The sequence below is a fragment of the Ranitomeya variabilis genome, chromosome 1 (assembly GCF_051348905.1).
Source record: "Ranitomeya variabilis isolate aRanVar5 chromosome 1, aRanVar5.hap1, whole genome shotgun sequence".
In the NCBI taxonomy this organism is placed as follows: domain Eukaryota; kingdom Metazoa; phylum Chordata; class Amphibia; order Anura; family Dendrobatidae; genus Ranitomeya; species Ranitomeya variabilis.
The window spans coordinates 751,866,330-752,142,918 of NC_135232.1; the positions used below are offsets into that span (position 1 = coordinate 751,866,330).

A 276,589-nucleotide genomic window follows, 5' to 3' on the forward strand; every position below is an offset into this window, starting at 1 on the left:
TGATGTTGCCATGACAACTGCTGCTTTCCGCCTACAGCATAATACAACTTCTGTACAAAGTCACATCAGACACAGATGTCTTAACGTCATGACGAAGAAGCCATGCTTTTTTTCTTGTAAAAAAAAAAAAAAGCAAATGTATCATTATGTAGGTACAGTCACCAGGAGCCACACAGGGCATGCACTTTCCCTTTGATGATGACATGTACTTACTATTGTGCAGTAATGCCTCCATTTGCAGTAAAGAAAAAAAGGCAACAAACGATTGAATTTTGTACATTGTCATTAAATAAATAATGTTCTATTGCTGTTTCAATGGTTTAACCTCCCACTGTGCAGGATGTGTTATATCATGACTTTAAATGCCTTTCCCAGCTAGAAATAAGCGCTCGAGCTGAAAAAGGTGTTCGGAAAAGTAAATGATTACACAATCCTCTAAATGGGTTAAAGTAAAAGAAGTAATACTCACCTGACTGATCACCTGTCTGATAGTAATAAGTCACTTGGCACTCAAATGGTTTCTTTCAGATGAAAAAAGTGAACATCCCATTTATTTGTGCATCCAGTTCAAAGATTATTTAAACGTTTTCGGTCAAATCACAAGACCTTCATCAGAAATATCTTTAACAAAACTGGAAGCATAGGACAATGAGGTATATGAGCCTAGGCAACCCGGGATGGAAAGCGCACCTGGAGCGTCTCAGATCCTTGAAGGGAGAAGGAGGGCGTGTATCCGCCGCTGCATATGGCACTCATAGACGTCCGGTCTGTCACGCTGTGTGGAGTAATCCCGGGGGCTGCTGATCACCTGTCTGATCACCTGCCCCTCCCGTTCCAACACTGCCCAGTCCTATTAAATCACAGGATCCTCGCTTTCAAATGATGTTAGGATCATTACTCTAGTTGCAATATCCAAGATGCAGCACTGCTTTTTTTCTCTCAAAAATTCCTTGTATGTTGCCCTCATATGGACCCTATAGTGAGGACAATGGAAAGAGAGGGTATTGCCCTCAACAGTCAACTTGTGCACTATTTGCTGTTAAAATTAACCAGACATCAAAATTATTCCAGAGCAGTGCACATAATTTAGACCCTAGACCAGCCCCATAACTTAGACCTTAGCGTGACCATGCCCCAGACCCTGTAGTACAGTCCTCATTTCATACCCTAAAATATATTCTCTTTTAATTACTTACCTCTCCATTTTCTAGAATCGGTCAGCCATAGTTAGCCAACATCATTGTTACATTGGACCAAAGCATAGTATATTGTAAAGAAGTAACATTAAGGCCCTCAATATGTACAGTATTTAAGCCCCAGCTAAGAAATCTACACTGGGAAACCAGAGGGATTATTATCGGGGTTCCCTTTTATATGATGCAATCATTATCACCTTGGGTTGGCAGCAGGGCTGGACTGGCAATTCTGGCAAATGCCAGAAGGGCCTGTATGGTTGTGGGCTGCCTTCACTGCTACATTGTTAACAGAATCGGTGTTCTCAGGACACCCACACTGTTAAGCATTGTGACTGAGCACAAAGTCGCTGACTCCATCACTTACCCCAGCATGCCATGGGTATCATTAGAAATATTGGTCTTGTAGTAAATCTTCCTTTCCTCTATCCAGGGTAATATTAGTAATATATCCCATCTGGTTCTTGGGAACGGGGATAACATGGGCCTGTGTGATTTCAAATGCCAGGGCTGAATTTCATCCCCAGTCCATACCTGGTTGGCAGTCCCTAACTGTTAAGTAAACCCGGTTGTAGAACATGTATGACATACTGTGTCCACAGCCGTGAACTTGTCTTTTTCCTTCAGGGAGCAGAATTTCCTTTTTTTTTGTGGGCAGTGTCCTGAAAGCTGTGATTCAGATACCATCCTGCATGGTCGACAGTATGTCTGCTGGGAAAATATCAGGCAATATATGAACATATAAAATCTGCACACTACCTCTAGGTCTGACCAGAGCAGATAACACAAAGAATTAGGTCTAATAAACCTTTGTAAGAATCACACGCATGGTTTTTACAGTTCTGAAAATCTCACGGTTTTCAGTATTTTCTCTATCCTGACGACACGCAGATCTACATTTCTGGACCAGATATCATCACCCTACTAACCAGAATCCCTCAATGTCTGTCCGCTATTTCATCCTTCTCCCCTAGATTTCTAAAACTTAACATGGACAAAACAATTCATCGTCTTTCCCCCATCTCACGCGACCCCCCCCAACAAACCTATCACAGTAAACGGCTGTCCACTCTCCCCAGTCCCACAAGCTCGCTGTCTCGGGGTAATCCTTGACACTGATCTCTCCTTCAAACCACATATCCAAGCCCTTTCCACTTCTTGCCGCCTTCAACTCAAAAATATTTCACGGATCTGTACATTCCTAAACCAAGAATCTGCAAAAACCCTAGTCCATGCCCTCATCATCTCCCGCCTCAACTACTGTAACCTCCTGCTCTGTAGCCTCCCCACTAACACTCTTGCACCCCTCCAATCTATTCTAAACTCTGCTGCCCGACTAATCCACCTGTCCCCCCGCTATTCCCCGGCCTCTCCCCTCTGTCAATCCCTTCACTGGCTCCCCATTACCGTGAGACTCCAGTACAAAACCCTAACCATGACGTACAAAGCCATCCACAACCTGTCTCCTCCATACATCTGTGACCTCGTCTCCTGGTACTTTCCTGCACGCAACCTCCGATCCTCACAAGATCTCCTTCTCTACTCCCCTCTTATCTCCTCTTCCCACAATCGCATACAAGATTTCTCTCGCGCATCACCCCTACTCTGGAACTCTCTACCACAACACACCAGACTCTCACCTACCATCGAAACCTTCAAAAAGAACCTGAAGACTGACCTCTTCCGACAAGCCTACAACCTGCAGTAACCACCGATCGACCAAACCGCTGCAAGACCAGCTCTATCCTCGCCTACTGTATCCTCACCCATCCCTTGTAGATTGTGAGCCCTCTCGGGCAGGGTCCTCTCTCCTCCTGTACCAGCTGTGACTTGTATTGTTTAAGATTATTGTACTTGTTTTTATTATGTATACCCCTCCTCACATGTAAAGAGCCATGGAATAAATGGCGCTATAATAATAATAATCATATGTCTTAGTCCAATTACTACTTCCTAATTCTTTCTCCCAACACTATGCAATTAATGGAAAAGCCTCTTGAGTTGCCATCAATAGTGTATTGCACTTCTAACCTACTTGTAGATTTTTGGCTGTTTATATATGAGAGCTACTAGTTCCTTTTGCCAAAAAAAACTTGGTACTGTTAATGGGTTCTCAAGTTTGGAAGGCTTAAGCCCCATTATGTACTTCTGTCGTCCACCACCTCAAAGCGTGTCTTTTCAGATACTGAAAAATAAAAACATCTAACCAATCTCTGACATTCCACCAATTCTGTTGAATTGTCTGAAGCCACATATAGACATGACTTTTCTTATTACAATTTAGGGAAATATAATGAGGATGTAGGTACAATCTGTTACTTTCTAAACTTTTTTCTCTGTTAAACTTGAATTATCAATTAGTGTGTTTTTCAGTGCAGGTCAGTAATATTGCAAATGTAAATGGGTATCACAGTTCACAGAAAAACTGTCAAAGTATTTACCAATGCCAGATCACAATACTAATACACTACGGCAGGGGCAGAGAACCTCTGGCCCATGGGCCTTTTACAGCCTGCAATGTCCTTTTCTCCTGCCCCGAGCAGAATCATGGGAACCACGGTGCTTGGGCCGCTGGCCCTTTAATTGCTCGCTACACAGCGAAAACGCATACCCAGCTTTCACTGCTGAACTCTGTGGCCCATGCAATGATGTATTACGTATTACAAGTCATTGCAACTTGTGCTCCAGTCCCACCAACAAAAACAGCAGCCCCAGCATTTTCTGCTGTGATGTTAGTGCCCTGGCATCTCCTGCTATGATGTCCATGTGTCTCCTATTGTGTCCTAGCATCTCCTGCGGTGATGCATAGGCCTCAGCATCCCCTGTTGTGATGTATAGGCCCCAGCTTTTCCTGCTCTGAGGTATATGTCCTAGAGTCTCCTGTAATGTAAATCCCCCCGCTTTCTCTGCTGTGATGTATATACCCCAACATCTCCTGTTGTGATGTATGTAGCCTATCATCTCCTGATGTGATGTATGTGCTCTAGCATATCTTGCTATGATGTACACCATGTTTCAAATTCAATACAAATTGGATTTAAATGTCATAAGTACACTGCTCAAAAAAATAAAGGGAACACTAAAATCCCACATCCTAGATATCACTGAATGAAATATTCCAGTTGTAAACCTTTATTCATTACATAGTGGAATGTGCTGAGAACAATAAAACCTAAAAATTATAAACGTAAATCACAACTAATATCTCACGGAGGTCTGGAGTTGGAATGATGCTCAAAATCAAAGTGGAAAATGAAGTTACAGGCTGATCCAACTTCAGTGGAAATGCCTCAAGACAAGGAAATGATGATCAGTAGTGTGTGTGGCCTCCACGTGCCTGTATGACCTCCCTACAATGCCTGGGCATGCTCCTGATGAGGCGGTGGATGGTCTCCTGTGGGATCTCCTCCCAGACCAGGACTAAAGCATCCGCCAACTTCTGGACAGTCTGTGGTGCAATGTGACGTTGGTGACTGGTGCGAGACATGATGTCCCAGATGTGTTCAATCAGATTCAGGTCTGGGGAATGGGCAGGCCAGTCCATAGCTTCAATGCCTTCATCTTGCATGAACTGCTGACTCACTCCAGCCACATGAGGTCTGGCATTCTCCTGCATTAGGAAGAACCCTAATGGCAGTCAGGCTACCTCTGGAGAGCCCATGGAGGGCTGTGTGGCCCTCCAAAGAAATGCCACCCCACACCATTACTGGCCCACTGCCAAGCTGGTCATGCTGAAGGATGTTGCAGGCTGCAGATCGCTCTCCATGGTGTCTCCAGACTCTGTAATAATTATAGGGGATAACTCAGGAGACTCTTTGCGTGGAACAAGACAACTACAGGACACAGTTTTATAAGTGGTAAAGTCTATATTATCACACGGTGATTCAAACAGGTGCAGAGAGAAACTCAAGTCCACAACACTTGGTGCAAATAATAAACGCAGCTTAGCAGTCTATAGGAAACTTCAGAGGAAAATGCAATCAAGCAGAAAGTCTATGAAGCACAGTTATTCTTGAGGATACTTGACACGAATAAATCCTTGTCTTAGTCCAGGCATAGATAGATATGCTTATTAGGCAATTCAAATCATATCTTAGCTCAACCAGGGAGGCCTGGTTAATAGTCTCAGGTTATTGCAAAGCAGAAACAGCTTACATGTCCAGCAAATGCAGATGGAAGTAAACACAAACAGCAGATGAAGGAGGATTACTGGAAACTTGTGTATGCAGCAGGAACTCAGAGCTGAGTAGCAGGATCACCACACAGGTTCACAGGAGCAGGTGTATAGCCAGGGAGTAATCAGAGGTCAGAAGCTGGATGCAAGACAGAATACTCTAGCACAGACTGAAGGCTGGGGTGGAGTTTTATAGCAGGAAGACACAGTGCACATGAGACCAAAGATGCCATCTTGGAAAAGGGCAGTAATGCACAAAAGGTAAAAAATGTTCAGAGTCCTGACACTCTGTCACGTCTGTCACGTGTGCTCAGTGTGAACCTGCTTTCATCTGTGAAGAGCACTGGGCGCCAGTGGTGAATTTGTCAATCCTGGTGTTCTGTGGCAGATGCCAAGCGTCCTGCACGGTGTTGGACTGTGAGCACAACCCCCATCTGTGGACGTCGGGCACTCAAACCATCCTCATGGTGTTGGTTTCTAACCGTTTGTGCAGACCCATTCACATTTGTGGCCTGCTGGAGGTCATTTTGCAGGGCTCTGGCAGTGTTCCTGTTCCTCCTTGCAAAAAGGCTGAGGTAGCGGTCCTGCTGCTGGGTTGTTGCCAACCTACAGCCCCCTCAACATCTCCTGGTGTACTGGCCTGTCTTCTGGTAGCGCCTCCAGCCTCTGGACACTACACTGACAGACACAGCAAACCTTGCCACAGCTCACATTGATGTACCTTCCTGGATGAGCTGCACTACCTGAGCCACTTGTGTGGGTTGTAGAGACCGTCTCATGCTACCATGAGTGTGAAAGCACAACCAACATTCAAAAGTGACCAAAACATCAGCCAGAAAGCATTGGTATTTGTTACAACTCTGCCGGCATCACTGCATTGCCTTCCATCCCCCACCTCCCTGTTACATCAACTCACTCACCATGTGCCATGCTATGTGATCTGTCTGCTGCCGGTTCCATGCCGTGTGCTTCATGGCCGTTTGCTCTGTGTACACTTTCTGGCTGTGCATAGGGGGGCGGCGCTGGCAAATCCGGATTCTTATTGAGACTGTGCACCTCCCAATGATGTCCCTGACCAATGGCCTAGAGGCCTCTGATTCTTAAGGCATCCTCACCCATTGGGGGATGCCTGAGTAAACTATTTCCCTAAGTTAGTGTTTGCTACTGAGCTGCCAGGTCGTCTTCTGTCTCTGAGGGCTGCAATACGCAGGCATATATCTGTGTTCTGTTTCTGTATCCGTGTCTGTTCTTGTCTGAACTCTGGTCTATGTCTGTTCCTGTTGTTTCTTTGTTTGCCATTTCCCACTCTGCTGTGTGTACCACTGTGTTCACTCCTTTGCTTGCCACTATCCGTGACTCTGCACTTCTCCGCTCTGCTTGCCACTACCTGTGGCTCTGCACTTCTCTACTCGCCACTGTCCATGTCTCTGTACTACTCTGCCCTGCTCGCCACTACCTGTGGCTATGCACTTCTCTGCTCTGCTCGCCACAATCAGTGGCTCTGTGCCTCTCTGCTTTGCTTGCCACAACCAGTGGCTCTGCACCTCTCTGCTCGCCACAACCCGTGGCTCTGAGCTCTGCTTGCCACAACCTGTGGCTCTGCGCCTTCTGGCTCTTGGCTTTGCCTCCTGCGGTTCTGCTCTTGGCTCCGCCTCCAGCGAGTTTGCTCTAGCTCTGCCTCCTTCTCTGTTCTTGGCTCTGCCTCCTGCTCTTGGCTCTGCCTTCTGCATTTCTGTTCTTGGCTCCACCTCCTACGTTTCTGCTCTTGGCTCCGCCTCCTGTAGTTCTGCTTTGCTTCCGCTCTTGCGGTCTTGCTCTATCTCCGTTCAGCAACTGTCCGAACAGGTCCCTACCTGTTCCCATATACCCTCCAGTCTGAAAAGGTTCTTACCTGTTTCCATACACCCTCCTGTATACCAGTTCCTACCAGAGTATCAGCCCTGTCCGTGTGACCTGCCAGAGTGCCAGCCGTGCCCGCCTGCCTGTGTCTCTGTCAAGCCGGTCTGCCCATCAGGGCCTCTGCCGTACCCTTTAGCCAGCCAGTGTCACAGCCGTGCTTGCCTGCCTGTGCCCTGTCCCCCGGTGGGATCAGCAGCCACAGCCAGACACCACCCTGGAGTGGTACCTGGTAGCTACCTGCCACACAAGTCTGTCCTCATCATCAGAGGCTCCAGCGAACACCTAGGAAGCTACTTAGTTACGCCCCTTCCAGGGTAGTTTGGTCTGTGGTCCAGTGGGGCCATACTCCCGGACGCCTGCGCCAACCAGTCTGGGCGTGAGCGTTACAGTACTGAGATGTGGTCTGTGGTCCCCACCTGCAGAATCATTCCTTTATTGAGTGTGTCTTGATAATTGCCAATCATTTCCATCTGTTGTCTATTCTATTTGCACAACAGCATGTGAAATTGATTGTCAAACAGTGTTGCTTCCTAAGTGGACGGTTTGATTTCACAGAAGTTTTATTTACTTGGAGTTATATTCTGTTGTTTGTGTTCCCTTTATTTTTTTAAGCAGTGTATTTTTTTATTTTTCAAATAAACTCATAGATGGTGTTGTGTCTCAGGGCTCTTTGGATCACTGCAATCAATCTCAACCACCTGTGATAATTGGTGAGCACAATTAAGATAAACTACTTCAGAAGGATGTTCCACATTATCATGCAATATGGAAAAGACAAAGGATCTTTCTGCTGTGCAACCCTGGATGGTCCAGATGGAAAGAGTTGTGGATGCTGTGGATGGCCATTATGTTCCAACATGGCTGCAGTATCAGCAAGGAGGTGCCAGAATCATGGGGAAACAGCTGGTAGGCCCCTTTAGGGTCCTGAAGGTGTCAAAATGATCTAGGCAAAGTATATAGAGTTTCTAACGGACCACTTTCTTCCATGGTACAAAAAGAACTTTGCCATCCGTACCAAAATCCTATTCATGCATGACAATGCACAACCTCATACGGCAAAGAATGCTTCTATGGGCATAACACAAGCAAAACTAATGGTGTGGCCACGATCCTTCCCTGACCTCAACCTTATTGAGTGCCTTTAGACTATCTTCAAACAAAGGATCTATGAGGGTGGGAGGCAATTCTGACTTCATGCAAAAAATTAAAGCAGACCACTTACAAGTTCAATGGATACATGAATTGTGAAAGTGATACTATAGAACAGAGGTCTCAAACTGCATTCCTCGAGGGCTGCAAACAGGTCATGTTTTCAGAATTTCCTTGTATTGCACAGGTGATAATTTAATCACCTGCACAGAATGATTCCAGCACCTTGCACATTGCTAAGGAAATCTTGAACACACGCATGGTTTGCGGCCCTCAAAGAATGCAGTTTGAGACCCCTGCTATAGAAGAAGTCTTATGTAAACATGTAAGTTGGCCTGTTAAGGTGTTTTTGATTTTTGATTGAAAAAGCTTTTGATTTCAGTAAATGTGTCCTCTCAATACTGCAAATTTAACAAATTATCATTTTTACTTCTTTACAACGTATACAATGTTTGGAAATGTTTGTTTAGTTTTGAAAAAAATATCATTGTGAAATTTGTCCAATAAAATTTGATTTATACTTTTAACAGGTGATTTGAACATCATAGTGACTCATTTACATCGGCCATTTAGGAAAATTAAAAAAAAATAGAATTTGTATAAAAATTTAGAGCGCAGTGTATATGCCCCAGTGTCTCATGCTGAGATGTACAGTATGTGCCTGAGCGTCTCCTGCTGTGATGTATATGCCCCAGCTTTCCCTACTGTGATGTACTGTCATGACCGAAAGTGTTGGCATCCTTGAAATTGTACATGTTTATGTAATTTGTGTGTGTTGGAACAATACACAAAAAAAATGAAAAAAGGTAAATTCAACATAATTTTACACAAAACCCCAAGTTGTTGGCACCCTTAACTTAATATTTGGTTGTACCACATTAGGAATAAATACCTGCAATCATTCGCTTCCTATAACCATTAACAAGCTTCTTACACCTCTCAACTGGTAGTTTTGACCACTCTTCCTTTGCAAACTTCTCTAGGTCTCTCATATTTGAAGGGTGCTTTTTCCGAGTCGCAATTTTAAGATCTCTACAGATGTTCAGTGGGGTTTAAATCCAAACTCATTGGCCACAGCAGAACTCTCCAGCACTTTGTTTTCATCCATTTCTAGGGGCTCCTTGAAGTATGTTTGGGGTCATTGTCTTGCTGGAAGACCCATAACATAGGACACAAACCCAGCTTTCTGACAATTGGCACTACATTGTGACCCAAAATCCTTTGGTAATATTCAGATTTCATAATGCCTCGCAAACAGTTAAGAAACTCAGTGCCAGAGGCAGCAAAACAACCCCAAAACATCTTTGAATTTCCACCATATTTGACTGTAGGTACTGTGTTCTTTTCTTTGTAGGCCTCATTCCATCTTTGATAAACAGAATGATGTGCTTTACCAAAAGCTCTATCTTGGTCTTCTCTGTCAAAAGAAAGTCACCCGGTAGCTACTTTTCCCTGAGGAAGCCACACTCCATGGCGATACGCATGGGGTTCTTTCCTCCACACAATATGGTGTGACTGGGTGACTTTCATTTGACCCACTTACCAACAGGTTTTATGCAGCCTTGCTCTCCTATGACCTTCTTGTCTCCCTATGGTATTTGTTTCATCTTTTACATTAGGATATTACAAGATTTCTTTCTGTTCCCCTTTAATATTTCTTTGGGGCTTCTTCGATATGAACTATTCTGTATCTGTTCATATTTGAAGTGCTTGATCTTGCATTATATTGTCTGTTATACCGCTTACTTAGTTATTTTCCCAGGGCAACTTGTTTGCATTGTCCTTATATGTTCCTCCAGTTGTTATATATTCCAACCTCTGGGCTCTTAATTGTTTTTACATGTGCTTTTGTTCTTATATATTTGTACTTTAATACATTTATTTCATTTTGCATATCTTGGGGATCCTTGCCATTTTTATACACTTCTTTTTTTCTTCTAGTTGTTCATTTTCATACCTTGCCGTCCAAACTCACTTGTAATAATGAGGCTTTGGTGGCAACCTTCTAGGAGGGTCTCACCGGGCTAATCAAGGATGAGTTGGCTGCTCGGGAGATACCCACCTCATTGAATGACTTGATGTCCCTAGCTACCTGGATACACATAAGGTTCCAGGAGCGAACACTCCTTGAGTCTATGCAGATTGACCAGGTGAAGCTGGCTAAGCATCATCAGGAGGTTTGTCGCGCAGAAGAAACTCACTTCTATTGTCCCAAACACTTTATCCGATCTTGCCCCTAGAGACCATGAAACGCCAGTGCTTAGGGTCTGTAGGAGAGGCTACCTTGGGAAAGAATCACTCCTCTTTATCGCTATTGGTCTCCTGCAGCAACAGTTCTTTTATCGAGTCGGCCTACCTGGACTCCGGTTCTGCAGGCAATTTCGTTCACAGGCCATGGTCAAGTGGTATAAAATCCAAACCCAACGTCCACAGGATGGTGGTTTCATCGATGGATGGAAAGCCTCTTTCTGAGACCATCCAGTTCATTGCCAAGCCTGTGGAACTTCAGATATGGATGCTACACTTAGAGAAGATTCCTCTCTATGTGCTGTCAGGTCTGTCTCCCCCTCTGCTATTAGGTTTGCCTTGGCTGCGAAGACACGAGCCCGTTTTGGACTGGAGATATGGGGAAGTATGGGGCAGGAATGCCATGAAACCAAGTACAAGGGGAGCTGGGCAGTGTGGTTCAAGTCATTATGGCACACATGGTCTGTATGGTCTTTGGTTTTACTGTAAGTGTATTCATAATGATTCATATGTGGCTATTCATTGTGGACTTGGGGATTATGATTTTTGAGACATATGAACAAACACTCTGTTATTGTGGCATAATTGTGACTCCTCTTTAAATGTATATTAGTGACCCACTGATGGTACCTTGACTGCAGTTGTACAGTTATATGATGTTTTCTGTTCTAAAATAATATACTTATGCCTGGTATTGCTATATATGATGTGGAATGTTATATAAATCCTTATCAATTCTGATTCATGAACCACAATGCCTTAAATAGTTTTTAATGTTTTTTTTGGAGTCTGGTTTACAATTTTTGTCTGGCTGTGTGATTTAATAATAAATACTAAAAATCATTGTTGTAATTAAAATCTATATGTACATATTCCATTCCTCTATTGTTCATTTGCTTTAATAAACTTGATTTATATGTACATATATACTTTTGTATTATTCTAAAGATGGTGGTAATAATTTGATAATAATAATGCCATGAAACCTGCCTGGTTCCCATTTGTCTTGCTCTACCTCCAGCCTCTCCAAGTAATCTATCTGGCTTGCTTGCGCCTTACTGGACATATGCCAACGTCTTTGACAAAAAGAAGGTTGAGACACTACCACCTCATAGGCTGTATGATAGTCCTATCGATCTCCTTGCAGGTGCAGCCCTTCCTCGAGGTCGAATCTACCCCTTGTTGCAGGCCGATACCCGAGCCATGTCAGAATATATTGAAGAGAATCTTGCTAAGGGATTTATCCAAAAATCTTCCTCCCTGGACGGAGCAGGATTCTTCTTTGTAAGTGCCCATCTGCACTTGCTTACTAGGATACATCTTGTGTCAGTCATGCCAGCCACTGTACCAGATGTTCCTGTCAGGACTTGCCTAGTCCGCCATTCCTGCCTCCAGTCCCTTGGAGGTCAGCTGCCATCCATCAGAGGTTAGTCCTGGTGTAGCACCTGGTCCCACCTCCTTCATCACTCCTTGGATCACAGTATCATCAGTCGCCGTGTATCCAAGGTCAGATCCAAGGTGCGTCCCTCCAATATTTCCTTGTGCCACATCACAGTGGTTCCACTTTTCATTTCATTCCAATGTTGACTGACCGTTCACGTTGACACTGATACACCCTGAGCCTGCAGGAAAGCTTAAAAATTTTTGCAACTTGATTGGGGATGCTTATCCACCATCCAGACTATCCTGCGTTGTAACCTTTCATCAATTTTTCTCTGTCGACCAAGTCCAAGGAGATTAGCTACAGTGCCATGGGTTGTAAACTTCTTGGTGATCTCATTTTGGAAATTATACCCCTTTGGGAAATTATCTACAGGTGTAGCGACAATTTTTACTTTATTTGTGTTTTCCAGAAACACGTAGTAGTGGATGCTGCCGAGTAACAATTGCATACTGCCATTGTAGTGACCAGCACGTTGTAATGCCCAGTACGTTGTAGTGTCCAGCTCATGCTTCTCGAGACATGCACCTTTAAATTAGGTGGGCTGTCATTGCTACAGAAATGCCAAACGTGTATGCTAAATGTGGTTTAATCACACTGTGAGACTCAGAAAGGAGGGGGAATTTGGATTTAGGAGCGCAGAATTTACGGAATTTCTTTTGGAAGGGGTAAGGAGCCACAGCACTTTTCCAGAGCCTTTGTACTACAAGTAACATGGAAGCCCCCTATATTTCCATTAGCAGATGATGGACCTGAAAGGGTACTTGCTTTTTTATGGATTGAGTTGAATCTTTTATTGGGAACACTTTACATAACATTTAGGATCACATTTATCCGGTGCTGTACGTTGAGCACTTATATCGGGGTTTCCATATAAATTGAAATGTGATTCAGATGAAACCCCCGAGGGAGCCACTCACTATAATAAGAAAGCAGAGTTACTCTGGACTCAGTCTGGCGTCTGTTCAGCTCTATCCTTTTTAGAAGTGCACAAAACTGTGGCTGACAACACTTTTATGCATGCCTAAAAAGATTAACACCGCCGGATCACAGACGGCGTCCAGAGAGCCTCCATCTGCCTCATTATAGGGAATCGTCCACTGGACTAGAGGTTTTGCGGCAATCACGTATTTCAGAGATTTACATGGAAACTGCGATGCAGCATTCAGCATAAAGCTTTTTTCTGCAGACTGAGCTGTTTTTTTGTGATAAGATGACATTTCTGAGATTCCATTTTTATTTACAGGCATCTTTTTTTTAATCGCATTTTATTCCACTTTTTGTTCAATGGTAAGCTGAGAAAGCCCAGTTTTTTGCCTCATCTTTTATTTCATCAACTTTCTCTGTCCTAATTGCTGATCTAATACTCTGCAATGCTTTTGTATTGCAGGGCATTAGAACAGCATCTCAGATGCAGGGAGGAGGCAGTGTCCGCTCCTGCTCTGAGCGGGAGTTTACAGGCCACCATCTCTAGGTGACCCCACAGCCATCTTTCGGCCTGGTGTCACCATGGAGTCCATCGGCACAACGCAATCGATTTGTGACAATAGAAGCAGAGAGGGGGTTCCTTCCCTCTGCAATGCCCATCGATGTTGCTGTCACTGTGTGTGTGTGTGTGTGTGTGTGTGTGTCCCTGTGTGTGTGTGTCTGTGTAAACAGCCATTGTCTGATGGGACTACTGCTCCCATTCGGCTATGAATGCTCACAGTGATTGCCGATAATGGGAAAGTAGTCCCATCAGACAATGCATGTGTTCAGTTGTTGAAAAAAAAAAACTTTCAGAACATACAGCAGACATACAGGACATACATTACAGACAGTACATACAACATATAACATACAGTACATACTCACCAATCACCAAGTCCCCAAAGCCCTCGATCTCCTGTAATAAAAATAACATAATAAACAAACCTATACTTACCTTTCCGCCATAGTCTAGTTAATAACAAGTGTCCCGAGACAATCTCCTGTGTAGAACAGTGACATCAGGTGATGTCAGTGCTCTACAAGGCCTCCGCGATGAACTGACAGGTGATGTATACGTGAAGTATCTCTCCATCGCTGCCGGGAGAGAGGTCACCCGAGTTCATTCTCTCACTGGCAGTACTGTGTGAGAAAATTCCCATGCAGCATTGCCGTAAAGTGAGCCTGAACTAAGGTAACCTCTTCAGCGATGCATTGCAGGAGCCATTATCTCCTGTCAGTGCATCGTGGGAGGCCCTGTAGAGCAGTGACATCACCTGATGTCACTGTTCTATAGGGGAGATCGTCGTGGGACACTCGTTATTAATTGGACTGCGTCGGAACAGGGAGTATACTGTTGGTTTATTTTTATTTTTTTTTGCAGGTAATCGATGGCTTCGGGTAATTAGGCGTGGTTGTCAGTATGGTGAAATTAAGAATATTTCTGGCTGTGTCTTTATTTAACTCTTTCACTACTATAAGATTAGTAATGGATAGGTGTCTTATTGACGCCTCTCCATTACTAACCGGGCTTAATATCACCTTATCATCAAAGGTGACAATAACCACTTTTTACACCATATGCCACCGCTACAGGGCAGTGGGAAGAGAGAGGCTAAGTGCCAGAATTGGCGCTTCTTACAGATGCGCCATTTCTGGGGCGGCTGGGAACTGGTATTTGTAGCCTGTGGGGGGCAATATCCATGGCCCCTCTCTAGGCTATGAATATCAGCTGGCAACTGTCTGCATAGCCTTTCTGGCTATCAAATATAGGGGGACCCCACGTCATTTTCTTTTTTGGGGGTCCCCTATTTTAATAGCCAGTAAAGGCAAAATATACAGCTGCGGGCTGAGATTCATAGCCTTGGAAGATCCATGGGTATTAACCCCTTCCCAGGCTAGAAACATCACCCCCCCCAGCCATCGGCTTTCCGTGTCTGGCGCAGAAAATCGCACGGGAGCGCACGCCTTTTTTTTTCCCTTTTTTTAAATTAAATATTGCCTGCAGATTTTGTGTGTGTCTTTATTTAATTTTATTTATGTACTATTTTATTAGGTTCATTACTAAACATCGGCTTTGGTATTATCCATTATCTATTATCTATCTATCTATCTATCTATCTATCTATCTATCTATCTATCTATCTATCTATCTATCTATCATATATCTGTCTGTCTGTGTGTGTGTGTGTAAACATTATTCTTCAATGGAGTGTGTAAAATAAGAGGTTGAACAAAGAAATGACATCACAATTCTTTTTTTTTTTTGTTAAATAATAGATCTTTATTTAGGTTACAAAAACGCATGCAAAGCCGCATGAAAATCCGCATCAAAAACGATTTTTACCTGCATTTTCTGCCAAGAGATGCAGAATCTGCGCTGAAAATGCCACAGGCAAACCTGCAACATGTGCATATACCCTTAAAATATAGGACGTCAGGGATGAATATCACTATGTGTCCCTCATATTGTGTAAATAGCTTGCAAACAATGTACTATTCTATATTTAACTTTGAAATTGAAAAAGGTAACTATTCCAGTGGATTTGGTCTTTGGAGCTTGTTACGTTACCCATAGGGCAGGGGTGCGTTAGTTATCCTGTTACCTTAGTCTGTGACCCATTCCTTTGCTTGGGGGGAGCATTTGCCTCATCTGTCTAGGGCACAAAGGTGTTTTCTGGTTTAAGAAGCAAAGTCTTCATTCATTCCGTGACTGCAGACTGCTGAATCATAACAGTATGCGATGCGCACAATGTCACGATTCTCTGCAAATCAAGTGGGCGGTGATGTGATCGCATGTATAATAATAATAATAATAATAATTTGTGTTTATTTAGCACCAACATATTCTGCAGCAGTTTACATTTAAATGGTGACATGTACAGACAATATAAACAATACAATGTAACACATTTCATCAGTTACAGAAGGAGAAAGGGCCCTGCTCGCAAGCTTGCAATGTATAATGTATGTGATTTGCATAGTTTCAGTCAAATTCCAACTGATCTCAACCAGCCAATTCTTCATCTTTGAAAGAAGTTGGATGAGATGAGTCGGCACGTGCCCACAAGACAAGTACATTTATCACATACATGTATTGAATTGACCGTTCATTCACAAGAGACATAAAGGGGAATTATGACAGTGTACGCATTGCACACTGTCACAAATTGGCAGTCTGCAGTCAAATAGAGTAACTGCAGACTTTGCTTCTTAGGGCAGAGACAGACTGCCATATTTCTTGTGAGAGAATATCATCGTAAACCTTGTACTGGCTGTCGGCTCTCCTGACCTGAGCTTGACAGCTGCATAGTAATCCATCATACTGTCTTGCTCAGGTCAGGAGAGGTGCCGGGCCAGTCCGTGCAGTGCAATGCAATTCTCGAACGAGAAATATGGCAGTCTGTCTCTGCCCTTAGTCTGGGCAGCCCCTATGGAAATTTTTTTTTTTTTACATATGTTGGTGCAGGGGTGCTCAACATTTTTTGGTCCAAGGGCCACATTGTCATTCTGATCCAGTCTGAAGGGCCTCAAAAAAAATGTAAAGGGGTGCTTACATGAATACATCACCAGAACCACCGTTAGTATATTAATACATCAACAGAATTAAGTTTTGTGTATTTGAGTAAGACTTTGAGAGCTTCTGCTTCAAATAATTAGAATAAACACACCCTAAGTTGCACTGAATTTTTGGACCAGAAATTGAGCTGAAACTTGTGAAATCCTCCTCATAATCTCAAAACTCTAAGTGTTGAGTATTTTTCAGTTGTAACATAACCATGAATCACATTATGGATTGCTCCATGTGTACAAGATCAGAACCATCGTCAGTATATGAATGTAGTGCCAGAACCATTGTCAGTTCATGAATCCAGCACCAGAAGCACCGTCAGTACCTGAATACAGTGAAAGGTAGAATCCAGCTTACCCGCATGCACTGTTTGAAGACCTAGAGCAAATGAAGCATCAGTGCCTTGGACGTGAATGATTGCAATGAAAAAAAATCCAGCTTCACGAAAATCCCAAAATTCTTCTTTACTGATGTGAATAGAAAACACTCCAGTCGGTGAATTAAAATGCCATGGTAGTGGATAAAACACAAATAAAGAAGAGTTTGGGGATTTTTGTGGAGCTGGATTTTTCTTTCTTTACATGAATATAGCACCAAGCTCAGTAAAGCAATCAATTACGGTGTTAGGTCAGCCCCACATACAATTGTATCACATGAACCTGCAACTCCCAGTAGGTCTTTAACAATGGTAAGGATATGCTGGGAGTTGTTACCAGACACCATCAGACTGTAAACCATACAGGAACCACAGAACTGTTGTCACGATTCATTTTTGGATTCGTGACAGCTCTGGTTTTGCTACAATTTAAATGTTTTTCCTTTTGGACCAGCAAGGGTTAATGTCAGTTTCCTTGCTGGCAGCCGCTTTGTTGCTGGTCAGCTGAAGAGGGTGGTGGTTACTCCCACTATCCTTTAAATTGTCACATGATGCATCAACTGACTGTTGGTAATAGATTTATTCTATGAAGACCAGCCTAGGAGTTTGTTGCTCTCTGGTGCCAGTGGGGTATCTGCTGCTTTTGCGGAGTTCAGGTTCCTGGTGCCATATCCTCTGCTGTTTGGAGCTTGGCATCAGAGGCTGGAGCTAAGTATCATTTTTACTTTTCTTGTCTGTCTTACATAGTTACATAGTTACATAGTTATTAAGGTTGAAGGAAGACTGTAAGTCCATCTAGTTCAACCCATAGCCTAACCTAACATGCCCTAACATGTTGATCCAGGGGAAGGCAAAAAAACCCCATGTGGCAAAGAGTAACTCCACCATGGGGAAAAAAATTCCTTCCCGACTCCACATACGGCAATCAGACTAGTTCCCTGGATCAACGCCTTATCAAGGAATCTAGTGTATATACCCTGTAACATTATACTTTTCCAGAAAGGTATCCAGTCCCCTCTTAAATTTAATTAATGAATCACTCATTACAACATCATACGGCAGAGAGTTCCATAGTCTCACTGCTCTTACAGTAAAGAATCCGCGTCTGTTATTATGCTTAAACCTTTTTTCCTCCAGACGTAGAGGATGCCCCCTTGTCCCTGTCACCGGTCTATGATTAAAAAGATCATCAGAAAGGTCTTTGTACTGTCCCCTCATATATTTATACATTAAAATAAGATCACCCCTTAGTCTTCGTTTTTCCAAACTAAATAGCCCCAAGTGTAATAACCTATCTTGGTATGGCAGACCCCCCAGTCCTCTAATAACCTTGGTCGCTCTTCTCTGCACCCGCTCCAGTTCAGCTATGTCTTTCTTATACACCGGAGACCAGATCTGTGCACAGTATTCTAAGTGTGGTCGAACTAGTGACTTGTATAGAGGTAAAATTATGTTCTCCTCATGAGCATCTATGCCTCTTTTAATACATCCCATTATTTTATTTGCCTTTGTAGCAGCTGCCTGACACTGGCCACTGAATATGAGTTTGTCATCCACCCATACACCCAGGTCTTTTTCATTGACGGTTTTGCCCAGAGTTTTAGAATTAAGCACATAGTTATACATCTTATTACTTCTACCCAAGTGCATGACCTTACATTTATCCCCATTAAAGCTCATTTGCCATTTATCAGCCCAAGCTTCTAGTTTACATAAATCATCCTGTAATATAAAATTGTCCTCCCCTGTATTGATTACCCTGCAGAGTTTAGTGTCATCTGCAAATATTGAAATTCTACTCTGAATGCCCCCTACAAGGTCATTAATAAATATGTTAAAAAGAAGAGGGCCCAATACTGACCCCTGTGGTACCCCACTGCTAACCGTGACCCAGTCCGAGTGTGCTCCATTAATAACCACCCTTTGTTTCCTATCCCTGAGCCAGCTCTCAACCCACTTACACATATTTTCCCCTATCCCCATTACTCTCATTTTATGTAACAACCTTTTGTGTGGCACCGTATCAAAAGCTTTGGAAAAGTCCATATATACTATGTCCACTGGGTTCCCTTGGTCCAGTCCTGAACTTACCTCTTCATAGAAGCTGATCAAATTAGTCTGACATGAACAGTCCCTAGTAAACCCGTGCTGATACTGGGTCATGAGGTTATTCCTCTTAAGATACTCCAGCATAGCATCCCTTAGAATGCCCTCCAGGATTTTACCCACAGTAGAGGTTAAACTTACTGGCCTATAATTACCGAGTTCAGTTTTTGCCCCTTTTTTGAATATTGGCACCACATTTGCTATACGCCAGTCCTGTGGTATAGACCCTGTTATTATGGAGTCTTTAAAGATTAAAAATAATGGTCTATCAATGACTGTACTTAGTTCCTGCAGTACTCGGGGGTGTATCCCATCCGGGCCCGGAGATTTGTCAATTTTAGTTATTTTTAGACGCCGCTGTACTTCCTGCTGGGTTAAGCAGGTGACATTTAATGGGGAATTTTTATCACTAGTCATTTTGTCTGCCATGGGATTTTCTTTTGTAAATACTGATGAAAAAAAGTAATTTAGCATATTGGCTTTTTCCTCATCCTCATCCACCATTTCACCCAGACTATTTTTAAGGGGGCCAACACTGTCATTTTTTAGTTTCTTACTATTTATATAGTTAAAGAATATTTTGGGATTATTTTTACTCTCTCTGGCAATGAGTCTCTCTGTCTCAATCTTTGCTGCCTTGATTTGCTTTTTACAGAATGTATTTAATTTTCTGTATTTATTTAATGCCTCCTCACTACCTACTTCCTTTAATTCTCTAAATGCTTTCTTTTTGTCCCTTATTGCGCCCCTTACAGCTCTATTTAGCCATATTGGTTTCCTCCTATTTCTAGTATGTTTATTCCCATACGGTATATACTGTGCACAGGTCCTATCCAGGATGCTAATAAACGTCTCCCATTTTCTTTGTGTACTTTTATGTCTCAGGATATCGTCCCAGTTAATTGCACCAAGATCCTCTCTCATCCGTTGGAAATTTGCCCTCCTGAAGTTTAGTGTCCTTGTAACCCCTCTACTGCACATCTTATTAAAGGAGACATGAAAACTTATTATTTTGTGATCACTATTCCCCAAGTGACCCCCAACCCTTATATTTGATATGCGGTCTGGCCTGTTGGTTAATATTAGGTCTAGCAGTGCCCCCCTCCTTGTTGGGTCCTGAACCAGTTGTGAAAGGTAATTGTCTCTCATAGTTGCCAAAAACCGATTACCTTTGCTGGAACTGCAGGTTTCTGTTCCCCAATCTATTTCAGGGTAGTTGAAGTCCCCCATAATAATGACTTCTCCTTGAGTCGCAGCTTCATCTATTTGCTTTACGAGGATATTCTCCATTGCTTCCATTATTTTTGGAGATTTATAACAAATCCCTATCAGTAATTTATTATTTTTTCCCCCTCCCCTTATCTCCACCCACAGGGACTCTACATTTTCATTAAATTCACCTATATTATCACACAGGATGGGTTTTAAGGAAGATTTTACATATAGACACACCCCTCCCCCTCGCTTATCTGTACGGTCATTTCTGAACAGGCTATAGCCCTGCAAGTTAACAGCCCAGTCATGGCTCTCATCCAGCCACGTCTCAGATATCCCCACCATGTCATAATTATGTTCCAACAACAACTTGTGCTTGTCACTTCCCCTGCGTTTGTACCATCTGCAGTGGTGAGGCTAGCATCATTGCTGGCCAGTGCACTAGCTAGAGTATAATGAGGTTACAGGGACAAGGTATGTGACGGCGGTGGAAGGACCCGCATAGGGCATTAGGGGAGCTTAGGAATAGGCACAGGTGACTGTTAGGAGGTGCTCCATCCCTCGCTCCCTACTGTTAGGGTCTTCTCCCTTTTTCCATCCTGTTGAGTATGTTGTGCCATTCGCCGGACTTACCCATCCCAGGTGTGACATTATTACCAACCCAACCATTCTTCTGGTGAACCTATGGCTCAAGTGGAGGCTTTTGCTTGCCTGATCCAGACCCTCAAGGATGAGGTTACAGAGTTGCTGTCTCAGGAGGTGCAGCAGCTTCAGCAGGTGTCTGGGTTCTTGGTCTCGGCTCATGTCCAGGCTCAACTGGAATCCAAAATATCTCTCCCTGACAGGTTCTCTGGAGGGAGAGATACATTTATAGTCTTCAAAGAAGCTTGTAAATTACATTTCAAGCTTCACCCTTGTTCATCAGGTAGTGAGGGACTGTGTGTAGGGATTATAGTCTCCCTTATCAAGGATGATCCCCAATTTTGGGCCTTCTCGCTGCCGAGCAATTCACCATCTTGGTGAGGAGTTTTTTGCTGCATTGGGGATGGTTTATGGGGATCCTGATGGCGTTTCCCTGGCTGAGTCTCGACTCTGTAAGATCAAACAGGGGGGCTGGCCGGCAGAGGAGTACTGCTCAGAGTTTCAGAGATGGGCCACTGACACTCAGTGGAATGACCCTGCTCTTAGGATCCATTTTTGTCAGGGTCTGTCAGCTAGGCTTCTGGATACTCTGATGCAGTATGCTACTGCTGGGTCGTTGGAGGCCACCATGGCCCTTGCTATCTGGGTGGATAGATGCCTCAGGGACGAGACAAACACCAAATTTACCCCCTTTTGTTCTTTCTAGGGAGGAGGACACACTGGTGCAGACGGACGAACACATGCAGGTGGGAGGAGTCTTCTCTCAAACTCGGTTGCCTGCAGTACACCGTGGATTGGGTGTATGTTTTTCCTGTGGTCTGACTGATCATTACATCAATGTCTGCCCTGCTCGTGCCTAAGTATGTACTCCATTACAAAAGCCACATTCTCCTGGTCGTTTGGAGGGAGATGACCAGGGTGTGTACATTTCCTCCACCTTCACGTCTCAGTTTTCCATTTCAGCTGGAGTGGTGGTTTGTGGGGAAACTGAGATGTTACTGGTTCTTATGGATAGTGGAGCTGAAGTCAATTTGCTGACTGAGCACTCCTCCCTTCAGCATGTGGTGGATATTAATTGCAGCAGGGCCCTGCCTACCCATAAAATCAGACTTGGAAGAGAGGTATTCACATTTACCCAGGAATTCAGACTTCAGTCTTAGAGAGGTATTCACATTAGACACGTTAGGACCCATCAGTTTTGAGACCACCTTGTTGTTGATTGATGGGCATGCATGAGTTGGCCAAATTATGTGCTAAGTGTCTCATTTTTTCCTATTATCCAGAAGCAGTATTGCTATTCATATTTCATATATTTCACGTTGACATGCTTTAGCACTACAGAGTGCAACTTTTTTTGTTTATTGTATCTGGAGGTAGTTTCTCCTAGTTGGCAACTGTTCACATTAGCTTGGAAGTGCCAGTCAGTCTTGTTATCATCATCATCATAAATGAGTAAAATTGCAAAGTGTTTGTAAAAACAAGTAACTTTGCAACTTACATTTTCTTGAAAATCCTCTCTGTTCAAAAGGACAATTAATTGTATTGTGTACTGGTTGTTGTCTATCAGAGGTGGCTGGTCTCCTAGAAATGGAGCACATGCTTGCAAACTCTGATGCGAACAGCCAGAAAGTGTGTACAGTTCTGTACAACAGTGCAAAAATGCCGCTTCTCCAAACTAACAATCAATCAGGAGCACATTGCCTTCAAGGAAGCTGTGAAGTGTGGGAGTGATTGATGGATCAATCATGGGAACAAAGGCCTGTATTCTGCAGCATCTTAATAACACAACACTACAGAATAGTATCTGCACAAACCGTGTTGCTCAATGAGCTGTTTGTACCTAATCACTGCTCACTGCACATGATCCTCTGACGCCGCATGGTGCTGACCTAACAGCCATGCAGTTACAACTGTCACATCATCAGGGTTGTTTACCCCTTTAACTGGGGATGGTTAAAAACTGTCAAAATAAAGCATGTCCTACAAAAGGTCTTTTCTGATCTTGAAATTGAAAACAAAAATAGTCACTAACTGTATGAAGCCAAAATTAGTGAAGCTTAAGTCGGGCTCCGTGTAGTAGACATTTTTAAATGGCTGGCCTTTAACAAATGCAAATGGTGAAAGCGGTAAATACAGATTGCAGGTGACTTCCTGCAGTTGGGTGTACATCTGATGGATGGCATGGGCACAGGAGTGGTGTCCGTGCAATCCGCAGCAGGAGCCAACTGTTATTTACTGCTGAGCGGCTGTTGTGGGTGCTGAGACTGGGCATAGCACTGATTGCTCTTTAATCCCTCAGATGCTGCTATCAATAGATGAAAGCGGCAATTAAAGAGTTTGACAAAGGGAGACGCTCCTTTTGCCAACCCAACAGCATCCTAGCAGAGCGATCCTGAGGATGGCAGTGGTTGCTGTAGCAACAGGAAGTCTGACAATGTCCTCTGTGTCTGCAATAAGGCTTAGCCAATCAGGTCTCGCCCATAGCAGGACCTCATAAGCTAAATGTCAGTCAAACACTGAAAAATTAGATAATGTATTGTAGTACATAAGTGCTACAGTGTACTATCAATGCGATCAAAGGATCACAAGTCCAAATCCCCTTGTGGTACCTGTATTAAAGAAAACATTAAAGATAAAAAAAAATAAAGTTATTATAGTATTAAACTATTTTTTTTCTGTGAAAAAAAAAACAATCCCACAAAAAAGCTTCACATATTTGATATTTGGTATTGCTACTTTCGTAAGACCTGTACTATAAAACAATATAAAACACCCTTAAAAATAGTGAAAAACTCTATCTTGTATTTTTTTTTTTAAATAGTAGCAATAAAATCTACAGCATGTTGCACAAAAAAAAACAACACAAAGCCTCACACAGATCTGTGAACAGAAAAAAATAAAGGGCTAGTACAATATGATGACTCCCCCAAAATTATTTTGTTTTAAAAAGTGATTTTTTTCTTGTGAAACCGCCAGAAAGGTATAAACTGGTATCGCCTCATATGGACCTGCAGAATAATGTTAACGTGTCAATTATACTGCAAAATGAACTCTGTAAAAAATAAAATTATAAAACAATTCAAAGTGTAATATTTTTTGTTCATGCCTAAAAAAATAATTAGACGGTAGTGTGGCGAGCACTCTTGCTCTTGCATGGAGAGTTCCGAGGTGCTGGTGAAGTGGGTGCGATCCCTGTAGTAGAGTAATGTTCAATCACCGCACACTCTTGATAAATGATTGTGAGAATTTTATTGTGCAGATTCAGATGCAGCAATAACACAATTCAGGTGCCGGGGTAGAGAAATGGTGAGGCGACAAGGACATAATGTTTCAACCCTCACAAGGTCTCATTCATATAGTTGCTGTAGAAGAAAAAACAAGGTATGAAAAGATCAATTCCATAATAGAAAGTTCAAATAAAATTACAAACAAAAACACAGATAAAGAAAATACAAGTATATAAGTGTAATCTTGTAAGTCTATTGTTTTTTTTACCATGTATATACTTGTATTTTATTTAACTGGTTTGTTGCTTGTAATTTTATTTGTAGTTTCTATTATTGAATTGATCTCTCATACCTTGTTTTTTTTGTTAGGAAGTTATAAGGGTTAAAAGTTGACCATCGATTTCTCATTTTTGCAACAAAATTTACCAAACCATTTTTTAGGGGCCATCTCACATTTAAAGTCACTTTGAGGGGTGTACATGACAGAAAATACCTAAAAGTGACACCATTCTAAAAACTGCACCCCTCAAGGTGCTCAAAACCAATTCAAGAAGTTTATTAACCCTTTACATGCTTCACAGGAACTGAAGCAATGTGGAAGGAAAAAAATAACATTTAACTTTTTCACAGGTGTAGAAAGAGAAAATGAACCACAAAATGTGTTGTGCTAGTTCTTCTGAATACGCCGATACCCCATATGTGGAGGTAAATCACTGTTAGGGCGCACGGCAGAGCTTGGGAGAGAAGGAGCGCCGTTTGACTTTTTCAATGCAGAATTGGCTGGAATTGAGATCGGACGCCATTTCACGTTTGGGGAGCCCCTGATGTGCCTAAACAGTGGAACCCCCCCACAAGTGACACCATTTTGGAAACTAGATCCCTTAAGGAATTTACCTAGATGTGTGGTGAGCACTTTGAACCCCCAAGTGCTTCACAGAGGTTTATAACGTAGAGCCATGAAAATAAAAAAATCTTTTTTTCCTCAAAAATGATTCTTTAGCCTACAATTTTTTATTTTCACAAGGGTAACAGGAGAAATTGGAACCCAAAAGTTGTTGACGAGTTTGTCCTGAGTACGCCGATACCCCATATGTGGGGGGACCACTGTTTGGGCGCATGGCAGAGCTCGGAAGGGAAGGAGCGCCATTTTGGAATGCAGACTTTGATAGAATGATCTGCGGGTGTCATGTTGCGTTTGCAGAGCCCCTGATGTTCCTAAACAGTAGAAACCCCCCACAAGTGACCCCATTTAGGAATCTAAACCCCCCAAGGAACTTATCTAGATGGGTTGTGAGAACTTTGAACTCCCAAGTGTTTCACTAAAGTTCATAACACAAAGCTGTTATTTTTGCTCAAAAATGATTGTTTAGCCCAGAGTTTTTTTATTTTCCCAAGGGTAACAGGAGAAATTGGGCCCCAAAAGTTGTTGTCTAATTTGTCCTGAGTATGTTGATGCCATATGTGGGGGTAAACAACTGTTTGCAGCAGACCTCAGAAGGGAGGGAGCACCATTTGACTTTTTGAACGCAAAAAATTTTCTGGAATCAATGGTGGCGCCATGTCGTGTTTGGAGACCCCTGATGTACCTAAACCCCCCAATTCTAACTCCAACCCTAACCCCAACAACCCCTATCCATAATCCCAACCCTATCCATAACCCTAATCACAACCCAAACCCCAACACACCCCTAACTCTAATCCCAACCCTAACCATAACCCTAACCCAACACACCCCTAACCCTAATCCCAACCCTAATCCCAACACACCCCTAACCCTAATCCCAACCCTAACCATAATCCTAACCACAAATCTAACCCTAACCTCAACCCTAACTCTAATCCCAACCCTAACCCTAATCCAAACTCTAATCCCAACCCTAACTCGAATCCCAACCCTAAACCAGCCCTAACCCTAACTTTAGCCCAACTCGCTTTAACCCAACTGTAACCCTAATGGGAAAATGGAAATAAATATATTTTCTTTATTATATTAATTTTCCCTAACTAAAGAGGTGATAAAAGAGGGGTTCATTTACTATTTTTTTTTTATTTTGATCACTGTGATAGGGTCTATCACAGTGACCAAAATGAACCAAAATGCAGATTTTGGCGGGCGCACTGCACAGGCACCCGCCATTTTCTTGCCAGAAGATGCCAGACGCCGTGGGGGGAAGCAGGAGGACCCAGGGACACCGGGAGACACTGGTAAGTATTGGAGGGGGGACTGGGGACCCTATTTCTCTGTCCTCTGATGTGCGATCACATCTGAGGACAGAGAAATTAAATGGCAAATCGCACTTTTTTGCAGTCGCCATTATACGATTAATTATGGCGATCACAACCTAGTGGTCAGTAAAAATCAACCCAAATCATGTTCTCTGGGGTCTCGGCTACCCCCGGCAGTGGAGACCCCGGAGAAAATCCGACTCTGGGGGGCGCTATCGGTGGTCGTTAAGAGGTTAAGAAATTTTTATAGGTTTGAGTAGAGTAGGACCCTGACAAAAGTGTCTACCATGTCATGGTGGCAGGCTTTAACCCCTTAGTGACAGCCAATTTGGTACTTAATGACCAAGCCAATTTTTACAATTCTGACCACCGTCACTTTATGAGGTTATAACTCTGGAATGCTTTACCAGATCCCGCTGATTTTGAGAATATTTTTTTGTGACATATTGTACTTCATGTTAGTCATAAAATTTATTTGATATTACTTGCATTTATTTATGAAAAAACGGAAATATGGCAAAAAAAATTTAAAATTTTGCAATTTTCAAACTTAGAATTTTTATGCCCTTAAATCAGAGATATATGTCACACAAAATAGTTAATACATAACATTTTCCACATGTCTACTTTACATCAGAACAATTTTGGAATCAATTTTTTTATGTTAGGAAGTTATAAGGGTTAAAAGTAGTGTTGAGCATTCCGATACCGCAAGTATCGGGTATCGGCCGATATTTGCTGTATCGGAATTCCGATACCGAGATCCGATACTTTTGTGGTATCGGGAATCGGTATCGGGATCGATATTAATGTGTAAAATAAAGAATAAAAATAAAAAATATTGATATACTCACCCTCTGACGCACCCTGGTTGTAATTGCCAGCCTCCGTTCATAAGAATGAGCGCTTGAAAGTCCTTAGATGACGTCGCGGCCTGTGATTGGTCGCGGAGCGGTCACGTGACCGCAACGCGACCAATCACAAGCCGTGACGTCATCTAAGGTCTTTCAAGCACCCAGCTTCGCCCGGGTTAATGACTGCTGTTAGCAAAATAGAATGTGATAACAAAAATTTATTCTGCACACAAAAACCGCAAAACAAATAGATAGAAATGTAATTATTAAAAGGCAAAAACTAAGCTAATAGAAGAATTTCACAACATATATTAGCTTTCTTATACTGAGAATGTCTTTGTTGCCTATATTAACCAATCAGAGCTCAGATTAATTAACTGTAGCAAAATAGAAGCTGAGCTGTGATTGGTTGCTATTGGCAGCCTGATAAATCCCCAGCCAACAGTAAGCCCACCCCCTGGCAGTATATATTAGCTCACACATACACATAATAGACTGGTCATGTGACTGACAGCTGCCGAATTCCTATATGGTACATTTGTTGCTCTTGTAGTTTGTCTGCTTATTAATCAGATTTTTATTTTTGAAGGACAATACCAGACTTGTGTGTGTTTTAGGGCGAGTTTCATGTGTCAAGTTGTGTGTGTTGAGTTGCGTGTGGCGAGTCTGGCGACATGCATGTAGCGACTTTTGTGAGATGAGTTTTGTGTGGCGACATGCGTGTAGCAACATTTTGTGTGTCGAGTTGCATGTGACAGGTTAGTGTAGCAAGTTGTGTGCAGCAAGATTTGTGCATGGCGAGTTTTGCGCGTGGCGAGTTTTATGTGTGGTGCGTTTTGAGTATGTGCAAGTTTTGTGTGAGGCAACTTTTGCATGTGGTGCAACTTTTGTACATGTGGCAAGTTTTCTGTGTGTGCAAGTTTTGCATGAGGTGAGTTTTCCATGAGGTGAGTTTTGCACGTGTGGCGAGTTTTGCGTGAGCCTAGTTTTGCATATGGCGAGTTTTGCATGTAGCGAGTTTTGCGCGTGGCGAGTTTTGAGTGGTGACTTTTGTGTTTCGACTTTTATGTGGCGAGGTTGGTGTGTGTGGTGAAATGTGTGCTGAGGGTCGTATATGTGTTCAAGCACGTGGTAGTGTGTGGCGCATTTTGTGTGTGTGTTCATATCCCCGTGTGTGGTGAGTATCCCATGTCGGGGCCCCACCTTAGCAACTGTACGGTATATACTCTTTGGCGCCATCGCTCTCATTCTTTAAGTCCCCATTGTTCACATCTGGCAGCTGTCAATTTTCCTCCAACACTTTTCCCTTCACTTTTTCCCCCATTATGTAGATAGGGGCAAAATTGTTTGGTGAATTGGAATGCGCGGGGTTAAAATTTCACCTCACAACATAGCCTATGACGCTCTCGGGGTCCAGACGTGTGACTGTGCAAAATTTTGTGGCTGTAGCTGCGATGGTGCAGATGCCAATCCCGGACATACACACATACATACACACATACACACATTCAGCTTTATATATTAGATATACCTGTGTGTCATCTCACCTATATATAGTATATATCTGTGTGTCATCTCCTCCTGTATATAGTATATATCTGTATGTCATCTCCTCCTATACATAGCATATACCTGTATGTCATCTCCTCCTGTATATACTATATACCTGTAGGTAATCTGCTCCTGTATATAGTATATACCTGTATGTTATCTCCTGCTGTATGTAGTATGTACCTGTATGTCATCTCCTCCTCTATATAGTATATACCTGTGTGTCATCTCTCCTGTATATAGTATGTATCTGTGTCATCTCCTCCTGTATATAGTATATACCTGTGTGTCATCTCCCCTGTAAATAGTATATACCTGTGTGTCATCTCCTCCTGTATATAGTATATATCTGTATGTCATCTCCTCCTGTATTAGACCTCGTTCACACGTTATTTGGTCAGTATTTTTACCTCAGTATTTGTAAGCTAAATTGGCAGCCTGATAAATCCCCAGCCAACAGTAAGCCCACCCCCTGGCAGTATATATTAGCTCACACATACACATAATAGACTGGTCATGTGACTGACAGCTGCCGGATTCCTATATGGTACATTTGTTGCTCTTGTAGTTTGTCTGCTTATTAAACAGATTTTTATTTTTGAAGGATAATACCAGACTTGTGTGTGTTTTAGGGCGAGTTTCGTGTATCAAATTGTGTGTGTTGAGTTGCGTGTGGCGACATGCATGTAGCGACTTTTGTGAGATGAGTTTTGTGTGGCGACATGCGTGTAGCAACTTTTTGTGTGTCGAGTTGCATGTGACAGGTTAGTGTAGCAAGTTGTGTGCAGCAAATTTTGCGCATGGCGAGTTTTGCGCGTGGCGAGTTTTATGTGTGGTGCCTTTTGAGTATGTGCAAGTTTTGTGTGAGGCAACTTTAGCATGTGTTGCAACTTTTGTGCATGTGGCAATTTTTCCGCGTATGCAAGTTTTGCGTGTGGCGAGTTTTCCATGAGGTGAGTTTTGCACGTGTGGCGAGTTTTGCATGTGGAGAGTTTTGTGCGTGGCGAGTTTTGAGCGGCGACTTTTGTGTTTCGACTTTTATGTGGCGAGGTTGGTGTATGTGTGGTGAAATGTGCGCTGAGGGTGGTATATGTGTTCGAGCACGTGGTAGTGTGTGGAGCATTTTGTGTGTGTGTGTTCATATCCCCGTGGTGGTGTGGTGATTATCCCATGTCGGGGCCCCACCTTAGCAACTGTACAGTATATACTCTTTGGAGCCATCGCTCTCATTCTTTAAGTCCCCCTTGTTCACATCTGGCAGCTGTTAATTTGCCTCCAACACTTTTCCTTTCATTTTTTCCCCATTATGTAGATAGGGGCAAAATTGTTTGGTGAATTGGAAAGCGCGGGGTTAAAATTTCACCTCACAACATAGCCTATGACGCTCTCGGGGTCCAGACGTGTGACTGAGCAAAATTTTGTGGCTGTAGCTGCGACGGTTCAGATGCCAATCCCGGACATACACACATACATACATACATACATATATACACACATTCAGCTTTATATATTAGATTTTACACATTAATATGGATCCCAGGGCCTGAAGGGGAGTTTCCTCTCCTTCAGACCCTGGGAACCATCAGGATACCTTCCGATACTTGGTGTCCCATTGACTTGTATTGGTATCGGGTATCGGTATCGGCGATATCCGATACTTTTCGGGTATCGGCCGATACTATCCGATACCAATACTTTCAAGTATCGGACGGTATCGCTCAACACTAGTTAAAAGTTGACCAGCGATTTCTCATTTTTACAACAAAATTTGCAAACCAATTTTTTTGGGGACCATCTCACATTTAAAGTCACTTTGAGGGGTGTTCATGACAGAAAATACCCAAAAGTGACACCATTCCAAAAACTACGCCCCTCAAGGTGCTCAAAACCACATTCACGAATTTTATTAACCCTTTACGTGCTTCACAGGAAGTGAAGCAATGTGGAAGGAAAAAATTAACATTTAACTTTTTTTTACAAACATTTTAGTTCAGAACCAATTTTTTTTTATTTTCACAAGTGTAAAAAGAGAAAATGAACCACAAAATTTGTTGTGCAATTTCTCATGAATATTCTGATGCCCCATATGTGAGGTTAAACCACTGTTTGGGCGCACGGTAGAACTTAGAAGAGAAGGAGTGCTGTTTGAGTTTTTCAATGCAGAATTGGCTGGAATTGTGATCGGACACCATGTTGTGTTTAGAGAGCCCCTGATGTACTTGACCAGTGGAAACCCCCCACAAGTGACATCATTTTGTAACCTAGACCCCTTAAGGAACTTATCTAGATGTGTGGTGAGCACTTTATTCCCCCAAGTGCTTCACAGAAGTTTATAACGTAGAGCCGTGAAAATAAAAAAATCGTATTTCTTCCACAAAAATGATCTTTTCACCCCCCAATTTTTATTTTTACAAGGGCAACAGGAGAAATTAGACCCGAAAGTTGTTGTGCAATTTGTCCTGAGTACGCCGATACCCCATATGTGGGGGTAAATCACTGTTTGGACGCACGGCAGAGCTCGGAAGGGAAGGAGCGTCGTTTGACTTTTTCAATGCAGAATTGGCTGGAATTAAGATCGGACGCCATGTTGCGTTTGGAGAGCCCCTGATGTGCCTAAACAGTGGAAACCCCCACAAGTGACACCATTTTAGAAACTAGACCCCTTAACAAACTTATCTAGATGTGTGGTGTGCACTTTGGACCCCCAAGTGGTTCACAGAAGTTTATAACGTAGAGCCGTGAAAATTAAAAATATTTTTTTCCTCTAAAATGATTTTTTAGCCTGCAATGTTTTGCTTTCACAAGGGTAACAGGAGAAATTGGACGCAAAAAGTTGTTCAGTTTGTCCTGAGTACGCCGATACTCCATATGTGTGGGGACCACTGTTTGGGCATACAGCAGGGCTCGGAAGGGAGGTAGTGACATTTTAAAATGCAGACTTTGATGGAATGGTCTGCAGACGTCATGTTGCGTTTGCAGAGCTCCTGATGTACCTAAACAGTAGAAATCCCCCCCAAAGTGACCAAATTTTAGAAACTAGACCACCAAGGAGCTTATCTAGATGTGTGGTGAGCACTATGAACCCCCAAGTGCTTCACAGAAGTTTATAACGTGGAGCCGTGAAAATAAAAAATCATATTTTTTCCACAAAAATTATCTTTTCACACCCAAATTTTTACTTTCACTAGGGTAAAAGGAGAAATTGGACCATGAAGGTTGTTGTGCAATTTGTCCTGAGTACGTTGATACCCCATATGTGGGGCGACCACTGTTTGGGCGCATGGCAGAGCTCGGACAGGAAGTAGTGATGTTTTGGAACGCAGTAGTAGAAACCCCCCACAAATGACCCCATTTTGGAAAATAGACCCCCCCAACGAGAAGCTTGTCTAGATGTGTGGTGAGCACTTTGAACGCCCAAGTGCTTTACAGAAGTTTATAACGCAGAGCCGCGAAAATAAAAAATCCTTTTTTTCCACAAAAATGATTTTTTAGCCCCCAATTTTTTTATTTTCCCAAGAGTATCAGGAGAAACTGGACCACAAAAGTTGTTGTCCAATTTGTCCTGAGTACGCTGAAGCCCCACGTGTGGGGGTAAACCACTGTTTGGGTGCACGGCAGAGCTCAGAAGGGAGGGAGAACCAGTTGACTTTTTCAACGCAAAATTGGCTGGAATCAATAGTGGAGCCATGTCGCGTTTGGAGACCCCTGATGTACAGTACAGACCAAAAGTTTGGACACACCTTCTCATTTAAATATTTTTCTGTATTTTCATGACTATGAAAATTGTACATTCACACTGAAGGCATCAAAACTATGAATTAACACATGTGGAATTATATACTTAACAAAAAAGTGTGAAACAACTCAAATTATGTCTTATATTCTAGGTTCTTCAAAGTAGCCACCTTTTGCTTTGATGACTGCTTTGCACACTCTTGGCATTCTCTTGATGAGCTTCAAGAGGTAGTCACTGGGAATGGTCTTCCAACAATCTTGAAGGAATTCCCAGAGATGCTTAGCACTTGTTGGCCCTTTTGCCTTCACTCTGCAGTCCAGCTCACCCCAAACCATCTCGATTGGGTTCAGGTCTGGTGACTGTGGAGGCCAGGTCACCTGGCGTAGCACCCCATCACTCTCCTTCTTGGTCAAATAGCCCTTACACAGCCTGGAGGTGTGTTTGGGGTCATTGTCCTGTTGAAAAATAAATGATGGTCCAACTAAAAGCAAACCGGATGGAATAGCATGCCACTGCAAGATACTGTGGTAGCCATGCTGGTTCAGTATGCCTTCAATTTTGAATAAATCCCCAACAGTGTCACCAGCAAAGCACCCCGCAAAGGAAGAGGGAGAGCTAGGGAGCACTACCAATGGGCGAGGAGCCAATTGCAACCTATAAGGTAAGTATAATAAGGGGTGCAGCTCAATGCATAGCAGCAGCATATACCAAACAAACAAGAAAAGAGACTATGCATATAGGGCGCACACCCAGAATACAATTAAGTTGAAAAAATACAAAAAAATATTTATTAATGAGGAAGACAGAAAACACCAATAAAAACATTAAAATACAGCCAACACACCAATGGTCCTATACAGAGTAAATATATGGAGGCAGCTAAAGATACAATAATATATGGTGAGTCACGCCACCAACACACTGCTGGTACTTTCGTAAATGTAAGATACAAAGATGTAGCATAAATAGCACAACACATATGCACAAATGGTGACTTATGTGCACAATGGCTTATGTGCACAGAGCAAGGTAGCAGGTAAACTGATAGAGGAGAAAATCCAGCTATTTGTTCTATTGCCTCACGTGAAGACTGCACGTCATCCGGGCTTCCCCACAACAAATGCCTAGTAGGTGAGCTGGTTTTGTCTCATTTTTTTTTTTTCTTCTGTAGCAGGTAAACTCTGGGCGTCCCCAGAGTACCATATAGTGCAGGAGTGCCCCTATATAAATGAAAAGGCTAATGCTAGCAAGGGGGCCTCAATAAGCCTACTAAATTGCAGCAAGAGGAGATAAGTGTAAATCCCCTAAAAAAAAAAAGGATTTGGGAGTTTAAATACCAAAAATAGTCCCTATAAAAGTCAACGCTACCAGTATCACAGAGGAACGAGCCTGTTAAAGTGATATAGGGAGCGTATAAGATAAACTCGCCAACTCAAACCATCACAGTGGAAGGATAAAGGGCAGACCAATGTCAGAGAAATAAGCCAAAAGACTAAATATGAGGGAACATCACCGTATCAGGCAGTCCACAGTGTGGCGTCAGCCGTCATACAGTCAGAAGAGAATGGTCCCAGGACCCAAGTAGTGTGGGGAAAGCCCCACGCGTATCGCTGCAGGATGCAGCTTCAATCAGGGGAAGTGACGGGGGAGGGGGTCAAGACGTCTTAAGTAGCGGTCAGGTTGGTCCAGATTAATGACAGGTGGGAAAAAAAAAAAAAAGGCAGAGCAGAGTGTTCGGCTCCACAATAAGGTGCAGATACAAGAAACACAAGCGCCACCTTTTGGCATCGCGTGTACACGGAGTACAATACCCTATAACTATAACACAATATGGCACAAGCGTGAAAAGCAACAAAATAGACGCTAAATATAGGTGCCAACATGCCAAAGCCCCAACTATATTTGCTGATCTAAAGGGAACAGATTAAAATATGCAAAATATGCATAGTATGCAAAAAGGGGGAACCGTGTAGAATATTGCTCAATGATTTGCTTGTATTGCAGAAATATAATAAAGAGAAATTCATTCAAGGAAAATATCAGCAGATGTAAGAAACTGTGGAAACCATGACCATGGCCCACACTTAGCAACAAGCAGCAAAGCACCCCCACACCTCCTCCTCCATGCTTCACGGTGGGAACCAGGCATGTAGAGTCCATCCGTTCACCTTTTCTGCGTCGCACAAAGACACGGTGGTTGGAACCAAAGATCTCAAATTTGGACTCATCAGACCAAAGCACAGATTTCCACTGGTCTAATGTCCATTCCTTGTGTTCTTTAGCCCAAACAAGTCTCTTCTGCTTTTTGCCTGTCCTTAGCAGTGGTTTCCTAGCAGCTATTTTACCATGAAGGCCTGCTGGACAAAGTCTCCTCTTAACAGTTGTTGTAGAGATGTGTCTGCTGCTAGAACTCTGTGTGGCATTGACCTGGTCTCTAATCTGAGCTGCTGTTAATCTGCGATTTCTGAGGCTGGTGACTCGGATAAACTTATCCTGAGAAGCAGAGGTGACTCTTGGTCTTCCTTTCCTGGGGCGGTCCTCATGTGAGCCAGTTTTTTTGTAGCGCTTGATGGTTTTTGCCACAGCGTTTGGGGACACTTTCAAAGTTTTCCCAATTTTTCGGACTGACTGACCTTCATTTCTTAAAGTAATGATGACCACTCATTTTTCTTAGCTGCTTTTTTCGTGTCATAATACAAATTCAAACTGTCTATTCAGTAGGACTATCAGCTGTGTATCCACCAGACTTTTGCACAACACAATTGATGGTCCCAATACCATTTATAAGGCAAGAAATCCCACTTATTAAACCTGACAGGGCACACCTGTGAAGTGAAAATCATTTCTGGTGACTATCTCTTGAAGCTCATCAAGAGAATGCCAAGAGTGTGCAAAGCAGTCATCAAAGCAAAAGGTGGCTACTTTGAAGAACCTAGAATATAAGACATATTTTCAGTTGTTTCACACTTTTTTGTTAAGCATATAATTCCACATGTGTTAATTCATAGTTTTGTTGCCTTCAGTGTGAATGTACAATTTTCATAGTCATGAAAAATCTTTAAATGAGGTGTGTACAAACTTTTGGTCTGTACTGTACCTAAACAGCGGAAAGCCCCAATTCTAACTCCAACCCCAACACACCCCTAACCCTAATCCCAAACCTAACCATAATCCTAATCACAACTCTAACCCCAACACACCCCTAACCCTAATCCCAACCCTTACCCTAATCACAACCCTAACCCCAACACACCCCTAACCCTAATCCTAATTTTTCGCTGTGGTTTAAGTACCCTTACTACCGCCATTAAAAGGTGTATCAGAGGTCGTTAAGGGGTTAAAAATCTTTTGTCCAAAACAAAAGCTGATGACTATGTGATACAGTGATCAATGGGAACTGTCAATGTGTGATTGGATAGGACGTGGTGTAGAAGTGGAGCTTTTCCAAGAGTAGGCAGTGGGCGGTGGGACCATGGAAGGTTTGAGGGGTGGAGGCTGTGAGGCAGTGACTCATGTCATAGGTAGGGGTCGCTGTGTTTTCTCCCCAGGTGATGAAGTTTATAGATGTGCATGGCAGTCACGGATTTCCAGTCCGGGTTTTCCATGTGGCTGAAAGCCACAAGTTTGTTTGTTAAAAACCCTGCAGTATGGAGTATGGGTGTGTCAGGTGCAACGTCAGTGTCAGTCTGGTGTGTGCTGTTGTGCAGAGCAGAGGCCTGGCTCTGTGTGTGAAGCAGCACAGGCCAGCGGAGCCAGCAGCTATGGCAGCTGAATAGCCTGGCACCCGCAGCATACACAGTGATGCAAGTCGTCCATGGTAACTGGTTTCGGTCCTGTGCCCGGACGTGAACCGGAGGTGGATGTCCTGTCCCCGAAAGAGGACTGGCATTTTTATCTATTGCAAACAGGTGGATATGGTGCCAGGCTGCTATCCGGAGGATAACCTGGGCTGTGTACGGCTGTGTGAGTAAAGAGTCTGTGATACAGCGGTGCAGGACACCCACGGGAACTAGTCAGAGGAGGACTCACGTATGTAGCATCTTCAACATGTGAAGCTGTGTTTGCAGACTGTAATATGTAGTGTTTAGGTACTGCAATCTAAAAGCCATATGATGTGTAGTGCTATGAAACGGACAGAGACGAGATGCAATTGTGTGTTTTGAACTTTGATGACGTGTACAATAAAATGCCATGCACCTTTATGTGTGAAGTAAAACATTAAAGAGACTTGTGTTTGAACTTTGTGGGTCACTGCCTCTTCACTGCGTATGGTGCTACCGTAGCATTACAAGGCGTAACTGAGGTGGAGCCTGTGCGGAGTCTCAAGGGGTCCCAAATATTTTGCCAGTATGGGGCCCTGAAATTCCTGGTGGCAACCCTGGTCGTGGCTAAGCGGACACCCGGTTTTTGATAGTTCTCCTGGTGATAGAGTTAGGCTTGAGCTGCAAGTGGCTGCCAGGTACCACTCCAAGGACAGTCCCCATTACTGCTGTAGCTGACCCCAAGGGTCAGGGTCGCATACACTGACTTGAAGTCCAAGGCAGGATGGAATACTGTTGCAGTTTCCGTCAGTGCAGATCCTGGGACACTTGAAAGCGCAGACAGAGGTACTGGTTCAGGTGGTGTGGATCCCGGAACACTTAACAGGACGGACACTGGCACTGGTTCAGGTTCTGCCGGAGCACCGGCAAGCTCAAGTGCCACCGGAGCAGCCTCAGGCTTAGATACCACAGATACCACTGGAGAGCTTTGGGGTTCAGGCTCAGGTACTGCTGACACAGTTCCAGGCTCACGTACCACCGGAGCTGTTTTGGGTGCAGAAAACAAAGGCAACGGTGACAGGTTCTGAGTTAGGCAACAGTGGACACAGGCAAAGACTCAGGTTCAGACTAGGTGGGTTCTACAACAGGTTCAGGAACTTACAGAATAGGTTCAGGGACCTGACAACTAGCTAGCAATGAAAAATACAAACTAACACTAAAGAGGGCATTGTAAATTATGTAAATTAGATTCTGAATATCACACATTCCACTTGCTGCGTAATGTAACTCAGCTCCGGCCTTATAAGCAATAGTTCTGCTCCTAAGTTTCATTAGAAATCCAGCGCTTGTGTAATTTTTTAGGGCCAATCGCATGCACGATGGTGGCAGATTATGTCTTCACACTGTTCCAGTGATTACTCCATACAGGAGTGAATGTAAGGGAAGGCAATGATACTCCTGAAGTGCCCCAGCGTGATGTATCATTAGTGCGGGAAGACAGCCATCTACTATATAGACGGGACCATGCGGAACCAACCGGCACAGGAAGAGTTGCAGGGGGAAGAAGTTCAAATGAGGCACCGGTCAGGTGCATTTGAGGATGAAATGCCCAGATATAAACGCCCTGCGTGCCAATGTTAAAATTAACCTACCCTTAAAATTATAGACTGTTCATATCTTTGTCAGTGGGCACTTACAAAATCAGCAAGGGATCAAATACTTTTATTTCCCCCAGTGTATATCTTTCATAGTCTGCTTTATTATGTATACTACCGTCCCTTATTACACAGTGCCCTCTCTTGTTATCTACAACTCTGTCCCTTACATATGGGATTATATATAGCCCTGTTTTTATTACATACCGTCGTCTCGTTAGATACAGTGGGTACGGAAAGTATTCAGACCCCTTTACATTTTTCACTCTTTGTTTCATTGCAGCCATTTGGTAAATTCAAAAAAGTTAATTTTTTTCACATTAATGTACACTCTACACCCCATCTTGACTGGAAAAAAAAAAGAAATGTAACTTTTGCAAATGTAGTTAAAAACCCCTGATATATCACATGGTAATAAGTATACAGACCCTTTGATAACTATTGAGGACAAGCACCCTTTTGAGCTGGTACAGCCATACTTGGGAATGATGCAACAAATATTTCACACCTGGATTTGGGGATCCTCTGCCATTCTTCCTTGCAGATCCTCTCCAGTTCTGTCAGGTTGGATGGTGAATGTTGGTGGACATCTCTCCAGAGATGCTCAATTGGGTTTAGGTCAGGGCTCTGGTGGGGCCAGTCAAGAATGGTCACAGAGTTGTTCTGAAGCCACTCCTTTGCTATTTTAGCTTAGGGTTATTGTCTTGTTGGAAGGTGAACCTTCGGCCAAGTCTGAGGTCCAGAACACTCTGAAAAGGATATCTTTGTACTTGGCCGCATTCATGTTTCCTTCAATGACAACCAGTCGTCCTGTCCCTGCAGCTGAAAAATGCCCCATAGCATGATGCTGCCAACGCGTTTCACTGTTGGGATTGTATTGGGCAGGTGATGAGCAGTGCCTGTTTTTTTTATCACCAAAAAGGTCTACCTCCATTTCATCAGACCAGAGAATCTTATTTCTCATAGACTGGGAGTCCTTAATCTTTTTTTTTTTAAGCAAACTCATTGCTGGCTTTCATATGTCTTGCACTGAGGAGAGGCTTCCGTCGGGCCACTCTGCCATAAAGGCCAGACTGCTGGAGGGCTGCAGTGATAGTTGACTTTGTGGAACTTTCTCCCATCTCCTTACTGCATCTCTGGAGCTCAGCCACAGTGATTTTGGGGTTCTTCTTTACATTTCTCACCAAGACTCTTCTCCCACGATTGCTCAGTTTGGCTGGGTGGCCAGGTCTAGGAAGACTTCTGGTGGTCCCAAACTTCTTCCATTTAAGGATTATGGAGGCCAATGAGCTCTTAGGAACCTTGAGTACTGCATAAATTCTGTTGTAACCTTGGCCAGATCTGTGCCTTGCCACAACTCTGTCTCTAAGCTCCTTGGCCAGTTCCATTGACCCCATGATTCTCATTTGGTCTGACATGCACTGTGAGGTCTTATATAGACAGGTGTATGCCTTTCCAAATCAAGTCCTATCAGTTTAATTAAACACAGTTGGACTCCAATGAAGGAGTAGAACCATCTAAAGGAGGATCACAAAGAAATGGACATCATGTGACTTAAATATGAGTGTCTGAGTAAAGGGTCTGAATACTTATGACCATGCAATATTTCAGTTTTTCTTTTTTACTAAATTTGCTAAAATTTCTACATTTGCTTTTTTTTCAGTCAAGATGGGGTGCAGAGTGTACATTAATGAGGAAAAAAAAACTTTTTTGAATTTACCAAATGGCTCCAATGAAACAAAGAGTGAAAAATTTAAAGGGGTCTGAATACTTTCCGTACCCATTATACATATACAGCTCTGGCAAAAATTAAGAGACCACTGCAAAATTTTCTGTTTGATTTTTCTCTTTATAGGTATATTTTTGAGTAAAATGTAAATTGTTCTTTTATTCTATAAACTACTGACAACATGTCTCCGAAGTTCCAAGCAATAAATTTTGTGTTCATTTTCTGAAAATGAGAAATGGTCAAAATAACAAAAAATGCATTGCTTATAGACCTCAAATAATGCAAAAAAAAAAAACAAGTTCATAATCATTTAGAAACAACAATACTAATGTTTTAACTCCGGAAGAGTTCAGAAATCAATATTTTGTGGAATATCCATGATTTTTAATCACAGCTTTCATGCATCTTGGCATGCTTTCCACCAGTCTTTCACACTGCTTTTGGGTGACCTTATGCCACTCCTGGTGCAAACATTTAAGCAGTTCTTCTTTGATGGCTTGTGACTATCCATCTTCCTCTTGATTACATTACAGAGGTTTTCAATGGGGTTCAGGTCTGGAGATTGGGCTGGCAATGACAGAGATTTGATGTGGTGGTCCTTCATCAAAACCTTGATTGACCTAGCTACGTGGCATGGCACATTGTCCTGGAAAAACCAGTCCTCAGAGTTGGGGAACATTGCCTGAGCAGAAGGAATCAACTGTTTTTCCAGGATAACCTTGTATGCGGCTTGATTCATATGTCCTTCGCAAAGAACCTGCCCAATTCCAGCCTTGCTGAAGCATCCCCAGATCATCACCGATCCTCCACCAAATATCACAGTGGGTGCAAGACACTGTGGCTTGTACGCCTCTCCAGTTTTCCCTCTAATCATCGGACAGGTGTGTGTGTCACTAACATCTATATATCCATATATTATATGTGTATATAGCTATTCTATTCTAACTAGTGATGAGCGAGTGTACTTGTTGCTCGGGTTTTTCCGAGCATGCTCGGCTGGTCTCCAAGTATTTGTGAGTGCTCAGACATTCAGATTTTGTAGATGCAGCTGCCTGATTTATGGCTGTTAGCCAGCCTGAGTACATGTGGGGATTGCCTGGTTGCTAGAGAATCCCCACATGTATTCAAGCTGTCTAGCAGCCGCAAATCATGCAGCTGTGTCAACAAAAACTAAATCTCCGAGCACTCACAAATACTCAGAGACCACCCAAGCGTGCTCGGGAAAACCAGAGCAACGAGTATACTCGCTCATCACTAATTTTAACCTGCCAGTGTGATTTTACTGTACGCGGCACATGAATTGCCGGCTTTTCAAATAAGATCAGTGTGTAAAAATCGGACAGCACTCCCATTGACTTCTATTGCGGAATGCAATCTGATTTCTGATTACAATCGCAGCATGCTGCAATTTTTTCCCAGTCTGATCGTGATCCGATCCGAGCTGAAAAAACCCTGCAGATGAACACACAATGATAGAATAACATTGGCCTGGCTGCATTCTGATTTTTTAGCAGATTGCATTTTTCCAATTTCATCGCAAGTGGGAATGAGCCCTAACAGTGTACACTTAAGACCATTGACAGACCATTAACGTGTCACAGTAGAAGATGAAAATACTGACCAAAATTGTTACTCAATGAGAAGTGCCCTTCCCCAGCCCTGCAACCAGAATGTAAGGAGAAAGCTAAGTGTTGCTCAAGACACAACTTGACAATAACCTTTAACTGAGAATCTGTCAATTAGTCCACCCAGTATGATGGTCTAACTGGGAATTTGTAACTCTTTTCTCAGTCTTTTTCTAAACTCCTCTTAACTAATTTAGGATCAAAATGTACTTCAAAGTTGAATATGCAGGGAAACAAACGACCCGTAAAACCAAATGGTGGCACATTTTTAATGAAACCCAATTTTAAAAATTATTTTTATTGCAAAAGAATGCAAAAAAAATTGCCCCCAATATTGCACAATCCTTTTAGTGAGATTTTGAATAATTATTGTATTTATATTTTTCTGTCAGCTAGCAGTCACATGGTAAATCTCAGGATTCTCTGGTCTTCATGTTCTTACACAAGATGAAGATACTTTCCATCAGCCATATCTGGTTTCATTGAACTAATAAGTTTGCTGCATGCCAGTCTTCTTCTGCCTCTTCCTATGTAAGCCCATCTTGTCAAGCAATAATTGTGAGACCACTCTTCCCTACATTGTCCAGAGATATTATTAAAGGTAGGTTGGGGCTGCAGCGCTTTTTTATTTTCTCAATGTTAACTAATTCAATGAGTGTGTGAAGGTAAGGTACCATAGAAAAGAATATGAATATATAATAATTACCGTAACCATAAAATATTTTTTGGGTACTCCTCATGCTGACGAATTTACTCTGATCCCACAAGATCTCACAACGTTTCCTATCTATCAAAATGTCAGCACAGAATGACTGTTGAAACCGAGTTCAGGTGCTCAGTCCACCCTTGGCATGGCCAAACAGTTCAGTGCACCTTCCCAGCTACTTGTTTTCACTCTATCTCTTACCTACCTACTTTGACTGACAGTCCAGTTTTTGTAGCACCAGAAGGGGGTGGAGAAAGATGGAAAACAAGTAGGCCAAATAGCCAAAACTGCACCTACGAAGGATGCTCCGAGCACCTGTACTTGGTTTGAACAGTCATTTTTTACTGACAGAGTCCCTATAATAACTGTAAGTAGTGAAGTGGAACTTTTGTAGATCAAACTTCCAGCACATCCCACAACTGCTTCATCAGACTGAGGTCCAATTAATTTTGAGGCTAAATAACCATCTTGAACACCTTCTCATGTTCCTCCAACCATTTCTGTACAATGGTTGGAATGTGATGGTAAACATTATTAAAGAGGTCATTGTGAAGCAATACCATATACCTGAGTTGTGTTTAGCCTGTAATGATGTTTAGGTAGGTGGTGTGTATTAATGAAACATCAACATGAATGCCTGGACCCCAGAATTCTCAGCAAAACAAAAAAATTCCTAGCCCATCGACTGTCGGCTTGCCTTCTTTCCATACAGCAGCCTGGTATCATTTCTTCTCCATTTAAGAGATGCATATGCAGCAAGCCACACAGAGGATGTTAATGAAAATGTGATTCACCTGACATGGCCACTTTCTTCCATTGCGCCATTGTTCAGTTCTGATGCTCACCTTTGTCCACACAGTTTTGGCAGCGGGCAGGGTGCCACCATAGTCTTGGCTGTGAGTATGCGCAGAAACCTGAAATGCACTGTGTTGTAACATTTGTCTATCATAGTCAACATTAACTTCATAAACAATTTGTGGGATTGATGCTGTGGAATCGGAATCGGAGCCCATTTTGGTGGAGTCCGAGTCGGTGTCATGGAAATTGAGGAGTCAGAGGATTGGCTTACCGACTCCACAGCCCTGATTGATGCATATGGGCTAGTCTCCACTCTGTAAGAGAATCAATGAGCTTCGAGCACCTGTGACGCTTTTGCCGATTCACAAGACCTGTTTTGTTAGGGATGCTTTGGCACAGTTGATTAGCCATCAGAACTTGGCCCCTGTCAAATTCACTTAGATCCATATGTTTCACAGTTTTCCTGCTTACAGCACATCAAGTTCAAGAACTGACTGTTTACTTGCTCTTTAATATATTCTCTGCCCCTTGCTGTAATAACTAAGTAATCTAGAATATGTACTGTTCTAAGAACATACACTCATTAGCCATAAATGAAAACCTTGATCTCAAATGTATTACCTACCGTTTTAATACACCATTAGCTTCTTTCTTTGTCATTGTTCTATATAATTTGCACTTGTCCGTAGGATTTATTTTAACTGTACTTCAAATACACACGCTTCCCCTGACCTAAAGCGCCATTTGGTATCAATATTTTTATCTCTTATCATTACTATTTTAGACAACAGGAGGAAGTTGTCCACCAAACCAGGCAGCTGGGGGAGGTTCTATTGTATATAGTGGTATCGTGTTTAATATAAATGAAAAGCAGACAGGTGAAGTTTATATTGACCTCTGTGGAACTAGTCCATTCCACAACAAATGTGAACCACCATTTTCAATTTTGTCTCCAGGACTACCAGTCCAGCCATAAAACATATAACCTACCATGTATGTTTGTAAAGCACATAGGTAACATATATCAGCAAGGAAATTACCCAATGAATATATTACATAAAAAGGTAAATATACAGTAGCTGTCCAAAGTAGTATATTGTAAAAATGGTCATGACCTTAAAGGGGTTTTCCAGTACTATGCTAATGATGACCTCTATTTGGGATAGGTCATAAATATGAGATAGGTGGAGGTCCGAAGCCCAGCACCCACCGATCAGCTATTATAAGCACTGGCAGAGACCAGATGTCAACAGTGTATGAGAGGAACACTACTGCTCCTATAACGGTTTAAAGGGAGCAAAGGTACTGATCTGCAGTACCCAGTAGCAGTCACAAACACAAAAAGAAACCTGTCATTAGATCCACCAAGAACAACATCTGAAAGGAGTTTGTATGTTCTCCCCGTCTTTGCGTGGGTTTCCTCCTGGTACTCTGATTTCCTCCCACTCTACAATGACATACTGATAGGGAATGTGGACTGTGAGCCCCAATTGTGAGTGATGCAGAATCTGATGGAGCTATATCAGAAAAGCATATTAAATATATTCGAGCTGGCCAAACCACAGACAGTATGAGTCTGAGACTGGTAGGATGATTGCAGCTAGGTGCAGTATGTTTTCTCTGAAAAGCTATGGCATATCACCTAAACAGTTTGAAAAGCCAACCGGGGACTATAAGGGTAGACCTGATTAGTCCAATTACATTCCTATCTGATTTCTTACCGCCCCAGTTGACTGACATGTCTTTCCCTACGTACACACATGTGAGAGACCTAAAAATAAATTGGAGTATGGAGGGTTGACATACATGGCTGCAATCATGGCAACCATGCTCTGAGGTTCAAGCATTAATCTAATGACAGGTTCCTTTTAATGGCATATCCCAAGATACCATAGAGTATTGGACTATAGCTACAGTGTATCATTCTGTTACATCCTAACCGTCTACAGTATGTTGCCCCAATGTTCCGACTGTTGCATAGATGATGAGTGACTCTTTGTAAACTGTATTAAATAACATGCACATAACTCTTAATTAGTTATAATTCTTAAGCTTGAAGAATCGGTTCCATCTCTGCCAAGGACATTGTATCTTGATACCACCATTGAATTACTCAGTGATTCAGAACAAAATTAAATTATATTCTCAAGTTTAGAAGCTATCCCCTGTAGGGGATAACTTCCTTATATCTGGAGGTCCGAGAGCTGGGACCCTCACCGATTCTGAGAAGTGGGGCTCTGAAAAGCCCTGTGTGAATTGAGCAGTGGTCGATCATGCGCTCTGCCACTCCACTAATTCTTATGGGAGTGCCGAATACCAGCTGAGCACAGCACTCCTCCATCTCTGGTGGTCTAATTAAGAATAATTGGAGTGGCAGTGCGCATAATCAACCACTGCTCCACTCATGCAACCAGACCTCCAGTGATCGGCATGTTACAGAACATTAGACACTAATAAATAACATCACATGCTGCCCAGTTGAAGCTTCTCTGCAGTCAAGCAAAATTTTTAAAACTGAAAACCAGGTTCTTAGTTAACATATTGTTGAGAATGCATGGAAGATAAAGTTTTAAGATCAATTCAATTGGTGTTGGTGCTGTGTAACAGACATTGTTGCTGTAGTGCCATGTCTGTGGGGTGGTGGGGCTCAGAGCCGTAGGGGCTTGTCTTGCAGCATGGGTACTGGATCGCTCCCCTTGGTTTCATGGTGTCGATGGTCAATGCACAATACTATGGCCAACATGTTAGGGACCCACTCAGAGGTTTGCCATGATGTGGCATTGGGCTTATACATTTTGATCAAGACGTTAAGTAAAAATCTTATGTTGACTTTTGAAAATGTTGCTTAGCCACAGTAGATCAATGTTTGGCATTTGGATGTGCGATCCAATGATTTCTTTCTATGTAGTCTAATGGATGACAGCACAGTCTCTGGATGCATATTATCCTCTCTCATTGCACATTGTGGGGAAGCAGTGCTCTAATGTCATTGTATTAACCAAACGCCTACTATCATTTGTTTTGGAAAAAGATTGTCAGGGTTACACTGATCTTTTCAGACCATTCTGTTTAATCCTGACTCTACATTGTAAATAGCCAACTTACCATATATTGAACATATTTCTATGCACAGATTGGAATACAGAAATATGCAGCCATAGACTCCTCCACCCATGCAGACACTCGCACACACACGCACACACACGCCCACACACACTCCCACACCCCCCCGCACATACACATGCCCGCACACACACATGCCCGTACACGCTCGCACACACATGCCCACATACACATGCCCACACACCCGCACATACACATGCCCATACACACTCGCACACACACATGCCCGTACACACTCGCACACACCCACACACACCCGCACACACATGCCTGTACACACTCGCGCACACACATGCTCGCACACACACACGCCCGCACACACACATGCCCATACACACTTGCACACACATGCCCACACACACCCGCACACACACATGCCCGCACACACATGCACACACATGCCCGTACACACCCGCACACACACTCGCACACACACACTCGCACACACACACTCGCACACACACACTCGCGCACACACACCGATCATGATGTTAACATTGAAGAATCAGTCACAAATCTCTTTTTATGAAAAGGCAAACAGAAGCAGAGCCTTAAGAATTAACTTTTAATTCTTTCGTAAACGGCAGCTTTTCTGAACACCTGGATATTTCGGCCACAGACATCTTAGCCACACCCAAGGGATGTGCAGCCTGGACGAGGCAAGAAGAGGATGCAGAGAAAGCTCTCGTCCATGTGAGGCACAGTTTCATGAGTGGCTTTCTCTTCTGATGTCAACTTAGCACTGAAAATAACAGGATATATTTAATAAACTTTGACAGCCCTGAAGATTCCCTGCTCACGTTGGTGGCCATCTTGAAAACTTTCTTTACTATATAAGGTAACCAAGCCTTGGATATATGATAAGAGATATCACTGCTAAATAATCAGCTGCATTAACCCCTTCCCACCAATTATGATTCAGTTCATCTATTGATAACAAAGTTACACTGTGCTTTACCTTTCTTGTGAAAAGTCCACTACATACTTTTTCATTGTAAGTAAAGGCAGGCTGAAGCCATAGTTCTCCACCGTACAGCATTCAGGGTGGACTCTGTCATAAAGTATTAATCCTTTCTGTGTCAAACGTCACTCTAATTGATGAGTTGCAATATTACTGTACACTTCTGGCACCTAAAAGGTTTCACTTTTCACAGTGAGGGGGGCCTTGTAATGCTTCTTAAAGTCAAAATATGATTGTGGCCCAACTCAACGTAGTAAGGTTTACAAGTAGTAATCTGTTTTCTCTGCAGCACAAATATACTCTTTGTTGCTATATACATATAGTGCCTTTCAGAGACCCTGCACAAGCAAATGTGGGTAAGCGGAAGCTGCGTTCAGCCTACAGACGGATGTTCTGGAGATCCAAGAAGAATCCTATACTTTGTACTTTGGGAGGCTGCTATCCATTTAGAAATAATGATATCTGTTAATTAGTCCTAATTATATGCTGGAGGATGGAGAGAGGTAAGAAAGCTGAGAAGCCCCTCCATTCTTTGTGCTTAACTAGGGCCTCGTCTTTACACATCTGAGATAAGGAATGTTTGAAGTATAAAAATGGTATTTACAAGTGACCACAGATGCAACGACCCCTTGTTCTTGGAGCTGGCTGTTACCTCGCCTCTAGGACTATAGGGGATGGGGGGGATCAACATCACTTCCAAACTGGGAAACTAACAGCTAGGTTTACATAATTAGTTTTTAGAGCAAATTACACTGCAATTATTTATAATGCGCTTTCCAGGGCTTTTACACTCATTCTACTAAGATTAGACAATGTGTGTCCCCTGACTTTGCCACTGGGCATCATGGGACAATCCTAGAGCCAGGTCTCTTCATTTTCTGACCCAGGGATTAGTGGGGTTTCCCATTTTATGCAATGGGATTTTTTTCTTTATGCGGGGCTCGGATGAGTGCTACAGGCCCTGTGTTCTAGCAATTAGTGGTGGTTACAGGGCTCTGGCTTCAAACAACAATCTTCTAACATGGCTCAGTGGAGTTATTGAAAAATATTTTTGAAAAGTTGAACTTTCCTTTTAAAAACCTGTCATGAGGGCAGATCAAATTCAGAAGCAATGGGTTCAATCATCTTGCCCACTAACGCATAATGATTATCTCTATAACTGATCATTTGTGGTAAGACAATATCAAGAATTGCTATGTACAAACCAGGCCTAAACGGCAGTCTTCGGTGGGTTTATGTCGGAATTTAACTCGGTCAAATGAACTGGAAATATCAGCCTATCAATTTATTAGGAGAAGGGGCTTCATGGCTTCACTAGTGGCTGATGAGATGATAAGCTAAAGATTAGTTTAGCCCACAAATCACATGCCTAGTATGCATGCAGCTAAAAAGGTGTGCTTCAATAGGAAATCCAGTGCAAAGATCTGCACCAATATAATCTTAGTACACAAATTTGCAAAAGGAATTTATGTCATTGCAATAAAGTATATCTAATGTGCTTTTGCATATTTAGAAAATGGACTTTAAAAGGAATTCTGTCTGCCCAAATTTGCAGTACAAACTAAGGACATTGGCTTAAAGATGTGATTTTCACAGCAGGTATACAGTTGTGTGAAAAAGTGTTTGCCTCCGTCTTGATTTCCCATTCCTTTGCATGTTTGTCACACTTAAATGTTTCAGACCACCAAACAAATTTAAATATTAGACAAAGATAACACAAGTAACCACAAAATGCAGTTTTTAAATGAAGGTATTTACTAAAAAGGGAAAAAGAAATCCAAACCTACAGGGCCCTGTTCAAAAAAGTGATTGCCCCCTAAACCTAATAACTGGTTCGTCAACCCTTAGCAGCAACAACTGCAGTCAAGTGTTTGCGACAACTGGCAATGAGTCTTTAACAACGCTCTGGAGGAATTTTAGCAAACTCATCTTTACAGAATTGTGATTCAGCTACATTGAAGAGTTTCCGAGCATGAACCGCCTTTTTAAGGTCATACCACCGCATCTCAATCGGATTAAGGCCAGGACTTTGACTAAGCCACTCCAAAGTATTAATTTTGTTTTTCTTAAGCCATTCAGAGGTGGACTTGCTGGTGTGTTTTGGATCATTGTTCTGCGGCATAACCCAAGAGCGCTTCAACTTGAGGTCACAAACAAATGGCTGGACATTCTCCTTCAGGATTATTTGGTAGACATCAGAATTCATTGTTCCACTTACCACAGCAAGTCATCCAGGTCCTGAAGCAGCAAAACAGCCCCAGACCATCAAACTAACACCACTATATTTTACTGTTGGTATGGTGTTCCGTTTCTGAAATGCTGTGTTACTTACACCTTCCAAAAAGTTACATACACCTTCCAAAAAGTTCAACTGTTGTCTTGTCAGTCCGCAGAGTATTCTACCAAAAGTCCTGGGGATCATAAAGATGTTTTCTGGCAAAACTGAGTCAAGCCTTTATGTTCTTATTGCCCAGCAGTGGTTTTCGTCTTGGAACTCTGACCATACAGGCGATTTTTGCCCAGTCTCTTTCTTATAGTGGAGTCATGAACACTTACCTTATCTGAGGCAAGTGAGGCATGCGCTCTTGATATAATTTTGCTCGTCTGGCCACTTCTGGGAAGGTTCACCACTGTTCCATGTTTTCGCCATTTTGGATAATTGTGCTCACTGTGGTTTGCCGGAGTCCCAAAGCTTTAGAAATGGCTTTATAACCTTTTCCAGACTGATAGATCTCAATTATTTTGTTTCTCATTTGTTTGGATCGCGACATGATGTCTAGCTTTTGAGGAATCTTTTGGTCTACTTCACTTTGTCAGGAAGGTCCTATTTAAGTGATTTCTTGATTGAGAATAGGTGTGGCAGTAATCAGGCTTGGGTGTGGCTAGGGCATTTGAACACTGCTTCCCAAAGATGTGATAACCCAGTTAATTTATGTTTTAAGGTGGGGCAATCACTTTTTCACACAGAGCCCTTTAGGTTTGAATTTGTTTTTCCCTTAATAATAAAGACCTTCATTTAAAAAGTACATTTTGGGTTTAATTGTATTATCTTTGTCTAATATTTAAATTTGATTGATGATCTGAAACATTTAAGTGTGATAAATATGCAAAAGAATAGGAAATCAGAAAGGGGACAAACACTTTTTTACACAACTGTATTACCTACAAGATTGCCATAGGCATGAGATGGCTGTCACCGAACAACAGTCTCTCCCATTTACAGGAGAGCTCCAATGTTCTCTATGAGAGCCGCTGCCAGATATCTTATCTTAGAGAGTAAAAAAGAAACATCACTACAAACTTGGACATGTCGGATCCTTAACTCCCCCAACAATCAGCTGTTTGGGGCCCCCATACACATTAGACATTTGGATGAACCCGCCGATATCCACGGGTTCAGCCAATATTAGTCTGTGTATGGGTGACTTAAGTGTTCCAATTGCTATCTCTGCTCTGCAGAAACTAAACTGTAATCAAATATGCTAATTTGGCGCTCAGTGGCCAAGAGGCAGAGTGCACCGTTCCACGCCCTGGTTTTGCATGCCTCCACTTCCCCCACTAGTGATTGGCAGCACAGGCTTGCCTGGAGGAAGCAGTGTCTCACCAATGAGAGAGGCAGGGCATTCAAAAATAGCACTGATCTGCACTGAGCAAGGAGCCACTTGGCCACTGAGCACTCTAATAAACATATTTGATTACAGTTTAATTTCTGCAGAACAAAATCAGCAATTAGAATACTAAAGCTACATTTATACATCAGTCTGACACATCCATGTGCCATCTCTTATTTTTCTTACACAACACACAGACCCATAGAATTTCACTGATCTATACTCACACTGGACTTTTAAAAATAAATCTGTGTCCAGTCCGTAAGACTCAGAGCATGCCCTATCCGCTTTGCAGATCAGACTTGGCTATTAAGGTGATCAGTACAATGCGGATGAAACATGGAAAACATACTTTGTACTTTAGATTTCTATACTAATTTCATCTGTTATTCATTGACTCTAAAAAGTGGATCAGTGAAAAAGTGAAAGTTAAGAGAATCTACTTGCTTCAGTTTTTAAAAACAGATGAAAAAGAAAAAATGAAGGCAAAATAGATGCCACGTGAATGAAACCATGTCTCATGGATGTAAAAATTGACACAGATGTATGAATGTAGTCCAAAGGTGCAGTTTGGAGGAGGGGGGCTATATCCCCTACAAGGCTATGCACTTAGTTTATACTGTACATTTGGGCTGACAGGCTCCCTTCAATGTGTTATTTTATGAAAAATACTCCCATACACAATATCATCTCTGTACTATGTCACAGCCCTATAACAACTGAATCATTTGCTAATATAAGTGAAGGATGTTTTCTCTAAATAGGAAAGCAGCCGTGTCACACTTGGCATTATTAAGGACTTCAGAATATTTTTCTATGTGTAGGAAGATTCCCTATTACATTAATTATCCAATCACTGTTGTTAACCATTTACCCCACTTATTGATAGGAGAGTCCAAAACTCTGTTGTGAAAATGAGGCATGGTTAGCAGATGCTGGTTCACCCTGCATATTCTCTTCACGCAGCAACACTGAGAGATTCATTCTTTCTCAATCCTGAAAGACACAGAGTAGGGTTTTGGAGCAGATGCAAAAGTCAAGCCCTTTTCTGGGGGGCCAGGTGCATGAGTAGCAGAAAAATGGGTATGCCCTGTAAGTTGGGCGTTTTGTAAACATGAGTTTTGACCTCTGCTGAACTCCACTCCTGCCCACCCAGAACACCCTGTCCTCCGTGGAAAAAAAAAATCTATAAAGTAAAATATAACAATGTCTAACTCCATCTCACATCGGCCCACTGGCAGTGGAAGGGATGTAAGTAGGTTGCGCTGGGCCTCCCCACTAAATAAATATGTTCATATAAATAAGTAAACAGATAGTCCTTTGCACTGCAAATCTGTAGCCACTCTTATGGAGGGGGCTTTGTCTTCCCAAGGGTTTCTGGCGCGAGTATCGTCCTGTAACCCCACATATATTTGGTCATTTGAGGGAGGTCATCAGGTACAAGTTTGTTCCTTTATGGATGGTCTCTCCTAGGCGTTGAGTAGACAGACATAGAACACTCACAAGACACAACCTTGTGTTTAGGTAGCTTGGTTCTTCCTGCTCCTCCCCAAAGCCACCTTTTGGTCCTTGGGTGTGGGTGAGGGACAAAGGTCATGAGGCTCAGGGGTGAGACATAGTGTTTAGTGGTAAAAAGTCTTCTTTTCCCATAATCCTTTAAGGAAGGACTGAGGGTGTCAAAGGTCCATTGCGAATCTGCCATAAAAAGAAATGTATCACGCATAGTTTTTATAAAATAATAATGATATCTTGAGGTTTCACTAATGAGCTCGTACCTGTTTGACCAAGATTGGTCTTTTGTGTCTAGGGATGGTCAGTATGGTTGAGTAGTGTCTTTAGGCCTCTTTAGTTGAACTTTCAGCCGTTTCATCCCTATCTGAAATCCATTCATGGCCTGGATAGCTGTCTGAGCACTGGATGGATTATCAAAACTGACAAATCCTGAAGTGAAACGATAGATTTTTGCATTAACAGAGCTGGATACGAAGAACCAGACTGCATAAGAGAAAGTACTCAATGAGGACTCACCAAAACACTTGCTCTGATTGGTTGCTCGATCCATGAATACTTTGGACGAAATTATGTTACCAAATGGCAGGAACATTTGTGTCAACTCGTTATCTCCAAACTCCTGGGGCAAATGATAGATAAATAGGTTACAGCCCTCTGGCCCTGTGAAGATAAAAATACAATATATAATACAGAGATGGAGCAGGGGCCCAATATACAGACAGCAGTGCTCACTCAGTTTTTCACATTACATTTTTTTATTAAAGTTCAGCAACAATAAAAATCAGAAACAAGACATTACAATTACATCTTATAAGACCAAAGTAACAAACATTAAATAAAAAGAATTTGACTCTAAACATGGCTAAATAATTAAATTAACAAAACATGCTAGCTTTATTTTTAAATATAAACAATATACAAAGGTGTGTGTGTGTGTATACTTATATATTGTAAAGTGGCTTCCACAAACATAGTGGATGGGAGATACAGTGAGGAAAATAAATATTTGATCCACTGAACAAAAAGTGGAATAACACGCAATCAAAAAGAAGGATAAAAATAAACATGGTACTGCTGAAAACGTAATCTTGTCCTGCAAAAAAAGAGCCGCCATACAGCTCCATCAGTGGAAAAATAAAAAAGCTACAGCTCTCAGAATAAAGTGATGCAAAAATAATTATTTTTTCTATAAAATAGTTTTTATTGTATAAGAGCGCTAAAACATAAAAAAAGATATAAATGAGGTATCGCTGTAATCATACTGACCCAAAGAATAAAACTGCTTTACCAATTTTACCACACATGGAAAGGCATAACCCCCCCCCTCCCCCCCCAAAAAAAAAAAAAAAAATTCATGAATTATTGGTTTTTGTTCATTCTGCCTCTGAAAAATCGGAACAGAAAGCGATCAAAAAATGTCATGTGCCCGAAAAAGGTACCAATAAAAACATCAATTTGTCCTGCAAAAAGACCTCACATGACTCTGTGGGCCAAAACATGGAAAAATTATAGCTCTCAAAATGTGGTGATACAAAAACTATTTTTTACGATAAAAAGCTTCTTTTAGTGTGTGACAGCAGCGAAACATGAAAACCCACTATAAGGTCTCTTTCACACGTTCTGATATTTCCGGTACCGGAGATGTCAGTGTCCATGTGTGTAATACTTGCAGCAAACGTGCGGCATCCATGTGCTGCATCAGTACCACATGGACTGGCACCAGGGAAGAAGAATTACAATAAGCGCTGTTCCCCGGCGCTGGGTGCTGAACACGGCTCTTATCATTCTCCCCTGCTGTGCCAGTGATCGGCATAAGCAGGGTAGAATGATGAGTTATATTTAAGTGATAAAAGAGACAGCAGGCGGCGGCTGATGGGACTATTACTCCCATTAGCCTACCCCTGCTGCTGCTAATAACAGTGACAGCAGGAGCGGCTGATGGGGGTATTCATCAGCCGCCGCCTGTGCTATGAATAGATAAATAAATGAAAAAAAAAGGCATGGGTTCCCCTGTATTTTCTATAACCAGCCAGGCAAAACTCACAGCTGGGGGCTGCAACCCTCAGCTGTCATCTTCAGCAAGTTTGGTTATCAAGAATAGAGGGGTCCCCACGCTGTTTTTTAAAAATTATTTAAATAAATAATTTTACAAAACTGCGTAGGGTCCCCCTCCATTTTTGACAACCAGTCCTTGCTAAAGCTCACAGCTGTGGGCTGATATTCTCAGGCTGGCAAGGGGACATGGATATTGAACCCTCAGCCTAAAAATAGCAGCCCACAGCTGCCCCGTAAAGGCACATCTATTAGATGAGCCAATTCTGGCGCTTTGCCCGGCTCTTCCCACCTGCCCTGTAGCGGTGGCAAGTGGGGTTCATATTTGTGGGGTTGATGTCTCCTTTTTATTGTCAGGTGACATCAAGCCCACGGCTTAGTAATGGAGAAGTGTCTATAAGACACCTGTCCATTACTAATCCTATAGTTACATGGTCAATAAAGACACAGCCAGAATAAAGTCTTTTACTACAAATAAAACAAAACACAGTTTTACTTTTTTATTTAAAAATAACAAACACAGTTATACTCACCAAACGCCTATTCCACCGAAGCCCTCGATCTCCTGTAATAAAACAAAAATAAAAAAACAACACTATACCATACCTCTTGGGCGTGCTGTCCCACACCATAATCCATGTCTGGGAGATAATTAGTTTTCAATCTGGACGGTGCAAAGATGCGACTGTCCAGGCTGAGAACCACTGGTGAATGAACTGCTGGGAACGCGGTGTCAGAGACCGGGGGTGATGTCATAGAGGAACGTCCAGTCACTGAAGCTCAATCCTCAGCCGGGCTGAACTGCGGTGACTTCAGTGAGATCCCCGCTAGCACCATGAGTGCTCACAGAATGTGACACTCCGCTGCAAGTCACATAGATGACATCCATGTGTGTTATGCGTATGCACATGTGCGGGACATTTTGTGGCCCGTGCTGACATTAAGAAACGGACGTGTCAGCATGTTTTGCCCATGGACACATGGTCTGTGGAAACACACTAACATGTGCACAGACCCATTCACTTGAATAGGCAAATAGCCCTCCGTTCCTCCGAGTTTCTCCGTATGTCTAAGTAGTACTGTACAGCCACATATAGGGTATTGCTATGTTCAGTAGAAATTGTGGGACAAATTTTGGTGCCATTTTTACCCACTACTTATGTGAAAATGTAAAATCTTTGGTTAAAACAAAATTTTGGTGGTAAAAATGTAGTTATTTTGTCCTCACTGTCCAATGGTATAAAATTCTGTGACACACCCGTGGTGTCAATTTGATCACTGCACCCATAGATGAATTCATTAAGAGATGTAGTTCGCAAAATGGGGTCACTTATGGGGGGTTCTGCTGTTCTGGCACCTCATGGGCTCTCCCAGCGGGTCATGGCACCTGCAAACCATAACAGTAAAATCTGGCGCTCCTTGCTTTCTGAGCTTTGCACTGTGCCTGAAAAATATTTCCCAATTACATGTAGGGTATTTAAATATGCAAATTGCCTCTGCTGAAAAAAAGAGGACTTAACTCTATAGCGCCACCTATTGGAAGTAGCGATCCTACAAGTCACAATCAACCCTTTAACGAGTCGTGCAATATGACTTAGGATAAAAGCCAAATCAGTATTAGCACACTCAGGATAATATGGACCTCAGTTTGTTGTAAAAAAAAAAATATTCCTATTAGCGCTTAGAAAAATTAAAAACTTGGGGCTAAAAGAACATTTTAGTGGTAAAAATTTAATTTATTCATTCTTCACCGTTCAGTGGTAAAAAATTCTGTGAGACACATAGTTGAATTCATTGGGGAGTGTAGTTTGTAAAATCAGTTCACATATAGGAGGTTTCTGTTGTTCTGGCACCTCAGGGGCTCTGCCAATGTGACATGGCACGCTCAAACCATTCCAGCAAAATCTGAACTCCAATATGGCACCTCTGAGCTTTGCACTGTGCCTCGAAAGTAGTATTCCCCTGCATATGAGGTATTAGCATACAGAAGAGAAATTGCACAACAACTTTTGGGGTCCAATTTTGCGCTAAAAAAGTCAAACGGCGCTCCTTCCCTTTCAAGCTCTGTCATGCGCCCCAAACAGTCATTTACTCCCACATATGGGGTATCAGCATACTCAGGAGAAATTGGACCCCAAAAGATATTGTGCAATTTGTCCTGTTACCCTTGGGAAAATAAAAAAATTTGGGCAAAAAGATACATTTTTGTGGAAAAATATGATTTTTTATTTTTATGGCTCTACTTTATAAACTTCTGTGAAGCACTTGGGGATTCAAAGTGCTCACCACACATCTAGATAACTTCCTGTGGGGTCTAGTTTCCAAAAGGGTGTCACTTGTGGGGGGTTTCCACTGTTTAGGTACATCAGGGGCTCTCCAAATGCGACATGGTGTCCGATCTTAATTCCAGACAATTTTGCCCTGAAAAAGTCAAACGGCGCTCCTTCCCTTCCGAGCTTTGCCATGCACCCAAACAGTGGTTTACCCCCACATATGGGGTATCGGCATACTCAGGACAAATTGCACAAAACACTTTTGAGGTCCAATTTCTCCTTTTACCCTTGGTAAAATAAAAAAAATTGTCAAAAAAAGTTAAATATTCACTTTTTTAATATGCAAATTGCCTCTTCAGAGAAAAAGAGGACTTAAACTCTATGGCGCCACCTGTTGGAAGTAGCGATGCTACAAGTCACAATCAACCCTTTAACGAGTCGTGCAATATGACTTAGGATAAAAGCCTTTGTTTTTAAACATTCCAAAAATTCATGTGAAGCACCTGAAGGGTTAAAAAACTTCTTGAATGTGGTTTGAGCACCTTGAGGGGTGCAGTTTTTAGAATGGTATTTTCTATCATATAGACCCCTCAAAGTGACTTCAAATGTGATGTGGTCCCTTAAAAAAATGGTGTTGTAAAAATGAGAAATCGCTGTTCAACTTTTAACCCTTATCCCCTTTACCCCCAAGGGTGGTTTGCACGTTAATGACCAGGCCAATTTTTACAATTCTGACCACTGTCCCTTTATGAGGTTATAACTCTGGAACGCTTCAACGGATCTTGGCGATTCTGACTCTGTTTTCTTGTGACATATTGTACTTCATGATAGTGGTAAAATTTATTCGATATAACTTGCGTTTATTTGTGAAAAAATGGAAATTTGGCGAAAATTTCGCAATTTTCCAACTTTGAATTTTTATGCCCTTAAATCACAGAGATATGTCAAACAAAATACTTAATAGGTAACATTTCCCACACGTCTACTTTACATCAGCACAATTTAGGAACCAAAATTTTTTTTTGTTAGGGAGTTATAAGGGTTAAAAGTTGACCAGCAATTTCTCATTTTTACAACACCATTTTTTTTTAAGGGACCACATCTCATTTGAAGTCATTTTGAGGGGTCTATATGATAGAAAATACCCAAGTGTGACACCATTCTAAAATCTGCACCCATCAAGGTGCTCAAAACCACATTCAAGAAATTTATTAACCCTTCAGGTGTTTCACAGGACTTTTTGGAATGTTTAAATAAAAATGAACATTTACATTTTTTTGCACAAAATTTATTTCAGCTCCAATTTGTTTTATTTTACCAAGGGTAACAGGAGAAAATGGACCCCAAAAGTTGTTGTACAATTTGTGCTGAGTACGCTGATACCCCATATGTGGGGGTAAACCACTGTTTGGACACACCGCAGAGCTCGGAAGGGAAGGAGCGCCATTTGACTTTTCAATGCAAAATTGACTGGAATTGAGATGGAACGCCATGTTGCGTTTGGAGAGCCCCTGATGTGCTTAAACATTGAAACCCCCCACAAGTGACACCATTTTGGAAAGTAGACCGCCTAAGGAACTTATCTAGATGTGTTTTGAGAGCTTTGATCCCCCAAGTGTTTCACTACAGTTTATAACGCAGAGCCGTGAAAATAAAAATTCTTTTTTCCCACAAAAATGATTTTTTAGCTCCCAGTTTTGTAGTTTCCCAAGGGTAACAGGAGAAATTGGACCCCAAATGTTGTTGTCCAATTTGTCCTGAGTATGCTGATACCCCATATGTGGGGGGGAACCACTGTTTGGGCGCATGGCAGAGCTCGGAAGGGAAGGAGCGCCATTTGGAATGCAGACTTAGATGGATTGGTCTGCAGGCGTCACGTTGCATTTGCAGAGCCCCTGATGTACCCAAACAGTAGAAACCCCCCAAAGTGACCCCATATTGGAAACTAGACCTCCCAAGGAACTTATCTAGATGTGTTGTGAGAACTTTGAACCCCCAAGTGTTTCACTACAGTTTACAATGCAGAGCCGTGAAAATAAAAAAATCCTTTTTTTTCCCACAAAAATGATTTTTAGCCCCCCAAATTTATATTTTCCCAAGGGTAACAAGAGAACTTGGACCCCAAAAGTTGTTGTCCAATTTGTCCCGAGTACGCTGATGCCCCATATGTTGGGGTAAACCACTGTTTGGGTGCACGGGAATGCTCGGAAGGGAAGGAGCACTGTTTTACTTTTTCAATGCAGAATTGGCTGGAATTGAGATCGGACGCCATGTCGCGTTTGGAGAGCCCCTGATGTGGCTAAACAGTGGAAACTCCCCAATTCTAACTGAAACCCTAATCCAAACACACCCCTAACCCTAATCCCAACGGTAGCCCTAACCACACCCCTAACCCTGACACACCCCTAACTCTAATCCCAACCCTAATCCCAACCATATATGTAATCCAAACCCTAACCCTAACTTTAGCCCCAACCCTAACCCTAACTTTAGCCCCAACCCTAACCCTAACTTTAGCTCAAACCCTAGCCCTAACTTTAGCTCCAACCCTAGCCCCAACCCTAACCCTAGCCCTAACCCTAGCCCTAACCCTAGCCCTAACCCTAATGGGAAAATTGAAATAAATACTTTTTTTAATTTCATTATTTTTCCCTAACTAAGGGGGTGATGAAGGGGGGTTTGATTTACTTTTATAGCATTTTTATAGCGGATTTTTATGATTGGCAGCCGTCACACACTAAGAGACGCTTTTTATAGCAAAAAAGTTTTTGCGTCTCCACATTTTGAGACCTATAATTTTTCCATATTTTGGTCCACAGAGTCATGTGAGGTCTTGTTTTTTGCGGGACGAGTTGACGTTTTTATTGGTAACATTTTCGGACAGTTTTTGATCGCTTTTTATTCCGATTTTTGTGAGGCAGAATGACAAAAAAACAGCTATTCATGAATTTCTTTTGGGGGAGGCGTTTATACCGTTCCACGTTTGGTAAAATTGATAAAGCAGTTTTATTCTTTGGGTCAGTACGATTACAGCGATACCTCATTTATATCATTTTTTTATGCTTTGGCGCTTTTATACGATAAAAACTATTTTATAGAATAAATAATTATTTTGGCATCGCTTTATTCTGAGGACTATAACTTTTTTATTTTTTCTTTGATGACGCTGTATGGCGGCAAGATGATGTTTTCAGCGGTACCATGGTTATTTATATCCGTCTTTTTGATCGCGTGTTATTCCACTTTTTGTTCGGCGGTATGATAATAAAGCGTTGTTTTTTGCCTCATTTTTTTTTTTTCCTACGGTGTTCACTGAAGGGGTTAACTAGTGATATAGTTTTATAGGTGGGGTCGTTATGGACGCGGCGATACTAAATATGTGTACTTTTATTTATTTTTTATTATTTAGATAAAGAAATTTATTTATGGGAATAATATATATATTTTTTTTCTTTATTTAGGAAATTTTTTTATTTTTTTTTACACATGTGGAAATTTTTTTTTAACTTTTTTACTTTGTCCCAGGGGGGGACATCACAGATCGCTGATCTGACAGTTTGCACAGCACTCTGTCAGATCACCGATTTGACTTACAGCACTGCAGGCTTACCAAGCGCCTGCTCTGAGCAGGCACTCGGTAAGCCACCTCCCTCCCTGCAGGACCCGGATGCCGTGGCCATCTTGGATCCGGGCACCTGCAGCGAGGAGGAGGTAAGAGACCCTCGCAGCAACGCGATCACATCGCGTTGCTCCGGGGGTCTCAGGGAAGCACGCAGGGAGCCCCCTCCCTGTGCGATGCTTCCCTGTACCGCCGGCACACCGCGATCATGTTTGATCGTGGTGTGCCGGGGGTTAATGTGCCGGGGGCGGTCTGTGACCGCTCCTGGCACATAGTGCCGGATGTCAGCTGCGATAGTCAGCTGACACCCGGCTGTGATCGGCCGCGCTCCCCCCGTGAGCGCCGCCGATCGCGCTGGACGTACCATCCCGTTGGTGGTCATACGGGCCCACCCCACCTCGACGGGATAGTACGTCCAATGTCAGAAAGGGGTTATAACTCCCTAACAAAAAAAATTGTTTCCAAAATTGTGCTGATATAAAGTAGACATGTGGAAAATGTTACTTATTAAGTATTTTGTGTGAAATATCTCTGTGATTTAAGGGCATGAAAATTCAAAGTTGGAAAATTGCAAATGTTTGCCAAATTTCAGTTTTTTTCACAAATAAACGCAGGTAATATCAAAGGAATTTTATCATGAAGTACAATATGTCTTGAGAAAAGTAGCTCAGAATCACGGCGATCCATTGAAGCGTTAAAGAGTTATTACCTCATAAAGGGACAGTGGTCAGAATTGTAAAAATTTGCCCGGTCATTAACGTGCCAACCACCCTCGGGGGTAAAGAGGTTAAGGTATACCTTTTGCAACAAGTTTTGATTTGCTGTGGCTAGAGTTTAGTAGATTTTAATAGGGAAGGTTTGGGTTCTTAGATCCCTTCCAATCATTCAAATGGAATAAAGGCTTTCAGGCGCAGTCAGACAGCCATATAACACAGACGACGAACGCATCACAATCACGGCTGGCGGCTCTCCTTAACCGACTATGACAGCTGCATAGAAATACATGCTGTCACGCTCAGTTCAGGAGAGCTGCCAGCCAGTCCGAGCATTGTGATGTCGTCTGTGTTATACGGCCGTCTGACTGCGCCCTACCACTGAGTATAAGCAGAGTACAGGCCCACCGACTTTTTATTGAGCCTGTGCCCTGCCCTTTTTGCGCTCATGGATAAGCATAGTACTTTCACCCTTTCTTTCTATTTTGTTAATAATTCTCTACCCCTATTGTTCGGGCCATCACTTACATATTCATTCCTACTCCTGGGACTCATTTTGTGGCTTACCCCATGGCCAACAGTAAGGATTTCAATCCCTTCTCTAATTGGGTTCAGGGATTTAGCTGTGGTACAGTGAGCGATGCATAAGCCTTTATGGCTCATGGATGGCAACTGCGCCTTTTTAATTGCTTCTGTTGAGCTAATACAAATATATAGATGGGCATAAATATATAAATGCCCATATGGCAGACATCTGTGGTGCCTCTTTTCTCAGAGAAATTGGCCAGGTTAAAAATCTGCCCTGTATTGAAATCAGTGGGATCCACTAACAAAGGCGGCCAGCTTGTGCAGCTGCACATTCTGGGGTAGAGCGAGCACGCTCACAGAAATAGCTGATAATGATTTCTATGGAGGAACATTTATCGGTATTCAAAGAAGCTTCTGTAGAGTTCTCATACAGTAGATTTAGACCTATCACTTTCCACCATGGATGTGTGTAACTCATCTTTTATGTATCCAAGATACATAGGTTTGCTGTGGGTTGTCCACCAATTCTAGATTTTATGGCCTGTTTAGTAAAGATGGAGGAGAGGATCACCAGCTACATTCATCATGGGGTAGAGGATATTAATGCTTTGTGAACCCAAAGAGAAAGTAGTAAATATATTGGTGGCAAAGGCGAGGACCTGTCATCATCATCCTGACTTCTGATCCCAGAAACCTTTCACTTGATGGATTTCTATATTCCTCACGCATTAGTCATAAATATCACAGTTCAGTGCATTTTAGACATAATCAGATGCAAATTACTCTGTAGATTTCTGGGTACTTTTGCTTTGTCTCAGTTCTGAAGACATGCCAAACTAGGCCAGTCCACAAAGGCATTTATGAAGGAAATCCATCCAATAGTAATCTTCTGACATATCTATTTATTATGCTTGCTTTTAAAACTCCATCATATTCCACAGCACTTTACATTCATTACCATCTCTGTCCCCATCGGGGCTCACAATCTAAATTCCCTATCTGCATGTCTTAGGAGTGTGGGAGGAAACCCAGGCAAACACGAAGAGAACATACAGACTCCTTGAAGATATTGACATGTCATTGAAGCAGCAATCACCTTCTGAGCAGCCTGGGGTTTATAGGTTTCAGCAAAATGCAAAAACTTTAATTTTTTAATCTTTCATCATTTTGGGAAGGCCCTTCAAAGAGGGGAATTAAAGGAAGACTTTCTCAAAAAGTTTAGTAACTGATTGGAAAATGTGTGCTATTGCAGAGAACTCATTATTATTATTATTATTATTTATTTATATAGCACCATTAATTCCATGGTGCTGTACATGAGAAAGGGGTTACATACAGAGTTATAGATATCATTTACAGTAAACAGGTTTACAGTGACACACTGGTACAGAGGGGAGAGGACCCTGTCCTTGCGGACTTACATTCTATTGGATAGTGGGGAAGAGACAGAATGTAGGGGTGAGGCGGCGGCGGCTCTGGCGGTGGTGAGGCGGCGGCTCGGTTATTGTAGGCCGTAGGCTTTCCTGAAGAGATGGGTTTTCAGGTTCCGTCTGAAAGATCCGAGGGTGGTGGATAATCGGACGTGTTGAGGCATGGAATTCCAGAGGATGGGGGATATTCGGGAGACTTGGAGGCGATTGTGTGAGGAACGAATAAGTGTGGAGGAGAGTAGGAGGTCTTGGGATGAACGAAGATTACGTGAGGGAAGATAGTTGGAGATTAGTTCAGAGATATAGGGAGGGGACAGGTTGTGGATGGCTTTGTAGATCAGTGTTAGTAGTTTGAACTGGATTCGTTGGGGGATTGGGAGCCAGTGGAGGGATTTGCAGAGGGGAGAAGCAGGGGAGTAGCGAGGAGAGAGGTGGATTAGGCGGGCAGCAGAGTTGAGGACAGACTGGAGTGGTGCAAGAGAGTTAGCGGGGAGGCCACAGAGGAGGGTGTTGCAGTAATCGAGGCGGGAGATGATGAGAGCATGCACAAGAGTTTTGGTAGATTGTGGACTGAGGAAGGAACGGATTCTGGCAATATTTTTGAGTTGGAGGTGACAGGAGGTGGCAAGAGCTTGGACGTGAGGTTTGAAGGACAGGGCAGAGTCAAGAGTTACCCCGAGGCAGCAGATTTCAGGAGCGGGAGAGAGCGTGATGCCGTTCACCATAATAGATAGATTGGGTAGGGGGAATACGTGAGGTGGGGGAAAGATGATGAATTCGGTTTTGTCTACATTGAGTTTTAGGAAGCGAGAGGTGAAGAAGGAGGATATGGCTGACAGACACTTCGGGATTCTGGACAGCAGGGAGGTGACATCTGGGCCAGAGAGGTAGATCTGAGTGTCGTCTGCATACAGGTGGTACTGGAAGCCATGGGACTTTATGAGTTGTCCTAGGCCAAGGGTATAGATGGAAAAAAGTAGGGGTCCTAGGACAGAGCCTTGAGGGACTCCGACAGAGAGAGGGCGGGATGAGGAGGTAGTGTGGGAGTGGGAAACGCTAAATGTGCGGTTGGATAGGTATGAGGCAATCCAGGACAGGGCGAGGTCCTTGATGCCAAGGGAAGAAAGAATCTGTAGCAGTAGGCAGTGATCGACTGTGTCGAAAGCAGAGGACAGGTCAAGAAGGAGGAGGATGGAGAACTGTCTGTTAGCTTTGGCTGTGACTAGGTCATTAGTAATTTTTGTCAGGGCAGTTTCGGTGGAGTGGTGGGGGCGGAAGCCAGATTGGAGGTTGTCAAGGAGAGAGTTAGATGAGAGGTGGGAGGAAAGTTGACCATGGACATGCTGCTCAAGGAGTTTTGAAGCAAACGGGAGCAGTGATATGGGGCGATAGCTGGGCATAGCAGTTGGGTCAAGGTTAGTTTTTTTGAGGATGGGTGTGATGGTGGCATGTTTGAAGGCAGAGGGGAAGGTACCAGAAGAGAGCGATAGGTTGAAGAGATGGGTTAGGGCTGGAATAAGCGTGTTAGTGAGGTTGGGGAGCAGGTGGGAAGGCATGGGGTCAAGTGCACAGGTGGTGAGGTGTGATTTGGAAAAGAGGCGAGTAAGCTCTCCTTCAGTGATGTTGGAGAGGGAGGTTATTAGGGAAGGGCAGAGGTCTGGTATATGGAGTGGTTGGGGTGGTGGACAAGTAAAGGTTTGCCTTGTTTGGTCGATCTTGTTTTTGAAGTAGGTGGCAAAGTCCTCGGAAGAGATGAAGGGAGTCGGAGGTGGCATAGTCTTCATCTATGGTCTACTGAGACCATTTGGGTTGGACATGTGGTATAACTTGCAAAGAGGTAGACCACGTATCGGGGTGGAAAAGGGCCCAACACAGTTATACGATTTTCCTGCAGCTGCCACTAGTGAGAACCCACTACTTAGTGATTTTTACAGCTCATATTGAGTTTTTCAGTAGGAATAAGCTATTTATTGTGTGCAGAAGAGCAGGTTATTTGAAGATCACAAGGAAATATTTATCAATGTATTTGTACACGTTTTCAGGCATAAATTCACTTACAAATATGGTGCTCAAGCCGACCACCATGTGCATGAAGCCCCTGCAGTACTTTTTATGGTAAGTGTATTGAAAAGTGTGGGAAGAACATGTTAACAATACCACTATTTACCACTATTAGAAAAGCAAGAGAAAGTGACCAATCATGGCACATACATGTAGCTTGGATGACTATGGTCAAAGCATTCCGCCCGGACAGAGCACATCTTCAGCACCCATCCTGCATGTTTGCAAACAATTTTCAAATGAACATAACATAATCCAAAATAGTCAAATTGGCTCTTTGGGCTGAAATTATTCTTATATGTACGGTCCTGCTTTAAAAGTCATATTAGGAGGTTATGTTTTGTATATGGAATCTGTTTACTCAGTCTAACTTGGACACACTACAAGAATGGGGTTATCACATTGGCACAGGACTTGCTCTTTCTACAATCCCAGCAACAAAACATAGGAGGAAATAAATAGAGATTCATGGTCATATCAGCACTATGGCCACCAGTGGCCCTTTGACAACACAATGGAGGAGCATCACACCAGGAATGGAGGACCAATAAGGTAAGGGCACTGCATGCAGGCCTGTATTTGCACAAGGAGGTTGGGGGGAGTGTGGATAGTTGGGGAGACTAGACTTTCCCAGAGCATTAGGGGAAGGAGGGTAGGGATAGGAGTCCTACCAGTGAATGCCACTGCTCTGAATGGTGGAGCAGCAGTCAGTCTGCTGCGCTCCACCAGTCGCAAAGGACACTGGCATTCATAGCAGTAGAAGAACCACGGCTGAGAAATAAACTGTACCCTGTGCCAGTCACTGACGTTCTTCAGCACAATCAATCCCAAAATATTTAAGCATGTAAGTACTGGATACTTCAGGTGAAGCAATGTTATGTGCAGGGGCCTGTGTACTCAAACATCGGGAAGGTGAGCATGACGTGGGGTTAGGAGGGAGTTGCGAGCAGGGAGCAATTTGTGGCTGCATACTATGTTTGAGGATGTCATGGGGACATGGTGCTGGTCGAAAGTAGTGTGTGTGTGCTTCTGCTCCATGTATCACATGTGAGGAGGACGCTGAGGTTGTAAATGTCAGCAGCTGTCCGCCAACTCCCATAAGTGAATCACAAAGCAGGAGAGGTGGTGGGGAGTGAGGACAAATAAGAGTTTTTCCTACTTGGAGCACTGCCCTCACAAACTAGAAGACTCTGTGCTCACTCCTACACAAATGAATGAGAGCAGATTGGGAGAGAACCAGTAACTACTTCGGGGACTAGCCCATCATCCTAGACCAGCAATGGGAAGGTATAGTCTGGTGTGGAGGTGTGAGCTTCATTCTTTTTCCTGAGATGTATTCTTAGTGTCAGCCTGCAGGTGGCAGCATAGTTCCTATGTCCCCTAATGAAGCGACCAAGTAACATATATATTTAAAAATGTTTTCCCAGCAGTGAATAAGAGGATATATATATTTGTATAAGTTTAATTCGCTTTTGATAAATATTTATCACCAGTGAATAAAATGCATACATAACTACACTTTGTGCACAATTATTGGCCAAGTGAGTATTTTGACCAAATCTTTATTTTATGCAGATTTTCCAACTCCAAGCTGTATAAACTTGAATGCTTGTTGGACGAAGCAGATCAAGTGATGTGAATTTGTGTAATGAGGGAGGGTGAGACCCAAGGATACAAGGTGTGCAGAATTATTAGGCAGCTTGTTTTCTTCTGGCATAATGGGACAAAAAAAGAGATTAACTGACTCTGAAAAGTCCAAAAAATGTTAAAAGTCTAATAGAGGGCATATGCAATCTCGCGTGACTGTGGGAGGTGTTACATAGGAAACACCATTGGCCCATTGCATGAACACTTGAGTGAACATGTACCATCACTGATATCAGGCAATGGTTCTCCGAGACTGATTGACCACATGACGTGGGATCATGGAGGTGACCCTGACCACACGTGGTTTTTGGGATTATATAATGAAAATGCACCTGTAGAAGGGGGTGATTGTCACGAAATGCTGTTAAGGAAAGGAATACATTTCTAGGCTCTGGGAGCGATGGGCCTAAACGATCGCAATGATAGTAACATACTTGTATGTTTTAATGATATTTTGCTTGTGTGATTTTTTTATATGCTACTTCTTTGTGATCTTGCTTGGTAATATTAGTAAAAGTACAACTCTGATAATAGGAGGTTCTATATAAAAGGGAGTGTTATTAGTGATGTCAGAGCCGAAATAACTGAGCTGTTGCTCATCCAATTTGTGTCTCTGATAAGAGAATAAATGGATTTTTATGAAATGAGAGTGGTGAGCCACTTCTTACTCTTCCTAACCGCTACCTTACAAGTTTCATGTTAATAATCGGGAAGTGTAAATGTGCCCTCATGGGGTGCACTCAAACTTCATGTTTAGGGCAGTATGAGCTGTATATATGGCCCTGATGGCATGGTTTATTATTTTTCAGTTTCACACCCATATACACAGATTTTTTGAATTCTGGAAAAGCTCTTGAACTTGGATTTTCTATCAGATCCTTACCTTCACGTTGTTGGAGTATCGGAGGAGGCTGTGGATTGTTGTGTGTGACAGGCGTAAGAGCGGCTGTAGGATAAATTGCTGGTTGGGGGAAAGAAACAAAAATGTGAATGGCCAAAATATCAAGACAGATAGCATGCTACACTATACTTATTGGCAGAGTGGCACAACCTAAAGTAGTTCCCTGAAGATATAGAACAATCCCTCATTCTGGCTACATGCACTTGGCTGTATTGTGGTTCAGAGCAGTTGTATCTTCAAAGCCTTTGTAAAAAGTTGTTCAAAAGGTAAAAATGACCTTTAAAGGGAACCTGTCAGAAATGTCTACCTCCTTAAACCATTTATAAGACTGTGTATCCCTTTAATAGATATCCAGTCAATCATTTTATGACCCCAAAGCGCTCCAGCACCAGCATGACATCTCATTTTCAAGTTCTTCATACGTTTTTTGTAGAAGAACATTGTAGCATGAAGACCCATCTCCAGTTCCTCAGTCTCACACTGTGTTCTCTTCCTAGATCCACTCTCCTATGGTTGATTGGCAGGTCGTTGGCCAGAGATCAATACCTATCAACCAAAGGAGGGTCGCGCTAAGCAGGGAATACAGCATGAGGTGGAGGAGCTGGATCTTCACACCACAATGAACGTTCCAGACAAATGTATACAGAACCCCCAAAATATGATCTCTCGCTGCTGGAGTATTACTTTGGGGTCACCAAGTAGTCAATTGTCTTATCTATTAAAGGGTAAGGATATGTCCTAGATCTAGAATGGCTAGAGAACAATGGTGTTGTTTGTGGAATGATGTCAGCAAGTAAAGTACTACCTGAATACTGCTGTACCCCAGTAAACGAAGGGTGCAGGCTCTCCACTGTCAATGCAGGACTTTGGGCTGTACAGCAAATAGAGGTAACAAAGACAAAATCATCAGAGCATGTACTAACTCCACATGTCACTAACCTACTGCTGGAAGCACCCGCCCTTCCCCCTCACCTGGATATGGCACAATGCTATTGGTGTAAATTGTGTCCAGAGCAGGATGGCTACTGGGAAATGGTACAAGCCCGGGAAATCCATTGGTTAATGGGGCAACCAGCCCAGGTACGGCTGCAGTGCCAATGACAGGTGGAGAATGTAGTCCTGTGGGGAAAATACAGATCATTTCCAGGAAAAGACAATTCAGAAAACACCGCTTTAAGTAATAACAGCTGTTCACAGTTACTAAGCAACACATGCCAGTGTCACTTAGCGATGTACTCCTCCCAGTGTCTCTAGGCAACTTAACTCTTTCTCATGTTACTAAGCAACACAACTCCTGATATTAAAATGCTGCTTCCAGTGTTGCTAAGCAACTGAAACCCTTTCTTTTTCAAAGGAACTTGACATCCACTTGCTAAGCATCATCATCAGGTTTTTCCCCCGCCACAATGCAATATATGTCGTTACGAAGTGACATGTGCAGACAAAATCCCCCCTAATAGTTGTTGTATAGGCACGATCCCCATAAACATCGGACAGACGCGAGGCTCACCTGATGCTGGAGTTATGGGCGTGGTTGGCAGTCCGTTCAGGTTCACAGCGCCAATCTGCTGAATATGACATGGAGGAAAGGCCACGCCAGGACTCAGGTAACTCCCGTGTGATGTGGACAGGACTGTTGTCTGCTGCTGCATCAGCTGGTAGGAAAACATTGCAAAGCACTAATTTAGCAAATTACCCAAAGCAAAAAAAAAAAGAAATCTTCCTAGTATTCCACATATGACGATGCATCTACAGTGCTGGGCCCACGGCACGGCCAGGCTCAGCGTTAGCAGCTTTCTGACTGAATGTGACCGTGTAATACGAGATAACATTACAGCATAATAAGGGAAATGTGGTAACGATGCGTCTGCACCCCACCGTGCTGGCCAAACAGTATAACACAACTATACCTTACATTGGCCTGTCACACATTGGCTCATGCCACTATTCACCACAACGGGGCAGTCGTTCCTCACAATCGCACAGCGCTATTAACTCCTTCTCTGTTGGTTCTTCTTTATCTGCCCTGGGGAGCCAGTGACGAGAATGGATTTCTCTTTTCTAGCTGTGACGTATTATGTGTGTCTCTCCAGCCCTCCGCTGCATTGCCTCCCCATCCAAGCCCTCTTTCCTTCCAGTTATAGCTAGCCGTCGGTGCATCCCAATATTTCTCTGCTTCATTTTTTCACTTGTGCCACATTAATCGCTAATCCATACTTTATTTCATGTTATTACAAACCCCATCGCTTATTAGTGCAATATTTACCAGCGCCCTACTATAAGGAAAATGTCTGCATCTGTCTTCAGTGAGAATATAACACACTTCTCTTCCCTTAGCTTTTTAGTCTTATTTAAACACATTGTGGAGAGCCATTACTATATACAGTATTCTCAGTAAGGGCGAGTAGCCAGCATATACTGTATCTGTTTCATCGGGGAGCACTGACTCCAATGTTACACTACGGAGCCGTGCTGACTAACGTTTATTGTCTGATGCCGAGTCGGCATGAGAAAAAAAATTGCTAAATGCAGTGATTGGCAGCGTATGTTGGACGGCGCGCACCCATACAAGTCAATGGGTGCGGGCAAAACATCAGACTGCACTCAGATGCAGTGCAATATACCAAGACGCACACAATGGAGAAGATGGAAAAATGAAGGTCTCCATCTTCTCCACACCTATGGTCGTATGCGAGAGAATCGGGTCACAGTAAAATGACACTTGGCTCACGCTTGCAGCAGAGTCTGAGGCGAGGGTCATGAGAGAATCATCGGATGCTGTACGCTTGTGTGAGCGAACCCTAATACTGCATATCTCAATTCCTTTGTCCTCTATTCACTTCTCTCTTTACAGCTCACACAAACCATCAATACTATACCTTCTCTTTAGTTCTACCTATCCACAAAATCCACTTCTACAGTCGTGTTAAGAAGGTCATATATAAAATTGTCCATTTTTATTATCCAGAAAAAAAACAGACATTTTTTTTATTTGTATGCCTTTTGTATCAGTACGGCCACATTCACACATTCAGTATTTTACCTCAGTATTTTACCTCAGTATTTCTCAGCCAAAACCAGGAGTGGGTGATAAATACAGAAGTGGTGATGTGTTTCTATTATACTTTTCCTCTGATTGTTCCAATCCTGGTTTTAGCTTACACATACTGAGGTAAAATACTCACCAAATACTGACCGTGTGCATGTAGCCTATGTCAGGTTTTTTTTTAACATCCATATGTCATTTTACAGGAAGACAAAATACAGTTTACTAGTTTAATAATTGCAACGGATCATTTAAGAAATGATGCCAAATGGATAGTGCTTGTGTTGCACCCAATTATTTTTTTAAAACACCTATTTAGTTTATAGTGGTGGTACATTGCTTGGACAACTCCTTTTTAAATGAAGTAGTCCCTCTTGTAAGATAAAACCAGCATATAGTCACCTCCCGCACTGCTGTTGGCACCAGATCTACCAGGTCATTATGTCATGTGAGCCCTGCAGCCGATCAGTGGCTGCTAGTGATCTGCTGCACTCTTACGTCTTCCACTTGTCTGGGGTCCGTCCGAGGGAATGGACAGCGAAGGAGCAGGGCTCACGTGGCATAAGAATGTATACGAGTGCCCCAGAAGTTCCAGTGCCGACAACACCGGAACAACACTGGCGCAAGAGGCGAGTCTATGTTATTTTTATTTTACAAGAGGGACTGCTTCATTTAAAAAAGGGGTTGTCAAGGTTCTGGATGATCCCTTATTGGGTCTGAACAAGCCCTTACATTGCGTGAACATTCAATGCGACAATTTAGACAAATGCCTGTCGTTTGCGTTAGTTTAAAGATGACTGCAAATCACAGAAAAGGTAACGTCTCCAACCAATTAATCTCCTGTCTGGAGCAGCACCATAAAACCTTACTATTTGTATAGGATAACAAGGCAGAAAATATACCACAGCTCATAGATCTGATTATGTATTAGCCAATGACATTTGGCTCTCGTGCTGATACTTGTATTTAACTAAAGGTGACGCCCGAACCTAAGCCAGCAATTTAAACTATATATACAATGGGGAGAATAAGTATTTGATACACTGCTGATTTTGCAAGTTTTTCCACCTACAGAGAATAGAGAGGTCTGTAATTTTTATCGTGGGTACACTTCAGCTGTGAGAGACAGAACCTAAAAATAGGGAACAGAAAATCACGTTGTATGATTTTTACATAATTAAATAGCATTTTATTGCATGAAATAAGTATTTGATCACATATCAATCATCAAGAATTCTGGCTCTCACAGACCTGTTAGTTTTTCTTTGAGAAGCCCTCAAAGTTACCTGTATAAAAGACACCTGTCCACACACTCAATCAATCACACTCCACCATCTCCACCATCTCCACCATGGCCAAGACCAAAGAGCTGTCTAAGGACACCAGGGACAAAATTGCACACCTGCACAAGGCTGGGATGGGCTACAAGGCAATAGGCAAGCAGCTTAGTGAGAAGGCAACAACTGTTGGCACAATAATTAGAAAATGGAAGAAACACAAGATGATTGTCAATCTTCCTCAATCTGGGGCTCCATGCTAGATTTCGCCTTGTGGGGTAAGGATGATTCTGGAAAAAAAAAGTCAGGAATCAGCCCAGAACTACACGGAAGGAGCTGTTCAATTACCTGAAGAGAGCTGGGTCCTCTGTCTCAAACATTACCATTAGTAACACTATGCCGTCATGGATTAAAATCCTGCAGGGCACGCAAGGTCCACCTGCTCATGCAAGCACATGTCCAGGCCCATTTGAAGTTCACCAATGACCATATGGATGATCCAGAGGAGGCATGGGAGAAAGTCATCTGGTCAGATGAGACCAAAATATAACTTTTTGGTATCAACTCCAGTCTCCATGTTTGGAGAAGAAGAAGGATGAGTACAATTCAAAGAACACCACCCCAACCGTGATGTATGGTGGGGGAAAAATCCAAGATTCTGCCTCTCACAGGTGAAGTGTACCTATGATAAAAAATTGCAGTCCTCTCCATTCTTTGTGAGTGAGAAAACTTGCAGATCGGCAAGGTATCAAATACTTATTTTGCCCACAGGTGTGTGTATATATATATATATTACGTACATATATACACATAATGTATATACATTTATATGTTGATATAACCATTAATATATTGTACGCACAAACTTTTAATAAGGTTTTTCTGACAAGCTCCTAAAAGCGGAGAACTAAAAGATTTACCGCTTGTGCGTAGGCGCTGTAAGGGCTTATGGGAAGTGCCAGTGATGGAGTGAAGATGCCCAACTGTCCAACCATCTGTTGCATTCGACGTAGAGTTCGCTCTTTGTCTGTGTCTGCAAATTTGACCACAAGGCTGGATGATGCTCCCTGAGAACATAAAGATTGGAACAATGACTATCATTAAGAACCAACACATTCAAGTAAACAGGTTTTATCATTTTTTAAAAAGCCAAATCTCAGAAAGCATATTTTACATTACGGTAGTTACAGTATGTTCAGCTAGACAGGTAGAGATGTCTAAGCTAGAGCCAGTTATCCTGCCATCAGCTTGCGTAATCAGGGCCAATTGCGGTAGCTAGCAGATTGCAATAACTGGCTACTCAGTGTATTCTAAAGGATAAATATATAATAGGATTTTTAGCTTTTACTCCAATCATCTGTTAATGTTACCATGCCAGGTACAGTTAAAGGGAATTCGTCACCAGGTTTTTGCCATCTAGTCTTAATGCAGCATAATGTAGAGACAGAGACCCTCATGCCAGCAATGTGTCACTTACTGGACTGCTTGCTGTAGTTTTGATAAATTCACTGTTTTATCAGCAGAAGACTTGCAAACCTGCTGCCATGTAGTCCTCCATAATGATGAGCTCTGTGGAACCCCGCCCCCATCACTGATTGGCAGCTTTCTGTGCACACTGTGAGTAAGCAGAAAGCTGTCAATCGGTGGTGGGGGCGGGGTTGTAGTGAGCTTAATATTATGAGAACTAGTAGATCTGCAGCAGATAAAACAGTGATTTCTTTTCATCAAAACCGCAGAAAGCAGCCCAACAAGTGATACATTACTGGAATCAGAGACTTAGATGGGGTAGCAAATTCCCTTTAAATACTGAACTTATGTTATATAACCAGTCAGACCAACAAACACATCAGTATAACAAAACTAAATATTGCCATCTCCTGTATGACAACAATTATCACAACTATAACTATTGTTAATTCTATAATGAAAAACTTCCTGGGCAAAGCAATTATGATTTGGTAATTAAATATATTTAGGAAATTATTTATAATGACCTTTCCTATAGTTATTTTTTATCTTTTGTATTCCAAGAGAACCCCTTTAAAGCACCTAATTCACAGTTTTAAAGAGCTGCATAGCGAAGTTCCCCATAAATCATAAAGTATAGGCATGTAGATGTAGATTCCTACAGTTTACGGTATATTTGGCTAGCGGATCACCAACTCATATCAGCAAAGTGTCTTAAAAAATAAAAATAAATCATAATAATAATAATAATAATAATAATAAAATAGAAAAATAAGAATACAAAAAATAAATAATAATCAAATAAGTTATATATATATATATATATATTATGAAGTCATGAGACCCTCCACTGTTTTTCCTTTTTAAGCGCAGTGTTGGACTGGACTTGCTGGAGCCAACATCCCAAGAGAGACATCAATAAGCATTGTGCGCAGACACTGAAGTCTGTGCCAGAACCATAAAATGTAACATGCCTTAAGTCAGTAGTTACAATTACTATGTGTCCAGACACCTCAAAGACTCAAGGGAGAATGTTATTGATGGTCTGCGCATCCCAGAAGCAAAGGAGCAGGAGATGATATACAGTACTGTACTTTTGCAATGGCGCGACGCTAACCTGCCTTTCTGGTCTGAAAAGGAAAGTACAGCCATTCTTATTGCTGGCTTCTGGGTATGTATAACTCTTTAACTGACATAGACCGGGCAGTAGAACATGACAAATTAATAGGCTGGTTGTTTCAGGGTGACAGCCCTTGTCCAAATCCTCTATTGAGGCACATGGATGTCATATAGAGGACTCACCTGCTGGGGACGCCCTCTATATTCCAGGCCACAAAGCTGCCTAAGGCCGGTTTCACACGTCAGTGGCTCCGGTACGTGTGGTGACAGTTTCCTCACGTACCGGAGACACTGACACACGTAGACACATTAAAATCAATGTGTCTCTGCAGATGTCATTGATTTTTTGCGGACCGTGTGTCCGTGTGCAAAACACGGAGACATGTCAGTGTTCGTGGGAGCGCACGCATCACACGGACCAATTAAAGTCAAAGGGTCCGTGTAAAACACGTACCGCACACGGATGCTGTCCGTGTGCCGTCCGTGTGCCGTGCAGGAGACAGCGCTACAGTAAGCGCTGTCCCCCCAGTGTGGTGCTGAAGCCGCCATTCATTTCTTCTCTCCAGCAGCGTTCGCTGGAGAGAAGGAATGAAAAATCATTGTTTTTTTGCGGTTGAAATAAAGTTCCCGGTAACCAACCCCCTCCCACCCCCTGTGCGCCCGCCCGCTGGAAATAAAATACTCACCCAGCTCCCTTGATGCTTCCTCTCAGCGTCGCAGCTTGTCCTGTATGAGCGGTCACGTGGTGCCGCTCATTACAGTGATGAATATGTGGCTCCACCTCCCATAGGGGTGGAGCCGCATATTCATCACTGTAATGAGCGGTACCACGTGACCGCTCATACAGGAAGAAGCTGCGGCGCTCAGAGGAAGCATCGAGGGAGCCGGGTGAGTATTTTATTTCCAGCGGGCGGGCGCACAGGGGGTGGGAGGGGGGTGGTGACAAGGATCTTTATTTTAAACACAAAAAACAAACAAAAAAAAAGCAATGATTTTTCATTCCTTCTCTCCAGCGAACGCTGCTGGGAAGATGGAATGAATTCCGGCTTCAGCACCAGATGCAGGGGACAGCGCTTATCTCTACACGGTCCGTGTGGTACCCAGTCGGCACTCGGCTGCCGCACGTGTGCCACACTGATGTGCCATGTGAGCACACGGACACGGATAACTCCGATACCAATTTTTACGGTACCGGAATTATCTGGACGTGTGGGACAGGCCTAATAGTCACCTACTAGGTGTAGAGAAGACAACAGCTGCTGACCACAGGGGGCGAGGGAAGCTGGACGAACAGTGATTAACTCATTATACTTTAAAAAGTAGTAGTCTTAAGAACTTTAAAGAGAATCTGTCACCAGGTGATTGCTACCCCTTATGAGAGCAGCATAATATAAGGCACAGACCTTGATTCCACTGACTGGGCTACTTGCAGTGATTTAGATAAAATCACTGTTCTATCTTCTGCAGATCTAGCAGTGCTCTCAATGCTGAGCCCTGTATAACCCTGCTCTCACCACTGATTGGCAGCTTTGTGCCTGTGCATAATGTAGATAGAAATCACCGTTGGGGGTGGGGTAATAAAGACCTCTTGACTACCTGGCAGCGGGTTTACTAGTCCACTAGTGATAATCTCCTACTGATAAAACTGTGATTATATCAGAGCTACACTAAGCAGCCCAGTAAGTGACTGATCACTGGAATCAGAGTTTCTACATTACGCTGTTCTCAGATTAGGTGGCAAAACCTGGTGACAGATTTTCCTTGAGGAAAATCTATTAGTAAACTTAAAGGGGTTTTCCACTTCTTCTGCCTCTACAATTCTGCTGTCTTTTTTCTGCGCTCCCTCTTTTCGCAGAGACAGGCACCTGACTATTGCAACCTTATGCTTTGAATGAATGGAACAGGATGAGCAAAGCCGCCCTCTGTATAACCTGTTCTGGCCGAATGGGCAGTGCTGTCCATAATTCTTAGAAAAAAGAATAACATAGCAAAGATGACCTGCACAGACATGTATGGGTACCCGAGCCATGCCTGGAGGACAGCATACTTACTGGCATCGTTTGGCTTCCGTGTAGAGCATGTATCGCTGCCTGAGCCTCAGCATGAGATGAGAACTTGACAAAAGCACAGCCTGCAAACATACAAGTATATAGTTTGCATAGAAAGCGTATCAATAAAGACATTAATAAAAGGAACTGAGGACAATACTAAACGAGTAGGAGAATGAAGGACTTACGACAAATATACGATTCACCATGTACTTTGCTAAATCAACATCAGTTCTAATACAGGCTATGTTAATACATAGGGGAAACTGCACTTTCAGTACATAAATGGCTATCTCTATGGACAACACAAGAAGGAGCACTTTTTTCTTGGTGGCCTTACCTTTACTGCTGCCATCGGGTCCTCGGAGAACAGAACACTCCTCGATTGAGCCAAAGGCTTGGAACATGCTGGTCACTTCCTCCTCTGACTGCTGTTTGCTGAGCATCCCCACAAACAGTTTGCGATCACCTGTGGTCCCAAGTGTCAGGTTAGTGCCACCTAGTCACATAGGTTATTTGGTCAAAAAAAATAAAAACTTACAAGTCCTAGAAGTTGAAGCAGTAATCTGTAATTATTAAAACACCTTAAACATACACTACAGCAAATATTACAACATTGCAAAATGATATAATGGAAAGTTCATATATTAAATGATTTCAGAAACCATCACAGTCCACAACTTACAAGCACTATCTAATAGCTGTTGGCTTACTGCCACTATGTTTATGGCTATGAAGATGATGGTATATAATAGGAGACATCAGATTCCTCTCCTAATGACATTGTGTTTTTCATGGGTGGGCTGACAGTAATCTGGGACCAGGGACCTTTTACCAGTTTGAGCATGTTAAACTGACCATATCGTGGATTAGTGGCTGCAGAGCTAAATAAAATATAGTCTTTATTTTTTAATTCCTCATCTCTGTTACGGACATATTAGCTTGTAAAGTTTAGGGTATAATTTATGATAAGCCCAATGGGGCATTACCACAGAATCTTCTATGGGGACATGTTTCTTTTTCCCCTGCATGGAGAGAAAAAAACCCCATGTCTGTATAAAGTCTGAAGAACATGCATATTCCAGTGAGGCATATAAAGATAGAAAGCTCTGATCTCTGCAGTTACTGTGTAGAGTACAGCAGAGCTGAGTTTCATTACAAACACCTCCAGCTTTGCTCTCCCAGCAACCCCCATGACAGGAAGGGATTAAGGCACAGATGACAGGGCTGAGAGGAGAGCTGCAGCTGCAACGGGTGTTTAGAATGACACTCAGCTCAACTGTACTTTCTCTCCCCCACACTGATTTTCCTGAGACGAAAGCTGGAGGGGTTTGTAATGTACTGACAATCAACTCTGCTGTACTCCTTCCCCCAACACTGACTGATTGGAGACAACATGCGATGGTGTTTGTAAGGACACTCAGCTCTGCTCTACTCTACATAGTAAATGCAGGAATCATGGCCGAGAGCAAGGCTGTCTGTCATTAGATAGCCTGTTCTTCTGACTACACCTGGGGGCATGTTCTTTTCCCCCTTAATGATGCCTCTTGTTTCTGACTGGTCAACGTTGTGCAAGGGAAAAATTACAATTTGTAGTAACGCTTTGTTGGATTTATAAATGACCTACACTTTGCAAGCAAATACATCTGCAATTGAGAAGAGAAATTAAAAGATAAAAACACGATATTTATGCTCTGCAGCCACTATTCAATGATGTGTCCAGTTTAATGTGGTCAAACTGGTGAAAGATCCTCCTTAAAAGGTAGTGGGACCTTTACCAAACAAACAGGAGGTATAACTTGGATTTTTTCAGGCCTAAATTTTAAAGAATGCTCTGATTGCCTTAAGGGTTGTCTAATCCTTGCGTGATCTGTGCAGCCCCCTTTTTTCTTTTACTATGGACAAATAACTGACATGAGGCTAATAAAGAATCCTTTTCCAACCTTTTCATCCTTCATATAACATTCATTTTCAATACTAAATTCCCAGTACCCTGCATTAGAAATAAGGCTACTATATATATATATATATATATATATATATATATATATATATATATATATAGATATAGATATAGATATGGATGATACATGCAGCACACCGACATACTGTATATACCTAATAAAACAGACACAGAGTATACAGTGACGTTTAGGGGAGCAGAAATGAGACATGTGCTGCTTGACCAATATTTCTTACCCTCTAAATACATTTGCATGTCCATATTTCACACATGTTCAGATGTGCACGTATGGTCGCATGCAACCACAATGACAATATAAGGCTTTGCCTCTGTATACTGAATGGTGTAATACGTATTTATGGGTAAGTCATGCAGAATGGCACACAAATGTCAGTGACCCACTAAACATTCCCCAGTATTGCTCTGACATAGTAGACACAGCTGATGCGGCCCCCCTTCCCGCCTCCCATACACACACATGCTGCACAGGGCATCCTCCTCCTCCCACTCCCTCCCATCTTGCATGCTCGGTTGCTCTCTCTTCCCTCCACACAGACCCCCTCTCTCCCACAAGAGTCCCCCTCCCCTTCCCTCTCTCTTCACCCTCTGATTGGCAATTTCACATGCTGTCCAGCAACCATGAAAATTTGTGTTTGAAGCTGGAAGCTGCATCTGGTTGCTATGACAATGGGCAGTGCCAGCACGCGGTGTGCCAGGGCGGTGGTGATGTATTTTGCAAAGGTTTAGGGAGCGCTCAGCTGCTGCAGACAGAGCTGGCAAAACCAGGTCATGGAGGCTGGGCTAAGCTGGGAACGCTAGGCTGTATAATGATTAAAAATATATACGGTATGTTTAATACTCTAAAATGTATCCAAATAAACATCAGTTAGGATATACAGAAATAAAGCGACAAGATGCCACAGAACGATCATATATAATGTAAAACAAAGATCCGTGCAGGGAAAGTGTAGAATTGGGCAGTTCACAATGGATGTAGTGAGCAATGGAAATGAAGGTGCAGACAATCATCTATGAGACCACAACATGCCACAGAAGCCCTTCACTAACCGTACTAAACCACCACAGCCAGTCACTAATCGCCTTCATTGCTTGATCATACACGGAAAGATGTTCTGACGTTGAAGCAGAAAGGGACAAGGAATGTGCCATCAATGGTGACACTAGTGTTGTACCATAAGACTACCATCTTTCTTAATCTGGAATAGACTACATTTTGGGCCATTAGGCTGCCATTATATATTAACGGCAAGACTACTACTAGATCCAGTCTGTCTGAATTGGATCAAACCAGACCGTAGGCAAGGTGATTTTTTCGAGAACAAATTAGTCTATTCATTTTAATATATCAGGGGCTAACATAGAATATGACTGTAAAGGGGCCCTAAAAAAAAGGATAGCCTATGCTACAAATAATTGTATTTTCTGCAACTGCCTACCCATGAGATAGTGGTTGGCCGAATGCTCATCCAACCATCAGATATCTCTTCCAATCTCCCAATACACATGCACAATCGGCTCAGTCCAGAGTGCTTGTGTTCTGCATAGGGAGAGCAGAATAAGCTCCTGCTAGACACATCGGGAGACAGATTATCCCCAGGGATAACAAAAGGATTGGGGTTACATCTCAAAAAGCACAATCCTTCTCTCCACTGAGTCAGGAGACCTCCATACACATTAGATGGTCCGCTGGTCATGCCTAGATCAGGACATTCAGCCAACTTTACTAAAATCTGTATAGGGATCTTGGGGCACCTGGGTTCTCGACTGCCAAGCATGCCATATAATAAAGGGGTGCTAAGGGACATGGTGTCACAAAAACAACGGCATCTCCTGCTACCGTCAAAGGGATAATGGTTCCATCCCTTATGGGCTGGATCATCTAGAAGACCACAGTAAGGATGGGTTCCTTCTTGCACACTTTTGTATTTAAGGCAGAAGAGACAGCCATGCATCATTATCACTTAGTTACCGTTAAAATAAGCAAAAAAATTCTAGTTGGTGATTGGTTTCCAATAGGTAAAATCAAAAGTGCCTACCAACTTGTTGTCAATATTGTAAAGATGGCTACCACAGCATATGGCCCGATTCTCCATATGTAGGTCAAGCATAACACGGATGTCTGCTCACATATGGTGCCTGTACATTAATGAAGGTTGTCAGAGGGAGGCTCAGACATGCCAACGCTGAGCTAAAAGGTTGATGGAGAAAGTCAGCTTTTCCTTACATGGAATGATTTTTCCTTATCTCTCGCCAAAAAAAAACAATAAAAATCAATTTTGACATGAACATTTCTGATTGCATGTCAGCCATGCACGTAACGCAGGAGAAGCATGCTCTGCTTGGTTTTTGTCATAAAATCTTTGTATGACCAGCAATGAAAGCACCATCTACATGATGATACATATAGTGATAATGGATACACTGCTCCCAACAATGGAGACGGCCATTGTTCTCCTCTTTCTGAACGTTGCCTTGCACGGCTAGGGAAGGTATATTACACACACATTTTTAAGGAGACCCAACTAGTTCAATTAGGATTTTATTATTATTGGAATTAATGTTAGTTCAATTGTGGCACTTGCAGCATGGAAACCTTTCGTTAGCATAGGGAGGTCAAACTGTGATCAGAGGTATGAAGATATCACTTACATCCTAACCACTTGTATACAGCTTGGTAATCATCATATTAAGCTGTATTGCAAGTCAAACATGGAAACCCAGTATTAATGAGAAGGTCTCACCGGGTCTTTGCCACCTGATCCGAGACCCTGATTCCAGCAATGTGTCACTTGCAGGTTGTTTGCTAAAATCAGTGTTTTAACAGCATTAGATTGTCACTAATCTAGTAAATTCACGAGTTCTGTATGACCCAGTCTCCAGCTTTGTGTGTACACTCTGCATAGGCAGAAAGCTACCAATCAGTGGTGTGGGCGGGGTTATACAGAGATCAGCATTCAGAGAACTAGTAGATTTGCAATAATTAAAGCAGTGATTATGATACAACAAGCAGTCCGTAAGTGCTACATCGCTGAAATCTGGGTCTCTGAACGTACATCATGTGACCCTTAGATGAAGTAGGAAAATCTGGCAACAGATTACATTTAATAACCTGCACAAGGACTACGGTTACAAACCTTGTCTTCAAAAAAAACATTTCACCAATTATACATTGATCTGTAGCAAACGTAATTGAAGCACCTATGTTTTATGACAAATGTGTTGATCGAGAGCCAAATATCATGCTTCAGGCTGTCAACACATAATGATGATGAATATGTATACAGTGGTGATGGCGGTGCTTCCCAGTATGATGCTGTGTAATGACCATGCTGTGTTGTATAATGATAGCATGTAGCTGTACATTGGGAATGAACACGCTGGGATTTGGGATGTAACATAATCAATGCCATTAATGAACAGACAGCTCGGAATGGTGATGGATCCTCCAACAATGAGCAGAAAACACTGCTGGACCCTGATAAGGGGTAATCTTCCAGGATACATACCTCCCCGACTCTCGCTGTCTGCTGGCTTCACCTGAATTGGTCGTGCCATCTAGAACCAGAGAACACTTGGGATAAATGTTTCTTACCCAAAGCATTACCCACTCAAAAAGGTTTTATTTATTCTATTTTACCTTGAAAAGCAGATATGGGATAAAACTAGGTGCCTGAACTATACAAATATATAAATATTGGAAGGAAAAAGTTATTGACAAATGATTAGTGTACCTGCAACCTAAAATGACACTTAGAATGGCGTTATCGGAGCAGAGGGCATTAAAAAACAGACATCTGAATAAAAAAAAAAGGGAAAAAGACTTGCAGACTGAATGAAGCTACACACCCACGGAAAGGGAAAAGACCATTATACAAAGAGGAAAGACCAAAAACTAGTTTACTCGAAACCACAATTTCCATAAAAAATAAAATAAGAAGAAAAAACTATTCAATTAACTCCACAGCAAATCTCGGAAGACACCTCGCCCATAGTGAATGGCCAAATGAGACCTTAACCGCCTGGGTCACCTGCAGGATCAGTTCCCACATGCTCTCTCATTATCATTAAAATATACACAAGAAAGAATCAAAAACAGATATTAGTCACGGAATGAAAAAGTATACTGATCAATGCAAAAGTCAAAGGATTACTAACTGCAAAAGCTTTGTTACCATAAACCCCCGACATTCTGCACCCTTAGAGATGTATAGGATAAGAGCACTGGTCCTAGGGAATGAACACTTAGTACAAGTTAGAGAGTTGAAAAGAGTTGGTTCCCCCTAAACAATGTCACAATTAACGTATAGCTGCTACCATGCTTGCAGGTAATAATTTGTATATACGGTACATTGCAAATATTCGAGCACATTCTATCCTAGTTGCTCCAATATCCCTAAAAGAAGTGCATGTTCATCCTTCGGGGTGGCCTCCGTGCCAGCTGGTAATTTAAGGAATAGAAAAAAAAAAAAAAGACGCTGACGACAGAGCAAACAGCAAAGCTGCTTAAGGAAAAAGACCACCAGCTTTCTCCTGAAACCACTTTGCCTTGGAAAACCTCAGCGGATCCGCCAGAGTCTTAGATGCTGTATGCACATAACCTTAGGCTGGTTAACATGCCATGCTTTACATGGTAAAACAAATGTTTATCTGAGTTAAAGAGAATAGTGCATGCTGTCATCAGAGCCGCCCTACTGAAGTCCATCGCTCAGTGTGCCATCCGATTCTATACTGAAGTCCATTGCTCAGTGTGCCGTCTGATTCTATACTGAAGTCCATCGGTCAGTGTGCCGTCCGATTCAATATTGAAGTCCATCGCTCAGTGTGCCATCCGATTCTAACATGGACAGCCCAAGTCCAAGCAATGTGTTAGTTACAACAAATGCTTGAGCATAGGATCGTGATTCAGGACACGCATTTCTTTAGCCACTCCCTAATGGGCCATGCCTCCTAGACCCACGTTCAAAGAACAAGTCTAAACCGCATAATAAAAGTGGAAAAATGAAGTCCAATTTCTAGGCATGTGGCTTAGGCCTCAGTTAGAAGTCTGTGCTTGTTCACGTATTCAAAAAAAAAAAATCTGTGTTTTGGATCAGAGTTTCATCAGTGTTTGGTGAATGATTCCGCTTTTACCATCAGAGTTTCATCGGTGATTTTTCCGTATGGGAAAGGACATAAAATTACAAAGCTTCTTCTCTCTATTGCAATTTTAATCATGGGCTGCATACTGATGACATCTGCATACCCTCCATGGTTTACACAGACAGATTGGGTTAAGACAGTTTATGCTTTTTAACAAATTAAGCAGTAGTTACCCAGTGATGCCCCTGCTACTCCAGCAATACCCGTCCACTAACTCCCACAAGTCTGTTTTGAAAGGATGTAGCGGAGACATCACATCTACGGCTGGGGTCACACTTGCGTGTGTAATACAAGAAACTCGCACGAGTCTCTCGCATCAATACCCGACTCTGCCGCCGGCACTCGGGACCGGACCGTGCGGCGGCGGCATGTATTTCTATGCAGCTGAATGCTCTGGTCCCGAGTGCCAGTGGCAGTGCCGGGTATTGAGGTGAGAAACTCATGCGAGTTTCTCGCATTACACACGTAAGTGTGACCCCGGCCTACTTACAAAACTCAGCCATTCATTAGGCCCGGTGGTCTTGTGCCATGTACCCTGGTATCATTGCTGAGTGGAAGAGAGAAATGAACAGTGTTCATATCCCAAAAAGAACAACATCCGCCAGAACTTTGAATGTTTTCCCAGTTTTTGCATGGGTTTCAACTGGAATAGGGAATATAGATTATGAGCCCCATTAGGGACAGTAATGGTAAAGTCTGTAAAGTGCTGTGAAAAATAATGCCGCTATATAAATGTGTTAAACAAATAGCGTTTTATTTTTGTTTTATTTTTAAGCAAGTAAAAATGCTGACAAACCTTCAGAATGATTACTGGGTTTTTTATTAGCGCTCCCATTGACATCCTCCAAGGGGAAAACACTGGAGAATATACAAGAACGTGAAAGTGTAAGAAATACGCTGAAGGCCTGAGCATAACAGAAAGTCGTGTTCCCATACAGATTTATAGGACCATTCTTTTGATCGCCTTGTTGGTGCTCCCACCCCCCCATTTTTTAAGCATGCCCACTCAAAAACCATTGGAAAAAGAATGAACGAGCAATATTGCTAGATAATCTGCTGCTTCTTATCAGTTATTTCCGGCACAATAACAATCTCCAGGGAAGGGAGCTTCGGTACAGTACCATACAATTGAATAGGGCTGAGTTCCAGCTGTCTGTCCATTCTAGAATGAGAATAACCCTTTGATAAATTACCTGGCCATGTTCCACATTTGACGTTTTCCACTTTGTAGCCCTTCAATTACTTACAAGAACCAGAAGAAGCAAGAGCGAAACATACATGTGACTTGGTCCTGGGCTTTAATGACTTGACAATATACATGTAAGCTGAGTGATGAAAGCTCTGGGTTCTGCAATGTAGAAAGAGCAGGTCAGGTCCCCAGTGGTCACAGATGGCCAGGAACCCCGAGAAGTAGAGAGCATCAGTTTAGAACCGCTTCTCTATGTTCATTACCAAGCTACATAGCACTCAATGAGTGCCATGGTGTGAATAGGGAAAGCGTCAGTAATGCTACCTATAACTTCACATCACGTGATCACTGGAAGACCCCCTGACATAGCAAAGTTGTGATCCATGTCACAACAGGGGGCTGTTCTGCTTTCTATGGATGCCAGAGCTTCAGGGGAAAACTGCAACATTTATAGAGAATGAATGTCCACCCAGAAATCTAATGACCTTAGGGTACATATGTAAGGGCCCTCCCCCCAAATAAAAGAAAAAATAAAATAAATATATAATACATATATATATATATATATATATATATATATATATATATATATATATATATATATATATATATATATTACACATATGCACACACACGTACAATAAGTCCCGAAACCAACATAAACCATTGACACATATGGCTGGTAATTAATGACTATACATATTCGTATCAAGCTGTCAAATTAAATAGTGGCCATTCTTATACTTTATTTTAGAATATCTTTTTAATTTTAAGTTTGCAAATGTCAAGAACTATACAAAAAAAAATATGACTGTTGAATGTGGCGAATAAAACATAAGAAAACAAATAAATTTCCACAGGAAAAACAGCTTTCCGAGATAAAAAATAAATAAATAAAAAAAGGGTTAGTTAGGGCCATTAAATCACCTCAAGTGCATAGTTGCTAAAAAGTTTCATGTTATTTAGGACTGAACCACTGTGCTCGTTAAGGATTTACATGACACAATATTTGTCCTAGGCCTCATTCGCACATTAGTCACTTCCTGCATGGTCCGAGTGTCATCAGTGTTTGCTCAGGGTGACCATCAATGTTCCACCAGTGATTTTCTCATATGCTTTAAAAAGTCTTTCCATACCAATTTCTTTTTGTCTACTATAGGGATTAAATGACATTAGAAAAACACAGCAGCGTTGAAGCCAAAATAATTCAACTCTTATCCATGTGCCATATAAAGTAAGGCAGCACCGCCCACTAACGAGAATGAGGTCTCACCCAGTCATCCAAAATGCTGAAGCATGTTAAATCTGTAATACCGCCTTAGAGCAGAGACAGACTGCCGTATTTCTCGTGCGATAATCGCATGGTAAAGCTCGTAGTGGCTGTCGGCTCTCCTGACCTGAACTTGAAAGCTGCATAGTAATCCATCATACTGTCTTGCTCAGGTCAGGAGAGGTGCCGGGCCAGTGCGTGCAGTGCGATCCTCGCACGAGTTATACGGCAGTCTGTCTCTGCCCTTTGGCTAAGCTGCAATACCATGAACATATTGCATTCATTATACAGCCTGAACATGGAAACAATATAGAGCAGTAAGTGGTAGAAAAAGACAGTAAGACCTCAATAGTAAGGAGAACATCTCTATAGTACGACATCAGATGAAGCACGGCAAGAGTTTTTCTATTTTTTAATGTCAGATTCATACAAAATCAGAACCAGTATTAAAGTTTGGCGTGTAGTAGGCCCCTACATTTTCTATTGCTTTGGTATTGAGGGTTGGTATGACTTGGAGGTAAATGTAGGCTGCTAAATAGTTTGGTAAATTGTGACCAATGAAGGTCAATAGATTTCACCCCATGACACCTTGAGATAAGTGCCCATCAGCTATGTTACCTTCCACAGCAAGAAGGATGCATATCCTCCTCCAACTAGCTAGGAGTGTAATGCAGGGTGGTAACTTTCAGCTGCATTAGTAAGCAGGTACGGACTGGGGCTGACCTGGCATTTGAAATCACACAGGCCCGTGTTGTCCCCGTCACCAAGCACCAGATGCAATATATTACTAATATTACCGTGGATGGAGGAAAGGAAGATTTACTACAAGACCAATATTTCTAATGATACCTGTGGCCTGTTGGGGTAAGTGACGGCGTCAGTGACTTTGTGCTCCTTCACAACTCTTAACAGTACGGGGGTGTCTCGAGAACGCCAATTCTGGTAACAACCTAGCAAACAAGGCAGCCCATGACCAGACAGGCCCTTATGGCATTTGCCAGAATTACCAGATGGCCAGTCCGGCCCTGTGTAGGTATCCCAATTGGGGTCCATGTAGAAAGACGTCTCATGGACATCACATTTTTAAATGCATAAAATGTGTCACACGATACAGCACTTCCAGCTTACTGTCATATTTCTAACACTTGTCTGTGCAAAATTTGACACCTTTTAGAGAGTTTTTAAGTGTGAAAACGTGAAAATCTGAAAATGTATGCATATGGAGTAAATTCTGAACTGGCCCTGCATAGGTTTGCTATCGCCATGGGATGGCAGGATTAAATGCAGCTCTACATAACAACATTTCTATTTTATGACTTTGCTAATTCCAGTGTTAAGCAACATCGGGCAGAAATCTGTGACAACGTGCACAATTCCAAAGAACTGTCAGGAGCCCTGTTGGAATGAAATTTTCGGGTTTTGCCATTCTTTCTGCTCAGAATCCGAGCGCTCTCTTCTGCTCGCTTGTCACCGTCTATCTCTGTTTTTCGGTTTGTGTGGGTCTCTGCTTCTGCCCCAGGCTTCACATCTGTCTCAGGATTTCTGTGTCACTGGCTCTGTACGTTCACATTTTGGGCGTGCTCCCATGTCACTCTGCTCTTGTGATTGTATACAGAAACTTTGCTAGTGTTTTAGCCCTTTTTCACCCTTTGCTCTTTTTATCCTTCGCTGTCTTTTTCTCCTAATGACTTCTTACGGCAAACAGTCGTCTATCAGCCCAAATGACTGCTTGGTACCCTAGAAGCAAACACAGATGTGCCCCTAATGCCCTGTGTGGACCCTTTTATTAGTTTTCAGAATGTGAATTTATACAAGGCATCTAAAGCCTCAGTCAGACACCCGTGACTTTTCTCGTACATGCAAACATGGACTGTTGTTCATCATTGCTTCGGACCAGAGTCTCATCACTGTTTTGTCCGTGGGTCAGTTTTTCTAGCAGAAGACAACCCTTCTTCCATCCATTACACTGTTAATCACAGACAGCACTTGAATTGTGTGCACTGCTGGTCGCGGACCTGTAGCGTTTGGGCAATTGGGATCCGTCTCTCAGATCACAAACGGACATGTTGTTGTGTTTTTTTGCTTGGTCTGCAAAGAAACACGGACACGTGAACATCCCTATAGACCATAATGGGTACGAGTTCTATCTCACTGATAGAACTCATATGTGAAAAAGTGAAGTCTAAATAAGCCCTTGAGATGGCCACAATAATTAGATAGCAGTCAGCCAGATGATCTATTCACTCCTGGATACACAGGAACGTTGGACTTAGCGCTCCCGCATGTTCTAAGACAGAGCTGCTGACAAAATCCTCTGGCAGTGACTTTTCTCTAGTAGAACATTAGAAAGCCAACTGGGCTGGACCCTTCTTGCCCCTACATCATTTGTTGCCAGAGGGGCGGAAGGCCCCCACCCACATTATGTGATCGGCAGATCCGCTTGCAATGATTAGAGTAAATAGGTAACAAGAAATTCATGACTATACATTTACAATGCCTTATATACTGAGGTGCGTGTGCCCAATACATGACACAACACAAAGGAGAGGCGATCCGTAGCATGCATGGCAGCATTTAACGGCACAATGGCCATTTTAAGCAGTTTCAGAATCTATTTGAAAGAGAAGATTAGCTGTACAATATATGGAGAAAACACAGAAGCACGACATGTGCAGGAACACACAATACCGTGCAGTCTCCTCATGCACAGTAATGGATACCTATATATACTCAGACACATATACATACTGCACGCACACATCGTGCTACCCTGTACTTCTCCCCTCCCCCAGACCTGTCACTCCAGCTATAACAGCACCTCTCTGAAAAGGATGGGGTTACCATGGAAACGACTATTCACTGCACGGAACCTGACATTTACTGTCGCCGTGGCAACCAGCGCTTAGAGGCACACGCCACTTGTACCTCTGCTTTCAATATCTGTGTATGAGTGCTTGTGTAAAATGCACAGACACTGACATTCTGTGAAAAGGGATGAACTGAGGGAAACCCGAAGAGGTGTGCGGGGGGTCATGAGCGCTGGTCTCCTTGCGTGCATATAACCAGTACTTTGTGCAATATTTGGCCCCACACCACACGCATTAGTAGGCTCGGATAAATTAATGGACGCGCTTTCAGTGCACTAACATGGAATACAGCTGTTTTTGTAGCTGGGTACAGAATTTACATGTTTTAAAAGGTTATTCTCAAGTTTGGATGTTATCCCCAATCCATGGGATAAGGGATAACTTTCCGAATGCTGGGGGTCCAACCTCGAGGACTCCCAGCGATCTAGAAAATCGAGCCCTGAAGAGCTCAGAGTGAATAGAGCGATGGTCAATAATGCGCACTGCCGATCCATTCATTCTGAGGGGTCAGTGAAGTGGCTGCCGATGGGCAGCAGGGATCACATGACATAATAATCTCACACGATCTCCAGGAGAGCCAGTGCCGACCTGAATGATTGAGGAGAGGGCCACTGGTCCCTTTGCACCACATGAGAACACAAACAGTAATTTTGATAGTTGGGGCCTTGTTGTAGATTTTGCACTGGGGCTCCTGAACCTCAAATAATGCCATTATCTGGGAATTGGTACAAAAACTGTATGAGAACAAACGCGCATAAGACCATCGAGTGATACCCTTTTAGCTACAAAGGAAAGTAAACGGAGGGTGCTCACCTGAGCAGGCTGAGTGCAGGCACAACCCCTATGTGCACCTGAAGATACCAGCTGCTGCTGCCTCGTGGCTGGGGATGATCTCCTCTAGGATAGTTCACCAGTTTGGACAATAACACCATATTGGGCTGCGCTGCTGTAATAAAGAATCCTTAGGACCAAGGAATATTTTTTTTGTTTTCCACTTGAAAAAGACTCTAGTCCAGCACTGAAACACGTTGTGGAAATAACAACTGTTTAACTCATCTTGGTCCTAAGGATTCTTTATTACAGCAGTGCAGGCCAATATCGTGTTATCATCCAAACTGGTCCATTATCTGGGAATTAAGATATCCAATTACATCCTGAAATATGTAGAGCCTAATGTGTTCCCGTCATCCAGCAGATTAAAGCCAGTTGGTAGACATTGGACTAAACTTCCCATATGCACTGCAGACCAATTATAAGCATGATGCTGTAGCACTTGTAAGCAGAACTCTAACATGAAATAAGTTTTATGTCAGCGCATGCCATGTGTTAGGGGAAGTCATTTGGGTCATGGGGGCAGTTTACTATAATTAATTATCTGCTTCTTATTTTTCTAATCTCCATGATTTATATTATATGAGATCATAGGTGTGCTCTACATTATTTATTTTGTGAGATTACCTATATTGGTTTCATGATCTAACACTGTCAGGGTTTAAAAAGTTGCACCCTTTGTAATGAAGGTTGTTTAGGTTTTAAGTGTTATTGACAATATTGAAGTCGTTCAACGCTTGTTTCCCGGCCTCTTTACACTGGCTGAGGAAGAATGATGGGGACAGAACAATCATTAGTAGATCAATCTGTCCCAATACAGTATCATGTTATCAGCAGTATATCTGCAGGTTACAACGGGCGATGTGCTGCCAAGAACAATGATTTTTGTTCCGGCATAAACAATCCAATCACTCGATGAATAGGCAGCATTTTGCTTGTTTAGTATAATGCATGCTATAGTCCTCGAAATAATATAATGCACCCCATAGTCCTCCATATTGTATAATGCGCACCCCATAATGCATATACTATATGGAGATATCGTATAATGTGCCCCATAGTCCTCCGTTTAGTGTAATGTGCCCCATATCGCTCCATATACTTTAATACACTCCCTATAGTCCTTCAAAATAGAATAATGCATTCCCCATAGTCCTCAATGCAGTATAATGCAGGTCCCATATAGTATATACAGTATAATGCACTCCCCATGGTCCTTGATAGAGTACAATGCAGCCCCGTATAGTATGATGCAACTCATAGTCCTCAACAGAGTATAATGCAGCCCCCCTCGGAGCATAATGCAGCCCCCTTAGAGTATAATTCATCCCTGCTAATAGAGTACAATGCAGTGCTCCCTCAGAATACAATGCAGCCCCCTCATAAAAAAAACAATTCAGCACCCCTCAGAATATAATGCAGCGCCCCCTCATAGAGTATAACTCGACACCCCCCACATACAGTATAATGCAGCCCCCTACACACACAGTATAATGCAGCCCCCTACAGACACAGTTTAATACAGGCCCCCTACATGCACAGTATAATGCATCCACCCACACACAAAGTATAATGCAGCCCCCCTTAGAGTACAATGTAGCCACCCCATAGAGTACAATGCGGCCCCCAATAGAGTATAATGTACCCCCCCACACACACAGTATAATGCAGCCCCCTACACACACAGTATAATGCAGCCTCCCCACCACACTGTATAATGCCACCTGTCCCATACACAGAGTATAATGCATCTCGCCCTACACACAAACACAGTATAACGCAGCCCCTCACGCAACGTATAATGCACCCCCACACACAGTAGAATGCAGCCCCCTACACACACAGTATAATGCAGCGCCCCCTACTTATACACACAGTATAATGCATCCCCCCACACACACAAAGTACAATGCAGCCCCCCACAGATACACACCCACTTTAATGCAGCCCACACATGGTATAATGCAGCACCCCACACACAGTATAATGCAGCCTGCCACACACACTATAATGCAGCCCATACACGGTATAATGCAGCTCCCCACACACACAAAGTATAATGCAGCTCCCCCTACACACCCACATACAGTATAATGCAGTCCCCCCAAACACACACAAAGTATAATGCAGCCCCCAGCCCCCCCCGCACACACTATAATGCAGCCCACACACACAGTATAATGTAGCAGACACATGCAATACTTAGGCCTCTTTCACACTTACGTCTTTTTGTTTCCGTCAAAATCCGTAGTTCTGTGAAAAAAACGGATCCAGCAAATGTTTCTGCTGGATCCGTTTTTTTCTCATAGACTTGTATTAGAGACGGATTGTGACGGATAGCCTTCCGTTTCATCCGTCCTGAGCTGGATCAGTCATAAAATCGCTGTCCGTTAGGCAGAAACAACGCACATAGAAAAGAAAGGCATCACTGGTAACGGGAGCACCCGATGAAGTGACGTCATCACGCGCCCACTGAGTCAGAAGCAGAGGGGGAATGATGGGAGAGGGAGTGTCATCTGATGCTCTCTCCTCCATCATTGTTTTCAACTGTATCGGCGTCTATGATGTCGATAAGTTGAATGCGGGGGGAGGTGCCCCGAGGCCAGGCCCCTTAGTGGAAGCGTGGTGTGGCACTATTAGCGCACACAACTGGATGGGGACCCCTGGGAGAATCGGGGCTCTAGACAGCTACCTAGTCTGCCTGCCCCTAATAGTGGCCCTGGACAAGTGATTATATTTTTTATTATTATTATTATTATTATTATTATTATGGCTGGTTGGAGTATAGCGGTACACACAAAAAACATGACAACTGGTGTCACTACTAATCTTTAGAAGGTATGATATCTATGCAGCAAGCACCAGACTACATCAAACATGATTAACTCCATTGTATTTTACCTAATCTAAAGATAAGGCAAAGACAGCAGTGGACTGAATATATTCCTGTCAGTGAAAAAAAGGAGCAGAGTGGTTTATGTACTGTGAGGCTGTGAGGGGAATCATATATGAGGGCCGGTATGTGTCCCCCAGGATGCGTATGAAGACATACTAAACCCGTTGCAGCGCATTGGGATTATAGCAAAATGTCTGTGATTACAAGGCAGAGTAAAAGTAAGTATGGATTTGGTCAAAGTAGTTGACCAAGTCAGATTTTTAGGAAATTCCGGCATGGGCATTTATTTTTGAGGGATTTGCAGGTATGGTACTGGGGCGAATCCCTCCCTCCACTCCGGGTTTTGGGAGTGGCTCTATTTAAATTCTCAGTTTTGTCTTGGATGTGTCAGCGATTTGCTTGCAAGCTGCTGAGCAGGAGGCTCTATGCAACCAAAGTCTGCATGAGGTTACTACAGAGTCCGGGACAACAAAGCTGCTGACACACCCAAGAGATACGGTGATGTAGTTGGTTTGGACACGGACTGTTTTGGGAACCCTGCTGCGAACCGGAGGATATCTCTTAGCTATTTTTGCGAGTTTTTCTGGAATAAAGACATTTTATGCTGAACTTTCTGGTGTCCATGCCTATCTGTCGCACTGTGTGAACACCGCTGCACTGCAGTACTAATAAACTTATACCTAGTCTGTAAATTGACAACTGTGAAACTCAGGGACCATTTGGACAAGCTGAGCACTGCTGTTAAACGACCACCAATTGGCTATATACTAGTTCAGACCTGGGCAAAGTACGGTCCTCGGGCCACATCTGGTCCTCTGGCTGTCCCAGTCTGGCCTGCAGACCGACACAGCTGAGGGGCTGGAAAACAGTGCCCTCCCACGCTCGTCTGCTCGCTGACTTAATTGGTGGAGGACGGGCCTCCGGCAACTTCCTCCACCAATCAGAGTGTGAAACAGCTGATCCGATGGTGTAATTTCATCGGGCCAGCTGTGTACTGCGAAGAGTCAGCGCACCAGAGACATGGAGACAGGAACAGAGCACCGGGGGAACGGGACCGAGGTTTGTGGTGTTCTTTTTTTTCATATTTATGGATGCTTGGCTGGACATGGGGTGGCTATGGGGTCTCATGCTGGACATGGGGTCTATTGTGGCCTCATCCTGGACATGGGGAGGATATGGGGACCTCATGCTGGACATGGGCAGGCTATGGGAGTCTCATCCTAGACATAGGGTGGCTGTGAGGCTCTTATGTTGGACATGGGGAGGCTATGGGGGTCTCATGTTGGTCATAGGGAGTCTGTGGGGGGCTCTTGCAGTATATAGGGAGGCTATGTGGGGCTCATCCAGTATATAGGGAGGCTGTGGGGGGCTCTTGCAGTATATAGGGAGGCTGTGGGGGGCTCTTGCAGTGTATATAGGGAGGCTGTGTAAGGCTTATGCAGTGTATATAGGGAGGCTTTGTGGGGCTCATGCAACATATACAGTATATAGTAAGGCTGTGTGGGGCTCATGCTGTATATGGGGAGGCTGTGTGGGGCTCATGCTGTATATGGGGAGGCTGTGTGGGGCTCATGCTGTATATGGGGAGGCTGTGTGGGGCTCATGCTGTATATGAGGAGGCTGTGTGGGGCTCATGCTGTATATTGGAAGGCTGTGTAGTGCTCATGCTGCATATTGGGAGGCTGTGTGGGGCTCATGCTGTATATGGGGAGACTGTGTAGGGCTCATGCTGTATATGGGGAGGCCCTGGGGCTCATACTGCATATGGGGAAGCTGTGTGGGGTTCATCATGTATATGGGGAGGCAGTGTGGGGCTTATGCTGTATATGGGGAGGCTGTGTGGGACTCATGCTGTATATTGGAAAGCTGTGTAGGGATCACGCTGTATATAGGGAGATTGTGTAGGGCTCATACTGCATATTGGGAGGCTGTGTGGGGCTCATGCTGTATATGGGGAGACTCTGGGGCTCATACTGTATATGGGGAAGCTGTGAGGGGTTCATGATGTATATGGGGAGGCTGTGTGGGCTCATGCTGTATATGGAGAGATTCTGTAGGCTTCATGCTTTATATAGGTAAGCTGTGTAGGGCTCATGCTGTATATAGGGAGGCAGCGTGGGTCTCAATTGGTTTATATGGAGGCTGTGTTGGGGCTCTTACAATATATAAGGGGCTGTTGGGGGCTCATACGATATACAGAAGGGGATGTATTTGGGTTAAAAGAATATATAGGGGGATGTCAGCATACTTAATTCTGCTCAATACTAAATGATACAATTAATATTAATATAATTATTAATAATATAATAATTAATATTGATATTAATTTTGAGCAGAATTAATTTCAGCCTATTGGTTTGACCCTCCACAACAGTCATGGTCTCTCATGTGGCCCCTCAGGAAAATTACATGCTCACCCCTGTACTAGTCTATTTAGACAGGCTGATAGTTAGTCCCTTAATGATCAGGCCAAATTTTGTGATACTGACCTGAGTCACTTTACGAGGAACGCTTCAATGGACCCCACAGATTCGGAGACTGTTTTTTTCGTGACACGTTATATTTTATGAAATGGTAAATTTAGGTCAATATTTTTACAACATAAATGCAAAACATATCAGAAATTTGGCAAATTTTAAAAAATTTACAATTTTCACACTTTTAATCCCTTTAATCCAGATAGTCATTGTCACAATCCATTTTTAGATGCGTGGCAGCTCTGGATGCACTATGATTTAAATGTAGCTTTCAGGCCATAAGAGGTTAATGTCAGTTTCCCCTGCTGGCAGTGTGCTGTAATCGCAGACTTGGTAGGTCAGCTGATGTGGTTGGTGGCCACTCCCACCATCCTTTAAATAGTCACCTGATGCATCAGCTGTCGGTGATAGAGCAATCTATGTTGACCAAGCCTGGAGTAAGGAGCTTGCTGGCTGCAGTGGTGAATCAGCTGGTTCCTTGGAGTTCGTGGTCTGGGTGTCTTTCTTCTGCTATGCGGTGCTTTACAGCAGAGAAGGCTATTAAGCTAAGTTTGGTGTTTTCTTGTCTATCTTGTGTTTGTCACTGTCCCCTGTGTTGTACCATTTGCAGTGGTGAGGCTAGCACCCTTGGGGGCCAGTGCACTAGCCAGGGCAGTGCTAGGTGACAGTGAGGGACAAGGTTCCTGATGGCGGTGGGGAGAAGGACCCACTTAGGGTGTTAGGGGAGTGCCGGGAGAGGCTTAGGCTTGAGCTCCAGTGGTGACCATCCCTCATTCCCTCATTGGTAGGACCTTCCTCTCCCCATGTCCATCCCGTCGTGTGTCGTGCCATCCGCTGACTGATCCCCTGGTGGGATCGTGACAGTCATACCCTACTAAAAAGATAATAAATATAATTTCCCTCATGGCTGCTTTACATCAGCACCATCTGTAAAATGTTCTTTTGTTAGGATATTAGAAGTTTTAAAATTGTAGCAGTAATTTTTCATGTTTTCAAGGAAATTTACAAAACCTATTCAGTTTTGAAGTGACTTTGGGGGGCCTATATGTTGGATAACTCCCAAAAGTGATTTGAAAAATGCACCCCTCAACATATTCAAAACTGCTGTCAGGTAGTTTATTAACCCTGCAGGTGCTTTTCAGAAATTAATGCAAGGTGGCACAATAGGAAAGAAAAATGTTATTTTTATCACCTAAATATTGCTAATCTCTGGACAGGTCCCTAAAGCTACAGACTCTAGGCCATTATTTGGCCGTGAATTGTCATGTCAACCATTATGACCACACAATCGTGGTTTCAGGGTGTCGATGGGGTTTCATAGGGAGAACCCACACTCTGTTAACAATCTAGATGCTGTAGTCACTAATGATAGCAGCATCTAAGGGGTAAAATGGTCATGGTCAGAAACAACAACGATTGCAACTGATGCAGAAGGGTGTCCGCTATAGTGTACAGCTGACAGCTGCTGCATTTTCACCCGTCGGGGGATGCTGTTCACTTATATGCCAGGTCAGTTTTAAAGCATATTGATGGTCACTAAGGGGTTAACATGATCACTGTCTGTGCATAGATTAGCAACGTTATCGGCAGCACATCTCCTCTACATACAGAATAATGTGCTGCCAATAACGATGATTTTATGGCCGGCATGAACGATCCAACCACTCACTGAATGAGCATTTTGTTCATTCGATGAGTGATCACCGTTCTGTTAGATCACAAGGCGCTAATCAGAGAACGAGCGTTGTAATAAACGCTTGTTCCCGTTTAGTGGATCGTGTAAATGAGCCTTTAGAGGCAGGCCTCACTGGTGAGGCAACTACCGGTTTTTGATTAGAGGCAGCACGTCTTATGAGTCTATTAGACGTTGCTTCATCATCAAGGAAGACATACTCTTAGCAAATAGGCTGCAAGTGTGTATGAGGGCAGCATCCAATCTGTAGGATCTGCTATTACTTTATGATCCAAAAGGTTGAATCCCCCGTGATCCTGAGAATGAAGGGGGCACAGTGCTAATCTTTTCAGGTGTTTAAACAGCATTTTTTCCTGTACGACCATAGTCTAGGAGCATGAATATGCAGAGAGCATTTTAAGGGGGGTGTAGGACACAGAGTTATAATATTTCTCTATAGGTTGAGAATAACTTGTTAATGGCTGCTTGTAGATAAATCTGTCAGTTATAAGTTACAGAAGCACAGTCTGCATAGACACACATAGTATGAATATGCAGGACCAACTCTAAATGTGAACTATAATGTACTCACATTTAAGAAATGTCCACACAGGCAGTTTTGTTGAAAATGGAGCCTAGGGTCTAATTACATATTTGCTGATGGTTAAGGGTAGTGAAAAGATTACCTGTAAATCCACTAGTAGTCTAAAAGAGATCTGACAATTGCTTATAGGCTTGTGTAAAAATGTCAGCAATTACAGTAGTAGGAGCAACACATGGCCTTGCGCTGTCATGCTGAAAAATGGCTCCTGACATACTTTGATTTGTCATGGAACCAGTGGTCCAGACATTTCTCCAATGTAATGCCAAGCTGCTAGTTTAGCACCCCACACCATAAACCCAGGAGTAGGAACAGTGACGTTCCGTCATGAAGGCCTCATCATGGTGTTGCCCATATGGTCTCCACATAACTCTCCGGATATCATTGTGACAAAAGCAGGACTCATCGCTGAAGACGATAGCCCCCCATTCCAGCCGCCATTCCAGTTCTGCTCTGTACCATGATTGCCTTTGAGAGCGGTGACGTGAGGTCAATGGAAAAACCTGTAGCTGGATGTGTAGCTTGTAGCCCAATGTTGTGCAAATGCCTTTTGATGGTTTGTGTAGACACTGTGCCTTAGGATTACTACGTGATGTCCAATTTCACTTGCAGTACAGAATGGATCAATTGTTTAACCAGTGTTACAACCATTTATTTGTCTGACCTAATCCTTGAGCCTTTGTTTGTTACTTGTGCTACTGTGAACAGCTAGTATGGCCCAAATGTGCTCCTATGGCCTGCAGCAGGACTTTTCCTCCATCGAGCATATATGGGACGTCATTGGTCTGCAATGGCAAAGGATCTTGATGATTTGTGTGCCCAAGTGCATTCAATGAGCTAGAACACTCCTGAGACAGCCATTAATAACCTCACTGATAACATGTGAAGGCATATAAGTTCATATATTTCTACTCATGATACTGAATACATTGAGAGGTTTTGACAATTTTGTTTCCTTTACCTGCTTATCATTTACATATCATTAACATGTTTAGTGATCCTGTGACTTCCATATTTTCCTTCTTGGTGTTGCAATTTCAATATTGAAGAGTGTGTATATCCATTATTGTATCGAGATCCACTTCTAATTGTTACTAGTATCTGTTAGGATGTCAAGACAGTAACCGTGAATGCACAGCAATGAAGACGCCTGCAAGAATGGGACCAAGCAAATATATGAACATATGGTTTGGGAGGTCTATTTACTTGGGGAATCTGGTCTGGGGTCTGTCTAAGTTAGGCTGTCAGGTTTGTGGTCTAAAGTTGGAAGATTTTGTCTGGAGAGGCTCTGTATTGTATTAATTTGTACTAATTTTGATGTCTGATGAAGGGGTATCGGTTTGGCAGAAGTAAAAATTTGCATGATGCGCAGTGAATGTCCTGGAAGTGTACCTCTTCAAAAGTTGGGAAGTCTTGACACAAGACAACTTGGAGAGTGCTATATTCACAGGTCCTGTCAGATTTCCTTGCATTCTTGTTGCAGTAACTTAAAATTGCATCCCCCATATCCCTGGTCCAGAGTCTAGTCGGTAGTCTGCTTCTTCCGACTGGTGCTTCCGATGCAATGTTATGCGTACATCACACCGCAGTGATGTCATGGAGCCGGGCCTACAGAAGAAGAGCTGTGGATGCCGGAATGTAGGAAGTAGAGATGAGCGGTGTATGAGTCGAACTGTTCACCAATTTCAAATTCGAGCTGTTTTGGGCGGTGTTCGAGTCGTTCGACGAACCCGAACATTTTGCTTAAAATTCGGCTGTTCGAGTTTCTGTTCGATAACTGTTCGTTCACCAAAAGCCCAGCTTGATTTGCACATTAAAACTGTTTATCATTGTTAATGGATTGTTTCAGTGTATAGTGGGCGGGGAGGGGGATAGATCTGTGCTGAAATAGCGCCGATCTCCATTTTTTTTTCTTTTCCGCATTTACAGAGGGGCGGTGCAGTCTCTCAGCCTATCAGCAGTGTACACACACACAGCAATGTGCATGTGATGCACACAAGCAAGGGCATGTGTCATTGGCTGTGTATGTCACATGTCCTTGCCCTATAAGAACCAGCCATTTGCCCCGTCGCCACCATTTCCTCACTGCTGCAGCTTAGTGTTAGACGGCACCGCTGCTGCTGTGGGCGCTGTACAGACTAAAGGTACCGTCACATTAAGCGACGCTGCAGCGATAGCGACAGCGATGCCGATCGCTGCAGCGTCGCTGTTTGGTCGCTGGAGAGCTGTCACACAGACCGCTCTCCAGCGACCAACGATGCCGAGGTCCCCGGGTAACCAGGGTAAGCATCGGGTTGCTAAGCGCAGGGCCGCGCTTAGTAACCCGATGTTTACCCTTGTTACCAGCGTAAAAGTTAAAAAAACAAACAGCACATACTCACCAGCGCGTCCCCCAGCTCTGCTTCCTGACACTGACTGAGCTCCGGCCCTAACAGCACAGCGGTGACGTCACCGCTGTGCTTTCACTTTCAGTTTAGGGCCGGCGCTCAGTCATTGCAGGAAGCAGAGGCTGGGGGACGCGCTGGTGAGTATGTGCTGTTTGTTTTTTTAACTTTTACGCTGGTAACCAGGGTAAACATCGGGTTACTAAGCGCGGCCCTGTGCTTAGTAACCCGATGTTTACCCTGGTTACCAGTGTAAAATATCGCTGGTATCCTTGCTTTTGCTGTCAAACACGGCGATACACGGCGACCTAGCGACCAAATAAAGTGCAGACCTTCTAGCAGCGACCAGCAATTTCACAGCGGGATCCAGATCGCTGCTGCGTGTCAAATACAGCGATATCGCTATCCAGGTCGCTGCAACGTCACGGATCGCTGGCGATATCGCCTAGTGTGACGGTACCTTAAGAGTGTTTTTTTGGAGCGAATTGTCAGAGAGATAGGTTTAGGGAGTCGGGAGGAGTCGGGACTAGTTGTAATATCAGCCCTTTTCAGGGTAGGTTACAGCAGTTCATAGCACTGTTTGCCAGGCAGGTCTAAGCCAGTGCTGTGCAAGTCTGCATGTCAGCAGAGTAGCCCACCTGTGAAACTAACTATACCGCATGTGTATCTCTATTTTCACTGCATCTAATCCAGTTAATAGTTTTGGGCCTAGGAGCAGTGTCTGCATGTCAGCAGAGTAGCCAGCCTGTGAAACTAACTACACCGCCTGTGTATCTCTATTTTCACTGCATCTAATCCAGTTAATAGTTTTGGGCCTAGGAGCAGTGTCTGCACGTCAGCAGAGTAGCCAGCCTGTGAAACAAACTATACCGCCTGTGTATCTCAATTTTTACTGCATCTAATCCAGTTAATAGTTTTGGGCCTAGGAGCAGTGTCTGCACTGTCCGACGAGCCCTGGTGCAATACGTTATGACGTATAGCCTGGGCCAACCAGCTCAAGAGGTGGGGCAAATTACGCTGCAGGAGTGGTCTCAGATCAGGGACCTATGCACCCTTCTGCACAGTTTTGAAATAGCAACGAAGATGTTTAGTGCTGACGATGCCATTATCAGCATGACCATTCCGGTGATTTACAAGCTGGAGCACACCTTACACAGTGTTCGGAGTCAGGTGGTGGAACAAGAGGAGGAGGAGGAACAGGAGGAGTCGTATGCGGAAGGGATCATATCTCCGAGGTTAAGAAGGTTGGCAGCACCAAGATGGCTGGCATTGGAGGCTGGGGGAGAGAGATTACCGAGGGCGCATGGTAGCAGCCAAACTGTTGAGGAAGGTGCAGGAGGCGAGGAAGAAGTGGAGGATGAACTGGCGCTGGGCATGGAAGACTCATCAGATGAGGGAGACCTTGATCAAATTTCTGTTGTGCGAGGTTGGGGGGAGAGGGCAGACGAAGGAAGCATGATTCTCACCTCGCCACCACCAAGACAACAAGGACCTGGTCCTCCTGGATGCGCAAGACACATGAGTGCCTTCTTGCTGCACTACCTGCAACATGACCCTCGGATTGTCAAAATCCGAAGTAATGCCGACTACTGGGTTGCCACACTCTTAGATCCCCGGTACATAAGGAAATTTGGCTAAATAATTCCTGCCATAGAAAGGGATTCACGCATGCAGGAGTATCAGCAGAGACTGTTACAGAATCTAACATCTGCTTTTCCCCAAAACACCAGTGGTGCACGTAGTCAATCTCCGAGTTCTAACTTGCCAACCGTGGGACTATCGAGTCATCACTCTAACCGTAACAGTAACATCGTATCTGGTGGTAACAGCGATTTTTTCCAATTGTTTCAAGATTTTTTTTAGACCATCCTTTGCAAGGCCACAGGAGACAAGAAGTCTGATGCACAGCCAACGCTTAGAGAGGATGGTACAAAAGTATCTCCAAGTTAACATCGATGCCATGACTGTGGAACTGGACCCTTGCTCATTTTGGGTTTCCAATCTTGAAAAATGGCCTGAGCTCGCCACTCTCGCCTTGGAGATCTTGTCATGCCCCGCAGCCAGCGTTCTCTCTGAACGTGTGTTCAGCGCTGCTGGTGGTGTGCTGACAGCGCACGCGGCTGTCCAGTGACAATGTAGACAGACTAACGTTCATCAAGATGAACAAATAGCCCAGCCCAACAGGGTAGCCCAGCCACCCACCGCCTGTTTACCTAAGTACTATTTTTAACGGCATCTGGCCCAGGAAATCCTTTTGGGCCTAGTAGAATTTAGTGCTACTCAGCAGTGTACCCCACCCATGAAGCAAGCTACACTGCCTGTTTACCTAAGTACTATTTTTAACGGCATCTGGCCCAGGAAATCCTTTTGGGCCTAGTAGAATTTGGTGCTACTCAGCAGCGTACCCCACCCATGAAGCAAGCTACAACGCCTGTTTACCTAACTACTATTTTGTAACGGCATCTAGCCCAGGAAATCCTTTTGGGCCTAGTAGAATTTAGTGCTACTCAGCAGCATACCCCACCCATGAAGCAAGCTACACCGCCTGTTGATCTAATTACTAATCTTTAACTGCATCTAGCCCAGGAAATCGTTTTGTACCTAATAGCATTTTGTGATACTCAGCACAGTACCCCACCCATGAAGCAAGCTACACCGCCTGTTTACCTAAGTACTATTTTTTAACGGCATCTGGCCCAGGAAATCCTTTTGGGCCTAGTAGAATTTGGTGCTACTCAGCAGAGTACTTCACCCATGAAGCAAGCTACACCACCTGTTTACCTAACTACTATTTTGCAACGGCATCTAGCTCGGGAAATCCTTTTGGGCCTAGTAGAATTTAGTGCTACTCAGCAGCGTACCACACCCATGAAACAAGCTACACCGCCTGTTTACCTACCTACTATTTTTAACGGCATCTGGCCCAGGAAATCCTTTTGGGCCTAGTAGAATTTAGTGCTACTCAGCAGCGTACCCCACCCATGAAGCAAGCTACACCGCCTGTTTACCTAACTACTATTTTGTAACAGCATCTGGCCCAGGAAATCCTTTTGGGCCTAGTAGCAATTTCTGCTACTCAGCAGAGTACCCCACCCATGAAGCAAGCTACACCACCTTCTTTCTTTCTCAATCTAGCCCCTCGGCTCTGGGGTGTCCACTCTCCCTCCAGCTCTCTCCTTCTCACAGGTGGACTACCGAGTGTTTTCACACTGTGGCGAATCTTTTGGGCCCAGGCATAAGTAGTTGTCGAGGTAATGGATAATATGTGCCACCTTACTAACGTCCATGACGACACATTCGAGGAAGCAACTAAACGCCTCAAATAGTGAGCAGGATATGGAGCACCCCATGGGCAAACAGCAATCTATGTAGTATGCTCCTTCACAGAAGCAGCCCAATGGGAGGACACTATTTGCCCCCTCAATATCTGTTTTGGCCATTAGGGTGCCCCTTACCAACTTCTTGACCTGCCTGATTGCCTCGTCAAAGGAGGTACAGTACATAGTACTGTACTTGGTTTCGCGTTGATGTTGTCATTTACTGACCTGCCCCTTGGATATGACAAATGGTGGATTAGTCTGAATGTATTGGGTTCATTTTTTGGCCTAACTCCCAACGGGGGTACCACTACTTCTTCTAAGGAAATTGTTCTGAATGGACCCGCCACCATTTCTTTTTTTATTTTTTTTGTCAAGACGTCTGGGTGTTGGTAGAGTGAGTTTAGATTTTTACTCCAGCCTTTCTTGATTTTAGAAGGGCATGACATGCCTATATCTGTGTCTCCTCCTCCTTTTACTCCTCCACCTCTTTTCTTTTTGCATGACTATATGTAGTTGTGACTTTTCCATGTGTTTGTTGTGTCTTCTGAGCAGTTTGTCAGCTTTTGGACACCTTTTAAGGTGTTTTCTATGTTTTCCATGTGTTTGTATGTGTTTGTGTTTGCCTGCCATTGGTTGCAATGGGGTTCGACGGTGTTCGTCGAACGTTCGATGAACAGTTCGTCAAACACGTCCCTGTTCGACGAACCGAACCGAACCCGAACACTAGGGAGGTGGCTCATCTCTAGTAGGAAGTTCACAGGGCTCTGGTTCAGCAGTAATGGACCACCAGAGTGGATATAGGTCCTGCAAATCTGTTTGATCTCTTTTTCCATAATATATCCATTCTCAAGCATTTCTCTGCATTGTTCAGTTCCTTTGTTATTCCTACTAGAAATTAATGAATAAATGGGTAACTGTTCCCAGTTGGTGGTGTGGCGATGTACTTACAGTCTGACACAACTCTTGTAAAATGGGACTAGTAACACCCAGATGAACATTTCTATGAGGAATAACAGGGGTACGCACAATTCAGAAAATTGTTGTTTCATAGGCATTCAAATATTAACTCCTGATATGTCTGTTTAAGCAGTGACAGGTCCCCTTTTACTAAGGTATACCTTCATTTTAAAAGTCCCACAGAAGACTGACATCCAAGCAATTTCTAATAGTAATGGCATAATTCAGACAACTGCGCCTTCCATCTGCTAATTGTCATATCAGATATGTGATACGCTGGAATACTAGACAAATGCAATAGATTGCAAAGGTTAAAATGGCTAAACTGTGATTGATTGCTAGAGAATACAAACTGTTCTTACTACAACACCAAAATGAAATCTGCAAATGCAGCAGCTCTTTGTTGTTAATCAGGTACTTAAAGCTGGATTTACACTGCACCATTATCGTGAAACAGCATTCTGCAAATGCTCGTGTCCTGAAAAATAGACAGTGTAAACAGTCTGCCAATAAAGCTGGACTGAAAAATGACTGCTCTCGCCAGCACATCATCCTGTGTAAACAGGACATATGCTGCCGAGAACAATGGCAGTCTATGTGCTCAGAATGGCCTATTACAGATCGTTCTGTGTGCAAAGAAAATGTGATCACTGTCAGGCTACTAACCAACCACCAATCAGCGATCAAGTAGCGGATAGGAAGTCATTGAACGCCACAAGTGGCGTAAATGAATGGTGTAATTCACATTACAGTTAAATAAAACACCACCTTATTTTTAAAGAAGGGTATTCTAAGGCTTCACCGACATGAGCGCATAGCTAGCCGAGTGCTGTCCGATTCGTCATGAGAAAAGCCACTAGCGGCTCCACAAATCGCATCACAGGCACCATTTCAAGTCTATGGGTATGTGTAAAACATCGGACTGCACTCCTATGACATCCATGGACTGACACAATGGAGTAATTAAGTTCTCCGTCTTCTTCGCATCTGTGATACAATTCTCTCATCCGAGAGAATCAGATCACAGCAAACTGACACTCTGAGCACACGCCAAGCACACCCTGCGCACACTCTGATCAAACTCTGAGCACACGCTGAGCACAGATGACACGCTGAGCACACCCTGAACACACACCCTGAGCACATGCTGAGCACACCCTGAACACACACCCTGGGCAAACTCTGAGCACAAGCTGACCACACACTGAGCACACACCCTGAGCACACACCCTGAGCACACACCCTGAGCACACACCCTGAGCACAAGCTGACCACACACTGAGCACACCCTGAGCACACACCCTGAGCACACTCCCTGAGCACACTCCCTGAGCACACTCCCTGAGCACACACCCTGAGCACACACCCTGAGCACACACCCTGAGCACACACCCTGAGCACACACCCTGAGCACACACCCTGAGCACACTCTGAGCACAAGCTGACCACACACTGAGCACACCCTGACAGAGTTTGAGCTGAGTGTCGTTACCATAATTGGCCTGATTCTCTTGGAAGAAAGAATCATCGCTCGTGGAACCCTGGCCTAATTCTTAGGATGGCAGTGCAACGGACAGCATATTTTTCCAATAAAGTACCCAGTAGCCACTGGCTGATGGGAAATCATGGGATTTGAATTTCTGCAACAGCTGGGAAGCTGTAGGTTGTAGATTTCTACAGCAGATATATATATAGCTCTGTGTAACCCCCCAGACGCAGCTTTTTCATCCACTAATTCTTTCAGTCTATAAACACTCATTGATTAAACAATTGTTGAATGCAGACTGGTTTTAATGTGAATCTATTGGAAAAAAAATATCTGCCAATTCCTACTCCTATGACAGTGCCTTTTCACATAGGCTCCGGCTGCTTACTCGTATCGGTGCTAGCACCATGGCCACTTACAGGGGCATGACAATTATCACCCATAATGCTAAGGACAAGTTCACATTGTCACATACTAGCATGAGCAAATGTGATTATCTATTCAAATATAGGCAGCTCCTTTCAAGCTGCAAAATACTCTGGTTATTACGTTTCTGGTACTTTCCCATTTGACTATCATGGAATATATACACAAAACCTTAAAACAAAATAAAGTAATGAAATGTATGAGCTACCCCTACTCCCTTTATTGTCTTTCTTTTATTCTGCAGCCTACATAGGCATTCAGTATATGAGGATTTACAGGTAGATTTCGGACAACTGGCCCTTAGCAGAATATGATAGCTTAAAGGGAACCTTTCACTGGATTTTTATATTTAAAGGTATGTTGTTCTCTGAAACACCTCAGGGTTTCAGAGTCAAACATATATGGCTGAGATCGTATAGCCACTGTTTGGGCAGCACGTACCACCTGTCACATTCTCTTTAAAATGAGTACTTCCCCCAATCGGTGCTGCTCTACTGATTCTGGAGTTTTTCTTTTTCTTCTGTGCCCCTCTCTTCCAAAGAATATCGCCCCCCCTCCCTTGTAAGAAAGATGCAAAGTTCCATTTAACCAACTGGGCGTATACCACCGAACTTCTCCTTTGGTGTTTGCTTTTTTTGTCTCTGATGCTGGCCAATCAAAACACAGCCACACCCACAGGGAAGGTCTGTGCACACGCCCAGCCGGTTGAAGTGAAAATTTGCATCTTTATTACCAGGGGGCGTAACTTTGGAACAGAGAAGCACAGAAGAAAAAGAAAAACTGTTCCAGAAATAGAGGAGCAGCACCAGTTGGAAGATGAACTCAGTTTAAATGAAAAAAATCAGTGAAATATTCTCTTTAAGTTCGGCAAAACTGAGATCTAAACAATTTGTGTTACACAGTTCTCATGTATGATGATGAGTTTGTAAGTTTAAACAAAAAATTGACCACCTAGGTTGCTGCCTTGATTCATGTTCTTGGTTTCCGTGATAGGGTACATATCGGTTGTCGCTAACAACAAATGTTACCAGTAATGGTATTTGACAACTCTTCAGATCAGATTTTTTAACCCCTTCACAACATTGAATGAATAGGTACGTCCAGGTCATCTCCCTGCATTTGATGTGGGCTCCGGCGCTGAACCCATATCATTCCCAACACATGACACGGAAACGCATCACAAGTCCTGCCCATTGGTGACCCTGTCACTTGATTGCGGAGTGGGTTATCATGACAGCCGGGGGTCTGCAGAAGACTTGTGGCCAGCTTTCATAGGATATCATGACTTTTGCTACACGTAGCAGGGCTGGAGCCCTGCTATGTGTAGCACAGGCAATCATATGGTCGCAGCTTCAAGATTCCTAAAAGGACTATTGAAACCAATGAAAAGTAAAAAAAAAAACTTTAAAAAAATACTTAAAAAAACAAACCACCCCCTTTGCCCCATTGAAAATAAAACAATTGCTGTGTTCAGAAATGTCCGATCTATCAAAATATAAAGTAAATTACCGTAACCAGATCGGTAAATGGTGTAACAATAAAAAATATTGCAAAGGCAGAATTAAGTTTTTTTGGCCACCATAACATTGCAAAAAAAATAAATAAATAACCAGCTATAAAAACATTCTATCTACCCCAAAATGGTATTAATAAAAACATCAGCATGGATCGCAAAAAATAAGCCCTCGCCCAGCCTCAAATCCTTAAAAATGGAGACACTCTGGGCCTTGGAAAACGGCGACATAAGCCAATTTTTTTTTCTTACAAATTTTTGAGATTTTTTTCACCACTTAAAAAAAAAAGAACCTAGACATGTTTGGTATCTTCATACTCATACTGCCGTGGAGAATCATAATGGCAGGTGAGTTTTAGAATTTAGTGAACAAGGTAAAAAATAAAAATAAATAATTGTGAAATTGCACTTTTTTGTAATTTTACCCCACTTAGAATTTTGCTCCAGTTTCCCAGTACATTATACGGTAAAATCAATGGTGTCGTTCAAAAGTACAACTCGTCTCACAAAAAATAAGCCCTCACATGGCCATATTGATGGAAAAATAAAAACTAATGGCTCTGGGAACAAGGGGAGCAAAAAACGAAAGCGTAAAAATGGAAAATCGCAAGGAGGTGAAGGGGTTAAAGTTGTGTCTTATGGTTCGTGCCACATAAATACAGATAAAAGTTGTTGAAATCAGTCATTATGGATGACAAAATAACTAGTGTACGGCCAGCCTCAGTATAGTCTGGACTCTGGAGTCATTGGAGGGCTCTCTGGTCCTGTTATCTTGCTGGCTGACATTCTTTGCTCCCCTTCACCAATGAATGTGGTCTGCTTTGACAAGACCTTAAATATGCTGTGCCTGTTCCTTTTTGGAATATACTGTATGCAATCAAAAAAGGTAAAAAGATTGTTTTGTCAAATAAGGCCTGTGATCTAAACATTGTCGAAAGCAGGTCATCTTTATGATGTGAAATAGAAGAGAAATAATCAGCTCACCTATCCAGGCGAAGGATCTCAAGTCAACGGCAAAAGCTCCTCCATGAAACCTAAAACTTTTATTTGTATTTACTTAAAATCATGTGACAAAAATGGAATAATTAATCAGAGGAAAAAGTCCCAAAAAGGTTGCTAATCTTTTTTGGGACTTTTTTCTCTGATTGATTATGGATCTACTACTAACTTTGGCTTGTCATGTTTATCATGCACCTTGTGGTGTGCGGAAGTTACTACTCCGCCATGGCAGTGACAAAAAGAAAAGAAAGTTTGTGCCTCCAGGCTGCACTTAAACACCCTCAGCTTCCTGGACGATGCCGAATTTGGCTTCTTATTCGGCCTTTTTTTTTTCTTCATTTTTTTACAGGTTTATCAACAAAAAATAAAAATCATGATAATAAAATACAATGCAGTGAGGTGTCCTGACGTGAATACATTTAAAAGCAGCTACAAACACTAGAAAACTAGCACAAAAATGGGCATCAAAGTGGGCACCGGAGGGCGTTATTGAAAGGGTTACATAACTTTGGGCCACTGATCTCACAATGTAGACACACAGATAGTGATGTCCCACATGTAACGCAGTCCACTGCAGTCTCGCCCAAACGGATTCTGAGCATCAGAACTGGCATCAAAGTGGGCTTTGACGATTTGAATAAGCAACTGGTGTTTGTAAGAGGTTAAATGACCTTTGGCCACTGGTCTTACAGCACCAACACAAAACAGGAGGTCCCACATCAAAATTAGTTTTGTTTTTTTTTAAGGCTAAAGGAATGGTCACTGGTTACTGATCAAAAAAGCTGGTATCAAAGTGAGCAAATTACAACTTTGCACTGATTTGAATAAGTTACTGGTTTGTTTTACGGGTTAAAGGGGTTGTTTGGAGTTACTCTATGTGACTGCAGACTTGTGAGGATTCTTGTGGGTCTTCCTATTTCGTGCTGGTGATGCGAGATCAGTGGCCTAAGGTCATTTAATCCCTTAAAACCACAATTTACTTTTTCAAATCTGAGAGAATTGGCTGTTTGCCCACTTTGATGACAGTTTGTATGACCAGAACCCATTTAGACCAGGCTGGAGTGACCTGAATTTGAAGCGTGGCCTCACCATCTATGTAATGGTGGTGTGCCATCAGTGCCACATAGTCATTTACTACGTAAAAACACAAGTTACTTATTCAAATCTGGGAAAATTGGCTATTTTGCCTACCTTGAAACCATTTTTGTTGACCAGAACCCATGTGGGACCGGCTGGAGTGAACTGAATTTGATGCGGGGCATTACTATCTGAGTATTAGAGGTGTGAGATTAATGGCCCAAAGTCATTTAACCCCTTAAAAACACCTGCTACTTATTCAAATCTGGGAGAATTGGCTATTTGTTCACTTTGATGCTAGTTTTGATGACCAGAACTCATTTGGCCCAGGACCTGAATTTGATGTGTGACCTCACTATCTATATAACAGTGGTGTGAGATCAGTGGCCCAAAGTCATTTAATCTCTTAAAAATACCAGTTACTTACTCAAATCTGGGAAAAAATGCTATTTGCTCACTTTGAGGCCAGTTCTGATGGTCAGAACCCACTTCAGCTAGGCTGGAGTGACCGGAATTTGATGCGGGACAGGTGCTGTGATATCAGTGGCCCAAAATTATTTAACCCCTTCAAAACACCAGCTACTTATTCAAAATCGTTAAAATAAACTGGCTGCCCACTTTAATGCCAATTTTTGTGCCGGTTTTTTAATTTTTGTAGCTTCTTTTAAGTATATTTACATCAGGGAACCTCACTGCATTGCATTTTATTATTTTGATTTTTGTGGATATACCTGTAAAAAAAAAAAAAAACAGGAAAAAACAACAACTCCAGCCCTGAATAAGAAACTGGAGGAATAAGAAACAAACTTCAGCATCATGCTTCTTGGTAGTATGGTGTAATATGGTGCACTCCAAATAGTCCTGAAAACAGGGAGGCCAGAAGGACCATTGCTAAAGTTTATTTGTTGCACAAATACACAGGTACATACATCCATTCAATTCAAATGCAGCAATCACACTTACGTTCCAGTATAATAATGCAGATATATAAATGGTGCAGTGATTACTGAGCTTCAACTTCTGCTTATATGCACAGTCTTTATCACACAGCTGTCTGAAGCTGAGGCTGTGATTTCTCATATACGGGAGCAGAGGCTGCTCCCTTACCTGCTCCTTCAGCTTCTCTAGGACGACTCTTGGGTGCACAAAATGTCTCCTTTTCCTTCACTACTAAACCTAGAACCCGGTCAGGTGGTCTAACAATGGGGCCATACATGGAAAGCAGGTCTGCTTCATTAACCCTTAGCAACCTCCCAATAGCAGAACATAATAAGTCCATCACTTTGTGCATATATATACCACTTGTGTGTATATATATATATATATATATATATATATATATATATATATATATATATATATATATATATATATATCCACTATATAATTGTCTAAGGGGTACTTCCGTCTGTCTGTCTGTCTGTCCCGGATATTCATTGGTTGCGGCCTCTGTCTGTCATGGAAATCCAAGTCGCTGATTGGTCGTGGCAAAACGCCCACGACCATTGCCACGACCAATCAGCAACGGCATAGTCTGGCAGCGAAATGGCCGCTGCTTTACTGCCCTGCAGTCAGCACTGAGCGCTCACACAGGGTTAATGCCAGCGTTAACAGACCGTGGTGTAACGCACTCTGTTAACGCAGCTATTAACCCTGTGTGACCAACTTTTTACTATTGATGCTGCATATGCAGCATCAATAGTAAAAAGGTCTAATGTTACAAATAATAATAATAATAATAATAATAATAATAATAAAAAAAAGGTTATTCTCACCCTCCGACGTGGCGCGCTGTCCTCGGCAGTGCAAGCGGCAGGTTTGGTGCAAAGGATGCTATGCGAGAAGGACCTGCCATGACATCACGGTCATGTGACCGCGATGTCATCACAGGTCCTGCGCTCATACCAACCCTGGCACCGGAAGCTGCCGCGTGCACCACACACAGGCACCAAGACTTCAAGGGGCCTTCGGAAGGTGAGTATATGTTTATTTTTTATTTTAAGTCTTTTTTAACCACGCATATAGTGCCCATATTGCTATATACTGCGTGGGCTGCGTTACACACTGCATGGGCTCTGTTATATACTACATTTCTGTGCTATATACTATGTAGCTGGGCAATATACAATGTGACTGTGCAATATACACCGTAACTGTACAATATACTACATGCTCTGTGTTATATACTACGCAGCTGTGCAATATACTATGTGGCTGTGTCGGTTCTGTTATATACTACGTCGACTGTACAATATACTACGTGCCTCTGTTATATACTATGTGGCTGTGCAATATACTACGTAGCTATGCAATATACTACGTGCCTCTACAATATACTATGTGGCTATGTTATATACTACGTCGCTGGCCAATATACTACATAGCTGTGCAATACACTACGTAGCTGTGCAATACACTACGTGACTGTGTTATATACTACATGGCTGTGCAATATACTATGTGCCTGTGCAATATACTACGTGGCTATGTTATATACTATGTGGCTCTGCTATATACAGTACTACGTGGCCTGTGCTATACACTACGTAGCTGTGCAATACACTACGTGGCTATGTTATATACTATGTGGCTGTGTTACATACTACGTAGCTATGTTATATACTATGCAGCTATGTTATATACTACGTCGGTTGTGTTATATACTACATCACTGTGCAATATAGTACGTAGCCTGTGCTATATACTACCTACATATTCTAGAATACCCGATACGTTAGAATCGAGCCACCATCTAGTATATATATATATATATATATATATATATATATATATATATATATATATATATATATATATACACCACTTCTCATGTAGAATACCTGCAAAGGGAAATTTTAACATAGAGCAAACATAATGAGGTAGCTGACAGCTCTGCTACATCTTAAAGTCACATACTGTACATCTTTAGAACATTACACTAGATTTTAGTAACTTCTATAATACTATGGGAACTCTGCATTTACATGGATCCCTCTTTGCAGCAATTTTGTAACACTGTTTGAATAATCATGAGAAAATGTGGTTGCGGGATTGTATGGCCAGGACAAGTTGTATAGCCAGTCATTGTTAGTGTCTGTATAGCTGGAGAGGTCAGTAGCGTGTCCCAATATACAGCCTTTTATACAGCAACATGTACATGTATACAAAACCCAGAGTATGTATTATCAGCTCAGACAGACAGCGTTTATTCTGCATATGTGTACAATACATGTATTTGTGTTCTAGGATTGTCTGGGATTAAGATATTGATCACTTACTATGAGGCACCTGGTACCGCCATCTCTCAGCTGAACCACAGCCGCCGAAGGCGTGTGACGCCGGGACACTACAGATCCGAACACTGTGTAGTGCTCATACTTGGGGAATTCAGCTCTTAGTGAAGGGAAAGTACAGCTTCAGTACCATTTTTGCATATATTAAAGTAATGATGTCAGTTATCAGGCACTGTAGGCAGTACCACAGTTATTAATACGCCTTATTGTTTTCTTGAAACTGTAGTGTAAAAAAAAGTGTGGATGCTTGCAAAGAACATACTGTGCAACCTTTCTACAAAATATTGGGGAGGAGATATTACTTGGCTGATGTACAGCAGTGTATTTTTGGTACTGCACAGCAGATTATGGATGAATTATGCATGAGGGATTGTGTTCTGGTGTTAATTTAGAATTATGTGAACAATATATAGCTGGATTGAGCACTAGTGACAGTGGTACTTGTTTGCTGAGTATTAGATGACATGGAAGTAGAGAAAATTGCCTCCCAACCCTTGCTTTCAGCTTCAATTCCATGTCTACCCTTGAGCAATGGCATCATTATTTTAGGCCAATCTTTACTATTCCATTATTCGGACTGTGGATTATGGTTTCTTAGGCACTGTGCAGAAATGCAAGAATTACATTGCAGCAATATTTAGACACCATATAGAAGTTTGATTTGGTTTAAGGCAGGGGTCTCAGACATGCAGGCTGGTGGGTCAGCAGAGGGGAAGTTATCGGCCACACTGACACTATATCTTTAAATGTACTGGGTGTCATCCAAGCTGGTCACACAATAGCAGGGGCGTCTACTGAATGATGTCATGTGGTGCACCTGGCGTTACCTGTACCTTCCAGAGAGGAAATACAAACAACAGGGCCAGACAGGAGACGAGCTGCACAGAATGAAGCAAGCACTATGGGGGGTTCATAATACTGTATGTAGGTAGGGGAGCTGTTGGGGCCATCATGCTATATGTAGGGAAACTGTTGAGGCCATAATACTGTATGTAGGAGAGCTGTTGGATCTATCATGCTGTAGGCAGGGAAACTGTTGAGTCCATCATGCTGCATGTAGGGGAGATGTTGGGGCCATCATGCTGTATGTAGGGGAGATGTTGGGTCTATCACGCTGTATGTAGGGAAACTGTTGGGGGCCACCATGCTGTATGTAGGGGAGCTATTGGGTCTATCATGCTGTATGCAGGGAAACTGTTGAGGCCATCATGCTGCATGTAGGGAAGATGTTGGGGCCATCATGCTGTATGTAGGGGAGCTGTTGGGTCTATCATGCTGTATGCAGGGAAATTGTTGGGGGCCATCATGCTGTATGTAGGGGAGCTATTGGGTCTATAATGCTGTATGTAGGGGAGATGTTGGGGCCACCATGCTGTATGTAGGTAGGGGAGCTGTTGGGGCCATCATGCTGTATGTAGGGGAGATGTTGTGTCTATCATGCTGTTTGTAGGGGAGCTGTTGCATCTATCATGCTGTATGTAGGGAAACTGTTGGGGCCATCATGCTGTATGTAGGGAAGCTGTTGGGTCTATAATGCTGTATGCAGGAAAACTCTTGGGGTCATCATGCTGCATGTAGGGGAGATGTTGGGTCTATCATGCTGTATGTAGGGAAACTGTTGGGGCCATCATGCTGTATGTAGGGAAGCTGTTGGGTCTATAATGCTGTATGCAGGAAAACTCTTGGGGTCATCATGCTGCATGTAGGGGAGATGTTGGGGCCATCATGCAGTATGTAGGGGAGATGTTGGGTCTATCATGCTGTATGTAGGGAAACTGTTGGGGCCATCATGTTGTATGTATGGGAGCTGTTGGGTCTATCATGCTGTATGCAGGGAAACTGATGGGGCCATCATGCTGTATGTAGGGGAGATGTTGGGGCCACCATGCTGTATGTAGGTAGGGGAGCTGTTGGGGCCATCATGCTGTATGTAGGGGAGCTGCTGTGTCTATCATGCTGTATGTAGGGGAGCTGTTGTGTTTATCATGCTGTATGTAGGGAAACTGTTGGGGCCATCATGCTGTATGTAGGGGTGATGTTGGCTCTATCATGCTGTATGTAGGCGAGATGTTGTGGCCATCATGCTGTATGTAAGGGACCTGTTGGGGCTATCATGCTGTATGTAGGGGAGTTGTTGAGGCCATCATGCTGTATGTAGGGGACCTGTTGGCGATATCATGCTGTGTGTGGGAAGCTGTTGGGTCTCTAATGCTCTATATAGGGGAGATGTTGGGGCCATCATCCTGTATGTAGGGGAGATGTTGGGGCCATCATGCTGTATGTACAGGACCTGTTGGGGCCATCATGCTTTATGTAGGAAACTGTTGGGGTCATCATACTGTATATAGGGGACATGTTGGGTCTACAATGCTGAATATAGGGGAGATGTTGGGGCCATCATGCTGTATGTGGGGGACCTGTTGGGGCTATCATGCTGTATGTAGGGGAGCTGTTCGGTATAAAATGCTGTATATAGGGAAGATGTTGGGGCCATCATGCTGTATGTAGGAGAGATGTTGGGGCTATCATGCTGTATGTAGGGGACCTGTTGGGGCTATCATTCTGTATGTTGGGGAGATGTTGGGGCCATCATGCTGTATATAGGGGATATGTTGGGGCCATCATGCTGTATGTAGGGGAGATGTTGGGCCCATCATACTATATGTAGGGGAAATGTTGGGGCCATCACGCTATATGTAGGGGAGATGTTGGGGCCATCATGCTGTATGTAGGGAAGATGTTGGGGCCATCATGCTGTACGTAGGGAAACTGTTGGGGCTGTCATACTGTGTGTAGGGAAACTGCTGGTGCCATCATGGTGTATGTAGGAAAACTGGTGTGACCATCATGCTGTATGTATAGGAGTTGTTGGGGCTATCATGCTGTATGTAGGGGAGCTGTTGGGGCTATCATGCTATGTAGGGGAGATTTTGGGGCCATCATGCTGTATGTAGGGAAATTGTTGGGGCCATCATACTGTATGTAGGGGCACTGTTGGGCCATGATACTGTATGTAAGGGGCTATGTGGCTATAATACTATATATTGAGAGCTGTGGGACCATCACACTGTATAATGTATATGCGGTGATGGTGTCTCGGTCCACTGAACATCACAATGCAATACTATTTACCGTATATACTCGAGCATAAGCCGAGAATTTCAGACCATTTTTTTAGGCTGAAATTGCCCCTCTCGGCTTATACTCGAGTCATTCCCAGGGGTCAGCAGGTGAGGGGGAGCGGCAGCTGTTTAATCATACTCATCTGCTCCTGGCACAGTCCCTGCACGTCCCTGGTTCTCCAGGCGCCGGCAGCTTCTTCCAGCGTTGAGCGGTCACATGGTACCGCTCATTACAGTAATGAATATGGACCCAACTCCACTCCCATAGTGGTGGAGCCGCATATTCATTACTGTAATGAGCGGTGCCATCTAACCGCTCAAAGCTGGAAGAAGCTGCCGGCGCCTGGAGAACCAGGGACAGCACTAGGAGCAGGTGAGTATAACAAGGGCATTGCGCGATATTCACCTGTCCGCGTTCCACCGCTGGGCGCCTCTGTGTCTTCCGTGTCCTCTGCAGTGACGCTCAGGTCAGAGGGCGCGATAACGCGATTAGTGTGCGCGCCGCCCTCTGCCTGAACTTCAGTGCAGAGGATGCGGAAGACACAGCAGCGCCCAGCGGTGGAACGCGGACAGGTGACTATAGCAAGTGCCGGGGGCCTGAGCGATGAGAGGTGAGTATGTGATATTTTTTTTTTTTTTATCGCAGCAACAGCATATGGGGCATAATGTGTGGAGCATCTTATGGGGCCATAATCAGCATTTGTGGAGCGTTATACGGGGCAAATGTGTCTATGGAACATTTTATGGGGCCATAATCAGCATTTGTGGAGCATTATATGGGGCAAATGTCTGTATTGAGGAGCATCTTATGGGGCCATAATCAGCATTTGTGGAGCATTATATGGGGCAAATGTCTGTATTGGGGAGCATCTTATGGGGCCATAATCCGCATTTGTGCAGCATTATATGGGGCAAATGTCTGTATGGAGCATCTTATGGGGCCATAATCAGCATTTGTGGAGCATTATATGGGGCAAATGTCTGTATGGAGCATTTTATGGGGCCATAATCCGCATTTGTGCAGCATTATATGGGGCAAATGTCTGTATGGAGCATCTTATGGGGCCATAATCAGCGTTTGTGGAGCATTATATGGGGCAAATGTCTGTATGGAGCATCTTATGGGGCCATAATCCGAATTTGTGCAGCATTATATGGGGCAAATGTCTGTATGGAGCATCTTATGGGGCCATAATCAGCATTTGTGCAGCGTTATATGGGGCAAATGTCTGTATGGAGCATCTTATGGGGTCATAATCAACATTTGTGCAGCATTATATGGGGCGTATTTTGTATGGAACATCTTATGGGGCCCATCATGAACTGTATGGAGTATTATATGGGGCTCCTGATTCAATATGGATATTCAAAAACGCTTAACCTACTGATGTCTCAATTAATTTTACTTTTATTGGTATCTATTTTTATTTTTGCCATTTACCGGTAGCTGCTGCATTTTCCACCCTAGGCTTATGCTCGAGTCATTAAGTTTTCCCAGTTTTTTGTGGCAAAATTAGGGGTCTCGGCTTATACTCGAGTATATGCGGTACTTGTAGGACACCACGATGTAGCAGCAGCACAGAGAGAACTTTTGCAATGCGACCTCTCTTATGCCATGTAACCCCGACCTAAATTTAACAATGCGGTCCGCACCCTAATATTATTTAGATTTTTTTCTTTAAGTGGCCTGGACCCCATTTCAGTCCCCTGGTTTAAGGTATGGCACTATTATTTTGCCCTACAGTGTAACATTATGTAGTCATTTGCAAAATGTGCTACTTTTTGAGCTACAATATTGCAAAAAAGGTTAAAGATAAAAACAAAGGCCATTTTTTATTTTGCAAAAACTCATGAACTGCGTGTGCCATTTTGAAGATCTTGTTGCAAAAAAATACGGCAACGATATACCACAAGTCTAAAACAGAAAAAGAACTTAAATAAAACAAAAATTACTAATCAGATATACTGTATAGGCTTTAATGGGCAGCACGGTAGCTGTAAACGCTGCAAGGAGTTTTTGTGGGTTTCACCCAGGAACCTCAGTTTCCGCATACTCCAAGACATACTGATAGGGAATTTACATTGTTAGCCTCAATGGGGACAGTGATAATAATGTCTGTAAAGACCGGTGGACATTAATGGCGCTATATAAGGGAGTACATTTTCAGTGAAGGTTAATGTAAATACTATGGCATACAAAGGCATTTTAGACATCTGTATGCTTCCAACTTTGTGGGTACAGTTTGGAGGAAGGCCCTCTTCTGTACTGTACAAAGCCCTAATCTCAACCTCATCAAACACCTGATCTCACCATTGAGAGCCAATACATAGTTACAGTAGGGGCCCAGGTCTATAATCACACACGTCGTTTGGGGGTATTATGTCCTATAAGTGTCCACATACTTTTGTCCTTCTAAATTTCATTTACATTGATGTAAAGCATTTTGAAGTGGATGCCTGCATCAAGTAAGGTCCTTCACTAACTGCAAGGTGGAGAGGTTACCTTTTAGGTAGATGCAGGGGTGTATAGCCAATATCGGCAGACCACGCTGCCATTATGGGGCTCCGCATCACACTTTCAACTGTATTGGCATCCGGGATGCTGATACAATTGAAAACAAAATGGAACAGGCTCCCTCCTCCATTTTTCTCCTTCTGTGTCTGAGCTCTAATTGTCTCAGCACGGCGGCAGAGCATCAGACCACACACTATTGGAGACTGGAGCAGCAAGGGAACGAGGAGAAGCGAGTATTTTTATTTCTAATAAATGCGTACATTGTGGGACCCTCTATACTATATGGAGGGCTGTGTGGGGACCCAGTATACTATATGGAGGGCTATGTGGGGCCCATTATACTATATGGAGGCCTGTGTGGGGACAATTATAGTATATGGAAGGCTATGTGGGACCCATTACAGTATTTGGAGGGCTACATGGGGCCCATTATAGTATATGGAGGGCTATATGGGTCCCATTATAGTATATGGAGAGATATATGGAACCATTATACTGTTTGCAGAGCTATATGGAGCCCCTTATACTATACGGAGGGCTATGTGGGGTCCATTATACTACTTGGAGTGCTATGTGGAGACCATTATACTGTGTAGATGGTTGTGTTGGGGCCATCATACTGTGTGGAGGGTTGTGTTGGGGCCATTATATTGTGTGGGGGACATTATACTATATGGAGGGCCATTCAATTGTATGGAGGGCTGCATGGAATTCACTGTGGAAGTATCATACTGTGTTTGGAGGGCACTTTTGTTGGCATCATACTTTATGGGGGTACTGGAAGGGGAATCTAGGTGTTTCAATAGGAGGAAAATTACTTTGTAAGGGCTGCTAAGTTGTGAGATATGCCCTTCTGTTACCTCGCCATTTTTTTGGGAGGAGGTGGGGGGCCCAATTAGAACTATGGGGCCTCTTGATTTCTATGTATGCCCCTGGGTAGATATGTTGTCTATTCCTACACGATGCCCTACCCTGTACACCCCTGTTAGAGAGACATTTTTCTCCTGCACCAAGATCACCATTAGAAGAGGAAGTTAGATGCAACAGTTGCTGTTAACCTGCTTACATCTGATCACATGCTAACATAAATAAGAACTGTTATTATACAGTATGTGGCACATGGTATGGGAGGGGGGAATGTTACAGACCTCACATTTGTACCCAGTAGCTTCAAGTTATGCCTCTGCTTCCCTCTCATTGCTGAGCTGACAGTGGAAAAGTGAGGTGTGGGAGCATATAACTAGTAGTAAGGCATCGCTCAAGTCTGCGATGAAGACTCTGTGAGGAGCCTGTGTTGCAGATTTTGTAAAAGAAAAAAAAAATCGTATACATATATCTGCATGCAGAGCTATTTTTCCCAGATAAAATGAGGCAAAGCTATGATAACCCTGAAGGTCCTCATTATAATCAATGTGGGCCAATGGCTGCCATTAGTGTCTGTCATGTGACAGATACAGCGCTGTCATTATTATCGTTTTTCTGCTCCTAACACAACAGAAAAAACAGGAATAATGACATACAGTACATATGAACCTAGCCTTATTGTTATGCCCTTTACCTTGAGATTGGCACTATGAACGCTATTGTAAAGCTTAAATTATACATTATTAAGATGCTGGATGATACAGTATACTGTGCAGCTAGTAGCATTCAGTGGATATAAAAAGGTCTACACACCCCTGTTAAAATGCCAGGTTTGAGTCATGCACCAAATCATACCAAGAATCATTTCAGAACTTTTTCAATTTTTAATATCACCCATAATCTGTACAAATCCATTGAAAAATAAAGATACAAAACTAAAATAATGTGGTTGCACAACCTTAAAACCCTTATATGAAAATGTTACTTCTACAAAGTATTAGTTTATGATAGTATTTAGTCTTTTTTGGAAGGAGTCGATTAGCAGAATTAGCAATCTTTGCCCACTCTTCCTTGCAGTACCTCCCAAATCTGTCAGATTGTGAAGACATGTCCTATGTACAATCCTCTTCAGATTTTCAATTGAATTCAGGTGTGGTCACTGGCTGAGCAATTCCAAAGTCTTTGATCTTTTGGCAAAGCCATCCTTTTGTTGATATGGAGGTATGCTTAGGGTTGTTATGCTGAAATGTGAAATGCCTATACATCTTCAGCTTTTCAGCACAGGCCTGAAAGGCTTATTGCAAAATTGACTGATATTTGAAGCTGTTCATAATTCCCTACACCTTGATTTAAGCCTCAGTTCTAGCTGCTGAAAAAAGGCCCTAATTAATAATGCTGCCTCCTCCATGCCTCACTGTGAGTATGGTGTTCTTTTGGTAATGTGCAGTGTTGGCTTTGCGCTAAACATACATTTTGGAACTGCAGCCAAAAAGTTAAATCTTGGTCTCATCAAATCTTAAAACTTTTATCTACGTGCTTTTAGGAGATTTTATGTAGGTTTTGGCAAAACATATTTAGGCTTGAATGGTTTTCCTTTGAAAGAAAAGACTTCCGACTTGCCACTCTATTCAATAGGCCAGACACAGAATATGGAAGATTGCTGTAACATGCACTAAAAGGGGATCTATTAGAAGGTTTAACCCTTCTAAGCCATCTACATGGACATGTAGGTCATAGAGAGTTGAATAAAATTATATATTGATATCTGGGATCCAATTTCTTATTCCTGAGAATGCCACATTGTTTTAGCAGGGTTGATTCTACTAAAAGAATCTCTTTAAATATTACTATAAAGCCTCTTGACAGCCTCCTCAACCAATTTTCTTCTTGTCTTTCTATAAATTTGTGAGTCACTCTTGTGCCAAATTTAAGCCCTTAAAGATAAGGGGTATTTCAGATTTGTAATTTCCGTTTTTTTACTCCCCTCATTCCCAGAGCCATAACTTGTTTATTTTTCCGTTAATATGCCCATGTAAGGGCTTGTTATTTGCAGGACAAGTTGTACTTTTGATTGAAAGCATTATTTTTAACATATCATGTACTGGAAAATTGAAAAAAAAAATCCAAGTGCGGTGAAATTACATAAAAAAGTGCAATTGCAGGTTTTTTTTTTGTTTTTTTAAACCACGTTTACTAGATGCTAAACCTGACCTGCCAATTATAACTCTAAAAGTCATTACAAGTTCACAGACACCAAACATGTCTAGGTTCTTTTTTTATTTCAGTGGTGAAAAAAAATCCAAAATTTGTTAAAAAAAAAAAAATAAATAAAAAAAATTGTCATTTTCCGAGACCTGTAGCGTCTCCATTTATGTTGATCAGGGGCTGGGTGAGGGCTTATTTTTTGTGTGCCGAGCTGATGTTTTTATTGATATCATTTTGGTGTACATACGATCTTTTGATCACCTGGTATTGCAATGTAGCGGGAACCAAAAAAATGTAATTCTGGCATTTTTAATTTTTTCTCACTACACCATTTAGCGATTGGGTTAATTATTTTTTATATTGACAGATCGGGCGATTCTGAATGCGTCAATACTTAATATGTGTATACTTGTATTGTTATTGTTTTATTTTGAATGAGGCGAAAGGGGGGTGATTTGGACTTTTATATTTTTTTATTTTTTAAATATTTTTAAAAACATTTTTTCTTCTTTTTGCATGCTTCAACAGTCTCCATCAAAGGTAAAAGACTAGTGGACCATTTCCGCGCTGCTGAAAGGATTGAGACGTATATCTTTCTATATATTTGTGGTCTTTCCTGAAGAAGAAGTAACTTTGTGCTTCGAAATGCGTAGAATAAACCACCACCTTATTTAATCTTTACTGGGATATACGTCTCAATCCTTTCAGCATGCGGAAACTGTCCACTAATCTCTTTTACCTTTGATGTTTGATGGCCACTTGCTGATCCGTGGATCTGCTGCAGCTGACGTTTTACATTACATGCCTTCTCAACAGATTAAACACGAGAGTTTAATCTGAGCATAAAGCTTTTCTTGTTTATTGGATAAATCCCAATTTTTGCGCTGATTTCTCCTATAGTTTCCTGATTATCAATAGTCTCCATGGGAGACTAGAAGCTGCACTACTTTGATTGCTTGTGCTACACATAGGTGATGATCAGATCACCTGTGTGCAGCAGAGATGCTCACCTGCTATGAACGCCGACCACAGAGCGGCGCTCATAGCAATCCCACAATGACAACCATAGAGGTCTGCTGCAGACCTCCGGTTGTCATGCTGACCCATCGGTGACCCGTGATCATGTGACAGGGTCACCGATGGGCGGGATTAGCGACGCGCGAGTTAAATGCTGTTGTCAGAGATTGACAGCGGCATTTAACTCGTTAACAGCCGTGGGTGGATCGCGCTTCCACATGCGGCTGTTGCCGGCACATGTCAGCTATATAGATCAGCTGTCATGTGCCCAGAAAGGTGCGGGCTCTGGCGTTGAGGGGGAGTCTGACATGGGCATACTATTAAGTCACATGTCGGAAAGGGGTTAAGCCACTTCTTGATGGTGGTCTTCACGGTGTTCCATGATATATCTAATGTCTTGGAAATTATTTTGTACCCTTCTCCTGACTAATAACGTTCAACAATGAGATCCCTTTGCTGTTTTGTAAGCTATTTATGGACCATGGTTTTCTATAAAGGCCCCGTCTCACATAGCGAGATCGCTAGCGAGATCGCTGCTGAGTCACAAGTTTTGTGACGCAACAGCGACCTCCATAGCGATCTCGCTATGTGTGACACGTACCAGCGATCAGGCCCCTGCTGCGAGATCGCTGGTCGTGTCGGAATGGCCTGGACCTTTTTTTGGTCGTTGAGGCCCCGCTGACATCGCTGAATCGGTGTGTGTGACACCGATCCAGCGATGTCTTCACTGGTAACCAGGGTAAACATCGGGTTACTAAGCGCAGGGCCGCGCTTAGTAACCCGATGTTTACCCTGGTTACCAAAAAAAACAAACTACATACTCGCCTTTCGGTGTCCAGGTCCCTTGCCGTCTGCTTCCTGCTCTGACTGACTGCCGTACAGTGAGAAGTGAGAGCACAGCAGTGACGTCACCGCTGCTCTCACTTCTCACTGTACGGCGGCTCAGTCAGAGCAGGAAGCAGACGGCAAGGGACCTGGACACCGAAAGGCGAGTATGTAGTGTTTGTTTTTTTTGGTAACCAGGGTAAACATCGGGTTACTAAGCGCGGCCCTGCGCTTAGTAACCCGATGTTTACCCTGGTTACCCGGGTGCTGCAGGGGGACTTCGGCATCGTTGAAGACAGTTTCAACGATGCCGAAGTCGTTCCCCTGATCGTTGGTCGCTGGGGAGAGCGGTCTGTGTGACAGCTCCCCAGCGACCACACAGCGACTTACCAACGATCACGGCCAGGTCATATCGCTGGTCGTGATCGTTGGTAAATCGCTATGTGAGACGGGGCCTTAAAATGAAACTGAGAAAATCCTACAAGAACAGCTAGACTCTGTATGGGGATAATCTGAATTACTGTAAATGATGGCAGTTGTGTACTACTGACCACTATTTAACATGAGTTTAAGTGAGATTGGCTAATTCTGAACACAACCACATCCCCAATTAAAAGAATGTGTTCAGCCTTAGGCAACCACATTATTTTACTTTTGTTATTGTTATTTTCCCCTCAAAATGATTTCAGTTTGTTTCTTAATGGATTTGTACAGATTATGGGTGACATTAAAGGTGGAAAAAGTTCTGAAATTTTTATTCTTGGTTTGATTTTTTATTAAAATGACAAAATCCTGACATTTTCACAGTCTTTTTAAACCCACTGTATGTGCTAATATGAATCTTACACTGCTGTGAGGCCGACCTGATACTGCCACTATGGGCCTTAATGGGCTGACGTTATATCAATACTTTAATGATGATATTTTGAAACGGTGACTAAGTTTATTACCAAATTTTTGGTTCCCAAAGCTCTGTGAAAGAAATCACAGTTTCACTAAATGTAACCTATGCGGCACAAGTGTGTTAATTAAATCATAAATAGTTAAAGTCACAGCCACACGCATAAATAACAAATTCCATTCTAACAGGAAGCAGTCTTCCAATTCAACCACATGGTAGCCAGGTGGCTCAGTGGTTAGCACTGTTGCTTTACAGTTTGTATGTTCTCCCGGTATCTGCATGGATTTCCTCCATGTACTCAGTTTTCCTCCCACACTCCAAAGACATACTGATAGGGAATGTAGATTGTGAGCCCCAATGGGGACAGTGATAATGATGTCTGTAAAGCGCTGCAGAATTAATGGTACTATATAAGCAAAGCATAATAAATAACATAAATCATCTTGGCTGACTAGCCCCAAACTAGTCTACCCCACTCCAAATGACTGGCAGGTCTTTCGCTATTTGTGGACATAACATCTGCAGCAGCAAACTGAATAAGATGTCAAAACTCTCTACTACATGATACAGATAATTTGTGCGGGAACATTGACCTGCACTGTGGATTTCAAATTTAAAATGTCATCACTTTGTACAAGTTTTTACTGTGGATTTCACCCTTTCCAATGCAGATCAGTAACATAATCCGCATGTAATACTTCTGGGTGTGCGGTCGTTAACTTAGAGGTTGGCGCTATAGGCACTACGGTAAGGTATACATTATTTACTCTACTGGTTGATAGTCTTACTGTTTTGCAAGTCTAGGCCTTCTTCCTTAAAAAAGCACTCCCTCTTAATATATTGCTATCATGATATTCTATAGCACTGTTGCTCATCTTGCCCTTCTACCCAGCTAATTCTTCTCTTTTCTCTGCTCTATGTAGGGCCAGGAAGTCTCTTGTCCCTGCAGAAATGATTCCCCTCTGCAAATCATGACCCAGCTGCTCCCTCCTCCCCCTCGCCATAGACTTTTGCAGTGACTGATGACTCATACAGGGAAAATTGACCTACTATTTCTGCATAAAACTTAAAGGCTATGTGCACACATTGCGGATTTCTATGCGAATTTGTCTGCGTTTTTGTAAACTAAACAAAGAAATACTATTTAACAAAAAAAAGAATTGTGATGTCATTTCCTAGTCCAACCTCTTCTTTTACATTCTCCATTGAAGACCATAATATCATTACATACCATGTTCAAATATACTGTTTTCACGCACAAAACAAATATAAGTGAATATATATATATATATATATATATATATATATATATATATATATATATATATACACACACAGTACAGACCAAAAGTTTGGACACACCTTCTCATTTAAAGATTTTTCTGTAATTTCATGACTATGAAAATTGTAAATTCACACTGAAGGCATCAAAACTATGAATTAACACATGTGGAATTATATACTTAACAAAAAAGTGTGAAACAACTGAAAATATGTCTTATATTCTAGGTTCTTCAAAGTAGCCACCTTTTGCTCTGATGACTGCTTTGCACACTCTTGGCATTCTCTTGATGAGCTTCAAGAGGTAGTCTCCGGAAATGGTTTTCACTTCACAGGTGTGCCCTGTCAGGTTTAATAAGTGGGATTTCTTGCCTTATAAATGGGGTTGGGACCATCAGTTGTGTTGTGCAGAAGTCTGGTAGATACAAAGCTGATAGTCCTACTGAATAGTCTGTTAGAATTTGTATTATGGCAAGAAAAAAGCAGCTAAGAAAAACGAGAGGCCATCATTACTTTAAGAAATTAAGGTCAGTCAGTCTGAAAAATTGGGAAATCTTTGAAAGTGTCCCCAAGTGCAGTTGCAAAAACCATCAAGCGCTACAAAGACACTGGCTCACATGAGGACCAAGAGTCACCTCTGCTTCTGAGGATAAGTTTATCCAAGTCACCAGCCTCAGAAATCGCAGGTTGACAGCAGCTCAGATTAGAGACCAGGTCAATGCCACACAGAGTTCTAGCAGCAGACACATCTCTACAACAACTGTTAAGAGGAGACTTTGTGCAGCAGGCCTTCATGGTAAAATAGCTGCTAGGAAACCACTGCTAAGGACAGGCAACAAGCAGAAGAGACTTGTTTGGGCTAAAGAACACAAGGAATGGACATTAGACCAGTAGAAATCTGTGCTTTGGTCTGATGAGTCCAAATCTGAGTTCTTTGGTTCCAACCACCGTGTCTTTGTGCGACGCAAAAAGGTGAACGGATGGACTCTACATGCCTGGTTCCCGCCGTGAAGCATGGAGGAGGAGGAGGTGTGATGGTGTGGGGGTGCTTTGCTGGTGACACTGTTGGGGATTTATTCAAAATTGAAGGCATACTGAACTAGCATGGCTACCACAGCATCTTGGAGTGGCATGCTATTCCATCCGGTTTGCGTTTAGTTGGACCATCATTTATTTTTCAACAGGACAATGACCCCAAACACACCTCCTGGCTGTGTAAGGGCTATTTGACCAAGAAGGAGAGTGATGGGGTGCTACGCCAGATGACCTGGCCTCCACAGTCACCAGACCTAAACCCAATCGAGATGGTTTGGGGTGAGCTGGACCGCAGAGTGAAGGAAAAAGGGCCAACAAGTGCTAAGCATCTCTGGGAATTCCTTCAAAATTGTTGGAAGACCATTTCCAGTGACTACTTCTTGAAGCTCATCAAGAGAATGCCAAGAGTGTGCAAAGCAGTCATCAAAGCAAAAGGTGGCTACTTTGAAGAACCTAAATGACAAGGTGTGTCCAAACCTTTGGTCTGTACTGTATATACACACACATATATATATATATATATATATATATATATATATATATATATATATATATATATATATATATATATATAAACCACTGTTTTTGTGGTTTTTATGAAGTGAGCCTGTTTTTGTGGTTTTTATGAAGTGGAAACAACCGAGGATGGGTTGTCTGGGCTCTGCACCCGAAGATAAGTAAAGAAGTAGTGCTGTTCCATTTTTTTCTACTATATATATATATATATATATATATATATATATATATATATATATATATATATATATACAGTGGGGAAAAAAAGTATTTAGTCAGTCAGCAATAGTGCAAGTTCCACCACTTAAAAAGATGAGAGGCGTCTGTAATTTACCTCATAGGTAGACCTCAACTATGGGAGACAAACTGAGAAAAAAAAATGCAGAAAATCACATTGTCTGTTTTTTTAACATTTAATTTGCATATTATGGTGGAAAATAAGTATTTGGTCAGAAACAAAATTTAATCTCAATACTTTGTAATCTATCCTTTGTTGGCAATGACAGAGGTCAAACGTTTTCTGTAAGTCTTCACAAGGTTGCCACACACTGTTGTTGGTATGTTGGCCCATTCCTCCATGCAGATCTCCTCTAGAGCAGTGATGTTTTTGGCTTTTCGCTTGGCAACACGGACTTTCAACTCCCTCCAAAGGTTTTCTATAGGGTTGAGATCTGGAGACTGGCTAGGCCACTCCAGGACCTTGAAATGCTTCTTACGAAGCCACTCCTTCGTTGCCCTGGCGGTGTGCTTTGGATCATTGTCATGTTGAAAGACCCAGCCACGTTTCATCTTCAATGCCCTTGCTGATGGAAGGAGGTTTGCACTCAAAATCTCACGATACATGGCCCCATTCATTCTTTCATGTACCCGGATCAGTCGTCCTGGCCCCTTTGCAGAGAAACAGCCCCAAAGCATGATGTTTCCACCACCATGCTTTACAGTAGGTATGGTGTTTGATGGATGCAACTCAGTATTCTTTTTCCTCCAAACACGGCAAGTTGTGTTTCTACCAAACAGTTCCAGTTTGGTTTCATCAGACCATAGGACATTCTCCCAAAACTCCTCTGGATCATCCAAATGCTCTCTAGCAAACTTCAGACGGGCCCGGACATGTACTGGCTTAAGCAGTGGGACACGTCTGGCACTGCAGGATCTGAGTCCATGGTGGCGTAGTGTGTTACTTATGGTAGGCCTTGTTACATTGGTCCCAGCTCTCTGCAGTTCATTCACTAGGTCCCCCCGCGTGGTTCTGGGATTTTTGCTCACCATTCTTGTGATCATTCTGACCCCACGGGGTGGGATTTTGCATGGAGCCCCAGATCGAGGGAGATTATCAGTGGTCTTGTTTGTCTTCCATTTTCTAATTATTGCTCCCACTGTTGATTTCTTCACTCCAAGCTGGTTGGCTATTGCAGATTCAGTCTTCCCAGCCTGGTGCAGGGCTACAATTTTGTTTCTGGTGTCCTTTGACAGCTCTTTGGTCTTCACCATAGTGGAGTTTGGAGTCAGACTGTTTGAGGGTGTGCACAGGTGTCTTTTTATACTGATAACAAGTTTAAACAGGTGCCATTACTACAGGTAATGAGTGGAGGAAAGAGGAGACTCTTAAATAAGAAGTTACAGGTCTGTGAGAGCCAGAAATCTTGATTGTTTGTTTCTGACCAAATACTTATTTTCCACCATAATATGCAAATTAAATGTTAAAAAAAACAGACAATGTGATTTTCAGGATTTTTTTTTCTCAGTTTGTCTCCCATAGTTGAGGTCTACCTATGATGTAAATTACAGACGCCTCTCATCTTTTTAAGTGGTGGAACTTGCACTATTGCTGACTGACTAAATACTTTTTTGCCCCACTGTATATATATATCCCAATATGTAGAAAGCAGAGGTGGCACTCACCAGTCTTGAAAATTCATGTTTTATAAGAGAAAAAAACGGTGAAAACATGTTCAATGGGAGAATGGGAAATGGAGTACGCGAGTGACGGCTGTTTCACGCTGTTGATCAGAAAAAAATTGACACGGGGTCCCCCTATAAAATCGAACCAGCAAAGGCTAGGCAGACAGCTACAGGCTCATATTAATAGCCTGGGAAGGGGCAGTGGATATCGGCACGTCCAGACTAAAAACATCAGCTCTCAGCTGCCCCAGAAACGGTGCATCTCATAGATGCACCAATTCTAGCCCTTAGCCTTGCTCTTCCCACTTGCCCTGTAGTGGTGGTAAGTGAGGTAATATTTGTGGGGTTGATGTCACCTTTGTATTGTCAGGTGACATCAAGCCCACGGATTAGTAATGGAGAAGCCTCTATAAGACACCTTTCCATTACTAATCCTATAGTTATATGGTCAATAAACACACAGCCAGAATAAAGTACTTTATTAATCTTAATTAACCATACTTACAACATCGCCTAATCCCTGACTCCCTCCATCTCCTGCAACAAAAATAAAATAATAAACCAATACAAATATTCCCTGTCCGCTGTAGTCCATTTAATAACGAGTGTCCCACGACGATCTCACGTGTAGAACAGTCACATCGGGAGATGTGACTGCTCTACATGGCCTCCGGAGAATTGTGAGAATTCTCTCACGCAGTGGTGCTGCAAGTGACAGCACGAACTCCGGTGAACTCTCACGGCGGCGCAGTGATACATTACGGGAGATATTACCACTTGTCAGTGTATTGCCGGAGCCGTGTAGGGCGGTACTGTTCTACACGTGAGATCGCTGCGGGACACTCGGTATTAAATGGACTATGGTGGAAAGGTAAATATATGGTGGTTTATTATTTTATTTTTATTGCAGGAGATCGAGGGTGTCGGGGAATTAGGTGTTTAGTGAGTATGAATGTTGTATATGATTATGTAAATGTGTGTTTTTGTTTTTTTTTACATTTGAACACAGTCGCCGGATGACGAGACTACTGCCCCATCATCGGCTCATGCTGTCACTGTTATATGTGACAGCAGACATAGCCGGATGGGAGCAGTAGTCCCATCAGACGATGCCTGGCTACAGACACCTGCAGACAGACCCACAGACCTGCACATAGCCGCACACACAGACACACACAGACACCCACACAGCCCCGTACAAACACAGAGACACACACAGACACCTGCACACACAGAGACACACACAGACACCCGCACACACACACAGACACCCACACACACACACACACAGACACCCACACACACACAGACACCCACACACACACACACACACACACACAGACACCCGCAAACATACCTGCACATATTCTCCGCTCACACACTCTTTATCCTTCCTTTCTGCAGCTAATCCGCAGGCCCTTTTACACCTACGGTTTAGCTGCGGATTTGACTGACTCAATGTAAGTCAATGGGTGCAGAAACGCTGCAGATCCGCAAAAAGCATTGACATGCTGTGGAAAATAAAACGCTGAGAATCAGTGCAGAATTTTCAGCAGCATATGTACAATAATTCTGGATTCCCATTGAGTAACATTGCCCGAGCATTCTTTGCGTATTTGGTGCAAATCCGCACGGTAAAAACGCTGCCAATCTGCAACGAAATCCGCAACATGTGAACATAGCCAAAAGGTTGCAGCTAGTCAGTTTTTAACCCAGTGATGTCATATACCTAATGGAAAAGAGAAGTACTACTGGGTAGAAGGGAGAAATGAGCAATTGTACATACATAGTGCTATATAGTAGGATGATTGCAATATATTAAGACGATAACATTTTTGATGGTAGAGCATCTTTAATGTCTTTACAGAAGCAGGCTGCGGGTGGGGATCAATAGAAGACAAGTAGGAAGGTGAGGTGCTCAGCCATGCCAAGAGTGCAGCAAGCTCCTGATTAGCATATGTGAATAAAGAATGATTTCTGGCAACTGCAGCAATGGAGCTGAACACTCAGGGCCCCATTTATTATGCCAGCCTTAATAAAGCCACCACTGGGGTAAAGTTGTGCAAAACCTTCTCGATGTTTGAAGGTGGTTTACATCAGAAAACTGGTGGAAATACTTTCATGAAGCAGGGCCTTAAAGGTACCATTTTCATATGGCTATGTACCCTCCAAGATGCCGTGCTTGGTTTGAACAGTCATTTTGTGCTGTCAGACTTCATTTGAAAAGGTGGGAAATGATTATCCAAAGATGGAGCTATAATGGTAAACTATTTGCCATGACACCCTGTATGTATTTTTTATTTTAATTCTTTTTTTTTTACACAAATATGGTTCCCAGGGCCTGGAGGAGAGTCTCCTCTCCTCCACCCCGGGTACCATCCACACATGATCTGCTTACTTCCCGCATTGTGGGCATAGCCCCATGCGGGAAGTAAGTGGATCAATGCATTCCTATGGGTGCAGAATCGCAGCGAATGTAAACCGCTGCGTTTCTGCGCGGTTTTTCCTGCGGCATGTGCACAGCGGATTGCGGTTTCCGTAGGTTTACATGTAACTGTAAACGCAATGGAAACTGCTGCGGACCCGCAGCTGCAGAAATGCTGCGGTTCCGCGGTAAAAACCGCAACGTGTGCACATAGCCTTATGGTTTTTCTCTGCATTTGATGATCAGTGACAGCTTGATGTATAATTTCCATACAGTGAAGATGGAACAGAATAGTAGAACAGATGTAATAGCCTACAGCATGTTTTCCACAGAAATCCTATGTTTATAATGGTATTCTCTAGCATACACAAAGACATGTAATAATATAACAGATTGTGTGCAGAAGGGAAAACAATCGAAAGAGGACAAAACAACAGAGGAGATAAAAGGTGTAAACAACTGAGAGCAGAGAATGATAAAACGTCCACCTCTCCCAACTGCTCCAGCATTTCTCAAAAATGAGCAGAATATTGTGAGCCTTGGATTCACATGGTAGATGTTCCTCGTGGTAATAATAGGCATGGTCAAGTATATTATGGCGCTTACTAAGTGCAAGCCATGAATAAAATGCATCCAGCAGCATTAAATATGAGGAGTTGGGGAATTTTAATTAATAAATGGGTTAATCTTAATAGGATGTACAGGAAAATGTCCTTAATCTGGCAAAAAGATAGCCTGGCATTTGTTTTTTTAATGAAGGAGGTGGGGTACATTTAAATAAAATACATTTCAAAGTTTTAACAATCATCTAAATACAATACGCATCTTATAAGATGGGAATAACGCTTTAAAGGCCACTTTCATGGCTCAGAATCTTACATTACATTTTTCAAGCCAAGGCCAGATATGGAAAAAAAAATAAAAATAAATAATGTTGACTGGAAACACTTGTACTGCTTCTACAAGTTTGACCACAGTCATTTGTGCTAAAGCAAGCCCGTTGTTTCTGTGCTGTAACAAGCCGAATGACAGACAATGGGTTGACCACTATTTAGGTATTGATGGTCTATTGTTACGTTGCATCTACACTGGCCGATTATTGTGAATGAGCCAGTGTAAACAGGCTGCCAATCACCTGATATATAAGAATGAGCAAAACGATCATTCCTCGGGTGAAAGGATGGTTAAGCTTGCTTAAAAATAATTGTCCTCGGCAGCACATCATCTTGTGTAAACAGGAATTGCTGCAGAGAACAATGACAGTCTATGCGCACTAAAGGATTTATTACTGATGGGAGGTGAGTCTTCCTGTTTAAACCGGTTACTAAATAACTGAATAATTAAAATAAAAAAGGCTCAATAGCATTGTGCAAAAGGTGCAAAAAAGTGCATAATGTATAAATAGATATTAAACACAATATCTACAGTATTTATACATTATGCACTTTTTTGCACCTTTTGCACAATGCAATTGAGCCTTTTTTATTTTAATTTTTACACTTATATATATAATTTTTATATATATATTTACACACAAATTTTATGGAATTATTGCACGTTTTATGTTACATATCCTTTTAGCACTACTTGATATGCACAACTAAAGAGGATAAATATGGTATTCTTCATTAATTGGGGGTTATTTTACTAAGTATGAGTATCATCTTATGTAAACCTGACCTTGCGGTATTTTTATTATATTTTTTTAACAAATTCATGTAATTGCTGCCAATTTTACAAATAAAGGCCTATTTTTAATTATTCCCATGCTTATAGACTATCTGGTGATTTCTTGTTCCATGGTGGTTTGGTATTTGTCTTTTTGCTACAGTGGGTTCCACTGTTGTTTTTCACGGCGTACCCTAACTATTGGTTTACTTCATTCTATTTTCCATATGTAGTTAACGGTGTGTTTTTTGTGGATAATCTTGGGTATACTGTGTATAATCTCAATGTAAAAATAAAGATAATCGCAGCATGAACTAGTTTATTCCGTACATTAGCTGAGACTTGCCAATTCAAGTCTATGGATGCGCAAAAAAAAAAAAATCAGATCTAATACGGACCATTGGTATAGCACCCAATTTTTATGGATACTTTGCAATTCTTTATCATAGGTATATATATATATATATATATATATATATATATATATATATATATATATATATATATATATATATATATATATATATACAGTACAGACCAGAAGTTTGGACACACCTTCTGATTTAAAGATTTCTCTGTATTTTCATGACTATGAAATTTGTACATTCACACTGAAGGCATCAAAACTATGAATTGACACATGTGGAATTATATACTTAACAAAAAAGTGTGAAACAACTGAAATTATGTCTTAGATTCTAGGTTCTTCAAAGTAGCCACCTTTTTGCTTTGATGACTGCTTTGCACACTCTTGGCATTCTCTTGATGAGCTTCAAGAGGTAGTCACCGGGAATGGTTTTCACTTCACAGGTGTGCCCTGTCAGGTTTAATAAGTGGGATTTCTTGCCTTATAAATGGGGTTGGGACCATCAGTTGTGTTGAGCAGAAGTCTGGTGGATACACAGCTGATAGTCCTACTGAATAGACTGTTAGAATTTGTATTATGGCAAGAAAAAAGCAGCTAAGTAAAGAAAAACGAGTGGCCATCATTACTTTAAGAAATTAGGTCAGTCAGTCTGAAAAATTGGGAAATCTTTGAAAGTGTCCCCAAGTACAGTGGCAAAAACCATCAAGCGCTACAAAGAAACTGGCTCACAAGAGGACAGCCCCAGGAAAGGAAGACCAAGAGTCACCTCTGCTTTTGAGGATAAGTTTATTCGAGTCACCAGCCTCAGAAATCGCAGGTTAACAGCAGCTCAGATTAGAGACCAGGTCAATGCCACACAGAGTTCTAGCAGCAGACACATCTCTACAACAACTGTTAAGAGGAGACTTTGTGCAGCAGGCCTTCATGGTAAAATAGCTGCTAGGAAACCACTGCTAAGGACAGACAACAAGCAGAAGAGACTTGTTTGGGCTAAAGAACACAAGGAATGGACATTAGACCAGTGGAAATCTGTGCTTTGGTTTGATGAGACCAAATTTGAGATCTTTGGTTCCAACCACCGTGTCTTTGTGCGACACAGAAAAGGTGAAGGGAAGGACTCTACATGCCTGGTTCCCACCGTGAAGCATGGAGGAGGAGGAGGTGTGATGGTGTGGGGGTACTTTGCTGGTGACAGTGTTGGGGATTTATTCAAAATTGAAGGCATACTGAACCAGCATGGCTACCACAGCATCTTGCAGCGGCATGCTATTCCATCCGGTTTGCGTTTCGTTGGACCATCATTTATTTTTCAACAGAATAATGACCCCAAACACACCTCCAGGCTGTGTAAGGGCTATTTGACCAAGAAGGAGAGTGATGGGGTGCTAAGCCAGATGACCTGGCCTCCACAGTCACCAGACCTGAACCCATGGTTTGGGGTGAGCTGGACCGCAGAGTGAAGGCAAAAGGGCCAACAACTGCTAAGCATCTCTGGGAACGCCTTCAAGATTGACACCCGACAGCTGTGTCGTGACAGTTAAGCACTGTAAATGCAGTTAATCTATAAACCATTGTGTGGTAATTGTTTTTAGACTGTAGGTGAAGATACAGTGAGCACCTAGAAGTATTTGCCTATAAACAGCACATACTTAGGCTGGGTTCAAGTACTAAAACATGGGCCTGTAATTTGCAGACATGACTGGTTCCGTGTGCTCATATCATGCATATTGGATGAGTGCAGGAGCGGCCCGCTATTAACATGCAATATTGTCCGTAAATCTGACCAAAGTAATGAATGCTGCAATTTTTTCCACACATACCATTGGTCCGTTCGTATAATATGCTCATATGAGCCCTTAGGGCGGCTTTACAGCATATGATTTTCAGCGTAAAAAAACAGCCCATTAGCTACACTTTTGTTGAGGCACATAGGTTGCCATTATTCTCGGCAGCACATGTCCTGTTTACACAGGACGATCTACTGCTGAGAATGAGGATTTTCAAGTAAGCATAAAAACAATTTCACCTGACTAGCAAACGTTTTTCTCATTCGTCTAGTGGTTGGCAGCCTGTTCACACTGCCTGATTATTGAGAAACTAGTTGCATCTCTGCCTGCAGTGCTTCTTTCCCTACAGACACGAGCGTACTCACCGCCGAGGCTCCCGTCCTGCTCCTTCCCGGTCTGCTGCTGCCCGGGGTGTATGCACTCCTAGCAGGTCTCCAGGCACTGTGCTTAGGGCGCGCACACACTTCTTTCTTAAAGGGGTAGTGCACGTTCCTCTAAAGTGTCCCCAGCAAATACCTGGAGGTCACTTACTATTTAAAGTGCCTCCCCCAACATGGAGGTGCCTGTGCAATGTTGCGAGTTTGTTCCTAACACGCTTGTCAGTTCTCAGGTCCCAGTACTTGTATCCTAAACTGCTGCACCCGCCAGTGCTTTCTTCAATGGCAGTCAAGTCTGCTGCACTCACCAGCGCTGTCTTCAACGGCAGCCGAGCCAGCTGCACCCACCAGCGCTCACCTCAATGGCAACCGAGCCAGCTGCACCTGCCATTGGTCACCTCAACGGCAGCTGAGCCAGCTGCACCCACCAGTGTTCACCTCAATGGCAGTCAAGCCAGCTGCACCCCCAGTGCTCCTCTCTCCGTCAGACTGTCCTGGCTGCACCTGCAGTTCCTGTCATCTTCTCTGCCTGCCTGCATCTGTTGGACATTTCCCTGGGCCATCCCAGCTACCCATTTTTTGGGGTCAGCTGACATCTCCCTAATGTCAGTCCTGGAGTAACACGTGGATCACCTCCCTTGTCTCTCCACGGACCTCAGTGTTGTTAGCTGCTGCACGTCTGTGGTCAGATTGGGTGAGGCTCCTAGTCACGTCCGTCCAGGTCTTCCTTGGGCTTTGGCACAGTGGTTCCACCACCCAGCTCGTTATATGAGTGTCCATAGGAATGCAAGTTTATAATGGACCTACGTTATCCAGTTTTATTTTCCTGACAGTAAGTGCTAAAATCGGTTTATTAAAAATAGATCTGAGAAGAACTATTTCTGAATGTAATAAGTGTGGAGAACTTCTATGAAATATTGAACCAACTTCAGAATCTAAACCAAAATCCATGTCAACAAGTTATAATAGATGGGGCAGACTGCAGATCGGAAAGTTCTCAGCAGGTTGGGAATCCACTGCATGCTGTATGTCACGGAACTTTTGAAAACTTGCATTGCACTGTACTTTATTGGACTGTTTTTGTGTGAATTTAACAGAAAATATGCAACGTGAAAACATAGCTGATCACAAAGAGGAATCCTGTTCCAGAGTACAGTATTACAGACAGGCATTGTCACTGGTCAGGCAACAAGATACATGAGCAAGATAGCTCTTCAGAACTGTCACCTATAGCTACAACCAGCATGTTCATGAACTAACTAAACAGACCATTCATGTCAATGGACATGGTGCATTAGGGAACTGAATTAGTGGAAGGATCCTGCTCATAACAAGATTTCCAAAACAGATAATCTTTTTAAACTCTCTTTCCGTTCTGAATCTCAGCACGACCTCCATTTACAAAATAAAGAAAATATAGAGCATAAAGAATATCAATTGTACCATGCTGGGGTGCTGTAGAACTACATTTTGCAGTATCGTTTAGTCATACGTGCCAAAAAAGGCCCCATTGTAAACGTGGCCAAAGGGACCAATTCTCCCGACAAAGGTCAAAGAGTGTGTTTTCGGGCAAGGATATGACAGTATACCATTTTCGGCTGTATGGAATAGTGCAGACAGCATTACCATTTCATACCAGGGCACTCAATAAGAAAAGTTTACCCTGTTGTGTATATTTTATTTTAACATTGAAGCCTATGCCTAATATACAGTACGTGATTGTATGGCTACAATGGCATCCGAATGGAGGCATCAATCGGAGGTATTCAGTACATGAGAAATACTCTTAATGTATACCTCTGAATAACTTGCAAGTCGCTATAGGAATAAGCCCTACTGTTTCAGCCTCACATTTTTCGTAATAGTAGCAGTATACGAAATACAAACGAGAATGTGCTAAGGGGGCATCCTAATGAGATAATTGCCTAAGGTCCAAGAATGCCTTTTTAAAGCATTGGTAAGCTCCCGGAACAAGGTGACTCACTACTTCTCTTGATCACACTACTTTAGAAATATATATAAGAAGCATCTGAAGTAGGCCAGTTGTTCTAAACATGTGGGAACCTGGGTAAGGACAACCTGCCATTTACTTTCAGATGGGTAAGTCGGTTTCATCTGAATGGTAGCCGCATTCCAGACATTCTCATAAGTGAAACCATCCATTTTGGAATGTTTCTACACCCCCCAGATTAACCTTTAGGCATATTTTTGTGGTCATGAGAAATCTGCCAATTGAACACTGGTCATACCAAATGCTCTTTCTATGGTAAAAAGAAGTTCTGTGATGTTCGAGAATTGGGTATGTTATCCCTTTAAGTCGAGGTCCATTTTTATAATGCATTCCATTTGGCTTTATCTTGTGCCGAGAAAGGTTGTGAATTACCGTTCTGCAAATAGTGATAAGACATAAGCACCTTACTGACATGGAAAGAAAGAAGATCTGCCTCAGGGCTCTCCTACGCTCTTCTTGAAACACAAACTAGATTCAGTCCAATTCCCATTCACTTCCCTTTCTGTACACTGATCTCTTTCTCCCTCTGTCATGTTGTTTGAAGAGAAAATCCTCGTTCTAAAGGAGGATGATGGCGTAGGATGTAGGATGACTGCTGAGATGTGCTTCATTATGCTTCCGTTTGATGCTTCCGCTCTAATTTGATGGCCTCGGGTTGCCCCAGAGCAGGTCACATGGTTCAGCAAGCTTTGCTCACCCCTTAGTTTCCATAGAAACACTGCACTAAATGCCACTTGGCTCATTTGGTGGCAATGGGTTAAAAGAGTTGTGACTTGCAGTCTATGTGGTTGAACAGATCCAGACATTTATCTGTATGAATATTGCATTACGGAGAAATGCCTCAGCGCTCTTAGCAATTGGTTGGATAGCCTGTAAATATACAGTTAAACTAGAACCAATGTATAAATAGGCATGAAACGGTCGCGGCTATACAGCTAGGCAGATGGGCTACTATCGTTTAGTAAGGGCAACAGGATGTTCTTCAGTACATTTCTGGAAAATGGTATGGCGAGACTGAGGTTGATCTCAAACTTTAATACAATTCTTATGGACGGTTATCAAATTGAAATGTAGACTTATATGGTGCCCAATCTGTCAGCGAGATTTCACCCCTCAATACTATTTATATACACTTTTATCTCCATTATTACTGAGAAATCTGAGTTTTTTAATGGATATACATATGTAAAGGTATGGCTGGATTTGTCTTTGAATCAGCTACACGTGCGGACAGATACCCTTTCATAAATGTATTTAATAAATGAGCAACCCTATAATACACGGTTGGGAGGAACGCTCTTCCATCCACCTAAGACAGGGTGCTCCCTAGTCCCTAGCACGTCACTGTCCCTTCACTCTGTGTGCTCTATATTTGTGAAATTACCTCAGCTGCCCTTTAGGAACAAATTATCACTCTGCCATTACAGAAGAATTAGGAAGGAGAAGGAGAGTTGTATAAAACTACATGCAGTACCTCTATAAGCATGTACCGCTATATTAATGCGTTCTTGTACAGGGTGCGCAGACAGAACGTGTATGCACGACACATAGTATACTAGTTAGTAGCCTGTCTGCCTCTCTCCCCATCTCTGCCATTTTCACTAACCCTCGTCAGACTCCTTAAACGTCAATGACATCTGATCGGCTTCATCTGGGCTTCGTTCCACAATGCTGAGAGTATTGGTCACATTAGTGAATATAGGCTTTAAGGCTTAGTCAAAGCACAGTTTTTTGTGTCTGTTTAGTTTCTATACTGGAACAAGGTACCGCTGTGTATGTAAAATGGAGGCTGTGAGAAAGGCCTATAATGTACTCCAGTTAACGAATACATCATTAGCGTTTCATGCAACAGCCATTAAACCAATAATATTACAGCCTATAGTTGACCGATACCACTGTTTGCCAAAGATGGCAAGAAAAGCTATAAAATATATTACAAATAAAATAGATGTCTAATAGCATAGAATATTATACTTATATAACAGATGATAATCTTTTGTTTATATCTGATTGTATAACTCTGAGTTCTCCCTTTGTTCTTTTCACTTTCCTCTTTTTTTACCTTGTTCCTCTCATAATAAACATTTAACCCCCATTCCTAATTTTAAATTCCCCTCTCCTTACCCATGTATATATGGCTTTAAATAAAACAATAAAAATGATTGAAAATCTAATAGCCTAATAGTATAGAATAGCACAGCCCACCATATGACATCTAATACTTTTGTTTTTGCATTAAAGGGAACCTATCATGTGAAAAAACGCTATTAAACTGCAAATATGGGGTTAATCTGCAGGTTAATAGTGTTCTGAACATGCCTAGTGCCCGCATTTTGAGCCCCGCTGTCAGAAAGAAATTAACTTTATTCCTCCCAGTAGTGTTTGGGTTTCAGCCATGGGGACGGCACCGTTGCGGGTTTGGTCACCAGTCTGAGAATAGAGCAGTGGCTGTAACCACGCCCCCTGCCTGTGAATCCCAGCCCCGCAGTGTCTTCTGATTTATTCACACTCCGGGGCTGGGATTCACAGGCAGGGCGGCCGCGCACAGGCGCAGTCAGCTAGACTGGATATGAGGACAGACGGGCAGCGCTCACTGCGCCTGCCCAAGGCAGGAGAAAAGAGCGCAGGCGCCGGCTGATTTCAAAACAGCGGTGAGGATGTGACGCCCGGCGCCAAGAAGACTTGAGTGACGGCTGTGTGGCGTCTGCAGCAGGGGGGGAAAGGCCTGCCTCCTTGACTGAAGGAGGGTATTTAGGACAAATTACAAAACTGATCATTTCTGCAGTTACAGCACCAATAACTAAAAGAGCCACCTTGTCAGAATGCAGCATTACTGCTGCACAAGGTGGCTCTTTTAGTTTCAAATGCCTGGGGGATGACAGGTTCCCTTTAAATGCAGTCCATAAATATTTTAAATTAAAAAACAAACAAAAGAAAACCTTGAAAGTCACTTAATCATCAACCTATAAGATGTTGATTTTGTTAAGCGCTATAGTACACTGTTTCAATGATGCAAATATACTGTAGGTCCGGGGATGGAGGAGCAAGAGTGCACTATGTGTAAGGAGACTTAAATTACAGGACAACATGGCGTCTTCATATGACCCTTACAGCAGCTACCTAAAATTAAACTAAATGAAAAAATAATTAATACATTAGTGCATCCTCATACCACATGAACATTAAATGCTAATTAGAGTGATGATTAGCCATCCAAACGAATTTCAGAAAACAGAAATCTTGAATTGGGCAATGCATACAACTTTGTATGGGACACATGAATTAACCATTCAGACACCTGTTGAAAGCAGTGGACATAATGTACAGTCTTGAAGAAAACTATTATAAAGTACACCCTCTTTCTCGGCTTTTACATACCACAACTTAAAAACAAAAAAAAATCTGATCCTGAGAAGGTCTTAAATTTAGGTAACTATGATCTCAAATGATCAGCACATAACAATTTGCACACATACTGTCATACAGAAAGTGATTATTGCTGGTAAATGTGGTTTTAGAAGCTAATGTTTCACGGAGTGTACCTATTTTTTCACACACTGCCCCTACATTTTAGTGTAGCTTTTGTTAAATTAGAAATAACAATGTAATTTGCCATGCATTGTTGTTAATGTTGTTAATGTGAGATATTTAGTTTGATTTAAGACATTCTAAAGGACTATAAGTTTTTTTTTATTATTATTTTTTTATAATGTCTTGATACGTAAAACCATAGAACTCAAAGAAGGCGTACTCACTTTTTCTCATTACTACAAATAATCTTACATACTTGGCTATAGGGAGTTTCTTGGCACAAAAAATTGGAGTGAAAAAAAAGCAAACCAAATTCAGCTTTCAGTTCAGCACTCTGGACAGGGACCTCTGAGACAAATTGTAGGTGCCAATATACATGAAGCTGAAAGGAATTTCAGAGAGATGTAGCCAATAGTGTTGCATGCTCAGATGAGGCGTTATCCGAGCTGCTCATGTGAGACCTGTTGATCACCTGGAGCAAGGTGGGCAGAATCCGTCTGGGGACTGCATCAGGCTCGTCTCGTCTCACCCCTATTGTCCACTGTTGTCTCAGATTTGCAAACTATATTTTCTTTGTTCCAATGAAGCGTTTCACAGAAGAGCATATCGACAATCATGGAGCCCTGCTCTGATTCTTGCTGCATGTAGTTTGGGCAGCATGAATTGAGGGACAAGTTCCCTTTAAGAAGAACAGGGTAATGGCTAACAGTTGTCTCTAAAGGTACCTTCACACTAAGCGACGCTGCAGCGATAGCGACAACGATGCCGATCGCTGCAGCGTTGCTGTTTGGTCGCTGGAGAGCTGTCACACAGACCGCTCTCCAGCGACCAACGATGCCGAGGTCCCTGGGTAACCAGGGTAAACATCGGGTTGCTAAGTGCAGGGCCGCGCTTAGTAACCCGATGTTTACCCTGGTTACCAGCGTAAAAGTAAAAATAACAAACAGTACATGCTCACCTGCGCGTCCCCCGGCGTCCACTTCCTGTACTGTGTGAGCGCCGGCCCTAACAGCAGAGCGGTGACGTCACCGCTGTGCTGTACTTTCACTTTACGGCCGGCGCTCAGTCAGAGCAGGAAGCGGACGGCAGGGGACGCGCAGGTGAGTATGTACTGTTTGTTTTTTTTACTTTCACGCTGGTAACCAGGGTAAACATCGGGTTACTAAGAGCGGCCCTGCGCTTAGTAACCCGATATTTACCCTGGTTACCAGCGTAAAACATCGCTGGTATCGTTGCTTTTGGTGTCAAACCTGACGATACACGCCGGTCTGACGACCAAATAAAGTTCTGAACTTTATTCAACGACCAGCGATATCACAGCAGGATCCTGATCGCTGCTGCCTGTCAAACACAATGATATCGCTATCCAGGACGCTGCAACGTCACGGATCGTTGTCGTTCTCGTTGTAAAGTCGTTTCGTGTGAAGGTACCTTTATTCATGTGGTGTAAATTGAACTTGTTGTTTCAGGTCACTTTCCAGAATGAGCTGTTATGTGTATGAATATGAGGAAAAACCCTTCTTGGCCATTCAATAATTGTTTACCATATTTTTTTTTACCAGTTTTTCCCTTTTTAGGTTTTGTCTTTCATTTTGAGTTCTCTCTGAACTACTGGATGGAGACAAGTTGCTATGAAGTCTCCAATACACAGAAGCACATGATTCCTACTTTCTCTGTTTGCGCATGTTCACAATTAGTAGTAGCAAGATGGAGATGATTAGACAGCAGTACTGATCTGTGCAGCTGTTAATCCAGCTCTGGCATCATCTAAATCTCTCACTTACTGCAGCAATATCTGCTTGTTTATGCCTCTATTTGCATTCTCACTTTGCTCCTCATTCTTCATTTCTACTCCATGTAGTTTAATAAGAGATGTAACCTCACTATGCTAAAAGTCAGAGTGGATGGTGAGTTCAGAAGGTTAAGTTCTTTTGATTTACTGAAAGCACAGTTCTAGTTTTGTCACTACCACCACCATCAGATGAATGTATAGTGATGGCCAAAATTTTTGAGACTTACACAAATTTTGGTTTTCACAAAGTTTAATACTTCAGGGTCTTTAAATCTTGTAGCCAGATTTTTCTATGGTTACTCAAGCACAATTATAAAAATGTCATAAGTTTTTACACTGTTATTGACAAGTACATCAAGTTTATTTAAAGACTCAACATTTACAGTGTTGGCTCTTATTTTTCAAGACTTTTGCAGTTCACTCTGGCATGGTGGATATCAATGTCTGGACCAAATTCTGACTGATGACTACCCATTCTTACCTCATCAGTGCTTAGGGTTTATGGAGCATCTTATGGGGCCATGCGCAGCATTATATGGAGCAAATATCTCTATGGAGCATCTTATGGGGCAATGTGCAGCGTTATATGGAGCAAATATCTCTATGGAGCATCTTATGGGGCAATGTGCAGCGTTATATGGGGAAAATATTTCTATGGAGCATCTTATGGGGCCATGTGCAGCGTTATATGGGGAAAATATTTCTATGGAGCATCTTATGGGGCAATGTGCAGCATTATATGGGGCAAATATCTCAAAGGAGCATCTTATGGGGCAATGTGCAGCGTTATATGGGGAAAATATTTCTATGGAGCATCTTATGGGGCAATGTGCAGCGTTATATGGGGAAAATATTTCTATGGAGCATCTTATGGGGCCATGCGCAGCATTATATGGAGCAAATATCTCTATGGAGCATCTTATGGGGCAATGTGCAGCGTTATATGGAGCAAATATCTCTATGGAGCATCTTATGGGGCAATGTGCAGCGTTATATGGAGCAAATATCTCTATGGAGCATCTTATGGGGCAATGTGCAGCGTTATATGGGGAAAATATTTCTATGGAGCATCTTATGGGGCCATGTGCAGCGTTATATGGAGCAAATATCTCTATGGAGCATCTTATGGGGCAATGTGCAGCGTTATATGGGGAAAATATTTCTATGGAGCATCTTATGGGGCAATGTGCAGCGTTATATGGGGCAAATATCTCAAAGGAGCATCTTATGGGGCAATGTGCAGCGTTATATGGGGAAAATATTTCTATGGAGCATCTTATGGGGCAATGTGCAGCGTTATATGGAGCAAATATCTCTATGGAGCATCTTATGGGGCAATGTGCAGCGTTATATGGGGAAAATATTTCTATGGAGCATCTTATGGGGCAATGTGCAGCGTTATATGGAGCAAATATCTCTATGGAGCATCTTATGGGGCAATGTGCAGCGTTATATGGGGAAAATATTTCTATGGAGCATCTTATGGGGCAATGTGCAGCATTATATGGGGCAAATATCTCAAAGGAGCATCTTATGGGGCAATGTGCAGCGTTATATGGGGAAAATATTTCTATGGAGCATCTTATGGGGCAATGTGCAGCATTATATGGGGCAAATATCTCAAAGGAGCATCTTATGGGGCAATGTGCAGCGTTATATGGGGAAAATATTTCTATGGAGCATCTTATGGGGCAATGTGCAGCATTATATGGGGCAAATATCTCAAAGGAGCATCTTATGGGGCAATGTGCAGCGTTATATGGGGAAAATATTTCTATGGAGCATCTTATGGGGCAATGTGCAGCATTATATGGGGCAAATATCTCAAAGGAGCATCTTATGGGGCAATGTGCAGCGTTATATGGGGAAAATATTTCTATGGAGCATCTTATGGGGCAATGTGCAGCGTTATATGGAGCAAATATCTCTATGGAGCATCTTATGGGGCAATGTGCAGCGTTATATGGGGAAAATATTTCTATGGAGCATCTTATGGGGCAATGTGCAGCATTATATGGGGCAAATATCTCAAAGGAGCATCTTATGGGGCAATGTGCAGCGTTATATGGGGAAAATATTTCTATGGAGCATCTTATGGGGCAATGTGCAGCATTATATGGGGCAAATATCTCAAAGGAGCATCTTATGGGGCAATGTGCAGCGTTATATGGGGAAAATATTTCTATGGAGCATCTTATGGGGCAATGTGCAGCATTATATGGGGCAAATATCTCAAAGGAGCATCTTATGGGGCAATGTGCAGCGTTATATGGGGAAAATATTTCTATGGAGCATCTTATGGGGCAATGTGCAGCGTTATATGGAGCAAATATCTCTATGGAGCATCTTATGGGGCAATGTGCAGCGTTATATGGGGAAAATATTTCTATGGAGCATCTTATGGGGCAATGTGCAGCATTATATGGGGCAAATATCTCAAAGGAGCATCTTATGGGGCAATGTGCAGCGTTATATGGGGAAAATATTTCTATGGAGCATCTTATGGGGCAATGTGCAGCATTATATGGGGCAAATATCTCAAAGGAGCATCTTATGGGGCAATGTGCAGCATTATATGGAGCAAATATCTCTATGGAGCATCTTATGGGGCAATGTGCAGCATTATATGGGGCAAATATTTCTATGGACCATCTTATGGGGCCATAATCAGCATTTGTACAGCATTATATGGGGCAAATATCTCTATGGAGCATCTTATGGGGCAATGTGCAGCATTATATGGGGCAAATATCTCTAAGGAGCATCTTATGGGGCAATGTGCAGCATTATATGGGGCAAATATCTCTATGGAGCATCTTATGGGGCAATGTGCAGCGTTATATGGGGCAAATATTTCTATGGACCATCTTATGGGGCCATAATCAGCATTTGTACAGCATTATATGGGGCAAATATCTCTATGGAGCTTCTTATGGGGCCATAATCAGCATTGTGGAACATTATACGGGGCAAATATGTCTATGGAGCATCTTATGGGGCAATGTGCAGCATTATATGGGGCAAATATCTCAAAGGAGCATCTTATGGGGCAATGTGCAGCGTTATATGGGGAAAATATTTCTATGGAGCATCTTATGGGGCAATGTGCAGCATTATATGGGGCAAATATCTCAAAGGAGCATCTTATGGGGCAATGTGCAGCGTTATATGGGGAAAATATTTCTATGGAGCATCTTATGGGGCAATGTGCAGCATTATATGGGGCAAATATCTCAAAGGAGCATCTTATGGGGCAATGTGCAGCGTTATATGGGGAAAATATTTCTATGGAGCATCTTATGGGGCAATGTGCAGCATTATATGGGGCAAATATCTCAAAGGAGCATCTTATGGGGCAATGTGCAGCGTTATATGGGGAAAATATTTCTATGGAGCATCTTATGGGGCAATGTGCAGCGTTATATGGAGCAAATATCTCTATGGAGCATCTTATGGGGCAATGTGCAGCGTTATATGGGGAAAATATTTCTATGGAGCATCTTATGGGGCAATGTGCAGCATTATATGGGGCAAATATCTCAAAGGAGCATCTTATGGGGCAATGTGCAGCGTTATATGGGGAAAATATTTCTATGGAGCATCTTATGGGGCAATGTGCAGCATTATATGGGGCAAATATCTCAAAGGAGCATCTTATGGGGCAATGTGCAGCATTATATGGAGCAAATATCTCTATGGAGCATCTTATGGGGCAATGTGCAGCATTATATGGGGCAAATATTTCTATGGACCATCTTATGGGGCCATAATCAGCATTTGTACAGCATTATATGGGGCAAATATCTCTATGGAGCATCTTATGGGGCAATGTGCAGCATTATATGGGGCAAATATCTCTAAGGAGCATCTTATGGGGCAATGTGCAGCATTATATGGGGCAAATATCTCTATGGAGCATCTTATGGGGCAATGTGCAGCGTTATATGGGGCAAATATTTCTATGGACCATCTTATGGGGCCATAATCAGCATTTGTGCAGCATTATATGGGGCAAGTGTCTCTATGGAGCATCTTATGGGGCCCATCATAAACTGTATGGAGCATCTTATGGGGCCCATCATGTACTGTATGGAGCATTATATGGGGCTCCTGATTCAATATGGATATTCAAAAACACTTAACCTACTGATGTCTCAATTAATTTTAATTTTATTGGTATCTATTTTTAATTTTGACATTTACCGGTAGCTGCTGCATTTTCCACCCTAGGCTTATACTCGAGTCATTAAGTTTTCCCAGTTTTTTGTGGCAAAATTAGGGGTCGGCTAATACTCGGGTATATACTCTAATTATGTCCTTTATGTTTTTCTTTGAGAGAAGTAGCTTCTTTGCTGAAATCAGGCCAGCCTCCAAAAAGCCTTCGACTCATTGTGTGTCTATCCTTTAAGATACAGTCCTGGCACTTGCTGGGCTTTCTTGGGCACCATGTAGTCTTCTTCACAGCAATTGAAGTTCTTGATGATCCGATAAATTGTTGATTAATGGGCAATGTCCTTGCATGTAAAGCCCTTTTGATGGAAAGAAATGATGATGGCACATGTTTCCTTGGAGTAACCATGCTTCTCAGAAAAAGACAATGATTTCTAGCCCCAACCCCCTTTTAAAGCAAGCAATCTGCTCTTATAATTTAAGTCAGCATGACAGAGTGATAACAGAAGCCTTCTTCTCGTTAGCTCAGGAAAAAGGCTAAACAAGGACATCACAGAAATGATGTAAGCATGTCAGTTTGTGGTAGGGCTGAAATTAAATGGAAATGGGGGTTTTGTAATTAAGCTGATTTTCATGGCAAAGAATAACTTTGCAGTTTTTTGTAATTCAGTTGATTACTCTTCATAATAATCTAGAATTAAACGGAACCTGTTTCCACAGAAAATGCGAATTACCTGCAAATAGAGAGTTAATTGCAGGAAAACAGATCTACAATGGTGCAAGGTACCCTTACTTAAAAGAGTTTTCCGTGACTATTTTATTATTTTGCTATTGCTAAGAACTGACAGACAGGTAGTTGCAATTTCTACCCGGCGATGGCTCAGAGCGCTCCTGTACAGCTCCTGCAGGCGATTCTGCTGCGTGATGGCAACAGAGCTGCTGTTCCTCTTCCGGGATGCTCTGTCGACAGGGCTTGACTGCCGGAAACATGCTGATTGACAGCTGGCTTCCCACAGTTAGGCAGCGAGAATCAGGCTGTCAATGAGCATGACATCGTAGTCATGGCCTGTCAGCAGAGGACAAGAGAAGCAGCTGCTTTGTCGATGTGACATCGGTGGAAGCCACAGTTCGTGACTGCTCCGAGCCGGCAGAAATTGGCTCAGGTACAACCGGCAGGTAGTTAGCAACTACCTTGCTGTCCTGCATATATGTTCTTAGGCCCATAATAAAAAAAATACTCCTGGATAACTGCTTTAAAGTGTTGCTAATGGGAGAAAAAACTTATTTTCTCCTGGGAGCCACGGCTTTCAGTCATGGCAGCGTGCACGGAGCGGTTACAGTCACCGCTCACTATACTGTGAGAGGGGCCTTAAGCACGACCCGACACTTTGATTGACAACTTGATCTGTACTGGCTACATACTGTGGTCCAAGGATAGATCATCAACATTGAAGTCCTCTAAAGACTCAAGTCAGAATTTACCTCACTTTGCTTGGATATAAAAAGTCTTCTAAAGGGATGTTATGAGACTTTGACCTTGATGGCCAACAATTCAGTTCTAGTTTCTAAAACCCACACTGAAGAGCTGACACGAGGGACCACAGTAATTAGTCAGAGCCACTACAAAATACTGTATACAGAGCTGTGTCTGGTAACCAATAAAGAGAATGCAGGGCTCGCTGTGCGGTGAAACTCCCTTTGCCAGTGGATTAGTTAGGGTGCTGGAACTCAAATGCTCACCAATATCATATTGATGGCAATGCCATAAGTTAGGCGGGAAATATAACAGTTCTTGAAAACCTCTTTAAAGTCAGATGTCAGTTATTGCAGGGGAACAGTTGCAGCTGCTGCTCTGTATACACAGAATGGTGACTGAAATCACACTGGCGCCGCCCCTGTCACTGAATAAAAAAAAGTTCATTTCCTCCTGGAAGCGGGGGTCTAAGTGTGGGCGCCAGGCAGGTTCAGAATGCTGTTAACCTGCAGATTAGCTGCAGGTTAATTGCATTTTTTTGTGTGACAAGTTCCTTTATCAGCAACTTTTAATTGGTGAATTAAAGAAGCACTCCTCCCATCAAAGTTTTTATTCTCTTAATATTCAGCAATCATCATATTATATAGCACCGTGTACTTACAATTGCTCTCGTTGCTTTTCCACCCAGCTAATTCTTCTCTTTTCTCTGCTCTATATAGAAACATGAAGTCTTTTTAACTTGCGTTTATCATCCCTCTATTCAACCACCCACTCAGCTGCCTCACCCCTCCCTCTCTGCCTGGGACTTTTGCAGTGACCCTGCCAGGGACTTTTGCAGTGACTCATGAGTCATGCAGGGAAAGTTGACTTCCTGTTTCTACACAGAGCTTAGAAAGATTCAGCTAGTCAGTTTTAATCACACGCTATCATAGACCTACTTGAAAATAGAAAAATTGACTGGGAAGAAAGGCAAAATGAGCAATTGAAAGTTGAAAGTACACAATGCTATATAATATCTATATTAACCCCTTCACTTCATGTGCCATACGGTGCAAGTCGGAAGTGGGTGCATGCAGAGGGCTTACGCCCCATGCTCGATGATGGCTGTGTATTACAGTGAGGACTTGCCTTTAATAATCACAGGTGGAGGAGAACTCCGCACGAGATAAGTTACTTGTTAAATGACGCTGTCAAACTCTGATGACATTTAAAACGCACTGGAATGGGGGAGTGTCATTCCATGTGCCCATGATGTGATTGCGGGTCGCCAATGAGTTGCTATGACAGCCGGGGGTCTGCTGAAGACCCCTGTGCTTGACAATAGGAGGCTCCTTTGAAACCCTGCCTATGACCGTGCTTTAAAAGCGAACGTGATTTTTGCTGCATATAACACAAGCAAATAAAGGGATATATATATATCTACTATATAATTGTCTAAGGGGTACTTCCGTCCTTCTGTCTGTCTGTCTGTCACGGATATTCATTGGTCGTGGCCTCTGTCTGTCATGTAATCCAAGTCGCTGATTGGTCGTGGCAAAACAGCCACGACCAATCAGCGACGGGCACAGTCCGGCAGAAAAATGGCCGCTCCTTCCTCCCCGCAGTCAGTGCCCGCTCCATACTCCCCTCCAGTCTGCCCTCACACAGGGTTAATGGCAGCGATAACGGACCGCGTTATGCCGCGGTGTAATGCACTCTGCTACCGCTGCTATTAACCCTGTGTGACAAACTTTTTACTATTCATGCTGCCTATGCAGCATGAATAGTAAAACGATCTAATGTTAAAAATAATTAAAAAAATAAAAAAATCGGCCCCCTTAAAAATAGTCTGGGTGAAATGGTGGATGAGGATGAGGAAAAAGCCAATATGCTAAATGACTTTTTTTCATCAGTATTTACAAAAGAAAATCCCATGGCAGCCAATATGACTAGTGATAAAAATTCCCAATTAAATGTTACCTGCTTAACCCAGCAGGAAGTACGGCGGCATCTAAAAATCACTAAAGTTGACAAATCTCCGGGCCCGGATGGAATACACCCCCGGGTACTGCAGGAACTAAGTACAGTCATTGATAGACCATTATTTTTAATCTTTAAAGAGTCCATAATAACAGGGTCTGTACCACAGGACTGGCGTATAGCAAATGTGGTGCCAATATTCAAAAAGGGGACAAAAACTGAACTCGGTAATTATAGGCCAGTAAGCTTAACCTCTACTGTGGGTAAAATCCTGGAGGGCATTCTAAGGGATGCTATACTGGAGTATCTGAAGAGGAATAACCTCATGACCCAGTATCAGCACGGGTTTACTAGGGACCGTTCATGTCAGACTAATCTGATCAGCTTCTATGAAGAGGTAAGTTCCGGACTGGACCAAGGGAACCCAGTAGATGTAGTGTATATGGACTTTTCAAAAGCTTTTGATACGGTGCCACACAAAATGTTGATACATAAAATGAGAATAATGGGGATAGGGGAAAATATGTGTAAGTGGGTTGAGAGTTGGCTCAGGGATAGGAAACAAAGGGTGGTTATTAATGGAGCACACTCGGACTGGGTCGCGGTTAGTAGTGGGGTACCACAGGGGTCAGTATTGGGCCCTCTTCTTTTTAACATATTTATTAATGACCTTGTAGGGGGCATTCAGAGTAGAATTTCAATATTTGCAGATGACACTAAACTCTGCAGGGTAATCAATACAGGGGAGGACAATTTTATATTACAGGATGATTTATGTAAACTAGAAGCTTGGGCTGATAAATGGCAAATGAGCTTTAATGGGGATAAATGTAAGGTCATGCACTTGGGTAGAAGTAATAAGATGTATAACTATATGCTTAATTGTAAAACTCTGGGCAAAACCGTCAATGAAAAAGACCTGGGTGTATGGGTGGATGACAAACTCATATTCAGTGGCCAGTGTCAGGCAGCTGCTACTAAGGCAAATAAAATAATGGGATGCATTAAAAGAGGCACAGATGCGAGGCACAGATGCTCATGAGGAGAACATAATTTTACCTCTATACAAGTCACTAGTGCGACCACACTTAGAATACTGTGCACAGTTCTGGTCTCCGGTGTATAAGAAAGACATAGCTGAACTAGAGCGGGTGCAGAGAAGAGCGACCAAGGTTATTAGAGAACTGGGGGGTCTGCAATACCAAGATAGGTTATTACACTTGGGGCTGTTTAGTTTGGAAAAACGAAGGCTAAGGGGTGATCTTATGTTAATGTATAAATATATGAGGGGACAGTACAAAGACCTTTCTGATGATCTTTTTAATCATAGACCGGTGACAGGGACAAGGGGGCATCCTCTACGTCTGGAGGAAAAAAGGTTTAAGCATAATAACAGACGCGGATTCTTTACTGTAAGAGCAGTGAGACTATGGAACTCTCTGCCGTATGATGTTGTAATGAGTGATTCATTACTTAAATTTAAGAGGGGACTGGATACCTTTCTGGAAAAGTATAATGTTACAGGGTATATACACTAGATTCCTTGATAGGGCGTTGATCCAGGGAACTAGTCTGATTGCCGTATGTGGGGTTGGGAAGGAATTTTTTTCCCCATGGTGGAGCTTACTCTTACCACATGGGTTTTTTTTGCCTTCCCCTGGATCAACATGTTAGGGTATGTTAGGTTAGGCTATGGGTTGAACTAGATGGACTTAAAGTCTTCCTTCAACCTTAATAACTATGTAACTATGTAACTATATACTCACCGTCCGTCGGCCCCCGGATCGACAACAGGCCTTTCCCGCTCGGGATGCTCCGGTAACCGGTCCATGCTGCGATCTCGCGAGACCGCTACGTCATCATCTCGCGAGACCGCAATGCACTCTTGAGACCGGAGCGCACGAGCAGCGTCGGTAACCGCTTCGCTTGGATCCGGGGGCTCCGGAAGGTGAGTATATAACTATTTTTTATTTTATTTCTTTTTTTTTTTACAGGGATATGATGCCCACATTGCTATATACTACGTGGGCTGGGCAATATACTACATGGGCTGTGCTATATACTACGTGGCTGGGCAATATACTACGTGACTGGGCAATATACTACGTGGCTGGGCAATATACTACGTGGCTGGGCAATATACTACGTGGCTGGGCAATATACTATGTGGCTGGGCAATATACTACGTGGCTCTGTGCTGTATACTACGTGGCTGGGCAATATACTACATGGCTGGGCAATATACTACGTGGCTGGGCAATATACTACGTGGCTGGGCAATATACTACGTGGCTCTGTGCTGTATACTACGTGGCTGGGCAATATACTACGTGGCTGGGCAATATACTACGTGGCTGGGCAATATACTATGTGGCTGGGCAATATACTACGTGGCTGGGCAATATACTACGTAACTGCCCAATATTCTACGCAACTGCCCAATATACTACGTGGCTGGGCAATATACTACGTGGCTGAGCAATATACTACGTGGCTGGGCAATATACTACGTGGCTCTGTGCTGTATACTACGTGGCTGGGCAATATACTACGTGGCTGGGCAATATACTATGTGGCTGGGCAATATACTATGTGGCTGGGCAATATACTACGTGGCTGGGCAATATACTACGTAACTGCCCAATATTCTACGCAACTGCCCAATATACTACGTGGCTGGGCAATATACTACGTGGCTGGGCAATATACTACGCGGACTGTGCAATATACTACGTGGCTGTGCAATATACTATGTGGACATGCATATTCTAGAATACCCGATGCGTTAGAATCGGGCCACCATCTAGTATATATATATATATATATATATATATATATATATATATAAATAAAAATACACATATGATAAATAGCCACGTTCAGAAAAGTTCGATCTATCAAAATGTAGAAATAATTAACCTCATCAGTAAACACTATAAATGAACAAAAATCAAGAATGTCAAAATTAAGTTTTTTTGGTTGCTGTAATTCCCCAAAAAATCCTGTAAGGAACGATGAAAACGTTACATCTATCACAAAAACGTCTCAACCCACAAAAAATAAGCTGTCACACAGCTCCATCATGCATATAGCAACTGAGCATTTCTACTACACACAGGTGATCTGATCAAAGTACTGCAGCTCCTAGTCTCCCATGGAGACTCTTGACGCATGCAAAAAGTAAATAAAAAATGTTTTTAAACATATTTTTAAAAAATAATGAAAAAAATATCAAAGTTCAAATCACCCCCTTTCATGCCATTCAAAATAAAACAATAATAAAAATCAAATATACACATATTTGGTATCGCCATGTTCAGAATTGGCCATCTATCAATATAAAAAAATAATTAACCTGATCCCTAAACGGCATAACAAGAAAAAAAGTAAAAACGCCAGAATTACGTTTTTTTGGTCGCTGCAACACTGCATTAAAATGCAATAACGGGCGATCAAAAGAACGTATCTGCAGAAAATGGTGTCATTAAAAACATCAGCTCAGTATGCAAAAAATAAGCCCTCACCCAACCCCAGATCACAAAAAATGAAGACCCTACGGCATTGGAAAATGGGGCTTTTTTTTTTTTTTAAAACAAACTTTGGAATTTTTTTTCAACCTAGACAAACCTAGACATAAGGGCAGGTCAGTTTTAGCATTTAGTGAACATGGTAAAAAAAACCCACAAAACTGGAATTGCACTTTTTTTGCAATTTCACCACACTTGGAATTTTTTTCCTGTTTTCCAGCACATGATATGTTAAAACCAATGGTGTTGCTGTCCCGCAAAAAACAAGCACTCACATGGCCATATTGTCCAAAAAATAAAAAAGTTATGACTCTGGAAAGAAGAGGAGCAAAAAACGAAAACGCTAAAACTGAAATACTCCTGGTCGTTAAGGGCTTAATATACTACCATATAATGTCTTCTGTTCAGTTGATATTGGTGAGATTGCTGGGTGGGACTGGTGAAAACCCAGCAGTCATGTCATGGTACATATTGGTACCAATGACTAAGTTAGAGGGGGGTGGATGTTCCTTAAAAATGATTACATGGAACTAGGTGAGAAGCTGAAGGCCAGGACCTCCAAGGTGGCCTTTTCAGAAATACTGCCAGTGCCACGAGCGTCACTAGAAAGACAGTGAGAACTTAGGGAGATAAATAAGTGGCTTAGAAATTGGTGCAGGAAGAAAGGGTTTGGGTTCATGGAGAACGGAGCCAACTTCTCTGTCAGCTACAAGCTCTACGGTAGGGAAAGGCTGTACTTCAATGGGAAAGATGCAGCTTTGCTTGGAGTAAAAATGGTCAGACGGATGGAAGAGCTTTTATACTAGGATCTAGGGGGAGGGCGGGGCGGGTAATTGTGCAAATAAGGAGATAGATAAAGTAGATAGAGAGAGTGAGACAGTAGGGGTGAATGAGCACTTGGGGGGGGGGCTGCGATATGCAGGGAAAACAGGGAGGTGCGGAGGGGTAATAAATGTGCTAAATGTCTGCTAGCAAATGCAAGAAGTCTTGCAGATTTTTATTTCGGACACAGATTACGATGCGGTGGGCATTACTGAAACCTGGCTTGACGAATGCCATGACTGGGTGACAACTGTAGAGGGTTACACTACATTCAAAAAAGACAGGAAAGATAAAAAAAAAGTGGAGGGGTGTTTATTTTTGTAAAATCCAACTTAAGACCTGTGTTCAATGATGACATTGATGGGAGCTGTGACAATGTAGAGTCAGTATGGGTAAATGTACATGGGGATGGCAATAATGGAAAGCTGCTAATTGGAGTTTGCTACAAGCCTCCTAATATAGCTGAAAAGGTAGAGGATGAAATGCTGCAACAAACTAAAAAGGCAGCAAATAATAATAATAGGGCCCTTATTATGGGGGGTTTTAACTATCCAGACATTCATCAATGGGACAAAGAATCTTCTGGTTGTGCTAAAAGCTGCAAATTCTCATCCACAGTCCAGGACAATTACCTCTGTCAGCTGGTAGATGAACGAACCAGGGGAGAAAATCTGATGGATCCGGTTCTGTCAAATAGACCAGAACATTTTTTAGATCTACAGGTCAGGGAGCATTTGGGAAGCAGTGACCATAATATAGTAAGTGTCAATGTAATTTTCAATAAAACATTTCAAAAGGGGAAATGCAAAAACCTATTTTTTAAGGAAATCTGATTTCAACAAATTAAGGGAAGTGCTTAATCGTGTAGACTGGGACCATGTCATGGTAACTGGGGAACATACATGGGATATGTTTAAGGATTTACTACTAGAATCCTGTAGAAAACTTATACCCTCTGGAAATAAAATGTACAGGAATAAAAAGAAATCATTATGGATAAATAAGACAGAACAAAGTTTAACAAGAAGAAAAACAAAGGGCATTCAAAATCCCCAAGGCCGAAAATACAGAAATAGTATTTTAGGAGTATAAAGAAAATATATATAAGAAGTGTAAAAAAAGAAATAAAGTTAGCAAAGTTATCTACTGAAACACAGATTGACAGTGACATTAAAATAAATCCCCCAAAAATGTATAAATACATCAATGCCAAAAAGAAGCAAATGGATGATATCAGCCCCTTAAATGATAATAACAAGATAATTATAGAGGACAAAGAAAAGCTGAGATATTAAACAGGCACTTTTCATCTATGTTCACCAATGAACTGAGTGTTTCAGGGATCATTCAACAAGGCAAAAATCAAAGATCACCACCTGGTATAACTAGTATAACACAAGAAGTACTCCTGCGTCTGAGCAAATTAAACATTGACACATTCCCCCGACCCAGATGGCATTCACATATACTCAGATACTGAGGGAACTGAGTTCAGTAACCACAGTAGTGATACCACAGGATTGGAGGATGGCTAACGTGGTACCAATATTTAGGCAATGTAAGACGATGGATCCAGGCATATTACCGTCCACTAAGTCTGACATCAATAGTGTGTAAAGTTTTTGAGGGCATTATAAGAGGTGACCTGCAGAGATATATTGCAGAGAATATTATAACAACTGACAACCAACATGGAATCATGAGGACTAAGTCATGTCTAACTAAATTGTTAGGTTTCTTTGAGGAGCAGGGCCGACGTTAGGAGCAAGCAAACTAGGCATTTGCCTAGTGCCCCCACCCCACAGGGCTTCTCAGCCAGTAGCGTGCTGCTAATAGTGGCACACCATGCAGCCGCTATGGGCCCGTGAGGCCGATGTCATCCCTAGCTCGGCCCTTCCCCCCCAGCATAGTGCATTTAACTGTTGGAAGCAATGATGGAGGAGAGCGCATCAGGTTCCAGTCCCGCTCCCATCATTCCTCCTCTGCGTCTCATGCATTGGGCGTGACATCACTTCTATCTCGTGCCATGCTGCGCCGGGCATACTTTATTAATAACTGTGGGGAGTGTTTATACTATTTTTACTATATGGGGACTGCATTATGCTACAGTATATGGGGTGCATTATACTATGGGGAGTGCCTCTTAACCTCTTTATTAATGATGAATTTCATAGAAAAATGTAGAACGGCACTAGGTTACACCTGCAGTTTTCTGTGGCTGCAGCAGCAAAAGTTCCCTGTACAATATCAGGTGGTATCTTGCACTGGCTTTGTGGTGCTCAACATTGATTAGCAGTCCAAGAGCAACATATACAAAGAAAGAAGAAAATGTGGCACTCACCAGCTTGTGCTACGATAAAAAAGTCCTTTAGCGTGGACTGAGGACATCATAATAACAGCTGCAGGTATATGCGAGAGTGAAAGGTGACCGAGGACGACGGCCGTACGAAACGGCCGTCGTCCTCGGTCACCTTTCACTCTCGCATATACCTGCAGCTGTTATTATGATGTCCTCAGTCCACGCTATGGCGCAATAAAGGACTTTTTTATCGCAGCACAAGCTGGTGAGTGCCACATTTTCTTCTTTCTTTGTATATGTTGCTCTTTATTAATGACATTGCGGATGGTATCTTTGCTGACAACACCAAAATATGTAGGAAACTAAAATCTGACCTTGACCTTAAAATATGGCAAAACGATCTAGATAAGATGACTGAATGGGCAAACACTTGGCAAATGAGATTTAATGTAGATAAATGTAGAGTAATGCACCTAGGACGGAGTAATCCTATTGCTGCATATACGTTAAATGGGACCATACTCAGGACTACAGAATAGGAGAAGGACTTGGTATTCTGGTTACCAGTAAGCTAAGCAGCAGTACTCAATGTCAAGCAGCAGCTGCAAAAGCAAACAAGATTTTAGGGTGTATAAAAAGGGAGAGAAAATCCTGCAATCCCAACGTATTGTTACCTCTTTATAAATCACTTGTGAGCAGTGCTTTGGAGTTGGAGTCGGTGTCCATTTTGGTGGAGTCGGATTTGGAGTTGGTATAAAATGGACCAACTCCGACTCCTAAAATATATAATACATTGGGTACAGTCACACAATGCAGTATGTGCTTTACATGTTCTCATAATAATTTGTGAAATTTATAAAATGTCCTATAAATGTCTGTTCTGTTCCTGATCAAAGGATCTCGGCTTTTAGGTGAGATGAATCTGTGCTGCACTTTATGCTCAGTAGAGAGGCAGGGCTGTGGTGTCTGAGTCGGAGTTGAAGTCAGGAAAATTGAGGAGTTGGAGTTGGAGGTTTGGCTTACCGAATCCTTGGCCCTGCTTGTGAGGCCACATCTAAAATATAAGATCCCGTTTTCAGCTCCACATTTTAAAAAGTACATTCAGAAATTAGAGTCAGTTCAAAGACGGGCAACTAGATTATTGCAAGGCATGGAAGGTCTCTCATATGGTGAGAGGTTGGAAAAGTTGGGCTTGTTTAGCTTAGAAAAAAGATGCCTCAGAGGGCATCTCATTTATATGTATAAATATATCAGTGGTCAGTAGAAACGACTGGCACATGACTTATTCTTTCCAAAGATCATACTAGGACCAGAGGGCACTCATTACAGGTGGAAGAAAGGCGATAGCGGCAGCTAAATAGGAAAGGGTTCTTTACAGTTAGAGCAGTCAGACTGTGGAAGCAAGGGCTGGATGATTTCCTCACTACACATAACATTGCGGGTTATAGATACCGTATATACTCGAGTATAAGCCGAGATTTTCAGCCCAAATTTTTGGGCTGAAAGTGCCCCTCTCGGCTTATACTCGAGTCACGGTCTGTGGCAGGGTCGGCGGGTGAGGGGGAGAGGGCGCTGAGGCATACTTACCTAGTCCCGGCGATCCTGACACTCCCCCTGCCCGTCACACGGTCTCCGGGTGCCACAGCTCTTCCCCTGTACAGCGGTCACGTGGGACCGCTCATTAGAGAAATTAATATGGACTCCACTCCCATAGGGGCGGAGCCGCCTATTCATTTCTCTAATCAGCGCGGTGCCGGTGACCGCTGACAGAGGAAGAGCTGCGGCACCGGAGACCAGCTGTCCGGGGGAAGGAGCGGGACGCCGGGAGCAGGTAAGTATCGCATATTCACCTGTCCACGATCCACACGCCGCTCCATCTTCCCGGCGTCTCTCCGCTCTGACTGTGCAGGTCAGAGGGCGCGATGACGCATATAGTGTGCGCGCCGCCCTCTGCCTGATCAGTCAGTGCGAAGAGACGCCGGGACCGGACGCTGGGGAGCTGCAAGCAAGAAAGGTGAGTATGTGTTTTATTATTTTTATTGCAGCAGCAGCAGCAGCAGCAGCGTTATATATGGCACATCTATCTATGGGGCCAAACTGAACGATGATGAGCATTCCATATGGGGCAGCTTTATAATGAGCATCTATGGGGCCAAACTGAACGGTGCAGAGCATATATGGCACAGCTATATAAGGAGCATCTATGGGGCCAAACTGAACGGTGCAGAGCATATATGGCACAACTTTATAAGGAGCATCTATAGGGCCAAACTGAACGGTGCAGAGCATATAGGGCACAGATTTATAATGAGCATCTATGGGGCCAAACTGAACGGTGCAGAGCATATATGGCACAGCTTTATAAGGAGCATCTATAGGGCCAAACTGAACGGTGCAGAGCATATATGGCACAGATTTATAATGAGCATCTATGGGGCCAAACTGAACGGTGCAGAGCATATAGGGCACAGATTTATAAGGAGCATCTATGGGGCAATGAACGGTCCAGAGCATATATGGCACAGCTTTATAAGGAGCATCTATGGGGCAATAATGAACAGTGCAGAGCATATATGGCACAGCTTTATATGGATAATATATGGGGCAATAATCAATGGTATGGAGCATTCTATATGGCACAGCTATATATGGATAATATATGGGGCAATAATCAATGGTATGGAGCATTATATATGGCACAGCTTTATGTGGAGCATCTATGGGGCAATGAACGGTCCAGAGCATATATGGCACAGCTTTATAAGGAGCATCTATGGGGCAATAATGAACAGTGCAGAGCATATATGGCACAGCTTTATATGGATAATATATGGGGCAATAATCAATGGTATGGAGCATTCTATATGGCACAGCTATATATGGATAATATATGGGGCAATAATCAATGGTATGGAGCATTATATATGGCACAGCTTTATATGGAGCATCTATGGGGCAATAATGAACGGTATGGAGCATCTATTTTTATTTTTGAAATTCACCGGTAGCTGCTGCATTTTCCACCCTAGGCTTATACTCGAGTCAATAAGTTTTCCCAGTTTTTTGTGGCAAAATTAGGGGGGTCGGCTTATACTCGGGTCGGCTTATACTCGAGTATATACGGTAATTTAGTGCTAAAATGTACAGTTGGGGAGAAAGGTTGAACTTGATGGACCTAGGTCTTTTTTCAACCCATGTAACTATGTAACAGAAAAATTATGGCTCTTGGAAGAAAAGGAGGAAAAAACGAAAAAGGAAATTGGAGACGTCGTGAAGGGAATAGGAGAATAACACATTTTATGGGAGTGCTTCTTTAACTGTTTGTTTATACAGGCAGACTGCACTCCCAATGTGCAGTGAATGACCTGCAATAGATGGCTCAGAGCACCTAGGCTGCCATTCTTCTTGCCAGCACAAGTCATGTTTACACAGGTTGATGAGTTGCCAATAATAATGATTTTTAATCCTGTTTAAAAATCTTTTCACCTGACGAACGAGCATTTGGCTGGTTTATCAGGTGATCGATAGCCTGTTGACACTGCATAAATATAGTGAAATGGGTGCTTCCAGGAATAATTTTCAGTCTAAATGCACCTTAAAGCTTGATGCTTTTCAAATCTTTTCATTTCTTCATTTAAAGGGAACAAGTCATGTGAAAAAACGATATTGACCTGCAGACAGACATGGGGTTTATCCGCAGGATAACAGCGTTCAGAAACTGTGTGGCCATTGCACTGAGAGCTCCGCGGCCCTGAGGAAATGAACTTTTTTCAAGCTTTCAGTCATAGTGATCGGCGGCTGTAACCACACCCCCGGCACTTACTGACAGCTTGTGTAGTGGAGAGCCAGCTGTCAGTCAGTGCTGGGGCATAGTTTCAGCTGCTGCTCACTATACACTGAGCGGTGACTGAAGCCGCGCCTCTATGACTGAAAGCACAAGGCTGCAAGGAGGAATAAAGTTCATTTCCTCCCAGCAGTGGGACTCTCAGTGCAACACAACTTCTGAATACTATTAACCTGCAAATTAATCTGATATCTGCAGGTTAATATCGTTTTTTTCACATGACAGGTTCCCTTTAAGGCTACTTTCACACATCAGGTTTTTTGTTCCAGGCACAATCCGGCAAGTTTTAAAAAAAAAACGGATCAGGGTTTTTTTTTACACCAGATCCGTTTTTTCTCATAGAGTTGTATTAGCGCTGGATTGCGCCTGATTGCCACACGTTTCATCTGTTTTATTCCGGATCCGTCCAAATAGTTGTTTCCGGCGGACGGAGAAAACGTCCAGAGGAACGTCGGGTCCATGTGAAAAATAATTAGCATGTGCAAGGCTGGCCAAATATAGGGAACAGACTAGTGCATATATATAGTATGCTTCTCCTGCACCCGTTCATCATATGCAGATAGCACTGCAGATCCAAGGTTTATAATGGCCGTCTAAAGGTAGCCTAACTCTGCTAATTTGGCTAAAGGATAAATAATACTGGGGGTTAGCTGTTAAACATGCTATTGCAATAAATGATAAAGTATATATATTGTTGTATAATCTTTCATTCCACATCCCATCTAGGATCTTTAGGGTTCACTGGCAGCTTCTCGCATGTATGAAGACATGGTTACATGATGGAAGGTGAACACTCCTATGGAGTGATGCCATTTATTTGTTTGTTTGTTTTCATTATTTTTTAATTTTTTGTTCTTGTCTTAATATTTATTTAAGATCCCAGATTTTCAATATACTGTGATCAAAGCAAAAGTACAAGCGAATATACGAAATATTATAATATATCTTATCAGATAATTCTCCTTCCTTCCCAACTTTGAACCACTTTTTTCTCTACCCCATCTCCTGAACTCACTATCCACTCTGAAAAACAGCTCAACTCCATCTTGCTCAAGAGCAGATTGACTGCCAGCACAGTACAGTGTCACGTTGCACCTCTTCTTATATTATATACAAAATGGGGGCGGGGGTAATTGTGAGGGGCAGAGGGAGACACAGAAAGATTGTGTGGATCTCTCTAACAAGTATCTTACCTCATTCGGGAGCTGGATTCACATATACAATGCTCAATACTGCTGCGGATCTCTCTAACAAGTTTCTTAAGGAGCTGGATTCACTTATACAATGCTCAATACTGCTGTATAATGTCCTCTATGCTGCTGCTTCTCTCTGTGTGTTAACTAAGGATTGAAGAGCAGGAATCCCCCTCTGTGTTGTGTATGGGAGACATTATAGTAGCTAGTCTCCTCTCAAGAGCTTACAGTCAATTGCAAATTAGAGGAAAAGCCTACAGAGGCGAAAAATTGTGAATACAAATCATAGTGGTGTATTTGTCATGCACATATCCAAAACAGCTTATTCTGAAAAATTATTCGACAGTGTAGTTACCACTTAAAATGATCTTTGTTCCTGGAACTCATGACATATATTGTAGATTTAGTAGAGAAACTGTATTTTAGTTGTCATAAAGCATTAAGAGAGAATTCAATCAGCGCAAAAGCCCAATAATTATGATTCAAGTTACATGCCTTTTATGTCTTATTTATTTGGCCAAGTTATCAGAGTCTAAACCTACAGGCAACAAGTATCTGTGCTCCCTGACAACACTTCCACTTCTTTTCCCTGTGCCCGGCAAGCTAAGTACTACTATAAAGGCACAGCGAACAATCAAATGTCTCCTTTCTTAATTATTCTAATAAAAATGAATCTGATGGGCTTCCACTATTCAGATGGGGTCCTACTAATGTCCTTAGCATCCTCTGATCTAGTATATATTATATACTAGAAATATAATATATACTGTCACATTTGTAGACACAAAAATGCACTTTAAGTACGGTATGTATTTTCCTGTAGTTGTTCAATACCGCATAGAAAAATACTGTACTCAAGTCAATACCATTTTGCATATTTCAAGCCTGGCATATTACTTTCATATATGTGGCTAATTCATTTGCAATGTAATTTAATCTATCATGTGTAGAAAAGACACATATACTGGCATACTGCCAATTGCTTGTTTTTTTTTTTGCTTATTATTAATTGTATTAGCTACACGACCACATAAAGGTTATGATATGCGTAATGGAAAAGAAGAACCATAGCTTTTTTTCAGCATCTAAATTAAATGGAACACATTCAAGGCTTGATTTATGAGATTTTTGTGTCCCTATAGACCTCATAAACAGTTACGGAATCCACATCAATGATGTTATCAAACTTAATATAGAATAACATTTTACAGTATATCTATTCATTATAATATTATCCACCAATCCCAATGGGAAACGTTCATTATTCCAAAAATCCTTGTGCAATGTGTTCATAATATTTTCCCCTGGAACTAGAAGACTCAGTGCAGATCCCAGCATATATCACTTTCTTCTTATGACATGCTCTGCTGAGCACCTTAATGTTTATAAAATGTTCTGTTCACATGAAACCTTTGATTGATAGCCCATCATTCGATAGATTCCTACAGCAACACACAATCATTATGTAAATGATCCAGGAGGCCACCATACAGTTGAATGTAATTTAAACCCATTCTGTCTTCTCTGAATTCTGTCACTGACATTGACCCTAACCCTAAACCTCAAACCATGATCAGTCTATGTAATTTTTACTCACCCCAGGAAGAGTCTTCTGCTCGTGCAGGGCCGTTTGTGCTTTTATGGCTGAGTCTCTGGCACAGTATGTGAGGAAGGCACAGCCTGAGGAATGGAATGAGAGAGAGACATATATTATTTCATTTACAGTGTAATATGTGCATGTTAACATACAAACAAGTAGTGGTTCACTCTGCAAAATATATTATTCTAAAGAGTGTGTCCACATCTCAGTCAACCCATTGTCAATAGGACCTTTAAGGTGGCTATCGAACATATATTTGATGGAAGGTATGTATCACAGAGGTGGTTGTCCTTTGTGATATAAACATGGATTAAAGCTCTAGTGCACATAGTACTAAGAAGCTTGTTTTGTGCATCTCGACTAGGTTTTACAGGGTAATATGGAGTCTTTTTGTTTGACACATGGTCTGTGTGTGCTGGTAAGAAGGCCTCCTGTGTGTTATCTCCAGACTAAGGCTATGTGAACACGTAGAATGGACCTCTGTGGATTTTTCCGCAGTGGATTTGATAAATCCGCAGGGCAAAACACTGCATTTTTCCTGCGGATTTACAGCGGTTTTTGTGCGGATTCCACTGCGGTTTTACACCTACGGTTTTCTATTATGGAGCAGGTGTAAAACTGCTGCAGATTCCGCAGAAAGAATTGACATGCTGCAGAATGTAAACTGCTGCGTTTCCGCGCGTTTTTTTCCGCAGCATGGGCACAGCGTTTTCGGTTTCCCATAGGTTTACATTGTACTGTAAACTCATGGGAAACTGAGCGGACCCGCAGCTGCGGATCCGCAGCAAAATCCGCATCGTGTGCCCAGAGCCTAAGTGGTATACTGGACACTATCCAGCTTATGTCTCCTGGACTGTTTCTAAAGTGAGTTTGTTAAGAACTGTTTACTTTGTTTTGTCTGCACTGAAAGCCCTTTGTTTTCCTTTGCTTGTGGCATGGTTTATGAAGCACCAATAAACCAACATGGACATTTAAATGGAAACATTTCCTGTGTCACCTCACCACACACCCAAGTGAGTAGCATTACCAAAATTTTTGTTACAAGTGCAGGCAGCGTTACCAGGGAACACGTGTGACTGCTACCAAGTCCTCGGTGAAGGTGGCCATAAACCAGCAAGCAACATCAGACAGCATGGAGGACCTATTTAAACACCTACTGCAAGCCCAGCTGCAACAGCAGCAACACCAACAACACCAGCTGACACAACAGGAGAAGAATAAGCTGCTTATGAAACTGATCCAGCAACAGCAGTATTAGCACAATCAACAGCAGCAGCAGTTTCATTTACTCGCAGAGGTCATTCATGGCATGGCAACAGATCCAACTCCAAGGTCAGCAGATGATTTTTTCATCCGGAAGGCAGGAAGGAAAGCCCTGCAGAAAATGACTGAGGGTGAGGATATAGAGGCCTTTTTGACCATTTTTGAATGGGTTACCGAGAGGGAGAAACTCCCGCCAGAGCAATGGGCAGAAGTGCTGCATGATACTTAACGCTTAAGCCCCAGAAGGCCTACTATGACATAGTCTTACAAAATGCCATGGAACATATAAAGCTGAAATTTTGGCGCACTTGGGGGTGACAATGACTGTCAGGGAACAACAGGTCCACCAATGGGTGCATCACCAAGACAAACCCTCTCGCTCCCAAATGTTTGAACTACTGCACCTGGTACAAAAATGGTTGCAGCCATAGTCCTCTATGCCTGGGCAGATGGTAGAGCGAGTGGTAATGGACCAGTTTGTGCACTCCCTTCCAAGCTAAATACAGACTTGGATTGCCCAAGGTGAATCCCTGAAGCGCCGATGACCTGGTTGGATTGGTTGAAAGGTATCAGGGGGTTGAGGGTTTCTTTGGAGGCAACCCTCTCTATGCTGGGGGCCCTGTCATGATCTCAATGGCAAGAGATCATAGCATCAGCATATATAGGAACTAGCTCTTGGAAGATGGAAACTGAGCTGACCATGAACTAAACCTAACGCACAACTAGCAGTGGCCGGGTAGCATGCCTACGTTGATTCTAGATGCCCAGCACCAGCCGGAGGACTAAATAAAGCTAGCAGAGGAAAATATTAGTCCTAGCTCACCTCTAGAGAAATACCCCGAAAGGAGACAGAGGCCCCCCACATGTATTGGCGGTGAATCAAGATGAAATAACAAACGTAGTATGAAAATAGGTTTAGCAAATTTGAGGTCCACTTACTACATAGCAGAAGACAGAAAGGACACTTTCATGGTCAGCTAAAAACTCTATCAAAACACCATCCAGAAATTACTTTAAAACTCTGGCATTAACTCATAACACCAGAGTGGCAATTCCTGTTCACAAGAGCTTTCCAGACACAGTAACGAAACTACAGCTGTGAACTGGAACAAAAATGCAAAAACAAACATGGACAAGAGTCCAACTTATCTAGTAGTTGTCTAGGAGCAGGAACAAGCACAGAGAGGCTTCTGATAACATTGTTGACCGGCAAGCAACTAACAGAGCAGCAAGGTTATATAGCGACTCCCACATCTTGATGGAAACAGGTGAACAGAGAAGATGAAGACACCAGTTCAATTCCACCAGTAGCCACCGGGGGAGCCCAGAATTCAAATTCACAACAGTACCCCCCCCTCAAGGAGGGGGCACCGAACCCTCACCAGAACCACCAGGGCGATCAGGATGGGCCCTATGAAAGGCACGAACCAGATCAGAGGCATGAACATCAGATGCATTCACCCAAGAATTATCCTCCTGGCCGTATCCCTTCCACTTGACCAGATACTGGAGTCTCCGTCTGGAAACACGAGAGTCTAAGATTTTCTCCACAACGTACTCCAACTCACCCTCAACCAACACCGGAGCAGGAGGCTCAACGGAAGGCACAACCGGTACCTCATACCTGCGCAATAATGACCGATGAAAAACGTTATGAATAGAAAAGGATGCAGGGAGGTCCAAACGGAAGGAAACAGGGTTAAGAATCTCCAATATCTTATACGGGCCGATGAACCGAGGCTTAAACTTAGGAGAAGAGACCCTCATAGGGACAAAACGAGAAGACAACCACACCAAGTCCCCAACACGAAGACGAGGACCAACACGACGACGGCGGTTAGCAAAAAGCTGAGTCTTCTCCTGGGACAACCTCAAATTGTCCACCACCTGCCCCCAGATCTGATGCAATCTCTCCACCACAGCATCCACTCCAGGACAATCCGAAGATTCCACCTGACCAGAGGAAAATCGAGGATGAAACCCCGAATTACAGAAAAACGGGGACACCAAAGTGGCAGAGCTGGCCCGATTATTGAGAGCGAACTCCGCCAATGGCAAAAAAGCAACCCAATCATCCTGGTCAGCAGACACAAAACACCTCAGATATGTCTCCAGGGTCTGATTAATCCGCTCAGTCTGGCCATTAGTCTGAGGATGGAAAGCGGACGAAAAAGATAAATCTATGCCCATCCTAACACAGAATGCCCGCCAAAATCTAGACACGAATTGGGTCCCTCTGTCAGAAACGATATTCTCAGGGATACCATGCAAACGAACAACATTTTGAAAAAACAGAGGAACCAACTCGGAAGAAGAAGGCAACTTGGGCAGAGGAACCAAATGGACCATCTTAGAGAAACGGTCACACACCACCCAGATGACAGACATCTTCTGAGAAACAGGCAGATCTGAAATAAAATCCATCGAGATGTGCGTCCAAGGCCTCTTAGGAATAGGCAAGGGCAACAACAATCCACTAGCCCGAGAACAACAAGGCTTGGCCCGAGCACAAACGTCACAAGACTGCACAAAGCCTCGCACATCTCGTGACAGGGAAGGCCACCAGAAGGACCTTGCCACCAAATCCCTGGTACCAAAAATGCCAGGATGACCTGCCAACGCAGAAGAATGAACCTCAGAGATGACTCTACTGGTCCAGTCATCAGGAACAAACAGTTTATCAGGTGGGCAACGATCAGGTCTATCCGCCTGAAACTCCTGCAAGGCCCGCCGCAGGTCTGGAGAAACGGCTGACAATACCACTCCATCCTTAAGGATACCTGTGGGCTCAGAGTTACCAGGCGTCAGGCTCAAAACTCCTAGAAAGGGCATCCGCCTTAACATTCTTAGAACCCGGTAGGTATGACACCACAAAATTAAACCGAGAGAAAAATAATGACCAGCGCGCCTGTCTAGGATTCAGGCGCCTGGCGGTCTCAAGATAAACCAAATTTTTGTGGTCAGTCAATACCACCACCTGATGTCTGGCCCCCTCAAGCCAATGGCGCCACTCCTCAAAAGCCCACTTCATGGCCAAAAGCTCCCGATTCCCAACATCATAATTCCGCTCAGCGGGCGAAAATTTACGGGAAAAGAAGGCACAAGGCCTCATCACGGAGCAGTCAGAACTTTTCTGCGACAACACTGCCCCAGCTCCGATCTCAGAAGCGTCGACCTCAACCTGAAAAGGTAGAGCAACATCAGGCTGACGCAACACAGGGGCAGAGGAAAAACGGCGCTTAAGCTCCCGAAAGGCCTCCACAGCATCAGGGGACCAATCAGCAACATCAGCACCCTTCTTAGTCAAATCGGTCAATGGCTTAGCAATATCCGAAAAACCAGCAATAAATCGACGATAAAAGTTAGCAAAGCCCAAAAATTTCTGAAGACTCTTAAGAGAAGAGGGCTGCGTCCAATCACAAATAGCTTGAACCTTGACAGGATCCATTTCAATGGAAGAGGGGGAAAAAATATATCCCAAAAAGGAAATCCTCTGTACCCCAAAAACACACTTAGAACCCTTCACACACAAAGAATTAGACCGCAAAACCTGAAAAACCCTCCTGACTTGCTGGACATGAGAGTCCCAGTCATCCGAAAAAATCAGAATATCATCCAGATACACAATCATAAATTTATCCAAATAATCGCGAAAAATATCATGCATAAAGGACTGGAAAACTGACGGAGCATTTGAAAGACCAAAAGGCATCACTAAATACTCAAAGTGGCCCTCGGGCGTATTAAATGCGGTTTTCCACTCATCCCCCTGCCTGATTCGCACCAAATTATACGCCCCACGAAGGTCAATCTTAGAGAACCACTTGGCCCCCTTTATGCGAGCAAACAAATCAGTCAGCAACGGCAATGGGTATTGATATTTAACAGTGATTTTATTCAAAAGCCGATAATCAATACATGGTCTCAAAGAGCCGTCTTTTTTTGACACAAAGAAAAAACCGGCTCCTAAGGGAGATGACGATGGACGAATATGTCCCTTTTCCAAGGACTCCTTTATATATTCACGCATAGCAGCATGTTCAGGCACAGACAGATTAAATAAACGACCCTTTGGGTATTTACTACCCGGGATTAAATCTATGGCACAATCGCACTCTCGGTGCGGAGGTAACGAACCAAGCTTGGATTCTTCAAAGACGTCACGATAGTCAGACAGGAACTCAGGAATTTCAGAGGGAATAGATGATGAAATGGAAACCACAGGTACATCCCCATGAGCCCCCTTACATCCCCAGCTCAACACAGACATAGCTTTCCAGTCGAGGACTGGGTTGTGAGATTGCAGCCAAGGCAATCCTAGCACCAAATCATCATGTAGATTATACAGCACCAGAAAGCGAATAATCTCCTGGTGATCCGGATTAATACGCATAGTTACTTGTGTCCAGTATTGTGGTTTATTATTAGCCAATGGGGTGGAGTCAATCCCCTTCAGAGGAATAGGAGTCTCCAAAGGCTCTAAATCATACCCACAGCGTTTGGCAAAGGACCAATCCATAAGACTCAAAGCGGCGCCAGAGTCGACATAGGCGTCCGTGGTAATAGATGACAAAGAGCAAATCAGGGTCACAGATAGAATAAACTTAGACGGTAAGGTGCAAATGGAAACAGACTTATCAAGCTTCTTAGTACGCTTAGAGCATGCTGATATAACATGAGTAGAATCACCACAATAGAAACACAACCCATTTTTCCGTCTAAAATTCTGCCGCTCGCTTCGGGACAGAATTCTATCACACTGCATACTCTCTGGCGATTTCTCAGTGGACACCGCCAGATGGTGCACTGGTTTGCGCTCCCGCAAACGCCTATCGATCTGAATAGCCATTGTCATGGACTCATTCAGACCCGCAGGCACAGGGAACCCCACCATAACATCCTTAATGGCATCAGAGAGACCCTCTCTGAAAGTCGCCGCCAGGGCGCACTCATTCCACTGAGTAAGCACAGACCATTTACGGAATCTTTGGCAGTAAATTTCCGCTTCATCTTGCCCCTGAGATAGGGACATCAAAGTTTTTTCTGCCTGAAGCTCCAAATGAGGTTCGTCATAAAGCAACCCCAAGGCCAGAAAAAACGCATCCACATTGAGCAACGCAGGATCCCCTGGTGTCAATGAAAAAGCCCAGTCTTGAGGGTCGCCCCGGAGCAAGGAAATCACAATCCTGACCTGCTGTGCAGGATCTCCGGCAGAGCGAGATTTCAGGGACAAAAATAATTTGCAATTATTTCGAAAATTCTGAAACCCAGATCTATTCCCCGAGAAAAATTCCGGCAAAGGAATTCTCGGCTCAGATACAGGTGCATGACAAACAAAATCTTGCAAATTTTGTACCTTCGTGGCGAGATTATTCAAACCTGCAGTTACACTCTGAAGATCCATTGCAAACAGGTGAACACAGAGCCATTCAAAGGAGAGAAAAGAAAAAAAAAAAAAAAAAAATTTCAGCAGACTACTTATTTCTCTCCTTTCTCAGCCAAGGATTTTAACCCTTTAGTGGGCCGGTCAAACTGTCATGATCTCAATGGCAAGAGATCATAGCATCAGCATATATAGGAACTAGCTCTTGGAAGATGGAAACTGAGCTGACCATGAACTAAACCTAACGCACAACTAGCAGTGGCCGGGTAGCATGCCTACGTTGATTCTAGATGCCCAGCACCAGCCGGAGGACTAAATAAAGCTAGCAGAGGAAAATATTAGTCCTAGCTCACCTCTAGAGAAATACCCCGAAAGGAGACAGAGGCCCCCCACATGTATTGGCGGTGAATCAAGATGAAATAACAAACGTAGTATGAAAATAGGTTTAGCAAATTTGAGGTCCACTTACTACATAGCAGAAGACAGAAAGGACACTTTCATGGTCAGCTAAAAACTCTATCAAAACACCATCCAGAAATTACTTTAAAACTCTGGCATTAACTCATAACACCAGAGTGGCAATTCCTGTTCACAAGAGCTTTCCAGACACAGTAACGAAACTACAGCTGTGAACTGGAACAAAAATGCAAAAACAAACATGGACAAGAGTCCAACTTATCTAGTAGTTGTCTAGGAGCAGGAACAAGCACAGAGAGGCTTCTGATAACATTGTTGACCGGCAAGCAACTAACAGAGCAGCAAGGTTATATAGCGACTCCCACATCTTGATGGAAACAGGTGAACAGAGAAGATGAAGACACCAGTTCAATTCCACCAGTAGCCACCGGGGGAGCCCAGAATCCAAATTCACAACAGGGCCCCAACAGAGGGCAGAGGCCCAAAAAGGGGTGAGGAGTCCAAGGTCAAAAGGGGTAGAGAAGGTTATGCTGAAGGTCCAAGCGGGCAATATTATATGCTGGAAATGTTACGGCAATATACTTATACATTAAGATAAGATCACCCCTTAGCCTTAGTTTTTCCAAACTAAATAGCCTCAAGTGTAATAATCTATCTTGGTATTGCAGACCCCCCAGTCCTCTAATAACCTTGGTTGCTCTTCTCTGCACCCGCTCTAGTTCAGCTATGTCTTTCTTATACACCGGAGACCAGAACTGTGCACAGTATTCTAAGTGTGGTCGAACTAGTGACTTGTATAGAGGTAAAATTATGTCCTCCTCAAGAGCATCTATGCCTCTTTTATTGCATCCCATTATTTTATTTGCCTTTGTAGCAGCTGCCTGACACTGGCCACTAAGCGTGAGTTTGTCATCCACCCATACACCCAGGTCTTTTTCATTGACGGTTTTGCCCAGAGTGTTAGAATTAAGCACATAGTTATACATCTTATTACTTCTACCCAAGTACATGACCTTACATTTATCCCCATTAAAGCTCATTTACCATTTATCAGCCCAAGCTTCTAGTTTACATAAATCATCCTGTAATATAAAACTGTCCTCCTCTGTATTGATTACCCTGCAGAGTTTAGTGTCATCTGCAAATATTGAAATTCTGCTCTGTATGCCCCTTACAAGATCATTAATAAATATGTTAAAAAGAAGAGGGCCCAATACTGACCCCTGTGGTACCCCACTGCTAACCGCAACCCAGTCCGAGTGTGCTCCATTAATAACCACCCTTTTTTTCCTATCCCTGAGCCAGCTCTTAACCCACTTACACATATTTTCCCCTATCCCCATTATTCTCATTTTATGTATCAACCTTTTGTGTGGCACCGTATCAAAAGCTTTTGAAAAGTCCATATACACTATCCACTGCATTCCCTTGGTCCAGTCCGGAACTTACCTCTTCATAGAAATTGATCAGATTTGTCTGACAGGTACGGTCCCTAGTAAACCCGTGCTGATACTGGGTCATGAGGTTATTCCTCTTCAGATACTCCAGTATAGCATCCCTTAGAATGCCCTCCAGGATTTTACCCACAGTAGAGGTTAAAGGGAACCTGTCACCACGTTTTTGGAAGATGGGATAAAAATAGCGTTAAATAGGGGCAGAGGTGGGCGTTACATTAGTGTGTGTGTTATGCGTTTATTACCCACCTAAGTTGCCGAAATAACTTTGCAAAGTCTCCGTTTTCGCCTGTCAATCAGGCTGGTCAGGTCGCATGGGCGTTGTCTTCCCCCAGATTTGGCGTAGTTTTCCGTTGGTGGCGTAGTGGTGTGCGCATGCCCAAAGTCCGGAATCCTCTTCCAGGGGATTTAAAATAGCGCGGTGTTCGTTATTGCATTGGTGATCGGTGGGCGCGGCCATCTTCCTTTGGCCGCGCGTGCGCAGAAGCGGCGCTCTGCTGGCCGCGGCTTCAGGAAAATGGCCGCCGCGATATCCATCTGCGCACGCGCGGCATCCCGCGGCCATTTTCCTGAAGCCGCGGCCAGCAGAGCGCCGCTTCTGCGCACGCGCGGCCAAAGGAAGATGGCCGCGCCCACCGATCACCAATGCAATAACGAACACCGCGCTATTTTAAATCCCCTGGAAGAGGATTCCGGACTTTGGGCATGCGCACACCACTACGCCACCAACGGAAAACTACGCCAAATCTGGGTGAAGACACCACGCCCATGTGACCTGACCAGCCTGATTGACAGGCGAAAACGGAGACTTTGCAAAGTTATTTCGGCAACTTAGGTGGGTAATAAACGCATAACACACACACTAATGTAACGCCCACCTCTGCCCCTATTTAACGCTATTTTTATCCCATCTTCCAAAAACGTGGTGACAGGTTCCCTTTAAGCTTACTGGCCTATAATTTCCGAGTTCAGTTTTTGTCCCCTTTTTGAATATTGGCACCACATTTGCTATACGCCAGTCCTGTGGTACAGACCCTGTTATTATGGAGTCTTTAAAGATTAAAAATAATGGTCTATCAATGACTGTACTTAATTCCTACAGAACTCGAGGGTGTATCTCATCCGGGCCCGGAGATTTGTCAATTTTAGTGATTTTAAGATGCCGCCATACTTCCTGCTGGGTTAAGCAGGTGACATTTAATGGGGAATTTTTGTTATCACTGATCATATTTTCTGCCATGGGATTTTCTTGTGTAAATACTGATGAAAAAAAAGTCATTTAGCATATTGGCATTTTCCTCATCCTCATCCACCATTTCCCCCAGACTATTTTTAAGGGGGCCAACACTATCATTTTTTAGTTTCTTACTATTTATGTAGTTAAAGAATATTTTGGGATTATTTTTACTCTCTCTGGCAATGAGTCTCTCTGTCTCAATTTTTGCTGCCTTGATTTGCTTTTTACAGAATTTATTTCATTTTCTGTATTTATTTAATGCCTCATCACTACCTACTTCCTTTAATTCTCTAAATGCTTTCTTTTTGTCCCTTATTGCGCCCCTTACAGCTCTACTTAGCCATATTGGTTTCCTTCTATTTCTAGTGTGTTTATTCCCATACGGTATATACTGTGCACAGGTCCTATCCAGGATGCTAATAAACGTCTCCCATTTTCTTTGTGTATTTTTATGTCTCAGGATATCGTTCAGTTAATTGCACCAAGATCATCTCTCATCCGTTGGAAATTTGCCCTCCTGAAGTTTAGTGTCCTTGTAACCCCTCTACTACACATCTTATTAAAGGATACATGAAAACTTATTATTTTGTGATCACTATTCCCCAAGTGACCCCCAACCCTTATATTTGATATGCGGTCTGGCCTGTTGGTTAATATTAGGTCTATCAGTGCCCCCCTCCTTGTTGGGTCCTGAATCAGTTGTGAAAGGTAATTGTCTCTCATAGTTGTCAAAAACCGATTACCTTTACTGGAACTGCAGGTTTATGTTCCCCAATCTATTTCAGGGTAGTTGAAGTCCCCCATAATAATGACTTCTCCTTGAGTCGCAGCTTCATCTATTTGCTTTACGAGGATATTCTCCATTGCTTCCATTATTTTTGGAGATTTATAACAAACCCCTATCAGTAATTTATTATTTTTTCCCCCTCCCCTTATCTCCACCCACAGGGACTCTACATTTTCATTAGATTCACCTATATTATCACGCCGGATGGGTTTTAAGGATGATTTTACATATAGACCCACCCCTCCCCCTCGCTTATCCGTTCGGTCATTTTTGAACAGACTATAGCCCTGCAAGTTAACAGCCCAGTCATGGCTCTCATCCAGCCATGTCTCAGATTCCCCACCATATCATAATTATGTTCCAACAACATTAATTCTAATTCCTCCATTTTGTTGGCGAGGCTTCTGGCATTAGTATACATGCACTTGATGTTCCTCTCTGTACCTCTATTCTTTCTTAAATTATTAACTGTTCTAACCCCACCCCCCATGCCACCGCCACCCCTAACTTCCTTATTTGTGCCCAGGTCTCTATCTGCACTATCTTCCCCTCCAATAAAATGAATACTCTCCCCCAATCCCTAGTTTAAACACTCCTCCAACCTTCTAGCCATTTTCTCCCCCAGCACAGCTGCACCTTCCCCATTGAGGTGCAGCCCGTCCCTAGCGTAGAACCTGTAGCCAACTGAGAAGTCAGCCCAGTTCTGCAGGAACCCAAACCCCTCCTTCCTACACCAATTCTTGAGCCACTTATTAACCTCCCTAATCTCCCGTTGCCTCTCTGGCGTGGCACATGGTACAGGCAGTATTTTGGAAAATACCACGTTGGAGGTCCTTGCTTTCAGCTTGCAGCCTATTTCCCTGAAATAGTTTTTAAGGACCTTCCACCTACCTCTAACTTTGTCATTTGTGCCAATGTGCACCATGACCGCTGGGTCCTCACCAGCCCCTCCCAGTAATCTGTCAACCCGATCAGCGATGTGTCGGACTCGAGCACCAGGTAGGCAGCACACCGTTCGACGATCCCTGTCTTTGTGACAGATTGCCCTATCTGTTCCCCTAATAATTGAGTCCCCCACTACCAGCACCTGTCTGGCCTGCCCTGCTCTCCTATTTCCCTCCTTACTGGAGCAGTCACTCCTCCGGCTTTCAGAGGACATGCCTGGCTGCAGCAGTGCTATTCCTGTACTGGCACCCCCCTCATCTGCCAACTTAGCAAACTTATTGGGGTGAGCCAGATCCAGACTAGCCTCCCTGGCACTCTTCCCTCTACCCCGCTTCCTGTCACCCAGCTTGCTGCCTCACTTTCCTGCAGCTCCATCTTACCATCCCCCCTCATCTATCCTATTGAGCGTCTGCTCAGTGAGCAGAAGACTCCTTTCCATATTGTCTATGGATCTCAGTGTTGCCAGCTGCACATTTAGATTCAGAATCTGGGTTTCCAAATGCTCAACGTGCTCACATCTCGCACAGCAGTATGCACCCTCGACTGGCTGATCAAGGATTGCATACATGTGGGCAAAATGTACACTGGATGGCATTAACAATAGTGGAGCACATTTCCTAATGGGGATTGCACCACACAAATGTTAAATAAAAAATAAATGCAAAGTATTAATAAAATACAGACAGCAAATTCAGTAATTCCTCCATTGGAAACTCCCTGAATCCAAAGTCACTGAATCACAAGTCACACACTTACCACTAGGGTTGAGCGAAACGGGTCGTGCATTTTCATAAGTCGCCGACTTTTGGCAAAGTCGGCGTCTCATGAAACCCGACCCGATTCCTGTGCGTGGTCGGCCATGCGGTACGCGATCTTGGAGCTAAAGTCGCGTTTCGTATGACGCGTTTAGCGCCATTTTTTCAGCCAATGAATGAGCGTGGGCAGAGTGATGACATAGGTCTTAGGGGAGTGAACGCCTATCGTCATGTTATCGCTTGTGCGCAGTAGGGATTTGGAATGTGCAATACGAAATTTTCTGTGCTGGGACGGAGGGGAGAGAGAGAGAGAGAGAGAGAGAGAGAGAGCGAGAGAGAGAGAGAGAAAAAAAAAAAAAAAAAAGAATTTTCCTTCATTGGGTTTCGTGTTTCGGCCGAAACCCGACTTTTCACGGTGGTCGGCCGATTTCACTCAACTCGACTTTTAAGACAGTCGGGTTTCACAAAACCCGACTCGACCCAAAAAAACTAAAGGTCGCTCAACCCTACTTACCACCGTTCACACTTACGCTCCGGTCACACTCAGCTCGTTCACACTCGCTAAGCTGAAGATTTAAAGAGATTTTAATTTTTTATTTTTCCCCTCAGCAGCAATCCACCTTGCTGTTCAATGCACTTCCAAAAAGGACTTGAGCCCCAACCAGCTTCCCCCTATAAACCCTTAATGATGAGCCCCCACCCTAAATTAACCCCTTGTGAATATATCTATTCCCAATTCAGTAACTCACACCAATTCACACAGGTATTTGTTAAAGGTTTTCCAAATACCTCTTCACTGAATCATAAAGTCACACTTACCGCCGTTCACACTTACGCTCAGGCCACACTCAGCTCGTTCACACTCGCTAAGCTGAAGATTTAAAGAGATTTTTTTTTTCTTTCTCCCCTCAGCAGCACTCCACCTTGCTGTTCAATGCACTTCCAAAAGGACTTAAGCCCCAACGAGCTGCCCCTTATAAACCCTTAATTATGAGCCCCCACCCTAAATTAACCGCTTTTGAATATATCTATTCCCAATTCAGTAACTCACACAGGTATTTATTAAAGGTTTTCCAAATACCTCTTCACTGAATCACAAGTCGCACACTTACCGCCGTTCACACTTACGTTCCGGTCACACTCAGCTCGTTCACACTCGCTAAGCTGAAGATTTAAAGAGATTTTTTTTTCTTTTTCCCCTCAGCAGCAATCCACCTTGCTGTTCAATGCACTTCCAAAAAGGACTTGAGCCCCAACCAGCTGCCCCTTATAAACCCTTAATTATGAGCCCCCACCCTAAATTAACCCCTTGTGAATATAGCTATTCCCAGTTCAGTAACTCACACCAATTCACACAGGTATTTGTTAAAGGTTTTCCAAATACCTCTTCACTGAATCACAAGTCACACACTCACCGCCGTTCACACTTACGCTCAGGTCACACTCAGCTCGTTCATACTCGCTAAGCTGAAGATTTAAAGAGATTTTTTTTTTCCCCTCAGCAGCAATCCACCTTGCTGTTCAATGCACTTCCAAAAAAAAAGAGACTTTTTTGTAGAGAGCTACTAAGAGCTGCTACTAAGGTCAGAGAGGAAATAGTGGAGCAATTGTTCATACCAAGACCCTATAGACGGAGGGTGTTGGACATGGCCCACTCACATGTCTTGGGTGGCTATATGAGAGTGGACAAAACTCAAGAATGGGTTAGGCGGAGGTCCTATTGGCCCAGGAAAGCATTGCAGGTCCTGTCCTACATGCCAGATACCTTCCTCCTCCTCTCACTTTCAAAGTCCCCTCGTGCCATTACCCATCATAGAAGTGAACAAAATGTTAGCGCCCTGGTTAAATCTGCTCGTGGGCATCAATACATATTTGTCATCCTTGACTTTGCTATGTGGTACCCTGAAGCGTTTCTCCTGAGAAACTCCTCTGCAAAAAGTATAAAAAACTGTATAAGGCCCTACAAATTACACAACTGAAGACATCAGTGCACCATTACCAGATGGACAGCCTTGTGGAAAGTTTCAATAAAACACTGAAGAGTATGCTTAAGAAGGTCATAGAGAAGGAAGGTCGAGACTGGGACTGTCTCCTACCATATCTGTTGTTTTCTATCTGGGAGGCTCCACAAGCCTCTACCGGATTCTCTCTGTTTGAACTTCTATATGGCCGACATCTGTGGGGTCTGCATGATATAGCAAAGGAAACCTGGGAAGCCGAAGTCACATCCCAGCGCCATCAAGTACGTCACCCAAATGCAGGAGAGGATTGCGAAGGTGATGCCCATAGTGAAAGGACATCTCCTTCAGGCACAAGAGGCTCAAGGCCCGGGACCAAGTTCTCATACTTATTCCTAGAGTACAGAATAAGTTCTTGGCCAAATGGCAAGGCCCCTATGAGGTGTTGGAGAAACTTGGTGAATTGAACTACAAGGTTCAGGAAGACGAAAATCGTACCAAGTGTACCACGTCAATCTTATGAAGCTGTGGCAAGACAGGGAGCCCGTTAAAACTCTGGTCAAGCCAGAAGCAAATGATGAAGGAGTCTCAATAGCGGAGATGCTGTCAAATGCCAAAAAAACAGCAGTCGGGTGTTGCTGCAGCAGAACAGGGACCTGCTCTCTGATATGACGAGGTGTACAAAGGTAATAGAACACAAGGTTCTGAAGGAACCCCATGTGTGGGTAAACTTGTCTCCCTATTGAATTCCTGAGGCCCAGTGAGACCTGATATTCAAAGAAGTAAGGCATATGTTGAATCTCGGAGTCATTGAGGAATCCAAGAGCAGGTGGTCTAGCCCGATTGTCCTGGTTCCAAAACCTGATGGTTATTGGAGGTTCTGTAACAAGAGACTTGGGCCGGCAAGGTACATTACCACCTTGGATTTAATGGATATTTGCAAATCCCCATGTCACAAGAAGACAAGGAGAAGGCGGCTTTCTCTTTGCCCAACGGATGCTTCCAATACATCCGGATGCTGTTTGGATTGCAGACTGGATCCCCGCTACCCATAAGAATTATGCCGCCTCATACCAGGACGATATTGTGATCTTCAGCCCGGAATAGGAAAGTCATCTGCAAATGGTCCAGGCTGTGTTTGATGCTCTTAAGAGCGGGGTTTTCGATAAATAAAATAAAATGTGCCATGGGGAAAGAATTTGGTAGAGGCTAGATCTAATCCCAGATCAGCAAAGTGGAAGCAATCCAAAAGTGGCCAAGACCATTTCAAAGAAGCAAGTTAGAGCCTTTCTGGGACTCATGGGGACTGCAGGAGATCATCTCAAACTTTGCTATGATGGTGCACCCCTGACTGACCTCCTTAAGTGGATGAAATCAGCTATGGCCAAATGGACTGCAGAGGCGGAGACAGCATTGAACTGAACTCTGTGTAAGCAGCCGTTCCAGTTCTGGTTACCACCCGACTTTAAGAAGAAATTCAGAATACTCCAGACAGATGCTTCAGAAGTCGGTTTAGGAGCAGTCCTTTCTCTGGAGATACATAGGGAGGAGCATCCCACCTGCGTAGGAAGAGGTGATGGTCCTCTGTAATGTAAACCTTGAGTATTGCTCCAGTGCACATAGTACTAAGAGGCTTGTTTTTTGCATCTGGACCAGATTTTTCGGGCAACACGAGAGACGAGCCTGTCTCGCTGCTCTCATATTCCACCCCTCGGTGAGGTTCACAGGGTAAAATAGAGTCTGGTTGTTTGACACATGGTCTGTGTGTGGAGGTATGAAGGCTTCTTGTGTTATCTCCAGACTGAGCCGAATACTGGACACTATCTAGCCTGTGTCCTGGACTGTCTCTAAAGTGTTCTGTTTACTTTGCTTTGCCTCCAATGAAGACCATTTGTTTTCCTTTTTTTGTGGCATGATTTATGACGCACCAATAAACTAGCAAGAACATTAAATGGAAACTGTGAAAACTGTTCCTGTGTCACCTCACCAAGCACCCAAGTGAGGAGAATTCCCACACCCTGTATAAAATAAAAGCAGTCTATTCTCACCTTTGGTGCCAGTGCCATTCCAGGGATGATGATGACACCGGCTGTCCTGGAGCTCCTGTGACGTTGTTATGCTACGTGATCCCTGTAGCCAATCAACAGCAGCTTTACTCTCACTTTCTTTGGAAAACACTGACACCCAGAAGAAGTAAGAGCTGCTGATGCTCTCTTACCTCCTCTGAATGTCAGGTACGTCTGAAGGAGGTGCTTGTGAATCGGACTCCAGGAGACTCAGCGCCTACGTCTGTAATGGCGCCCGGAGGTAAGTATAGGCTGTTTCTATTTTATTTGTGATAATGGGGTAATATAGTAACTAAGTAAGCGTTGTCTGAGCAGTGGACAATCCAATCGGTACAAAGAAAGCATCATTCTAGGCCATGATTTTCCACCAAACCAATATAATATATATATATCTCAATGCTACAGAGTAAGAAAAATTTCAAAACAGACTTGTTAGCTAATTTCAATCAATTAACTAAAAGCAATGTGAACAAAAGAGGAATCTAAATCAAATCAATATTTGTTGTGCCTTTGCCTTTGAAGACGCATAAATTCTAGGTATACTTGCAAAAATTTAGGGATTTTGTGGGATTATAATCTGTTGATCGAGTAACCAATTATACCAAACCAAATAATAATCTTAATTTTCATATATAGATTGAAACACAGTTATTAACTGAAAGAGAAACAGCAGTGTACAAGGATTACAAATGGGAGAGGAATAGTTTAATCTCACATATTATATACCATGGCAAGAATGAGCATAACTAGACACAAGGTAGTAATACTGCAACAGCAAGGTCTCTCCCAGGCAAAAAATTCTAAACAGGCTAGAGTTTCAGTTTGTGCTGTTCAAGATGATTTGAAGAAGCACCAAGAAATTGGCAATGAAAAAGGCGGTAAAGCAATGGTCAGCCAAGGAGACTTAGTGCAGTAGATGAAAGACACTTCATGCCTACTTACCTTCGAAATCAGAAAATGGCCAGCAGTGCTCAGAACTGGCAGCAAATAATGGGACCTAGCCACTTCCATCTACTGTTTGAGGAAGACTGTCTAGAAGTGGTCTTCTGGGAAGAAATGCAGCCAAAATTATCTTTTAGGGTGTGTTTCCATGGTCAGTAAACGCTTCGGGTTTCATACTGCGTTCAAAAGCAGCATCAAACCTGCAGCGGGCCAGAAGTCACAGCATAGTGGATGGGATTTGAAGAAATCCCATCTCCACTATGCGTGCAGGGATGCCTCCAGCGGAGACGGACATGCGACATTTCTTTTGAGACCGCAGCATGTCAATTTATTTTGCGGAGAAGCTCCATCTCCGCAAGATAAAATTCCTGTACAATGTATTGGGTGTGGTGATACAGCACGGTTCAGTGAACACATGCGGATTCACCTGCATTCAAAAGCCAGCAGCGGACATGTGCTGCGTCCAAAGCGCTGCCGGTTCCTGACCGTGGAAACATACCCTAACATGGAAACAGGCGGCTCAACTATGCACAGAAACATAGGAACTGGGGTGCTGAAAAGTGGCAGCATGTTCTCCGTACTGATGAGTTAAATTGTAAAATATTTGTTTGTAATAGAAGGCAGTTTGTTTACCAAAGGGTGTAGAGCTGTGCCATGATTGTCTGCAGGCAACTGTGAAGAATAGTAGAGATTCTCTTGTAAGTTTGAGTCTGCGTTTCTACAAATGGTGTTAGTAATTTGGTCAGGATTCATGGTGTCTTCAAAGCTGGTAAGTACAGGCATATACTTTTCAATCATGCAGTAGCATCAGGGAGGTGGCATCTCACTGGGTTCAAACTTATTTAGCAGCAGGACGACCCCCAACTTACAGCCAATGTCAATAAGAACTAGCTTTCCCACAGCGCAGCCCACCTAAACATGCCAGCATCTAGTTTTGCCATTTACCTCTGAAAGAACTTTTTCCTCCAGCCACGGGGTAGCAGCAGAGGCTTTCCACACCTTTATAGGTGTTGTCCCTGGGTCACTGGCACTGTATGTGAGGGGAGATATGTATCACAAAGATTGCTTTCTTCCGTGATCTGAAACGCACAAGTTTCTCTCCAGCATGCTATGTGCTGAAGGGGTTAATCAGCAATTACAAGGGTCTGGGTTTTTGGTGAGTAGGTGAGAGATGGGCGGGATGCCTACTCACCATATCTCCACCTCAAAGGTGTGGTTGGCAGAGTTAAATATCCAGCTACTGTGTTTTTTGTGAGCTGTATGTTTGGTTTCCAGCCTCAAGCTCCCGTGGGAGCTGAAGTGTGTTGTGCCCCATGGGTTTGGAGCCACCCTGGGGAGGACTTTTTGTACGGACTTTTTATCTTCATTTGTGCCAGAAAGGCTATTTGGGGTTATTACTTTGCTTTGTGGTTTATGAAGCAATAAACCAACCAGAGACTTTAATACCAAGTGTTCCTCCGGGAGCAGCTGTGTGAGCCGACCTGCCACACTGCACACAACACCTTCAGGTGAGTGCTACCATTTCTTATATCTATCTCTTTCCATACGATATTGCCCTACTTTGTGTGTCCTTCTGTGCCTCTCCAGAGCTTCCTAAAAAGTATCTTTTAGCATAAAGAAAAAACAGGAGTCCTGGAAGTGATGATATGGACCCCAGAGAGCTCTGATTGCAGAGCCAGACGGCAATTACATGAAGAGAGTGATTTGCACAAGCCTACATACACAGATCTGTGGTTAGTTCTCCAAAATGTTTGGAGCAACCTCCCTGCCAAGTTCCTTCAAAAATTGTGTGCCAGTGTACCTAGAAGAATCGAGGCTTTGATGCTGTTTTGAAGGAAAGGAGTAGTCACACCAATTATTGACTTGATTTAGATTCGTTTTTCACTGTGCATTTTGTTAATTGATAAAAATAAACTATTAACACTTCCACGTTTGAAAGTATTCTATGTTTGCAGCAGTTTTCCATCCATACCTGCCTAAAATATTTCACAGTACTGTGTGCGTATAATTAATATATATACATACATATATATATATATATATGTGTATGTTTAATATATATTATATATACACATACATATACACACATACAACCCCTTGACAAAAAAAACTATAGTTGCATTTCCTTATTTTAATATTCATTGCATACAAAAACTAGTGTGAATAGTTCCCATTCTGTGAGAAAGCAGATCGTTCAATACATTTTTTGCCTTGTTCTGCCCTTAGGAGTAAGAAAAGATTAAATATCAATAAGAGACTCTTTTCCAGAGCTGAGATTCTTTTGGTTGGATGTGCTGGTAAAAAAAAGCAAAAATGGCTAAGATTTTTAACATGCAGCTTCTTTTTGCCACCTCCTTAAAATGTAAGGTCACTCTGTGAGACCACCCCTAAAAGCTGTGTATTTGGAGGATGGGGGCAGGGGTGGGAAAAGGGATTTTTCTGTCTTTATCGCAAGCATCTTCATTACATGGGAAGGATATGTTTCCATGGAAACGCCTGAAATACCATCTCCTCCAGGTAACAAAAAAACAAAACAATTAAAATGAAAAAATTGGGAGCAAAAAAAAGGAAAACACCCTCCCCCTCCCTCTGAACATCTCATTAACCCATTCCAAGCAGGAGGCGCTTTGTAGCCAGAAGGCTATGAGCTTTCTATCTGCTAGGCATGGCTTTAGAGGTATGAACACAATAGGGATTTCCCTTACAGCTATAAGCCAGCTGGGGACCTGAGAGAGGGGGGTTGGAAAAGGGACAGATTGGGTAGAAAGGGAACACAGGCTGCGAGAGAAATGTGAATGTACAAAGACACAAATATACAGGGAAAAAGCAGATAAAGTATGGAGTAGCTAGTAAGGACAGACTGTGTGGCCATGTTTATAATGCAGAAAGAGAGATAAAAAGGAAGAACTGTATTATCAGGATGATGTGGGTTCACAGTACCGAGGGCAGAAATGGTGTGACCAGCTACAAACCAAAAATGTAGCCACAATGAATGATAGACATATGTTACAAATACGATAGAGGAGGCAAATGGATCCATGGCTTGTTCAGGCTGAATAAATTAACATAGGCTCCCTGCCTTCTCTTCCATCTACTATAGACTGTTATGATCAAAGGAAAAAAGGAGAGAGTGCAGTCAGTATGGCCCTGCTACCACTCCATAGCTCTCTACTTTGATATTGAGATTTACAAACAATACTTCTATCAGATTATGCATTAATCCAACAGGAACGAACATGTCCCATGATGTTCAGTCAGGCCTAGTTTACAGGACATTGCTTCTTCACGATATAGCTCCATATGGACACATCATACATCGGAAAACAGAGAGTCTACAGGGTTGTGGTTCTGCCATGTGCGCGAAGGCTACAAACAGCATGTACATGGCACAATTATCGGAAACGAGCTTTGCTGGGATCATTCATTTCCTGAATGTAAACTGCCTGCCAATTACCCAGGGGACCAGCAAACGCTTGTTCGTCAGGTGAAATGATCAATAAGCTTGCTTAAAAACTATGGCTCTCAGCGGCACATCGTCCTGTGTAAACAAGACCTATGCTGACAAGAATAATCTACGCACACATGACAATTACTGATCATTCTGTGCATCTTGGAAGCCATCTAAAATGGCTATTAAAGGACCACCATTCAGCAAATATGTAGCTAATCAGTGTTAGTTTCCAGCCGCAGATCGTACAATGTAAACAATCCGTTAAGGTGCATTTATTCTGGCCGATTATCATGCATAAATTATGCAAGGACGCTTGTTGTTCAGTGTAAACAGGCTACTGATCACCTGACGAACGACCAAGGTGCTCGTTTGTTGGGTGAAACGATTTGTAACTACTTGTGGAACACACAAAGACGTAACGTCCACGATCTGTTCTACAGTTATGTTCTGAAACATAATAGCATTGTAGATCAGCTGCGCACAAATGTGCAGCTGTGGCAGAAGGGAGCTTGCTATCAAACACAGCCAAGCTGCCCATAAAGAAAGCAGGAACGGATACCATCTCTGCCTTTCCAATCACTGCAGACACAGCAATGAACAAGTGCTATACTGTACATAACAAATAGGATGCCCTAACAGTGCTTCCTCCTCCTGACCTAGTGGTTATATGATTGTGGAGTCTTTGGAGAGAAGAGGAGCTGCTGAGTCTTTAGAAGAACCGGTCACCACTGCTATGCCGCCAGGAGACAGCATTTACACTGTGGAGTGCAGTGGTAGCACACTTATGCAGTGATGAGGCAGTGACCCAGCAAAGTTCCAAACAAAAGTTTCTTTAATGCGTTCACTTCACAGCATTAATGTCCAACTCATATAAACACAGCACACGATATCCTCCAGATTGCAGCCGGGAATATATCCTCTGGATTACAGTCACTAAACATGACAGTCCAACTCTGACCTGGTTGCTGTGGGTGACTGCACCGCCATGTTAATGTTACTTTACTCACAGCATTACACAGTACACGATATCCTCTGGATTACAGCCGGGAACCAAATCCTCCTGATTACAGTCACTAAACACGCCAGTCCACCTCCTGAGACCAGTTGCCGTGGGCTACTGCACCGCTGTGTCTGCTGTGGGTACCAGACCTCTCAGCTCCCTTGGCTGTTTGGCTCCGCTTGCCTTACATAGGTGGAGCTCTACACAGCCAACCGCTCTGCACTCTAGAAAACACCCCACTGACACTGGCCGCGACACACCCAAACCCTATACTGCAGGTTTTTTTAACTAGAACCTGTGGCCTTCAGCCACATGGAAAACCCGGCTTGGAATTAAGCGGACTGCATGACTACCATCCTGCAGTCTGTTTCAATACACAAAAGCCCAGAGCAGGTTTTCCCTAAATCTGCCTTGGACAATGGGCATATCCAAGACCTCTACTCACTTTAGTCTGCATTGCAACCACAGCTACGCCTGTGACTGCAATGTACTCTCATGGCCTCAACATGCCTCCGTGCGCATCCTGGGGAGAACATACAGTGACCCTCACATGTAACACCAGTCACTGCCTCACAACTGTAACTGTAATATATTAGCCCCAGTTACACAGGTAATCAATAAATAAAAAGTGAAAAACAGACATATTTTCTTTATTCTCCCACTGATGACGCCAAAAAAAGAGAATGAAAATAACATAAAAAGCACCCCATTAATCACAAAAAATATGCAAAAATGTAAATATCAGAAAAAGAAATAAAATTTAACAAATTTCAAATACAAAAAAAATAATGTGCTTTGTCAGGAACGGGGTTAAATGGCCCGGTCCTAAACTGGTTATGCTTGCTTAAAAATTGCTTTCGGCTGATGAGAACAATGATACCCTATGTGCACAAAACAACCTATTAATGATTGTTCAGTGTGTATCGGAAGCAAAGAGTCGGCCTGTTTAGCTACTAAATGAATGCCAAGTGGCTTCTATGAATCGGTGGCAATTAGATTTGCAGGTTGTCCAGTGTAACTAGACTTTTAATTGTGTTTTCCCATAAATGGATTTTAAATAGAGTGAAATGTGAATGGAGTAGCAATCATGGATGCAGGCCACTACTGTCTATGGGACTGACCTAGGACCACCATTTTAATTGTGTCTGGGGAACAAGTGGTTTGACCCCCAGAATTGAGACATTTAAAGCTGACCATATACGACATAGCTGATGGCCAAAAGCTTGCTTTATTTCTACATCTATTCTTGTGACATCGACACACGCACACACATTACCCGCAGTAACATTTCACTCTGGTTTTAGTAGAGCTGAAAGTTGAATTCTTATTGTATAATAAATCCACTTGTTCAAAATGGAAAGGATTATGTAGGGTGAAGGGTTAAACTCTTTAAATCTAAAAAAGGATAATAAAATGCAAAGGCACGGCATGACAACGGATGTCGTCAATACATGGCCCACTGCTGCTGTGACAGGATTAATACTCTGGGGAAGATCCTGAGAGAAAATTGCTCAATGTAGGGAGCAAAATATAAAAAGACGTATACAATAATAATGGAACACAAGAGAGAACAGTAGTACGGCCTCGTTCATATGTCCGTGTTCTATCCATTTTTTTAATGTCTAAAACATGTGCCCATTATAATCTATAGTGCTATTCACATGTCCATGGTTTTTTTTTCACAGACCGTGTGTCCATAAACAACATCTGTTTCTCAGGTATCACGGTGTCTACGGGTCTGTGAGAAACACGTACAGCACACGGGTGGCATCGTAACAATCAGAGCTGTGGAGTCGGAGTCATGGAGTCAGAGTCAGAGCCCATTTTGGTGGAGTTGGAGTCGGTGTCATGGAAATTGAGGAGTCCGGAGGTTTGGCTTACCGACTCCAAAGCCCTGGTAACAATAAAGAGTACTTTAATAAACAAACCACTTAATGATAATATGGTTTTTTTGGCCAAAGACACCATATACTTCCAACAAACTAGCTCAGGAGGCCAGAACTACGGTATATTCTAGCTAATCTTTTAGCAGGTGAAAAATAATTTCATGACCAATTATCACATCAGCCTAATCTTCCTGACCGGTGCTATTAAGGTATGTTCACACAAGCTTTTCAGGTCAAGTTTTTCAAGTTGATAGTACCCTAGGAAACGCTCCTTTTTGAGTTTTTGAGGAGGGTTCGAAGCGTTTTGGGTTTTCTTTGCAGCTTCCCGACTGAACAATGCCTAGTTGGGAGAGATTTCCTTCAGGATCTGCCCCAAACAAGTAAACTGCTCATTTATTTTTAAATAAATGTTTTTCAACACCTCTTCAGGGAAGGGAGAAAAAGGAAATTACTAAAAAAAACCCTCCTCATATCAAAAGCAAAGTGGATTCCCCATAGCAATGAATAGGAAGGGTTTTCAAGCGTTTCTTGCTGAAGGTTTTGGAGCTACGGTACTTAAAAAATCTTTGTATAAGCCAAGCCTTATGGTGAAAAGTTATTCTCTTGGCCCCCTGCTTATTCTGCAAGATGGAAAGACAAATGTTTATTCCAGAATTCCTCATTCAAGTCATCTTTGCATTAGTTGGAATAGCCAAAAAAGCATCTCTCCGGGATCCGGCACAGCAGCTAAATGAGCTCATTGGGAACTGCGTAATGCTTCATTTCCTCTGTGGTTGTTCTATGGGGAATTCAACATCTTTTTTGGGGGAAACCCTTGTCGGAAAAAGTGACTGTAACAAGCAGATAATTCCTTTAATGAGTTACTGTATATCTGATACACTGTACTAAATATCTTTGAGCAGCACCAGTAGTCAAAAACGCAGCGGCACAGATCTCCAGGCTAATCCTCTTTCGGATCTAAGCTAGAGATTGCCAACAGGCTGGCATGTAGGTGTTTGTAACCGGAGTTTACACGTTCTTCTCCTTTCTCCATACATTTATCTTCAAAAATAAATGCTGTGTAAATAACAAGTACATTGTTCATGACGATATAAACACATACATAAAATGAACAGTCAACAAGCCATTATCATGTACCGTAACTATAGGCAAGTGCCCAAAGAGGTTTTCATGGTAAATACATACTTATCCTAAAGCTACCAGCAGTATTACTATGAAAAGGATCAGATTTTATCTATCTGAAAAAACGTATAGATATACAGTCATGGCCCCTTCCAGAAAATGAAGTATTTCTCCCAGAAAATTAATGCAATTACATGTTTTGTTATACACACGTGTATTTCCTTGGCAAATTGGACACAACTTCTCACTAAACCCCAAAAATGGGCCAGACAAAATTGTTGGCACCGTTACAAAAATGTGGGTAAACAACATTGTTTCAAGCATATGATGCTCGTTCAGACTTACCTGTGGCAAGTAACACGTATGGGCAATATGAAAATTAGAAACCTGAAACCAGAAAAAAAGGGTGAGAGGTTGACTCAGCGTCTTTGCATTGTGTGTCTGTGTGTGCCACACTAAGCATGGAGAACAGAACTGTTGGCCGTCCATCAAATATCCATCAAATATGGGAGACCCGGAGCAGTTTGCAAACTAAGAGTGGTCCAAAATTCCAGTTGAGAGGTATAAGAAGCTTATAGGAACTGATTGATTGCAGTTATTTATACCAAAGAGTGTCCAACCAAATATTAAGTTGGGGGTGCCAACAATTTTGTCCGGCCCTTTTTTTGAGGTTCTGTGTGAAATTATGTCCACTTTGACTTTTTTCTCTTTTTTTGTGTTGTTCCAATACACACAAAGGAAATAAGCAAGTGTGCAACAAAACATGTGTAATGGCTATAATTTTCTAGGAGAAATACTTCATTTTCTGGAACAATTTCAAGGGTGTCAACTCTTTCGTCCATAACTGTACATAAAAAGGCTCATCTTTTTTTTACTAGTAGTAATCAGATAAACCTAAGTGTATATGCCTAAAAGTGTTGCCCAATTAAGACCCCCCCATACACAACAGATTAAAATTGTTGGAACCTGGCAATTTCTGTGGGACCAGTCAACCATCTGATGTGTGTTGAGGGCCTTCCAAGAGACAGCGCCATGGAAGAGAAGGCTTCAGCATGTCCAATTCCCAACAGCTGACCCTCTTGTTTTCAGAGGAGATAAGCAGCAGGATTCTTTATTTTCCTGCATGAAAAAATATGGACGCTCAGCCGAGCAGAGTGTCCATGTGTATTGAGGGGTCGGGAGAGATGACTGTCGCTGGATTGTTCCATAGGCAGAAGGTGATCTCAAGTGTATGGCCCACTTTAGAGAAGTCACAAGCTGTTGGGGTCTCTTCACAATAAGCAGATGAACCCTCCTGCTGTGACTCCCAGGAATAATCTGATCTGTGCAGAAACTTGTCAGCAAGGGTTTAGTTTCCCTGTGGTGTCACCACAGGGAAAGTTAAACTTTGCACAGTGTCCATTCAAATCAATTGGTTGTCAATATTCTACATGACAGGACAGGTCGTCCAGAGCAAACACACGAGGATCCTGAAAAGGGTAAATGTTCGGATTTATTCTCATATTTCACGACTATGACTTTTCATTATAGAATTGTCATGAACCAAACAAATACAAAAAACTACATTGCCATAACTTAGAGGGATTTTGTCACTGAGGTTTTGCTACCTCATCTGTGAGCAGCATGGTGTAGTGGCGGCAGAGACCCTGATTCCAGTGATGTGTGACTTACTGAGAATCAGTGTTTTCTCTGCTGCAGATCTAGCAGTTCTCTGAATGCTAAGCTCTGTGTAACCCCGCCCACATCACTGATTGGCAGATTTCTGTGTACACTGTGCATAGGCAGAAATCTGCAAATCGGTGATGAGGCGGGGTTATACAGAGGAGAGGAATATGAAGGACTAGTTGGCAGCAGGTAATCTCCTGCTGATAAAACAGTGATTTTATCAAATCTACACCAAGCAGCCGGTAAGTGACTGATCACTGGAATCAGGATCTCTGTCTACATCATGCTGCTCTCAGATTAGGTAGCAAAAACTAGAGACAGATTCCCTTTAAGGAAAACTTGGGTCCACAGGGGAATCATCTGGCAGTTTGGTGGCATCTTGGAGGGACTAGAATATATGGTGCATGCAGTTGATACATTTACGGAAAATATTGGCTGAATCAGTACTGTATGTTGGTTATTGGGTGTGACCAAGGAAAGTGATAGGCACGAATGTGTGACCTATAATGGTAAATAATTATGTAAAGGAAAACCTCAGTCATTTTTTTCCTGTAAAGCAATGGACAAACTAAAAGTTTTTATTTTTAATTTTCATCGGGTCATTGGGACTTGCATTGGCAAAATTGTTCAGCAACATGGATCAAAGTAGGACGTAAGAGAAAAGTCCAAAATAAGTCAGCTCACCCAAGGACGTCTCCATTCTTTTTTTTTTCTTTTTGTTGACAATTGGTAATTTGAAAAAAAACCAAAACAAAACAAATGAAAAGGCACAGTCATTGTAATGGGTGTGTGATCTATACACAAAAATAACACATCACGTGTAACAAAAAGCGGATGTGCTAAAATGGCCTAAGAAAGGATATATTATACAAACTAACTAAATAAAGGAATGGATACTTAGATTCAGGGATAAAGTGAAGTTGTGTGATTTTTTTTTCATTCACCCTATTAGAAAATTGGGGTTCCTCATGAATTGGGAAAAGCGGAATGAACCTGACACCAGGGCTGTGGAGTCGGTAAGCCAAACCTCCGACTCCGACTCCGACTCCTCAATTTCCATGACACCGACTCTGACTCCACCAAAATGGGCTCCGACTCCGAAGCCCTGCATTTCATCACAAGAGTGGATATCCCACAGCTTTCAATAAATGACAACTTCTCTATTGATCTCTAGTATGAAGAGTTAAAAGCAATGGACACTAGGAACTTCCAATAGTAAAACAATAGGCACTATAATTGCATTTCTATTCAGTGTGGATATTATAAAGCCTACATATACAAAAGCTCACATACCGGCTTGTGACTAGTAATTATTATGCTCCTGGTGCCTACCATTACATGTACAAATACATGACATATGATTGTTTCCGTTCCCATGTTGGCAATCGTAATTACAGACTGGATTCCCTTCATTTGGTGACTTACTGATGACTCATTTGGATTACTATGGGAAATGCCAATCTTGAGGGTTTCGATCAATTATCTAACGTTAGTAATTAAAAGGCACTATAGCAGAATTACTCCAGAAGAACCTGACTTGCTTTTGATGACCGTGGATAAATCCCTTTGCTGCCTTGTATCTAATCTAAGGCATCTAGAAGGAAACCTGACAGAGAAAGCTTCCTGATACAATCCCACATCCAAAGCTACCGAGACAGAAGAAAACGGGGGAAAAAACAGAATTTGTCTGAAGGTAGCTGCACAGAACTATCCTATGTAGGTCACATAGATATCAGTCAGAACGAACTGTAAACCCTTGAAAAATTCAATAAGTATAATTGGTTAGACTAAGGCGTCTTATTCTGCTTACTCTTTGTGTTAGCATCTAAGGAAAAAGGCTGTAAGGTATAAAAATATGGAAAACAGCTTTTCATAAATATTACATTATTAAAATAAGTAAATAATATTGAAAGTACTGCTGTTATTACATAAGATATAGTAAAAACACACACCCTAATGGTAAATATAGCAGGGGCTTAAACCAACCCCCGGCCTGAAAAAATCAGGAGTCACGCAGAAAAAGTAGCACAGCGGCTTCACCAGCATTGCGTGCAGTAAGAAAGAGCAGCAGTCCGCTCCAGTCAGATTCCAATTCCGAATACATTGCAGGGCAACTATGGATAACATTTATCTTTGATAACTGCATGCCGACATTACAGAGTTTTTAATAATAATAATATAGCTAGGGGTTTTTATATAAACACAAATAGTAAAGCTTGCGGAATATGTTAGCGCTATATAAAAATAACGATTGTTATTATTATAAATATTATCACTTTTGATCTCCTTGAAGGGGTTGTTCTGTCTCATACTTGGGGCATATCCATAACTAGATCATAGATGCAAGCTATACTGCTGGGCACTGCACCCATACTGAGGGGTCCCCTGCATACCATTGTCAGTGGAGTGGAGCCAGAGCATACACATTTGAAGCCAGAAGTTTACATACACTATATAAAAAGACACACATGCATGTTTTTGTCAGTATCTGACATGAAATCAGAATAAACCTTTCCCGCTTTAGGTCAATTAGGTTTACCATAATTATTAATATTTGCAGATTGTCAGAATAATGAGAGAGAGGATGTGTTAAGGCTTTTTATTACTTACTGCAAAGTCAAAAGATTACATACACTAAGATTACTATGCCTTTAAACAATTCTGGACTGCCCATGTGATGATGTCATGCGTTTGGAAGCTTCTTTTTTTTTGGCCACATCTGAGTTAATTAGAGACACAACTGTGGATGTATTTTAATGCACACCTGAAACACACTGCTTCTTTGTGTAGAATCATGAGAAAGTCTAAAGAAATCAGCCAAGATATCAGGAAGAGAATTGTGGACTTGCACAAGTCTGGCTCATCCTTGGGTACAATTTCAAGATATCTGAAGGTGCCTTGTTCATCTGTGCAAACAATTATAAGTAAGTGCAAACAAGATGAGAATGTCCAGCCATCATACCGCTCAGGAAGGAGATGGGTTCAGTGTCCCAGAAATGAAAGTGCTTTGATCCATCATGCGCATATCAACCGAAAGACAAAAGCAAAAGTCCTTGTGGAGATGATGGCAGAAGCTGGTATGATTGTGTCAATATCCACAGTGAGACAAGTACTGTATCAAAATGGGCTGAAAGGCCACTCTGCCACGAAAAAGCCATTACTCCAAAAGAAAAATAAAAAATGTTGCAACCGTGCCGTTCGCACTATTGAGGGGAGAAGCGGCGTTTTGCAAACCATAAATGCAAGGGAGCATCCTCCGGTACTGCTGAGTTCCCTGCGCGCACGCAGCTGGATGTGCCGGCAAGCAGCCTCGGCCGATGGCGCCGCCGTGCAGTCGTGTGGTGAGCGGGGGCGTGGCTAAAGCAGTGACGTCACCTGTCCAACTGACGGACACTAGCAAGGGGCCAATCTCAACGCGTTTCGAGGGAACCATCCCTCTTTCTCAAGGAATTGTTGGTATTCAGTAATAAAAATGCCTTAACCCTAAATTCTCTCTGTCTCTCGTTATTCTGTCATTTGGCAAATATTAATATTTATGGTAATCCTAACTGACTGAAAAAGGGAAAGGTTTATGCTGATTTTATGTCAGATATTGAGAAAAAACATGCATACAGTATCTGTCTTTTTATATAGTGTATGTATACTTCTAGTTTCAACTGTATTTTAGGGATGTAAAGTTAGAAACATTGCTTTTCGGGACAATACAGTCCCAAATTAAGATACCACATAGCAGCACATGGTGTGTATACAGTTCTGTATTATGGGGGTGTTTCAAATCTACTAGTTTCATATTACACATAGGTGAAGAGATCATATTTGTCTTTGCCTTAAACTTTTGCTCAACCTAAAACAATACAAATTATAAAACTGTAAGAGCATCAATATATGATCAATAAAGCAAAGGTTTGCAGGGTTATTTTATTGAAAAAAAAACTAAACTGCTAACATCTAAAACAGAAGCATAAGAATGCTACGACTCCTACTTGGAATCTATGTGACATACTGTAATGTAGCCAGATACAATCATTTTGACAATGGATGCCCAATCCATAGGATAGGTGATCAAGTGAAAGATTGCTGGTAACCCCAATGTTGTGAATGGAGCAGCCTTGAGCACATGGAGCTGCTGCTTTATGAACTGGTCGTAGTAATAGCGGTCACACATGCTCACCATTGTGACATACACAGCAGGGACTTCTTAGCCTATGGTTCTTTCCGTAGTCAAAACCCTAGTGATCATATATTATCTATCTATAAATAGGGAATTATTTTTTGTATTTATGTTATTCCACAGCACTTTACAGACATTAGCACCACTGTCCCCGATGGGGCTCACAATCTACATTCCCTATCAGTATGTCTTTGAAATGTCGGAGGAAAGCTGAGAACCCAGAGGAAACCCACGCAAACACGGGGAGAACATACAAACTCCTTCGGATTTTAACCCAGGACCTCAGTGCTGCAAAGCAACAGTGCTAACCACTGAGCCACCATGCTGCACATAACAATTGTTGTTTACGGGACAAACAATTAAAAAATGCTTTGTACACCTTTAAAGGGTTAGACATTTTTCCTTGTTAGAGCAGCTTTCCTCACAAGCTGACACATACTTCTGTCAATAAAATGTCTGCTGATGGAGGAGAATGTGACCAGACAAGTCTTTCAGGGTCCTCCAATAGAAAAGCAGTTTTCTTATGTGAGGTGGTTTAATTTTCGGAGCCTGAAGAACTTGTCACATGCCCTTCCATCAGCAGACATCTTATGGATGTAACGTGGCGTGGGGCGGCAGTTATGGGTGAGGTACTCGCCTCTTACGGCCCGGCAGGTTACTTGCTCCTGGCTGGGTATATGGGCTTGTGTTATGGGGGTGCTACGCCCTTGCAGGCCGCATGTTACCGACGACTTTGGTTTGCCAGGACCAGACGTTGAGTATTTCAATGAGGGAGACCAACACTCAAAAATAAACCCTTTACTTAACGCTAGCTTTGTAGGAATTATATAGAGTAGATAGTGGGCACACAACTTAGGAAAGGTTCCATCACCACATGGAGCACCTTCACTCAGTCTCTATTCCTTTCTATTTACTCACGTGTTCTCTATCTTCACTGTTTCACTATGCTACATCACAACCCGGCTAAATACTACAGTCCAGTTAGTAAAATTCATATTTTCAACCCACGGTTCTGCATCTTCTTTCCCCTCAAGAGAACTATGTTGCCAGTATGGCTGGTACTTAACTTCTCTGTCATGGACGCCTTGGAACTCTAGCCCGGGGCACTCTCTCTTTGTCTCAGGTACTCTGTCTTGTCTTGGCACGTTACCTCTCGGATTTATAAACTCTGTGCCGTACTGCTAGATGTCCTGTCCCAGGACCACTCTCCGTTTGATCACACTGCCCTCCTGTCGATTTTACTCTGGTTCACGCTAACCACCGTCATAGTCTCATGTCATGTGGCACTGCTTACTGTCTAGACCTTAGGTCTACTTTTCATGCACACTGGGTCCTATCTCACATCCTGCCAGAAACTGTATCTGTCCCATCATCTTAACCCCTCCCGCTCCGGGCTAGTCCCAATCATTAACTCTAACTCTCCCTACTATCAGGCAGCACACAACATTATCACCAATAACACACAGCACAGTTCACATTATACAACACAACAATCCACATGTTCTTCAAGGGGGGACGTGGGGTTATATGTCCATCTCATTACATGGACAGAAGTGCAGGTCTGTGTGTGAGGAAAGCTGCACTAACAGGAGAAGGTGGCAGACCTCTTTACATGGCAGTGCGAAGCTTTGAGTCTACTTTTCTTATGATTATATTTCTTGTTGCAGGATGGAAGAAGAAGTTTTAATTCCTGTAACTGTTGCAGATTAAGTGACAAGACCATAATTATTTCAGCTCTCTTTCATACTAATAAGACTAAATTGTCACCATGGCAGCCTAGTCAGAGATATTAGTTTCTATAAAAACCAATCAGCCATACAAGTTGTAATGTAAATATAGAGAATGTAGACTCGAAGGGGGTCATTTATTATCAACACTGAGGTCAGAAGAATTAGCTTAGATCTAAGCAAAATGATGCATTCCAGGATGTCGTTAATGTATAGGATAACAATTATTGGCAAAAAGGTACAACCAAAATCAGTCACATGGGGGATTACGTCATGAAATAAGGCTCCCAATTGTGACAATATGAATATATATTCAATACAAATAAATTTTTATAGGAAGGCTGCTACGATAATGTAACAAAAGACAATTACATGTGAAATATTTATATGGGTAGACCTGGGTGGGCCATGTATATGGATACACCTAAATAAAATGTGAATGGTTGGTGATATCAACTTGCTGTTTGTGGCACATTAGTATATGGGAGGGAGAGAACTTTTCAAGATGGGTGGTGACCATGGCGGCCATTTTGAAGTTGGCCATTTTTGAATGCAACTTTATAAATGGCCCACCCTGTATTAGCACTCCCTGTCTAAGTTGTATGCATTTGACTCCATTTGGTTTCAAATTGAAATTAAATGTACTATTTTTGTGAAGTTTAAAAGTGAACCTGACAGCTGATACACGCTGCACGAGCCATGGGCAATGTGTCAGACTCTGGCTGATACACAGTACGCCAGTATTTCTGACTCTGAAACACTGTGGTGTTTCAGAGAAAGACGTACTTTAAATGCTGCTGGGGACCAAGCCACATGACAGAATAGTTGAAAAGCCCGGTCCCTTCTCCCCATCTGCTACAGATGACTTACGGTAGGTCATTCCTTATACATTGACGCAGGGAGGGACATGTCACTCAAGGGGAGCGGTGGGGAGATGTGTCCAACTAGTCTCCAGCGTGGCTCAGTCCCTGGTAGCTTTTAAAAGTATGTTTTATTCTGAAACCCCACAACGTTTCAGAGTCAAACATACATGACTGAGATCATACAGTCAGAGTACGATATATGCTGCCCAAATGAAGCAGCATGTATCAGCTGTCGGGTTACCTTTAAAAGGGTAATATTTTGTACATTAAATAATATCAAGTATCCATTGGATAAGTGATGATTGTCATATTTGTCCCACCATTGGAACTCTCATCATTTGCATCAACATGAAACTTATTTCCCCTGTTCTCCTCTGACCACATCAATCACCAGCAGGAGCGTCAGGCCATATACGCACTCTGCAACTCTATTCAAACTCTATGACACTACAGAGATAGCCAAGGGAAGAGCTGCACTTGACTTTCTTCATATCTTCAGTGCAATAAACTTAAAATTAATGTAAAGCCCATAAGAAACCATGTGCCCCAAAAGGATAGCTTTGACAGACTTGATGTTAACCACTCAATCAAGCAGACCCCAAAGGAAGCATGGCTTTCACCCTTGAGACGTTACACAGGGATCTGTACTTAAAATGTGGCTCTCTGAACTTTGTCAACAGAGGAGCTGTTGGCCAAAGAAGAGAGCCTGATGCAAGGATGGTTAAGCAAAGCTAGGTCAGTATCAAGAGAGAAATAGCCAGATCAGGGAAATAGCCACCATCAGATACCAGGTGGTCAGTGAAAGTGAAGTTAGACATCAGGAGTGATAACAGAACAATTGTGTTTAAGTCAGGATCAGAGAACAAGGAGAAGCACCAGAGAACTAGGAGGAAACCAAGTAATACCTGGGAACTCCTAGCATAATGCTGGGAGTTTAAGTAGGGTGTGGTACTGCTCCATAGGCCAGAGGGTGGTGCCAATTACTCCTGTTGACCAACTGGACCGCACACACACTCATTCTTCCTGGCTGGGTAGCACCACAAGTCTAATCCAAACCAGAATTACAAGCTAGACAGTGCCTTTGGTAACCACATCTCCTTCATCACCTGTGCTGCCAGCAGAGTGAAAGTGTCTGGAGATAGAAGCATGTGTCCCTGGAGCAGGTCCAGGCATCGGTGTGAAAATGGCGTGCCAGGACGCATTTGCAATCTGACACTCCAATCAAGTCTCCCTGGCCACAGTGATGCCAAGGAAAAATGGGGGATAGATGGGTGGAGGGGGGTGTCAGAAGCTTCATGTTCTGGCAACCTAGCAGTGGGCCCCACACTGATTTAATAAATATCATCTATCCAGCGGATTGGTGATAATTAGTGATGAGCGAGTACACTCGTTGCTTGGGTTTTCTTGAGCACGCTCGGGTGATCTCCGAGTATTTGTAAGTGCTCAGAGATTTAGTTTTCATTCCCTCAGCTGCATGATTTTCCGCTGATAGGCAGCTTGATTACATGTGGGGATTCCCTAGCAACCAGGCAACCCCCACATGTACTCAGGCTGGCTAGCAGCTGTAAATCATTCAGCTGCGGCGATGAATACTAAATCTCCGAACACTAACAAATACTCGGAGACCACCCGAGCATGCTCAGGAAAACCGAGCAACGAGTACACTCGCTCATCAATAGTGATAATTAGTAAAGATCAGGATACCTCATTGAGGTTAAATTCCCACAATGAGTTTTTGACACTTCATATTTTCACTGTGAAAAAAATAAAATAAAGCCATTCAGTTCCAGCAAGGTGGATGGGATTTATAGAAATCTCATATCCACAGTGCATTTTAGCAGCTGTGATGTGTTTTTCAAATCTGCAATATGTCTATTTCTCTTGTACGCAGAGTTTTATGTGCTAATCTTCCTCACAACATTGCATTAGATGCGGAAAATCCACAGATAAAAAAACGCACGAGGTTTTATGAGTTTACGCTGAGGAAACATATTAAAAATGCATGCAAACCAAAAAGGACTATCAAAGTTTTGTCAAAGTTAAATAGCAGGACGTATCCAAAACAAGGCAGCTTTATTTAAAACATGACATACCAAAAAGAGACAAAAACCACAGAGTCAAAGACGCAAGAAAAACGTATTTAAAAAAATGCAAATACGGTAACTTCATTTACATAATAGGTGCAGAAAATCGGCGACATGAAAAACTCAACAAATACTCATCGTGGTAATGTAGCCAAAATGTGGTATTTAAGGGACATTTCCACCTAACAGATTCATACGTGAAGCTGTATAAATAGCCCCAAGTGCACCTTTGTCAGTTTGCAGGACCACAACGCTTTTTGGGGTACAACATTCCGACTTCCAGATTGAATAAATCTCATTTCCCCTTACTGCACAGTCATTAGCCTTTAGCATCCATACTATCTTCCCGGAGATGGCAAAGCTGACTCATAAAGGTGTAAGCAGCTCATAGAAACCCTGTATAGTTTAGAATAAAAAGTCAATAGTTTGCCTAGATCACAATCACTTTCCGAGCGTATGACTAAGATACTCTCATGGCTCTTATTGCTGGATTGTCACCATTTCAATTATTCTACACTTTAATAACCTTGTTTTAATCAAGGCAGAGCATACACATGTGGCACAGAGGAACTGGCAGCTGATTAGTATCTAAAGGAAAGGTTTAACCCCATGTGTAACTTCCCAATTGCTTAACGCAATATAGAAATTTGATTTAATATCAAGGGGGGAAGCATTGCTTACTTAGTGAATAACTTCACATTGGTTCTCAACAAATTACTACAAAGCATATATTTAACCCTGATCGATAACGCCTCTCCTTTGACCATTAGGAGGTCAAATACAGTTAGATCTTTAAAGAGGACCTTTCACCAAATTTTTCACCTTGAACTAGACAAACGATGTTATAACAGCTGCAGAGTGGAATATTAATTTTTTTTTTAATTCCACCTTTCTGTTGTTGAGATATTAGCAGTCAATTTATTTGTCCCCTAATGAGTTAATTTTCGTTAAGCCCAAGTGGGTGTTAACATAGAGTTTTCACTGGGCGAGTGCACTTTTTTTTTTCCTGGGATGCTGCCAATCTTAAACAGGCAAAGGAAAGAACACCACAACCCTACTATAGCTTAGAGCAGGTTTCTCCCTGTGTGAGATGGTTGGTAGGCCTCCATACAGATTAGAACGTCAAGCAATCCTAACATAATTAACAGGATAGCCCGCAGTTTGTCTAAAGTGTTTGGCCAACCTAAGGATACATTCAAACTGCACTGTATGTTGGAGGTACAGTATATGTTGGGAAGATTTCTTTGAACATCAGGACTGGAGGCTCAGATCCTGTGGCTGGGGAGCAGATACTCTGGGTCCTTGACTGGAGGCTCAGATCCTGTGGCTGGGGAGCAGATACTCTGGGTCCTTGACTGGAGGCTCAGATCCTGTGGCTGGGGAGCAGATACTCTGGGTCTTCGACTGGAGGCTCAGATCCTGTGGCTGGGGAGCAGATACTCTGGGTCCTTGACTGGAGGCTCAGATCCTGTGGCTGGGGAGCAGATACTCTGGGTCTTCGACTGGAGGCTCAGATCCTGTGGCTGGGGAGCAGATACTCTGGGTCTTCGACTGGAGGCTCAGATCCTGTGGCTGGGGAGCAGATACTCTGGGTCTTCGACTGGAGGCTCAGATCCTGTGGCTGGGGAGCAGATACTCTGGGTCTTCGACTGGAGGCTCAGATCCTGTGGCTGGGGAGCAGATACTCTGGGTCCTCGACTGGAGGCTCAGATCCTGTGGCTGGGGAGCAGATACTCTGGGTCCTCGATATAGCCCCACAGAAAGAAGGTTGGATGTGGTGATCATGGAGGCTAATGCAAAATTGCTGAATTGACCTGAGACAATGCATCACTGAAACAGCGAAGTCCATATCAGCGGATATGCTGGCACGGGTCTGGGCACAACTAGATTACCGGCTACACATCTGCCGTGTCACCAATGGAAGTCTCTTTGAACATACAGATACAATGTGGATAGTCTGTCTTTTCATGTTCATTCATCTGTGTTATCTTTTCTCATTTATGAACGCCGAGGCTATAATTTTGCAGCATGCTTTTTTAACCAATTGTCAAAGAGGGGCTCTTCCCCCTCCTCTAATAAAGAGCATGTAATGCCCTGGTGGACTTAGCACAAGCAAAAATCACATAATCACTCATTTATGTGGGGGCATGGAATACAGCATATTCAATGCCGCTAGCGTGAGTATAAAAATGAGCTTTCGGGGGAGGGGTGTAAGTCTCTTAAACCTACAAATAGAAAGACAATAGGTCAAATGAGGGTATTCCATATAACTGGATGACTGGCTATATTATGTGGTCATCATAGCAGTGGGAACTAACAGCGCACATCTGATCTCAGATGTGCGGAATTGGAGCACATCTGGCATAATGTATATAGACTGTAATCCAGAGGGAAACATTTCACAACATTTACAGTAAATATCCCCAAAGGTCTAGTATTTGGGCCAAACTACTGTAAGTGCCTGCTATTACAGCTGTTACAGAAACCTGTAGTTGACACAAACATTAGACTAAGGCTGATTTTAGGGGATTCACTTCTAAGGTCTCAGGTCCAATGAGACATTAACATGTGTCTGATGGTAACACGGGAAGGAATAGAAGGATATTTCCAGTTAATATTTCTCCTTTGCTTTTATTGATTCCTAGCATGTATGTGTGCACGTCCGCTGGATATCTGCAAGCAAGTCTCACCTTGATCTATTGATCTATTCATAAAATGGGACTTCTCAGCCATACACTACACTATCAGCTAATTAGATATTACACAGCTTCTTACTGTTTGGAGACAGTGATTTCTAACACTCATTGAGAACATCTGAGGATATACAGGAGTAGAATGTCTAAGGCTACGTTCACATTTGCGGTCAGCGCCGCAGCGTCGGGCGCCGCAGCGTCGCCGCATGCGTCATGCGCCCCTATATTTAACATGGGGGCGCATGGACATGCGTTGTGCTGCGTTTTGCGCCGCAAGGCCGCAAGCGTTGGACGCAAGAAACGCTTCAAGTTGCATTTTTTTTGCGTCCAACTTTCGGCCAAAAAGGACGCATGCGGCGCAAAACGCAGCGTTTTAGCGTGCGTTTTGCCGCGTTTTTGTTTGCGTTGTGCGCTGCGGCGCCGACGCTGCGGCGCACAACGCAAATGTGAACGTAGCCTAAAACGTCATTCTGTATATACACTACATTTTGGAAAAGAACACTTTAGTGATGTCCTTTTTATCAGATCTGTGGAGTTGGTAAGCCAAATCTCCGACTCCTCAATTTCCATGGCTCTGACTCCACCAAAATGGGCTCCGACTCCACAGCCCTGCTTTTTATAGCAGATCTTTGAGGGTATGTTCACATCTGGAGGATTTTCCAGGTGTGAATTCTGCAGCCTGTTAGTGGTACCAGCAAAGTGGATGAGAATTTACAAAATCTCATCTACCTTTATGTGTAAAAAATCTGTTCGGAAATTGCCCTGCAATGTGAATTTTAAATATGCAACATTATCAACTTATTCATTTTTTTTTTATTAGTGTGGATGCATATGGTTACATTTACTGATTTCCACAAAAAAGACTAATTTAACTGAGGATTCACTTAAAATCCACATCCATTTCTTTGCTCAATTTGTGACCTTTTTGATCTGCTATTCCAGGGGAGTACTTACTTTATATGTGACTGCCATTTGCAACGACTAATCATTGTCAGGGCCATTATTTACAAACCTTCGGACTCTTCCCACAGATGGCTATACAACAATGCCAGAAGCTATAAGATCTAATTCAATGAAATTATTGATCCTTCAAAAGCAATAACTTCAGCATTAAGAATTCCCTATAAATGTCAGATCCCATCCCCCACGAGCATTAATCAGCATAAGGAATGCTGCAGAATATTTTTTAAAGACAAGTGCATTTACCCTTTAATTTGGCAGCAGAATTTAACCCCCCCAAAACTATTTATGGTACATGCACCTTAGGCCCTTTCAAAGACAATTGCAGCAAAACAGTTACAGTGCATGGTCGGTCTTATGCTGCTACAGAGAAATCAGCGTTTAACTGATATGCAAATGAGGCTGTATGTCTGAAGCCTCTGTCACTCCAGCTCTATTCCCTGCTCAGCGCTATACCTCCTCCTGATTAAGGCCTTCCTTCCTGGTGATTCTTGTACTGGAAACAGTAGTAGTGGTGAGATTCATGGTTTGTTTGCAATTTTCAAACTTTTAATTTTTGTGCCCTTAAATCAGAGAGTCATATCACACAAAATAGTTAATAAATAACATTTCCCACCTGTCTACTTTACATCAGCACAGTTTTTGGAAACATATTTTTTTTGTTAGGACGTTATAAGGCTTAAATGTTGACCAGCGATTTCTAATATGTCAAACAAAATTTACAAAACCATTTTTCTTAGGGACCACCTCACATTTGAAGTGTGTTTAGGGGGTCAATTTGACAGAAAATACCCAAAAGTGACACCATTCTAAAAACTGCACCCCTCAAAGTGCTCAAAACAACACTCAAGAAATTTATTAACCCTTCAGGTGCTTTACTAGAACTAAAGCAATGTGGGCAGAAAAAAATAAAATTTTTACTTTTTTCACAAAAATATGATACCCCGCATGTGGGGGAAAGCCACTGTTTGGATGCATGGCGGGGCTCAGAAGGGAGAAAGCACCGTTTGACTTTTTGAACGCAAAATTGGCTGGAATCAATGGCAGGCGCCATGTCCTGTTTGGAGAACCCTGATGTACCTAAACAGTGGAGCCCTCCCAATTCTAACTCCAACCCTAACACAGCCTTAAATCCAACCCTAACCCCAACACACCCTTAACCCTAATCCCAACCCTAACCACAACGATGACCCTTACCACAAACCAAACCCCAAAACACCCCTAACCCTAATCCCAACCATAACCACAACCATAACCCTAACCACAACCCTAACCCCAACACCACCCTAACCCTAGCCACAACCCTAACCCTACCCTAACCCTAGCTCTAACCCTTTACCCAACCCTAACTCTAGTTCAACCCTAACCCTAGCTCTAACCCCAACCCTAACCCTAGCTCCAACCCCAACCCTAGCCCCAACCCCAACCCTAGCCCAACCTGAACCCTAGCTCTAACCCTAACAGAAACATATGAAAAAAAATTATCTATATAATTGTCTAAGGGGTACTTCCGTCTTTCTGTCCCCAACTTCCGTAACGGAAATCCCGCGTCGCTGATTGGTCTCGCCAGCTGCCTGTCATGGCTGCCGCGACCAATCAGCGACGGGCACAGTCTGATTAGTCCCTCCCTACTCCCCTGCAGTCAGTGCCCTGCCACCGCTAACAGGGTTAATGCCAGCGGTAACGGACCGCGTTACGCCGTGGGTAACGCACTCCATTATCGCTGCTATTAACCCTGTGTGTCCCCAACTTTTTACTATTGATGCTGCCTATGCAGCATCAATAGTAAAAAGATCTAATGTTAAAGATAATAAAAAAAACCAAAAAACCTGCTTTTCTCACCCTCCGTAGTCCGCCGAGCCGCACGCGGCTGCCGCCATCTTCCGTTCCCAAAGATGCATTGCGAAATTACCCAGAAGACTTAGCGGTCTCGCGAGACCGCAAAGTCATGTGGGTAATTTCACAATGCATCCTGGGAACGGAAGATGGCGGCAGCCGCGCACGCATCGTCAGAGCTTCGCTGGATCCCAGTGGGTGAGTATATAACTATTTTTTATTTTAATTCTTTTTTTAAACAGGGATATGGTTCCCACACTGCTAAATACTATGTGGGCTGTGTTATATACCGCGTGGCTGCTATATACTACATGGCCAGTGTTAGATACTATGTGGGATGTGTTTTGTACTACGTGGGCTGTGCTATATATTACGTGGCCAGTGTTATATACTACGTCGCCTGTGTTATATACTGCGTGGCTGCTATATACTGCGTGGGCTGTGTTATATAGTACGTGGGCTGTGTTATATACTACGTGGCCAGTGTTATATACTACGTGGGCTGTGTTATATACTGTTTGGGCTGTGTCATATGCTGTTTGGGCTGTGTTATATACTGCGTGGGCTGTGTTATATACTGTTTGGGCTGTGTTATATACTGCGTGGCCACTGGTATATATTGCGTGGCCTGTATTAACGCATCGGGTATTCTACAATATGTATGTATGTATATAGCAGCCACATAGTATATAGCACAGGCCACGTACTATTTGTCTGCTATATACTACATGGCTCCTATATACTACGTGGCCTGAGCTATATACTATGTGGCTGCTATATACATACATACATATTCTAGAATACCCGATGCGTTAGAATCGGGCCACCATCTAGTTTTATTATATTTACCTACCTAAGGGGTGATAAAGGGGGGTTTGATTTACTTTTTTTTTATTTTGATCACTGGGATAGGGTCTATCACAGTGATCAAATGAACCAATAGGAAAAATCTCCTATTGTTGCCGGGTGCCGGCCGGAAGATCTCAGCGAGCGGCCTGCGCATGCGCCTGCCATTTTCTTCCGGGAAGATGACGTGGAGGGCCATGGGACAGAGCTGGAGGTATTGAGGATGCCAGAGGTACTGGGGGGCTCGAGGGAGAGAAATAACTGGAAAATCTGAGTTTTTTTTGATCGCCTTATTCCATGAATAACGGTGATCACAACAATGGGGACAGTAAAAACCAACCCGAATCATGTTCTCCGGGGTCTCAACTTACCCCAATGGCTGAGACCCCAGAGATTTTTCGACGCTGGGGGGCGCTATATCCTTATTTCTTAGAGCCGTTAAAAAGCGGCACTGAGGAATAAGGCCCCTTATCTGCCACCATTAAACGGCGTATCAGCGGTTGTTAAAGAGGTTTAAGCACCACTTTAGCGTGTTTTTTTTTAACTTCTGAAGTGGAGTCACTGATACAAGTTCCCTGCCATTAGCTTTACACTTACCAGCTGTCATATTCATCTGTTATGGGTGGTGATCCAGTTGGTTGTCTTCTGCAGGTTGTGACCTGCTTGATCCCTACAGTGCTTACTGGGCGATCCAGAAGTCACTATCCAATATAAGTCTATGAGAGCCAGAACAAGGTTCTCATAGACTTACACTGAGAGCTTGTGACCATTACCTCTGACTTCTGGACAGTCAGAAGTTGTGGTCAGAAGATGACAGATCAGGACCAGAGCCGCACTGGGAACAGCAGAAGACGGCAGCTACTAGGCAATGCTCCCCAATTCCAATCCTCAAGAGCCACAACAGGTCATGTTTTCAGGATATCCTTAGTATGGCCCAGGTGATACTTGCATCACCTGCACAGGCAAAAATTTCACCATCTGGGCCATACTGAGGGAATCCTGAAAACATGACCCGTTGGTGGCTCTTGAGGACCGGAGTTGGGGAACACTGTACTAGAGGAATGAAACTTACATTACTAACACCACTCCAGCGCTGAAATATTCTCATTGGTATCTATTAATTTCTTTCAGGTAATACAGCTTCTCATCCTTTAGCACAGGGGTGGGGAATCTTTTTTCTGCGAAGGGCCATTTGGATATTTATACGATCCTTCGGGGGCCGTACACAAAGTACATCCTTACTCTGGCACTGGTGTCAGGATGTAATCTTTCAGTGCATGCCCTTCAGTGTTCCGTAGTGAACACGGCGTGTGTGTGCTAACAGAGCAAGAAGAAATTAATGAGCTTGGGGCAATCAAAATACAGCTCCTTGCCCAAGAATGCGGTCCCCGAGAATCTGCTCGGGGGCCTGATAAAAGGTCATCGAGGGCCGTAAATGGCCCTGGGGCCTGAGGTTCCCCACCCCCGCTTTAGCATTTTGGTATGATATCACATTTGTATAGATTTGATTTTCTTTTTGGGTATATTTTTTAATGGCAACCAATAAAGGCTTTAATGAAAGGGCGTTTTTTTTTGTTGTCTGTGAGCTTTAGCTGCCAAGCCACTATTACTTTTAATGTAACTGAGCTGCAGCGCCAGGCACAGTAACGTGCCCTTATGTACCCAACGATGAAACCAGCAGTCAAACCCCCCATGATTCAATATTGAAGGTCTTTTCTTAGACAGGCTATCAATATATGACTTTAGCCATACTTGAAAATTCCAGTTAGGGTTAACTCACACAAGCATATAAATTGGACGAGTGCAATGTGAGAAAAGATCACAGTGCACTCTGACCAATGTTAGTAAAGGATTCAGAGATCATCTGTGAGTTTTTCCTCTGATCTAATTGAACTGAGGAAAAAAAACCTGCAGCATGCTACATATGGCCACGTATACCAGACAAGACTCGCCAATGCAAATCTGTGGGTGCACGAAAAAAAATCAGACAATACATGGACCATGCACATACCACCCTATTTTTACGCACACATCTCAAAGGAAACCCAAAATTTCATCAGCCGAGTACAGTAAATTCACTGCCAGAACCCTTAGAATAGATATATAGAATATATAGATATCCTGTAGACATATATATAATGTCACCAGCCTCCTACATATAATAAACTTGCACCCTTTAAAGCCTTTCATGTGGCACTAAAGGGTGTTTTGCATTATTTAAATTATTAAATAAATACATTTAAAAAATTACGTGGGGTCCGGTCTATTTTCGATAACCAGCCAAGGTAAATCAGACATCTGTGGGCTTAAATTATAAGGCTGGGAAGGTCCCTTGGTTAGTGGGCTCTTCCCAGCCTAAAAGTACAAGCCCACCCAGTCACCCCAGGATTGGCACATCAAATTAGATGCATCAATTCTGGTGTTTTACCTGGCTCTTCCCGATTGCCCTGGTGCGTTGACAATCAGGGTAATGGTAGTTGGGGTTGATGAGAGCTGTGATTTGTCAAAAATCACAGCGGCTATCAAGTCCTGGGGTTAGTAATTGTGAGAAGTCTATCAGACACCCCAATTACTAACCCAATAATCAAAAATAAAAACACACGCATAGAAAAAAAAACTGCAGTCAGCGATACCAGCGGCTCTGATGAGTGTTGTTGTCAGTACCCGGTACCTGTGAATAGCGGTCACTTTACAGCTATTCACAGTCACTGGAGCCAGAAATTGGTGAACGAGGGACTGTTTCTTGCTTTTATTTATGTCTTTCTTATGTTTTTCAAGTATCTATTTCTGGACAACATCGGATTCGGTGGATTACGGTGAACCTGCATGGGATTTTTTTTTTATTTTTCAATAAATTGGTGAAAGAGGGATAGAATGGGGGAGTATTTATTCACAGTTGTTTTTTTTCTGTGCGTGTGTTTTTACTTTTGATTACAGGGGTAGTAATGGGGGTGTCTGATAGACACATCTCCATTACAAACCCTAGGGCTTGATGGGAGCTGTGATTTTTTTTACAAATCTCAGCTGTAATCAACTCAAACTACTATTACCCCAATTGCTACTGTGCCAGGGCAATCGGGAATAGCCAGCCAAAGTGCCAGAATTGGCGCATCTAATGTGATATGCCAATTCTCGGGCTGCTGCGGGCCTGTATTTTTAGGCTAGGAAAGGCCCAATAACCAGGGACCTTCCCAGCCTGATAATATCAGCCTACAGCTGTCTGCTTTAACTTTGCTGGTTATCAATAATAGGGGAGACCTCACGTCATTTTTTAAATTATTTATTTAATAGTTTAAATAAGGTGAAACACCCTTTAGAGCCAAATGAAAAGAACTAAAGGGTGAAAGTTTATTATATGGGGGGGGAGGGGGACCTGTGACATATCTACAGGACATCTAGTTATTTATTCTATCTATCTAAGACTGCTTTATTAGTTTTGTAAACTAGCTTTAAATTATATAGAGAATTACAGTATGAATACATTATGTTAAAAATGCATTGCACACGGATTGCATACGGATGTCCTACAGATGCTATGTGAGAAAAATCGCACTATACTCACATGACACTCGTCCTACTTTTCTAGATCAACATTGGAGCGATTTTTCACACTAAACGTATAAAAAAAAATCGGTCCGATTCTCACTGCCAAGAGTCACACGAGTGTTCTCCATAATCTACGTGTAATGTGTTTGCAATGTGATGAAGCAATATTTTCTCAGCCATTTATCCGTATGACATCCGTATGGGTTTACATTTCTAACTGATTTTCCCAATGTACCGTCCCATTAGATTAACTGATTCAATGGTCTGAAATGAATGAAAACCTAATCAAGGAGGCCGGACATTGGCTCCACAAGACGTTTACTCCACATATCTTTCAAATAGAGTCCCTGCTGGTGTCTTGTTTGTCCTGGTTTGTGTCAAACACGTGTGACAGGCTAACCTTAAACACAACTGAGTGGGGTCTTTTACATTGGGTCTTGTCTCAATGTTTCGGGGAGCCTTATGCAGTGATTGTTGATCCATGGAGACATGTTCCTGGCTTTTTTATAGGTTGCAAGGACAATCTACATGCCAAGCTTCCTGTTCTTGGCTGATGCAATTTCCTGGCTTCAGAAAAATGTGTGCGTATTTGTCGCACGCTATATGGATGATCCGTGTGGTGTCCGAGTTTTTCTCGCACCCGTAGGCTTGCATTGGCGAGTCTCTGACCAGATACGCGTACAATTGCAGCATGCCGAATTCGCCTGAGAAAAAAAACACGCTGATCTGGATTGGCTCACTGAATAACATTCTTGTGAGCGTAATGCCATGTTTTATCACATAGTGCTCAGCCGTATTGTACGGTAGTGTGACTCCGGCCTTAGTCTAAAGATTTTCTCTAGTAGTCACCTTTGTATTTTTAGATGTTGCCTTTTTTTATTATGCAGGCCTAAAAAATCTACCTAGAATAACCCAGCAAGAACAATCCCCAACAATAACAGTATTTTTTTGCTCCCTGGTGGTTACTAACACACCGTCCGGCTTATTACCATTTGCTATTTGTAATAAAAAATTACCGATATGCTTTTTATAAAGTTGCAGTAATGGAAAAACAGTGTCTTGAGACCACAGCCAGAAGTTGCTATAATGTGCAGCAAATGAAGTGAGTTTACAGCTTATATAGAGTTTAATTTGATAAACTAGGTATATAAAAAAAACTAGGTAGTATGGCTCATTCACAAGTCAGTGATTTTTCATATAATGGTCTGAGTTTCATCAGTGTTTTTTATCAGAGCCTAATCACACTTGGTCAGTGTGTCTAAGTTTTTACGATAAGTCTTTCATCAGTTTTTATCGAATAAACAAAAAAAAATAAAAAAATGGATGGGGGTTTGCCAGGCTTCTCATGTCTGTAAAAAACTCACAGATGGATGGCATTGCATTTCTATAGCTCTGTCCAATTTTTTTCATGGATCCATTAATGAGTTTAAGTCTCCATGATTTTCTGCATATTACTCAGTCCACAAGAATACACGGACTGTGAACCATACAAAAAACAGAGATAGAACTCGTACAAGAAAAACTGACGTGTGAATAAGGCCTATGTCGATAATTCAATTTTCTCTCTAGATCCAATATGTTTCCAGAATTCTGTGGACTAATTTTAATTGGACCATCCAAATAATTTTGCAAATAAAAATCAAACAATCTAAGAGATTATACCTTGTAAAAAATTATTTTAAAAAAGGTTAAAGTTTCTCTTTTTTAGCAAAATGAATTGTTTATAAAATGATCAGGTCTACTGCCAGCTTTGGCCAAAACCACTGAATGTGAAGAAGAAAATGGAGGCCATTTATTTGAAAGGCAGTTATCATGGGCAGCAGGAAATAGCGACTAGGAGCTTTTCTGTAAGAAGATGAAAGAGGAGAAATCATGTAACTATAGAGAGATACGAGAATAAAGCAAGACAATGAGAGCTAAAGAAAGGTGAAAGGAATAAACAAGAGGTTCTGCAGGGTAGAAGACTTTCACAGGCAGCAAAAATGATCAATACTAGAAATGTAGCATTGCTTCTCTAAACACCATAGAACAGTTAATACTGTTGGCACTAATAGCTATCAGAGAAGCCAGAGGGAGAGGTTGCCCTCTGACCACTCACTACGAGGTTCCCACCCGGGGTGAACGCCATGGTCTCTATGCACTACCGCTTCCCACCATACTTACATATGGAAGCTGTGGACCTATCATACTGTGCATGGGGGATATGTGCGCCCATCGTACTGTGCACTGTGCATAGGGGAGCTGTGGGCTCATCATACTGTGCATAGGGGAGCTGTGGGCCCATCATACTGCGCATAGGGAAGCTATGGGCCTATCATACTGTGCACAGGGGAGCTGTGGGCCCATTGTACTGTACACTGTGCATAGGGAAGCTGTGGGCTCATCATACTGTGCATAGGAGAGCTGTAGGCCCTTCATACTGTGCACAGGGAAACTGTGGGCCCATCATATGGTGCATAAAGGACCTGTAGGCCCATCATACTGTACAGAGGTGGCTGTGAGCCCATTATACTGTGCATAGTGAAGCTGTGGGCCCATCATACTGTGCATAGGGGAGCAGTGGGCCCATCGTACTATGCATAGGGGAGCTGTAGGCCCATCATACTGTCATAGGGGGGCTGTGGGACCATCATACTGTGCATGGGGGAGCTGTGGGCCCATCGTACTGTGCACTGTGCATAGGGGAGCTGTGGGCTCATCATACTGTGCATAGGGGAGCTGTAGGCCCATCATACTGTGCACAGGGAAACTGTGGGCCCATCATATGGTGCATAAAGGACCTGTAGGCCCATCATACTGTACAGAGGTGGCTGTGAGCCCATCATACTGTGCATAGTGAAGCTGTGGGCCCATCATACTGTGCATAGGGGAGCAGTGGGCCCATCGTACTATGCATAGGGGAGCTGTAGGCCCATCATACTGTCATAGTGGGGCTGTGGGACCATCATACTGTGCATGGGGGAGCTGTGGGCCCATCGTACTGTGCACTGTGCATAGGGGAGCTGTGGGCTCATCATACTGTGCATAGGGGAGCTGTGGGCCCATCATACTGCGCATAGGGAAGCTATGGGTCTATCATACTGTGCACAGGGGAGCTGTGGGCCCATTGTACTGTACACTGTGCATAGGGGAGCTGTGGGCTCATCATACTGTGCATAGGGGAGCTGTAGGCCCATCATACTGTGCACAGGGAAACTGTGGGCCCATCATATGGTGCATAAAGGACCTGTAGGCCCATCATACTGTACAGGGGTGGCTGTGAGCCCATCATACTGTGCATAGTGAAGCTGTGGGCCCATCATACTGTGCATAGGGGAGCAGTGGGCCCATCGTACTATGCATAGGGGAGCTGTAGGCCCATCATACTGTCATAGGGGAGCTGTGGGACCATCATACTGTGCATAGCAAAGCTGTGGGCCCATCATAGTGTGCATAGGGGAGCTGAGGGCCCATCATACTGTGCATAGGGGAGCTGAGGGCCCAAAATACTGCACATAGGGAAGCTATAGGCCCATTTTAATGTAACAAGAAAACCTGAGACCTCTGGAAAATTGGCGCAGGATGTGCCATTAATGAGAAGATACTGCCAACTGCTGGCCAGCCAAAATTAAGTGGAACCAAAGTGTGCTGGAAGATTTGCAGAGGGAAGGACCTTGTGTTGTGTGCTGGACTGGATCAGGTGATCCTCTGTAAGAACTTCCCTGATATAAAAGCTCAGCATGTCAAACCACAAGAAAATTTGTTGCCAGGGAAGAGAGCGGGGCAGACATGCTCCAGAGACTCTGCTGAGACCAACGTGACAGGTCTCAGTGGAGAGTCTGTGCTATCCGAGAGTCGGTCACCACCTGCCAAGGTCCGGATACCCCGGAAGATATCCCTGAGTACGGCTTACGCTGGTCAGAACCGTAAACTGCACCCTACACTGGTCAAACCTCCAAGGTCCGACTACGCCTGTTAAGAGTTGAGGCCCCGTCCTCTCTGCTCTGAGCCTGAGATACTTTCGCTGATGGTCAAGCTAAGAAGAACCATGTGGCAACTGCGACAGGAGAGACATGCCTGTGAAAGAGGAGGAACAGTGCAAGTGAGCAGGGTCATCACTTCCAGCTATCACTTACGCTACTGGGGTCGGCTAAGACTAGGATCACAGATTGGGAGGGGGCCAGTTGATGAGTGGGAGGCTCAACAGGCTTTAATAGACTACATAAGGAAGAGAATTGCGGCCTAATGGAAAAACCCTTTCATCCCCACTAGAGCCAGAGCTTCAAGTGAGAATTCACATGGTGACTCCCAAGACTGGGCGTACCACTAACGTTAAGCACTAAGAGACTTTCTAGCTTGTTCATAACCTGTTAGGATCCTCTAGATTGTTAAATTGCATATTTACTAACCCTAATTGTTTAGAAGTTATTGTTGCATAAAAATACCAATATATCAACCCCTGGCTGTTTCTGCCTTGTGTACGTTGCATTCAGGCACCTGCATTATAGTACTGTACATACAGGAGCTGTGGGCCCATCGTACTGTGCACTGTGCATAGGGGAGCTGTGGGCTCCTGATACTGTACATAGGGGAACTGAGGGCCCATCATACTGTGCATAAGAAATCTGTGGGACCATTGTACTGTGCATAGGGGAGCTGTGGACCCATCATACTGTGCATAGGGAAGCTGTGGGCCCATCATACTGTGCATAAAGGATCTGTAGGTCCATCATATTGTGCAGAGGTATCTGTGAGCCCATCATACTGTGCATAGGGAAGCTGTGGTCCCATAATACTGTGCACAGGGAAGCTGTGGGCTCATGGTACTGTGCATAGAGGAGCTGTAGGCCCATCATACTGTCATAGCAGAGCTGTGGGTCCATCGTACAGTGCATAGGGAAGTTGTGGGCCCATCATACTGTGCATGGTGGAGCTGTCGGCAAATCATACTGTGCATGGTGGAGCTGTGGGCAAATCATACTGTACATAAGGCAGCTGTTGGCCCATTCTAGTGTACATAGGGGAGCTGTGGGCCCATCATAACTGTGAGGGGGATTCAAAGGATATCATTACTGTAAATGGGGGGACATTATGAAATGTTAAATAGGCACTTAAGAAGCATTATTTTTAGAAGGACACACAGGGTAATGTGACTGTCAAACTTGCACACAGGGGGCATAATTACTTTCTAGTGGGAAAAATGTTGGCACTGTTTTCTAGGGCTCGTGCACAGGGCATTAATATTTTCTAAGGGGTATATTTATCATGTAGAGGGCACAAAGGAGGCATATTTCTTTGTAAGGGGCACAGTAGTGGGTATTACTATGTTGGCTCTGGGCCCATCATACTGCGCATGGGGAGCTGTGGGCAAATCATGCTGTGCACTTAAGTGGGTACTTAAAAATAATTATTTTTAGAGGGACACACAGGGTATTGTGACTGTCAAACGTGCACACAGGGGGCGTAATTACTTTCTAGACTCATCAAGGGACAAATGGCTTATTATCTTTTTGTTGGAGAGGTAAAGACTATGGTTATTTTTTTACTCTTTTAGAGGGGTCATGGGCATTGGAGGATTATCTTCACATCAGGGACAGGTAAGGGATATGATTTTTATTATTTTAATTCTTTCACAGGTGACATGGGCTTCAGTAGATTAGGTGCCAAGGTGAGTTTTTTATTTTTGCTTTTTTATTTTTATTGACCCATTACTTGCCAAATTAAACTTTTTACAAGTACGGATTTTTCAGAAAAGGGCATCCTAATATTCAATTAAAAATGACAATGACATGATTTCCTATTTTGAAAACATTCATTTTACAAACACAACACAAAAAATTGGACCTAATTATAAAAATTATAAAATCTTAGTTGCTAGAAGCTAAAGATTAGGCGTCCCAAAAAAAGGACATTGGTAGATAATGGGTTAATTAAAAAAAAGGCGTCAGTGTTATTTCAAATAAAGGACTTTATTCAGGGTGTTTTTTATTTACAATATGATTATGGCTAATGCACCAGGGCAAAAGAGTGAGGCTAAGCACCAGAATTAAATAGTTAACATCCAGCGCCTCTTTGGACGAATGATCCCAGGAAATCCAAGGTTTCTTAAAACATCTATTTATTTATTCATATTAAAAACAGGTAACAAAAAAGGTCAGGCAGTTTGGATACACTCATGATTTAAAAAATAGGCATGGAAACCAACATGTTTCGACCCAGGCAGGTCTTAGTCATGGAGTTGGCAACTCCATGCCTTTTTTTAAAAAACATGAGTGTATCCAAACTGCCTGACCTTTTTTGCTACCTGTTTTTAATATGAAGAAATAAATAGATGTTTTAAGAAACCTTGGATTTCCTGGGATCATTCGTCCAAAGAGGCGCTGGATGTTAACTATTTGATGCATACCAACCTTCACCCAGTGGATCTGTGCAGTCTGGAGGACACATTAACCAGAGGAGGAGGTGAGCTGACAATCTGTTAGGGTTGGCAGATCGCACCAAATATAAATAAAGATGAAGTGCGATCGCAACTCATGGTCCACCATGCGGAGATGTGAAACCGCAGCTAAAGAACAATGGTGGAAGCGTGCGGCAAGCGATCTTGAAAGCACACAGGGTTAAACGTCACCCTGTGTGTCACAGAAAGCAATTACCCAGCTCTGTTAGCTTCACAGAGGGGCAGTATCAATATGGCTCAGCTAGTTGCCACGCAGTGGAAAATGGCCCTAGGTGAATTACCCTGTTGCTTCACAGGTGAGCGCTACCCTCTCAGGGGCAAGGGAACATGTAGTGGACACAGTCACAACGGATGCACTCATACGAACTCCTCTCCGGAGGTGTCAGAATTCTATGGGCTATACGCCCTCCCTGAGCACATGCACAAACTCCTCTCCGGAGAAGCTGGAATTCTAAAGACTATACGCCTGCCCTGAGCACACTCAAACAAGTCCACACTACCATAGAGTTCCACACACGCATGAACATAAATGATCTTAGCGCACCAACAGGCGCGCCAAAGAACCTTTTATAGATTATGCCAATCAGACAGGACCTTGCTCGAGGGCCAATCCGGAGCCGGCACAGGACCTGAGCAACTGACTACCGACCACCAATGAGAGGTCACCTCACAAGCATGCTCAGTGGAGAGATTTCTGGACTTAGATCCAGGAACATCTGCTCGCTGACGCCTATTGCTAGTTACTATAGCTGTAACTGGAGAGCCAGCTGTAACTAGACGAACAGCATGAGTCTGAGCAAGACGCTGAGACTGCGGTTGGAAAAGAATGGGAGACCGCAGAAGGAGACAAGGCTTGGAATCCATCCTCTGCAGAGGGAGAATCCCGGTGCCTAACACAATCTCATTTTATATATAAGCACCATAATTGGTGAATATTATGGATGTGCCTTTTCTGGGGTGGCTGAGAGCTGATGTTTTTAGTCTGGGAGGAGGCCAATATCCATAGCCCCTTCCTTGGCTAGTAATATCAGCCCGCAGCTGTTTGCCTAGCCTTTGCTGTTTATTAATTAAAGGGGGACCCTATGTCATTTTTTGGGGGGTCCCCATTTTATTAACCAGTAAAGGCTCACAACTGTGAGCTGATATTAATAGCCTGGGAAGCTCCATGAGTATTACCCTTCCCAGGCTATAAACATCAGCACCCAGAATGTCCGTTTTCCCTCTGCTGGTTGATAAAATTTTGGGGGATACCACGCTTTTTTCTTCAAATATGTATTTATTTATCAATCATATTTATCAATCATTTATCAGTAAGCTACACAAGCACTGTACTTATACATCTCACTGACATCTTTATATCTATTTATAACTACAGTATCTATCTACTGGTGCTTCTCACAAAATTAGAATATCATCAAAAAGTTAATTTATTTCAGTACTTCAATACAAAAAGTGAAACTCATATATGATATAGAGTAATTACAAACAGAGTGATCTATTTCAAGTGTTTATTTCTGTTAATGTTGATGATTATGGCTTACAGTCAATGAAAACCCAAAAGTCATTATCTCAGTAAATTCGAATAATTAACAAAAAACACCTGGAAAGGCTTCCTAAGCATTAAAACATGTCCCTTAGGCTGCTTCAGTAGGCCCCACAATCATGGGGAAGACTGCTGATTTGACAGATGTCCAGAAGGCAGTCATTGACACACTCCACAAGGAGGGTAAGCCACCAAAGGTCATTGCTAAAGAAGCTGGCTGTTCACAGAGTGCTGTATCCAAGCATATTAATGGAAAGTTGAGTGGAAGGAAAAAGTGTAGTAGAAAAAGGTGCACAATCAACTGAGATAACCACAGCCTTGAAAGGATTGTTAAGAAAAGTGAGTGGACTGCTGCTGAGGTCATTGTTCAAGAGCCACCACACACAGATGTATCCAGGACATGGGCTACAAGTGTTGCATTCCTTATGTCAAGCCACTCATGACCAATAGACAACACCAGGAGTGTCTTACCTGGGCCAAGGAGAAAAAGAACTGAACTGTTGTTCAGTGGTTCAAGGTGCTGTTTTCAGATGAAAGTAAATTTTGCATTTAATTTGGAAATCAAGGTCCCAGAGTCTGGAAGAAGAGTGGAGAGGCCACAATCCAAGCTGCTCTAGTGTGAAGTTTCCACAATCAGTGATGGTTTGGGGAGCCATGTCATCTGCTGCTGTTGGTCCACTGTACAACAAAGCAGACAAGCTGAAGGCTGCTATCAAAGCAACCTGGGCTTCCATAACACCTCAGCTGTGCCACAGGCTGATTGCCTACATGAAACGACACATTGATGCAGTAATTGATGCAAAAGAAGCCCCAATCAATTACTGAACATACATTTCAGTGGGTCATCATTTCCGATTTTAAAATAATTTTTCAAGCTGGTGTAATAAAGTATTCATTGGCTGTAAGCCATAATTATCAGTATTAACAGAAATAAACACTTGAAATAGATCACTCTGTTTGTAATGGCTCTATATAATATATGAGATTTACTTTTTGTATTGAAGAACGAAAATAAATTATCTTTTTGATGATATTCTAATTTTATGAGAATCACCTGTATCTAATCTATATATGTATTGAAGAATATTTCCTTTGAAAACTTTGAAAAATCTTGAAATGACATATAGAATTAAGCTAGTGATAAAATTGCATTGAATATGGATTGCATTCCCGTATCATTTGGATGCTAGGTGAGAAAAATCACTGTACTCGCATGAAATTGCCACTTGCATGACACTCCTCCGACTTTTCTGGATCACAATCAGACCAAATTTTTAAACACTAGTGCGTCACCGGCCTTAGTATAATTACGATAAGGCAAAGCTGGGCAATGTGTCTTATATAGAAAACTAAATTTGCCTCAAATCTCAGTCCTTTTATTGTTGCCCTAATGACCAGCATAACTTGCAGTAAGAAAATGTGATGAATATATATATATGTAAGGGACAGATTCATAATTTGCAATTATTTAATGTCACTGCATTTGTATAGTGGCATCTGCTGACATTCTTTAGCAATAAACCCATCCAAATTTTGTTAAAAAGATACTCTTTAACTTTTTTCTTTAACTTTTTTTGTGACTTTTTTGTCAAAACAGTTGCATGTTCTGCGAAAATGTTGCAAAATAACAATCATTCATACAATTACTACAATGTGGACTGGAGAATATTAGCGACAACATTTGCAACATTTTGAAAAATTGCAAATGATGAATCATCCTAAACTCTGTCCACAATTGCTGACATAAAAAAAACAAACAAAAAAAAAACTATGATAAAAACAATGAACAAATACCCTGCAATAAGTCAGTAAATCAATAGTAATAATACATGCAAATAACACAGGGTGCTAAGTACTTGGTTTTGTCTGTTAATGGACTCAGTGTGAATGTGTACCTACGCTTATACCAACAGGTGTGGCGTCCCGTGTCTTCGGCTTTGCTTTGGTTCCTTGTACTCTGTACATGTGGGGGACATGGTCCCCCTTTTTGGGCTTTACATCTTGTCCATATAGCTTTCCATGGGCAAATACATAACAGTCAGGCGTGGGACCTGCTCTGATGTCACATGCACTTACAAATATGTAATACATCTCTTGGCTGGTTCGTTGTGGAGTCCGGTAACTCTCCGCCTTTTGTTAAATTGGCCAGTGAAAGTCCAGTAACACACTATTTGCATGATGCAGAGATTAGAAATATATTATATACAGTAGCACAGAAACACTAAGCGGCCATGGTGGGTGAGGTGAAGTAAGAAGACAACTAGGAGGCAATACCGCTGCCCATTGATGTAACAATTAGAGGTAATAGCTGTTAATGATAATTACTGATAATTGCCATCTCTATTCGAAGCAATGTATACTATTATAGCATTACTTCACTCTTGCCCAGGGAAATCACATGTAGGACAATGCAATCCAAACATTTTTGCTGGGTTTTCCTTCATCAGTCATTTTTATACTTTTGGGAAGAGCTTTATGATAGGAGGAAGTATTAGAACGCTCATGGAGGGATGCGGGGTGAAGTCTCCACAACTGCGATTAATATGAGGGTAAATAAAAGGGGCATGAAAAATGAGCCATGGAAAAGTGATAATTTAGTGAGTACAGTAACACAATAAAGGGAGAAGGCTAGGATGGTGCATTTGCCACACCTAGAGAATGTGATGAGAAAAATGCAATATATTCTCTAATTACTGAAGAAACTCACAGCAAAATAAGCATCTGACTCCTGCAGTAAGAAAACTGCCCTAAATCCACCTGTGTGATCCCAGCAGTCTTATTAGGAAAAGAGTAACGTATACCTGGCGACAGCAGTGAGGAGGTAGGGAAAGAACAAGCTATTGATTAGTAAAATAAAGGGAAATAAATCTTTAAGGCTTTGTTCTATCAACACTGATGGATGGAGTAAAAATACTGTAAGTGACGGGTTAGTAGTCAAGCAAGTGTGTCGGGGAGAGCGTCTAAAAAGGAAGACAATACACTAATGAGCCATAACGTTAGGTCCTCCTCTACCAACAAAACAGCTGGGACTCATCGAGGCATGGACTGTACCTCTGAAGGAGGTATATGGCACCAAGACATTAACAGCAGATCATAAAAGTTCAATTAGTTGGCAGGTTGGGTCTCCATGGATCAGACATGCTTTCCAGCACATTCTACAGATGCTTGTTCGGAGTGAGATCTGGGAAATTTGAAGGCCTGGTCAACAACTTGAACTCTTTCTAACGCTGCTTAAAACATTCCTGAACAATTTTTTTTAAGCCTTACTTCTAACCCCTACCATATGGGAATACCTTTGTCATGAATGGACATACTTGGTCTGCAACAATGGTTAGGAAGTGGGTGCTGTATGAGCCAAAGTACGTTCCACATGAATGGCAGGACAAAGGGTTCCCAAAGCATTAGTGTCTCCACCAGATGGCATCCCCCACATAATCCAGCTTGATGATGTCTAAACTAGGTAAAAATATACTTGGCTGTTCCCAATACTGAAGACAATATCTTTATTCACTGCATGGTCCAGATTTCATGCTCACAATACCATAACAGCCGATGTTCAGTGGTCAGCGTTGGCACTGACTGGTGTGTGGCAATGCACCCCATCCACAGTTGCAATGAGCCGTGTATAGACATCTGTCTTTCAATGCTGTCATACACCGTGTGTCAGATACTTTTCATAAAAAATAGAGGATATGTGGCACTGCCAACAGACGGGTCCATGGGAAGAGTTCCAATCCTTAAGTGTAGCAAAAAAGGTACTCAGCACTCTTAAAGCAATTCAAAGATCCGTACGTTATTCTAATAAAACCAATCCATGAGGGCAAAAGTACAATCACAACCACTTCCTTCATAGCCTGCCCTAACTATCAGCAATGTGTGTGCAGTAGCTCTTATGGGTGCCTTGGGCACCCATGACCCTGTTAATGCTTCAACAGTTGCCCTACATTAGGCCACTTTTGGCAAGTACTAGCCACTGCATAACAGGAGCACCCGGTACCAAAACAGCCTTTAGGAGATGCTCTGACCATTTGTTTAGCCCTCACAATTTGGCCGTTGTCTCAGGTCCTTACGCTTACCCGTTTTCCTGCTTCCAGCACATCAACTTAAAAGTACAGTCAGTACGTACAGTACAGAGGAACTGTTTAGTTCAACTTAAAAACGCTTTACTCAAGGGCAGCTTCTGTGGGGTTACTAGGCATGGAAAATGGAATAAATTGCAATAAATTCATTATGTGAAAATAAAAGGCCCTCCCTTACGACAAGGATATGTATTTCATATGTAATGATATCATCAATTAACAGCAAAGCCATAAAACCAAGCATAATAGGACTCTAAATACATAATAACCATACAATAAAAGTGTTACTAGCAATAATCTCAACCATAGGAAGATACAGGCGTTCTGAACAAATGGTTAACGAATGCAAGAGTATATTCAGGATTTCCACCAATTTGTGGAATATGCTCATAAAGAAATCAAGAAGGCTGCTGTTCATATTGGCATGTGTGTATAGATTAGGGGAAATTGTTGCTTGAATGTGTGTAGACGGAGGAAACGTACATGGAGTGGTGGGCCAGCACATACTGTATGATCAGGGGGAAGAAGGCAACGACATACATAGAGGAAATAAGGGAATGGGATGAACTATTCGAGGAAATTCAGTCTCCTCTCCCAAGTTTAGGTAAATTGGGACACAGTGTATAGGTAAATGTGGGATTAGACTGATATGTGAAGAGTGGGGTATACATACAGATCATACACATTATAAACATCTATATAATATATGGAAATGACAGAAAAATCAACAGATAATTATGTGGGCGGAAGGGGCAGTCCTTCTGTACAGAATCAGAATCGCTAAACACGGAGGGACGTATGGATGAGAGAATGGAAAGATGGCAGCTTCCGGAATAGAACTCACCTATTCTCCATTCGGAATGGTAAATGATTGAAAAGGCAAAGGTGCAATTTTACAAGTTGACCAGCCTTGTACAAGAGTGGGTGCATAATGATAATAAAAAGTATGGTAGGCAGCAACTAAAGATTCACCCATGGGGCAGGGAGTGTCATACAGAATATGTGATCCCGAGAAGAATATGTTACTCATATGTACGGCGTGAATGGTCAGGGTATACTGCTGGGGATGAAAGCCCCTGGACCTATGATAAGGTGCCTCGTAAGGTATGAATGCCCCTACATAATTTAGCAGGTATTGTTGCCGCTGGATAAACCACAAAGTATAAATGCTGCCAGATATTTTACTAGGATATGCTTCTAGGTATGAATGCTCCTAGGTGGTTTATTAGGTATAATTGCCAGTGGATGCATCATCAGTTATAAATGATAATGAATTTATCACCAGGTTTATATGCCCCTGAATGAACAAGGTATGAATATCTCTGCATGTACTACCAGGTGACTGCCCCTCACTGTAAAACCAAGTATGACTGCCATGGAGGTGCCACCAGGTATGACTGCCCCTAAAAGTACAAGACGGTGTGATTGTCCCTGGATGTACCACCAGGTATGACTGCCACTGGATGTGCCACAGGGTATGACTGCCCCTAAAGGTTCCAGAGGGTGTGACTGCCCCTGGATGTGCCATCAGATATGTACTGCTCCTGGATGAGCAACCAGATATGTACTGCCCCTGGATGTACCACCGGGTATGTACTGCCCCTGGATGTACCACCAGGTGTACTGCCCCTGGATGTACCACCGGGTATGACTGCCCCTGGATGTACCACCGGGTATGACTGCTCCTGGATGTACCACCGGGTATGACTGCCCCTGGATGTACAACCAGGTGTACTGCCCCTGGATGTACCACCGGGTACGACTGCCCCTGGATGTACCACCAGGTATGTACTGCCCCTGGATGTACCCCCGGGTATGCACTGCCCCTGGATGTACCACCAGGTGTACTGCCCCTGGATGTACCACCAGGTATGTACTGCCCCTGGATGTACCACCGGGTATGACTGCCCCTGGATGTACCACCAGGTGTACTGCCCCTGGATGTACCACCGGGTACGACTGCCCCTGGATGTACCACTGCGTATGTACTTCCCCGGATATACCACCGGGTATGACTGCCCCTGGATGTACCACCAGGTATGTACTGCCCCTGGATGTACCACCGGGTATGCACTGCCCCTGGATGTACCACTGCGTATGTACTTCCCCGGATATACCACCGGGTATGACATCCCCTGGATGTGCCACCGGGTATGACTGCCCCTGGATGTACCACCGGGTATGACTGCCCCTGGATGTACCACCAGATATGTACTGCCCCTGGATGTACCATCAGATATGTACTGCCCCTGGATTTGCCACCGGGTATGACTGCCCCTGTATGTACCACCGGGTATGACTGCCCCTAAATATACCACCGGGTATGACTGCCCCTGGATGTGCCACCAGGTATGACTGCCCCTGGACGTGCCACCGGGTATGACTGCCCCTGGATGCACCACCAGGTATGACTGCCCCTGGATATACCACCAGGTATGACTGCCCCTGGATATACCAGCGAGTATGACTGCCCCTGGATATACCACCAGGTATGACTGCCCCTGGATGTGCCACCGGGTATGACTACCCTTGGATGTACCACCAGATATGTACTGCCCCTGGATGTACCTCCATGTATGTACTGCCCCTGGATGTACCACCAGGTATGACTGCCCCTGGATGTACCACCTGTTATGTACTGCCCCTGGATGTACCACCATGTATGATTGCCCCTGGATGTACCACCAGGTATGGCTGCCCCTGGATGTACCACCAGATATGTACGCCCCTGGATGTACCACCAGACATGACCGCTCCAGGATGAACCACCAGGTATGACTGCCCCTGGATGTACCAGCAGGTATGTACACCCCTGGATGTACCACCAGATATGTACTGCCCCCGGATGTACCACCAGGTATGACTGCCCCTGGATGTACCAGCAGGTATGACTGCCCCTGGATGTACCACCAGGTATGACTGCCCCTGGATGTACCACCAGATATGTGTGCTCCTGGATGTACCACCGGGTATGACTGTCCCTGGATGTACGTACCACCAGGTATGACTGCCCCTGGATGTACCACCGGGTATGACTGCCCCTAGATGTACCACCAGATATGACTGCCCCTGGATGTATCACTGGGTATGTACTGTATCTGGATGTACCACAGGGTATGTACTGTCCCTGGATGTACCACCGGGTATGTACTGTCCCTGGATGTGCCACCGGGTATGACTGTCCCTGGATGTACCAGCAGGTATGTATGCCCCTGGATATACCACCGGGTATGACTGTCCCTGGATGTACGTACCACCGGGTATTACTGCCCCCTGGATGTACCACCGGGTATGACTGCCCCCGGATGTACCACAGGGTATGACTGCCCCCGGATGTACCACCGGGTATGACTGCCCCTGGATGTACCACCGGGTATGTACTGCCCCTGGATGTACCACCGGGTATGTACTGCCCCTGGATATACCACCGGTTATGTACTGCCCCTGAATGTACCACCGGGTATGTACTGCCCCTGGATATACCACCGGGTATGTACTGCCCCTGGATGTACCAACAGGTATGTACTGCCCCTGGATATACCACTGGGTATGACTGTCCCTGGATGTACGTACCACCAGGTATGACTGCCCCTTGATGTACCACCGGGTATGATTGCCCCTGGATGTGCCACCGGGTATGACTGCCCCTGGATGTACCACCGGGTATGACTGCCCCTGGATGTACCACCGGGTATGTATTGCCCCTGGATGTACCACCGGGTATGTACTACCCCTGGATGTACCACCGGGTATGTACTGCCCCTGGATGTACCACCAGGTATGACTGCCCCTGGATGTATCACCGGGTATGTATTGCCCCTGGATGTACCACCGGGTATGTACTGCCCCTGGATGTACCACCGGGTATGTACAGCCCCTGGATGTACCACCGGGTATATATTGCCCCTGGATGTACCACCGGGTATGTACTGCCCCTGGATGTACCGCCAGGTATGTACTGCCCCTGGATGTACCACCGGGTATGACTGTCCCTGGATGTACCACCAGGTATGACTGCCCCTGGATGTACCACCGGGTATGTATTGCCCCTGGATGTACCACCGGGTATGTACTGCCCCTGGATGTACCACCGGGTATGTACTGCCCCTGGATGTACCACCGGGTATGACTGCCCCTGGATGTACCACCGGGTATGTATTGCCCCTGGATGTACCACCGGGTATGACTGCCCCTGGATGTACCACCGGGTATGTATTGCCCCTGGATGTACCACCGGGTATGTACTGCCCCTGGATGTACCACTAGGTATGTACTGCCCCTGGATATACCACTGGGTATGACTGTCCCTGGATGTACCACCAGGTATGACTGCCCCTGGATGTACCACCAGGTATGTATTGCCCCTGGATGTACCACCAGGTATGACTGCCCCTGGATGTACCACCAGGTATGTATTGCCCCTGGATGTACCACTGGGTATGTACTGCCCCTGGATATACCACTGGGTATGACTGTCCCTGGATGTACGTACCACCGGGTATGACTGCCCCTGGATGTGCCACCGGGTATGACTGCCCCTGGATGTACCACCGGGTATGACTGCCCCTGGATGTGCCACCGGGTATGACTGCCCCTGGATGTACCACCAGGTATGACTGCCCCTGGATGTACCACCGGGTATATATTGCCCCTGGATGTGCCACCGGGTATGACTGCCCCTGGATGTACCACCGGGTATGACTGCCCCTGGATGTACCACCGGGTATGACTGCCCCTGGATATACCACCGGGTATGTACTGCCCCTGGATGTACCACCGGGTATGACTGCCCCTGGATGTACCACCGGGTATATATTGCCCCTGGATGTACCACCAGGTATGTACTGCCCCTGGATATACCACCGGGTATGACTGCCCCTCACCAGGTATGACACCCCTGGATAGAAGGATACATCAGGGCAGCAGGTGTGTGGAGTGGGTACCGTGCAGTCCTCACCTTTGTGCATGCCCGTGTATCGGTCCTTCAGCACTGTCAGCTCATAGATCTTGCCGAACTGCTCGAAGAGAGGCTTCAGGTCCTTCTCCTCCAGGTTGCGAGGGATTTGCCCCACAAACAATTTGATGGCGTCCAGGTCCTTCATGCTGTCTGACTGCTGAGCAGGGGGCTCGGGGCCGCTCATGGGGCAGGCTCGGGGCTGCTGCTGCTGCTGCGGGGGATGCTGCTGCCTCCTCGCCTCTCTCTCCGTCAGTCTGGCCATCTCCAGCCCCTCGGTAGGCTGGATCAGTCACACAGGCAGAGCTCTCAGCTGGAAACTGGGGTGTGAGTGAGAAGCTGAACAGCGATGATTCCAGCAGCCGAACGTAGGGGCGAGCGCCTCCTGCTGGCGGCTTCCCGAACACACTACTCAGTCTCCATCCGTCCCAACATCTGCACATCACTCCCTCATCCACCGCTGTCACTCCGAGATTTAACCCTTTCCATCGCCCTGCAAGCTCAGGAAGGCCGTTTCTTAAGTAACAATGCTGGGGTTTTCCGGGTGGCAGCAGCTTGGACTAGGGCAGTGCCAATTTCAGCACCTAGATCAGGAGCAATGCACTGGGCTAAAGAATGGACCATTGTCAGCTATAGGCTTACTGACACCCTCCTGACATTGGGAACAGAGCACTGTGCACATTTGGCATTCCTTCATATCCAAGGAAGATGAATACTGTCCATCCTAAGTGTATAATGCCCGTCACTCTGTGTCCAGCAGGTCAGAGGTCCAGAGCAACACGCAGGAGAGGACGAATACTGCAATGAAGACCCCATTCCTACACTGGTAAAGCCTCATTCACACCTCAGGTTTTTGGATTTTTTACCTCTGAGAAAAATGGATCAATTGTCATCAGTGATTTTAATCAGATTTTCAGCAGTTTTTTCACTGATGAGAAAAAAAAGTTTCTCCAACCGAATGCGGTCCGATTTTTTCACGGACCCATTGACTTGCATTGCTGTTTTTGATCCGACCCTCAGAATATTGGACATGTCTTCAACATTTTCCACGGACCACTAGGTCTGAGGAAAAAAAATCAGACATATGCATGGCCCCATAGGCTAGGGCTGCCATCAGGGCATTACGGCCCTGACTGGCAAATGGGGCCCGATGAGCAGAGGGGGCTCGCATCGGGCCCCGTCTCTTCTGCTCATCGGGCCCCAGCGGCAGGCTTCTGCCAGTACAGTAACTAAACCTTCATCTGAGACGCAGGTTCAGTTAAACTCTATTGCCGTGCAGGCCCGCACGTATTGAAAGCGGCAAGCCGCAATACATTTCGACAGCAGGATGGAGACACAGGGGGCAGAATGGAGACACGGGGCAGAATGGAGACACGGGGCAGAATGGAGACACAGGGGGCAGAATGGAGACACAGGGGGCAGAATGGAGACACAGGGGGCAGAATGGAGACACAGGGGGCAGAATGGAGACACGGGGCAGAATGGAGACACGGGGCAGAATGAAGATATGGGGCAGAATGGAGACACAGGGGGCAGAATGGAGACACGGGGCAGAATGGAGACACAGGGGGCAGAATGGAGACACAGGGGGCAGAATGGAGACACGGGGCAGGATGGAGACACAGGAGGCAGGATGGAGACACAGGAGGCAGGATGGAGACACGGGGCAGAATGGAGACACGGGGCAGAATGAAGATATGGGGCAGAATGGAGACACAGGGGGCAGAATGGAGACACGGGGCAGAATGGAGACACAGGGGGCAGAATGGAGACACAGGGGGCAGAATGGAGACACAGGGGGCAGAATGGAGACACGGGGCAGGATGGAGACACAGGAGGCAGGATGGAGACACAGGAGGCAGGATGGAGACACAGGAGGCAGGATGGAGACACGGGGCAGAATGGAGACACGGGGCAGAATGAAGATATGGGGCAGAATGGAGACACAGGGCCAGAATGGCGACACAAGGGCAGAAAGGAGCCACTGGGGCAGAATGGAGCCACGTGGGCAGAATGGAGACAAGGGGAAGAATGGAGACACATGAGGCAAAATGGGGACTCATGGGCAGGATGGAGACACAGGGCAGGCTGAAAACACAGGGGGCAGAATGGAGACATGGGACAAGAATATGGGGCAGGATGGAGACATGGTGCAGGATCATGGTGCAGGATGGAGACAGATGGCGCAGGATGGAGACAGATGGGGCAGGATGGAGATAGATGGGGCAGGATGTAGACACATGGTGCAGGATCATGAGGCAGGATGGAGAAATATGGCAGGATGGATACATATGGTGCAGGCTTATGGGGCAGGATGGCTATGATGGAGAGAGATGGGGCAGGATCATGAGACTGATGGGCAGGATCATAGGACAGATGGGGCAGGATCATGGGACAGATGGGGCAGGATCATGGGATAGATGGGGCATGATCATGGGACAGATGGGGCACGATCATGGGGCAGAATGGATACTTGTAACAACCCTGCTGGCATCGCTGCAAGGTCGCCCATCCCCCACCTGCATTACACTCAAACTCACTTCTCTGGGCCTTGTTGTGACTTCTCTCTGCTGCCAGCTCTATGCTGTGTGCCTCATGTCTGCTGCTTGCTCTGTGCATGCTCTGTCTGTGTGCATAGGGGGGTGGCGCCGGCAACTCCTGTGACTTATTGAAACTGTGTGCACCTTGCTAAGGTGTCCCCGGCCAATTGCCATGAGGCTTCCTGTATTTAAGACATCCCCACCAATTGGTGGGGGCCTGTGCAATAGTGATGGGCAGTCCGGCTCTTTTTGGTGATCCGGCTCTCATGGCTCCGCTCACCAAAAAGAGCCGGCTCTTTCGGCTCGTGAACCGGCTCTTTTAGGATCGTATTAGATCCCTATTGAGTACCTGTTCAGGCGTCCGAAACTCCGCCCACCTACCGAAGAAACTCCGCCCACTTTTTAGAGAGCCAATTAAATTGAAGAGTGGGCGGGGTTTTGCTCAGGTGGGCGGAGTTACGCCTCCCGAAGTCCGGGATTTTACGCCCAGTGAGAGCCATTCAGGGATTTTAGTGGCTCTCACTGGTGTGCCGGCTCCCATCGTTCACAGCAGGGAGCCGGCTCTTTGTGTCGGCTCGTTCGCGAACGACACATCACTACTGTGCAACTTACTCCCTCAGTCAGTTCTTAGCTGCTGAGGTGCCAGGCCCTGTCTCTTTTACTCTTGTGTCTGCCACCCAGGAGGGCGTTGTACCCTGGTCTGTGTCTTGTGTAGCCACCCAGTGGGGCTTAGTACCCTGGCCTATGTCCTTGTGTAGCCACCCAGCGGGGCTTCGTACCCTGGCCTATGTCCGCCACCCAGAGGGGTGTCGTACCCTGGCTTGTGTCCAGGTCTCTGTGCCTTGTCCTGTTCCTGTGTCCGTTTATATTCCTGCCTTGGTTTCCTTTCCCTGCTGTGCGTACTCTGTGTCTTGCTTTGCTTTCGGCTCTGCTCTCTGCGACCTTGCTTTGCTCCTTGCTCTGCATTCTGTGACCCTGCTCTGCTCTCTGTGGTTTTGCTCTGGGCTCTGCACTCTGTGTCTTGCTCTGCACTCTGACTTTGCTCTGCTCTCAGCTCTGCACTCTGTGGCTTTGCTCTCAGCTCTGCTCTTTGTAGCTTTGTTCTGCACTCTGACCTTGCTCTGCTCTCTGTGGCTTTGCTCTGCGGCTCCGCTCAGCTCTCGTTCTGCGGCTCCGCTCCTTGCGGCTCCACTTGGCTCAGCTCCTTGCGGTTCTACGTCTCTTGGCTCCGCCTCCTGCATTTCTGCACGTGGCTTCGCCTCCTGCACTTGGCTCCGCCTCCTGCATCTCTGTTCTTGGCTCTAGCTCATGTGCTTTTGCTCTGATTCCGCTCTTGCTGTCTTTCTCTTCCTATTCATAAGTCCTCCTGTCTGAACAGGTCCTTACCTGTTTTACATACCAGCCTGCAGACCGGTCCCTACCCGTTATTCCAGTGTACAAACCTTGTCCGCCTGTCCTGCAAGAGAGCCACCGGTACCTGCCTGCCAGAGAGCCAGCCGTGCCCGCCTGCCAGTGCCTCTGTAGTACCCGTACCTGCCTACCAGAGAGCCAGCCGTGTCCGCCTGCCAGTGTCTCTGTTATACCCGTCCGCCTGCCTGTGTCCCAGCCGTGCCCGCCTGCCAGAGTGCCAGCCGTGCCCGCTTGCCTGTCTATGTTCCGTTCCCCGGTGGGATCAGCAGCCACAGGCCAGACACCACCCTGGAGTGGTACCTGGTAGCTTCCTATTGCACAAGTCTGACCTCACCATCAGAGGCTCCAGCGAACACCTAGGAAGCTACTTAGTTACGCCCCTTCCAGGGTAGTCTGGTCTGTGGCCCAGTGAGGCCACGCCCGCGCCAACCAGTCTGGGCGCGAGCGTGACAATACTCATGAGGGCAGGATGGGGGAACATATGGCTGGAGCCAGGAAAGAGACACACTGGGGCCAGGATGGGGGATATTATTACCATAGGGGCTAATTAAGGGATATTATTACTGCAGTGATGTATTTATTTAATTTTTTTAGGATACGGTTTTAAATGGGGGAGGCGGTCCTGTTACTGTGCAGAGTGACACTGTCACGTTTTTTTCATTCATCTGGTGTAGTTTAGAAGTTGGGAAAAAATGAATGTGTTCTGCAAGCGGTGCTCTAGATCAGAGGTGTCAAACTGCATTCCTCGAGGGCCGCCAACAGGTCATGTTTTCAGGATTTCCTTGTATTGCACAGGTGATAATTTAATCACCTGCACAGAATGATTCCAGCACCTTGTGGAATGCTAAGGAAATCCTGAAAACATGACCTGTTGGCGGCCCTCGAGGAATGCAGTTTGACACCTCTGCTCTAGATAACTGTTATTTCCTGCAGAGATGAGCCCTGGCTGGAAGAAGTTATGGCGGTCTGTGCTGGATTAAGATGAAAAGCGAAGATGAAGGACTTCACCTAGAGACATCACTAGTTAGTCAGTGTGTTACCTGTACACTAACACTATACATTAATACAAAAAGCCCAGACTCATATTAATCAGTAAGCCAAGCGCCATCACCTAGCTACCTGTATACCACTTCATTACCATATACTAACAAAAGGAGAAACAGGAGTCTTATGGTAGAAAAACTTATGACAAATCTTTATTAATACAATCACACATATATTGACAAACAATTTTTTTTAAAGAATATATATGATGGTAAGAGACTCCAATAAGCAACATACAGCACCATATGAATATAAACGTCCAACGAAAAGGACTTAAAGTATATAAGGTCAATAACCCTACCCAATAGTGTGTCGAAACATATCCCCTCAAGACCTCTAGGGGGAGGACAGCACAAGTTCTGTCCCAATGGTTAATGCTTGATATATACAGAGCTACTGTGTTTATCACCAGTGACCATTGTATTACATGTACACTGACACTATATACAGAGCTCCTGTGTATAATGTCATTGATCACTGTATAACCTGTATAACCTGTACAATGTATGCAACACTTGTTTGTATAATGTCACTGGTGATCACTGTATTACCTGTACACTGATACTGTATACAGAGCTCCTGTGTATAATGTCACCGGTGATCACTGTATTACCTGTACATAGACACTATATACAGAGCTCCTGCGTATAATGTCACCGGTAATGACTGTATTACCTGTTGTGAATTAGACTTTTTTGGCTCCCTCTAGTGGTTACTAGTGATATGACTCTGGGATTTCCTTCCCTCTGTCTGCACCCAGCTGGGTCGTTACTTCAGGGGTGTTGCTATATAAACCTCCTGGAACCTTAGTCCAGTGCCTGGCATCGGTGTTATCAGACACATTCTGTTTGCTCCTGTTTGCTGGTCCTGGTTCGTGTTAAATTAAGCTAAGTCTTGCTTCTTTGTTTTTTGGGTTATTTGTTTGCTATCATTTTTGTCCAGCTTGTACTAAATGTGATTCCTGACCTTGCTGGAAGCTTTAGGGGGCTGGTGTTCTCCCCCGGGCCGTTAGACGGTTCGGGGGTTCTTGAATTTCCAGTGTGGATATTTTTGATAGGATTTTTTGCTGACCATATAAGTTATCTTTCTATATTCTGCTATTAGCTAGTGGGCCTCTCTTTGCTAAATTCCTAGCTCATTCTTATGTTTGTCTTTTCCTCTTACCTCACCGTTATTTGTGGGGGGCTTCTATCCAACTTTTTGGGGTATTTCCTCTGGAGGCAAGAAAGGTCTTTCTTTTCCCTTCTAGGGGTAGTTAGCTCTCCGGCTGGCGCGAGACGTCTAGGATCAACGTAGGAACGTTCCCCGGCTGCTGGTATTTGTGGTGCTAGGATTAGTTATATGGTCAGCCCAGTTACCACTGCCCTATGAGCTGGTTTTCTGTATTTACTGACTTAGCATTATTCCTGAGACCCTCTGCCATTGGGGTCATAACAATTACCTGTACACAGACTCTGCATACTAAGTACAGATCCTCTGTGTATAATGGCACTTAAGGTGATATTAGTATTGTGTTTTTTTTTTGTTTTTTTTAAATTAATGATCAGTATTGTAGTAATCAGTCACTATGTGGTGGTAATATGTTGTCCGACCATGGTTTGGCGGTATTTGTTCCTTGTATGTGGTATTCTAGGTCACTATGTGGTGGTAATATGGTGTCTGGTCATGGTGTGGTATTTGTCCCTTGTATGTGATATTATTGTTCATTTTAAAAACTTTAAAATAAATAAAAATATACCTAAATTGTATTGGATATTTTAACAAATAATTAATAGGATAGAGTAGGGCTTGGCCAGAAGAGTCTACCTTGTTGTGGTGGCGGCTTAAATTTTTTTTGGGCCAAAACAAAAGCTGTTGGCTATATGTGTGATCTGGTGATGGGAACTGTTAATGTGTGATTGGGGAAAAGTGGAGTTTTTCCAAGAGAGAGCGTTGGGGCTGTAGACAGTTCGAGGGGTGGAGGCAGTAGCGTAACTACCCGGGGGCAGAGGATGCGGGCGCCCTGGGCCTGCTGCTCAGAGGGGGCCCACCCGGAGCTACGCTACTGTAACTGTATTGGCGCTTAATACTACAGGGTCTGCCTATAGGGGGTCTGCCTATGGGGGTACTGTCTTATACTACAGGATCTGCCTATGTAGTGCTGCCTTATACTACAGGGTCTGCCTATGGGAGCTGCCTTGTGCTATAGAGTCTGCCTGTGGGGGGTGCATTATACAATATAGAGTAGGTCTATGGGGAGTGCATTATACTAGGGGGCAAAATATGGGCACTGTTTTCTAGGGCACTTGCACCTGGCATTACTATATTAGGCCGGTTTCACACGTCCAGATAATTCCGGTACCGGAAAAAAACGGTACCGGAATTATCCGTGTCCGTGTGCCCCTGCGTTTCTGTGGCACACGTGTGCCTCCCGTGTGCCCACTGTGTAACCACACGCACCGTGCAGGAGACAGCGCTAAAGTTTAGCGCTGTCCCCTGCATCGTGCTGAAGCCGCGATTCATATCTTCTGTGCAGCAGCGTTTGCTGTAAAGAAGATATGAATAATCAATTTTTTTAGTGATATTTCGTGTTTAAAATAAAGCTCCATGTCCCCACCCCCTGTGCGCCCCCCCGCTGTTCTGAAAATACTCACCCGCCTCCCTCGTTGTCTGTCGTTGCTTCCTGTCCTGGCCGCAGCTTCTCCTGTATGCGGTCACGTGGGGCCGCTCATTTACAGTAATGAATATGGGGGATATGAATCGCGGCTTCAGCACCATGTGGGGGGGGGACAGCGCTTACTGGGGCGCTGTCTCCTGCATGGCACACGGAGAACGTCCGTGTGCGGTACGTGTTTTACACGGACCCATTGACTTTAATGGGTCCGTGTAATACGTGCGCTCCCACGAACACTGACATGTCTCCGTGTTTGGCACATGGAGACACGGTCCGCAAAAAATCAATGACATCTGCACAGATGCATTGATTTTAATGTGTCTATGTGTGTCAGTGGCTCCGGTACGTGAGGAAACTGTCACCTCACGTACCGGAGCCACTGACGTGTGAAACCGGCCTTACAGAGAGTTATTTTAGAATTTAGAAGGCACAGAGAACAGCACAGCAGGTGCAGTAATAGGGACATATATGGCAGCAGCAGCTCAGCATTGGGGTATCAGGTGCAGTAATAGGGACACATACGGCAGCAGCGGCTCAGTATTGGGGTATCAGGGGCAGTAATAGGGACACATACGGCAGCAGCGGCTCAGTATTGGGGTATCAGGGGCAGTAATACGGACACATACGGCAGCAGCGGCACAGTATTGGGTATCAGGGGCAGTAATAGGGTCACATACGGCAGCAGCAGCTCAGTATTGGGATATCAGCAAGATGAGGATTTTGTGCAGGTTGGGAATAGATGGTGATGGGGCTGGAATATGAGAAGTGAAATATGTCTTTGTTGTATTCTCTGCAGCCGAGTCCTGGCTGGAAGAAGTTGTCATGTCGGTCTGGGCCAGATGGAAAAGACGGGAAAAATGAACGATTCTATCATAAAGAACGTCAGCGGTAAGACATTATCTGTAACTGTGCTGTGATCTCATATGTTCTGAAGGACTGGTATCTACCACTGACCATATGGCGGTAATATCAATATTGGTCTTTATATAGAGATTATTTTCAGTAACCTCTGTCATCTGCTGAGGTTCTCTCCACTATTAGGCTATGTTCACACTTTGCGGGTTTTGCCGCGGATCCGCAGCGGATTTGACACTGCAGATCCGCAGCAGTTTTCCATGCAGGGTAAAGTACAATGTTACCCTATGGAAAACAAAACCCGCTGTGCACATGCTGCGGATTTCCGCGGAAAAAGCCGCGCGGCTTTTCTGCGGAAAAAAAGAAGGAGCATGTCACTTCTTGGTGCAGAATTGCAGCGATTCTGCACCCATAGAAATGCATTGATCCGCTAACTTCCCGCATGGGGCTGTGCCCACGTTGCGGGAAGTTAAGCGGATAATGTGCCGATGGTACCCGGGGTGGAGGAGAGGAGACTCTCCTCCAGGCCCTGGGAACCATATTTTGGTGTAAAAAAAAGAATTAAAATAAAAAATAATGCTATACTCACCTCTCTGCGCTGCCCGCGGCGTCCGGTCTCAGTTGCTGTGCCGAACAGGACCTGTGGTGACGTCGCGGTCACATGACCGTGATGACGCCGCGGTCACATCACCGTGACGTCACGAAGGTCCTTGTCGGCACAGCCGCTTGCAGCGCCGAGGAGATCGCGACGTCAGAGGGTGAGTATAAGGCCAATTTTTATTATTTTTTACATTACTATTGATGTTGCATATTGCTGCATATGCAGCATCAATAGTACAGGAGTAATCCCGCAGCGGAAACCGCGGAACAAACCGCGATAAATCTGCAGGGATAACCGCAGCGGTTTTGCCCTGCAGATTTATCAATTCCGCTGCGGGATTAACCCGCAGAGGAACCCGCAAAGTGTGAACATGGCCTTAAGGTGCGTCATCGAGTTGTAATCAAGGTTACCTGGTTAGGGGCCCACTCAGAAACTTCGCCCCCCTGAATCAAAACCCTAGCTACGCCTCTGGATGGAGGCAAGGCTGGGGTAGAGCCTGGGTGGAGTTTCAAGGGGACCCCGAAAATTTTGCCAGTATGGGGCCCCGAAATTCTTAGTGGCAGCCCTGCCGTAGACTATCACAGGTGCGAGTGCTATCCGTGATAACAACATAGCACTTGTACACATAAATAGGATGTCTGAATGAGCCCTCAGTTAATAAAAAACGGAGAACACCATCACACGGATGGCATCTGAATGCACTTTTTTCAGGAACCTATAGATTTTCATAGCCGAGTTTGATCCGACACTCAGATCAATGTCAGACATGACATAGGCTGCACTTTTAAATTCCTATTTGTAATTGTAACATCAACTGATCTTCACTGTGCCATGTAAGGAATAAAATAATCCATACTATCTACACTATGTTCCAAATTATTATGCAATTTACATTATCGGATTTTCCTAAATGGTTGGTGCAAATGACAGTCAGTCTAATAAAAGTCATCACCCGTTAGAGTATACATCGAATTTTATTGAAGAAACCTCCCAATGATAACAGTATAATCTCCAAAATGAATAAAAACTCAAAATGCACTGTTCCAAATTATTAGGCACAGTAGAATTTCTAAACATTTGATATGTTTTAAAGAACTGAAAATGCTCATTTGTGGAATTTGCAGCATTAGGAGGTCACATTCACTGAACAAAAAAGCTATTTAACGCCAAAACATCCTAAGGCTAGGTTCACATTGCGTTAATGGGTTAACGCTAACGGACTGCGTTGCACGGCGAAAATGTTGCAATTAACGCCGTGCAACGGGTCTGTTAGCGCACCCATTGACAGCAATGTGATTTTTGGATGTAGCGCATCGCTAGCGCATGCCATTTTCGGCACGCGCTAGCGATGTGCCGTTCTTTTGTGACGGACCTCGGACGCTGCTTGCAGCGTCCGAGGTGCACCCGAGGTCCGTTCCTCGCTAGCGCAGATCGGGGATCTGCGCTAGCGGGGACGCCGAACACGGACCCTAGAGAAACATTGCGTTAGCGCAATCCGCTAGCGCTATGCGCTTAACGGATTGCCCTAACGCAATGTGAACCTAGCCTAACAGGCCAAGTTACATGTTAACATAGGAACCCTTCTTTGATATCACCTTTACAATTCTTGTATCTATTGAACTTGTGAGTTTTGGAGAGTTTCTGCTTGTATTTCTTTGCCTCCCAGAGCTGCTGTTTTGATGTGAACTGCCTCCCACCCTCATAGATCTTTTGCTTGATGATTCTCCAAAGGTTCTCTATAGGGTTGAGATCAGGGGAAGATGGTGGCCACACCATGAGTTTATCTCCTTTTATGCCCCTTAGCAGCCAATGACTCAGAGGTATTCTTTGCAGCATGAGATGGGGCATTGTCAGCATGAAGATGATTTTGCTCCTGAAGGCACATTTCTTCTTTTCATACCATGGAGGAAAGTTGTCAGTCAGAAACTCTATATACTTTGCAGAGGTCATTTTCACACCTTCAGGAACCTTAAAGGGCCCCACCAGCTGTTTCTCCATGATTCCGACCCAAAACATGACTCCTCTACCTCCTTGCTGACGTTGCAGCCTTGTTGGGACATGGTGGCCATCCACCAACCATCCACTACTCCATCCATCTGGACCATCCAGGGTTGCTCAACACTTATCAGTAAACAAGAGTGTTTGGAAATTAGTCTTCATGTATGTGTGGGCCCAATACAACCATTTCTGCTTGTGAACACTGTTTAAGAGTGGCCGAATAGTAGGTTTATGCACCACAGCAAGCCTTTGAAGGAACCTACACCTTGAGGTTCGAGGGACTACAGAGGAACCAGCAGCTTCAAATATCTGTTTGCTGCTTTGTAATGGCTTTTTAGCAGCTGCTCTCTTAATCCGATGAACTTGCCTGGCAGAAATCTTCCTCATTATGCCTTTATCAGCACAAACACGTTTGTGCTCAGATACAGCCACAAATCTCTTAACCGTACGATGATCACGCTTAAGTTTTCTGGAAATTTCGAATGTTTTCATCCCGTCACCAAGGCATTGCACTATTTGATGCTTTTCAGCAGCAGAGAGATCCTTTTTCTTTCCCATGTTACTTGAAAACTGTGACCTGCTTAATAATGTGGAACATAATTTTTAAGTAGTTTTTCTTTAATTAGAATCACCTGGAAAACCAATTATCACATGTGTTTAAGTGATTTCAGTGATCCATTGAGCCCTGAGACACAATACCATCCATGAGTTTATTTGAAAAACAAAACAATTAAATCTTTATGACACTTAAATCCAATTTGCATAATAATTTGGAACACAGTGTATAAACAAAGAGATGGTGAGGGAAGGGTACCGTCACACCGTGCAATTTTCGTCGCTACGACGGCACGATCCGTGACGTCGCAGCGTCGTATGAGTATCGCTCCAGCGTCGTAGACTGCGGTCACACTTTGCAATCACGGCGCTGGAGCGATGCCGAGGTTCGCTGGTAACCAGGGTAAACATCGGGTAACTAAGCGCAGGGCCGCGCTTAGTAACCCGATGTTTACCGTGGTTACCAGCGTAAAAGTAAAAAAAAACAAACCGTACATACTCACCATCTGATGTCCGTCAGGTCCCTTGCAGTCTGCTTCCCGCTCTGACTGAGTGCAGCCGTACAGTGAGAGCAGAGCGCAGCGGTGACATCACGGCTGTGATCTGCTCTCACTTTCCGGCCGGCGCTCACAGTCAGAGCGGGAAGCAGACTGTAAGGGACCTGCTGGTATCTCCGCCACTCAGAAGGAATTACATTTTTTGCGAGAGAATCAGACCAGAATCATGTCCTTCCTAAAAAACATGGAGTCTCATCTCGCGACTTTACAGTCTACTGATCCTGGGAACGCCTCACAGTTGGCGGCTCTTCAGCAGGAGCTTGGTCAACAGCAGGACACTCAGTCGCATATTTTGACTTACATGGCCTCTGTGGATAATCGGCTTCTTTCCCTTCAAAATGCCGCCTCTGATCCTATCCAGGCCTCTGCTCCGCAACCCTCGCCCCGTCTAGCCAGGCCACCTCGGTATGGTGGGGATCCAAAATTATGTCGCGGCTTTCTCAATCGGTGTCTTCTACACTTTGAGTTGTCCCCGTTACTATACCCTACCAACCAAGCTAAAATAGCTTTTGTGGTTTCCCATTTGGAGCGCAAAGGCCTGGGTGAACCCTCTCTGGGAGCAAGATGATCCGGTAGTTTCTCAACTCAATATTTTTTTGGATACCTTTCGCAAGGTATTTGATGAACCCGGTCGTTTGGTTTCTACTACAGAGTCCCTTTTCAACCTTTACCAGGGTAACCTCTCTGTTGCTCAATATGTCATCCGTTTTCGGACGCTGTCTTCTGATTTAGGTTGGAACAACGAGGCGTTGGTTGGAGCATTTTGGCGAGGTCTGTCTTCCCGTATTAAGGATGAGGTGGCGGGGCGTGATACTCCTACTGCTTTGGATTACCTTATTTCTTTGGCGACTCGCATTGGCTTACGCTTTCAGGAGCGTTCTCGTGAGGTTGTCAGAGAGAGGAGATCCCCTCGTTTATCCCCAGTTATACGAGGAGCTTCCGTTTCCCAAACCACTGCAGTTTCTTCATCTTCTCCTGAGCCCATACAGGTAGATTGCCTCAAGCCCGCCGAACAACGTCGAAAGGAGAGACTCACACAAGGCTTATGCTTCTATTGCAGCAGCAGAGCTTATCTTCTGCGTTCCTGCCCCCAGAAGCCGGGAAACGCCTCCGCCTAGGACAGGTAAGAGAGGCCTCCCTAGGTAGCTATGATTCCTCCCCACCTCTGATTTTGTCTGTTATTTTGCACATAGGTTCCAGTCGCTTCTCTCTTGAGGCTTATGTAGATTCTGGTGCGGCTGGGAATTTTGTTCAACTTGAGCTGGTCGAGAGGCTTGGGATTCCTGTCAGATCCTTGGAGGTTCCTAGGCAAATAGCGTCTGTCGATGGTCAGCCTTTGCGGGAGGTTGTTATTGCTGTCACCAAGGAGGTTGAGATTCAAATTGGAGCCCTACATCGTGAGAAGTTGGCTTTTTATGTTTTACCATCTTTATCCCATACCTTCCTTTTGGGACTCCCCTGGTTAAGGAATCATGAACCTACTCTGAACTGGCGTTCCGGAGACGTCCTATCCTGGGGACAGTTTTGTCAAAACAGATGCCTGCTTCCCGTCAAGCCTGCTAGTTCATCTCCTCCGGCTCCGGAACTAGCAAATCTTCTCGCAGCTTATCACTCTTTTTCGGACGTCTTCAACGTCCAGTTCCAGTTCTACTCCTCCCAGGGGTCGCATTTATCCTCTGTCTCCCTTCGAGACTCAAGCCATGTCTGAGTATGTCCAAGAGAATCTGGCCAGAGGCTTTATTCTGAAGTCCTCTTCACCTGCAGGAGCTCTTTTTTTCTTCGTCAAGAAGAAGGATGGTTCTCTTCGTCCCTGCATTGATTACCGTGGCCTCAATAATATCACCATTAAAAACAAGTATCCACTTCCTCTCATCCCAGAACTCTTTGATCGTCTGCGAGGAGCACGAGTCTTCACTAAAATGGATCTCAGGGGAGCTTACAATTTGATCCAAATTCGTGCGGGAGACGAATGGAAGACTGCGTTTAACACCAGGGACGGTCATTATGAGTATTTAGTGATGCCCTTCGGTCTATGTAATGCCCCTGCAGTTTTTCAAGAGTTGGTGAATGATGTATTTTGGGACCTACTTTACACCTGTGTTGTGGTGTATTTGGACGACACCCTTGTGTTTTCACCGGATCTGCTTTCTCAAAGAAGAGATGTGCGGCAAGTTCTTCTTCGTTTGAGAGAGAATCGTCTTTATGCAAAACTTGAGAAGTGTGCCTTTGAACAGTCCTCCCTGACATTCTTGGGTTTCATCATCTCTGATTCTGGTCTGAGTATGGATCTGGGTAAAGTTTCTGCCGTACTCAACTGGCCTCGCCCGCTTGGGATAAAGGCGATTCAGCATTTTCTAGGATTCGCGAATTACTATCGGCAGTTTATTCCTCACTTCTCCCCTTTGTCTGCTCCCATCTCCTCCCTGATTAAGAAGGGCGTCAATCCTCATCTTTGGCCAGCAGAGGCCGAAGAGGCTTTCCAGTCTCTCAAAGAAGCATTCGCCTCTGCTCCTATACTCCATCGCCCTGAAGCTAATAAACCCGTCTTCTAGAAGTTGATGCCTCTGCTATCGAGCCGGAGCTGTGCTTTCTCAGAGGTTCTCTTCTGGTCGTCTTGTGCCTTGCGGCTTCTTCTCCAAGATTTTTTCATCTTCTGAAAGAAATTACTCCATTGGTGACAGAGAACTATTGGCCATCAGATTGGCATTGGAGGAGTGGAGGTATCTGTTGGAAGGAGCCTTACACCCCTTTATCATCTATACGGATCAAAAGAATTTGGCGTATATTCGTTCTGCGCACCGACTGAATCCTCGGCAGGCCAGGTGGGCCTTGTTCTTCACCCGATTTGACTTTGAACTTCGTTTCCTGCCTGGTGATAAGAACTTCAAAGCCGACGCTCTTTCCAGGTCCTTCTTATCGGTAGATGCTGAGGAGTCCACGCACATCATTGACCCCTCCAGAGTCATCATACTTGCTCCGGTCTCTATGACCTCTTTACCGCCGGGTAAAACTTTTGTTTCTGAGCGGAACAGGAGAACTGTTTTACTCTGGGGACATGCCTCCAAGCTAGCGGGTCATGTCGGTTTCAAGAAAACGCTTGATTTAATATCTCACTACTGGTGGCCAACTCTTTTGAAGGATGTCCGAGATTTTGTCGTCTCCTGCCCGTCCTGTGCCAAGAACAAAGTTCCTAGGCAGTTACCTTCCGGCCTGCTACATCCTCTTCCGGTGCCTACTACTCCGTGGCAACATATTGCAATGGATTTCATAACTGACCTGCCTCGTTCTTGTGGTTGCACCGTCATCCTCGTGGTCGTGGACCGTTTTACTAAAATGGCTCATTTCATTGCTCTTCCTGGTCTGCCTTCAGCTCCTGTGTTGACAAAGATTTTTGTTCAACATATTTTTCGTATTCATGGTCTTCCACAGCATATTGTTTCTGACCGGGGAGTTCAGTTCACCGCTCGATTCTGGAGATCACTCTGTAAGTCGTTGAACATCTCGCTTGACTTCTATTCGGCCTATCACCCACAATCCAATGGCCAAGTGGAGCATACTAATCAGATTCTGCTTACTTATCTCCGGCATTTCTCCAACGCTCATCAGAATGATTGGACTGACTATCATGGGCCAAGTTTGCTTATAATAATCATACCAGCAGAGCTTCTACCAAATCTCCATTTTTTGTCATCTATGGACAACATCCTGGTCTTCCTCTACCGGTTCCTCCCGTCTCTACTGTGCCGGCAGCAGATCTTCTGTCTAGAGAATTCTCCAGGGTTTGGCAGGAGACCAAGTCTGTTCTCGAACTAGCTCAGCATAGGATGAAGAGGCATGCGGATAAAAGGTGTCTCGATTCTCCTGTATTCCATCCTGGGGACAAGGTCTGGCTTTCTTCTAGATTTATTCGTGTTAAAATCCCTTCGCATAAACTGGGTCCCTGCTACATTGGTCCTTTTGAGGTGTTGGCACATATTAAGAATGTTTGTTACAAACTTAAGTTACCTGCCTCCCTTCATATTCCTAATTCTTACAGCTTAGAGGTAGAACTTTGTTTTTGGTCGACTGGAAAGGTTTCGGTCCTGAGGAGAGATCCTGGGAGCCTAGGGAGAACATTCAGGCGCCTCGAATTTTAGCTAGGTTTTTCTCTAGCCTAAAGAGGAGGGAGGGATGTAAAGATGGGGGTACTGTCATGCCGCCGCTGCCTTCTTCCTCGCCCTGTCATACTTACCTGTCTTCGGCGTCCCGGCGCTCCTCTCCTTCTGCAGGGTCTTCTCCTCAGCGCTCGCTCCCGGCCTCTTCTGCTCACGCGCATGCACACTAGGTTCAAAGCTGCGCGTGCGCACTTCTAACCTTCGGCCAGCGCTCCTTATCGTCCTCTCTATGGTCCAGGAGGACTTGCACCCGGAAGTGCCGCAATGCATCAGGTATTTAAACTGCTTCCTGCCGCCCCTCTGTGCATGATGATCATTTGTGCTAACAAGTGCTCTTGGCGCCCGAAGTCTTTGTGTGTTCTTTATCCTCTGACTTTGGCTTGTCCTTGTTTCCGCAGTGCCTCGCCAGATGCCGTGCCTCTGCTGTACCTCTACTGTCCCTGAGTCTCCGCATTATTCCTGTCCGTCTCTATACCGCTGAAATACCTTGTCAGTCCCTGTGCCTCTGCAATACCCTGTCGGTCCCTGTGCTGCTGCTATATCTCGCCAGTCCCTGTGTCTCTGTAGTGTCTCTGTCAGTCTCTGAGTTACTGCAGTGTTCCTGTTAGTCTTTTTGTCTCTGTCATACCTGCCAGTTCCGTTTTTCTACAGTATCCACCTATCCCGAGTTCCTGTCTTCCCGCCAGTCCCTGGTCTTTTCCCGTCCTGGTCCTCCAGCTTCCGTGGCGATAGTCCCTCACAGGCCTGCCCCTAACTCTCTCTGTATAGGGGGCGGTCTATCTGGTCAGCTCGTCCGTGGGGGGTTCGTCGTCACGGTCCAGAGGGTCCACTTTTTCTTTAGAACCATCACAGAAAGATCTTTGAACAAATGACAGCATGTAAGTACTTGAATAAGAATACAGTAATTAACCAGTGCCAGTCTGGGTTTGTAGCAAACGTCATGCTAGACTAATCTAATTTCCTTCTATGATGGAACCACCGACTGGGTGGATCAGGGAAATGCAATAGATGTAGTATATCTCAACTTCATCAAAGCATTTGATAAAATATCTCATACTGACCTTATTGAAAAAATGTCCAAGTATAGGATTGACAAAGCTATGGTTAGGTGAATTCATAACTGGCTCAGTGATCGTACTTAAAGAGTGGTAATAAATGGTTGCACATCCAATTGGAAGAATGTTTCCAGTGGGGTACCACGAGGCTCTGTCCTGGCCCCAGTGGTGTTCCACATTTTTATAAATGATCTAGATATGGGAACAGAAGGTAAACTGGTCACATTTGAAGACGAAGCAAAGCTATGAGTGATAGCTAACACTTGAGAACACAGAGAAAGGATTCAGAAGGATCTGGATAAGCTTGAACAATGGGCAGCAATTAATAGAATGGTATTTAACAGGGAGAAGTGCAAGATTCTACATCTGGGCAAGAAAAACTAAAATTACATCTACAGAATGAGAGAAATAGAAATAAGCAACAGCACGTGTGAAAAAGACTTGGGTATACTAATGAAAGACAGACTGCACATGACTTGTGATGCAGCAGCCAAAAAGGCAAATATAGTTATGGGATGTATTTAGAGAAGCATAGAGTCTAGATCACATGAAGTAATTATCCCCCTCTACTCCTTTTTTGGTCAGGCCTCACCTGGAATACTGTGTTCAGTTCTGGGAATCACATTTTAAATAAGACATTGAAAAACTGGAGCAAGTTCAGAGAAGAGCTACCAGGATGGTGAGCGGACTGCAAAGTATGTCCTAGGAGGAACCGTTAAAGGATCTGGGAATGTTTAGCTTGCAATAAAGAAGGCTACGAGGAAACTTAATAGCCGTCTACAAATATCTGAAGGGATGTCACAGTGTAGGGGAATCATCCTTTTTCTCATTTGCACATGGAAACACAAGTAGTATTGGAATGAAAATGAAAGGGAGAAGATACAGATTAGATATTAGAAAAACATTTTTGACAGTGAGGGTGGTCAATGAGTGGAGTAGACTGCCACGAGAGGTGGTGATTTCTGTTTTAACTGAAGTCTTCAAACAGAGACTGGACAGACATCTCTCTGCGATTGTTTAGTGAATACTGAATTGAGCAGGGGGTTTGAAACAATGACCCTGGAAGTCCCTGCCATTCTATGATTCTATGTCCCTTTGGTCTGCAAAAAATCACGGACATGTGAACAACCCCGTACACTGACATAGGTATGAGTACTGTCTGTCACAAATCTGTCAGGTGTCCCAGGACCAGGGGCTGATTCCCTGTCCCTAATGCTAGGTTTGCCCTACTCCCCAGATTATTTCTGATGGTGAAGATGCAGGGGCAACGTACCTTGATATGCTCCTGAATCCACCCTCAGTCTGTACTCTTCCCCACCCAGGGAAGAGAGGAGTTGTAGTGTACCATAATACACCAACCAGACTAACAAGGTAATACGAACAGGGATAAAGGAAAATACGACTCATAATCATATAAACAACAGAGGTAAACACCGGGGAGTGGAGGATGGGGTTAAACCAAAGCAGGTGAAGAAAGGGAATTATCACACACTCAAAACCCAGCAACAGTCACAGATAAAAACTCATGAAACACTCTGATGAAAGTCTGATCCAAATCACTAATGGAACTTTATCCATTTTATTCGTACAATAAATTCACAGATATCTGAAAGAGGCCTTTTTGGGATGAAAAAGAAAGTAATGGAAGTTTCTCCAGCTTCTCATATCACACAGTCTGTAAAAAACGGACAGTACACAGAGGGCAACCAAGTAATGTCCGATTTTTTCGCGGATCCATAGATTTGCATTAATGATTTTGATCTGAAACTTTGATTAATATCAGACAAATGTCTGTGTTTTTGTGTGGACCACTTGGTCCAAGGGAAAAATCAGAAATGTGAATTGTAGGTACTAGTGATGAGCGAGTATACTCGTTGCTCGGGTTTTCCCAAGCACACTCGGGTGACCTCCGAGTATTTGTTAGTGTTCGGAGATTTAGTTTTCATCGCGGCAGCTGAATGATTTACAGCTATTAGCCAGGCTGAGCACATGTGGGGGTTGCCTGGTTGCTAGGGAATCCCCACTTGTAATCAAGCAGGCTGGTAGCTGTAAATCATTCAGCTGGAGAGATGAAAACTAAATCTCTGAACAGTCATAAATACTTGAAGGTCACCCGAGCGTGCTCGGGAAAACCTGAGCAACGAGTACACTCGCTCATCACTATTAGGTACAAGTGCCATTTCTAAAAAAATGCGGATAGCACACATAAGAGGAAAACTGTCCTCTGAATGGACCCTTTCATTAAGTATGGCATTCAGGACATTTTTCCTTTTGCACATTCTGTTTTTAGATAAATGGATTTCATGTATTAAACGGATCCGCAGCATTACAGATGGATGTACTATGTATGTAATACAGTTTATTTGTACGGGATCCAATTTTTTTTGCACCTCTATAGACTTGAATGGGCAAGCTTCTTCTGAAGCACGAAAGAGCTTAGTGCATGTTAGAATTTTTTCAAATGGACACTCGATCTGTGGTAGAAGACTGTCATCTGCACAGTCCTATTGAATTACATTGTTCAATGTGCTTGGATCCCTATAAAATGCTTGTCGGAATGAACTCTAATGGTATGTGCAGACATTCAGCAATTAGCAGTGCTTTTGACACAGCACATATCTGCTGTATCCAAAGCACTGCCGGCTTTTGAACGCAGGTGAAGCCGCATGTGATCACTGAACCATGCGGAATCACCATGTCCAATACATTGTATGGGTGAAATTTATCTTCATCTTCCGTAAGATATATTGACATGTTGTGGTCTGGAAAGATGCACCGCATGTCCTTCTCTATGGGTGATCCGTGGCATCTCTGAATGCATAGTGGGCATAGGTTTCTTGAAATCCTATCCACAATGCTGCAACATCTGGCTGCTGCGGGATGGACACTGTGCAAGTATGCAGCGTCCAACCCACAGCATTTACTGACCGTGTGCACATACCCTAAGGCTACGTTCATATCAGGGGTGGACATACCACATGTGCAGCTTATGTGGCTGCATCGGGGCATGGAGGAGGAGGTGGGCTCCTGCAGGACAGCTAACACTGAGGGTAATATGGCCTCTTTATCCAGCCTCGAGGCTCCAGGGGACACATGGCCACATTGCCCTCATGTGCCTATAGGAGAAAATGGCAGTGGAGCTGCAGGAATCCTTCCTGCTGCCTGCCCATTTTCTCTGTTGTGTGTATGTGTGTGGAGATGACTATGATAGAGGTGGTGGAAAGGGCAATGAAGGAGGTTGTGGGGAGAAGGCTATGATGGAGGAGGTGGAGAGGACAATTATGGGGGTGGAGAAGAAGAACAATGATTGAAGTGGTGGGGAGAACAATCATGAAGGTGGTGGAGAAGGCAATAATTGAGGTGGTGGAGAGGGTAATGATAGGTGTGGTGGGAGAGAAGGCATGATGGAGGTGGTGGAAAGGGAAATAATGTGGGTGGTGGGGAAAAGGCAATGATGGAGGTGATGGAGAGGGCAATGATGGGGTGGTGGGAGAGAACAATGATGGGGTGAAGGGGAGAACAAAGATGGAGATGGTGAGGGAGAACAATCATGGAGGTGGCGCAGACGGCAATGATTGGGGTGCTGGAGAGGGCAATTATTGGGGTGGTGGAAAGGACAATGATGGGGTGGAGGAGAACAATGTTGGGAGGTGGTGGAGAGGGCAATGATTGGTGTGGTGGAGAGGGCAATGATTGGGGTGGTGGAGAGGGCAATGATGCAGGTGGTGGAGAGAGTAATGAAGGGGTGGGGGAGAGGTCAATGAGGGAGGTTATGGGGAAGGCAATGATTGGGGTGGGGGAGAAGGCAAAGATGGAGGTGGTGGAAAGGGAAATGATGTGGGTAGTGGGGGAGAAAGCAATGATTGAAGTGGTGGAAAGGGCAATTATGGGGTGGTGTGGGAGAAGGCAATGATGGAGGTGGTGGAAAGGTCAATGATGGGGTGGTGAGGAAAAACAGTGATGGAGGTGGTGGTGAGAATAATGATGAAGGTGGTGGAGAGGGCAATGATTAGGCTGGGGAGAAGGCAGTGATGGAGGTGGTGGAAAGGGCAATAATGGGGTGGTGGGGGACAAGGCAATGATGGAGGCGGTGGAGAGGACAATGATGGGGTGGAGGAGAGATCAATGATGGAAGTGGTGGGGGGGAGAACAAAGATGGAGATGGTGGGGGAGAACAATTATGGAGGTGGTGGACAGGGCAATGATTGGGGTGCTGGAGAGGGCAATGATTGGGGTCATGGAGAGGGCAATTACTGGGGTGGTGGAAAGGGCAATGATGGGGTGGTGGGAGAGAAGGCAATGATGGAGGTGGTGGAGAGGACAATGATGGGGTGGAGGGGGAGAACAATGTTGAAACTGGTGGAGAGGGCAATGATTGGGTGGTGGAGAGAGTAATGATGGGGTGGTGGAGAGGTCAATGATGGATATGATGGGGAGGGCAATGATTGAGGTGGTGGAGAGGGCAATGATGTGGGTGGTGGGAAGAAAGCAATGATTGAGGTGGTGGAAAGGGCAATGATGGGTGGTGGGGGAGAAGGCAATATTGGAGGTGGTGGAAAGGTCAATGATGGGGGTGGTGAGGAAAAACAGTGATGGAGGTGGTGGGGAGAATAATGATGAAGGTGGTGGAGAGGGCAATGATGGAGGTGATGAGGAGGGCAATGATTGGGCTGGGGGAGAAGGCAATGATGGAGGCAGTGGAGGACAATGATGGGGTGGAGGGGGAGAGTAATGATGGAGGGGTCAATGATTGGGATGGTGGACAGGGCAATGATGAGGTGGTGGGGAGAAGGCAATAATGGAGGTGGTGGAAAGATCAATGATGGAGGTGATGAGGAGGGCAATGATTGGGCTGGGGAGAAGAGAATGATGGAAGTGGTGGAAAGGGCAATAATGGGGTGGTGGGGGAGAAGGCAATGATGGAGGTGATGGACAGGGCAATGATGGGGGTGGTGAGGGAGAAAGCAATGATAGAGGTGGTGGAAAGGGCAATGATGGGGTGGTGGGGGAGAAAGCAATGATGGAGGTGGTGGAAAGGGCAATGATGGGGGTGTTGGTAGAGAACAATGATGGAGGTGGTGGGGAAGAACAATGATGGCGGTGGTAGAGAAAGCAATGATGGAGGTGATGGGGGCAATGATTGGGGTGGGGGAGAAGGCAATGATAGAGGTGGTGAAAAGGGCAATGATGAGGGTGGTGGGGGAGAAGGCAATGATGGAGGCAGTGGAGAGGACAATGATGGGGTGGTGGAGGGTAATGATGAGGGGGTTGGGGAGGGTAATGATGGGGTGGTGGAGAGGGCAATGATGGAGGTGATGGAGGAGGGCAATGATTGGGGTGGTGGGAAGGGCAATGATTGGGGTGGTGGGAAGGGCAATGATTGAGGTGGTGGAAATTGCAATGATGGGGTGGTGGTGGAAAGGGCAATGATGGGGTGGTGGGGGAGAGGGCAATGATGGAGGTGGTGGAGAGGACAATGATGGGGTGGAGGAGCAGGACAATGATGGAGGTGGTGGAGAAGGCATTGATTGGGGTGGTGAAGAAGGTAATTATGGGGGTGGTGGAGAGGGCAATGTTGGAGGTGATGGGGAGGGCAATGATTGGGGGGGTGGTGGAGAGAGCAATAATTGAAGTGATGTAGAGGGCAGTGATAGGGGTGGGTGGGGAGAAGGCAATGATTGAGGTGGGGAGAAGGCAATGAAAGGGGTGGTGGAGAGGGCAATGATTGAGGTGGGGGAGAAGGCAATGATGGAGGTGGTGGAGATTGCGATGATGGGGGTGGTGGGATGCGGGGGGGAGCAGGACAATGAGGGATGTGGAGGATTGGGATGGGAGGAAAAGGACTTATAATGGACTTATAAACAGGGGAGGAAGACATTAGATATGGATGTAAAATGAATTGTGTGGAGGAGGAGGATGCTAAGCCCCTGATAGCGTCCTCCCCATCTCACAATTCATTGTGATGCTTATTGGAGACTTAAAATTTATTGGAGAGTGTGAGAGGAGGGGGTAAGGTGCATAGGACTCTTTATTATGAACTGAAAGGTGGCATAAGACGCTGTCAGGGTCTTGTAATGAATTGGGACGTGGTGGAGGATGCTCAGTACCTTATAGCATCATAATGAATTTGGAGGTGGGAGAAGACGCTATCAACTACTTATAGTGAATCATGAGGACACAGGACAAGTTCAGGATTTGCAGGAGAAAATTCTGCTGCATATCTTAATGTGTTAGCAGAAAGAACGCTGGGTAAAATACATTTATTTTTTGCAACGTTTTTGACATGCTTTTGTTACATATTTTCCTCCACTCATTAGTATGGGTCAAATACGCTGCAATTATTGACATTATGCAGATTTTAATCTGCAAATCTGCAAGGAAAAATATGCAGCGTGTGCATGAGACTTCAGGGATCTCATTCACTTTTCCGGTACTGTAGACCTTGCATATATTCTTTGTAACAGACTGAATAATTTTTATTTATTGGGAGTCAGAGATTATAGTTAATGGGGAACACAGTGCTGCTTATCATTTTATATTTTTAATGGTGTGTTGCTAATAGAATCTTAATGGTGGGGTACATATCTGTATTGGGGGGAAACACATGTATGTGCAGCGCCCCAGAGTCTGGTCGTTGCAGTAACGTCGCTCTTACACCAGGGGGAGTGATGGTACGTCTGATTGCACTAAAAGAGTTCACCTTGCAGGTATCACAGACACTCATTACACTTCACACTCCGGCCGCCAGGGGGAGCAAAAGGTCCTATCTACTAGGCCACTCCACACACATGGGTAAAACTGGGGGTTGGAAAGGAAGTTAGGAAGAAAGTAGCTGGGAGAGTTCGAGAGAGGACCTGTCAGGGGCGGGATCCTGACAGCAGCCTAGCACAGACAGATCGTTACGGAGCAGTGCCTGTGCCTTATAGCGTCAGACTCCTAAGAAAGGACACGAAGCGAAGTATACTGTGGAGAAGTGAGAAACGGGATCACAGCACAAAGAAGATAGAACCAGAAGGAGTCGTGCCTCAAGATCAGCAACATCCTTCCGAGGCGCGTAGCCGGCGGCCGGAACGCCGAGGAGGTAATAGACTCTACGCATTACTTTGAACTACGGCAGGGCAGTTAACTTTAGGTTGGCTGTCTCACCTTTTACACCTAATGAAGACAACGGAGGCAATTGTGGGAGAGGGGCGTCTCTAGGGTCCCTATAAAATAACTCCAGGCCTACCCCGTCATATGGGTGCGTCCTAGCCATATCATCTGGGGGACGGAGAGAGAAAGAACAGAAACATACACGACAGTTGTGAGGACTATCCTGAGGTGCTCAGCAGGGAGGTACTACAACACACAGGCGCTGGTAGGAAGGCCACTGATTTCCACCTGTAAAGGGAACTCTGGATGTGCCTTCGGACCAGCCGGTCTCAGCCAGCCCTGTTAGCAGTGCTCTGGATGGTGGACGCTGAAGTCTACAGTAAAAGGTAAAGAGACTGCAACCCTGTGTCCTCGTTATTTACTGCGACCTACACCGTCACCTACATCTTTAATTGGGCGCCCCTTAGCAGGGCCACGGACCGGGTCAGGCCACCATGACATCCCCAGAACTGAGAGACCCGGTACCGAGTACCCTGCGGCCCTGTGTTTGGGGGCCGCTCCATATGTATGTGACCTTGTTTTTTTCAGAGCTGCGAAGATCATCGTGACAAGAGGAGTTGTGGCTGGGAGATGTCGACATGAAGGTCTGACCTGATGGAGAAGAAACAGGAGAAAGCGGCTCTAATCAGATGAGACATCAGAGGTAAGTGCCTGGATGTACAGTTGAAACCAGAATTTTACATACGCTATATAAAAAGACACATATGCATGTTTTTCTCAGTATCTATCATGAAATAAAAATAAACCTTTCCCGTTTTAGGTCTATTAGGATTACCATAATTATTAATATTTGCCAAATGCCAGAATAATGAGAGAGAATGTTTTAAGGCATTTGTATTATTTAAAGTTTATATGAAAGTTGAAAAGGACTGTGTCTCAATCTGTGCAACACCGTCTAGAGGGAGCCTACAGCAGAGCAGAGGGGATCCTGACGGCGCAGAAAGTGGAGCCACAGATATGCAAAATAGTGGACATTATTTTCATGTGATGAGAGGCCAAGGCACAGTCGCCCCGGTATCATCGGCCGTGTCTACGGCTCTGGCCCTCTCTCACACTTGTGGAAGGCTATCCCAAACGTTTGACCCAAGTCATTCAGTTTAAGGGTAATGGTACCAAAATACTTGACTTTGCAGTAAGTAATAAAAATGCCTAAAAACATTCTCTCTCTCATTATTCTGGCATTTGGCAAATATTAATAATTATGGTAATCCTAGTTGACCTAAAACGGGAAAGGTTTATTCTGATTTAATGTCAGATATTGAGAAAAACATTCGTGATGAGCGAGCCTGCTCGCCACTACTTGGTACTTGCCTGAGCATCGCAGTGCTCGTGATGCTCGGAGCTAGACGAGTATTTCCGGCTTTGCTCGGCGGGAGCTCAGGTCCCTGCCCTGCATGTTTGGCGCTCTTTAGAGCACCAACCAACATGCAGGGATTGTCTGCCACACACTGTAATGCCGCAGCCATGTTGGTTGTTACATTACAGTGATTGGCTGGCCGCACAGCGTCATCAGATCTATATCAGACCTGGCACCGCCCTGCTCGACACAGTCAGCTCCAGATTCACGCAGTGTAGGGAGAGTTGCTTCTGAGATAGGGAGAGATTTTCAATTGTATTAGTTAGTGTGGATATACCATCCATAATACACAAATCTTTCTCAACCAGCAGTCCTTCGGAGGACTAATCAAGGTGTATATAGATATCAGTGCTAGACAGGCAGGCAGTGAATGTGGGTATATAGATATTAGTGCTAGGCAGGCAGGCAGTGTATGTGGCAGACTTCATTGTTCTGTCTGCTATTGCTGCTGCCTATTACAAAATTAAAATATTTACCTACAGACCAGATATTTTACACTGGGGTTTATCCGCCACATGGATCGCCTATCAGTGCGGTCAAAATTGTGCCATTTCAGGCCTCAATTTAAATTTTGTTGTAGTGTCTTAGATAAGACACCAGTTTGCTGAAGAAAAAATAGTTACCTACAGGCCAGCTATTTTAAACAGGGGTTTGGCCATCACACTGATCACATCTCAGTGCGTTGAAAATTCTGCTATTTGTGGCCTACTGTTAAATTTTGTTGTAGTGTCTTAGATAAGGCACCAGCTTGCTTAAAAAAAAAAAAGTTACCTACAGGACAGCTATTTTAACCCCTTCACCCCCGGAGCTTTTTCCGTTTTCGTTTTTCGCTCCCCTCCTTCCCAGAGCCATAACTTTTTTATTTTTCCGTCAATTTGGCCATGTGAGGGCTTATTTTTTGCGGGACGAGTTGTACTTTTGAACGACATCATTGGTTTTAGCATGTCGTGTACTAGAAAACGGGAAAAAAATTCCAAGTGCAGTGAAATTGCAAAAAAAGTGCAATCCCACACTTGTTTTTTGCTTGCCTATTTTGCTAGGTTCACTAAATGCTAAAACTGACCTGCCATTATGATTCTCCAGGTCACTACGAGTTCATAGACACCTAACATAACTAGGTTATTTTTCACCTAAGTGGTGAAAAAAATTCCAAACTTTGCAAAAAACAAAACAAAACAAAACTGCGCCATTTTCCGATACTCGTAGCGTCTCCATTTTTCGTGATCTGGGGTCAGGTGAGGGCTTATTTTTTGCGTGCCGAGCTGGCGTTTTTAATGATAGCATTTTGGTGTAGATACGTTCTTTTGATCGCCCGTTATTGCATTTTAATGCAATGTCGTGGCGACCAAAAAAATGTAAATCTGGCGTTTCGAATTTTTTTCTCATTACGCCATTTAGCGATCAGGTTAATGCTTTTTTTTTATTGATAGATCGGGCGATTCTGAACGCGGTGATACCAAATATGTGTAGGTTGGGTTTTTTTTTTATTGATTTATTTTGATTGGGGCGAAAGGGGGGTGATTTAAACTTTTATATTTTTTTTATTTTTTTCACATTTTTAAAAACTGTTTTTTTTTACTTTTGCCATGCTTCTATAGCCTCCATGGGAGGCTAGAAGCAGGCACAGCCCGATCGGCTCTGCTATGCAGCAGTGATCATAAGATCGCTGCTACACAGCAGATTTGCAGGCGTGCTGTGAGCGCCGACCACAGGGGGGCGCTCACAGCCACCGGCAATCAGTAACCATAGAGGTCTCAAGGACCTCTATGGTTACAATGGAGGAGCATCGCCGACCCCCGATCATGTGACGGGGGTCGGCGATGCGCTCATATCCGGCCGCACGGCCGGATGCGGTAGTTAAATGCCGCTGTCTGCGTTTGACAGCGGCATTTAACTAGTTAATAGCGGCGGGTGATCGCGATTTCACCCACCGCTATTGCGCGCACATGTCAGCTGTAAAAAACAGCTGACATGTCGCGACTTTGATATGCGCTCACCGCCGGAGCGCACATCAAAGCGGGGGTCCCGACATGTGACGTACTATACTGTCACATGTCGGGAAGGGGTTAAACAGGGGTTTGGTCATCACACGGATGGCCTATGAGTGCGGTCAAAATTGTGCCATTTCAGGCCTCAATTTAAATTTTGTTGCAGTATTTTAGGCAAGTTATTGACACCAGTTTGCTGAAAAAGATAATAGTTACCTACAGGCCAGATATTTTACACTGGGGTTTTCCCTCACACGGATCACATACAAGTTTGCTCCAAATTCAGCCATTTGTAGTGAACATTGAAAATATTTTACTCCATTGAAAATGGGCAAGGCACGTGGCAAGGGACGGGGAAGTGGACATGATGGTGATGGTGTATGCAGAGGCCAAGCTGAAATTGTGCCACAACAAACACCCACATCTTCTCGCCTGACCTTCCTGTCCCAATTACTAGGGGACAGCAGCAGCACACCACTATTGAACCAAAGCAGAGTCTAAAGGTTGTTGGTTGGATACCGGATAATGTTTCTAGTCACTTTGCTGCCACTACCACCACCACCTTGCCTTCCACTCGGTCAAGTGTAAGTAGCCGTGAGTCTAGACCACATATTCCTCCTTCCTCCCACCATGCCGAGTGCCTGGAGACAACTGATCCCACACTTAGATACTGTGAAGAGCTGTTCACTTTTCCATTTATAGATTCGGGCCTCTCGCCCAGTCCACTGGAAGCGGGGCAAGAGGAGATCACATGTAGCGATGCCCAAATATTTGAGCAGCTACGGTCACACGAAGGCGAAGGTGGGAAAGTGTCACAAGAGGTGGACGACGATGAGACACAATTGCCAGAAAGTCATGAGGAGGACCAGGGTGCGGAAGTGGAGGACGAGGTAGTGGATGATATAGTAGCTGACAGGAGGACATGCAGAGCGAAGACCGCAGCACACAGGGGGAGGGAGGCGTAGCACCCCAACAGGCAAGAAGAAGCAGTGTGGTGGCCACAGACAGAAGGCGGGCAACCATTCCCCGAAGTTGCCAGTACAACTGTTAGGTCTTCCCGAGTCTGGTTGTTTTTAAAAGACTCTGCCAATAACCCCAAAAAGGCCATTTGCACCACCTGCCAGGACAGCATCAGCAGGGGTAGCAAAACTACCAGCCTGACCACCCACCAGCATGATCAGGCACATGGCAGCAAAGCAACCGACTTTGTGGGCCAAACCCCAGGGTGCAGGAACAGTGTCTGCGGGTGACAGCACTGCTTCTTCCACTGTTGGGCGTGCAAGCCAATCCCGTCCATGGTGCATGTGAGGATGCCTCCGGCCCTGCACCTGTCGTTGCACCCACTCAACTAGCACCATCGGGAAGCAGGTCCACGTCCTTGTCACAGCGCAGCGTTCAGTTGTCCATACCCCAGTCCTTGGAACGCAAGGGCAAATACCCTGCCCATGCCCCACAGGCCACACTTCTAAATTCACACAATTCTCAACTGCTTGCCCTCAAAATGTTGCCATTTAGGCTCGTGGAGACTGAAGCTTTACGCAACCTTATGGTGGTGGCTATCCCTCGGTACTTGGTCCCCAGCCGCCACTATTTCTCCCGATGTGCCATTCCTGCATTACACAAGCACGTGTCACACAATATTAGCCGTGCCCTCAGCAATGCAGTTACTGGGAAAGTCCACCTAACCACGGACACATGGACAAGTGCTTGAGGACAGGGACGGTACATCTCGCTGATGGCACACTGGGTTAACATAGTGGAAGCCGGGACTCAATCAGACCTTGGGATGGAGCACTTCCTCCAGACGCCGAGGATTGCGGGCCCTACATCAATAAGGGTTGCTCCCACAGTCTACAGCTCCTGCACCTCCTCCTCCTCTTCAGCCTCGATCTCCGAAATGACCACATCAGTCACAAGCTGGAAGCAATGCCTCAGCCCAGTGGCAACAAGCTGTGCTGAAGTTAATATGCTTAGGTGACAAACTGCACCATGCTGAAGAGTTGTGGACAGCTCTGAAAGAGCAGGCAGATCTGTGGCTGACACTGCTGAACCTACAGCCAGGCATGGTAGTGTGTGACAATGGCCAGAACCTGGTGGCAGCTCTGAGGCGAGGTGAGCTCACACATGTACCATGCCTGGCCCATGTGCTTAACCTTGTGGTAGAGCAGTTTCTCAAAACCTACCCAGAGCTGCCGGATCTGCTTGTCAAGTACGCCGCCTGTGTGCCCATTTTAGAAAGTCAACTACAGCTTCCGCCACCCTTGCCGTGCTTCAGCAGCGTTTGTAGCTTTCGGCTCACCGACTGGTGTGTGATGTCCCACAGGTTGGAACTCTACACTACATATGTATTTGTAAGCAGAAGAGGGCAGTTGTTGACTACCAGCATCAACAAGGCCGTCGGTATTCAGTTCAGACTCCACACATAAGACCTCAGGAGTGGACATGGATGTCAGACATATATATGTACCATCCTCCAAAACTTTGAGGACTCCACCAAGATGGTGAGCGGCGATGACGCCGTAATTAGCACTCCATCCCACTTTTCTGTCTTCTAAAACTCACAATCAAAGAGGATGCATTGCAAGCGGAACACGATGAGATGGAGCAAGGAAACATACAGGGTGATTACACGCAGCCCAACGTGGATTGGGTGACAATAAAAAAGAGGAGGTGGAAGAACAGAAGCTAATTTCATGCGCTATAGATGGTACTACATGCATAACTGTCATACCTTCTGTTCAGCGTGGATGGCCTGAGGACAGGGAGGAGAAGGAGGAGAACATGGTCAGCCGTCCTCTTGGTGAGGACACGGAAGTCTTGCCTGTTAGCAGCCTGGCATGCATGGCTGAGTTTATGTTACGCTGCCTTTCCCGTGACCCTTGCTTTCTCAAAATTTGGGTGACAGTCATTACTGGTTGGTGACACTTCTAGACCCACGCTGCAAGAAGAACTTTCTATCTCTTATTCCTGAGGCAGACAGGTCTACTAAAATAGGGCAGTACCGTAAGGCCCTTGATGTGGAATTATTAAAAAAATTCCCATCTGAAAACGCTGGCGGCAGAGGTCACAGTTCATTGGACATCCAACGAATACAGGCAAGAGAGACACAACTCCAATCCAGCAGAGGCAGGGGAACACTGGAAAAGTTCTGGGAGACTTTTCTCAGACCATCCCATCGTACAAGCCCTGAGGGGCGGGGTACTCTCACAAGGAGTGCAAAGTTTGGGAAGATGCTGCGGGAGCACCTTGCTGACCGTACTAACGTCCTCTGTGATTCCTCTGTGCCTTACAATTATTGGGTATCCAAGCTGGACTCGTGGCATGAACTGGCTGTCTACGCCTTCGAGGTCCTGGCCTGTCCTGTCGCTAGCGTTTTGTCAGAGCGGGTTTTTAGTGCCACTGGTGGAATTATAACTGATAAGCGCATCTGCCTGTCAACTGAAAATGCTGACAGGCTGACTCTTATAAAAATGAGCAAGGGCTGAATTGGGCCAGACTTCTCAACACCACCGAATGATAGCAGCGTAGCATAAACTGAAATCCAGTGTCTTTTTTTGGAAGGTCTATTCCCACGCACCTCTTCACACCCACACATTGGCATATGCTTCCTGATTTTGGCTATTTGCTATTGTCCTCCTCCTTCTCCTCATCCTCATCTTCCACCACATCACCAGGGTGACCGTGGCCCATGATGCAACACCAACATCATTTTTTTAAAGGGTGTTTATGATGCCCGTAAAAAATAAATTGTTATACAGTATCTTCATGTTGACCCCCCAGGAGTAAATGTTTGTCAGCCCATACACTTAGTGCATTGGCATTAAAAGTATAGGAGACCTGCTCCTTTCTAATGGGAACATTTTTTTATGAGGCCCTCCTCTACGTCTTTTCCAAAGGGCATTGGAGTGCCTCCAAATTTTTGGCAGCCCTTGCATTCACTGCATAGGCAAACACTATGGGAGACCCACTTCCTAATAATGGGAACATTTTTTTCATGAGGCCCTCCTCTACGTCTCTTTCAAGGGGCATTGGAGTAGGTCCAAATTTTTGGCAGCCCTTCCATTCACTGCATGGGCAAACAGTATGGGAGACCCACTTCGTAATAATTGGAACATTGTTTTCATAAGGCCCTCTACGTCTCTTCAAAGGGGCATTGGAGGGCCTCCAAATTTTTGGCAGCCCTTGCATTCACTGCATAAGCAAACACTTTGGGAGACCCACTTCCTAATAATGGGAACATTGTTTTCAGGAGGCCCTCTGACCTCTATGTCTCTTCCAAGGGGCATTGGAGTTCCTCCAAATTTTTGGCAGCTGTTGCTTCACTGCACAGGCAAACACTATGGGAGACCCACTTCCTAATAATGGGAACATTTTTTTCATGAGGCCCTCCTCTACATCTCTTCCAAGGGGCATTGGAGTAGGTCCAAATTTTTGGCAGCCCTTCCATTCACAGCATAGGCAAACAGTATGAGAGACCCACTTCCTAATAATGGGAACATTGTTTTCAGGAGGCCCTCCTGTACGTCTCTTCAAAAGGGTATTGGGGTACGTCCAAATATTGGTAAGCCCTGTCACTCACTGCATATGCAATAACAGTATAGGAGACCCACTGTTTAATAATGGGAACAACAAAGCATAGCCAGCTGATGGCTCTCTAAGAATAGTGAGGGCCGACTACTGGCCCTTTAAGAATAGTAAAGGCCACCTGATGGCCCTATAAAAATAGGCTTTGTGCCTTTCAGAGTCCCTCCTTTATAAATGAAACAGATGTGTCTGATGATGTGTCACACACCACATGGCCATATAAGGTTGTAAAATGTTAAAATGACATTTCCCAGTGAATGCATTTGTCTTGGTTGAAAGCAATGCTAAATTTAAAAAGTGCATCAAAAACGCTACGTGTGAACATAGGTGTGGAGGAGCATTTTTGTTTTTAGTTATTTATTTTGCCTTATATACAAGTCATTACCCTGGAAAGGATGTTCCTTTACATATTGCCCAAAAAAATCCATTTTGGCTTAGTTTTTGTATATTTTATTGTGTCTGTAATAGTGGCGTAAGACTCTGACAACATTGTTCATAGCAGTAACCTGGGAGTCAGAAATGCTTCCAAGGGTTTTCCTCATGCTGTTTCCATGTCATTTGAGCACTGTTCCCATCAATTTCCGCAATTTCTAGTCCCTCTGCCAACCGCCAGGGGGCCGCCGGAAAAATGCTTGAGTTTCCCATAGACTTACATTGGGCTCGTTGCTCGGATCGAGCACTCGAACATTCCAATTTGCTCGACCTGAGCAATGAGCACCCGAGCATTTTAGCGCTCGCCCATCACTGGCTAAGAGCAGTAGGGTTGAATGCACGAGTTCCTGTCAAGAAGCCTTTAATCTCTGCAAAGAACTCAAAGGTCCGACTTGAGTTTGCCAAAGAACATAGGAAAGAGACAGATTGGTCTAAGATGTTGTGGTCGGAAGAATATTATGTCAATCTGTTTGGTAGTGATGGCAAGCCCAATATATACACCGCCCAATTGGAAAACGTAATGATGTAAGGTACCAAACACCTACAGTGAAACATTGTAGTGGCAATATCAAGGTTTGGGGCTGCTTTTCTGCATCTGCCATTAGCCCTCTGCATAGAATTGATGGAAATATAAATGCTACCATGTACAAGGATATACTGGAGAATGTAATGCAGGCATATGGTAAAACCAAAGTAGGCAGGGGCTGGAAATTTCAGCAAGACAATGATCCTAAGCACACATCCAATTTACTAAAAAAATTGGTTAGTAAAGACAAATGTTCACCTGTTGCAATCAAGACAATCACCTGATTTAAACCCTATAGAGCACATTTGGGATGAGTTAGGGCGACGAGTTGGGGCCCGTGACCATAGAAATAAAGCTGAATTCTTTGCAGATTTGCAAATGGAACGGAGCAAGTCGGTTTTCTTTATTTAGATGACCATACCTATATTCTAAAGCATTTTGGTTAAAATTAAGGTCTCGCATGATGACAACTTCATGCGCTTTCAGTTCATCACCAGGAAAATGGCATCACAACAACCAGACGGAAGTAATCACACTTTCTATTTTCTATGTGATGTACATTTATGGATGCTGTAGTTACCCATTTACGATATATGGATCTTTTTGAAACTTTATTGATCTACATATGTACTTTGCCCCTACTTATTTATTTACTCTTTTGCACTTGAAGAGGCTTTTGCCACAAACAAAATAAATTTTCATAAATCACTTAGTTGCTACATTCCTATCCTTCCCTATATACCTCTTTACTTTTGGTGAGAAGCACAGTAAGGTCAGAGACTCAGGCTTCTCTACCTTCAAGAATCTCCCCCAGGACATTTTATGTGAAACATAGGGGGCAGTATGTGAGATGGGGCAGGATGGAGACACGAGGGAAGAATGTGAGCCACAGGGGGCAGGATGTGAGCCACAGGGGGCAAGATGTGAGACACGAGGCAGGATGTGAGACACAGGGGGCAGGCTGGGAGACATGAGGCAGGGTTGAGACAAATGGGGCAGTAATATGGGCAGGATGGAGACAGATGGGGCAGGAATATGGGGCAAGATGGAGGCAGATGGGGCAGGATGGAGACAGATGAGACAGGATCATAGTGCATGATGGAGACACACAATACAGGATCATGGGGCAGGATGGAAATGATGGAGGGGCGGCAGGATCATGGGACAGATGGGGAGGCAGGATCATGGGACAGATGGGGAGGCAGGATCATGGGACAGATGGGGCAGGATGGGGAGATCATATGGGGGCAGAATGGATACTCATGAGGGCAGGATGTGAGAACATATGGCTGGAGCCAGGAATGAGATACATGGGGCCAGGATGGGGGATATTATTACCATAGGGGTTAATTAAGTGATATTATTACTACAGTGATGTATTTATTTCACTTTTTGAGGATACTGTTTTAAATGGGGGGCGGTCCTGTTACTATGCAGAGCGACACTAGGTCGCCTTTTTTTCTTCATCTGGTGTAGTGTAGAAGATGGGAAAAAATTAAGCAATATGTTCTGCAAGAGGAGCTATAGATAACTGTGTTATTTCCTGCAGAGACAGGTCCTGGCTGGAAGACGAGATGGCGGTCTGTGCTGGATGAATATGGAAAGCGAGGCAGAAGGACTTCACCTAGAGACATCACTGGTGAGTCACTGTGTTACCTGTACACAGACACTGCATACTAAGTACAGATCTCCTGTGTGAGAAAAAAGGAAAATTCAGCTCACCCCTTTTCATGCTTTCATAGTCCTTGAAAGAGATCCGAGCACGGACAAGCGTCTCTTCTACACGCTGAATGCCATAAAAGGAAAGAAGAGAAATAGATCTCCGGAAGTAAAATCAAAAATTCTTTAATTCAAAATTTTAAAAAGAAAAAAGGAAAAACGGCTGCTGGACATGAGCCCGGTGATTACCAGAGGAGAAATGCCGTAAGTAACTGAACGCGTTTCGAACACGTGTAGTGTTCTTAGTCCTAATACTCATACTGAGGACTAAGAACACCACATGTGTTCGAAACGCTTTCAGTTACTTACGGCATTTCTCCTCCGGTAATCACCGGGCTCTTGTCCAGCAGACGTTTTTCCATTTTTCTTTTTAACATTTTGAATTAAAGAATTTTTGATTTTACTTCCGGAGCTGGATTTCTCTTCTTTCCTGTTATGACAGATCTCCTGTGTATAATGGCACTTTTGGTGATAGTATTGTGTTTTTTTAATAATGATCAGTATTGCAGTATTCAGTCACTATATGGTGGTAATATGTTGTCTGGCCAAGGTGTGGCGGTATTTGTCCCTTATATGTGCTATTATTCGGTCACTGTGGTGGTAATATGTGGTCTGGTCATGGTATGGCGGTATTTGTTCCCTCTATGTGGTATTATTGGTCATCATGTGGTGGTAATATGTGATCTGGACATGGTGCGGTGATATTTGTTCCTTGTATGTGCTATTATTCGGTCACTGTGGTGGTAATATGTGATCTGGATATGTAGTGGCAGTATTTGTTCCTTGTATGTGGTATTATAGGTCACTATGCGGTGGTAATATGGTGTCTGGTCATGGTGTGGTGGTATTTGTCCCTTTGGATGTGATATTATTGGTAATTTTAAAAATTGAAAAATAAATAAAAATATACCTAAATTGTATTTCATATTTTAACAAATTTTTAATAGGTTAGCGTAGAGTAGGGCCCGGCCAAAAGAGTCTACCTTGTCGTGGTGGCTGATTAGAAAAATCTTTTGGCCAAAACAAAAGCTGCTGGCTTTATAGTTAGGTCCATATATATTTGGACAGAGACAACTTTTTTCTAATTTTGGTTATAGACATTGCCACAATGAATTTTAAACAAAACAATGCAGATGCAGTTGAAGTTCAGACTTTCAGCTTTCATTTGAGGGTATCCACATTAAAATTGGATGAAGGGTTTAGGAATTTCAGCTCCTTAACATGTGCCATCCTGTTTTTAAAGGGACCAAAAGTAATTGGACAATTGAATCCAAGGCTATTTCATGGACAGGTGTGGGCAATCCCTTCGTTATGTCATTCTCAATTAAGCAGATAAAAGGCCTGGAGTTGATTTGAGGTGTGGTGCTTGCATTTGGAAGGTTTTGCTGTGAAGTAAACATGCGGTCAAAGGAGCTCTCCGTGCAGGTGAAACAAGTCATGCTTAAGCTGCGAAAACAGAAAAAACCCATCTGAGAAATTGCTACAATATTAGGAATGGCAAAATCTACAGTTTGGTACATCCTGAGAAACAAAGAAAGCACTGGTGAATTCATCAATGCAAAAAGACCTGGGCGCCCACGGAAGACAACAGTGGTGGATGATAGCAGAATAATCTCCATGGTGAAGAGAAACCCCTTCACAACAGCCAACCAAGTGAACAACACTCTCCAGGAGGTAGGCGTATCAATATCCAAATCTACCATAAAGAGAAGACTGCATGAAAGTAAATACAGAGGGTTCACTGCACGGTGCAAGCCACTCATAAGCATCAAGAATAAAAAGGCTAGACTGGACTTTGCTAAAAAAACATCTAAAAAAGCCAGCATAGTTCTGGAATAACATTCTTTGGACAGATGAAACCAAGATCAACCTCTACCAGAATGATGGAAAGAGAAAAGTATGGCGAAGGCGTGGTACAGCTCATGATCCAAAGCATACCACATCATCTGTAAAACACGGCGGAGGCAGCGTGATGGCTTGGGCATGCATGGCTGCCAGTGGCACTGGGTCACTAGTGTTTATTGATGATGTGACACAGGACAGAAGCAGCCGAATGAATTCTGAGGTATTCAGAGCCATACTGTGTACTCAGATCCAGCCAAATGCAGCCAAACTGATTGGTCGTCATTTCATACTACAGATGGACAATAACCCAAAACATAAAGCAAAAGCAACCCAGGAGTTTATTAAGGCAAAGAAGTGGAATATTCTTGAATGGCCAAGTCAGTCACCAGATCTCAACCCAATTGAGCATGCATTTCACTTGTTAAAGACTAAACTTCAGACAGAAAGGCCCACAAACAAACAGCAACTGAAAACCACCGCAGTGAAGGCCTGGCAGAGCATCAAAAAGGAGGAAACACAGCGTCTGGTGATGTCCATGAGTTCAAGACTTCAGGCAGTCATTGCCAACAAAGGGTTTTCAACCAAGTACTAAAAATGAACATTTTATTTAAAATTATTGAATCTGTCCAATTACTTTTGGTCCCTTTAAAAATAAGGTGGCACATGTTAAGGAGCTGAAACTCCTACACCCTTCATCTAATTTTAATGTGGATACCCTCAAATGAAAGCTGAAAGTCTGAACTTCAACTGCATCTGAATTGTTTTGTTTAAAATTCATTGTGGTAATGTCTATAAGCAAAATTAGAAAAATGTTGTCTCTGTCCAAATATATATGGACCTAACTGTATGTGTGTGATCTGGTGATGGGAACTGTTCATGTGTGATTGGTGAGAAGTGGAGTTTTTCCAAGAGAGAGCGGTGAGACTGTGAAAAGTTCGAGGGGTGGAGGCGGAGCCTGGGCGGAGTCTCAAGGGGGCCCAAAAAATTTTGCTAGTATGGGGCTCCAATTTCTTAGTGGCAGCCCTGCCTTAGGGTCCCCCTTTCAGTGACCGTTTGAGGACCCACTTTCTTACCGAAGACCGTCCTAGCAGGATATATTTTTATACCTAGTTAATGGCCAGCATTTTCCTTAGAATTGATATACAGTGCCTACAAGTAGTATTCAACCCCCTGCAGATTTAGCAGGTTTACACATTTGGAATTAACTTGGCATTGTGACATTTGGACTGTAGATCAGCCTGGAAGTGTGAAATGCACTGCAGCAAAAAAGAATGTTATTTCTTTGTTTATTTTTTTTTTTTAAATTGTGAAAAGTTTTATCAGAGGGTCATTTATTATTCAACCCCCCAATCCCCCAGAATTCTGTTTGGTTCCCCTAAAGTATTAAGAAGTAGTTCATGCACAAAGAACAATGAGCTTCACATGTTTGGATTAATTATCTCTTTTTCCAGCCTTTTCTGACTATTTAAGACCCTCCCCAAACTTGTGAACAGCACTCAAACATGGTCAACATGGGAAAGACAAAGGAGCATTCCAAGGCCATCAGAGACAAGATCGTGGAGGGTCACAAGGCTGGCAAGGGGTACAAAACCCTTTCCAAGGAGTTGGGCCTACCTGTTTCCACTGTTGGGAGCATCATCCGGAAGTGGAAGGCTTATAGAACTACTGTTAGCCTTCCACGGCCTGAACAGCCTTTGAAAAAGTTTCCTCCCGTGCCGAGGCCAGGCTTGTCCGAAGAGTCAAGGCTAACCCAAGGACAACAAGGAAGGAGCTCCGGGAAGATCTCATGGCAGTGGGGACATTGGTTTCAGTCAATACCATAAGTAACGTACTCCACCGCAATGGTCTCCGTTCCAGACGAGCCCGTAAGGTACCTTTACTTTCAAAGCGTCATGTCAAGGTTCGTCTACAGTTTGCTCATGATCACTTGGAGGACTCTGAGACTGACTGGTTCAAGGTTCTCTGGTCTGATGAGACCAAGATCAAGATCTTTGGTGCCAACCACACACGTGACGTTTGGAGACTGGATGGCACTGCATACAACCCCAAGAATACCATCCCTACAGTCAAGCATGGTGGTGGCAGCATCATGCTGTGGGGCTGTTTCTCAGCCAAGGGGCCTGGCCATCTGGTCCGCATCCATGGGAAGATGGATAGCACGGCCTACCTGGAGATTTTGGCCAAGAACCTCCGCTCCTCCATCAAGGATCTTAAGATGGGTCGTCATTTCATCTTCCAACAAGACATCGACCCAAAGCACACAGCCAAGAAAACGAAGGCCTGGTTCAAGAGGCAAAAAATCAAGGTGTTGCAGTGGCCTAGTCAGTCTTCTGACCTTAACCCAATTGAAAACTTGTGGAAGGAGCTCAAGATTAAAGTCCACATGAGACACCCAAAGAACCTAGATAACTTGGAGAAAATCTGCATGGAGGAGTGGGCCAAGATAACTCCAGAGACCTGTGCCGGCCTGATCAGGTCTTATAAAAGATGATTATTAGCTGTAATTGCAAACAAAGGTCATTCCACAAAATATTAAACCTAGGGGTTGAAGAATAATTGACCCACACTTTTATGTTTAAAATTTATAAAAATTTAACTGAGCAACAAAACTTTTTGGTTTGTAAGATTTATGCATCTGTTAATAAATCCTGCTCTTGTTTGAAGTTTGAAGGCTCTAACTTATTTGCATCTTATTAAACCTGCTAAATCTGCAGGGGGTTGAATACTACTTTTAGGCACTGTAGCTTTAAATACAAAATGAGAAGACTGTATGAAAAAATGACCGACTGTCATCCCGAAAACCCATACAATTTTCATCCGTATTGTCATTCGTACTACCATGTGCCACGTTTGAATCCATTTTTTAGGGCCGTGTGACATCCAAATTGATATACACCAACAGTTTAGAATGGACAGGATAAAATAGTTTTCTATGTTAATAATGGCAATGTATCCATAAAAATCGTACGCAATACTGATGTTACGTATGGGAGCCAATTTTTTTTCCACATCGATGGACTTGTATAGATGAGTCCCATCCGAAGTATGAAAGAGAATAGCGCTTGCTACAATTTTTATTTTTCACACAGACACTCAATCTTCTGAACAGTCCTATTGAGTTATATTGGTCTGTGTGTTCAATACTCACATGGACAGCACAGATCGGAATAATACTCTCGAATGAACAAGCTCTTATACATAGAAGACAGTCAATCAATGGCTGAGCCCACGTGTAGTATATATAATTGATTAACATGTACGTTCTCAAACACCATGTTAACTCCTGACCGCTGAAATCAGGATAGTGTAAGGGACTAGACAGATTAGACTTTATTAGACTGTCCTGCCATATCGCGAGCCTCTGGTATATAAGCACTGAGGTATCACACTTCCACTCTGAAGTCTTCTGAGATACCAAAATGAAACACAATGCAATAAAACATGAGTGGGGGAAGACCACTACTGACCTGTGGGTGGTGGATTATAGTTCTTGACGTTTTGTTTAAGGGGTGTTAGTTATTGTTCTTCCAAAGCTCAGGGTGGCGACGTGAGATGATGTGGTCTGTCAACTGACATTTATTTCTGGTGAGATCTTGATCATTTGAGCATCGCGTCAGATTAAATGATCTAAACAGGTTGTAACGTGAGACACATTTTAGTAATAAGACTAGGAAACAATCTAAAAATATTTTACATATTTTTAAGAAAACAGAAAAAAACAACAATGTATGTCTATAATTATCACAAATCTGTGCGAAAACTACAAATTTAAGGTGGTGTCATACTGCCTCCTTGTGGAAAGTATATAGACTTTCCTTAAAGGGCTAGTTCCATCTGATGATGGCATAGCATATTCCTAGTGGTTGCCATAACACGTTTGGTGAGGTTTGACTTCAAGTGAATGGGGCTGTGCCATAGTTCCTTGTATGGCAGGTAGCTGGCATGATTGTTGGGCAAGGTCAGTTTTTACTTAAATGGAATATGTCACCAGGTATATGTAGAGCAACAGAATATGGAAAAAGATACCCTGATTCCAGCAATGTATCACTTAGTTTACCGGGTGTAGTAATTGTGACAAAGTCAGATGTGGCATGTAGCAGAGTTTAGAAAGCTAATCTCATTCGCACCACAGCTTATCAGCTGCTTATCAGAGGAGGCATGGGCGGGCTAGCAGGCATGTGAGCACTAATCCAGGCAGTGATAGTCTCCTTGAGATAAAACCTACATTGCAAATGAACAATAGCATAAGTGACACCTCATAGAGATCTGTGCTTCAGACCCTACCTCCTGCTGTCTTTAGATTATAACAAAGACCTGCTGCAGATTCCCTTTACATATTGAGTTAAGAAAATTAGAGAGACTTAGGGCACCATTCATTAAGACCAGCATTTTTTATGCTAGTTTTAAAGAATGCGCTTGTCAAGATAAGTAACGACCCAACGGCGGGGGGGGTGCTTGGGGTTGGTCGGTCGGCTGACGGCGCAACAAACAATGGGATTGAAATGGGGAGTGGAAGGCCCTACCGATAGGGAATAAGGGATGGTCACCACCTGTGCTCAAGCCTGAGCCTGTCCCTGCACTCCCCTTATACCCTAAGGGGGTCCTTCCCCCACCGCCCTCAGGAACCTTGTCCCTCACTGTCACCTAGCACAGCCCTGGCTAGTGCATTGGCCGGCAAGGGCGCTAGCCTCACCACTGCAAATGGTACAACACAGGGGACAGTGACAAACATGAGGAAGACAAGGAGAAAACACCAAACTTACCGTATTTTACGCTTTGTAAGACGCACTTTATTTGGGGGGGAAATGTGGGTGCGTCTAACAAAGCGGATATACCGCTTACCATTACAGGGGGGTGTCCGCCGCCGCTACCGACCGCCGCCGCTGTCGTCCGCCGCCGCTGCCGGGGTTGTCCGCTGCTTCCCCGGGTGATGCTGGAGGCTCCGGTGCTGCGGGGGGCTCCGGCGACATTTTGTGAAAGACCAGAGCCCCCCGGCAGTTCGTCCATGCGTTCCAGTATGACTAATATAGGGAAAATGGCCGCCGGAATCTCGGGAGATGAGATTTCAGTGCTGAGATCTCATCTCTCGAGATTCCGGCGGCCATTTTCCCGGAGTTAGTTCCAGTATGACTGACTCCGGGAAAATGGCCGCCGGAATCTCGGGAGATGAGATTTCAGCGCTGAGATCTCATCTCTCGAGATTCCGGTGGCCATTTTCCCGGAGTCAGTCATACAGGAATGCATGGACGAACTGCCGGGGGCTCTGGCCTTTCACAAAATGTTGCCAGAGCCCCCCGCAGCACCGGAGACAGCCCTGCAGCATCGGAGACAGCCCTGCAACACAGGAGCCCCCTGCAGACCCCTCATCCCAGCCTGCAGCACAGGAGCCCCCCTGCAGCACAGAAGCCCCCTGCAGACCCCCTCATCCCAGCCTGCAGCAATGCTCCACTCCTGCCTCCAGCAATGACCCTGGGACCCTGATCCACCACAGCCACAACCCCTGGTAAGTAATAAGACGCATGGATTATAAGACGCCCCACCAATTTATTAAAAAAAGTTTTTTCCTATTTTTCTCCTCAAAATTTGGGGTGCGTCTTATAATCCGGAGCGTCTTACAAAGCGTAAAATACGGTAGCTTAATAGCCTTCTCTGCTGCAAAGCACCGCACAGCAAAAGAAAGGCACCCAGACCATGTACTCCACAAAACCAGCAGATTCACCCAGAGAGCTCCTTACTCCAGGCTTGGTCAACATAGATTGCTCTATCACCGACAGTCAGCTGATGAATCAAGTGACCATTTAAAGCATGTCAGCAAGGGAAACTGACATTAACCCCTGCTGGCCTGAAAAGAAAAAAGCTACATTTAAAACAAAGTGGAACCAGAGCTGCCACGAATCCAAAAATGGATCGTGACAGTGCTGCTGTAGCAAGATGCACCTCATTCATTAATGAATAAGGCGCATCTTCCAACTCACATGTGCATGCGCCAATAAGGTTATTCCAAACAGGGACTGGGGTAAATTTCTGGTGAGTTTATCATTAAAGTGCCTTCACCACGTCAAGTCCAAGCTCCACTCAATAAGGCAGAGCTGGCCAGGACTGGCAAAAAAAAACACCAAATGTTGCAAAAAATTCACAACTCTAAGTTGCACAAAAATTTAGCAACTTTTCAAGGTATTTTATGCCAGAAAACTCCAAGAATGTAATAAAATGTATTTTTTCACATAATTCAAACCTGTTTCTCAATTGACAGAGGAACTGTATCGTAAGCACACATACTAGTGAGCCGAGGAGAAAAGCTGTTACATCAGAAGAAATAGAAAGTAGAATAAATCGCACTCTCTTGATGCTCAAAATAGAGATACCATTTCACATTTGTCAGAGTAAAGTAACGGCTAATAGAGCGTTTTTGTGTTTAATGAATGTATAGAGATGACTGATATCTAGCATTACTAAGTACTGTCACTGTTGTCGGGTGTCCTGGTACCAGGACCTCCTTTCCTGTCCCTAATGCTAAGGGCACCCTAGCTTGCCCTGTCCCCGGCTTACTTCTGATGGTGAAGATGCCAGGGCTAAGTACCTTGCCTTAGCTCCTAAATCCTCCCTCCGTCTGTACCATTCCCCACCCAGGGAATAGGGGAGTAGTAGTGTACCGTAATACACCAACCAGACTAACAAGGTAATACGAACAGGGATAACGACAATTACCAATCATACATTCACACAAACAAAAGCATGCACTGGGGAGTGGAGGAAGGTGCTAAACCAAGGCTGGAGAAGAAAGGAAATTATCACACACCCAAAACCTAGCAACAGTCACAGATAAATCCACCGAACGCCTTCTCAAATAACCACCAACCTCCAGCCATGCAGCAAAAGCTACCACTGACAATGAGTGCTCGCCAGGGCCCAGATTATATAGGAGATGGGAGTGAACAGCTGAGCCTTAATGCAGGAAAGCTTCCAGGAGCTCTCATCTGAGCAGATTAACCCCTGCACTTCCAAAAGAAACCTGCAACATTTAATATGAAGGTGAAGTGCTTCTAATCAGTGCAGAAGTAGGAGAAATCAGACGCTGTGGTCTTCTGGCTCCTCTCTGTCGTGGTAAACCCGTGAGAGTTGCTATTTGGTGGGATTGCACCTAAACACCTCAAGGAAATGTCCTGTGTCCAGTATAAAACAGCACGTCTTTTTAACCACTGGAGTATCTTTTTGAGCTATTTAGAAAGAGGAGAAAGACCTTTTCTTTGCAATGCAAGCCAGCATCAACACTCCTCCCACGCATGCACTGTCTTTACTCATGGCTGATTGATTGATTGACTCCTCTTGTTACACACTGCTGGTCCAACACCTGCCAAACCAGAAGTTTCACCTTCACCTCCCTTATCTAATACACGCAGGTACACGATCCGCCGCATATCTACAATGCGCATAGTACCTTTTTCACCTTTTCTTCACGTTGGGCACAAGTAATTAATTGAGCCATGCATTCACTTTACCTAGCGTCATTATTTTGTTATTGATATACTATGTCTCTATATACTGACCTCATTCTGTGCCACTATGCTTGTCATATCCTGGGCTCTATAATGTAGCCCATACAGTTATATGCAAAATAATAGAAGAGTGTTTAAAACAACTGAGAAAAAGCTCAATCCTCATAATAGCATTTATTTCCATATACATTAAGGCACTGGGAGTGCTGCACATTCAATTCCAAATGAAATCAGGAACAAAATATCAATTTTTAAACAGAGATTGAAGAAAAAGGAATTTTTATGCACACCTAAAAAGATGGCCACCGTCAGATCATAAGGAACACAGCGTCCACAGTGCCTCCATCTGCCTCATTATAGGGAATCTTCTGTCAGAGGTTCCATCTGAATCATGTATTTCAGAGATTTACATAGAAACCACTATGTAAGTGCTCAGCTCAGAATAAATATGAGCTGAGTCATTCTGCAATCTATGAGAGGCAGAATGTCACGACTCTGTTGTCGAGTGACCCAGGACAAGGGGCTCCTTCCCTGTCCGTAACGCTAGGCAGCGCCCTAGCTCGTCATATTCCCTGGATAATTTCTGAAGGTGAAGATGCCGGTGCCACGTGTTATGGTCCTGGTGGTAGGAACACATGAACTGACCTGATAGGTAAACCAAAACATAGGACAAGCTCTGGGGATGTGGGAACTTTACTGACCGCAATTCTGATCCTATCAAAACACACTATAGGCAGCCGTGGAGCGTTCCTAACTCGGCCTAGACGCCTCTGCACAGCCTGAGAAACTAGCTACCCCTAGAGAGAAACAAAGCCTCACTTGCCTCAGAGAAATTTTCCCCAAAGTGAGAGCAGCCCCCACAAATAATAACGGTGAGTTAAGAGGAAAACACAAACATAGAAATGAAAACAGGTTTTAGCAAATGAGGCCCGCTAAAAACTAAATAGTCAGAAGATAGCAAGGAATCTGTGCGGTCAGTATAAAATACTACAAAAAATTATCCACGCAGAGAATACAAAAAGACCCCCACACCGACTCACGATGTGAGGGGCGCAACTCCGCACCCCAGAGCTTCCAGCTAGCAATCAAATAGCATATAAGCAAGCTGGACTGAACTCCTCATATACTGAGAAACATTTTCAAATAGCAATGAGAAAAAATAGACTAGCATGAACTTAGCTTCTCCACGAGGAGACAGGTCACAAGGGAAGTCCCAGAGAGATCTGAACCAGTACTGAATACAACGACAGCAGGCAACAAGTAAAGGTCCAAGTGGAGTTAAATAGGCAGCAAGCCTAGCAGGAAACGAGGCAGCTGGAGTCCAGCTACAGACCAGCCGTAACACTCAAAGCCACCAGAGGGAGCCCAAGAACAGAACTCACAAAGTACCACTCATGACCACAGGAGGGAGCCCGAGAACGGAATTCACAACAGTACCCCCCCTTGAGGAGGGGTCACCGAACCCTCACCAGAGCCCCCAGGCCGATCAGGACGAGCCAAATGAAAGGCACGAACCAAAATCGGCAGCATGGACATCAGAGGCAACAACCCAGGAATTATCCTCCTGACCATAGCCCTTCCATTTAACCAAGTACTGAAGCTTCCGTCTCGAAATATGAGAATCAAAGATCTTCTCCACCACATACTCCAATTCTCCCTCGACCAACACCAGAGCAGGAGGATCAACAGAAGGAACCACAGGCACCACATACCTCCGCAACAAAGACCTATGGAACACATTATGAATGGCAAAAGATGCTGGGAGGTCCAAACGGAATGACACAGGATTGAGGATTTCTGAAATCTTATAAGGACCGATGAAACGAGGTTTAAACTTAGGAGAGGAAACCTTCATAGGAACGTAACGAGATGACAACCATACCAAATCCCCCACACGAAGTCGGGGACCCACACAGCGACGGCGATTAGCAAAGCGCTGAGCCTTCTCCTGTGACAAAGTCAAATTGTCCACTACGTGGTTCCAAATCTGCTGCAACCTATCCACCACAGAATCCACCCCAGGACAGTCAGAAGGCTCAACCTGACCCGAGGAAAAACGGGGATGAAAACCAGAATTACAAAAAAAAGGCGAAACCAAAGTAGCAGAACTAGCCCGATTATTGAGGGCGAACTCAGCCAATGGCAAAAAAGTCACCCAATCATCCTGATCAGCAGAAACAAAACATCTCAGATAAGCCTCCAAGGTCTGATTAGTTCGTTCGGTTTGGCCATTTGTCTGAGGATGGAAGGCCGAAGAAAAAGACAAATCAATGCCCATCTTAGCACAAAAGGACCGCCAAAATCTGGACACAAACTGGGATCCTCTGTCAGACACAATGTTCTCTGGAATACCATGCAAACGAACCACATTCTGAAAAAACAGCGGAACCAAATCAGAGGAAAAGGGCAACTTAGGCAAGGGCACCAAATGGACCATTTTAGAAAAACGATCACAAACCACTCAGATGACAGACATCCTCTGAGAGACTGGAAGATCCGAAATAAAATCCATGGAAATATGCGTCCAAGGCCTCTTCGGGACAGGCAAAGGCAAAAGCAATCCACTGGCACGAGAACAGCAAGGCTTGGCCCGAGCACAAATCCCACAGGACTGCACAAAGGAACGCACATCCCGTGACAAGGAAGGCCACCAAAAGGACCTGGCCACCAGATCCCTGGTACCAAAAATCCCAGGATGACCCGCCAACACAGAAGAATGAACCTCGGAAATAACTCTACTGGTCCATCTATCCGGGACAAACAGTCTCTCCGGTGGACAACGGTCAGGTCTATCGGCCTGAAATTCCTGCAGCACCCGCCACAAATCAGGGGAGATGGCAGACAAAATCACCCCCTCTCTGAGGATACCAGCCGGCTCAGAAACTCCCGGAGAGTCAGGCACAAAACTCCTAGAAAGGGCATCAGCCTTCACATTCTTTGAGCCCGGAAGGTACGAAACCACAAAATCAAAACGGGAGAAAAACAGCGACCAACGAGCTTGTCTAGGATTTAACCGCTTGGCAGACTCGAGATAAATCAAATTCTTGTGATCCGTCAAGACCACCACGCGATGCTTGGCTCCCTCAAGCCAATGTCGCCACTCCTCGAATGCCCACTTCATTGCCAACAACTCCCGATTACCAACATCATAATTCCGCTCGGCAGGCGAAAACTTTCTAGAAAAGAAAGCACATGGTCTCATCACCGAGCCATCAGAGCTTCTCTGTGACAAGACAGCCCCTGCTCCAATCTCAGAAGCATCAACCTCGACCTGAAAGGGAAGAGAGACATCAGGCTGACGCAAGACAGGAGCCGAAGAAAACCGACGTTTCAGCTCCTGAAAGGCCTCAACGGCCGCAGAAGACCAATTCGTCACATCAGCACCCTTTCTAGTCAAATCCGTCAAAGGTTTAACCACACTAGAAAAATTAGTGATGAAACGACGGTAAAAATTAGCAAAGTCCAAGAACTTCTGAAGACTCTTCACCGATGTAGGTTGAGTCCAGTCATAGATGGCCTGGACTTTAACTGGATCCATCTCGATAGTAGAAGGGGAAAAAATAAAGCCCAAAAAGGAAACCTTCTGGACTCCAAAGAGACATTTAGAGCCCTTCACAAACAAGGCATTGGCACGCAGGACCTGAAACACCATCCTGACCTGCTTCACATGAGACTCCCAATCATCAGAAAAGACCAAAATATCATCCAGGTACACAATCATAAATCTATCCAGATACTCTCGGAAGATGTCGTGCATGAAGGACTGAAACACGGAAGGAGCATTAGAAAGCCCAAAAGGCATCACCAAGTACTCAAAATGACCTTCGGGCGTATTAAATGCTGTTTTCCATTCATCGCCCTGCTTTATACGCACAAGATTATAAGCTCCTCGAAGATCTATGTTGGTGAACCAACTAGCCCCCCTAATCCGAGCAAACAGATCGGACAGCAGAGGCAAAGGGTACTGAAATTTGACCGTGATTTTATTTAGAAGGCGATAATCTATACAGGGTCTCAGAGAACCATCCTTCTTGGCCACAAAAAAGAACCCTGCACCCAAAGGTGACGAGGACGGACGAATATGCCCTTTCTCCAAAGACTCCTTTATATAAGTCCGCATAGCGGTATGTTCTGGTACAGATAAATTAAAAAGTCGACCCTTAGGGAACTTACTACCAGGAATCAAATTTATAGCACAATCACAATCCCTATGAGGAGGTAGGGCACTGGATTTGGGCTCATCGAATACATCCTGGTAATCCGACAAAAATTCAGGGACTTCAGAAGGAGTAGAAGAAGCAATTGACACTAAAGGAACATCGCCATGTACCCCTTGACAACCCCAACTTGACACAGACATTGCTTTCCAATCCAGGACTGGATTATGAACCTGCAGCCATGGCAGACCCAACACGACAACATCATGCAAATTATGTAACACTAGAAAGCGAATAACCTCCTGATGTGTAGGAGTCATGCACATAGTCACTTGAGTCCAGTACTGAGGCTTATTCTTGGCCAATGGCGTAGCATCAATTCCCCTTAGTGGAATAGGGAATTGCAATGGCTCCAAGATAAAACCACAGCGCCTGGCAAATGACAAATCCATCAAATTCAGGGCAGCGCCTGAATCCACAAAAGCCATAACAGAGTAGGATGACAGAGAGCAAATCAAAGTAACAGACAAAATGAATTTAGGCTGTACAGTACCAATGGTGACAGACTTAGCGAACCTTTTTGTGCGCTTAGAACAGTCAGAGATAACATGAGTGGAGTCACCACAGTAAAAGCACAACCCATTCTGACGTCTGTGATTTTGCCGTTCAATTCTGGTCAGAATCCTGTCACATTGCATAGACTCAGGCTTCTGTTCAGAAAACACCGCCAGATGGTGCACAGGTTTGCGCTCCCGCAAACGCCGATCAATCTGAATGGCCAAAGACATTGACTCATTCAGACCCACAGGCGTGGGGAACCCCACCATAACATCCTTAAGGGCTTCAGAAAGACCCTTTCTGAAAATCGCTGCCAGGGCACTCATTCCATTGAGTGAGCACAGACCACTTCCTAAACTTCTGACAGTAAACCTCTGCTTCATCCTGACCCTGAGAGAGAGCCAGCAAAATCTTTTCTGCCTGGTCCACTAGATTAGGTTCCTCATAAAGCAATCCAAGCGCCAGAAAAAACGCATCCACATTTAGCAATGCAGGATCTCCTGGCGCCAGGGAGAATGCCCAATCTTGAGGGTCACCACGTAACAAAGAAATAATAATTTTAACTTGCTGAGCAGGGTCACCAGAGGAACGAGGTTTCAGAGAAAGAAACAATTTGCAATTATTTTTGAAATTCAAAAACCTAGACCTATCTCCAGAGAACAGCTCAGGAATTGGTATTTTAGGTTCTAACATAGGACTGTGAATTACATAATCCTGAATGCTTTGTATCCTTGTAGCGAGCTGATCCACACAAGAGGACAGACCTTGCATGTCCATATCTGCAGCTGAGTCCTGAACCACCCAGAGATTAAGGGGAGGAGAGAGGCTAATCACACTGCAGAGGAAAAAAAACAAAACCTCAGAGCTTCTCTTATCCCTCTTTTGTGATGCATTAACACTTTACGGGCCTGCTGTACTGTTATGGTCCTGGTGGTAGGAACACATGAACTGACCTGATAGGTAAACCAAAACATAGGACAAGCTCTGGGGATGTGGGAACTTTACTGACCGCAATTCTGATCCTATCAAAACACACTATAGGCAGCCGTGGAGCGTTCCTAACTTGGCCTAGACGCCTCTGCACAGCCTGAGAAACTAGCTACCCCTAGAGAGAAACAAAGCCTCACTTGCCTCAGAGAAATTTTCCCCAAAGTGAGAGCAGCCCCCACAAATAATAACGGTGAGTTAAGAGGAAAACACAAACATAGAAATGAAAACAGGTTTTAGCAAATGAGGCCCGCTAAAAACTAAATAGTCAGAAGATAGCAAGGAATCTGTGCGGTCAGTATAAAATACTACAAAAAATTATCCACGCAGAGAATACAAAAAGACCCCCACACCGACTCACGATGTGAGGGGCGCAACTCCGCACCCCAGAGCTTCCAGCTAGCAATCAAATAGCATATAAGCAAGCTGGACTGAACTCCTCATATACTGAGAAACATTTTCAAATAGCAATGAGAAAAAATAGACTAGCATGAACTTAGCTTCTCCACGAGGAGACAGGTCACAAGGGAAGTCCCAGAGAGATCTGAACCAGTACTGAATACAACGACAGCAGGCAACAAGTAAAGGTCCAAGTGGAGTTAAATAGGCAGCAAGCCTAGCAGGAAACGAGGCAGCTGGAGTCCAGCTACAG

General features: G+C 43.7%; 1 protein-coding gene across 3 annotated transcripts; it reads right to left on the reverse strand.

Annotated features, from left to right (window-relative positions):
• Window positions 1-46,501: 46,501 nt before the first annotated feature.
• Window positions 46,502-226,061, reverse strand: CELF5 (CUGBP Elav-like family member 5). Of its 3 annotated transcripts, none has more exons than XM_077270656.1 (13): window positions 225,718-226,061; window positions 163,643-163,725; window positions 81,726-81,774; window positions 76,576-76,734; window positions 76,239-76,318; window positions 72,522-72,668; window positions 68,789-68,933; window positions 68,251-68,397; window positions 68,084-68,149; window positions 67,261-67,338; window positions 52,571-52,714; window positions 52,318-52,483; window positions 46,502-52,237 (listed from the first exon to the last, which is right to left on the reverse strand). In XM_077270656.1, exons 1-12 carry the CDS (start codon window positions 225,977-225,979, stop codon window positions 52,356-52,358), a joined length of 1,488 nt encoding a protein of 495 aa, XP_077126771.1. In that variant the 5' UTR covers window positions 225,980-226,061; the 3' UTR covers window positions 46,502-52,237; window positions 52,318-52,355. The 3 variants fall into 3 exon arrangements, with proteins under 3 accessions (XP_077126771.1, XP_077126780.1, XP_077126788.1); XM_077270665.1 differs by having other exon boundaries at window positions 76,576-76,704; window positions 225,718-226,057; XM_077270673.1 differs by lacking the exons at window positions 163,643-163,725; window positions 225,718-226,061 and adding an exon at window positions 112,602-112,624 and having other exon boundaries at window positions 76,576-76,704.
• Window positions 226,062-276,589: the final 50,528 nt, after the last annotated feature.

What these genes read in the sequence shown, in the direction of transcription:
- CELF5 (XM_077270656.1), bottom strand. Translation starts at nt 225,979, where the DNA reads ATGGCCAGACTGACGGAGAGAGAGGCGAGGAGGCAGCAGCATCCCCCG. An exon ending in ATACACGGGCATGCACAAAG is followed by an intron (nt 163,726 to 225,717) that starts GTGAGGACTGCA and finishes TCCATTCCTCAG; the next exon opens with GCTGTGCCTTCCTCACATAC. An exon ending in TGGGGTACAGCAGTATTCAG is followed by an intron (nt 67,339 to 68,083) that starts GTAGTACTTTAC and finishes TCCCCCAACCAG; the next exon opens with CAATTTATCCTACAGCCGCT.